At 60.0% G+C, this 209,106-nt stretch overlaps 61 protein-coding genes across 61 annotated transcripts; 28 read left to right on the top strand and 33 right to left on the bottom strand.

Moving 5' to 3' along the window:
• Window positions 1-452: 452 nt before the first annotated feature.
• On the top strand, window positions 453-1,417 carry PLICBS_001049 (uncharacterized protein; the record flags this gene model as incomplete). The annotated part of the gene is made up of 3 exons (XM_018317880.2): window positions 453-536; window positions 609-1,136; window positions 1,226-1,417. The coding sequence occupies 3 exons, from the start codon at window positions 453-455 to the stop codon at window positions 1,415-1,417; spliced, it is 804 nt and encodes a 267-aa protein (XP_018183405.2).
• Window positions 1,418-4,039: 2,622 nt separating this feature from the next.
• Window positions 4,040-4,983, top strand: PLICBS_001048 (neuronal calcium sensor 1; the record flags this gene model as incomplete). The annotated part of the gene is made up of 4 exons (XM_018317881.2): window positions 4,040-4,050; window positions 4,285-4,370; window positions 4,450-4,745; window positions 4,804-4,983. 4 exons carry the CDS (start codon window positions 4,040-4,042, stop codon window positions 4,981-4,983), a joined length of 573 nt encoding a protein of 190 aa, XP_018183406.1.
• Window positions 4,984-5,519: 536 nt separating this feature from the next.
• Window positions 5,520-6,898, top strand: PLICBS_001047 (uncharacterized protein; the record flags this gene model as incomplete). Its single annotated transcript, XM_018317882.2, has 3 exons — window positions 5,520-5,586; window positions 5,733-5,894; window positions 6,078-6,898. The coding sequence occupies 3 exons, from the start codon at window positions 5,520-5,522 to the stop codon at window positions 6,896-6,898; spliced, it is 1,050 nt and encodes a 349-aa protein (XP_018183407.2).
• Window positions 6,899-7,200: 302 nt separating this feature from the next.
• On the bottom strand, window positions 7,201-9,755 carry PLICBS_001046 (3-isopropylmalate dehydratase; the record flags this gene model as incomplete). The annotated part of the gene is made up of 4 exons (XM_018317883.2): window positions 7,201-9,327; window positions 9,414-9,488; window positions 9,556-9,587; window positions 9,656-9,755. 4 exons carry the CDS (start codon window positions 9,753-9,755, stop codon window positions 7,201-7,203), a joined length of 2,334 nt encoding a protein of 777 aa, XP_018183408.1.
• A 5,537-nt stretch (window positions 9,756-15,292) lies between these two features.
• Window positions 15,293-16,742, bottom strand: PLICBS_001045 (uncharacterized protein; the record flags this gene model as incomplete). The annotated part of the gene is made up of 2 exons (XM_018317885.2): window positions 15,293-16,441; window positions 16,497-16,742. The coding sequence occupies 2 exons, from the start codon at window positions 16,740-16,742 to the stop codon at window positions 15,293-15,295; spliced, it is 1,395 nt and encodes a 464-aa protein (XP_018183410.2).
• Window positions 16,743-17,158: 416 nt separating this feature from the next.
• On the top strand, window positions 17,159-17,732 carry PLICBS_001044 (H(+)-transporting V1 sector ATPase subunit F; the record flags this gene model as incomplete). Its single annotated transcript, XM_065599710.1, has 3 exons — window positions 17,159-17,215; window positions 17,292-17,327; window positions 17,391-17,732. The coding sequence occupies 3 exons, from the start codon at window positions 17,159-17,161 to the stop codon at window positions 17,730-17,732; spliced, it is 435 nt and encodes a 144-aa protein (XP_065455782.1).
• A 372-nt stretch (window positions 17,733-18,104) lies between these two features.
• On the bottom strand, window positions 18,105-18,775 carry PLICBS_001043 (phosphatidylglycerol/phosphatidylinositol transfer protein; the record flags this gene model as incomplete). The annotated part of the gene is made up of 3 exons (XM_018317887.1): window positions 18,105-18,218; window positions 18,286-18,502; window positions 18,564-18,775. 3 exons carry the CDS (start codon window positions 18,773-18,775, stop codon window positions 18,105-18,107), a joined length of 543 nt encoding a protein of 180 aa, XP_018183412.1.
• A 4,658-nt stretch (window positions 18,776-23,433) lies between these two features.
• PLICBS_001042 (uncharacterized protein) lies at window positions 23,434-26,169 on the top strand (the record flags this gene model as incomplete). Its single annotated transcript, XM_065599709.1, has 2 exons — window positions 23,434-25,385; window positions 25,551-26,169. 2 exons carry the CDS (start codon window positions 23,434-23,436, stop codon window positions 26,167-26,169), a joined length of 2,571 nt encoding a protein of 856 aa, XP_065455781.1.
• Window positions 26,170-26,829: 660 nt separating this feature from the next.
• Window positions 26,830-29,714, bottom strand: PLICBS_001041 (tunicamycin resistance protein; the record flags this gene model as incomplete). The annotated part of the gene is made up of 3 exons (XM_018317889.2): window positions 26,830-27,576; window positions 28,307-29,221; window positions 29,271-29,714. 3 exons carry the CDS (start codon window positions 29,712-29,714, stop codon window positions 26,830-26,832), a joined length of 2,106 nt encoding a protein of 701 aa, XP_018183414.1.
• A 1,897-nt stretch (window positions 29,715-31,611) lies between these two features.
• On the top strand, window positions 31,612-33,411 carry PLICBS_001040 (uncharacterized protein; the record flags this gene model as incomplete). The annotated part of the gene is made up of 2 exons (XM_018317891.2): window positions 31,612-31,818; window positions 31,867-33,411. The coding sequence occupies 2 exons, from the start codon at window positions 31,612-31,614 to the stop codon at window positions 33,409-33,411; spliced, it is 1,752 nt and encodes a 583-aa protein (XP_018183416.2).
• Window positions 33,412-34,038: 627 nt separating this feature from the next.
• PLICBS_001039 (uncharacterized protein) lies at window positions 34,039-36,081 on the bottom strand (the record flags this gene model as incomplete). Its single annotated transcript, XM_018317892.2, has 1 exon — window positions 34,039-36,081. The coding sequence occupies one exon, from the start codon at window positions 36,079-36,081 to the stop codon at window positions 34,039-34,041; it is 2,043 nt and encodes a 680-aa protein (XP_018183417.2).
• Window positions 36,082-38,574: 2,493 nt separating this feature from the next.
• PLICBS_001038 (uncharacterized protein) lies at window positions 38,575-41,893 on the top strand (the record flags this gene model as incomplete). The annotated part of the gene is made up of 4 exons (XM_065599708.1): window positions 38,575-38,676; window positions 38,788-39,128; window positions 39,179-41,366; window positions 41,426-41,893. The coding sequence occupies 4 exons, from the start codon at window positions 38,575-38,577 to the stop codon at window positions 41,891-41,893; spliced, it is 3,099 nt and encodes a 1,032-aa protein (XP_065455780.1).
• Window positions 41,894-43,323: 1,430 nt separating this feature from the next.
• PLICBS_001037 (uncharacterized protein) lies at window positions 43,324-44,736 on the top strand (the record flags this gene model as incomplete). Its single annotated transcript, XM_018317894.2, has 1 exon — window positions 43,324-44,736. One exon carries the CDS (start codon window positions 43,324-43,326, stop codon window positions 44,734-44,736), a length of 1,413 nt encoding a protein of 470 aa, XP_018183419.2.
• Window positions 44,737-45,495: 759 nt separating this feature from the next.
• PLICBS_001036 (NAD-dependent isocitrate dehydrogenase) lies at window positions 45,496-46,979 on the bottom strand (the record flags this gene model as incomplete). Its single annotated transcript, XM_018317895.2, has 5 exons — window positions 45,496-46,287; window positions 46,355-46,477; window positions 46,539-46,625; window positions 46,771-46,830; window positions 46,893-46,979. 5 exons carry the CDS (start codon window positions 46,977-46,979, stop codon window positions 45,496-45,498), a joined length of 1,149 nt encoding a protein of 382 aa, XP_018183420.1.
• A 798-nt stretch (window positions 46,980-47,777) lies between these two features.
• Window positions 47,778-51,001, top strand: PLICBS_001035 (uncharacterized protein; the record flags this gene model as incomplete). The annotated part of the gene is made up of 3 exons (XM_018317896.2): window positions 47,778-48,069; window positions 48,146-50,223; window positions 50,285-51,001. 3 exons carry the CDS (start codon window positions 47,778-47,780, stop codon window positions 50,999-51,001), a joined length of 3,087 nt encoding a protein of 1,028 aa, XP_018183421.2.
• Window positions 51,002-51,506: 505 nt separating this feature from the next.
• PLICBS_001034 (uncharacterized protein) lies at window positions 51,507-53,738 on the bottom strand (the record flags this gene model as incomplete). Its single annotated transcript, XM_018317897.2, has 2 exons — window positions 51,507-51,616; window positions 51,674-53,738. The coding sequence occupies 2 exons, from the start codon at window positions 53,736-53,738 to the stop codon at window positions 51,507-51,509; spliced, it is 2,175 nt and encodes a 724-aa protein (XP_018183422.2).
• A 2,138-nt stretch (window positions 53,739-55,876) lies between these two features.
• On the top strand, window positions 55,877-58,283 carry PLICBS_001033 (uncharacterized protein; the record flags this gene model as incomplete). Its single annotated transcript, XM_018317899.2, has 4 exons — window positions 55,877-56,341; window positions 56,421-56,897; window positions 56,950-57,329; window positions 57,389-58,283. The coding sequence occupies 4 exons, from the start codon at window positions 55,877-55,879 to the stop codon at window positions 58,281-58,283; spliced, it is 2,217 nt and encodes a 738-aa protein (XP_018183424.2).
• Window positions 58,284-58,695: 412 nt separating this feature from the next.
• On the bottom strand, window positions 58,696-59,899 carry PLICBS_001032 (uncharacterized protein; the record flags this gene model as incomplete). The annotated part of the gene is made up of 2 exons (XM_018317900.2): window positions 58,696-59,705; window positions 59,770-59,899. The coding sequence occupies 2 exons, from the start codon at window positions 59,897-59,899 to the stop codon at window positions 58,696-58,698; spliced, it is 1,140 nt and encodes a 379-aa protein (XP_018183425.1).
• A 1,221-nt stretch (window positions 59,900-61,120) lies between these two features.
• On the top strand, window positions 61,121-62,572 carry PLICBS_001031 (uncharacterized protein; the record flags this gene model as incomplete). Its single annotated transcript, XM_018317901.2, has 1 exon — window positions 61,121-62,572. The coding sequence occupies one exon, from the start codon at window positions 61,121-61,123 to the stop codon at window positions 62,570-62,572; it is 1,452 nt and encodes a 483-aa protein (XP_018183426.2).
• A 327-nt stretch (window positions 62,573-62,899) lies between these two features.
• PLICBS_001030 (uncharacterized protein) lies at window positions 62,900-64,014 on the bottom strand (the record flags this gene model as incomplete). The annotated part of the gene is made up of 2 exons (XM_018317902.2): window positions 62,900-63,549; window positions 63,654-64,014. 2 exons carry the CDS (start codon window positions 64,012-64,014, stop codon window positions 62,900-62,902), a joined length of 1,011 nt encoding a protein of 336 aa, XP_018183427.2.
• A 522-nt stretch (window positions 64,015-64,536) lies between these two features.
• On the bottom strand, window positions 64,537-66,040 carry PLICBS_001029 (uncharacterized protein; the record flags this gene model as incomplete). The annotated part of the gene is made up of 2 exons (XM_018317903.2): window positions 64,537-65,822; window positions 65,902-66,040. 2 exons carry the CDS (start codon window positions 66,038-66,040, stop codon window positions 64,537-64,539), a joined length of 1,425 nt encoding a protein of 474 aa, XP_018183428.2.
• A 2,079-nt stretch (window positions 66,041-68,119) lies between these two features.
• On the top strand, window positions 68,120-72,943 carry PLICBS_001028 (uncharacterized protein; the record flags this gene model as incomplete). Its single annotated transcript, XM_018317905.2, has 5 exons — window positions 68,120-68,214; window positions 68,307-70,906; window positions 70,959-72,118; window positions 72,168-72,760; window positions 72,838-72,943. 5 exons carry the CDS (start codon window positions 68,120-68,122, stop codon window positions 72,941-72,943), a joined length of 4,554 nt encoding a protein of 1,517 aa, XP_018183430.2.
• Window positions 72,944-73,829: 886 nt separating this feature from the next.
• On the bottom strand, window positions 73,830-75,478 carry PLICBS_001027 (MAPK protein hog1; the record flags this gene model as incomplete). The annotated part of the gene is made up of 9 exons (XM_018317906.1): window positions 73,830-73,908; window positions 73,964-74,147; window positions 74,204-74,282; window positions 74,336-74,692; window positions 74,762-74,861; window positions 74,920-74,963; window positions 75,035-75,164; window positions 75,236-75,283; window positions 75,423-75,478. 9 exons carry the CDS (start codon window positions 75,476-75,478, stop codon window positions 73,830-73,832), a joined length of 1,077 nt encoding a protein of 358 aa, XP_018183431.1.
• A 4,928-nt stretch (window positions 75,479-80,406) lies between these two features.
• Window positions 80,407-80,926, bottom strand: PLICBS_001026 (non-essential glycogen phosphorylase; the record flags this gene model as incomplete). Its single annotated transcript, XM_065599707.1, has 2 exons — window positions 80,407-80,814; window positions 80,873-80,926. The coding sequence occupies 2 exons, from the start codon at window positions 80,924-80,926 to the stop codon at window positions 80,407-80,409; spliced, it is 462 nt and encodes a 153-aa protein (XP_065455779.1).
• Window positions 80,927-81,000: 74 nt separating this feature from the next.
• PLICBS_001025 (non-essential glycogen phosphorylase) lies at window positions 81,001-83,370 on the bottom strand (the record flags this gene model as incomplete). The annotated part of the gene is made up of 4 exons (XM_018317909.2): window positions 81,001-82,431; window positions 82,485-82,750; window positions 82,810-83,130; window positions 83,208-83,370. The coding sequence occupies 4 exons, from the start codon at window positions 83,368-83,370 to the stop codon at window positions 81,001-81,003; spliced, it is 2,181 nt and encodes a 726-aa protein (XP_018183434.2).
• A 2,335-nt stretch (window positions 83,371-85,705) lies between these two features.
• Window positions 85,706-86,999, bottom strand: PLICBS_001024 (guanine nucleotide-binding protein alpha-2 subunit; the record flags this gene model as incomplete). The annotated part of the gene is made up of 5 exons (XM_018317910.1): window positions 85,706-85,805; window positions 85,863-86,231; window positions 86,295-86,423; window positions 86,478-86,823; window positions 86,876-86,999. The coding sequence occupies 5 exons, from the start codon at window positions 86,997-86,999 to the stop codon at window positions 85,706-85,708; spliced, it is 1,068 nt and encodes a 355-aa protein (XP_018183435.1).
• A 6,510-nt stretch (window positions 87,000-93,509) lies between these two features.
• On the top strand, window positions 93,510-95,980 carry PLICBS_001023 (late secretory pathway protein avl9; the record flags this gene model as incomplete). The annotated part of the gene is made up of 5 exons (XM_065599706.1): window positions 93,510-93,556; window positions 93,605-93,760; window positions 93,816-94,242; window positions 94,299-94,511; window positions 94,565-95,980. The coding sequence occupies 5 exons, from the start codon at window positions 93,510-93,512 to the stop codon at window positions 95,978-95,980; spliced, it is 2,259 nt and encodes a 752-aa protein (XP_065455778.1).
• A 593-nt stretch (window positions 95,981-96,573) lies between these two features.
• Window positions 96,574-99,126, bottom strand: PLICBS_001022 (uncharacterized protein; the record flags this gene model as incomplete). The annotated part of the gene is made up of 5 exons (XM_018317913.2): window positions 96,574-96,762; window positions 96,821-98,712; window positions 98,776-98,852; window positions 98,920-99,006; window positions 99,071-99,126. The coding sequence occupies 5 exons, from the start codon at window positions 99,124-99,126 to the stop codon at window positions 96,574-96,576; spliced, it is 2,301 nt and encodes a 766-aa protein (XP_018183438.1).
• A 3,222-nt stretch (window positions 99,127-102,348) lies between these two features.
• On the top strand, window positions 102,349-104,433 carry PLICBS_001021 (uncharacterized protein; the record flags this gene model as incomplete). The annotated part of the gene is made up of 2 exons (XM_018317914.2): window positions 102,349-102,386; window positions 102,447-104,433. 2 exons carry the CDS (start codon window positions 102,349-102,351, stop codon window positions 104,431-104,433), a joined length of 2,025 nt encoding a protein of 674 aa, XP_018183439.2.
• Window positions 104,434-105,073: 640 nt separating this feature from the next.
• Window positions 105,074-106,208, bottom strand: PLICBS_001020 (carnitine transporter; the record flags this gene model as incomplete). Its single annotated transcript, XM_018317915.2, has 2 exons — window positions 105,074-105,753; window positions 105,866-106,208. 2 exons carry the CDS (start codon window positions 106,206-106,208, stop codon window positions 105,074-105,076), a joined length of 1,023 nt encoding a protein of 340 aa, XP_018183440.1.
• Window positions 106,209-108,348: 2,140 nt separating this feature from the next.
• On the bottom strand, window positions 108,349-110,096 carry PLICBS_001019 (putative zinc transporter msc2; the record flags this gene model as incomplete). Its single annotated transcript, XM_018317916.1, has 3 exons — window positions 108,349-109,138; window positions 109,192-109,410; window positions 109,465-110,096. The coding sequence occupies 3 exons, from the start codon at window positions 110,094-110,096 to the stop codon at window positions 108,349-108,351; spliced, it is 1,641 nt and encodes a 546-aa protein (XP_018183441.1).
• Window positions 110,097-111,892: 1,796 nt separating this feature from the next.
• Window positions 111,893-113,412, top strand: PLICBS_001018 (mannosyltransferase; the record flags this gene model as incomplete). The annotated part of the gene is made up of 3 exons (XM_018317917.1): window positions 111,893-112,151; window positions 112,207-112,400; window positions 112,450-113,412. The coding sequence occupies 3 exons, from the start codon at window positions 111,893-111,895 to the stop codon at window positions 113,410-113,412; spliced, it is 1,416 nt and encodes a 471-aa protein (XP_018183442.1).
• Window positions 113,413-113,664: 252 nt separating this feature from the next.
• On the bottom strand, window positions 113,665-114,305 carry PLICBS_001017 (uncharacterized protein; the record flags this gene model as incomplete). The annotated part of the gene is made up of 2 exons (XM_018317918.1): window positions 113,665-114,029; window positions 114,143-114,305. 2 exons carry the CDS (start codon window positions 114,303-114,305, stop codon window positions 113,665-113,667), a joined length of 528 nt encoding a protein of 175 aa, XP_018183443.1.
• Window positions 114,306-115,010: 705 nt separating this feature from the next.
• On the bottom strand, window positions 115,011-115,727 carry PLICBS_001016 (uncharacterized protein; the record flags this gene model as incomplete). The annotated part of the gene is made up of 1 exon (XM_065599705.1): window positions 115,011-115,727. The coding sequence occupies one exon, from the start codon at window positions 115,725-115,727 to the stop codon at window positions 115,011-115,013; it is 717 nt and encodes a 238-aa protein (XP_065455777.1).
• A 255-nt stretch (window positions 115,728-115,982) lies between these two features.
• Window positions 115,983-116,945, top strand: PLICBS_001015 (diphthine synthase; the record flags this gene model as incomplete). The annotated part of the gene is made up of 3 exons (XM_018317919.2): window positions 115,983-116,117; window positions 116,168-116,292; window positions 116,345-116,945. The coding sequence occupies 3 exons, from the start codon at window positions 115,983-115,985 to the stop codon at window positions 116,943-116,945; spliced, it is 861 nt and encodes a 286-aa protein (XP_018183444.2).
• Window positions 116,946-117,043: 98 nt separating this feature from the next.
• On the bottom strand, window positions 117,044-117,716 carry PLICBS_001014 (BLI-3 blue-light-inducible Bli-3 protein; the record flags this gene model as incomplete). The annotated part of the gene is made up of 2 exons (XM_018317920.1): window positions 117,044-117,463; window positions 117,522-117,716. 2 exons carry the CDS (start codon window positions 117,714-117,716, stop codon window positions 117,044-117,046), a joined length of 615 nt encoding a protein of 204 aa, XP_018183445.1.
• A 1,812-nt stretch (window positions 117,717-119,528) lies between these two features.
• Window positions 119,529-120,997, top strand: PLICBS_001013 (uncharacterized protein; the record flags this gene model as incomplete). The annotated part of the gene is made up of 2 exons (XM_018317922.1): window positions 119,529-119,549; window positions 119,606-120,997. 2 exons carry the CDS (start codon window positions 119,529-119,531, stop codon window positions 120,995-120,997), a joined length of 1,413 nt encoding a protein of 470 aa, XP_018183447.1.
• Window positions 120,998-121,533: 536 nt separating this feature from the next.
• On the top strand, window positions 121,534-125,864 carry PLICBS_001012 (uncharacterized protein; the record flags this gene model as incomplete). The annotated part of the gene is made up of 6 exons (XM_018317923.1): window positions 121,534-122,066; window positions 122,126-122,693; window positions 123,481-124,542; window positions 124,595-124,769; window positions 124,837-125,574; window positions 125,677-125,864. The coding sequence occupies 6 exons, from the start codon at window positions 121,534-121,536 to the stop codon at window positions 125,862-125,864; spliced, it is 3,264 nt and encodes a 1,087-aa protein (XP_018183448.1).
• Window positions 125,865-127,092: 1,228 nt separating this feature from the next.
• On the bottom strand, window positions 127,093-129,235 carry PLICBS_001011 (uncharacterized protein; the record flags this gene model as incomplete). Its single annotated transcript, XM_065599704.1, has 3 exons — window positions 127,093-127,632; window positions 127,685-129,003; window positions 129,103-129,235. The coding sequence occupies 3 exons, from the start codon at window positions 129,233-129,235 to the stop codon at window positions 127,093-127,095; spliced, it is 1,992 nt and encodes a 663-aa protein (XP_065455776.1).
• A 4,259-nt stretch (window positions 129,236-133,494) lies between these two features.
• Window positions 133,495-135,012, bottom strand: PLICBS_001010 (uncharacterized protein; the record flags this gene model as incomplete). The annotated part of the gene is made up of 3 exons (XM_065599703.1): window positions 133,495-134,401; window positions 134,466-134,908; window positions 134,995-135,012. The coding sequence occupies 3 exons, from the start codon at window positions 135,010-135,012 to the stop codon at window positions 133,495-133,497; spliced, it is 1,368 nt and encodes a 455-aa protein (XP_065455775.1).
• Window positions 135,013-135,916: 904 nt separating this feature from the next.
• Window positions 135,917-136,590, bottom strand: PLICBS_001009 (uncharacterized protein; the record flags this gene model as incomplete). The annotated part of the gene is made up of 2 exons (XM_065599702.1): window positions 135,917-136,273; window positions 136,333-136,590. The coding sequence occupies 2 exons, from the start codon at window positions 136,588-136,590 to the stop codon at window positions 135,917-135,919; spliced, it is 615 nt and encodes a 204-aa protein (XP_065455774.1).
• A 5,216-nt stretch (window positions 136,591-141,806) lies between these two features.
• Window positions 141,807-142,684, top strand: PLICBS_001008 (uncharacterized protein; the record flags this gene model as incomplete). The annotated part of the gene is made up of 2 exons (XM_018317927.2): window positions 141,807-141,821; window positions 141,935-142,684. 2 exons carry the CDS (start codon window positions 141,807-141,809, stop codon window positions 142,682-142,684), a joined length of 765 nt encoding a protein of 254 aa, XP_018183452.1.
• Window positions 142,685-145,978: 3,294 nt separating this feature from the next.
• PLICBS_001007 (uncharacterized protein) lies at window positions 145,979-147,369 on the bottom strand (the record flags this gene model as incomplete). Its single annotated transcript, XM_018317928.2, has 4 exons — window positions 145,979-146,961; window positions 147,025-147,115; window positions 147,174-147,297; window positions 147,353-147,369. 4 exons carry the CDS (start codon window positions 147,367-147,369, stop codon window positions 145,979-145,981), a joined length of 1,215 nt encoding a protein of 404 aa, XP_018183453.2.
• Window positions 147,370-148,052: 683 nt separating this feature from the next.
• On the top strand, window positions 148,053-148,406 carry PLICBS_001006 (uncharacterized protein; the record flags this gene model as incomplete). Its single annotated transcript, XM_018317929.2, has 1 exon — window positions 148,053-148,406. The coding sequence occupies one exon, from the start codon at window positions 148,053-148,055 to the stop codon at window positions 148,404-148,406; it is 354 nt and encodes a 117-aa protein (XP_018183454.2).
• Window positions 148,407-149,718: 1,312 nt separating this feature from the next.
• PLICBS_001005 (uncharacterized protein) lies at window positions 149,719-150,655 on the top strand (the record flags this gene model as incomplete). Its single annotated transcript, XM_018317930.1, has 2 exons — window positions 149,719-150,475; window positions 150,603-150,655. The coding sequence occupies 2 exons, from the start codon at window positions 149,719-149,721 to the stop codon at window positions 150,653-150,655; spliced, it is 810 nt and encodes a 269-aa protein (XP_018183455.1).
• Window positions 150,656-152,228: 1,573 nt separating this feature from the next.
• Window positions 152,229-152,711, top strand: PLICBS_001004 (uncharacterized protein; the record flags this gene model as incomplete). The annotated part of the gene is made up of 1 exon (XM_018317931.2): window positions 152,229-152,711. One exon carries the CDS (start codon window positions 152,229-152,231, stop codon window positions 152,709-152,711), a length of 483 nt encoding a protein of 160 aa, XP_018183456.2.
• A 3,794-nt stretch (window positions 152,712-156,505) lies between these two features.
• Window positions 156,506-157,484, top strand: PLICBS_001003 (uncharacterized protein; the record flags this gene model as incomplete). The annotated part of the gene is made up of 2 exons (XM_018317933.1): window positions 156,506-156,746; window positions 156,808-157,484. The coding sequence occupies 2 exons, from the start codon at window positions 156,506-156,508 to the stop codon at window positions 157,482-157,484; spliced, it is 918 nt and encodes a 305-aa protein (XP_018183458.1).
• Window positions 157,485-158,122: 638 nt separating this feature from the next.
• Window positions 158,123-159,112, bottom strand: PLICBS_001002 (uncharacterized protein; the record flags this gene model as incomplete). The annotated part of the gene is made up of 2 exons (XM_065599701.1): window positions 158,123-158,835; window positions 159,010-159,112. 2 exons carry the CDS (start codon window positions 159,110-159,112, stop codon window positions 158,123-158,125), a joined length of 816 nt encoding a protein of 271 aa, XP_065455773.1.
• A 985-nt stretch (window positions 159,113-160,097) lies between these two features.
• Window positions 160,098-165,884, bottom strand: PLICBS_001001 (uncharacterized protein; the record flags this gene model as incomplete). Its single annotated transcript, XM_065599700.1, has 3 exons — window positions 160,098-160,157; window positions 160,214-165,204; window positions 165,260-165,884. The coding sequence occupies 3 exons, from the start codon at window positions 165,882-165,884 to the stop codon at window positions 160,098-160,100; spliced, it is 5,676 nt and encodes a 1,891-aa protein (XP_065455772.1).
• Window positions 165,885-167,232: 1,348 nt separating this feature from the next.
• Window positions 167,233-168,787, bottom strand: PLICBS_001000 (uncharacterized protein; the record flags this gene model as incomplete). Its single annotated transcript, XM_018317935.2, has 3 exons — window positions 167,233-167,635; window positions 167,690-168,365; window positions 168,508-168,787. The coding sequence occupies 3 exons, from the start codon at window positions 168,785-168,787 to the stop codon at window positions 167,233-167,235; spliced, it is 1,359 nt and encodes a 452-aa protein (XP_018183460.2).
• A 1,184-nt stretch (window positions 168,788-169,971) lies between these two features.
• Window positions 169,972-170,393, bottom strand: PLICBS_000999 (uncharacterized protein; the record flags this gene model as incomplete). Its single annotated transcript, XM_065599699.1, has 3 exons — window positions 169,972-170,064; window positions 170,154-170,258; window positions 170,319-170,393. 3 exons carry the CDS (start codon window positions 170,391-170,393, stop codon window positions 169,972-169,974), a joined length of 273 nt encoding a protein of 90 aa, XP_065455771.1.
• Window positions 170,394-171,697: 1,304 nt separating this feature from the next.
• On the bottom strand, window positions 171,698-172,513 carry PLICBS_000998 (uncharacterized protein; the record flags this gene model as incomplete). The annotated part of the gene is made up of 1 exon (XM_018317937.2): window positions 171,698-172,513. The coding sequence occupies one exon, from the start codon at window positions 172,511-172,513 to the stop codon at window positions 171,698-171,700; it is 816 nt and encodes a 271-aa protein (XP_018183462.2).
• Window positions 172,514-174,372: 1,859 nt separating this feature from the next.
• PLICBS_000997 (histidinol-phosphate transaminase) lies at window positions 174,373-175,776 on the top strand (the record flags this gene model as incomplete). Its single annotated transcript, XM_018317938.2, has 2 exons — window positions 174,373-174,446; window positions 174,558-175,776. 2 exons carry the CDS (start codon window positions 174,373-174,375, stop codon window positions 175,774-175,776), a joined length of 1,293 nt encoding a protein of 430 aa, XP_018183463.1.
• A 321-nt stretch (window positions 175,777-176,097) lies between these two features.
• On the bottom strand, window positions 176,098-177,664 carry PLICBS_000996 (uncharacterized protein; the record flags this gene model as incomplete). The annotated part of the gene is made up of 3 exons (XM_018317939.2): window positions 176,098-177,375; window positions 177,430-177,515; window positions 177,580-177,664. The coding sequence occupies 3 exons, from the start codon at window positions 177,662-177,664 to the stop codon at window positions 176,098-176,100; spliced, it is 1,449 nt and encodes a 482-aa protein (XP_018183464.1).
• Window positions 177,665-184,360: 6,696 nt separating this feature from the next.
• On the top strand, window positions 184,361-185,165 carry PLICBS_000995 (uncharacterized protein; the record flags this gene model as incomplete). The annotated part of the gene is made up of 2 exons (XM_018317942.2): window positions 184,361-184,659; window positions 184,757-185,165. The coding sequence occupies 2 exons, from the start codon at window positions 184,361-184,363 to the stop codon at window positions 185,163-185,165; spliced, it is 708 nt and encodes a 235-aa protein (XP_018183467.2).
• A 1,078-nt stretch (window positions 185,166-186,243) lies between these two features.
• PLICBS_000994 (uncharacterized protein) lies at window positions 186,244-187,212 on the bottom strand (the record flags this gene model as incomplete). The annotated part of the gene is made up of 4 exons (XM_065599698.1): window positions 186,244-186,306; window positions 186,390-186,534; window positions 186,693-186,893; window positions 187,064-187,212. The coding sequence occupies 4 exons, from the start codon at window positions 187,210-187,212 to the stop codon at window positions 186,244-186,246; spliced, it is 558 nt and encodes a 185-aa protein (XP_065455770.1).
• Window positions 187,213-188,023: 811 nt separating this feature from the next.
• Window positions 188,024-189,089, bottom strand: PLICBS_000993 (uncharacterized protein; the record flags this gene model as incomplete). Its single annotated transcript, XM_065599697.1, has 3 exons — window positions 188,024-188,523; window positions 188,596-188,899; window positions 188,961-189,089. The coding sequence occupies 3 exons, from the start codon at window positions 189,087-189,089 to the stop codon at window positions 188,024-188,026; spliced, it is 933 nt and encodes a 310-aa protein (XP_065455769.1).
• A 2,816-nt stretch (window positions 189,090-191,905) lies between these two features.
• On the top strand, window positions 191,906-192,885 carry PLICBS_000992 (uncharacterized protein; the record flags this gene model as incomplete). Its single annotated transcript, XM_018317945.2, has 2 exons — window positions 191,906-192,098; window positions 192,155-192,885. 2 exons carry the CDS (start codon window positions 191,906-191,908, stop codon window positions 192,883-192,885), a joined length of 924 nt encoding a protein of 307 aa, XP_018183470.1.
• A 928-nt stretch (window positions 192,886-193,813) lies between these two features.
• On the bottom strand, window positions 193,814-199,696 carry PLICBS_000991 (uncharacterized protein; the record flags this gene model as incomplete). The annotated part of the gene is made up of 1 exon (XM_018317946.2): window positions 193,814-199,696. One exon carries the CDS (start codon window positions 199,694-199,696, stop codon window positions 193,814-193,816), a length of 5,883 nt encoding a protein of 1,960 aa, XP_018183471.2.
• Window positions 199,697-200,342: 646 nt separating this feature from the next.
• Window positions 200,343-202,874, top strand: PLICBS_000990 (uncharacterized protein; the record flags this gene model as incomplete). Its single annotated transcript, XM_065599696.1, has 1 exon — window positions 200,343-202,874. One exon carries the CDS (start codon window positions 200,343-200,345, stop codon window positions 202,872-202,874), a length of 2,532 nt encoding a protein of 843 aa, XP_065455768.1.
• Window positions 202,875-203,463: 589 nt separating this feature from the next.
• PLICBS_000989 (palmitoyltransferase) lies at window positions 203,464-204,475 on the top strand (the record flags this gene model as incomplete). The annotated part of the gene is made up of 5 exons (XM_065599695.1): window positions 203,464-203,484; window positions 203,589-203,698; window positions 203,818-203,900; window positions 203,978-204,343; window positions 204,435-204,475. 5 exons carry the CDS (start codon window positions 203,464-203,466, stop codon window positions 204,473-204,475), a joined length of 621 nt encoding a protein of 206 aa, XP_065455767.1.
• Between the last annotated feature and the right edge of the window lie 4,631 nt (window positions 204,476-209,106).

The following is a 209,106-nucleotide window of genomic DNA, read 5'->3' as shown; positions in this document are numbered from 1 at the left end:
GCGCGCGGGGACAGTTTACGGATGGCGCCGTCAGCATGGCCGGATGCCACTCAGCCCTAAGGCACCACCCCCTGGGGATCAACTGGCGTGCCGCGCTCTCGATTGGATATCGAGGGCGCCTGACTGGCCACCGATGAGGAAACAAGACGGTCACCGTCAAGACCCCGTTAAGGCACCTTTATTAGGACCCCGTTAAGACCTCGTCAAGACCCTCGGCTCGTCAGCATGCGCCTCATCAAACGGGGCATGCGCGCGCGAGGGCGAGAGTTGGTGAAGGGGTGTAACACTTCCGTATATATGGCGGGAAGCCGGCAGGCATCCTCTAATCTCACTCTCCAGTATCTGACACCTCTTCCGCGAGCCATCACGATCGACAGGCACATCACAAGAGCCGAGGCAACCGTGCGACGCCATATAAGCCAAGGGACATTCGATTCGAGCGACGAGACATCATGGCCTCAACGAACGAGTCGACGACACTAAGCGGGGTCACCGCGCCCTTTGCTCTCATCGAGCCGTCGGCGGCGGGCGACAAGGTACGATTGGCCTCGGCCGAGCAGTCCTGCCCTGCGTTGCGAGACGAATCCTAACATTGTGTGACTCCGCAGCTCGAGGACCGAGCCAAGGGTGCGAGCCTCATGGCTGCCGAGATGTGCATCGTGCACAACTGCTTCATCCGCGGCATCAACGCCATATACCTCCAGTGCGTCAACGTGGCGACCAAGGGGACGGAGCAGGACAAGGTCGACTTTGCGGGCTTCACCGGCGCCTGGGGCCAGATGATAGAGGAACACCACGACATCGAGGAAACGGACGTGTTTCCCGAGATCAACGAGCTTACGGGGATGCCGGGCCTCATGGACGCCAACGTCGAGGAGCACCGCGTGTTCCACGACGGCCTGAGCTCGTTTACCGCGTATATCGAAAAGGTGAAGAAGGGTGAGGAGGCGCTCGACGGCGACAAGCTTCGGGGCATCATCGACGCGTTCATGCCGTCGCTGCGGGACCACCTCGAGCACGAAATCACCACCCTGGTCGAGCTGGAAAAGTACTCGGACAAGTGCGACTGGGCGGCGTGGTTCACGAAGAAGGGCGGCGAGATTGCGAGCAAGGGCATGAAGTCGTCGAAATACCGGGTAAGTTCAGATGCCGGCTGGGGAGAGCTGTTGGAGCCCTAGGAGTGCGGTGTGCCAGTTTGCTGACGTACGTGTTTTACTCAATGCAGAGCGAAGTGTTTCCGCTGGCCTTTTGCCTCCACGACAAGACGTTTGCAGGCGGCATCTGGGCGAGCTTCCCGCCGCTCCCGTGGCTGGCGACGGTTGTGCTCCGGTGGCTGTTCATGGGCACGCACAAGGCGTGGTGGCGGTTCGCGCCGTGCGACCTGGCGTCTCAGCCACAGAAGATGCCGTTCGTGTAGGGAGGCGCAGGCCAGGGAGAGAGACATGGGCAGAGGAAAGAGCCGCGGTTTGTCATCGAACGGATGGATCGGGTCGAGACCGTGTCATTACATGGCCCGCAGTGGCGATGACGACGATTGCACGGAGCGAGTCGCATGCGCCGCAGAGATATGAGAAGGGAGTCCGCTGACAAGAGGGTTTGGGTAATAGTCTTGCGTCGGCCGCTCGACAGTGGATGTGCGTCATGAGAGGGACCCGGGTACTGTAAGTGTAGATCGTACGATAGACTGAATTTCGAGCGGGCGCTTCGGCGTTCTTCTAGAAGGCATCTGAGGCGGAGCGGCGATGCGGCTCAACGAGACACCACGGCGGGCGGCCGTTGGGGGCGGACCCGAGGCGAAAGGAAAAAACAAGCTTCCCATCGACCTCCCCAAGTCGGGGTAGCTGGTGGGGGTGCCATGCAGGACGGACGGGGCGCCGAAGGGGGCTGTGCAAAAGAAGTTGACGACGGGATCTTTTGGCAGCTGCTTGCCCGCGTGCTGCCGCTTCGGAAGTGGCTTCGATCGCACAGGGTAAAGGACCGGGAGCGCTGCGCCGCGCAGGGTTTCGGTGAGGAGAGAGCCATGCGGCGCTGTTCGCGGGAGACGGGTGTCTGTGTAACGGGTGACGACAGCACGCAATCTGGCGCCGTTTGGAGATGGAGTATCTGGCCAGATGGTGACGACGATGAGCATGGGTTGCTGCGCATGATGTGTGTGGCTGTCGAGATGGGGCCGACGTGCCTGGCAGGCGCTGGCGGTCACAGGGACTGACTGACTGGGCTGGGCTGCCCCTCCATTCCCATTGCCTGGCGGGGGGAGCGTAGGAGGGGCTGTTGAGGCGATCAACCACTGCGGTTGCGCTGTGACATCCACAGATCCGTGCCTGGCTCGGGTACCTATTACTCTGTAATAATCAGTTCTGTATCCCGTATTTCCAGCGAGCTCCAGCAAGATCCAACAGCCACGGATCTGGACTCCAGCGCCTCGTCCCGCGTGCAGCCCGTGTGTTGCGGCAGCCAACGAGCCACACCACCACACCGTGTGATAATCGGTGACGCGGCAATGAGGATGCGGCCTGTCGCGAACGTAAGTGGTGCGTACCAAGCCTGTGTACGGCTCGAAGAATCGCCCGCCGTGTGGCGACCGGGATTGGCTGCCTCGCCGTGCCAGCGCATCGCGCGCAGCCTTCCTGCGACGCATTGTGCGATTCCAAACGTCGGGCCAAGGTTCGAATCGAGCACAGACAGCCAGGCCGTACGTACCTAGCACCGGGGCTGTTTTGACGCAACAGGGTCGAACGCCGCCGCCGCCGCCGCCGCTGCTGGAGCTCCGATGACACAACGGCCAGCCTTCCAGTGGCTTCCAGGGGCGCGTCCATGGAGAGTTACTACCTTGGGTATTGAGGTTGTGCCCGGACATACTGGCAAGGTACCTTCCTCCTCTATTGGAACAGGATGGGCGTCAAAACCCCCGGCCATAGCTGTCCTCTTGGAGAAGGCACCCCCGCTGTCCAGGGGTCGGTCCCCCATGGCCAAAGACAGAGGCCGCATGGGTGTCCCTCCGGACATTCAGGCGCGAGAAACATCCCGCCGAAGGGTTGCCAAAGTTCCGTCGTCCGGCCGGGGGAAGCTCTGGCTGGGTACGAGATGCGTTGTAAAATGTACAAGCACGTACCTCTCGGGTCGAGACTTGCGCAGCAGCAAGCAAGCACGGCTTCGAAACACGGCGCGTCACCCCTCCCGGAGGACCGACCCCTCCGTCTGGTATTCGTGCTCCGTAAACTGTACTGCATGGACCTTACTTGCGGAGGCCCTGCTGGCGCCTGTCGTTACCTTAACCTGCCCTTCCCACATTTTTGACCTGCCGCAAGAGCTCACTCAACCCCTCTGCGGCTCCGCTCCCCTCGTCACCGTCCACTGTCCACCACCCACCACCCGCCCGCCCACCATCCCGGCGCCCACTCTCCCACCCCAATTGTCCAAAGAGCCACCCATACGCCGCCGCCGCCGCCTCTCTCGCTCCCTCTCGCGCTCACACTCTGCCCCTGCACTGGGCACTGGCCACGCTAGCTTCGCTTCGTCACTGGTCGACCCTCTGTCGCCTCCGCTGCCTCGCCTTGCGTGTCGCTCGCCCTGCTCCCTCCCGGCTCGACGCTCACGAGTACATCGCAGCTCGTCGGCTTCACCCTCTCGCGCCTGCATCGTCCCTCTACCCGGCTTCCCCGCCGTCGCCCTTTTTGCCGGACGCTCCTTTGGGCCTCGCCCCCCGCTGCTGTCGCCGAGTACCAGTATTCTGCGCAAGCGCCGCGCGCTCCACGGCGCCTACCTGCCCCCTCCGACCCACGAGCCGACGACGCCGACGGACGGTCCCTTTCCGACTGCGACAGCTCTCCTGCGCTGCCTCTCGAGATCGGCTCCCCGCAACGGCGCATAGACTGGCTTGACGCGGTCGACTCGACGTACATCGTCTCCTTTAGCGGACGTCTTGGCGGCGCGCCAGTTTCCTGGTCCCCTCCGGCAGACGACGGCCCCCCAGTTCGTTCCATAAGCGCCCATTGCCGCCAGCGACGACGACGACCTCGCGCCAAGGTGAACGGCCGTCATGGGTAAATCGTGAGTCGGACCTTACTCTTTCACGCGCCCTCGCATCACAGGTGTGATGTTGGGACGGGGCAGCATATGGCCTTGCTTGGCCAAGCACACGGGTCAATCTCGAGTCGCGTGCGACGTCGAGGGGGATGCGCTGGAGCCTCGCAGAGGCGCTCGCTGCCCCTGGCCGTCACTCTCCGCACATCGTCATTGTGCCTATCGCAAGAAACGTCGCTAATGTTTGGTGTGCTCTCGCAGACAGTCCAAGCTCTCCCAGGAGCAGCTCGCCGAGCTCCAAAAGTCTACTCACTTTGACAAGAAGGAGCTGCAACAATGGTACAAGGGTACGGCGCCAGCAACCAGGGATCCCCTTCCCGAAAGAAGTCGCCTGTGTGACTCGTGGCTAATCATGACACAACGCAGGCTTCCTCAAGGATTGCCCGTCGGGGATGCTGAGCAAGGAAGAGTTCCAGAAGATCTACCGGCAGTTCTTCCCATTTGGGGATCCAAGCTCGTTTGCAGACTACGTCTTCAACGTCTTTGACAGCGACAAGTCCGGGACCATTGACTTCAAAGAGTTCATCTGCGCGCTGAGCGTTACTAGCCGGGGCAAGATGGAGGACAAGCTGGACTGGGCGTTTCAGCTGTACGACATTGACGGCGACGGCAAGATAAGCTACGACGAGATGCTCCAGATTGTCGAGGCAATCTACAAGATGGTATGTATACTCTCTCACCCCGATGAGAGGAAGTAGCGGCTAACGCTTGTGGCACCAGGTCGGGTCCATGGTCAAGCTGCCCGAGGACGAAGATACCCCGGAGAAGCGCGTCAAGAAGATTTTCCGCATGATGGACAAGGACGAGAACGGGTCCCTCGACATGGAGGAGTTCAAGGAGGGGAGCAAGCGCGACGAGACCATCGTCTCGGCGCTGTCGCTCTACGATGGGCTCGTGTGAGGAAAGGGGGCCGTTCGGCTGCAGCGGATGGGCCTCGCCTCCGGGGCGAGCGTTGTGCGTTTATTTGTCCTTTCGCCGTATCATGGAGCTTGCGAGTATGGAAGAGAAAAAGAATGCTTGTGCCCACGCGCCCCTGTACCACTCCAGCCCAGCGATGCACTAGGTGCGGTCTATGTAGATTTGGCCAGCTCATAGGGTATCTTGGAGCGCCGTTTTCAACTCGCAACGCTGCGTCGTGAATGCGCGGGACTGGATGTGCTGGGACGACCGACGCCCGGGTCCGAGGTGGGTCCACCGTGGCTCACCTGCAACGCCGAACTTACATCCCGACTTCCGTCGTTTTTCTTACCTCCTCATCAACCACATTGCCTCGCAACACTCACTCTACGCCGCAAGCTGCGCTCTACAGCCCGCCTTTAGACAAACGAAATCATGCCCCGCTTATAACACACACAACCTAAACACCCCCTTCCCCATCCTGACCCTTTCCCGGCCCGGGCCAGTACATCCGCGCGCCGCCGCTCCGGAGAAAGACAATGCCATCCCGCCTCGCCGCCCGGCTCACGGCCGCCTTTGGCGAGCCTGTCGAGGATCCCGATGAGGGTACGTTGCGTTGCGTTGCGTTGCGTTGCGTTGCGTGGCGTGCGAACCTGCGTGCACCGCCGTCCCTTGACTGCGCTCTCCTGCTGCTAAAAGACGACGAAGGGGGAGAAACGTGAGACTGACCCGGTGCTGATGAAAACATACAGAGACGTTTCTGCTCTACGCCCGGCCCATGCCCTCGCAGGACCTCGGCTTCGTCGACCCCCGCGCCGCCGTCCTCGAGGTGCCCGTCCGCGGCCGCGACTACACCATCCACCAGTCGCCCTCGGTGCTGGCCTCGTCGCGCGCCGGCGGCACCACCGGAGCGGGTGCGTGCCTAGTCCTTCCCCTTTCTGTGCCCCTTGTCCTTTTCGCTCTTCCCCCTTGCCGTTATGAAGCTGGCGATCTGCGGCCAGGCTCCCGGGGACAGTAACTCGGTCTTTGTGTGAATGTGGTTGTAGGTCATCGCGTATGAGAGCTGAGAGCTGACTTACGACGGGTGAATACTACAGTCCTCTGGCGGGTGACCCCCTTATTCGCATCGTGGCTCGCGGGCAGCGACAACAACCCCATCCTCCCGCTCCTCCGCCCGCGCCCCTCCGTCGTCGAGCTCGGCTGCGGCATCTCCCCGCTCTGCGCCCTCGCCCTCCGGCCCCTCGTCTCTTCCTACCTGCTCACCGACCAGCCCTACGTGCAGCGCCTCGTCGCGCAGAACCTCGCCGCCAACCCGCCGCCCGCATCTTCCTCCTCCTTCTCCTCCCCCTCCCACTCCGCCTCTCACGCCTCTCCTCCATCTTCTCACAAGCCCTCCTCGTCGTCAAAACGAGCAGCACGCCGTGGAGGCGCAGGCGCGGCAGCAGGGGCAGAGCAGCAGCAGCACGGCGATGTACGCTTCCGCCCCCTAGACTGGGAGACGGACCAGGTAACCGCCGATCTCGCCAGTCCTCACGGGACCAGCTTCGACGCCGTGCTCGCGTGCGACTGCGTCTTCAACTACGCCCTCGTCGCGCCCTTTGTGCAGACCTGCGCCGACGTCTGCGCGCTGCGCGCCTCGGAGTCACGCGTGGCTACCTCCTCCTCCTCCTCCGATGACAACGGACGCGGACACCACTCGCGGCCTGGGGACGCGGGCGAAGACGCAGCAGATCCGTGCCTCTGCATCGTCGCGCAGCAGCTGCGCAACGACGACGTCTTCCTCGAGTGGCTGCGTGCCTTTAGCGACAAGTTTCACGTCTGGCGTGTGCCTGAGGATGTCCTGCCCGAGGGGCTGCGACCCGACGATGGGTTTGTCGTGCACGTTGGCGTCCTGAAGGAGGACCACGAGCAGCAGTGAGGGGCGTATTCAATGCGCCGGCGACATCGAGTAGTACGAAAGTACCAAGGCAGCAGGCCGTGTTCTCTACACATGTGCACTAATAGTCATTGCGACGGAGTTGAAAATCATAAGAGTATCCAAGACGGAATTGCGCGATTCGCGCGTCATTTGCTTCATATCTGGCAGAGCCTGTTCAATACCAGTAATCTCGACACTTGCTTCGTCCCCTTTTTGATCACCTGCTAGTCCAACGTCAGGACGCAGTGAAGATATCCAAAACACAATATCATCCTCGTCGTACTTTTCAGCACGCTTGCTCACTACCACTCGAGCGGCTCCTTCTTCTCCTCCCCACGGTTCGTCTTGGGCACCGGCACCGCCTTGACCGGCAGCTTGCCGCCGCGGCCGTTGCGGCGCAGGTAGCCCGACCCGTCGAGCCAGGGCGTCTGCTCCGTCATCTTGCGCTCAAAGGCCGTGATCTTGTCCTCGAGCTGCATCGTCAGGCCAATGTCGTCGAGACCGTCGACCAGGCAGTGCTTGCGGAACTCCTCCACGTCGAAGCGGCAGATGGTGTCGCCGGCCGAGTTCTTGATGGCCTGCGCTGGCAGGTCCACCTCGACGTCGCGGCCGGCGCGGGCCTCGTCGGCGATGGCCTCGAGGTCGGCCTTGTTGGCGATCTGGATGGGCAGCATGCCGTTCTTGAACGTGTTGTTGAAGAAGATGTCGGCAAACGAGGGCGCGATGACGCACTTGATGCCAAAGTCGAGCAGCGCCCAGGGGGCGTGCTCGCGGGAGCTGCCGCAGCCAAAGTTGGCGCCCGTGCAGACGAGGATCTTTGCGCCGCGGTACGGCTCCTGGTTGAGCACGAACTCGGGGTTCTCGGAGCCGTCGGGGTTGTAGCGCAGGGCGTGGAACAGCGCGGTGCCCAGGCCGGTGCGCTTGATGGTCTTGAGGAACTGCTTGGGGATGATGGCGTCCGTGTCGACGTTGGCCATCTCGAGGGGCGCGGCGATGCCCTTGAGGGTGAGGAACTTGGGCAGGCCGGCGGACGCTCCCGTGTGGGGGGCGTGCGTGTTGGTCTGAGGCGACGAGTCTTCGGGCTGGTCGCAAATCATCTCCCTCTCGTGCTCATCCTCCTCGACTCTCTCGTCGATGCGGGGCGTGGCCGACGGCGAGATCCTCGCCTGGACGTGGGGGCTGGCGCCGTACTCGGCGAGCTTGCGGACGTCGGCCAGCTTGCCGACAATGGCGGCCGCGGCGGCCATGACGGGAGACATGAGATGTGTCCGGCCCTGGGCACCCTGACGACCCTCAAAGTTTCGGTTTGACGTGCTGGCGCAGCGCTCCTTGGGCGACAGGATATCCGGGTTCATGCCGAGGCACATGCTGCAGCCGGCCTCTCGCCACTCAAAGCCAGCGTCCACGAAGATCTGGTCCAGTCCCTCCTCCTCGGCTTGGGTCTTGACCAAGCCAGAGCCGGGGACCACCATGGCGCGCTTGATGTTGGGGGCGACCCGGCGGCCCTTGACAACGTGGGCGGCGGCGCGCAGGTCCTCGATGCGCGAGTTTGTGCAGGAGCCGATGAAGACCTTGTCGACAGAGATGTCCTCCATGGGCGTGCCGGCGGTGAGGCCCATGTACTCGAGCATGCGCCGGCCAGAGGCCTTCTTGGTCTCGGTGGCAAACGTCTCCGGGTCGGGGACGACGCCCGTGATGGGGATCACGTCCTCGGGGCTGGTACCCCAGGTGACGGTGGGGATGATGTCCTTGGCGTCGATGAAGACGTCGACGTCGTACTTGGCGTCCGGGTCGGATCGCAGCGACTTCCAGAACGACACGGCGGCGTCCCACTCGGCGGAGCCATACTTGGGGGCCAGGGGCCGGCCCTTGAGATACTCAAAGGTGGTCTCATCCGGGGCAACCATGCCGGCGCGGGCTCCGCCCTCGATGGACATGTTGCAGATGGACATGCGGGCCTCCATGCTGAGGGCGCGGATGACGGAGCCGCAGAACTCGATGACAGCACCAGTACCGCCGGCGGTGCCAATCTTGCCAATGGCGTGGAGGACAACGTCCTTGGAGCTGACTCCGGGGGCCAGCTCGCCGTCGACCTGAATGCGCATGTTCTTGGAGCGCTTGGTGATGAGGCACTGCGTGGCAAGGACGTGCTCGACCTCACTGGTGCCAATGCCAAAGGCCAGGGCGCCGAACGCGCCATGCGTCGAGGTGTGGCTGTCGCCGCAGACGACAGTGGTGCCGGGCAAGGTGAAGCCCTGCTCGGGTCCGATAACGTGGACAATGCCCTGGCGCTTGTCGCCCAGGCCAAAGTACGTCAGGCCAAAGTCCTTGACGTTCTCCTCGAGGGTGACGCACTGGGTGCGCGAGTCGTCTTCGTCGATGAAGGAGGCAATGTCCTTCAGGGCCTTGCGGGACGTGGTCGGCACATTCTGCAGCACGGCCGCGTGTCAGTGATACGAACGAAGCGGCGAGGGGGATAGGAAAGCGAGGAGCGCGGGAGCTTGCGTATACGCACGTGGTCGGTGGTGGCCAGGGTGCAGTCCGGTCTCCGGACCTTGCGGCCGGCATTCTTGAGGCCCTCAAACGCTTGCTGTCGCGCGTGTCAGCAACCATCGGCAAGTGGTGTTGAGTGTGGGCGGGATGGGACTGCGCCGTACCGGTGATGTCACCTCGTGGACCAAATGTCTGTCTGGATCGCACAACCGTGTCAGTGCCCGCGCGCGAAAACGGCAACAATAGTAAGCAAAGCAAACATACCGATGTAGAGGAGGATTGTGCCGTCGAGCTTCTCGTCCACGACGTGGTGCGACAGCACCTTGTCGTAGAGGGTTTGCGGGGGTCTCTCAGTGGCCGGCATTATGGGCGGTTTGCGTAGGAGTGTAGATGGAGGAGGAGCAGTGAAGCTGAAGGGGAGAGACGGGAAGGGAAAAGGTGGTGAACGATGAAGACCGGCTCCGATCCGGCTAGTGGCTGGCTCTCGAGATCGGCAGCGGCTTGGGGTCGAGGCGAGGCGCTCTCGGGGGACAGCTCGTCGGCGGCGCGGCGGCTGAGAAAACGAAGCAGCCGCAGTGGCAGCACTGGTGAGCGAGGTGGGGGGAGAGCCTGTGCAGCCTGGGGGGGGCTGTGGTGAAGCTTCGGGATGCAGCAGCAAAGTCAAAATCGCACACAGGTCCGCGTCGTCGTCTTGCTTGCTTCCCGGAACACACACAAAGTCAACGTACTGTAGTGTATCGCAACGGCAATGCAGGATACGGCCAAGGCACAAGGAAAGAGGGCCGTGTTCCCTTTTAAAGTCCCACCCTCCCGCCGGGCTGCTGAGGAATTCCCACCCCGAGCCGCGAAAGGTGCTGCCGCTGCGCTGCGCGCAACCAGGGAGCCGGCTTCGGAGGCTCCGATGATCGGAGGGGCAACGCTGGCGGCTCCGGACCGGCAAGCAATCCCAGCGCCTCAGCGGGCACGCTTTCTGAGGTGGCAGCGGCCTGGGCGCGGGGTACTTTACAGGCCCCTCCCAGAGCAGCCCGCCGGCGGGGGCGCCATGGGGGCGGTGCCCAAAAACCTCCAGGGCTGCCAGGCTTCCCTGCTGGTCGGCGCCCGTAGCCCGCACAGAACCCTCCACTCGCTAGGTTTCGCACTTTCCAGCGGCATGATCGGCCAGGCTCGGCCCACCCCACTGCGGGCGGATTGCTAAGGCCATGCTCAGGATTGGCTCGCCCGCTCCCCGACGGTTCCAGGTGTCGCGCAGCGAGATTGGTCGGACGCACGACTTTCCCTTCCCTGCGGCACGGAAGGGGGAGCTTGCTCTGCGTCGTTTGGTTTGCATGTGAGGGTTGGACTTTTTGTGTCTCTCATTTTCCTTTGCCCCCCCTCCGATCCCGCCAGCGTCCCCTCTCGTACCTTTTGGTGATGGTGGGCGACATCTGACGGCATCGCGGAGCTCTCTCTCTGGACAGGTACTCTTTCGTGCCCCGCAGCAGTCAACGCAAAGGTTGTTTCGCGAGACGACCAAAGCTCGGCCCAACTCTTCCTCTTCTCGCAGCGGCCGAGCTGAAGGCTCCGGACCGGCGCCCATACATAATACGTAACCCCAGATAGCTCCACATGTGCCTTTCCAGTCCGAGTTTCACTACCAGACGAGTACCTCGTGGCATCATTCCCTGACATTCCATCCACGATGCGCCAAGTCTTACAGTGATTGCCCCGTCAGAGTGAATACCAACGGTTTGGACTTGCGTACAGCCCAGCACCGAGCCGTCAAGCGTCTAGGGAGGCTGAAGCTTGAGGTTGTCGGATATTCGTATGGATTACTGTCCCGGTTGTCGAGTAGACCAAACCGATATCGCGCCCGTCCAGTCCAATGCACCTGTTCCACTTCCAGCCTCTTTACCCCAACATCGATCTACTTTGGACAGACAAGCATGCTAGAACTTTGTAATACTAATGTCTTCATTGGCTGTTCAGTCTGCATATACTCGCGTCACTGCTAGCCACTCCCTGGGCAACTCGGAGGCGCCGCGCCGTGCAACCGAAGCCTTGCGTTGTCGGAGAAAGACACGACTTCGCTGCTACTAAGCCCCACGTAAGAATCGGCCCACCAACACACTCTCCCGCCCTCCTCAAGCAATACGCGGCCGTCAAGCTATTAGTTGCGAACCCGGACGTTCTTAGTCTTCGATGGCCCCGGACCCAAGCATGTTGTGCATAATGCCCTAACGCATCCGCGGGCAACGTGCCTACTTCACCATACTGGCGCCTCTCCATACTCATCACTTGTTCGGCCCTCGACAACCAGCGTTGCCAGTGCAGTTGCAACCCTCGTGGCCTACACGAGCAACACACTGCCCATGACCGCCGTCGGCATCGCCAGTACCAACGCCAGAGCATCCATTGTGGTCGCCTCTCGTCGCTCGTTTCTCTCCCAGAACTCGGACCGATACTGAAATACTGGCCAGACAATCTTCCAGTACAGCGCTAGGAGGGCCTTCAAATGATGATAGGCCGTGCGCAACGTCGGCTTTGTCGACGCCCATCTGTCTCCTTCCCCCTCGCGCGCCGCTGGCCCTGTGGCACGCTCACTGGTCGTGGTGCTTTCGAAAGGATCGTCGATGTCGTCTTCGGCGTCGAGGTGAGTGGGATAGGCCCCCGGCATGCTCATACCCTCCATCCAGCCCGCGTGTTCCGTCCGTTCTCTGCTTCGAGGTGCTCTCATAAGCTGCTTTCGGGCCACATCTTCGGCTCCCCGCGGCGTCAGATCCCTGCTTGTCTGGGGGTCGGATCTTGAGCTCGGCTCTCTGCCCTCTTTGGTCGGTGTCAGAGCTGTGTCGGCGCTCCCTTCGCTCGACCGACCGTCCTGTGGTATACACGTTGACTTGGGTGATATGCTGCACTGCGCCTTGATCTGCTGAGCCTCGCGCCCGGGCTGCGCCGATAGTTGTGCTGCGACGATGTCTTTTCGTCTTTTCGTGGACGTCGATCGCTTTATGGACGTAGTACCGACTGCTTCTCTCTGTCCCATCACCGTCGAGCTCTGCGAGGTATTCTGCGAGGGACTCTGAACAATGTTCCTCAGCTCGTGGCCTGTCGGGCTCAAGGGCGGCAGATTGTATATTAATCGGCTCAGCTGGCGGCGGCTGGTCGGCCGATGCTCTGGTAAGGGACCTTCCTCTGGGGCAGGCGAGAACGTTTGATGGTCGCACCCAGTAGTGGTGGTGGTGTGTGTGGAAGCAAACTCGTCCATGACTTCCCGGCTTTTGTCTGCGATCTTCTTCATCGCTGCCGTGCACCAGTCGGTGTCGTGGCTTCCCGAACTCTGTGTTTCGAGCAAACGCACAGTGTTTTGTTTGTTCTTGCCTTTCAGCCCGGGGAGGGGCTGAGCCTCTGGCAACACCGCCATCGCACGCGCGTTTGTTTGGTGGGAACCTTCGCCTGCCACGCCAGCTGTCTTTCTCACTTCCACGCATTTCGTGCCACCTAGTTTCTGACCGTGTTCGAGGTTGGAAGTCGGATTTGGTGCGAGTATCGGCATTCCGTCCTCCGAGCTGAGCGGCCTCGACTTCTTCTCCATCACCTTTAGTCTGAAAGTCCCGAACGAGTGATGTATCAGCTTCTGAAGGGACGGTCTTGTTGCTGCTGCCCAAGCTGTGACGTCTGGGTCTTGCTGCTGCTCTGAAGGCTCCAGACTGATGAGTTTGCTGGAAGTGCGGGGGCTCAGAGAACCCAAATTCAACTTTTTCCGAAGTAGCGTGAGGCTCCGTTTGGGGACCAGGAGCAGGCTCTCCTGACTCACAGGCATAATGGCCGTCGTTTCGCCAAGCCCTTGATCTCGCAAAAGCAGATCGCTGACATCGGTCTGCGGCGGCACTCGTCGGTCTAAAAAAGACTCCTTGGTAGGCGCGACTGGCTTGCTCTCGAAGCGTCTTGTTGTTTTGCCTGGTGTTCCCACCTGGAGTTGCGGTGGCCTGCGCGAAGAAGAGAGCGCAGCTTCATCGGCGGCAGTGGTTTCTGGGCAACCACATGGGATACCAGCAGGCAAGCATGGAGCGGCTTTCGGTTCTTTGTCCTCAAAACAATCGGAGTCGTTGAAGCTTATGCCGTTCGCGAAAAGCTCGAATGCCGATGGCGTCAGATCTGCCAGGCTCTGGCCGTGAGGAGTCCGAACGACTGTGCCTCCTGAGCTCGAGTTTCCAGCCAGAGTATCATCAATCGCCAGTACCAAGCGCTCTTTGGCCTCCAAAGGCGTCCTTCGCGCGGGCGATGCTAGATCTATGAGTCTTGTGTTCTTGTAATCTGCGCCATGGTTTGTGTCGATGTGCCCAAGCCAAGGGTCTGCGGATGCAACATCAGGACTAATATCAGCGGCGCGGACGTCCAGCCTCGACTTGCCGGGGCTAGCTATGCTGCTCACTCGAGATTGAACGATGGGGCTGAGGTCCGGTTCTTGTGCCGAAGACCATTGCTTCGTATGTCTTCGCCATCTGACAGCTTTACCGGCATCCTTGATCTTCTGTGTGTTTCCTTCAAGGTTACGCGGTTTGTATTTTCGTCCTTCAGGAGCGTCCTGTTTGGCCGCCTTCTCGCCCTGGGCTCCGGGTGTCTTGTATGAGTGGCGGCTGCTCCTCAGCGTGCTGCGTAGGATATTGAGCTTCTGCAGTGTCTCCTGGCTAGTGCTGCTCCTGTCGCTCTCTGTCGGAGTGATGGTATCCAGTTGACCGGTCTCAGGATTGGCGCCCTGCACTCCGAGATAGTCTCCGCTCTCTTTCAGATTTCGTCTCTGGCGACGTGCCTCTTTCTTCGCCTCGATAAGTCGACGGGTCTTGGATAGGCGGCGCCCAACCGTAGAGGAGGCTACCGAGTCAGACGTAGTGTCACCGGCGGCATGATTGTCCTTCCGGCCGACGAGATGATGCATGTCTTGCCCATGATCTGGCTGCTGAAGACTGTCATCCAGGGGAACCCAGCTCCATTTCCTACCAATTTCTCCAAGAGCGCCGAGATCATCCATTTTTGCGGATGCTATTTCCGGCCTGTCTGAGGGCCTTTCGGGGTGTGTCTGTGAGATTTCCCTTGCAGTGTTCCAACGAACAATATGATCTGATCCGACCGTCTCGCTCAAGCAGCTTTGACGGCTATCTGTCACGTATCGGCGGGGCCTCAGCTGTGTCGGGTGCCTTGACTCTTCTTGTGCCCAGAATCCCTGATCTCGGAGTGTTCCACCACGCTCTGGCCGTCGGCTCGGGAGCACGTGTTTCACCCAGTCGCCCCAAGATGACGTGTGACGTTTCCCTGAAGGCTTCTCCGTCTTCCGACGCGCCCTCTGGGATGATGAAAGAACGGCTGGCCTGCTGCTAGGTGAATTGTTTACGGTAGGCGGCAGAAAATACGACATCGCAGGAACGGATGCTCAGACTGTGTCGCTTCGGTGGCCACTGAAGTGTCATGACCGGAGGGCGTCTGCTGCGAGGATGCTATGCGCGTTTGTCGTGTCGTTCCAGTAGAAGACTGCCGGACAAGTAGTTAAAGATGCACAAGGCTGGAGGTGATGTTGAGGCTGCCGATCCTGGCCCGCAGCAGTCAGAGTCAGGACTGGGTTGCTGCTGAATGGCCGCGCAACTCCGTCGCAGTTTCCTTGTTTGTCTGCCTCACCGGGGCGTCTCGGCCAGAACGAAGGCAAGAGGCTCGCAAAGACAGCGTGGAACCCTAGCAGTATCATTCGATTGGGTCGTATTCCTGACTCCGGGTCGCGCCTGCCTGGCTAGAAATATACAGGGTAGGCTCGCACCTTAGATAACAACACCTTGTCCCCCAACGCCAGCTAACCAGATGAACGCCGTGTGCATGCATTAACTCCCAGAATGAACAATCCAGTTGTGCAAGTAGTCTCTTTCAACCTCGATCCTTCTATCGTCGTGATGGGAACCTCTCATATCCAGGCCTGTGCTTGCCCATGTTGGCAAATGGGTGCGGTGAGCTGTTCAGGTTGGCACTATACGACTTTCGAAGGTCGGATTGCTTAGTCGGGCTGCTGGGGGGTTCCCAGTTGCGTTGCTCGTACGCTGCCATCTCTCTCGAATTTCTTGGCGAGGGTTGGTCAACCTTATTGATGTCGCCCAAGCTTATGGCTTTCTTGAGCGGAGATCGATTGTGCGAGTAAATGCCCATGCTTCCGCCAAAGTTGTGGCTGCTTGCTGTTGACGGTGGCACGCTGGTGCTGGTTTGTGCCGCCGCAGGGGTATACCCAGCAGGCAGGCTGCTCCTCATTGCCGGACTCCTGCGCGTTACGCTCTGATTGATGCTGGGGTTGAGCATTTCCACCCGGCGCGTGGCTGTGGGAGGGGTGAATATCTGCGGGCTCATGACGTTGTTGCTGCCCGCAGAAGGGGTAGCGTCTGGAGAGTTAACGTGCGGGTTGTGACGCGCTACGAAACTGCGCCTGATGAGTGTCGTTGGCGTGCCCGTCTGCACAAAATCTCGTGCCGTTACGGGCTGATCGTCTGACATTTGGGTGCCCACGTCTCTGACGACGGGGTGAATCCGAGGATGCACAAATTTGGTGTCGTACTCGTGCATGACCTCCTTCTGGATGATGGCGCTGTCCTTGGCCTGTTGGGTGTAGCGTGACGAGAAGAGGAGGAGCTGCGCCGACAGGACAGCCTGCATCACCAGCGCATTGAACACCGTAACGCTAGGTCGGGGGTCCAGAGGCGCGAGCGGGAGGAAGAGGAGATAGACGAGGACGTGGCCCGGGCTGAAGAAGCAGAACAGCCTGATGGACACGGGTAGAGGGTCCCAAACGGAGAGCTCCCACACGTCCCGGATCTTATCAGGATGTGCGCGCGACTCGGCCGACTCGGGCGTCAGCATGTCGGCAATGTATCGCAGAGGCGATGCGGAGACGGGCGACGATTGGACTTTGACGCGATGCGCGGATGGTGTTGACGGCTGAACGTCAATGTTTGCCTCGAACATCCTGTATTTTCTCGTTCGACACATCGTGTAGATGGCGTTGGAAAGGGAGACGAGAACGAGGCCCCAGACCAAGGGATACACCTGTTTCAAGAAAGTCAGTATGATTCCGTAGAGCGGGCCTGGCAATGCAGCTCACCAGAAACGACACCCAACCCGGACCGCCGTCTTCAGCAAAGATATCGTCGCGAGCGGCGGTCCGGCCTGAGTTTGCGCGCGCCAGGAGGAAAACAAAGTTGAAACCCAGGCCGATTTGCGTGCCGACCAGATTCGAGTCCCAGTCTCTAGTCTCCATTTCTTCGGACAGCCACAGCAGAAAGTCCATCGGGTTGAGCATCGAGGTGATGCGCTCCCAGAGCGGTCTGCGTCGCACGAGTCGAGGCATGGCGGTGGTTTGCCCGTCGTGGCCGGGGCTCGAGAACTGCGAGAAAGTCGCTCGGACGATGCAGCGCTAAATGGCGGAGCTGCAAATGTGAGCGCGCGGCCTGTCGCGATGAAGGCGAGGACAAAGGGCCGCGCCCGAAGCTGCGTTTGCTGGGGGCGGTTGGTGCTGGTTGTTTACTTTTCCGAGTGGCCCTGCGGTAGGTACTTCGTTGGAGCTGAGCTGGAGGTGCCTGGGCACTTTCTTCCAGGCTGGAGCCACAGGAGCAGGGGGGCCACATCCAGCAACTGGTGAGGCGGGGCTGTGGCTGTAGCCGCCTCTTGTGTGGACCGCTGCGTCGCAACGGACCTCCGTCTCCTTCTAACGACGCAACCTGCACCGCTCTCTGTATCGACAACAAGCCGCGGAAAGTCGCCAAGATGGCTTCGCAGGCAGACTACAAGGACCGGCAATTCCTCGCCGTGATTGGCGACGAGGTTAGTGCCGCGGCCTGGCGCGGTGACGCTCTGCCGCGCCTCGGCGATTGACCAACCGACCACTGACGTAGACCAGGACTCGGTGACGGGACTGCTCCTTGCTGGCATCGGCGTGAGTTTGCACTCGAACGGCAGAGGTATTCGTATCCGGTAACGACCGCTGACAGCGCAGCAGCATGTCACCGCTGGTGCCGACGCGCAGAAGAACTTCCTTGTGGTCGACAGCAAGACTGACACTGCGGCTGTCGAGTCCGCTTTCGACCGGTTCACCCAGGAGAGGAAAGACATTGGCATCGTCTTGATCAACCAACACGTCAGTATTCGGCACTGCTGCTGCGGCGGTGTGGTCATTGGTTCACGGCTGACGACGACACAGATTGCTGACAGAATACGGCATCGGATCGACACCTACACGGCGGCTTTCCCTACGGTCCTCGAGATTCCAAGCAAAGATCACCCTTACGACCCGGAGAAGGACAGTGTACTGAGGCGGGTACGCCGACTATTTGGCGAGTAAATGTGAGGCGCTTCGCAAGATGGGCAGTACGGAAGCGGTTGCGTGTGACGAGAGGACGGGTTAGAAGAAACGAGCACAATTGCCAGGCCACAGGCCAGTGGCACAGGAGGTCATCCTAAGTTAAACTTGCATTCGACGCGGTAATGTATGCTAAGTGCATGATCCCTCTAATAACCGTGGCTATACTCCCTGTCCACACAGCTCAAGTTGCAAGACGTAGGGCTTGACCATAGGAGATGCAAACAACGCAGAGGAAACTGCCCGACCAACGACGCGAAGGAGAAAATCACATCCCATTCCAGAGCAATCGAACTGAAGAAATCTGTCGCTATACGTATGCGCATGAGGAGGTCGTCAATATGGACTGTGTCATTACAGCTCGTTGCTAAAGAAGCCGTTGCCCATGCTAAAGGTGACGGTGGCGGTCAAGCAGGTAATCTTCTTGTCGTTGACGGTGTAGACGTCTGCGAGGACGTTGTATTTGCCCTACCACCATAATTAGTACAGGCCAACCGGGTTATGGAGGTTGCAGGATGCAAGCGAAGCGACATACGGGAGGGATCTCCTTGGGCAAGTCCACGCTCTTGGTGATCACCATCTTGCCCTTCTCGAGAGGGCACTTGAGGTCGACGTTGCCAATCTGCTCGCAGAGGTCCGCCTTGGTACTAAGGAGCTTGATGAGCCCGTACTTGACGGTCAACATAACGTATGCACCCTCCTCGATGGTCTCGTTGATGATGCCGCTGGCCTCGATGACCAGTTCCTTGCCGCTGCTCCGCGGTTAGCCAGCAGTTTACCCACGTCGACAAGGGTCGAAAGGGGTTGTCTTACGCAGCTGGTGGGTTGGGGCTGAGATCAACCTTCTCAATCTTGACGATGTCGTCGGCGTGTTCGGCCTCGCAGAACTCGAGCGGAGACTCGCCCGGGACCTTTTTGCCGTCGTCGCTGGCGATGGCATTGGGGGCCCTGCCGTTGAAGACGCTCAGCGCCTCCGCCGACGCCAGGCAGGCCGTCAGGCAGGCGACGGTGGCAGAAAAACGCATCGCGTAGGTGTCGGAAGTATGCTCTGCTCAGAGATGGGATGTTTTGACAAAGGTATGGGTTGGGGTGGATAGATGCGATTGCGGTGACAAGGTCGTGAGGCTGGTGGCGGAAGCGCAGTCAGCGGAGATGCAAGGCGGCGATGTCGTCGGAGGTCGGGCGTCTGTTGGGTGCGTCATGGGACCTGGACTCCACTCTGATTGGCGCTGCGGGGGACGGCAGGTCACGCTCGAGCTTGGTTGGTGACTCGGATGAACACCTGCAACTGGGGCGCTCTGGCCACCACAACAGTGCTAGGACAGGGCAGTCGTTCCCCTCTGGAGTCGGTGCTGTGGGGGCATTCAGGTGTGTTGTGCCTGAGCCTGCATGTGGTGAATTAAACTCTCTTTGACTTTGGCCGTCCTAAGCGCCTCGCACGCGGATGGCTTACACGGCCGTGGGCACAATGGGCTCGCGCAGGACCACGCGCCGATAGTGAATCTTGGGAAGAGAGTGATGAAATCGCGCTGGCTGGGTCTGCGTACCGGTCATCAAGCGTTGTGCCTTCTTTTATACAGAAGCAGGAAGCCAGGCCTACGTGGAGCTCCTTCAAAAACTCGAAGGGTGACGAGGCCCGTCGCTTCGCCCTCGCCCTCGCGCTCGCCCCTGCTGCGACGCGAGGTCATACTCACGCGCCGCCTGGCGAAGCCGAGAAGATGGAGAATGTGCTTTATTATCGTGCCGAGACGCCACTGCCTACCTCTTCCCTTCCCAAGGTGATGCCTTCCAAGCGATTCAGGTGTGTCCACGGAGCATGGACGCAACTTGCGTGCAGGTCCAGTTGGCGGCTTTGCTCCTGGGCCGTGAAATCTTTCTGGCAACACGCAAGGGCTGCACTGTCTCAGAGGCAGCATGTCCAGACGTGCCTGCCAAGTGCCAATTCACACTGATTGTTGGGGGCTTGCCAAACCTGCGAGTGGTGACAAGCGAGCAGTGAATCCGCCCCTCAGGCACCAGCAGGCAGCAGCAGGCAGGCACGGCGCACGGACCAGGCGCGTCTCCTATAAATTTCTCCTCCGCCGCCCGCTCATTTCACTCTTCTTTCTCTTCTTTTCTTCTTCATACTTACCTTGTTCCAGTCCCCCGAGCTCAAGAATTCGGGGTACTAGTAGGGGAGGCCTGCATTGCACATCGCGGAGTCTCCCGTGCTCAATTGTCCTTCGGGGCCATTGGGGGCGCAATTTTTGATATGACATCTCTTTCATTGTGTCTGCAGCCTGGCGCTGCGGCACGAAGAAGGAATGGAGTGGCGAGAGGGCTGGAACGTCGAACGACTGACTCGTCAATCAGAAGGTTCGCGAAGGCGAGCATGTTTTGCCATGCCGCGGACCCAAGTCAACAGCACGCCGTGGGGGCTGTCTTTCTGAAGCCATTTCTCATATATGTAGTCGCGCCGACTCGCCAGCACAGCAGAAGTTGCTCTCGTTGGCGTTTCCTGGACCATTCCATATCAGTACGTATTGCGGAGGCTCTTCCCGGTTGGAGGTCTCCAGCATGCCCAGTTTCACCCTGCCGTCCATGGCCGCCCTGCAAAGCAAAGGGGTCAAGGGCCACCTCGCTCGTCTCTGTGTGGCCAAAACCCACACACGACCGACCGCCTCGCGCAGCTTCTTGATTGGTGGCTGCCGCCAACCGGGCCAATGACGCTCGTGCGCCGCTCCGCAATCTGTCGTCCCCCGTCATGCTGACGCATTCTGCGCGATGCATAACCGCACTACTCGGTTTCCGGCTTAGCTCAGTCCCACTCTCTGTGGCTGAACAGGGCCTTCCCAGGCCTTGTCGCCGCTTGGGCTTCGTTTGCGCTCCTCGTTTGCAGCTGGACCCGCCCACCACCGTGTCGAGATTGAAAAGTGTAACGCCGCGTCCACCCAAGGTGGTTGTCTGGTCAGTCGCACGCGAACGTCTCCATCGGATCAAATAGATGTCGGCATTCGTTTATACTCGTATGTTCACGTGTCTGTCGCTACCGTGTCGCGTGGAAGCGTCGCTGCGCCACCGCTTCCGGCCACGATGAGTGCCTCTGTTGCACGAAATTGATAGAGCAACGTATTATGTATGTACGTATACGTCGGTCTGCAGGGCGTGTCATCGCGAGTCGCAGGCAGAGGGACACACCCCCTCCGAGGCCAGTACGACGGAGCGGACTCCGACCACGGGCAGCTTTCCCGAGGGCGCGAGCGGGCAATATCTGTTTGCTCGCGGGATCCTGACTGCAGCATGGGCATGGGCATGAGCATGAGCATGGGGATTTGCATCGCATTGTTGGTCGGCGCGGATGCTCATGGCTGGGCCGCCCCTCGAATGACGTGCGAGCAGCCACCGACCATCATGCGCCTGTGCCACGGCGAGTGTGAGCACCGTGCGGATACTGCCGTGACGACGGCTTGAGCTGCTGAACGACGGACGACCAAGTACTGTAACATGCAAGTCAATCATGCCACACCGTACAGTACCGTCGCGTTGCACCTCGGCTTGCACGCAAACCGCCCTGCCTGCATCTGCACCGTCGGTGGCACGACTTATCGCTGAGCGGCTCGGATACTCGCAGCGGCGGTGACTGGATCATCCGACTTATGACAACCAGAAACGACATGACGAGCAGACCGAGTTCTGGACACACAGTTTGAAGGTGACTGCCATGGGTTGCACTGTGCCGTACAGTACGGGCAGTGTGTGTGTTTTCTGCCCACCTACCTGGCCAACCTTGCCAGCCTCCACGCTGCGGCAGCCTAGAACTTACCCACTCCAGCAAGTACAGAGTTACTCGGACTGCGGGTACGAGTACAGTACTATTGGGAAACAGCCAGACGGGGACCCGCGAAATTTCTCTGCGGCAGGAGAGGATCCGTCCGACTCTCCTCGCTCCCGCCCGCCAGCTCACCTTACCAAACAACCCGAGTCGATAATCCTCTCCCTCTGCCGGCGTTGGTGCCACGATGTTCCAACTGGACGACGAGCACGGCCGGGCCCCTGTTCTACCTGCAGCTCAGAGCCGACGCCAGGAACCGCGACCTTGAGCGAAGCCGCTGCCGGCCGACGAAGGCAGCCCCTGCATCTCGGGCGGTGCGGTCTGCGGCCGCGGATGCCCTCATCAATGCGCCCAGCGACGAGTGCGTCCTTCGAAGCCTGGGGCGGGCGAATTGCGGGTGTGCCTGTGTGAGTGTGTCTGGCTGCAATTTCGCGGGCAGTCGGTCCCGTCGGTGGGCAGACTGTGAGAGGAGGGGGGGTGTTTGCTCTGTGCCCAGGTGGCCCCCTCTTCTCCTCTCCTCGTGTGGGCGGCCCAGTGGCCCCCTCGCACTCTGGCCCTCCGTTGCTGCGCTGCACGAGCGCGCAGCCAGCTGTTCCCTCCCATCCCGCGCTCGACACTCCACCGCCCTCCCTCCCCTCACCTCAGGTCAGGCTCAGCCAGCGCCGCCATGCTCGCGCCCATCGGGGAAGCCAGTGCTCCCCGGCCTTGCCCTGCTCGGCGGTACGTACTCGTGCTGCCTTTGCTGGTCATCCTGCCTGCCCGGTCGTGGACTGCGGCCTGAGGCATCAACAACCACAGGGCCCGACACTAAGAGGGTCCCATCACGCCGCTTATCCGCGATTGGGCTTAGCGCCAATGGAGGCTGCTCGCTGCGCTGCGCCTGCTGAGATGGAGATGAGAGTGCCGCCGCGCCGCCTGCGTTGGGACCTGGTACGTACCGCCCGTCCAGCAGCAGCCAGCATCTCAGCGCCATGCCTTGCCTGCACCCAGCGCCAGCAACGGCACCAGCACCGGCACCAGCGCCAGCGAGCACCCGGCCCAGCAGCCCAGCCCAGCCCAGGCGCAAGTGCCCTGCTCGGCCAGCCCATTCCCCATCCATCCCAGCCGGGCGGCCAGCCAGCGAACGAGCGTTCGAGCGCGCGCTCTTGGATCCTCGCCGCTGCTCCCACTGCTGGGTGCCGCACTCGTTGCAGCGCAGTGGCACCCCCAAGACTCTGCGTGTTTCTGCCGTCCCATCCCCCATCCATCTCCCTCCTCCTCTTCCTCTTTCCCATCCTCCATTCCTCTCGACTCCACGACCTGCTCACTTGTTGTTCTCCCTTCCTCGGACCGGTCTCGACGTCTGTCGACCTTGAATCTTTCCTACAGAAGTTTGGCCGCCTCGATTTTCTTGACCTCGACGGCCTGCCGCGTTGTGCTCTCGGGCGCGATCGACCTGCCGACCTCGATCGCCTTTCGTGACGAGTCCCTCGAGTTTTGCGAGGAAACTTCCCCCAGCGACCACGCCCACAACCACCTCTCGGCACGCTTCGAAACACCATTCTCGTTCTCTCTGAACGTGTCAGATATCATCGATCGACTTGTTTTCTGCCACGCTGCCGCGACGGCGCCTCTGCCCTTCCGTGTGGCTCTCCACTACCTCCCGCCCTCGCCCTGTTCCACGACTGCGATCCCTCCTGTGCTTCGATCGGTCGGCCTCTCATCATCTCGACGCATGGGAGTCTAGGCGGCGTCGAGTCTCCGTTCGCGCTCCCGGCCTCGTCATCGCCGCGCGCCTCGACTGGCGGCGTCATGCCCCCAAGAGCGCGACGGTAATCAATTCACTCACGCCCCTTCGCGTCAAACCCATCCGTGAGGCACTCCCAACGTATTATGACAGACAACCCTGCGCCGCTGCCGACGCAGACCGCAGTTCCCAGTCAGGCCACCCTCGACGCGCCGGTCGCCGCCCCTGTTGTCAAAGACGAGGCCGCCGCCAACGCCGTGGAGACGGTGGAAGAAGAGCCGTACACCATCAAGTGTATCTGCAACTTCTCTGACGATGACGGAAACACAATCTACTGCGAGACGTGCGACACATGGCAGCACATCGACTGCTTCTACCCCGACAACAGGGATGAGGCCATTCGCGAGGACTTCTCACATTCTTGTGCAGACTGCAAGCCGCGGCCGTTGGACCGACAAAAGGCCATCGAGCGAACACTGAGACTTAGGAACGCCGCCATGGTGCAGCAGCTGCCGGTCGACAAGAAGCCAAAGCGGCCGCCTTCCAAAAGCCACAAGAAGAAGGTCAGGCCTGCCGAGCTCCAGTCCAACGGCCAGCCCGAGAGCGGCAAGAGTGGCAGCCCCAGCGATCACCCGCCATCGACCAAGAAGCCAAAATCCTCTCATCGTTCCTCGCACTCAACTAGCTCCCAGCCGTCCAAGCGCAGTCCTTCGTACGGAAACCCGCGCTCGAACCATGCGCATCCTCCGAGTCCTGCCACGACTCCTCCCGACCTCCCCGACGATTTCTTGATACATCACTACTCTGATGGCTTTTACTCGTTATACAACGAGAGCGATGTTCCTGACACGCACAACAATGCGTTCGCAAACATTGCGATACCTGCTGCGCTTGGTCAGTGGCTTCGGGACCCCGAGACGATGAAGAAGGAGGTCGGCCGCACGCGAGATGAGGTCTTTAGAATTGACCCTCCCGCCGCAGACGAGAAGAAGCCTACTCTTGAGGTCAAGGATTCGACTCGTACTTCTGACGCCGGATTGACATTGCGATGGCGCTTCGTCAAGTCTACCACCCCGATTGCCAAGGATGTCCGCCTGATTGAGCTCAATGGGCAAATCGGTTTCCAAAAGGATTACTGCGCCGATCCTGACAATCTCTGGACCGATCTCTCTTCGCCGCTCCCTTTCGTCTTCTTCCACCCCATACTTCCACTCTACATCGACACCCGAAAAGAAGGCTCCTTAGCTCGATACGTGCGACGGAGCTGCAAGCCGAATGCGCAGCTTGACACTTACTTGTCAAGTGGCTCGGAATATCACTTCTGGCTAGTAAGCGACAGATACATTGCCGCGAACGAGCAGATTACGCTCCCTTGGGACTTCCGTCTAGAGAAGAGCGTGTATTCCCGATGGCTGAATCTGCTGGGTCTGAATGACGACGACGCCGCATCGCAAGATGAACCGGAGATGGATCTATCGGAGTACAATGCTATCTCGAATTGGATCGATCGTATTCTCTCGGAATACGGCGGCTGCGCGTGCGACCTAGAAAACAACTGCGCTTTCGCCCGCTTCCACCGGCACTACTTGTACGGCAAGAACCAGGGCCGCGTTGCGAAGAAGAAGTCGCGAAAGTCACGGAACCACACCATCTCGCCTACCAGCACAGGGCAGGCGACGAACAGCCGGGCCCCTAGTGAAGGCCACGTCGACGACAGCGCAGACAACGACACGAGGAACGAATCGACTACTTCCCGGAGCAAACCCTCGAGCAGAGACCGTACCCCGTTACCGCAGGGCCAATTCGATCAGTTGGGAATACTCACAGAACCCACTGACCGGGATAAGCGAAAGGTCGCCATGGTCGAGGATTCCTTCAGGCGCATGGAGCAACAGCAACCGCCAAGAAAGAAGAAGAGAGTGTCTGATGGCACAAGCACGTCTTCGTCGTCCAAACCCAAGTCCCGCAATGGGTCCGTCGCACCGCCAGGGAGCTATGTCGACGCTGGTACGTCTAGAAGTAAATCGGGGTCACCAGCAAGCGGACGGTCTCCGAACCCGTCGAACCTTCCCGGGCCGAACGCATATAAGCCGCCTTTGTCGGCTGGTCAGTCACGGCAATCTTCGGCGACCCCACGGCCTGCCTACTGCGACGCAGGTGTTCAGACAGACCCTGTACAAGGAGAGTGGTTCAGCCAGCCAGCCAGGTCCCCTGGCTGCAAAAGGCGAATTCTGTCACTGTCGAAACGCTTGCTCAATAGTAGGCTCCGGAATCTCGTTGGCGACGACGAGCACAAGAAACAGTCATCTCTGATTGTCCAAGGGGGAGGCGACAATGCAATGGACATCGATTCCACAACGGCCGACCAGAAGCCCTTTGTTTCCGGCGGCGTCGTCGAGCCACCATCGCCGATGTCACAGTCCAGCGACACGGTCATGTCCGATCAAGCTCAGGAGGCGGCAGCGTTGGTCCCGAATGGAGCTGCATCGGGGCCGGAGAAGAAAACTCCGGACTTGCGCGTTCAGATGCCACCCATTCCGGCCTTTGACAACACAGGACTTGTCACGACGCCATTGTCAGCATCTGGAGCTCCTGGGCAATCTCCCGTTTCCGGAACATTGGCCAGCCCTTTCGCCCCGCCTGCAGTCAACGGAATCGCTGTCATCCCTAGCCCAGCCAAGAAGAAGCTGAGTCTTAGTGACTACACAAAGAGCAGGATGAACAAGGCCGCTGGGAAAGTGGCGGGCGGCTCCGCCCTGCTCAAGCCTGGGCTGGCGAGCCCCGAGGAGATCAAGGTGGAAGTCACATTCGAGTCGCAAGCCCTGGAAAAACAACACGACACGGTGGCTCCATCGACAGCACCGACGACGAATGGTCACTAAGGAACCCGTCAGTCCCTTCGAATCACGCGCGCCAGCAAGTCAAGGGAATGAGTACGATGTTTGTGTGCCCTGTGGAGAGTTGATTAGCTGTCAGCACGACATTTCACCTTTTTGCAACGGTTCGACGCGTGGGGGGCTATTCAAATTCATGTCATGTCGAGAAAAGATTATTTCGGACGGAACCGCTGGAGTCGGCGTTTGGGGGAAATGATTGCACAACTGAGGCGCAGCGTACTCTTTCATATATACCTGTGCTCATTCCGGCGAGGAGGGAACCACGGCTACTACTTTGTTACTGGAGTTCAGAATGGAGTTGGCATAGGTGTTTTCTTACGCCACCATGGCAGCACTGGGCTCCGGCAAGGTTCGCCTACTTTGCTCGCAGGAAAAGCTGTTATGAAGATGGGGATTACGTCAACGGCCTCGGAGGATCGGGGCGTTTTGACACAGACATGACTGGGCCTGTCGATTTTTTTTCTTCTCCTTGTTCAAACCCATGTATTTATAGCTCGACGTGGCAAACGCGATCGTACCCCTCAGTTCGGGGTTGATGGTCAGGCGGGTTTAGGCCTTGCCGACCTCGGTGTAGATAAAGATCCATTTCAGTTGCCGGTTGCCTGATGTTCTCGCATGGCCGTGAGGTTCCACACAGAATTGCTTCTATACGCCGTCCACCTTGGTGAAGTCAATCCTAACTGACGTGCGCTCGACTTCGATGTAGGCGGTAACCGACTCGCGAGACTTGATCTCTCCCCAGAAGTCATAGCCGGCCCATCCCCCGGCGCCCCGACGGTCTTTCAAGATGAACGTCATGGGCTTACCCGGGCGCATCTTGATTCGGGCATGCGTAGCTTCGGGCCTGTTCTTCGTACCCCACGCGTCCACGGCCCATCTCCACGTGAACATGATGGGCGCGCCGTCGTAGAAACCCCGCGGCACGTCCATGCGCACCTTGACGCCATCCGGGGCGTACAGAGGCTCCGTGAGGATCCCCTGGAACCTCGCGCCAAAGAAGTAAAACAGCCCCTTGGCCTTGCCCGTGAAGAACTGGTCCGCGGACTTGCCGACCTCCGAGTCCGCGACGACGACGTACTCGTACCTCCGGAAGAGGACCTGGCGGATGGCGACCTCCTGCGTGAAGGGCCAGGAGTGGTATATGTCGATCATCTTGTCGGTGAAGGACTCGGCCATGGTGTGGATGAGCGTGACGGGGATGGGCTCGGCGAACTGCTGCAGGATGACGATGTCGCGGACGGAGCTTTCGAAGAGGTCCGCCATGGACTGCCAGTACCGCGCCGTGTCTTCCTCGTGGTCGGCGATGAACATGCGCTCCATGGAGTAGAGCGTCCCGAGGAGGGGGATGTACTCGACCACGGAGTGGGCAACGGCTTCGAACTCGGTGAACCACTGGGATAGAGTAAGCCAGGGGCCACACACAGACTCCAGATCTCTCAGAGAGCACGCTTGACACCGACAGTTTCATGGTCTCCCTGGTTCGAGGTGGCGAGTGCGCCTCCCACCAATGGGCACGCCGCCGCGGCGACGAACAGCTTTCGCATCTTCAAGATATCTGCTCTAGATGTGGAATTTACTTCGATCTGGCCTGGACTGATCTCTTATAGACTTCCGGCGTACCCCCAGCTAATATCGACCTACCCATCAATATGACGAGTGCATAGCCTGATATAATTTTGAGTGCCATAGTAGACGGGGGATATAATCGCGCGAATTTCAACTATATGACCCGTCTGGGTAAAAGGGCGTTGCACAGCAGTCGAGCTGGGCTAGAACTCTACATCAGCCGAGCCCTCGCAGGATGTGTCAGAGAGGAGGCAATACGTCACTGACAGCTGCTGGAGCAACGCAATGCTCTTAAGCGCGTTCTGTTGTCGTTAGCCTGCAGCAACAAACCAGAACGATGCACGCTAACAAACATATGACTGGCGAGATGGACACGGTGTTTATCAACGCTGTGACTCGTTGCGCCAAAGTGCGCTTCTATATCTGGCCTTCTAAGCTACGTTCCGGGATATACACGCGCCGCGGGCCTCATGCACGTGCGGCAAATGCTACCTTAGTGGCGTGTCGTGCCCCAATTGTCTTCCTTAAAGACAAGGAGAGCCAGTTTGTGTCTCACAAACAGCCCAAACAGACCAGCGAAAAGCTGCAGCAGTGTGACCTCCCAAGCGAGGCGGTCTTCGCGGAGCGGGCCCCGCCAGACAAGCCAAAGATTAAGGATGGTGAAGTTGCTCGTTTCGACGAACAGGCCCTTGTCGTCCACTGTGACCTGCAGTAAGCGCAGCTTGGATAACAGATGTAAGATCTGGCCAACGAGGGGCCGCGGCTGGCGTTCTGGCGACCAGGGCGTGACGGACGGCTCGAGAAGGCCGGTCCGAGCGTTGAATTTCGGAAGTCGGTGACGCGGGCAGGGGACAAGGCCGAAGATCTGTGGACAGGAGTAGAGGAAGTTGAATATCTGGGGCACGAGGAGCAGTCCCAGAGTCTTGGAGAAGTGGCCAAGGATGCCCACGACGGCAAAGACCATGCCGGAGAAATAGCAGTACGTATCTCCCACAAAGACCTTTGCTGGATACCAATTATGGTAGAGCAGGGCGCAAGAGACACCGATCCAGGGCAGCAGGAAGTAGAGCGAGAAGAGATGAGAGTCGGTAGCGGGATGCGGATACGGTGTCAAGAGGTATAGGCAATCGTTGAAGGCGATAAGGATCGCGACGACGACACATTGAGAGACCTCGATGCCGTTGATGCCTGCAAGCATGTTGATGCTCTGGGGACAAAACATGGCAACACAAGCCATGTACACGTAGTATAAGGCGCCAAGGTCGAATAGCTCGCCTAGATACGGCTGGAGCTGCACGGGGATGACGATGGAAGTGACGCCAAAGTCGACAAAGTAAACGACCAGGATAGGGATCGAGGCCAAGCCGGGGATCCACCACTTGTGGCGCCATCGAATGTCGAAGAGATCGTCGCCGATGCCGAGGAAAGCGATGGTCTGGAGCGCAATAATGGCACCAAGGTAGGAAGCGAGCTACTACATCAGCGGAGGCGCGACATGCGCTAAGGGGGGCCATATTCACCTTGTTATGGGGGAAGCGATGCAGGAAGCGGCCCTGGTTTACCTCCTGAACCTCGACCACAACATCTCTGTTCCCACCGCCACTCGTCGCCGCGACAATATCCTTGTAGAAGGGGAACGGTATGAAGATGATGACAGTCAGGAGATAGACGGCGGCGCAGACGGCGCCCATGCATTCGGGGATCTCGATCTTGTTAAGCTTGCTGAGATCACGGCCGCGGAACCCAGCCTTCATGAAGGTTGGTCCCAGCCAGCGAATCATGGCAAAGCAGAGGCAAAAGGCGAGAATCGAGAGGGCGAGGGACGCTATAAGAGGCTCGCCATCGCCGTGAAAGGTATTGGCAATGATAGCGGCGGAGGCCGCAGAGAGGGAAAGGAGCGTGAGCGTCTCGGTGCGGGAGAGCGAGGTCGGGGAGGCGGCGGCGCCGTGAGCTGTGACGGCCATGGTGGCGGCGACGACAGGAGCAGAAGCGGGCAAAGCGGCCGGGAATGTCGGAGAGGGCGGCGCGTTGATGTTCACGGCAGCTCGTGCGGTCGCATCGTGGAGCGAAGAGGGCGCGGGACGGGCGATGCGCGGCACGATAGCCGCATGCGAAGAGACAATTGATGAGAAAAAGCCCCTGACCGTGTTCGTCTGCCGGCAGAGTAGACGGTAGAGGATGCCCAAACGGGACACGAACGAATGTGTTGTCGTCGCGATCGCAAACGCAGCTGCGCAGTAACAAAGGAGAAGTAAAGGTGTCGTGGTTGCGGCCACGTTCGAGTTGCATGAAACCTAACCCACGACGGGGGAGTCTTCAGTAGGCAGGTGGGGCAGATTGGGAGCTCCAGCGTAGCTTCGCTTCGACATGCGTGGGATGGATGTTGCACCTGCCGGGCGGAGCTCCTGAGTCCTCAGGCTACGCAATTTTGTTCCACGCGTCTTTGTCACCACGATGACAGCGCCAGCGCCGACGCCAACCCGACGCCAGCACCGCCACCCGGCGGTTAGTCTGTTGTTGGAACATGCACGATCCTCTTGTTCAGGGTCCCGCGACACCTGCTTGCGTCTTGGCGATTGCTTTGCGGTAGCGCTAGCCTAGCTTCCATACACGGCGGGCATATCCCTCCGTCGTATATCAGAGAGTATGTGCCGTTCTGAAACTCACTGCGTTTTCCTGCACTCTGACTTTCCAAGAAGGCGTTCACTATGAATGATGGCCACCGGTGTCGACCTGGAGAGGCGCGGATCGGGAACCACCATCGCGTTCGCATCGTATTCTTGACGCTGGTGCTGATATCAGCCCCCATACTTCCCCGCGCGGGCTGGCGCTTCGCTCTCGCTCTGGCCGAGAGGTCGCCACACACTCATCAATCATCACGGCCCGGCGGCGTTTTGTCGCCAACTCTGAGCGTCTGCTGCTGACAGCAAAAAACCCCGATCCTGGGCATTGTCGCTGCGCCCTTCCGCTCGTTGCTTTCGGGTCAGCAGCTTGCACGTCGCCACAACCGCCACGCCTTCGCGAACGAATGAGCCTGCCAGAGATTCGAGGAGCCAGACTTCCAAACGTGAGCCTGACCGCTGCCCGGCCGTTGCCATAACGAGATAGCATAACGCGCTTGCACAACCACAGCACACCAGCCCTTGCTGCGAGTGTTGACCACGTCGAATGTCGAGTCTTCGCCCGCTAATCGCCGGCAAATGTACCGACCCCCATGGACAAGGCGAGCGGACCGCCCTCGATGCTCAGACACGACGGGCAGCCACATTGGTCGCGGAAACAGCGCGGCCGATACCCACGTCAGCATTTGGCGGCCCTAGCCGCTCAACCGGACAACAGGGGAGGACACCTCCTCCAACCTGCCGCTCTGAGCCGGCCGGAATCTCACTTCCCTGCTTTAGACTGGGCAACAAAGGCTTGGGGCTCGCTGAACTACTGACGAATGGGTCAGGACCGAGCGCGATGCAAGCGAAGGTGTGCGGATGACCATGTGTGTCTCTCGTGGCTACGCCGCTCTCGCTCCCACACCACAATCTTGTCGCCCTCGCAAGGTGCATTGCAGAATATTTTCGGTGCCATCTTCGGCCTTGCCCCGATGTGTAATCATAGCTGGCCCCTCGTCTTACACACGCTGATCTCCGTAAACTCCGACCCTTACTTCCACGTCCGATCCTGTTGCGATCGTATATATTCGCTCTGAAGTCTGTGACGCTGCTTGTAACCAGCCGTGCACCGCGGAGACAAGCTATCGCCAGTTGATCTCCTAATACGGAGGGTTTCTAATACTAACGGTGCTCCGATCCCGGATTGCATTGCAGCTCTTGTCACCCTGCGGCCAGTCTTGAGCCTCACGCTGTCGAGATGGGCCTGCCCGAGGAAAAGGACTTGGGAGGCGTGCCGGCGAGACCTGCGACCACCACCAGCGCAGCCAACGACTCTGATGATTCCTCGACCATGACGGAAAGCCACAAGGCCACTGAGGCTTTAGAGAAGAATGCCAAGGCTGCAGAGGCCCAAGGCGAGGCAGGGAACCCGGCGCTACAGGACATCGACGTCGAAGCTCAACGGGTATGAGTCTCAAGCCCATGGACTGGGTTTGTACTGACTTTCCCTCAGGAAGACATAACATTGGAAAAGGTCGGCAGTCGCAAGTCAAATGTCAGCCATAAGACAGGGCATAGCAAGCTCAGTCGCCTGTCCAAGAGCAAGACCAAGGAAAAGCTCCCTCCCCCAGCCATCCCGGTGATGGATTTGGACAAGGGCATCGTCGGCTGGGAGAGCCAGCACGATCCCGAGATGCCTCTCAACTTTGCGCCCAGCCGAAAGTGGCTCATCACCGGCCTGCTCAGCGCCGTTACGTTCATGACGCCCTTTGCGTCCTCGATTCTGGCCCCGGCTCTCTCAGCGCTCGAGAAGGACTTTAATGAGACCAGCATCACCAAAGGCGCCATGCCCGTGAGCATCTTCCTTCTCGGATACGCCGTCGGTCCGCTCTTTCTGTCCCCGCTGTCAGAGATCTACGGCCGGAATATCATCCTCGTCACGTCCAGTGCTTGGTTCTGCGCTTGGCTGATTGGGTGTGCGCTCGCGCCCTCCTTGGATACCCTCATCTTCTTTCGTTTCCTGACGGGCGTGGGCGGCTCGGCGTGCCAGACCATCGGCGGCGCCATCATTGCGGACATGTTCCCCGTCAGTGACCGCGGCCGGGCCATGACGATATGGATGCTGGGACCGATGTTTGGCCCCTCGTGCGCGCCCGTCATCGGCGGTTTCGTTTCAGAGACGATCGGCTGGCGCTGGGTCAACTGGCTTGCCTTTATCCCGGCAACCATCGCCGTCGCCCTCATGACGTTTCTCAGTCGCGAGACGAATCACCAGGTGCTAATCGCCCACAAGACCAAGCGCCTCCAGAAGGAGCTGAATCGGCCCGAGCTTCGAAGCTGCTACGTCGACCCCGATGCCCCTGCCCTGAGCAAGGGGCAGATTCTCCTCAACGGGCTGATTCGACCCATGAAGATGCTGTTCCGCTCAGCCATCATCTTTAGCGTGTCGTTGTACATTGCGTTTGCGTACGGTTGCCTGTACCTTCTGTTCAATACCATCCCAATTGTCTTCCAGGGCAGTTACCATTGGTCCATCGGCATCACGGGCCTCGTCTACCTGACCCTTCTGATCGGCTATGGCGTGGGCCTCGCAGCATTCTCGATCCTCTCCGATAAGACGGTCGTTCGCATGAGGGCCGCCAACGGGGGCGTGTACGAGCCCGAGTTTCGCCTGCCGGACTGCATCTGGTTCGCACTCGTCCTGCCCATCACCTTCTTCTGGTACGGCTGGAGCGCCGACAAGGCCGTCCACTGGATCGTGCCCGTCATCGGCATCGTGCCCTTTGGCATCGGCATCGTGGGCGTCTGGCTGCCCATCCAGGCATACATCGTGGACGCGTACCCCCAGTACGCCGCCAGCGGCCTGGCCGCCTTCTCTGTCCTGCGGTGCACCGTCGCCGCGTTCCTACCGCTCGCGGGGCCGCAGATGTACAAGAGTCTGGGCGTGGGGTGGGGCAGTTCGCTGCTGGGCTTCATTGCCGTGGCGCTGATTCCGATCCCGACACTGATCTACAAGTATGGAAAGTGGATGAGGACCCGGTTCCCGTTGACGCTGTAGAGAACTGCTGCATGTTTCTCTCTGAGTGTTCGTCCGGGAGGATCTTACCATTGGAAATGACAGAGAGGTGCTGCGTCAACGCCAGAACTTGACTGTCGCAAAAACCATTTCAATTTCTCTATGTAGAAGACTAAATATATCGGCATTCAAGCTGGAAAAGGGCTCGCAGAGATCTACGTGAACGGTACGTGAGCTGAAAGCAATAGAATGTGGGTGCGAGAAGCTCTTCTCGAGCGGTTAGTACGGCGATCTTCTCTCCTGCCTGCCGCGGCTCCATGCCTATTCAGAACCGGGACGTTCCCCCGACATGGAAATTCAATTGCGACCCTATGTCTAGTCACCTCTTTTCGTCTAGTCTGCGCGACGGACTACGCTCCCGAACCCAGCCCCGAGTTGTAGACCGGGATCCACTTAACCGGGCCCAGGGCCGGCACGGCCATTGAAATTCCCGTCGGGGGTCCGGGCGGTATTGGCTAGTAGGGACCGGCTCCGCGCGCCTTTCATCCGATACGATATGCAGGTACGCTACGAGCTACCGGGAAGCCCTCACACGTCAGACGGAAGACGCTCACTAGGGGTCATGAAAATAAATGTCATGATTTCGTCTAAACTTGCTCGCTCATGGCTTCAAACCAGGTTCCACTTCAGGATGTACGACCACGCCATGCCTACGCGGCCCTTCTTGGACAGGAACTCCTTCGCCGTCACTCCACGGCCGTCCTTCCCGTCAATGCTCGTCAGCATGGCGACCTGTACAGACTGGCCCGGCGCGCCCAAGTCCCGGGCATTGACGTCTATCCAATGCCAGTACCCATTGGTTTCGATGGGCACCATTTCGTCCTTACGTCCGTCAACGCCATGTATGCTGAGTAGCAAGAGAGGCGGTTTCCCCAGGCCGTCCTTCTCGGACGTCCAGTGCTCGCAGATCTTGGAGAACTGGAATCGAACCACCTGCCCGCTGTATACGGAAACGTCTGCCTCTTTCGGTTCCACGCTCTCCTCCGATAGGCCTTCTTGATGACCGTTGGTATAAAAGACGGGCGGCTCGCCATCTACCCGACCTCGGAAGTATTCCTCCCAGGAGACCGCGCGCCCATCGCTTCGGTACTGATAGCTTGGATTGCTGGGGAAATGTCGCAGACCAAAGCTCTCGTTGCTGCTCGTGAATTCCTTCGGCGAGAACTCCTGCTTGTAGAGATTGTTGTTGCCACAAATATGGCCAGCACCCCAGCAAGCGTCCAACAGTTTCCATCCTCCGCCATCTATCCGCACGGCGTTCCACGCATGGCCGTCAGGCTTGGGCGGAGGCGGCCGCTCCCCCTTTTTGAGGGGCGTATGGCCAAAACCCTTGCCATGCCCGCCGACGACGACACAATCAAGCCCTGCCCGGTTGGCAATCGCCTTGTACGTCTCAGCGTATCCCTGGCAGACAGCTTTGCCACTGAAAATTGTCTCCTCGACAGACATGTGCCGCACGTTATTGCCGAAGAAGGCCACGGTATCGTAGAAGATGTTGTGGTGGAACCAAGTAAAGATGGCGCGTGCCTTATCAGTGTACGACGGGAACGGCTCACACAGGCCACGCGCCAGGTGTCCTACGGGATCGTTCCGTGGAAGTGACTGTCGCGGAAACTGGGCTGCGACGCCGTCCGGGCCGCTCCAGTCACGGCACACCCAACAGTCGTTCAGCGGCTTTGGTGGCTCCGCAGTCCTGGACGAGGCTGCATCGATCTGGGCTGCCGACGGCCGTGACGAGACAGGAATTGGTGGTGGCGCATCATCGGCCGACGCAGATGGCCGAGTCGGAATAGGCGGGCGCTCCGTCGTCGACTGCCCGTTGCCGAAGCCCCGAATAGGGGGTAGTTTGCGAGGGGGCGGCTTTGGGTCTTCTTCCGGCTCCGTTCTAGTCACTGGCACCGGCACGGGAGGGTTCGGAGACTTTGCAGGCCTCGACGGCAAACGTGGTGGTAGAGTTGGTCTTGAAGGGACGGGCGGCGTCGCGGACGGTTGTGGTGTCTTGGATTTGGCTGCTTGTTTGGCCGCATACTCTTTAGCCCGGGCGTCCCTTTCCACTGCCTCGGCGGCCGCAGCCTCCTTCGCCTTGGCCTCGAGCTCTCGCCTGGTTGGTGGCAGCGGAGGTAAACTGGCAGGGTCGAACACCGGAGCCAGCTTGCGTTGGCCTGCACCGCCATTGGAGCCATAACTCGAAGCAGACGAGGCGTGCCCGATGGATGTGGACGATATGGTTGAGTGCTGGGATATTTCAGAGGAGCCGGAATTGCGCCGGGCGGTCAACAAGCCAGACTGGGTCGAGGCACGGCGAGGGAGCTGCGCTGGAGACGGCAATGTCGACGACGAGGTTCGCGAAGGGAGCGGAGGGGGGACAGGCCGACCGCCGTTGAGTTGGGTGGCCACATCGCCGCCCGAGGCGGTCGAAGACTGGGTGTCGCGCCGAGGCAGAGGCGGGGGGTTGTTTCGGTTCGGTCTCGGAGGCACTGTCGGGTTCACATGATGAGGTGACGGGGTCGAGCCGTTGGTGGTGCGTACAGGAGGAGCCGGAGGCGGTGGCTTCTTTCGCGGGGCGTCGGAGCCGTTGAAGTTCTTCTGCTTGTTGAGAGCAGCGATCCGCTCGGCGAGCGTGTTGAACTGCGGCTCCTCGGTGTCCGCCATGCTGTCTAGGCGGATGGCAGCAGCGTAGGATTCATCGAGTGCGCAGGTGTCTGCGAGCGATGGAAGTGGGAAACGAGCGACGAGGATGGATGGATCGAGGACAGATTTGGTGTGGCGGCGGGCTTGGCTATATCACCAGCGTGTGCCACGGGGCGAGGCACAAGGTGGGCGAAGTGGGCTTGGTGCGGTGCCGGTTCCCGTTGAGGCTCTGGCCGATCGACGGGCTCTGGGCCGCCGCCTCGACCGCAGCGTGGGACAAGCTTGGAAGTTTGGGGGCGAGGAGTCGAATCCTTGACAGGGTGGAGATGGCAGATGCTCTGAATGACTGGCGAACTAACAGCAGAGCGAGCTGACTTTGAGGCCGACCTTGCGAGGTTTGTGCTGCTTTCTTGGTGTCCTTGGCGAGAGGAAGATGAAGCTTGAAACAAACGATAATGGCAGTGCAGGCAATGGATGTGCAGCAAGAAGACGTGTAGAGAGTAAAGGACGTGGCAATGGCGATGTCGCACGAGGTATGCTTTTGGTCGAGGTCGACGAAAGTCACACCGTGTGGAGGAACAGCCAGCCAGGCAAGCCAGGGGCCCCCATTGTCCCCTCGCTGGATGACTGGCTTGCCTGGTTCCTTGCACAGCCCGGCCCTGGAGCCATACATGGATCTCAGCCTATGGAGCAGGTGGGGGTGGCAGCCAGTGGGGCCTGGGCTGCCTGCGGCTCGCTGGGGCCCGCATGGCCGCTAGCATCTCGGCGTGGGCTCCACTGAGACTGGGGGCTTCCAACTCTTCCATCGTGAGGCGTTGGCGTGTTGCGTCTTCCAGGGGCCAAGGCAACCAGCCGTGTAGAACCGCGGATGTGAGTTCATCCCACTGGATGGGTGTCGTTGACTGCCTCAGTTGTTCGAGAAGCAACTCCAGCTCGGACCGTATGGAGAGAAGCGCCGTCGCTACGGGGCACATGAAATACGAACGCGCGAGCACACTCTATTTTTCGCTACACAATCCTTTTATTATGCTGCAGTGCGACCTCGGAGACGGATGCTGTGGGCATTGAAAAAAACACGGTGGTAGGCCGAGGGGTGTGAGGACTCAACAGGCCCGGACCCGTTGCAGATCGAACCTTGGGTACTATTCGCGACGCGAGGCCTAAGGTAGGTACGCCAGTTGGCTCACGTCCATGTCCCCGGCACCACCAAGACAAGTGAGTGTCGCGTTCTGGACGGTCATTGTCCACTAGAACAGTCACAGCCAACAGCCTCTGGGCGGGCAGCCAACCAGCAGGCCCTCCAAGCACTCGTCTGCCTCGCGGGAGCCCCAGCAGCGCTAAGAGCCGAAAAGTGGAAGGGACCGCCTGGAGCCGCAGCGCACGGTGCACCCGGTGGGACCTGGGACCTGGGGGATCGCTTGTGGCATCGGCGTCGAGCCAGCTGCCGGGAACGGGGCTTGGGGCCGCTGGACTGGTCCTAGTGCGGGCATTGAAGCTCGCAGCTTGGAGTCGGATCGCAAATCGGTCCCAGAGCCCCAGCGCGTTCACTCGTACCTTGGGTACAAGACACGGCTCGTACTTGGCAAAGGACTCGGGAGAAGATATGCGATGCGGAACGTGCTGCCTGGTCGCCTCGTGCTCTCTGCGCGAGCCGACTCGTCCAACAGCCACCGCTCACCGTCCCGGCGGGCCCAACGCGGCCGTGAGACACTGAGGTGGCCAACGCAGCCTCGTCGGGCCGCTCCAGGGGGGCCGCTGGCGTTGCTTCTTGCGTCCCGTCGTGAACTTGCAGCAACAATCGGAGGTACCTTCACTAACAGCGCCTGCCGAGCGCTACCAAGCACCAACCCCATCCCCCCGTCGATTAAACTCGGCCCAGCTCCGCCCAACCAATCGCCGCCCGCACGCCATCGCCCAGCAAGCGTGGCGGACGCATCCATGGCTCATCGCTCTCCAACTGTCACGGGCTCACGGCCCCCCATCCCCGACCGGATCCATCCATCCAGCTGCTCGTCCACCAACCAGCCACGCCCTCTGCCGCCCATCTCGAATCGGCTTGCCGCTGGCGCCGTGGTTGTGGTGCGCACACTGCTGCTGTTGCGCTGAGCCTGCAGCGAGGCGCCGGACAGCCACTGGCCAAGACGGTTCCGGAATGCTTCGTACTTGTGCCGTCTGCTCCTCCCACCACAGTCACCACCACCATTACCACCACTACCACCACTCTCGTCGCCCCGAGCGTCGCCTGGCTTCCTTCGCTTGCCAGCCTTGGACCGCGCCGTCTGAGTCAAGCGAATCGCGCCCGGAGTCCTTGGAAACAAGTCGTCCATCACTCCGTCCTTTCGTCGGCACCGCCCACCTGATATCCAACACCACGACGACGCGTGCCCGTATGCCGCCCGCCTCACGTTTGCGCCGCCTGCAGCTGAATGACGCTGGCAGTCCGAGCCGGTGCCTCCACCTCGTTTCGCCTCCTCTCGCCGGAACGCCTGCGCTCCGTCTCCCCTGCTTGCAATAATGGCAGCGGAGGCTTCCGGCGGTGAAGCTGTCGCCTCGGCGAAGCGGCCCTTCAGCTTCCTGGACTTGCCCACCGAGACGCAGGAGGACATCATCTCTCACGTGAGCTTCCTTCTCCACGGCGTCGTCGCGCCTTTTGTCGCTGCCTGCCCGCTCGGCGGGACGCAACGACCCAAGTTGGTAGGGCCCCATGATGCTGACTTGCACATATAGTGTTCCCAGAGCGACCTGATATGCTTGGCCCTCGTGTCCAAACGCATGCATGAACTCGCATCCACCCAGCTCTATCGTAACTTCCACATCGTGTTTCCCGACGACGACGACGTCAATTTCGACTCCCCCATCGATGGCCTCGCCGGCGGTCTTGACACATTCACCACCAGCGAGTACAACTACGCCAAGCACCTGCGCGACCTCTCCATGGATACGCTGAGCGCTGGCGTCAAGGGAGAGCAGTCCTACCAACCGTATCTCTACTCGGCCAGCTGCGGCAAGTTTCTCAACACTCTGCTCTATCTTACGCTCAAGAAGGCAAAGTCGCTTGAAGCATTCAGGTATGGACCCCGGCGCTGTCCACTCCTTGTACTCTGGCGTTCGCTGACAGCTACGACAGATGGAACATTCGCGTCGAGCTCAGCCGACCCGTCTACCGCGAACTTCACCGGATAGCGTCACTCACCAAATTGCACATTCGCATGCAAGCTGGAGAGTCATACTACAACCATCCGCCGCCTTTGCCTGTATCCCCGGATCCGCACACCCAGCCCACCACAGGTCACTGGTCTGCGCCGCCAGTTGGGCCATCTTCCTCGCTATTCTCTTCAGCCACCGTCCAAACCTCATCTCCGCCGCAGATCCCAGGCGGTCCCCCTCCAGTCTTGGAACCGCAGTCTCGCCTGTCGGCCAGGAGCTCGTCATCAAAACGTGGTACGGGGACGAAAGAGCCGTCCACGTTTTCAGGGTTCAAGAACCTCAAGAGCCTCAGTGTCTTGGACATCGATAGCCTCGACGCCGTCTCGGAGCTCAGGACATGCGTTAAGAACTCGTATTCTACCCTGAAGGAACTCCAGTTGTCTCTGTCCGATTCATTGGCACAACAGGCCCGAAAGCCTCCTCCGGAGTCCGACGCCGACGACTCCGATGTCGACGATGATTTCCACGTGGTTCCAGCGTCACAAAACACCAACTATGACACGACTGGCCCTGCCAAGGCATTTCGCGCACAGGAGGAGCGCAAGTTCCAAGAGGCTATTCTGGGTCGGATTCTCGATGTGGAGCAGACATTAACAAAGAAATCCCCCATGCAGCAGTATAACGCACAGGATGGTTCTTCTACCGATAAAGGCAAAGATGTCGACACGGAAGCCAACAGCAATGACCCTCGCGAGGCATTTGTTTCGTCGATCAGGAAGGCATGTACAAAGCTCATGGCTTTGCAGCAAGGCTCTCGCGAATTTACCATCGCGCAACAGGACATATTGGACACAATCGAAAGGGCCGCGAGAAAATATGTTGACTCAGCCGATGCACCACCGAAGAGCAGCGACGTAACGAGCTCACCGGAATTGCCTGGTGAGCTTGGCCTCGACGATGACCAGCAAGCCATGCCCACTCTGGCTCTGAGGCCCAAGGTCGATGCCGACATGCCGAAAGAGGTACCCAATCTACAAGTCGGGGAGCAAAGCTCCACGGCCAATGGAGCAGCTACAGGCCCCTTGCCACCCGGTCCACGAACGACGGAAGACACTAGGCTTGATGGAGAAGAGCCGTCACCAGACGACATCGACATCGCACACGTTCATACAATTGCGGATGAGCTGGAAGGCTCGGTAGATGAGCCATCAGATCCGCTTACAACGGACGAGGACACCTTAAAAACTCTGTCGGGGACTAGAAAGCCGGATCCAAGCATGTCCGAACTGACGAGACTGCTTTGTACCGGGACCGACCCCCTCGTGTTGGCGGAAGCTGCAGATGAATGGGACCGCCAGTGGACAGAGAAGAAGGCCAGGTTGGAACCGCTAACCGATAGGCTGCGGTTGTTGCAGAGTCAAACCAACATCTTGTCACAGCAGGTGGACAGATTGCGCTCAAAAGGCGTCGACCCCAACTGCCCCGAGATGCAGCTCCTGCTGTCAAAGATGCATATGCTGAACAGGAACGTGACGGAGATTTTCGATGACGTGCGAGCGGTCGAGGACGACGTGGGCACGGTTTCCGAGGTGCTGTCCGCGGAGCTGTCAGGGGTCAGCCCGACAAGCGACAGGTTGCGGCGGTACATGGATGCATACATGCGCGAGACCCGTGGCCTGGCTCTGGAGACGCTTAAGATCCACCTCATTCCCGTCAAGGCCTCTGCTCTATCTCGCGGTGTCGACCTGGCGTGTCTCAAGCAGCTCACGCTGCTCAACGTGGGTAGCCAGACCCCGATCTGGGCGCTGCTGGCCAAAGAGGGGAAGACACGGCCGCTTGCTCTGCGGACTGTCTTTACTGATCACGTCACGACGACATTTTTGTCCTGCATGGCGCAGCTTCCCGAGCTTCACGACCTGTTCCTCTTGGAAAGAGGTCTCAAGCACAAGCCGGAGAGTTTTGCGCCGCGGACAACAACGACGATTGATCAGATCCGGCGCCTAGTCCTGAAGAAGCATATGCACACGCTGAAACGCCTGATGATCAAGGATGAGTCTAACGGGCCGAATTGGGATGCGAACGAAAAGACGATGATTCTTATATGCACGCGCGGCGCAAACCTGGAGGAGCTGGCCTTGAGCATGAATATCCACGCTGTGGTAAGTTTGCAATGAGACAGCCACGGGTGATGAGACTGGACTAACCGACTTTTCTGTAGCACGCGTTCATGCAGTATTTCTCGGGTCTGATCAATCTGCGCGCCATCAACATCCTTCACTTTAGAAACAACGACACCTGCATCTGGGTGATGCGGGAGATCTTGAGGTTCATCGTCGACAACTTGTCGCACCATCCGGAGCTGAAGCTCGAGTGGATCGCCATGGAGGACGAGCGAGTAGAGCGGGTCGTGAGGCCATCTGAGACGCAGGATAAGGTCCGCCAAGATGAGCCCGCCAACAGATCCAAGGGCAAGGGCAAGGAGAAGTCGCACGTGCTGGCGGGAGCGGTGATGGACAACACATACCCGCTGCTGCCGGTCGACGGCTTGGACTCGGATTCGGATAGTGAAGACGAGTCCCGTGATGACGGGAGACGACTCCGATTCCAGACATTTGGCCCGCTGCAGTTCTACGACTTGTGGGGTGTGAAGATATTTGAAAAGGAGATTCGCAGTGGGCGCCTATGAGTCGTCGTCTGCCTTGCGGCGGTCAAGGCTGCTCGAGGCGGGGGCATGCCCAGCGAGGAGAACCATGGGAGCGCTCCTGTGGGATCATGAGGGGACCGGCAATCTGTCTTGTGGGCAAAATCAACCATTGGTGGGCGACAACAGCACGGACGGCGCAAAGCGACGAGGAGTTTCGGATTCATAAGGCGTGCATGAATGGCCGCCTTGAGCGAACATATAACATGTCCATCATCACCAGTTGGGGGAGTACCCAAGGCATATGTGTATCTGCTCTGTACAGGTTGTACATGTCATATTGACAAAAGACGCGTCCTGTAGGTATGCAACAGATACGTGAACTTGGGTATCGGTCCAGCGCCAGTTCGTTCGCAATGCCGTGTAAAGCATGAAGGTGACAGACAGACTCGACGAGTCGTCGGAACCCAAACCCAACCTGCCAGATATTTGACAGGCAGCCGGGGCTGGACAACACCAGAAAATGGGCCACCGTCGTCTACATGCCCACCAGGCTAGCCCCGAGAGGTGCCTCCAGAGTGGTACAAGAGCAGGGCCTCCAGTTGGGGTTGTGGAGATTTAGACCCTGGATTCCGACTCCCGACTCCCGCTCCTAAGAGCCTGCTGCAAGGCTCTCGGGGGCGGGGCACCCAGACTTGGGCTGCCGCAAGGGACAGTGGAGCCCCTCATCCGACAACCACCCCTTGCCACCCTGCCGTCCTTTTCATCGACGCACACCGCCAGCCAAACAAACGTCATTCTGTCTTTAACGGATCCATCAGCTTGGCCTAGAGCTAAGAGGCGACCCCTCTGTGTCTTGTGACGACCGCCACCTTGTGCGGGCACTGCGGGGACGGTCTGGTCTGGGAGCACAAACAAGTTGAAGGGCGCCGCCAGCGACACCGTTTTACTCCAGACGCGTTTGCGGAAGAGGGGTCCCCCCTGGGCTTGGGTCTCGAAGCGGCTGGGCCTTGTTTAATGCTCACCTTACGGATGGATGGCTGGCTGGCTCCCTTGCCTTCCATCCCGCGGCTCCGGGCTGCGGGTGCCCGCTAGTTACAGTAGTTAGTTATCCGCGCCCGATGACATGACACGACTGAAGGAATATATGAGGTGATGGCCTGGGGCTGACGATCCCTTGACCACCTACTACCCGCAGCACGCAAGCCGGAACACTCTGATCTTTTCTTTTCCTCTTCATCAGCGCCAGCCCAGCCCATCGTAATACTTCTTGCGCAAGTTACTCGTCCCTCGTTCCCACCATCACTGCCTTCTGTCTTGTTTGGCTTTTGAGGAAACTGAGCCCAGGGTTCAGAAAACGTGAGCCCATCACGAGAGCAGCTATGCCGCCTTGTCGTTGAAGGCACGCACGCGACCTCCCCCCCTCTGCATGCCCCCATGCCGACAGCGACAACAACAACACCAACGGCGGCAACATGCACCTGACCACGTACCAGAGGCCGGACTTCAAGCCATTGCTGAATATCTGTCGGGGGCTCGGCGGCGCCTGGTCTGCCGGCAAGCCCGTCGACTGGCCCAACAAGTCTGCTGTCGATAGCTGGCAGCCGGATGCAGACGCGGCGGCACCGCTGAGCCCGCCTACTAATAGCGACGCGGCATTGTCTACCAGGAAAGAAGACGCCACCGGGGTAGAATCCTCACAGCTGCTGGAACTTCCTTCGGATGCGATACTGTTGATTTACGATCAGCTGGACTCTCCCGAGGCGCTGAGCCTGTCACTCACATGCAAGAGCCTTTATCGTCTGTGCTTCTCCAAGTATTACACCGGCACGCTGCCGCAGGAGGACCGCAAACGATTTCTCCTGCTTCTGGAGAAGGACCCCCGGCTGGGACGCGGCGTCTTTTATTGCTACCCATGCAATTCGCTTCACAAGTTTGAGCAGCACTGGGGCCCGCACTCGAATCTGCGTTCGGGCGGTGAAGACGGTGTTGCCCAAGGGGAGCAAGGGGGAGAGGAGCAGGGCAGCAGCAGCAGCAGACAGGACTGCGACAACAAGGACCGCTTCTCCCCGATCGGCAACCGCTTCAACCTCTCCTACACCCTGGCGCGTCTCGTCATGAACTCCCACCTCTACGGGCCGAGCCACGGCATCCCCCTGCGCAACATCTGCGTCAGCCACACCGCGGAGCGCGACGTCCTGCGCATCCGCTGCACGACGGACGCGCGGATCCGCGACGGCGAGCTGCTCCTCCTGCGCACGTACGCCTTCTCCGTCGCGCGCGGCAGCGTCGACGAGTTCCGCAGGTGCACCGGCGCGCGCGACTTCAGGCTATGCCAGCACATGCCGCTGCTGTCGGGCAGCTCCGCGTACAGGCAGCATATCGCGGAGCTGCAGCGCAGGCCGCCGCCGCGGCAGGCCGGCGAGGAGTCGGCTGGTTCGGGGCTGGTGCCGTGCGAGGACTCGCAGGGGTCGTGCGGGATATGCCTGATGGACTACGACATCACCATTGCGGAGGCCTCGGGGGACGGGAACCGGGATGGTGATGGTAATGGTGATAATGGTGCGGCGGCAGCATGGGACGTGAGCATCAGGGCGTACCACCAGCTCGGCGCGTGCCGCTCCCCTGACGACTGGAAGTGGGCGCGCTTCACCGAGGCGGTCCGCCCGCATCTGTTCTTCCCCAATAGGCCGAACCGGCGAGGCTCGACGCTGGGTGCGAGGGCCGTCAAGGAGCGATGGTTTGGCCTAGACCAGGGCGAAGGGGATGGACGTGTCGCTCCACCGAAGACGATAACGACAACAGCAACGAGCCAGAACGATTTGTCGCTCGCGCTGCCATCGTGCTTGTGGCGAGGCGCAAGCCCTCTGGCCGAAGCCCCGGCCTGATGACTTGCCCATTGTTACCGGATCGGTCGAGTTTTTATGGACTAACCAACGTGTGGGAGACCAGGTACCCGGTCTGCGCTGGGATGTCTGGACCCTACCTTCCTAGTAGGCTTGTGGGAGGCACCTGCGCGGAGGGCGCCAATTCGAAATCTCTGAAATGGCGACGAGCGTGGGTGAACAAGCTCCAGTCGTTTGTGGCTGGGCTCGTGGCCGTCGAAACAGAGTCGGCAACGCGGAGGGCCATGCCTCCCTTATCATGGTGGCAATACCTTGTAAGAATATGTCAAGATGGAGTCTGCATTGGTGGACGAGCGCATGGTTACGGCCAGCACGAAGCAATGGGGGCCGGACGGTAGATCTGTCCATGCAGCGTTGAACAAATCCAACACAGGCAGCTCACCTTCAGGAGCGTTGCGAAGAAGCAATTGGGCCTTCACAATTTGTACTCAGTTCAACTCATTCACTCACTGTAACCGGAACAGATGACTAGGCAATGCAATAGCTTGTTTAATACACAGAAATTCTAACCAAGTTCAATTCGTAGCGCCCCCCGCTGCACGGGAAGCGCGGGTTGTGGTACACTCTACACGAACGGCCATCGTGAAGCTCGGCACCAGCACTGCTCAGCTTCGCCAAGATAGACCGGGTTTGCGCATGACCATCGGGGTTGGGGGTGATCCCGCGATGGCCTGGGCTTTGGTGTTGTGGGTAGGTATCGTTAGGGGTTCGTTTGATGTTTTTGCGAGAGCCACCGTTTATTTACAGCTTCTCGATGATGGCGGCAGCGTACTCGTGGGTCTTGGCCTTGCCACCCAGGTCGCCGGTGAGGGCCTTGCCCTCGGCAAGGGTGTCGAAGATGGCCTTCTCGATTCGGTCGGCGTGCTCGTTGAGGCGCATGTGCCTCAGCATCATGATGGAGCTGAGGAGCAGCGCAGTGGGGTTGGCGAGGCCCTTGCCGGCAATGTCGGGGGCGGAGCCGTGGACAGCCTCGAAGATGGAGCACTCGTCGCCGATGTTGCCAGAGGGAGTGAGACCAAGACCACCGATCAGGCCGGCGCACATGTCGGACAGAATGTCGCCGTACAGGTTGGGCATGACCAGGACCTTGTCATTGTAGGGGTTGGGGTCGGTGACCATCTTCAGGCACGTGTTGTCGAGAAGCTCGGCGTCGAACTCGATGTCAGGGAAGTCCTTGGCGACCTGGCGACCGACGTTGAGGAAGAGACCGTCGGACATCTTCATGATGGTGGCCTTGTGAACGACGCGGACCTTCTTGCGACCGATGGACTCGGCGTGCTGGAAAGCGAAGCGAAGAACGCGCTCGCTGGCCTCGCGGGTGATGAGCTTGATGCTCTGAACAACGCCATCAACGACGACGTGCTCAATGCCAGAGTACTCGCCCTCGGTGTTCTCTCGGATCAGGACGGTGTCGACGTCATCGTACGGGGTCTTGAAGCCGGCGACGGAACGGCACGGTCGCAAATTGGCAAAGAGGTTGAAGGTACGGCGCAGAGTCAGATTGAGCGAGACGTGGCCCTTGCCAACAGGGGTCTGGACAGCGCACGAGGGTCAGCGAGCTGTCGACGCTCTGCGATTCGCGCGGGGGCGGGGTGCCTACAGCCAGGGGGCCCTTGAGGGCAATCTTGTTCTTCTTGATGTTCTCAATCGCGTCATCAGGGATAGCCGTCTTGCCGTCCTTCAGGATGGGGGTGACGTCGACCGACTCCCAAGCGATGGGCGTCTAAGTGGAGGAGGTGTCAGAGCGTTCAATGTGGTTGGCGGCGGCAGCGAGCTGAACAAACCTTGGCGGCGGCGAAGATGTCCTTGACGGAGACGGCAATCTCGGGGCCAATGCCATCACCCTCGATCAAGCTGACGAGGTAGTTGCCCTGCGAAGATGATCAGTAACCACTTGAGGTGCGAAGCAGAGCAACCGGCTTGAGTGATTTTGGCCACGGGGAGCCGGTCCCAGCGGACGGGGGGGAGCATCCGTGGCCAATTGCACAGACAAAGCCGGGCATATTGATCACCCACCTTGGAGTCCTTGGTTCCCTCGTACTTGGCGACTCGCTCACCGGCGGTAGAGTAGCAGCGCTGCAGGTCGGAATATGTCAGGAAGATGTTCAATGCGTCGGCGCAATAGGAGGAGGCCTTACGGAGATCGACCAGGTAGCGGCGGCGCGGGGAGCGGCGCGCAGGCACTGCCTGGGGATCGGGCTGGAGAAAGCTCGGATGGCCAGCATCTTGGAGATTGTGCGCGGTGAGCGGAGAGAGAGACGCGAGCTGCTGGACAAACACGCTGGGCCAAGTGAGAACGCGAGGTGGAAGCAAAGGACAGAAAGTTTTGGGAGGTGTGGACAAAAACTAGCCCGTTGATGCGGAAGCACCAGCGACCGGGCGCCTCGACCTGCACGGCAATAGCGACACGGCGACACTTGCCTTGCCGGGACTGACCGCGCATGGGTACTTGTGGCTGCTACGTTGCACGCTGAGGCTCACCGGGCTTGCGGGCCTGCCGGGCAGCCAATTCGGTGACAGAAAGGGAGCACCAGCCACCGAAGGTGTGGCGCCGGCCCCATCTTTTCACTTTTTTTTCGCGACTTGGTTCGGTCCAGCGGCTCGGAGCCGTCGGAGTTGCGTTGCAGCACGCCGAGCCGTGAGTGGCTGCTGGCCCGCACCGGCGCAAGGCTGATGATTCCGGCCGCATATGTGGCGCAGTAGGAGACTGCCGCAGCCTTATGTGGCGTAGTAGCCCCTTGCACGCGGCGCGACGTGATGTGGTCTGGTTGTCGCAGCTCCAGCTTCCATCAGCCAGCTGGGGGGCTCTCTCGACGTGCGACGCGTACTTCATCCCCTTGCGGCGACAGCGTCCTCTTCTACCGCCAATGCGCTCTTTATCTCGTCGGACTTTTCACGCTATATGAATCACGCACTTGACATGATTGCCCGATAGACCACGATCCCAGCGCATTGAGCGAAGATCCACCCCTCATCCTCCTCAACTGGCGCATCCCGAGTCCGAAGCGGACGTCGACGACACTATGGCCGACTTTGAGCGAACTATTCTCGAGTTCTACCAGCTGCCTACGCCATATCCTTCAGAATGGCCTGCTGAAAAGGATGCAGGCTACTCCTCGGCAGACGACGATGGCGACACGAAGCATGGGAGACGAAGGTCGCGATACCAAGCCCTCGAGTCGGTGGCAGGGGGAGGTCAGACCGGAGTTGGGACTATGGTCCAGAAGGACGAGCCTGACCCTCTCGGGACGTCTGACAGCGTCGTGCGATCGCTCAAGAACATGGGTCTGCCCCTGCAGGATGACTTGCGCATGCGTAAGTCTCGCCGTCTCCCAAATGCAACCCCAGAGCTTCGGGTCATGATTTGATGCTAATATTACTGCCATGCTAGGGAACCGCTTCCTGCTTTCGTCTACCACTTTCTCTCCTGCACTTTTCCTATCCCAGATGCACGCCAATGCCGACACGCGGAGTCTCCTGCACGGTTTAGATGTTCTCTCCCAGTCAATCGACCAAAAGTCCGCTTCGCTCAAGGTCCTGGTCGAGTCCAATTTCGAGCGCTTTGTCAGGGCAAAGGCAACAATTGACAACGTCTACAAGGAGATGAAGTATCGCGGTGTGGAACAGGGCCAGCCGCGAGGCAATCCTCACACGCGGCACGCAAGTCGAGCCAGCTTTCGCAATAGCATTAGCGGCACGGGCCTCGGCAACCCACTTGCCCTGCCCCCGTCGGATAATCGCAAGAAGAACGCGCTCATGAAGGAGAGCGAATATGGCGTCCTAGGAATCAAGGCGCCACTTCTTGACGTGTCCGCAAAGGCCGAGGATGTCTGGGGCCCCGCCCTCGGAGGTCGTGAGAAAGAGGAGCATCTCAAGACGGTCTCGCGCCAGCTCAACCACTTCAAAGAATACGTCGAGCTCAGCTCTGCGGTTTCCGATAGCATCAAGCGGAAGGATTATGAATCATTGGTGGAGAGCTACAACCGCGCCAGAAAATTCGCCGACGAGGCTCGCCAATTGTCGCAAACTCTTGGGGGCAACACTCCGGATGACACTCAGCTATATCAGATGGTTGTTGCCGGGCGCATGTGGCACGATGTGGACCAACAAGTGCAGACATTCCGCCGAGACATCTGGAAAAGGCTCATATCTCTGCACACGCAGTCCAAGTCCGAAAGCATGACTGGTCGGGTCCAGGATCAACACATGGACATTATCGGCCTGCTACTCGAGCTTGGCGTCGATGACAACCCGATATGGGTGTGGCTTCTAAGTCGCTACGACTACCTCAAAGGAAAGATCCAGGGGACGGCAGACCGCTCAAAGGTGGAGATTGAGGTGCTGCGACGCAGGCTCGCTAACAACGATAAGCCAACGCCGCAGTCGCTCGCCTCCCATCTGCGGTCTTTGGGCAGACAATCCGTGGAGGGCAAAAACCCGACCTCTGACGCTCCCGACGTCATTGAGTTATGGGAGAAGATGCTTGCTTTCCTCACGAATCTCGTGTCGTCGCAGGGCATTCTGGGAGAGCTTGTCGAATTCTGGCATACAGCAGAGGGGTTCATCCAAGGCAAGACGCAGACATCGCTGCCTCTAGGCTACAATGGAGAGTCGCGGGTTCATCACAAGCTCACACAACAAGCCGTGGCCGACCTGGAGAAGGGCATCGTGGAGCTGGTCGACTTGCTGCGGGAGCATGTCTATGCCTTCTTCGCCGGCATGCCGCCAGAGGACATATCCTTGCTCTTCTCCCCGCTGCCTGTGACACCACACTCACCTGCCTCGGCCGGCGGTCTGACACCCACGACGCTCCGAGACCCACGGTTTAACTTCGACCCCAACAACCCACCACCACCGTCCCCTAGAAGAGGCGAGCCGTGGGAGAAGCTTGCATTCTGGCCCCCATGGTCCAACTCTATCAGCGGTGTCCACTATCTGTCCAAGATGCTGACACTGGTCGGCTCAGGGGCTTCCGATATGGCCGGCATCAGCCCCGTGTCGTCAGGTGATCCTTCAGTGCTGGACAGCTTGAAATCCCTGGTGGCCATCTCGAGAGAACGCTGCGTGACTGCACTATGTGCTGCTTGGAACCGAGATGCGGAGAACATCAAGTACGTCGAAGACTGGGAGAGGTCGCCCGACTCTGGCGATGTGACACGCATGCCGACGGCCTTTTCATCCTTTGAGAGCGCGCTGTTGTCCGGCATGCAAAAGATCCTGTACATCCCAGATGCCACTGCCCGAGACGACGCTCGAAACATGGTGCTGCCGCCCCCGACCAAGCTGTTGCAAATGGTGCGGAGTCAGTACGTGACGACTCTGTACAAGGCTTTGAGTGGCATGGTAGAGAATGCGGAGCGCTCGGTCAAGAAAGGCGAAGACGACTGGACCACGACCCGAGGGTCGTGGCAAGGCACATCTGCAACGCCGCTTGTCACAGGCAAGAGCACCCTCGATCCGGGTGACAGGGTAAGGACCTCTTTCGATCTAATGCCAACAAGTTTTGCGTCAACTGACTCCTTGCCTACAGAACGTGCGCATGCTGTTGACGCTGAGCAACCTCCAGTCTCTGCGATCGCAGGTGGTCCCCAACCTGAATGCGCAATTCGAGAATGCCTTCTCGGTGAAGTTGACGGACGAGTCCAAGACAATTCGTGACGTCCTTGGGCAGATCGACGCGCGTCTCTTCCAGTCATACACGAAGCAGTCCGTGGAGAAGCTCCACGATATCATTCAGGCCGGGCTGTCGGCAACCGACTGGGCTCCTGCTGCTGGCCAGCGTCCCCAGTCCGCCAAACCTTACATCTACGAGGCATTGCTCACTCTCGTGCTCGTCCACTCGCAAGTGTCCACGACCGCCGCACCGCTCACGCTGCAGGTCCTCTCCTTCCTGCTCGAGCAGACGTCGCTTCAGCTCCTCGATGCCTTCCGCAAGCGTCCCCGGTACTCGCTCGAGGCCCTGATGCAGGCGACGCTTGACGTCGAGTTTGTGGCGCAGACGCTCAGCCACTACACGACGGACCGGGCGACGGAGTTGCAGAGCCAGATTTACCAGGAGCTCGACGGGCGGACCGACAATGACGCGCGCGCACGGCTCCAGAATGAGCTGCCGGAGATGCGCAGCGTGCTGAAGAAGCTGCGCGATGCGAGCAAGAATGAGTTTGCTTGCTTCAAGAAGCCGAAGCGGCAGGGTCAGAGCACTTCCAAGTCCGATACGAGTAGTGTAGCTACCTTTACAAGCGCGTAGATAGACGGGCCGTGCTGAGTGTGCTAGGGGATGCACGCACGGGGTTTTGCTCCCTAGGGGAGTTATGCATGTAAATCATGACAGTCGCACTCTGAAACCAGCACTCGGGGTATTTTACGCAGTTTAAGAAGTCTAGTCACCTGCGGAGGTGTCTCGACAGAGCTATTAATCTACCTTGTTGCACCGACCCACGCCCGTTTTGTCCGACCAGTGGGTAGATTACAATGACATGAACACGGATTCATTCTATGCTGCTCGGCGCGCCCCTTTGCTGTTCCCGCCGTCGCCATTATTTTTTGCCCAATAACGCCATGCACGATCAAACAAGATGAGAAGTAGAGGCAAGCAGCGCAACAGTGGGAAAATCCGATGGGGGAAAGATGCGAGTAAGGGTAGTCAGGTAGGTATCATGTTCGTGAGCGCGTGGAGTCGTAAGCCGTCATAGGGGGGAAAGAGGAGTGGCGGGGTAGGTTGTCCCTATCCTCGGTAGAAGAAGGCATTAATGTCAGGTCGACGGGTTGGGCAGCAGGAGGTGGGAGCAGAACATGAGCTCCAAGGAGCGGGAGTCTGCTGGGGAGAATTGGGAGCCCTTCTGGCGAGCTTGTATCGTGTCGTCTGGATTGCGCACGTTGGTCACTACTCTCCGAGGTTTAGGTGCGGGGCGAAACTTACATTCAAGGTCGAGGTTTTGGAAGTAGCTGGACACGGCGGGATCAGGATCCGTGGTGGCCAGTTTCCCGTCCTCGCCTCGGGTTGTTTGCGGAAGTGCCTTGCGGATGCCGAGCAGCATCTTGAGAAGGGCTGCCAGGTTGCCGCCTTGTTGAGTAAAGACGCTGGGATCGCGTTCAAGAGGCCAACCGGGGCGCAAGTGATCCTGCTCCCAGGCTTTGAACGCCCAAGTCGACTTTTCGATGCAGTTGAGGAAGATGATGGCCGTGAGATACGTCTTGAAGCCGGCTTTGGTCTTGCTGTCGGCGAGAAGCCGGTCCATGAGGTTGAGGAGGCTGCGCGAGGTGGCATTGGCCTTGCGCTCGGCTGCGGCATTGAGTTGCATGCAGATCATGGTGTAGATGTCGACGCCGTTCTCCGTCTGCGCTTCCTTGATGGGCCGAGAGCGCTCTTCGTCGCCAGCCAACTTCTCAACAATGGTCCACTGCCGTTCGCGATCAATGCTTTCAACAAGTCCCCAAAGCTCCAAAGCCTTGCTCAACAACTCGTCTTCATTCTCAGCCAGCTGCTGCATGGCAGTCTCGAGTGTCACACGCATAAACTTTGAGGGCTCGCGCTCGATAAAGAGGTGGAGGACGTCGCGCATGTACGCCTCAACCTTTTGGGGGACCTCTTCCTTGTCCTGGTTGATCATGATGACCTGATGATCTCTTGTTTGTTGGCCTTCTTCTTGACTCTCTCCCGACTCGAGAAGCACCGCTAGTGTTGCCAGGCTGATGGTTTTTCCAGTGTCTGGGAAGTGCGAGACTTCGACAACGGAGCCAACGTCAGTCAGCTGTAACTGGTCCTTGTGGAGGTTGATTCGGTTCTGCGACAGCACAACCTGGACGCCGGCCGAGTATAGGTCCAATTGCTCATGTAGCCGCGAGCGAACGCAGCCTGTCATCCACACTCTGGGCGCCAGCACCTTCCGGCAGGTATCACACGGCGTGCCCTTGCTGCAAATCTTTCGTAGAATCCGGCATCGAATGCAGGCGCCTAGTTTGCGGACTTCTTTGACCTCTTGGCGCCTTGCAGCGGTGAACTTGGAACGGTAATGTCGTGACCGTCCATTGAAGAGTGGTCCGCTAGTGTCCATGCGAACTCCGCCGCGATTGAGTGGTGCCGGTACCGGCGGACTGTCAGTGGCAACTGGAGCAGCAGATGCGGTGGTCATGTATGTCATTTCGCCCCAGGGCTGCGACGAGTTCGCGTCGTCAGCCGCAGACTGAGATGAAGGATGCGCTGCCTCTGGCGCTGGCGACGCATGAACATCGGGCAGGGTGGGCGACAAGGCGGGCTGATCGTGCTGTACCAGCTGTGGATCGAGGAAAGACGGGTTGAGGCGAGCGGCGGCGGCGACGGCGACAGAGATATTTGATGGATCGGGAGATGAGTCGCTGACAGGAAGAAGGGCCTGTAGCCGCTCTTCTGGTGAGAGGTCGGTGGTCGGCGGAGGGGTGTGGGCGTCAGCGGAAACAGCACGATCGCCCTGTGCCGGGCTTCCGTCTTTCCTCGCACTGCCCTGCGAGCGGTTATCGTAGCTGACGGGTGGGTTGTCTAGAGTGTATTGCTCCTGGAGCTCGAAGCGTTCGGCATTGTGTGTTCCGTTGGGCGCGACGACGTTGGCGACAGCGGGCTGTGACGCCTTCTGGCTGCCGGCGCGACTATTCTCGTTGAGGTCTACTTGACGCGACGCCTCGGCCAGCGTCTCGAGAGCACTCCATCCCTGAGGCAGAGATGCTGGAGACAGGGCTTGACCGTTCTCCCGCGCAAGCGCCTGCTGGTGCCGCTCGGCGGCAGATCGGGCATGGGCGATGCCGTGCAGCTCGAGGCAGGCACGCATGCGCTCCGAGTCGGAGATTGCAGGACATTTCTTGGTGATGTGTGCGGTGAGGCTGTCAATGCGGCCCTTGGGGAAGTTTTCGCCGCATTGCTTGCAGGTATGGGGATACCGGTTGCTGTTGTCGTTGAGCTTGGGCCCGCGCTCGAAGTACTCGAGGATGAGGGGGTTCGGTTTGCGGCCCATTGCGCGGCGTGGCAACAAGGGCCCAGCAATCAGCCGGCAGGCTCGGAGATGGGCACAGCCAGGTGATTGCACGGGACAATGGTCCGTTGTTGGGTGCACGTCGCGGGTCGAAGGGTGTTGCTGCAGCGGCGGACTGATGGGGACGGCTTCATGGCGGGATGAGATTCTGCCTCTGTTGACCGACAAAATTCTCACACCGCCTTGAAGGGTCGGTGGGAGGATATTCCGAGCGCCGTGATGGGAATGGAGGGGAGGCGGTGATTGGTGCGATGGCGGCCGGCACTTCAGAGGGTCCACTGGTACTTTGTACCTTGCTCGAAGCGCCAGGGCCCAATGGAGGTGCGGCGGCCCGGGAGCCGGCAAAGCTCAGGCGGTCGAGTAACTCGAGGCTTGCCAGTCCTAGCTTCCGCCCTTGAATCGTTCCTGACCATGGCGCAGGTTGGGGCGTCCACATTCCCCGCCGTGTCTTTCCTGTCCCCCATCCCCCGCCCGCCGGCCCGGCTCTGGACTCTCTGCTCTCTGCTGCGTGTAACGCCAGGAGCCGCCGCGGCCTGGAGGCTTCTCCAGGATCCATTTACATACTACTTATGGCTGCAGCGCCCAGCTAACATGCGCGCCCGGTGACGCCCTCACAAGGCCCCTTGTCGTGCTGGGCTGTGGCTCGTGACGCCACGCGTCTTCGCGAGTTCGACTTACACTACACTTTACTTCGTACCACCTGCACATCTCCCCATTTGCCTCGCGCCGCAACGCTGTACTGTGCGGTTTCGTGCGCTCAGCACCATTGCAGCTGCTGCGGAACAGTCGACACGATAATCTCTTGCTCCGAACCCCGCAGCCTGCGCCTGCGCGGCCCGCTGCGCGACATACCACCATTCTTGCCGACTTGTCCGGCCGGGAGAAGAGACGAAGATGCAGGAAACCATTCTCGTCGAACAATGGCCGGTGGTGCAATCGTACTGTGGCGATCAGGAACAAACCCAAGACCAACCAAAAGGGCCAGACTTCCGCTAATCATGCCTCGCCGGCCCAACAAGCCGTGGCCCCCACGTGGTCCCAGCGGCCAGTTATCACGAGCCTCGAGCACACGAGCCCCTCGAGTCTTGACCGTCGAACTGGTCGCTGGCCGATCGCCGCCAGACATGCGTGATGCTACATTTTTAGCCCTTGCGCCAGCCATGGCTTGGCAAGGAGACGGAGCCTTGAAGGCGTCAAGATCTGTCGACTCGGCCGATGGTGGCGTCGCACCCGACATTAAGCTTGTCGCGCTCCTGCACCGGGTCACATTCCTCGACGGACTGCGCCCTGATGAATCCAGTGCGACACTGTCATTGCCAGAAAGTGCCCCTCCGATCATGGCGCGTGAGCCAAAAATGGGCCTTTTGGCACCAGACCTTGTTGGTTCGTCCGGCGCGACGCCTCCTTGTCGAGGGGCACAAGTTCGCGAATACTATGCACTGCCCACTCCCTTGGGACATGTTAACACGGCGGGGCCTAGGCGTCGTGCTGAGGAACAGATCTCATGCTGGAGTCTGCGTCCTTCACTATGAGACTGTTTTGCATCACCTGGGTGTCCGTGGTTGCCTGCCCCTATGCTGGCCTCCTCCATGGTCATCTTTATCTTTCGGGCTTACACAGACCGTCGCGCGGCCCTGGTTTGGCTCCAGCCCGGCACGCCACCCACGGCCCCTGCGCAAGGCACGTTGTTTGAGATGCTGCAGTCCTGGGTCCATCCCGCACTCGAGACGTGACCACCTCCCGTCCGGGGCCATGTAGGCACGTGTGCGCTCGTTCTACGCGGAAGTTGCAGCATCTCTCTGCACTCAACTGTATATAGCGAATGGCGTCGAGTGGTTGAGCATAAATCGTCTCAGTCCCTGTACGGTTCGTACGGCTTGTGGATTGTCGCGCTCTTGTCTAGGTCCCAAGGTCGTCGGCGCTCACGATGCGGTTGACCATCTATTTACAGTCACTTCTGCCGGCGGCGGTCATTGCCGCCGACCTCTCGCAATATGCGTTGACTGATGTGAGTGCTATCCTGAGCTGACGCATCTCGAACCTCTGTTATTGACCCCGAAGAACAGACTGGATCAACAAATGGAGGAAACACTTTTCCCGGTGTCTCTCGCCCGTTGGGAATGGTCAAGCTTGGCCCCGACCTCCTCACGGGCAGCGACTCGTATTCCGGCTATCAACCCACCGGCAGCTTCATTGGCTTCAGCATGCTGCACGAGAGTGGCACTGGAGGCGCGCCCAAGTACGGCGTCGTATCGCAGATGCCGATCGTGGGACACATCGGAAACCCCCTGAGCGACGCCATCAAGGATACGCGGGCCGCACCCGACTTCACAGAGGTCGGGTACTACAAGTCAAACCTCAGATCCGGTACGGTGCTGGAGCTGGCAGCGTCGGAGAAAGCCGGCATGTACAAGTACACTTTCCCGAAGGACAACAAAGACCACAATGTGGTTGTCGACGTGTCCCACGTGCTGCCATCGTACCGTGGCATGGGACTGGAACAGCATTACCTCGGCGGCAACATCACGGTTCACGAGGAATCATCAGGGCAGTACTACTACACAGGTTACGGTACCTACGATAATGTGAGACCCAGCCCTTGTGTCACAACTATATGCTCTTCGACTCTTGGATGTCACGTCTGCTGACACAACATGGCGATAGGGATGGAACCGAGCCGCACCATGGACAGTGTATTTCTGTGGCAAGTTTGACGCGCCCGCGACTTACAAGACTTTCTTGGGCGCAGACAAGAAGTCGAGCAAACTCGTTGCATTTTCGGAAGAGCCAAGCTACCAGTCCAACAATGCAAGGCTCGGGGCAGTTTTCACGTTCAAGCAGACGTCGGTCGTCTCCCGCGTCGGCGTCTCCTTCATCTCCGCCAGCCAGGCCTGCTCCAACGTCAACCGGGAGATCCCCGCCGACATGACGCTAAGCAAGCTCCGGCAAGACACCCGCGATGCCTGGAACTCGCAGGTGTTTAGCAAGGTGACCACGACAGATACGAACAAGACCCGGCTAAACCAGCTGTACTCGGCACTCTACTTTATGCACCTGCTGCCCACCAACAAGACTGGCGAGAACCCTATGTGGAAGTCTCAGGAGCCGTATTACGATGACATATTCACTTTCTGGGACCTGGTAAGTTTCGACTGACATGGAACGTTCGAGCTGGGTGCTGACGCAGGCTCAGTACCGCTGCACCACGCCTCTGCTTCAGATCCTGCAGCCGACGTACTACGAGGAGCTACTGAGGTCCATGATTGATATTTGGCGGCACGACGGTTGGGTGTCCGACGCCCGATCGTCCTTCGCGAATGGGGCGGTTCAGGGAGGCAGCAACAGCGACAACGTCTTTGCCGACGCATACATTAAGGGTGTCCGCGGCAAGGTCAATTGGGACGATGCCTTCGCCTCCATGGTGAAGAATGCAGAGGTTGTCCCTCCAAACAACCACGACCCCCGTGACACCACAGGGTCTACCAAGGAAGGCCGTGGTGCGTTGCCAGACTGGCTCGAACACGGCTACATCACCACAAAGTTCTCCCGGTCCGTCAGCAGGGCGGTCGAGTAGTGAGTTTTGATCTCGTTGTCGCGAGTGCATTACAGAATCGTTTCTAACCCACGCACAGCTCCGTTAACGACTTCTCCCTCGCCGTCGTCGCCGCCGGGCTCGGCCGTTCAGACCAGTTCAAAAGGTACTTCAACAGGTCACAGAACTGGCGAAACCATTGGAACCCCAAGATGAGAGACCTGGGGTTCTCCGGCTTCCTCGGGCCGAGGAACTCCAAAGGGTTCATCTCGCAAAGCGCTCTGTCGTGTGGCGGGTGCTACTGGCGCGACAAGTACTACCAGGCCCTTCCGTGGGAGTACTCCTTCAACGCTCACCATGACATGGCGCATCTCATTGAGCTCATGGGTGGAGCCAAACGCTTTGTCGCGCGCCTTGAGAAGTCCTTCCAGCCCAATATCGCCAGGGGAAATGCTCGGTTTGGTTACACGCTCTTCAACCCAGGTAACGAACCCAGTTTTACAACTCCATATCTCTACAACTACGTCAACCGACAGGACCTGGCTGTCAAACGCAGCCGCTTCGTCGCCAAGTCGTACTACGCGCCGAAGCCCAGTGGTCTGCCCGGCAACAGCGACGCCGGCGCCATGGAGTCGTGGCTACGCTGGAACATGGTCGGCCTGTACCCCATGACCGGCCAGCCGTACTTCCTGATCGGTTCACCCTGGTTCTCCGACCTGACGATTGACCTCGGCGGGGAAAAGAAGCTCGTCGTCAAGGCGACGGGAGGCAGCGAGGATAAGTTCTACGTGCAGTCGCTCAAGGTTAACGGCCAGCGCTGGAAGAAGAGCTGGCTGACGTGGGATGATATTTTCGCCAGGGGCGGTACCCTCGAGTTTGAGCTGGGCAGCGAACCCAAGGACTGGACGACGGGCGTGTTGCCGCCGAGCATGGCGAGCATGTCGCCGGACCAGGCGAGCAAGTTGGCAGGACTGTGGTCCCAGGGGAAGAGCTGAGTTGCTCGCACGCTGCACTCCTGCTCTGAGCCCGAGTGCTCCAGCATTGAGCGACCAGATGTGCGGCAAGATCGTTGAGCAGTACGCCCTGCCTCGCCGAGCCGCGAGACTAATCTGCCTATACAAAGACCTTATGCTACGTGAATGTAGTAGCGATCGCTGCGAAATGCGGCTTAACGAGGCTTAGTATGTACATTATACATAGCTGTGTCTCAACCACGGCACTCTGCTAGGTACTTGAGTCGTGACGCTTAGTGTCGTCTTAATAGAACACACGCGCTGATAAGAGTGTATCTGTACCAATTCATGCCGTCTAGTCATCCAACCACCAATGAATACCATGAAAAGCAGAGCGCCAGACGCCGTCATGAGAGCCAATGATCCAAATCCAAAACTCCAAACGCTTCTGATATCATGAATGCCCCGCGTCAGTGTCCGGGCCGCCACCGCCAAGCCGCTCCACGGTTCGAAAGACGTTTACGATAAAGTTCATGGTCCAGGAGATGAGGCCAACGAGCTCGAATGCGCCAAGGGCTGCAGCAAGATGCAGAAGGTTCGTCTCGCGTACGTTATGATAGACGAGACTTTCGAACGCGAGTGCTGTACTGGCCGACTTGAAAATAATAAAGAAGAGATCGAGGAGGATGAGGCGGATTTTAGAGACGCCGGAGCGCAGGCCCACGGGCTTGCCAGTGTACTCATCGTAGATCATGTAGCCGGTGTAGGGAATGGCGACACAGTCAACAACAATCGCGACGAGAGACTGCGTGCGCTCAGCCGTTTCGCGGTCGTGAGAGTCCTCCAGGACTAGGATACGGGCGGCGACGGCCAGAGCGAGGATGGAGGTGACGGCGACGGCGAGACGGAACAGCAGTGGAGAGAGTGAGTGGCGTATGAGGACGTTCCACGCCCGCTTGTAAAAGGCGGCTGTGCGGCGGCGGCGCGAGCCATGGCCCTTGGCCTTGGAGTCGTGCGGGTTAAGCACATCGTCGGCACGTCGATCAAAAGTCGGCTGAAGCTTGCGCATGGCCTCGTAGTCGACCACCTCGGACTCCTCCCCCGGGGCGCGCCCCCAGGCAGAGGAGTGGAGGAACTCGTGCCAGGCGAGAGCCGGGGCGGCCGTGGCCGGCGAGTAGTAGCCGGGGACGATGACGGGGTCGGCCGTCCGCAGGTGGTCCCACTTGCGGCCGCGCATCGAGGCGCGGCCGTGACGAAGGAAGTGGGGGATGCGGGCGCGGGCATCCTGCGCGGGGCCGAGCTGGGGGTCTTCCCAGGCGACGAAGCCGTCCTTGGAGACGCGGCGCCGGGGCTGGTCGGGCGTCGAGTTGTGCTGGGGTCGGACGGTGCGCGACGGCGGGCTCAGCAGGCGGAGCTGGTCGTCGGGGGGTTGGCCGTAGCGCTTTTCGTACGAGTCGATCCAGGCTGTGCAGCGTTAGTCGGGAGACGGCGCGATGGACGGGGGGATAGGGGGACATCGGCGACGCACGGGGCAGAGATCTCGGGGGTCGCAGACGGAGGGCCGTGGTGTTGTCCGTCGTCCCACTGACGGCCGTCTGGACCGAGTCCGACGCGCGATTCGGCGCCCTTGGAGGCGACGAAGTGGACGGGGAGTCCATCGGGGGCGGAGGAGGAGGAGAGGGGCGAGAGTAGGGGGATGGCGGGCGAGGGTGAGGGCGAGGACGCAGGTGCTGGCGGTTAGCAGCAGACAGCTTGCATGGTCGATGATGATGATGATGCCGTCCTCGGGAAGCGCTTCATCGGCGTGCGCGAGCGGGAAAATGGTTTGAAGAGACGATAGACGAGTCGCGCCGGGGCCAAGAAGCGACAATATGTGGTTTTCTGGCTGCTGCTGGGGCGGCGATTCCGGCGATGCCGCGTCCTCGTCTGTCGTGGGGAGACTGACTCGGCCGGCTCGGATGCGATGTCGCTGGCAGACGCGACGGGAGCTTTGACGTCGGGACGGGAGAACAGAACAAAGAGACCGGACGACAGCTTGCAGCTTTTCCTTTCCTCGGAGGCCGTGGACGACGCGGGAGGTCAGCCGAAAACAGGTTCTGGCCTTGTGACATGCACGTCGTTAGCGCTTTTTGGCGTTGCTGGCGTTGCTGGCTCAAGGCCAAGCTCCATGACTAGCGCCGACCTTGGCCGCGGCAGCTGAAGCAGAGCCCGGATGGGAACCTGGAAGCCAGTGACGAAGGGGGTGCAGCCGAGGTGGAGCCCGCCTGCGAAACCTTGTTCTGCCACGGGCTGCCATGGGCGGGTGCCTGATGGATGGACCCGATGGGGACCTGATGGGCTCCAGGGCTGCACAGGCCCGGCGACTCCCCTGTAGCTCATTGCCTCTGGGGGAGACGCCCAGCGCATCCAATCTCAGCCAACAGCCCCGCCGCCCGACATCATGCATGGATGGAACCCCGCCGTGGAAGACGTTCGGCACCCGTGCGCGCGGCGTGGAGAGTTCGACGTCACCTGATCGCGCGCCAGAGGCTTCCACTGCTTCCCCCAGAAACGCGTTGGGCCTCCCCGAACCCGCGCGACGACCTGCCACAGATTTCTATACTTTTATCAATCCTGGCGCATTCGTCGCCCCGCCACCGACACGCGCACCGCCGATACTTGTCCGGTCCGAGACGAGCCCGCCGCAGCTTTCGCTGCCCCGTTTCTCTCTCGCGGCCTTGCAATAGCCGTGCCGTGCTCATCTGGAATGAGATGAAGTGGCCACCTCCATCGCCGCGTCTCGACATCGCGTGAGCTGAGCTCGTCTGCGTCACTCCAACCCTCGACAGCTACGACCGACCGACTTTCTTGCCTGCCGTCCCATCACTGCTGAGCTCAGCATGGGATACAAGGACAAAAGCAGCAGGCTGGCCGCCTTCGTGCGCGGTAGCTCTGACAGCGGGATCGCCACCGCCACAGCGCCTGCCAGCACAGCGCCTGCCAACCCCAACGTCGAGGCCCCGGATGAGAAGCACCCATCAACACCGCGTAGGCGTCCGTCCGCGCAAAGCCGGCAGCAGCTTGCCGATGCCGTCAAGATGCCTATCCCTATCCATCCTCGGAATCCTGCCCCAGTGCTGCACGAACCCAAGGCGGAAGCCGGTCAGGGGAAGCTCCAGTCCCCACGACGCAATATGCTGCCGCCCTCTTCTTTCCCCCCGGTGCCCAGAGACTCTGACAGCAACCACGGCGACATCTTCTCTGGCTCGCAGCTCGGTGATAATTTCATGAACTCGGGCCTCTCGACGCCTCAGAACGAGCCTGACAACTTGGACGAAGAGGTTACGCCAACGGCTAAGCGGCGTGAGCAGACCGTCGAAATACCATTGGAAGATCTTGCGCGGCATTCGCTTGTACAGCGCAGCTCATCTTTTGTCGTGAATGAAGAGGGCCGGGTAGCAGTCATCGACGGCAACAGGCGGAGAATTCCTCCGCAAATGATGGACGGCTTCCGCGATGATGGCGAGGACACGTTCGAGCACAAAAGACCTCCAGCCAGGCACACCTTCCATCATCGCTTTCCAGTCATGCCTAACCCCCCAACCACGGTTCGGCCGGCACGAGTGAAAAAGCCCCCTGCCCCTGGTCTACCACCAAAAATTATCGAGGAGGCCGACGAGGAACACAGCCCGGTGACATCGGAGGAGAGTGCATCTTGGCCAGAACAGCGAACGAGAGATCATCACCGATCGCGGCCTTACGACCATGGCTGGGACGACAATCATGAGCTTCAGAACAACTTTGGAAGTCCGCCCCAATCAATACCGGAACCCAAGGTCACGCAAGAGCCAACTAGGCGACCGTCCGTCGCACCACCGATGCAACCCCGGTTGCCGCAGCAGCACCATTCTAGAGATCGCAAGCGGCGCCAGCCGAGTGCTGAGTATGACGACAATATGCTGAGTTCCATGACGTACAAGGACCTGCAAGACGAGCCATTCGACGGCGGTGACGCGAGACCCAACGGGCTCAATGGGCGGGAACTAGCCGCCAAGCTCCCGTCAAAACTTGCCCAGTACCGCCACCTCAGCGATCGGGAACAGAGCCAGATGTTTGCTTCCCTGTCCATGGAGGATTGGGAGACTGCCGGTGACTGGTTCGTTGACCAGTTCACCGACACCATGCAGCGCCTGAAGCAAGCGCGGAGGGACAAGCGACGCCTGATCCGCGACTTTGAAAACGAGGCGGCGGTGCGCGAGGAGGCCGTCCGGCTCCGTTCGGACACGATTGACAGGCAGTTGGCCAAGATGCGCCAGGACGGGCTCCGCGTGGTGCAGGACAAGATTACATAGGGGCTCGAAAGAGGGTCCAGGGAACATGGGTGGCAGGAGTCTCTGTGGCATTGGCTTTGCTCAGTCTTGTATCTTGCGCTCAGCAAGCGTGGCGTTTGGGAGCCATAGTATTATGGGCACGATATCATGAGGCCGTAAGCGAAGCGATCGCACGGTCTATATGTGAAATAACTTGCTTTGCAATATAATGATGGACAATTTGTGGACAAAAAGTCTCTGAGAGGGGAATCGATGCGCCCCTGCTGTCTATGTCTACATCACCCTCTTTACAATATGACATATGATGGACGAAAAGACTCGAGGCCGGAAGCGAGCTGGTTTTGAGGTCTATATGCGAATCACGTCCTTCACCTTTCGATCCCGCCCAACAACCATCCGCAGCTGACACCCCGGCCGACCCGGCAGGACCCCGTGCCTCACCCCGTCCGTGTACAGCTCATAGCCGGGAAAGTACCCGTCAACGAAGCGCACCACCTGCTCGGGCGTCATGCCCGCCGCCGGATCGCCCCTCTCCCGCCGCAGCGCCTCCTCCTGCTCCAGCCGCCACGCGTACACGTACTCGACGTCCTCGGAGTCGACGTGCACAAACGCGCCGAGCCGGTCCGTCAGCGCGTCGTACGCCCGCAGCCGCTCGTTGATAAAGAGCAGGTGCTCGAGCGCGTGGTTGCGCAGCGTGCGGCTGGGGGCGTGCCAGCGGGCGGTGACGGCGGAGGAGGGGAGGGCGCGGAAGCCGACGCACCAGCCTTCGAGGATGACGACTTGCACGGGGGGCGGTGGTGGTGGTTGGTCCGGCTGAGAGGGAGAGGGTGAGGGAGAGGGAGAGGAGGAGGAGGGCTGGTTGACGGGTGTCCAGGTGGAGGGGGGTTGGCGGTCGCCCTGGCCGTTGAAGGCGGCCTTGTCGTAGTGCGGGATGTGCGTCGGCAGACCCTGCGCGAGGGCATCGACGACGGACACCGCAAGTGCCACGTCGTGCGTACCTTTGGCAATTACACCAGTCAGCTTCGCACGCTGCACGGCGCAAAGGCCAGAGACGAACAATTATCCAAGGGGCTATAACATGAAAGGGACTGGGGTTACTCACCAGGCTCCCCCCGGTGCTGCACCAGCGCATTATCCGGATGCGCCTCCGCCAGCGCCCTCTGATCCCCATGCGTGAGGTAAAAGTCGTCGACGCTGCACACGAGCGTGCGCACGCCCCGCGCCTCCAGCGCGCCCGCCAGCGCGGCCACGAGCGTCGTCTTGCCGACGCCCTGCATGCCGTTGAGGCCGATCATCAGCGGCGGGAGTGGTCGTGCGGCGACGCCGTCCTGTGGTGGTTGAACGGAGGAGGACGGACGTTGCAGCTGAGCTGCCTTGCGGTGCGCCTCCTGGTGCGCCTGCAGCTGCTCGAGGATAAAGGGGATGCATATCGGCGCCTTGTCGTCTTGAAAGGCCGGCGCCATGGTGAGAGCCAGTGATGGGATTGAGATAAAGTAAGGGGGAGGGTGAGTGAGTAAGTGACACTGCTGTGGTGCTGTTGTCCGAGGGTGTGTCTTCGGCCCGGAGGCGTGCGGGACCTGGGCCGGCCGTCGGAGGCGGGGAAGCCCGGCGTGGGGGGAAGGTGTGGAGTCTGGTCTTGTGCCGTCCGGCGGGACTTACACGGGCATCAACCCTCACGATGAACTCTAACAGAGTGGTCTGGCTATATTTTCGAGGAGCAAATCATCAGCGCATTTCAAATGAGCTTCCAAATATGAGCAGCCATTTCAAAGCAAGGATTGGTTTTCACATAGTTGCATGAGAAGCGGTGGTCTCGCTCGAGACCCTGAGTACCTTGCGCCCTGCAGCTTTCCAAGTCAGACTCACAAATAAATTACATCTACCGAAGTGATCGAACCCATCGCTTGCTAGCTATGTCCTCATAAAAGCTGACTGTGCCTTGAAAATTATGTCGAAAAATTTGCCTCATTGTCTTGCGTCACAACCTAACACATGCCCGTCGGGCCCTTCTCTGTCCACGAGCGGACAGAGGTGGACTCTTCACGGGCCGGTCCATCATCGTCTCGTCCACGCGACCGGCGCTCTGACTGTCCAAAGAGACTAGAAACACGGCGGTGCAACCTTACCAGCTTATCAGGCAGCGATTTTCCATACCAGACCAGCACCGCCGCGACCGTCAAAGGAATGGCGACGACCCAGTACAGCCAAAACATGCCTGAGACCTCCCAGGCGCTCGAGTTGTCGTCAAACTTGAAAAACGTTGTGCTAAAGATGGCCGACGTGAAAGTCGCTGGCAGGAACAGCAGCGAGACAAATGCAATGGTCCGCATGGCAGCGCTGTCCCTTTTCGTCGCGTTCGCAATCTCGACCGACACGGTATTGAACGCAAGCCCGATTTCGCTATTCAGCCGCGATTTGTTCGCATCGGAGCGGTGCAGTAAGACAGTGAGAAAGTTTTGCTTGTCAAGCAAGCCATTCGTAATGTTCTTCGACGCCGCTGATTTGCTGCCGGCCTGCAGGCCGTTGAGGAAGAGGTCGTGGTGTTTCTCGATCCATTCAGTTGTTGAGATGGCAACTTCAAGCGTCTCGCAGACGTGCACCGCGTGTCTCTGAACATTGTACATGTTGAGAAAGATGACGCTCTGGAGGATAGAAGCCTCTCCCTTGCGGTGTTCCCGACTCTTCTCGATATTCCTGACCAGATCACGTATCTGCCAGACTGCCTTGTCTTGCGCCCTGACGACGAAATCGACGAGGGGTGGGTAGATCCAGAAGGGGTCGGCCAGATCCTCTTCTCCGACAAGGTCAGTAAGACTCCGCTCAAACTCGTCTCGCAGCGTTTCGTCTCCTTTGCGCATCTTTTCCGGGTCAAAGATGAGAACAACGGTATGGTTGGGCGCCTTGTACCAGCGCGAAAAGACGTTCAGCTTTGCCCAATGATAGTCCGCCTCGGCTTGCTTGGGCAGGCTAGCTGTGTGCTTCACCTTGAAGCGACACCATGATGCTGTTGTCTGATGAGCAGAGGGACTTCTCGGCTTGGGGGCAATCTCACCTGCTCCTTCCTGCTTCGCTCCAGACTGTGGAATCTCCCGAAAGCCAAAATAGCTACTGGCCTTCAAATAATGCTCCCCCCACCATGCTGGAGGTATGTCGAACTCGGCAGACAGGGTTGAGCGGCAGACATGGCAGTCTCGGACCGCTTTGCCGTTCGGTTTGGGGCCCCATACCGAAGTGACGAAGCTAGAGGAGCTGTTAGCGGCAGCCTGCGTATCTGGTCGAAGTGCCCTCACATAATGGTAACGCCGCCCTTCGCATCAATACGCGGAGAGAATTTGAAGTCGGTAATGCACGATCGTTGCGGCTCGCAATGTTCTGCTCTTGGCTGCCCTTAGAGATGGTCAGCAGCTTGGAGGCCTGTGTCGCCAGGGAAGCTCCTACGAACCCCAATACCACGTCCTCGCCTCCAACTGTGGGCATTGGTTCTTGCATGGCGGAGAGGAGGGCGTCATGGCGCTTGCGGCAATCGCGGGGTGCGGATGCGACGAACGGTACGCTGCGGCTCAACCGACAGATGGGCGGAACGACATGAACAACAGGCCCGTAAAGAACGACGGAGGGCAGGCCAACCAATATTATACCCTTTCGTCAGCGGCCTCAGGGATCGAGGCGCCGTTGAGCTGTTGACCTGCATGGGAAGGCAGCCAATCGATTGCGGCTCTGTAAGCGCCCGTCGCGAATCGCAAACACTGCCTTTCTACTTGCGCGGGATCATGCAGCGGCCCGGGTCGCACAACGTGTTCAGCGCGGCAGTGCAGTTTGGGCAAAGTTGTCGAGGCGATCGACTGCCTTGAAGTGCCGCATCATGTCGAGGCAGGCATCCTTCCAGTGGCTACGGTCGTGTGGCGATGCTGAGAGCCTCGCCTGCTTGTGTCCTGGGAGTGCAACGCTGCATTGGAAGACACGTCGATGCTGAACTTGGCTTGCTCCTTCCCACGGCGGTGCAGAAACACAAAGCCTGGGCTCGGTGGCTCGGGTGCGCCTGCCGTGAGTTCACGATGCATGCTCCAGGGTACGTTGCCAAACTAAACCCCGGCTCTAGCGCCCCGCCCGGATGGCGTTGAGGCCCTCCTCATTCATCACAGTGCTGGCTTCGTCCGCCCATTAAAGCGCAGACTACACATCCAGGCATCGCCAAAAGCTTCACTTGGCTCGTGGCGATGCGGCCGTCCGACCGAACCTTCGAAGATCCTGCGGTGATTATAGCGTGCGCCCCCCCCTCCGCCAAGGATGATTTCGACACAACAAAGATTCAGCCCGTCTGCTGCCATACTCTGAATCTCCTGATGAGACGCGCACGCGGGAAACAGAGCCATACTGAATCGCAGCTGTGGCGGACTGGAGAGCCTATTCATTCGCATTGCTCTTCGTCCCCGCCATCCTTCTTGGACGAGGCGGATAAAGAGCCACTGGGGAACTGACGGCTGCTGCAGACAACGCTGTCTCAGCCGAGCTCCGGTTGACTCATGGGGGACGATGACCTGCCTCTTTCGGAGGACACGCTGACACGCCCCATGAGCACACCACAGGCGCAACGATAACGGATCCCTCCGATCTTAGGTCGGGCAAGGCTGCTGGTTGGAGGCCTGCATCAAGCATCGATCAATCCATTTACCGCGCAAGTCTCTCTTCAGAGATGCTTTTTCACACGAGACGGGGAGGATTGCAGCTTACTTGAAGTGCCGGCCGAACAAACCCCTTCGCGAGCAGGCAGTCCCGTGCCACCGCCGAAGCGATAAGTCAATGTCATGCTTCGTCTCGAACCCTTGAAGAAGGACAACTTCCCCCGTCGCCGTGTTCATCAGCCGTCAGCCTCTCCCGCGTCCGTGGCGCAGTTGGTTGCCGGTCGCCGGTCCGTGAGCGGGGTCCTGGCTGAGACAGGGAAAGTGATAACAGTCCTCCGTACTCCGCCCACAGTACACCAGTCTCCTCGGTAAATATATAAGGATTGGAGGCAATCCCAACCTGGAGCATGTCGGTCTTGCATGGTGGCAGTTGGGTCGACTCTTGCTGTTTATACCACGGCAACGATGGAGCTGGTTTAAATCAAGAACCACAGGAGTTGAGATGTACAATCAATGTCACGGAAACACACGCGGCTCAACAACGCTCGTTTCTGCCTGCAAACTTACAGGGTCTTACACGGCTTGTCCCACACCGGTCGCTCGACGTGCGTGCGCCTCCCGCCGCCTTGCCGTCCGAACCGGATGGTGGGCCTGTCTCCCCGGCCCTCCACATCGCCCAAAGCCGCGAACTCACACCGTCCCCCCACTAGCCCCAAACTTGATGCAGGACGGGCAAGACACTAGGACCCTCTGCGTCGCTTCCCAGGGTTCGCCTCGTTGTCCCGGGGCAGGCAGGGACTCCCTGTTGTTAGCCCCTGTGACCACGCCGCGTTGGTTCAGACCCAAGGCTCGACGATTTCGCTGCAGTCTGCCAACTTGGTCCTTCTTTTTACCTTTGTGTACACAAACGGGGCTCCATCGAGGCGGCTCGTACAATTGAGCTGCAATGGACATCGTGATCCATCGCTTCGGCTCGTACGAATTCTCGCCCTTTGGGAGCAGAGTTCAGCCAGACGAGGCTCCCCAGACACTGCTGACCAGGTGCGCATCCCCGCCACACGCCGTTTTGTGCCACCGACCGCCAGGTAATGGTCGTCAAGTGCCGTTTCAGGAAATGCTAACCCGTCGTACAGTCTCGGCAAGGCTGTCGTTCAGGTGCCATGGATCCAGAGAGTGTCTGATTTCGCCCAATCGGGCACGCCTCAGGTTGCCATTCTTTCCATTTCAGCGGTGTGCGTCGTATTTGGCCTGCTTCGAAACCGGAATGACGCCCCCGACTTCAAGCCCAAGGCCTCAGCAATTCGATGGCGATATGAGCTCTTGTCGCAAGTGTCGAGGGCAGTCGCTCTTGGTTTTCTCGTCGCCGCGTACATCCAAGGCCGCGCGCACTGGCTCAATGCAGCACTTCTGACCTATTGCTTCATTCTCGGTTTGACTCGCCTCGTCAACCATTTACGATGGCGCCATGCGGCCCTACACCAGGTCAACGCTGTCATGGCAGCCACCTTGATCATGTTTGTTGCCGCTCAGTTTCTGCCTTGCATTCAGATGGGCATGGGTTGCTCCAAGAGCCCCAGCGTCATTGGGGGCACGGCCGCCCTGGCCGCTGCGTTGGTCATCGCCATGGTCACGCCTCGCGAATGGGTGCCGCCGCAGATTGGCTACGAGATCCCCGGCTTCGAGGTCCCCAAGGAACCGGCTCCTGAGGAGACATGCAGCTGGATCAATTACTACTGCACGTACCAATGGCTGACACACATCATCTGGAAAGGTACCATGGGCAAGCTCGACATGGCGGGCATTCCCAAACTCGCCTGGTATGACGAGCCCTTGTATCTCCTGCGCAGGGTTCAGGACGCTCGCTCCATATCCAAGACGACGTTTTGGACTACGCTCCGCTTCATGCGCACGGAGTTGCTCCTGATGTCACTGTGGATTGGCAGCGGCTACATCGTCGAGAATGTTGCCCCCTTGGGCATGTTCAAATTGCTTGAATACCTAGCCTCGCCCAACGACGCTGTGTACCGGCCGTGGTTGTGGCTGCTTCTCATGTTTGCGGGCCCTGTGTCTCGCTCGATCCTGTTCCAGCAGTACATCTTCACTTCAACCAGACTAATAGTCCGGATCAAGTCTGCCATGACCCAAGAGCTCTATCACAAGGCCTTGGAATCCATGGAGCTCGAAGACGATCCATTCGAAGCCAACAGTGGCAAGTCCAAGCCTGACGAATCAAGCGACAAGGCGCAAAAGTCTACCTCTGCCGGCCGTTTGGCGAACCTGATGGCTGCCGACGTCGATGCAATCTTTCGGTCTCGCGACATCATGATTGTTCTGGTCGGAGTCCCTTCAGGAACCATTGTTTCTCTAATTGGCTTGTACAAGATGCTTGGCTGGGCCTCCATCGCGGGAAACTTGATTCTGGTTCTCGCAACCCCCATCACGGTATGGCTTGGCAAGCTCATGTACACAACGCAAAAGCGAGTACGAAAAGCTCAGGACTCCCGCATCTCTCTCGTTACGGAGTATCTTGCTTCGATCCGCGCCATCAAGTACTTTGCTTGGGAGGCGCCCATCACCGACAAGATCATCGCCGCGCGCGCCGTCGAGCAAAAGAGTCTGTGGAACCTTGCTGTCCTTCAAGCCATAATCAATGAGGTGACTCAGATCTTCCCGTACCTCGCCCTGTTGGTCATGTTCGGTATTCATATCACTGTCGACAAGAAGCCCTTGGAGGCGTCCACCGCTTTCACTACCATTTACCTCGTCAAGAACATCCGCAGGAATATCATGATGGCCAGTGCCTTCTCGCGATTCTTCGCAGGCGCCCTTGTCGCCTTTGGCCGTCTGGACAAATATTTCGAAAGCGCCGTGCCGCTCGTCAAATACCAAGTCGGCCCGCTGCGCATTCGTGGCGGTTATTTTCGTCGAAACAAGAAGGCAACTTTCCGTCTCGAAGACATCAATCTCGACTTCGTGGAAGGTGGCTTGAACGTCATCACCGGTCAGAGTGGCAGCGGAAAGTCGACTCTCTTGCTCGCAATACTTGGCGAGACCTATCTCGAAGGCGGCAACGTAACAGCCCCAGCCGACATTGCATTCGCATCCCAGTCCGCGTGGCTTCAGAATGAAACCATCCAGGACAATATACTGTTTGGAAGCCCCATGGAAAAGGCACGATACGATAGAGTCGTGGCAGCCTGTTGTCTTCCCGAGGATCTCAAGGAGCTGCCACTGCGCGACCAGACAGTCGTGGGGGAGAACGGGACATCCTTATCGGGTGGTCAGAAAGCACGAGTAGCTCTGGCGAGAGCCCTGTATTCAAAGGCGCCCCTTCTGCTCTTAGACGATATTTTTTCCGCACTTGATGCGAAGACGTCGGCGGGTGTGTGGAAGCGCTGCTTCTGCGGCGATCTCCTCCACGGGCGCACCATCGTGTTGGTCACCCAGGTCCCTTGGATCTCGTCCCAGGCAGACATGGCCATTTCACTCGAAAAGGGTCAGGTCAACAGTGCCGAGCCCAACATTGGTGTCGTGCGCCAGCCGATTAAGATCGCTGAAGTGCTTGGCGGCGATGCCGACGACGACGAGACTGAGACGGAAACGCCTCCCGAGCCAGAACTGCAGCCAAATGGCGACTCTCTGAACGATCCAAACAAAGTTGCTCAGGACGCCTCGGTCAAAAATGTTGTTGACGAAGAGATGAAGGCATCCAGCAGCGCTGGACGCCTTGGCAGTACGTGATTGTAAGTTCTTGCTCAGAAGGACGAAGACTAATGGTAACGCAGTGTTCCAATACATGGGCTATTACGGAAACCCGATATTTGCTATTTCTTGTCTCGTTGGCCTCTTCCTCGCCAACGTCTTTTACTTTGGTGCTAGCTTTTGGTTGTCAATCTGGGTTGAGGCTTATAACCACAAAGCGCACGTTGACATTGCGTTTTACATGGGCATTTTCGCTCTCTTCACCTTTGGAGAACTCATCGCGTATGGCCTCATTGTCGTCATGTTCGAGTGGGGAACCTGGCGCGCCGCCAGGACGCTTCACAACGACTTCATCCGCGGCATTATGCGGGTGTCCCTATCCTGGTTCAAGGCTACACCGATTGGTCGCATCACCAACCGCTTCTCTGGAGACATGGCATCCATCGACGGATCGATCAATGGAATGTTACGCGCAACACTGGACACGTTCATGGTGCTCTTCTTCCGCATCGGTGCGGTCAGCGCCATCATGCCGATTTTCATGCTTCCTGGCATCGTCACCTGCTTTATCGGCGTCATCATCGGAGAGATGTACACACGGACAGCGGTTGTGATCAAGAGGCTCACGTCCTCGGCTCAATCTCCTGTCTTCTCGCAGTTTGCCGATACCTTGGCCGGGCTCTCCGTCATCAGAGCCAGAGACGGCATGGCGCACGAGTTTGGCGTCGAGCTGGCGAACAAATTGCGAGTGTGGTCGGCCGCCTCCGAAACGAATTACAACTGCAACCGCTGGGTTTCTGTCCGAATTGACTTTGTCACTGCTCTCGTAGCCCTCTTCGCGGGCATAATAGCCGTGTCCAAAGTCGGGCTCGTGGGCGCCGGCCTCGTTGGCTTCTCCTTGACTAACGCCAACGACCTGAGCCAAACGATTCTCATGCTTGTGCGATGTATGAACGAGCTCGAAGTTGAGATGCAGAGCTTCCACAGAGTCAAGGAGTACGTTAAGCTGGAGGCCGAGGATAAGGACGACAAGCCGTACCCAGATGCGGGTGCAGGCGAGTATGCGGACGATGAGGCACACGTGATCCCCAAGAACTGGCCGCGATCTGGAGAGATTGAGTTTCGCAATGTCACCATCAGATATGATCCCGAAGGTCCTGATATCTTGACCGACGTCAATCTCAAGTTCAAGCCCGGGCAGCGCGTGGCCGTTGTTGGACGAACAGGATCGGGCAAGAGCACTGTGAGTGAACGATGCCAGCCCTGCCGAGCTTCAAGCTAACAAGGTGCAGTTGGTTCTCTCTCTCCTCCGATTCACGGACATTGTTAGCGGCGAGATCCTTTTCGATGGCGTTGACATTACAAAGGTCCCACGCCACAGACTCCGCGCAAGCCTGACCATCATCCCTCAAGAGGCGGTGCTGTTCAGTGGAACCGTCGAGTCCAATCTCGATCCCACCGGTCTGATCCCTCACGAGAAACTCGAGACGGCACTTGAGAACTGCAAAGGAATCGCGTCGTTCTCCGGCGATACGACCGACGTGGAAACGGGCGTGGAAGACGGCGAAGACGCGACGTCGGAGGATCGCCGCAACCAGGCCATTACGCTATCGACCGAGGTGGACGCCCGCGGCGAGAACTTTTCGCACGGCCAGCGGCAGGTCCTGTCTCTGTGTCGCGCCCTGATCCGCAAGAGCAAACTCATGCTTCTTGACGAAGCGACCGCGAGCATGGACTACGAGACGGACCGCGGGATCCAACAAGTCCTGCGCAACGAACTCGAGGAGTTCAACGACGGCCGCACCCTCGTCACCATCGCGCATCGCCTGCGCACCATTATAGACTACGACAGCGTGGTGGTCATGAGCGCCGGCAGGGTTATAGAGTGAGTCGAACTTTACTTCTCTGGCGTTCCTTTCCCTTGCCCGCCTCCCAGCTCGACTAACCTGGCGGATTTTGCAGGAACGGCTCGCCCAAGGAGCTCTACGAGGCCAAGGGCCAGTTCTACGACATGGTGTGCCACAGCGGCGAAGAGGAGGAGCTGCACAAGCTCCTGGAGGAGAAGTAGAACGCAGGGCTCGTCGGGGATAGGCAAGGAACGTGATGGGCACGATGCGCCGCTTGTTGGGCATCAAGAGGGGGGAATGAAAAAAGCACGTTGCAGAATGTAAAGTAAACCAACTACAAACAGAAACGGCCATGTCTGACCTGTCGGACAACAAAAGTCGAGGAAGAAATACAGCGCCTGGGGTTCAAAACGGGGTTGCATTTGGGGGCCAGGCCCGTCATGAATATAGGAATTCACATATGCGGAAGCAGAGACCTCGGGAATTGGACGCTCGTTCCTCCACGCTACGTATCGACGGTCGACGGAGTGACATTCATTGCAAGAGATGGATTGTAGAGGCCCAACCCCAGAACTCATCGTATATTCGGTCCTGTCCTGTTCGGCTTCCCCCCTATCCTCACAATAAATCACTTTTAATCAAAAGCTCTCACAAAACTCGCCGTAAAAATCATGACGGGGAGACAAACGGAGGAGTAACGACACATAGGACACGAAATAAGAAAAGTGATGATGCATTCAAAAAGCTTCGTTTCGGACCCCCCCGTTCCCTTCCCCTTCCTTCATCAAAAAGAAAAAGATCCCCCTCCAAAAACCGGCGGCCACCCACCCACCAAGCCCACCTCAACGCCAAAACTCTCTGTATCAATATGACAACCTTTGGATGCGTGGGGGCGCGCGTGCGTGCTTTGCCATGCGTTTTTGCCCCTCCCCGCAGGGGACCCTGCGGACGGCGCTGTTCTCTCTGCGACTGCGACGGGGGACTGGTATCGTGCGACGTTTGCGCGCTGAATCGAGATTCCGCTCCAGACTTCCGCTGCTAACTTCCTCGTCTAGTTTCTATCCAATGCACTCCCCTCCCGAGCTACTGCTACCTTGTGTCCTCCAATCATTGCCCATTAAACTGCTGGCCGTCCATGGCCTGCGGGTTGGAATCGACGTTGTGGTAGTCGAGGATCTCGGAGTACCTGGCGAGCGAGGGTTAGGGCGAGCCTGATTAGATTGCAGTGTTTGCCAACTCACATCATAATCTTCCACGTGTCGACGGGCAGGTCGGCGTCATTAAAGCTCCAGTCAAACTTCTCGTCGGCGACGGGCTCGTCGGTCGGGTCGTGGTAGGGAGCGAGGTACTCGTGCGCCAGCGCTTCGGTGGCCGTTATCCGCTTCTTGGGGTCGAAGACGAGCATTCTCTCGAGCAAGTCGATGGCTACACCAAAACATCAGTACTCACTCACGGCACAGCCGGAAATCAAGGCGTCTTACCAGCGTCATCGGCATTCTTGAACTTGTCCTTGAGGGGCTGTCGCTCGCGCTTGGGGAGAGACTTGACGAATCTCAAAGTCTGTATCACCGTTAGTTCAGGGCTCGAACGCTCTCCTGCTTCACCAAACTCACATTCTCGCTAGCAATAGTGTTGATAACATCATCGGGGGGTGTGCCGAGGAGCTCGGTGATGATTGAGAACTGGTTGACGTGGTCCTTGCCAGGGAAGAGCGGCTTGCCCTCGAGCATCTCGGCGAAGATGCAGCCGGCACTCCAGATATCGACCTCGACGTCGTACTTTTGCCACGTGAGCATGATTTCGGGTGCTCTGTAGTATCGGGTGGAGACGTAGCCCGTCATCTGGGGGTCTTGGATGCGGGCAAGGCCAAAGTCGCAAATCTTGAGATCGCAGTTTTCGTTGACGAGGATGTTGCTGGGCTTAAGGTCACGGTGGACGACACCGGCAGAGTGCACGTATTTCAGTCCGCGCTGTGGGACACGTTTGGTCAGCAAAGAGACGCATCGCCGTGGGCGTGGGTTTCAAGGTAGGCAACGTACCATAATCTGATAGAGGAAATACTGGATGAACTGCTTCTCCAGGGGTCGCGAGGTAAGTAACCGGTGCAGATCGGTGCCGAGCAGCTCTGTGACAAAGTAGCTACGGCCAGTCAGCAATTGGGCACGAGGGGAATGGGCGGGCTGGGGCTGCAGCATACATGTCCTCGAGAGGGGAGATGAAGATGTCGCTGAGTGAGATGACCTGCATGAGAGTCAGCGCCGCCAAAGACGAGCAATTAACGCGACCGAGGGCCCGCGGATCGTCGAACGCACGTTCTCATGTCTGAGGTGCTTGAGCAGCTTGAGCTCTCGATATGTTCGCTTGGCGAGGACGGGCGTGCTGAACGGCTTCATGATCTTCTTGACGGCAACATTTTGATTCGTGAGCTGGTCGCGGGCGGAGCTGCGACGGGATGCTGTCAGTAACGGCGGAGACGGCGTCGAGCCGGGCTGTCGAGGGCGGGGATGGCCTACCAGACGAGTCCAAAGGCGCCCATGCCAACGGGCTGGAGATCCGAGTATCTGGGAAGAGGTCAGCGACGGGAACCAAGGCGGGCGCGTCGGCGGACGTCGGAGGAGCGATGCGGCGTCGGATGGTCGTTGCGCATCCGGGGCGGCGGGATGGCGGGGGCCAGCGGGAACCGCGGGGGAGCGTCCATACCTCGACGTGATCTCAAACGTCGTGCCAAAGATCTGTGCGCGCACGAATTCGGCCATGGTTGCGGTGTGCGCAGGCGGTTGGGGATGCGCAGGCGGCGATGCTCGATTGTCGTGTGTCGGGGGTGTCCTAGGCGGATGGTGGGCTGGGGGAGCGAGGTTTTGCGGGAAACAGCGTTGTCGCCGCGGCGGAAAGACTGTCGGTGATGGCAGCGGTCGGTCGGTGGGTAAGAGGGAGTGGTGGTGGTGGTAGTGGTGGGGTCACGTCGTCTGCGGGGTGACCTTTGGAGCCTTTGGAGCCTGTGGCGTGGAATGGGCAGGAGCGCCTGTCGCCTCCGTCCGCGGTGCGGTGCCGTAGGTTCGTCACTTGTGGCGTTTCGCTGGGCGTTTGGTGGTTCGGTGGTTCGGCGTGGCGGCCTGGGCTCAACGGCCTTTTTTAGTTTTCTAGTTTTTTTTTTTCTGCAGCGGCGGCGGCGGGCTGGCGGCGCGTGGTGGGCTCGGCCGTTTGTGATAGCGTTCCCGTTTTCGCGGAGGCAAACACGCACGCGAGACGATGGGGCGGCGAAGGTCGATGCAGTTGAGGATGCGGTGAAACCGGCGAGGGTTGCAGGCAAGAGGGCGAAGGGACGAAAACTGGAGCTGGAAGGGAAAAGTGAGGAGTCAGCAACAGATCATGCCCGTCAATGGATGTTTGTGCCTCGTGCAGGGTCGGAGGTGTCGTCATTGAGCAGCAGCGGACAGGCTCGCAAGTCGCAACGTAGAGGATCCATCGACAGGATGGGGGGGCAAGCAGCTGGATCCATGCAGGCCGCATGGGTCAATGTCGACGCGGGATGGATCATGGATCCATGCTGGATGACGACTTTTGGTGGACAGTATCCGCCGCTGCAGAGAAGGTTCCAGCGCCCGGCCACGATCGATGGGGAGCTGAAGCGCTGCGTGCGAGGGAAGCGCCCTGAGTTGGGCCCTGTGGCATGTGGCAGGGTGCACTTGCCCGCCTGCCCTCAGCCCCCGTCCCGGCCGGCCGTCAAGGTTCAGCCGGGGGGGACAAGGCGGCCGCTGGAGAGAAACCTCCGGCGACGGAGAAGCGCCCGCACGGTGCCTGAACCGCATTTTCCTCCAGCGACATGGAAGTCACCCACCCACCCAGCGACTTCACACAGGGGCCGGGTCCCCGACACAGCGGACAACGCCGGTCAGGGCTGCAACGAAACCCGACTCAGAGACGGGCTGACGATGCAGTCGCACAGCAGGGTCCATCACCAAAGGCATCGCCATGGGTGATGATGCCCAAAACTGCCGCGCTTCCGGCGTCGCCGGTATCGCGCCGCCTTCGCTGCCAACACTCTGTCGGTTGGGACGGGACTGCAGTGGTGGACCGCCGAGACAGCCCTGGCCGCCGCCGTGCCCATGAGGTGCCGGCCCTTTCCCCCCTGGCCGGGGCGGGCATGCAGTCTTTCACTTGCGGTGCAATGTCCACGAATCGCGGCCGGCGGCTCGCCTCGTCTCCGGGATGCTTGACGCAATGACGTAACAGGGCGCGACTCCGTTTGCCTGACACGTCCGACGCAGAGCAAGCCGGCTCCGGCAACATCGAACGACACGCGCCAAAGGATCTTCCGTCGCCTCGGGTTGCGAGCAAACCGGTGCTGCGGGGCGCGGCCCAAACAATGGAACGCGCGGGAGCAAAAAAGGAGGAACTTTGCACTGGGGCAGACAGACAGCATACAGAATGGGCGACCAACTTACACGTTTCGTTTCCTCTCGATAGAGGCGGGTTGGAGGTTGTTGATGGCGGACTCGCAAACGCGTCTGTGCTTCCGTATCGTCGCTCAAACGTCTGCGGGGGAATGGGCAAGGCAGGCCGTCGGTGTTTTATTGACAGCACCCGCAGAGCTGGTCGGATTGGGGGGACTTCTCAGGTAGTCTGCCGATAGTCGTCGCCGCCTGTCGTTCGTTTTTCTTAGCCTAGCCGAGGGCGCTAGCATTAGCATTTGGTGTCGGTCGCCTGCCCGCCGCGGTTCTAGAACTCGCTCTCTCTCCGCAGGGCCGCCTTTCGTGGCGAAAAAGGCCAGGGCGGGGGGGAGACGAACGTACGAACGGTCAGAGGGTGTCGCAAAGAATTGGCCTCTGTCTTGCAATGACACAGATGACACGCTTTGTCGGTTCTGCTGAAGTTGTTCGCGGCGAGCCGAGGCGATTGCTGGTCCGGATGGCGGTCCGGGAGGGGTGTTTGCTGGCGGGCAGCGGTGCGCTGTACGGCGGAAAGCAATAATAATAAGCGGGAGCCGTCGTCGTGCCTGGCACTCCGTATTATCAAAGCGGCGCGCGATCGAGATTCGCAGTTCGAGCGGGCGGGGGGCTCCACGCAGGCAGGCAGGCAGGCAAGCTCGTGCAACTGCTCGGTCACAGGGTCGCGGGTTCGTATGATCTTGTCTTGCGAGGAGTAGTAGGGGTAGAGGAAAGTCGTAAAGGAGAAAAGAGAGCGGAGATGGCGAAGATGAAAAAGAATTTGGGACGACGACCCAGTCCAGCCCAGCCCAGCCAGCTCAACCCGAACGCACGCGCCGAGGGACGCAGCGCCGCCCAGCGCAGCGCATAGTAGCGCTTCGTCGCATGGATCGGTGTAGGGATTTGTCGGTCCCAGTCTCTGCGCATCGAGATCTGCCAACCCATCGACGCGGTCGAGGTTGCAGCCAGCAGCCCACCAGGTTAGGGTCCCGGGTCCCTGTTCCCCGTTGTCTGTTTTCCAGCTTGTGCCTTGCCTTGCCTTGCCTCGCCGGCTGCTCCCCTCCTCCCCTGTCCTGTCCTGTGCTGCCCTGTCCACTTGATGCTACCGAGCAGGGCAAAGTGAGGTACGTAACTGAAGGTTCGGTGGTAACCAGCCCTGTCCACCAATGTTCCGAAAGTGCCCATCCCCACGCCATCACCAATGCGCCAGGCCGTGGTGAGTGAGGTGACTGGACTACATGACTGCCCCGGGACAGGCTGGGACAGGACTGGAGAACCGCTAGTGGTGCACCCGCGGGCGACCTCGATCCCGTCACCTGACGCTCCGGCGCGGCGATGGGGCATGGAGGAGTTTCGAGGAACGGGATGCGCCATGGGCATCCATCCGCTAGGTACGGACGCTTGTTGATGCTGGTGGATGGACGCACCTCCTAGAGTCCTAATACAGCACATGGCCCAGCGCCAGCACCAGCCGCACCAGGCCCCGGCAAGGGCAGCCAGAGCGCGCCATCCCGCCCCTCCACCACCACCGCCTGACGTCCAATGCGCTCGTGGAGGGACACTGTGGATGGATGGGTGCGCTCGGAGGATTACTTACCTTAGTGACTTTGCCTGCCTTATTACTGTACCTCACGACCTTGCCTACGTCTCCTCGCTGTCTTCACGCCCGGTGCATGTTTCGCGACAAGATGGCAACAAGGAGAAAGCAAAGGCGACACGAGGATACTCCCGTCGTCTCTGACGCCGGACTTTTCTGCCCCTCCCTGCACAAAAGTAAGTAGCTGTACCTGCTGGCACCCGTTTTCGCAACCCCTCGGCCATCCACCCATGGCCGTCTACATTTTACCCCTCCACGCTCCAAAAGCAGGCAAAGATCTCGATGCGCAGCGTCAACAATGGTCACGGCAGCCCACCCACTTCCCATCCCATCATCGCATCGCATCGCATCGCTCCCCATGTGCCATCCAATCCCTCCAATCCTCCCCCTCCATTCCCGCCCATTTCCCTCTCAGGGATCACACAAATCAAGGAAAACCCGGGACGCAAAATCCCCATTCCCCCATCCATGTCTTGCCCAAAATATTGATCCCTCGTCCATGGGAATTCATTCCCATTCGCCCGTTGGGTCCCTATTTTCCCTTGCTCACCCAGTCACCCCGCCCCGCCCCGCCCATGCTGCACCTGTCTTTTGCCTGTCCTGTCCTGTCAAGCCACCACCATCTTCTGTGATAAGAGGAGGGGTGCCGGGAGGAAACAGCACTGACGTCACAGGCACGGCGTTGGTCGCCGCAAATCCGGCGTCATCCGCGGCCTGGAAAGGCAAGGCAAGCAAGCAACGTGCATAGCTCCTCGTCGTCGTCGTCATTATCGGTAATTCAGTGAGGCAGCTCGGCGACCGGGGAGCTCTGGCCGTGCATCCACCTATGTTCCTGGTTTGCCAAAGTACCTAATACTCGGTCCCCCCTTCCGGCCCAGACGGTGCCGAAGCGCTACGAACAGGGCACGTGGCAAGCGCCTCCAGCTGCTGTCCCCCTCGCTCCAGGTCAAGTCAGGTCGGGTTCGGGTGCCGCTGCAGGTGCTCAGCAAGTCAGGTTGCTTGGGGGCTTGCTGCTCTCTCCGCTGATGAGGCACCTGAGGCACCTTGCGTTGCGGCGCTGCTGCGGCGCGAAGGTCCTCCTCGCCCTGCGCATCGCCCCGGCCGCAGGGAATCGGTGCAAAGCCCTCGATCCCCGCTGGCAGCTGAGGAGCTTCTTCTCCGCCTAAACCTGGCAAGCCTTGGCCCCTGCTGCACAGCCACTGCGGCACCCCATGCGTAGCTCCTCCTGAGTCTCGATGAGAGTCCTGAGTCCTCGTTCACACGAGCGCTTGTCAGTCTACGAGTACCTATCCGCTGGCAGCAACCACCACCAAAACCACCACCACCAGTGTCGTGGACTCGTGGTCCGTGAAACGCCGGCCCTGCCTCGTGCTACATTCCAGTTACTCACCATTAACCGTCGCACTGTATCGTGATCGCCACATCACGCGGCACCTTTACGGAACGGAGCCTGGAGAACGATTATGCCGTCTGTCTCTCTGCCTGCCAGTGATAGGCTTAAACAAAAAATTCACATTGCCTAAACTGGCCCTCCGTGTCAAGCAGAAATCCTCTCCAGGCACAATCGACTCAATATAGACCAGACAACACAGCCATGTATGCAATGAAACAATCTCTTCGTCTACTCAGGCTCTCTCTTCCCCGCGCCAGCCAGCCCAAACTACTCCCGAACCGCAAGAGGCTCGACGTTCCAGATGCTCTCCGCGTACTCGTCGATGCACCGGTCGCTGGTAAAGAAGCCCATGCGAGCCACCGCCGTGATGCACTTGGACACCCACTCGTCCTGGTTCCGGTACGCCTCGTCGACCAGGGAGTGCGTCTGGATGTAGCTGCGGAAGTCGTCAGACACCAGGTAGTAGTCTCCATGCTGCCTCACGGCGGCAATCAACGCGCCAAAGTCGTCGGGCGTCCCGAACGTGCCCTTTTCGATCTCGCTGAACACCCTGTCCAGGTCGCTGTCGATCGAGTGGGAGCCGTAGGTGTGCGCGTGGCGAAGGTCCTCGACGTCTTCTGCGAGGTTGCCAAACAGGAAGATGTTGTTCTCGCCAATCTCACGAGTAATCTCAATCTGCGGGTGCGTTGAGTGTCAGCAGCTTGCCATATCTGCATTGCAGTCCGTGACTTACGTTGGCGCCGTCGCAGGTTCCAATGATCAAGCCTCCGTTGAGGACAAACTTCATGTTGCTAGTTCCCGAAGCCCTGCCCGCTCGTTAGCTTCGTTCTTCCCGAGTGGCGCCAGTTGTGGACTATGGACTTACTCGGTGCCGGCCGTCGAGATGTGCTCGCTAATGTCGGACGCAGGGCAAATCATCTCCGCCTTGCTGACATTGTAGTCCTCCAAGAAGATGACCTTGAGAAGGTCGCCGATATCCTCGTCCTTGTTGACAACGGCACCGACCGCGTTGATGAGATGGATGATTTGCTTGGCCATCCAGTAGCCGGGGGCTGCCTTGCCGCCAAAGATTGACACGCGGGGGAGCTGCTTCTTCCTGTCCTCGGGCTTCATAGCCTTGAGAGCCAGGTATCGGTGGATCACGCCAAAGATGTTGAGCTGCTGTCGCTTGTACTCGTGGATTCTCTTGACCTGGACATCGAACAGAGCCGCTGGGTTGACCGTGACGCCGTTCGCCTCCTTGATGTACCTGGAGAGGCGCACTTTGTTGGCATACTTGATCTCCGCCCACTCCCGTCGGAACTGGGGGTCCTTGGCGTGCGCCTCGAGCCTGTTGAGCTGCGTCAGGTCCTTCAGGAACGTGTTGCCGCCGCACTTGGAGGCAATGAGCTCCGACAGACGCGGGTTGGCCTGGTGCAGCCAACGTCTCGGAGTGATGCCGTTGGTCACGTTGGTGAACTTGTCGGGCCCGTAGATCTGCACAAAGTCCTTGAAGATGGTCGTCTTGATCAGGTCCGAATGAAGCTCCGCGACGCCATTGACCTTGTGCGAGCCGACAATGGCCAAGTAGGCCATCCGCACCATCTTGGGTTGCGACTCCTCGATGATGGAAACCCGTCGAAGCATGTCCCTGTCCTTGGGGAACGCCTTTTCGACCTTCTGCAAAAAGTAGAGGTTGATGTCGTAGATGATCTGGAGGTGCCTGGGGAGGAGATGCTGGACAAGACCGACAGGCCACTTCTCCAACGCCTCAGGGAGCACCGTGTGGTTGGTGTAGCCAAACGTGTTGGTGACGATTTCCCACGCAACGTCCCATTCCAGACCCTCGACGTCGATGAGGATGCGCTGCAGCTCGACAATGGCAAGCGTCGGGTGCGTGTCGTTCAGCTGAATGGCGACCTGGTCGGTGAACTCGCTCCAAGGGCGCTTCGACTTCTTGAAGCGGCGCACAATGTCATGGAGCGAGGCGGCGACCCAAAAGTACTGCTGCTTCAGCCGCAGCTCCTTGCCGCGCTCCAGGTTGTCGTTCGGATACAGCACAGCGCTGATCGTCTCGGCACGCTGCTGGTCCGCTACAGAGCTCTCGTAGTCGCCATTGTTGAACTTTTGGAAGTCAAACTCGCCTCCCGATGCCTTGCTGGACCACAGCCGAAGGTTGTTCGTGGTCGGGGTGTCGTATCCGGGGATCGGGACATCGTATGCGACGGCCACAACAGTCTCGCCTCCCTCCCATACAGACACGGTCTTGCCTTGATCGTTGACGATCTTGTTGACATGGCCGAAGAATTGGATCTAAATAGTCAGCCAAGTCCAATGCGTGTGTCGTACGTCGGGCGCAAGCTTACATCAACAGTCACGTCATGACGGGGAAACTCCCAGGGATTAAAGTCCAGCCAGTAGTCGGGCACCTCGACCTGATAGCCGTCGATGATCTCCTGCTTGAAGATTCCGTATCTGTATCGCAGGCCATATCCCCAAGCCGGGTAGTTGAGCGACGCGAGGCTGTCGAGGAAGCACGCCGCCAGACGGCCCAGGCCGCCATTGCCGAGAGCAGCATCGTGCTCCTGGCTGATGATGTCCTCCATTCTGAACCCGAGGTCGGCAAGACCGGCTTGGACGGTGAATTAGCAAGATGCGGTGTCCCCGAAAGGCTCTAGGGGTGGCCAGTACCTTTGGCTACATCCTTGAGCCCGACATTGAGGATGGCATTGTCCAGCGCGCGTCCCATTAGGAACTCTAAGCTCAGGTAGTAGACGCGCTTGGCATCTCTATACGTCTGGCGCTGCTGGGTCTTGTTCCACCCGGTGATGAGGCGGTCGCGAATGGCGAGGCTGGTGGCCGAGTACGCCGCCGACTCGTCGCAGTTGAACATGCTCCGAGCGAGCGTGGTCTCGACATGGCGGACAACCTCCTTCTCGAATCCATCCTTGTCCTTGAAGCCTTCGGGCTGGTTTCGCTTCCAAGCTTCGCGCTGGGGTTCGGGTATGGCTGCTGGACAAGAAGCCGCATCAGCAACAGGTTCACCCTCCAAATTGCCAAAGGGCTACGCAGCCACGGGCGATGCTCACCTTCGACGCTCTTAATCTCCCCGGGACCCAGGCCCGTGGAGGTTCTCTTGTGCTTGGGACGCGAGATGCCAGCGGGACCCACGGCACCCTGGATATCCACAATCGGAGCTCCGGTCGAGGGGCGGCGCTCCCGGGTGGGCAATCGCGGCTGTTCGGTCGCCATGGCTGCTCTCTGCGAGGTTCAATTGGCAACGACTGTCAGCGCGCTGGACCCCAAGCATGTAAATAAAAGACGTCGGGCTGTTTTTTTCAATGCAATCTGTGCTTCGTTGGCAGATCCGTTGCAAGTAGAGATAGGCTCGGCCGGCAAGCTGATCATACGAGGGGCCCTGGAGAGAGGTGATCTTACAGCTATGGTGGGGCGCTGGAGCGGGGTGGCTAGCAGGCCAGGACACGAACTCGGGAGGGCCGGAGGGGTAATGAGAGGAGGGAAGGAGCAGCTCTCGCGCGGGAGAGGAGCTGACGCAGACAGGAAAAGAGTTCAATGCAGATCACGGCGGCGCAGGAAATGCCGGCCCTTTTTCCAATGATGAGACAGGCGGTTATCGTGCGAAGTGGCAGGGGAATGGGAGGAGGGAGAGAAGACGGGCGGGAGGGGAACGAGATATAACATATTGCCGTCCAGAGCGAGGAGCACCAGCTCGAGGAACAAGGAGGGGTGGGCAAAGCATCACGCGTGGCCGCAGCTCCTCGCTGCGCAGTAGCTCGCTCTGACCATCGAAGCTCGCCCCAAGCTCCCGCCAGGCCACCGGGTCAGCCACCCCCCCAACCTATCGAGGAGACTTTCAGGCCCAGGCGTGAGTGCCTTGGCCGGGTGCTCTGTTCCCGCGGCGGGCCACCACCCACCGAGTCGCCGGGTAACTAGATGAGGCACCTGCGGTGGTAGTCTGGGACAGCCATCGGCGGGAGAGCTGCGAGATCGTCGCACGCGAAGCTACCTACTCTAGGCACCTTGATCAACGGCCTCTTTCTGCGCAGTGTGCCCCTCCCAAGTACAGCTTTCCACATGATAACGTACAGCACGGTGCAGTCCTGCATGAGCTCGGGGGCAGCTATGTTCCAAAACCCCTCTGACCACGACCAACACGGGCAGGGCAGCAGCAACAAGCTTCGGCGCGGGGCGGGGCGGGGCAGCCAAAATAGCGTCATCGCCGCCTCCAGCTGTGAGTCGACTCGAGTCGACTCGAGTCTCGCCGCCCGTTGTGCTGCATGCAGCATGCGACATGCGACATGCGACATGCACCTCCGCGCTCCTGCTCCCACCCGCTTTGTTGACGCGCGCCCGTCGCGCTCATCACCGATCCAATGGCTCTCCCGTCGAAGTCCGACACTGCCTCGACGGTGTTGAAGCTTCCGGCTTCACCTCGGTCGCCAGTCCGCCAGGTCGTGAATAGACCAGTAATCAATACCAGACCCTCCAGACCGGCACGGCGCAACAAACGATTGTGGCGGGGTCCTCTCCTCACTGCCGGGGGCCTCAGGCCATCCATCGTGGGGCCTTTAATGTCCGCCAACGCCTCACCCCGCCGAGCGCCCCCCTAGTCTCCTCACCGTCGAGTCGCATGGAGCTCCTCTTGCTCCTCACCTGAGAATGCACAGCACGCTATCGAGTGCGGGGGCTAGTGTTTAGTGCCATCGCGATCTCCCCGGCGCAACCTCCATCCTCCGTGTTCGTTGAGGCTGCCGTCTTCTTCGTAATCCGTGAGTGCCATGACCCAGCATCTCTAGCCGCCCGGGCCGACGCGCTCGTAGATGGAGTCAAACAGGAGCTTAACTGTTCACGCCTCTCTACTCTGCTTGCCAGTCATTTTACATCAACTGTGGGTTTCACAGCTCCCTACAACTTTATCTTAACCCCTTCAACATCCACTCGCTGTATTGCACATTTGATGTGCTGCCAAATAAAAGCTACTCGGATCGATCCCAGCATCGACCCACGCTTGTTGGTTGAAGCTTCGCTCAACACCGCCTGGCGGCCCTCGCAACTTTGGGGCGGGCCACGCCGGCTGATGCGGAGCCTGGAGCAGACATCCTCGCATTCGATATCTTCGTGAATATCCAAGCCCCTTCCGCGCCTTCGTCTCCCAAGTAGTTCATGTCACCGTATCATCATGCAACCCTGTGTCGTCCACCGATCACCCGCCGATCCAGCGCGCAAGCCGCCCCGTAGCGTCGCTTGTCAGCCTAGCAATCCAGCGCCAACTCCAAGGCTCTATATGGAGACAGCGCTCAGCTCTGCCAACAGTGCTTCTCCAGGAGCTGGCCAGAGCCCCCATCTGGGAACACCGCTTCGCCGGGGACTCCATCAGGTGAATTAGAGTAGTGTGCCGTCCGTCATCGGCAGGTCGTGAAACAAGTAAGAAAGAGACCGGCACGCCAAACATGTTGAGCGCCACCGGCCGGGTAATCGACAGCCCCCAAAACTCCGAATAATGCCCAGGAACGCTGCCGTTCCGCCGCCCGCTCGCTTGTGTTGTCGGCAATCCAACACGGGCCCATCACAGTATTCCCGAGTCTTTGAGCGCGTTGTTCAGTATAGTCTCCTTAACAGCTGCGAACACGAGTCTGATATTCGAGGTATCCGTTGCTTGCGTCAGGCTGCACCACACCGTTAGCGTACTGCCCAACTCAGCATGCAATGGCAGCTGCACTCACTGAGGATACAGGTTCAGGTGTGCCCGGTTCACCTGGTTGAAGCGCCACAGCAGATACTTTGCCGCCTTGTTGACGTCGTTGCCTCCTGAATAGTCGGGAAAGTAGTTGCCGAGCGGCGATCGAGTAAGCTTTTGCTTGAAAATGTCGACCTTGTTGAGGAACAGGATGATGCTAGTCCGCATGAACCATCGCGAGTTGACCACCGAGTCAAACAATAGCAAACTCTCCATCATTCGGTTTTGACTGCTCTCTTCGAGCAGAACTTGATCGTACTCGCTGAGCGCGACGCAAAAGATAATCGACGTCACGTTCTCGAAGCAGTGGATCCACTTCTTACGTTCGCTCCGTTGACCGCCAACATCGAACATGCTAGTACCGGTCAGCCGTCAGGGGCAAGGAGGCCGGAGCGGGAGGATCAACAAGGCTACATACTGTATGCTGAGCTGGCCCATCTGAAAACGAGTTTCGTAGATTCCAGTGGTCTTGGTACGAGCTCGCAGGACATCCATCTCGTTGGGGAGATAGTCGGGCGCGACGATGCGCATCACCTCCTGGAAGAAGCTGCACGGCCACGCCGGTCAGCGGTATCCTCTACCGGTAGAAGAGGCGACTTACTATTCAGCCGAGTCCATGAGGTAAAACTCGGTCTGATGCTCCATCAACTGGTCCTTGGCCGGGTCCGACCATAGCGACTGGACGGCAGTGCCGACTTGAGGGTCGATGTGCGCTTGCGGGCCAGACTCAGCTTGGTAATCCAGCAGGAACTCTATGTGTTGCTTGTTTGCCTCCAGCTGTGGCTCGATGTCGAATTGCTGCATCGCCGTGATAACAGCTTTGGCGCATTCAACCAGGTTCTTAAACACCGTGGGCCTGTAGTTGTACAGCTCATCCTCGGAATAGCCCTTGAGGTGGATGATCTTCATTTGCTTGACAATCGTGGACTTGCCACTCTCGCCGGAGCCTGCACAGTCCAGTCAGCAGTCAAACTTACGAGCAGGATGCAGACAACCTACCGAGCAGCAGAATCTTGCATTCTTTCCGTAATCGCTTAGAGTCCTCTTCCAGAACCTTGTCGATGGCTTGGCTCTTCTTCTTCTGTTCCGCCTCCTCGCTATTGGAGCTCATACACCCACCCATCATGGGCAACTGGCAGAGCTCGACGGTATGCGCCGACGCAGCTAGAGGCGATGGGTCGTGTGGATCGATGGCCGTCGACAACGGCGATGCCTCGCGGTTGGGGTAGCGTCGCGGCTACTGGCGCATGGGCTGCCTTGGGGCCAGTCGCGGGCGTCGCGGTGAAGTCGTGAATGCGATCTCGACCAAAGATGACGGGGTGCGGCCCGCTCGGCACGACTTCGTTTTCGGGCGCGCACCTGGGAGGTGCGTTGTAGAGGAGAGGCCGCGCGGGGAAGATGCACGGTGTCGAGAACCGACGCAGGCTGTTGGGGCGCGCGATGATGGGTCAGTGGAGGCGGAGACGGGGTTCGTGAGGTGTGAGGCGTGAGGCGGGTGACGAGGAAGGCGGCAGCCTCGTCGTCGTCGTCCTCGTCACAGTCGTCGGCGTTGTCGGCGTCGCCGGATTGAGCGGTCGCGGATTCCGGTGACGGTGTCGAGGTACTCGGGCCAGCGGACGAGAGAAGCAAGGTGAGAGGGCGAGGTGGTGAGCGACGGTGGTGGAGGAGCAGGCAGGCAAGGCGCCAGGTTGGGAGGTTGCAGTGGGAGCGAAAGCCAGGCGCCAGTGAGACCGCTGGGCGTGATGACAGGCTTGGCGGGTGCTCAAGCCGGGGAAGGAGCAGCGCCAATTGGCGTGGAGCAAGCAGAGAGACCAGAGCGAGATGGGTGCGGATGGCCGTGGAAGCGGATGTGGAGGTCCCCGAGCCCAGCCGACCGCCGTTGGGTCTGGCGGCTGGAGGGTGCTGGGGTTTATTAGCTCTGCGTTAGCAGTTGCCTATGCCGCTCGAGCGGTGCGGCAGTAAGGTACCTTGAGTACCTGGAAGGCGGCGGAGGTACTTGCGTACTCCCGGAGATGCTGCAATAGTGCAGGTATGAGAGTCAGGGAGCAAGAGAGAGGGCGCCGTGCTTTGCCGAACGTCAGCTCCTGTGATGCGTCTTGCTGCGCCGGCGGCAGTGGTACCGTCGGAGTGAGTGCGAGGTAGCCTCACCGTCCGGCTTCTGCAAATGACGGGAATGGGCCCTGTGGATGGGCTCAGCAGATTGGGCGGGACAGAGGCAGTCTGCAGCGGCAAAGTATGCTCGTATACTCATTCACAGCCAGCCCGGCCTCGCCCTCGGCCGGTGGCGCAAGCAAACACTGCGGGCGCAGAAAGTCGCTGAGAGTCTGAGACCCTGGGCGGGCGGCTTCGCATAGACTGACACCTCAGTGCCTACAGGTAGGTATGTAAGGATGCAGTCGCAGCAACGTGGGACGTGGCAGCGGCAATGACGGCGCAGCCAGCGGGCGGGCGGGCGGTCAGTCCGGTACTCGCGATGGGGCGACGAGACGAGGGCGACGACGACAACGGTGATGAGGCCACGAGATGGGCGAGGAATTCGGCACATCAAATTGCATGGTCGTCACCACGGGGGGGCAAAGACCCGGCCTCTCTGCTCAGATGCCTGGTAATTATTAGCACTCGTCGTGCTTGTTTCAGCAAGCTCCATCTCGAACAGCGGCAGCCAGGCGCGACCTCGCCCAAAACCAACAGCGCCAATTGTGGAAGCTACGGCCGGCAGGAACGTCCTCGACCCGTCTCATGCCGTCCCATGTCCGCGGATACAAGGCAGGAGCCATGGGGGGGGGTCATTGGGTTGCGTCCAGTAATGTACATACTCCCGACTCTCTAGCGGACGTGCAATGCAGCGGATGCGCAGCGGCAGGAGCTGATGCTGGCCCCTTCCCGCCCCATTGGACAGGATACACACATCAAGTTCCCGTCATCCAGGAGTCCAGCCAAGCAGGCACCCGCTATTCGCCGAGCACTGGCCACCGGGCGGCACCTCTTGACCTGCACCCGGCCCCGGGAGTGGGAGTGGGAGTGGAAGCTTCACCGTTGAGCTGGAGAAACGGCCCCGGTCAACGAACGCAGTCGCTCGCAGATGGGGACGCCCTCCGCCTCATTCAGCCAGAAAAGCGCGCGCCCCAATCCGGCCCTGCCCGCCTGCAACAGGCCGCCGCAGCACCGGCCGCCAGCCCTGGTCGACATTTGTGCGGATCCGTTCGGAGCGCCATGTCAGCCACTGAAGGTTGGGGGGACAGAGCCCCTCGAGCGTTACTGGAATCAGCCTCGGTCTTGACACACCTCGAGGTGGTGGTGTCCTCCTGAGACCCGAGATGCAGCTCGACTCGACCGAGCGCCCGTCACGGGAAACGAGGTCCAAGGCCCTCTGCTGCGTCGCGCCGTCGATGAAGAATGGGCCCATAGGATTCGCAGTGGAGCGGATTCGGAAAGGGCCGTCTCGTGTGGAATTTGACCCTTCCCCGCTGCTATTAGCACACGAACTGATCCCCAGGGAAAGGTAGGTGGGCACAAGGGCTCAGGAGCTATTGTGGATGCCACCGGAAGCACGATGGGCTGGCTGCGAACCAGGGTCTGGCAGTCCACGTCGACTCCACGACCACTTGGTTCGCCGCCCTCTTCTGTTGTCGTTCAGCGAAGCAGCCTTTGCGAGGACGATGTTTGAGGCGGCTGCATCAGCCCGTTCCCCAGGGCCTCGGTGTCACAGCTCGCGGCCAAGGACGGGCTCCTTAACACCGAGGCCACAAACATGCCAGGAAAAACTGACAACCGCGCTTGTCACCACCAGCGTTTTCTACGCCGACGACGACGCTCCACAATGCCTGGCCACCGCCGACGAAGACATGTCTATTTGGACGCGCGAAGCTGGCGATCATTGCCCGTAACGCTATTCGTCTCAAGTGTACTATCGCCGTATCTAGCACCCTCCCCCTCGGACGCATCACAGAGCAACCACGAGCCCGACTGTCAGGGCTGTCTCATCGTGGGGATGCCACAGAACTCTGGCTGCACATTGCGCCCAGACACGGCCTTGCGCCCTGATGGACGTTTCGCATGATGAGGGCAAATGCATCCGTCCAGTCCGCCGGAACGCGTGCATTCGGTGGCGTTTCGTGCTGACGCCTCTCCTCTTCGTTCTTACACATCGGCGCCGGCCAACAGTAGGGCCGATGGAGCGTTGAGACTCGGACGGCCTGGCTGTGGCCAATCTACATGCCAATGCGCCGTTTCGCGAGATCACATCATGCGACGAACCGACCACGGTTGGCAAGCAATGCTTCAACCGAGAGTGGCCAAGGCAACGTCCACCAAAGACCCCTCAGCTACGAGGTTCTTCGTCGTCCTGAAGCACTCGTGCAAGCAGGTCAACATCGGCTTGATTTAGGGCCAGACACCGGCATCGAATGCAACTACGAAGTGTGTACGTCGCCGCCATGCGCAGCCAGCATGGGCCAGCGATCAACATCCAGATGAGTATACCGAGTACCGAGTAATAACGCAGGTCTCGTCATGGGCAAGAACCTCATTGTCAAACAATACGCCGACCGACACGACATATGCGGTGTGCTGTGTTTGGCCCCTGATCCCTCTCACCCAAGGATTACCAAGCTGCGGCCCCTCCAATGTGAGGTGAACCTGGTGCACGGCACGGTGAGACGGGCGATTCCCGCACCTCGCGGGCGGGCCGCTGGTCCCTGGGATCTCCCCCGGTCATGTTTCTTGACTCTTTCCTGAGCGTCTGGTTCGTGTGGCTGCAGCACCAGCCAACTAAACTTTGCCGGGCCTCGTGGACCATGGGAACCCCTATCGACAGGCGCCGGCCATTGGACCCGCCGTCATTTGGCAAGCCAGCGGCCAACAGGGAGCAACGCTGCCAAGGCCCAATGACCCGGCGCGTTCTCTCCTTGTTGGTGGTAGCCGGCACATCGGCTGGCGCGTCCCCTGTTCCTCACGTTGGATCGGAACAAGCAAACGCGACGCAGCACGAGTCACGGCTGACGAGACCAACGGGGGCAACGCCAGTGACAAGCAACACGATACGTGCGTGCCGGGCCCATCTGCGGCCCGGTGAGGGCGTGGCTGCGAGGGGCGACGAGGACACCCCAGTGTAGGACGCAGTTCGAGCACAGCGCCTGCACGGTATTGCCTGGCCGTCGACGGCGGGCACGCGGCGTCGAACGACGGGCCAGCATCGGCCCCCTACTCGTGGTGCCGGACTCTTTTGGATGGGGGCGACAGGGAACGCACGTGGCGCCTCGGGCGTGGAGGCACGGCACCGTTTGGACGTCTCATTTATTTCGTGATACGTTCTGGCCGTGTCGCGGCCGCGACACCCTTCCTTCCCGAAGCAGCCACATGGATGTGCTCTTGTTTCTTTTTGTACGCCTTGCTTTGGTCCGTCCCACGTGTCTGTGCCACCGGGAAAAGGGCGCGCTGCACGTCAGCAGCAAACCGAGCCGGGCACCTACATACATGCAGCTCCTGTCCATGTGCCGGGTCAGTGTACCAGGTACGAATGATAGAAATACTGAGACTGCGCCGACACTGCGGATCCGGGTACGGAAGACTTTGGGCGGGCATGTGGCATTCGTCGGAACATGCTCCGTACATTTCACCGTACATGGAGCACAGGCAAGCCGTTGGGCCAAGTGAAGTAAGACTGGGGGGGAATGTTGGTCAGCAATGGTGGGCGTCTTGGGCGTTGAACTAGGCATTGACGGCGGTGCTGGCTCTGATGGCGATAGTCGCGCCAAGGCTACTTTACTTGTCCCTCGCGCCCACCTTGTTCGAATGCAGTACTCGGTACGTACGCACGTTTGGGGACACGGAAGACGTATCACATATCGGTGCCCGCGGTGGCGGCTTGGCAGGTGTGCGAAACAGATGACACGACGCGCTGACAGAGTCGGCACGTAGAGCGACCCAAGCTCACCATGTCACGCATTGAGGCCGCAATACCCTAGACCATTGATGGGCCGGCCATTGGGTGTCCGACACAAAGGGGATGACGGTTGCTCGGCATTGACAAATAGCTAGCATCTCTGACATTGGATCCGTGGTTGATTGTTCGCGGTATGCAGCATGGATTATTTGCCTCGATGATGCCGAGCCGTTGAGCACGCTGCGATTTTGTGGTGGGAGTGTATGGGGCTGGATGTCAGTCTGACATGGAGGACCAAAATCCGATATGGAGGTCGATGAAACAACCTCATCAGGACAAGATGCATAGGTACAGCACAGGCTCACTAAAACGAGGCCCCGTCCAGGACGGAAGTCGCCGGAAAATACATAATACCCGCAGGCAGATCTGGCGAGGGCACATCGCGCGCGTGGCGATGAGACGTGCCGATGTCACCACGCATGCAATGCAGGACACGCTGGCAGGCGGGCAGGCTGACGAGATGCCCAGAGACACGCACGCACGCACGCCCTGGATTTGCCATTTTCAAGGTACTAATGTGCTTGACTCTGCTTCCCAGGAAGATGGGCACTGCTCAATGGCGGGAAACAGGGCGAAGAAGTGCCAGACTCGAGACGCGCCACGTGACGCGGCATGGCATCCATGTTAGCAAGGACTTGGGCTTGGAACACGGCCACATGGAAAGGAATGGCGGCGGTTCACCTTTTCTGTGAGCGCCTCTCTGGTGGGGTTCATTTTCGCTTCTCGTCCACGCCCGCGCCCGCGCCCGTGTGTGGCCCCCCCAAAGGCCCCCGTCATCGTCGGCGGACGCAGCACCCTTTTTATGTAACCCCCCAGGCCCATGCATGCAGATTAGGTGGCCCTTGGGACGCGGGCGGCGTCGCTGCTCCCAGCACCTCGTCCAATCCAACCCCCAGCGCCCTGCTGAGCTGTACAACCACCACACCAGGACCGCGCCGCACTCGAGTCGACGCCGCCGCCGCTGCTGCAGTCCTCGCCGCCGCCATTGGAGCCGCGTCCTGCCCACCCACGACGGGAGGACAAGTTGACGTGCACTATTGGTATGCCATGCTGCCCGTGCCCGCATCCGCTGCGTCATTGACGTCGCTGACCCTGGAATTCTGCCAGCGCCGCCTCGCCGAGCATCCTGACCGCACATACGAAGCCGGCGCTCGTTCAGCTGCCTCGCCGCCTGTCGCCTCGCCGTTCGACGTCGCGCCCCGATTCCCGATACCGTCATCGTTACCCTGGGCCCGGTTTGGCTGGTCCAGGCGTGCCCGGGCTCCCCCCCGCCATCCCACACGGCCGCGACACTTCATCGTGCATTGCCCGGCCGCCGCTCAACACAACCTCAACCTACCTCGGTGGCATTATTACCCGCGGTTCTTGACGCTCATCGCTGGGCTCTTGCATCGGATAGCAACCCGCCGTCACGGACTCTAGGACGGAGAGTCGGCCCTCGAACCCGACAGACAGGTTCCCCGTCGTCTGCTATTTACGAGCCGGCAGAGCGCGGCTCATTCATACCTGTCGGCCCGGCTATCGCACACGCCCGCCGCGGGGCCGCCTTGTCTCACCGACTGTCGACAGCCGGCGCTCGACACAGCCCTCCGACGCGTATGGATCGCCTGTAGCCGGCACGCTCAACTCACAAACCTCCCGGAAAGAAGGCTCACTGCATGTTGACGGCGTCAAGGCGCAACACGCAGAATGAGTGGTGATGAGGATGCCGGCTCCCAGAACGGGGCCGAGATACAGTCAGTGCTGTCGCCAATCAGCCCACCGACTCCTGACACTCCCTCCAGTCCCGGCTTCGCGCCGCTCGTGACCGTCGTTGGCTTTCACCATGCTCGCGGTCCAGAGGTTGAGACGTGGTTCGGTGCCGATGAGGGCGCCGACCCTGCCGCCGACTTTGGCTGGTCTCTGCTTCCCTTCATGGCCCTGAGTGATGGTGCCCACGCGTGAGTCGCTGCCGATTCTCTATGCCTTGATGCTGCCGACTAACCAATTCCTCAGGTCAGAGGAAGACTTCTCCTACTTTACCTTGCTGAGGCCCAAGACAGACACGGAGCCGGCCACCTCGCTCTTCGGCATATCCTGCACGCGGCAGCTCGACTCAACGCAGCTCATCAACCGGCCTGCCGATGTGACCCGCTCGACCGTGCAAAAGGCCGTCGTGGTCATCGCCGACAGCCCGCAATTCTTTGGCATGCTGCGGGAACGGCTCAGCATCGTCACCCAGGCCTGGTTCGCCCAAAGGGACTTTACCGACGTAGAGATACTGCGCAGGTTTCAAGAGAGCCTCGCGGACGAAAAGGCTAGGGGCGTCATGCAGCAGGAAGCCGACCGGGATCAGTACCTGGGCATGAGCCTGCGTGAGCTGATTCACGAGTTTAAGTGGCAAACGCTTGTCTTGTTTAAGTGCTGCCTCCTCCAGCCAAAGGTATGCACCCCGAACCCTTCTGCCTCCTCGACGTAGCTAGAGACTGACTGGTATAGATGCTCTTCTTTGGGTCGCGGTGTGATAGATTGTGCATGGTCCAATATTCTCTTATTTCCTTGATACCCGGACTGTTGCGCAACCTGCAAGACTGCGCGGAACCAGAGCTAAACAACTACGAGAAGAAGCTGTCTCGATCGACGAGCTTGCAGAGCAGCAACCGTAGCTCCCTCTTATCTTTCATGGGTCTCCCTCTGCAGATTTTCGGCAAGGTAAGGCCTCTTGAGTATCGACTGCAGAAAGCCAAGCTCACAGGACATTACAGGGAAGCTTCTTCGGCCCATACACTCCCCTCCAGCAACTCGACATCCTCGCCGACTTTGGCACCAAGTCATACCTTGTCGGCAGTACAAACTCACTCCTCCTTCAACAGAAAGACAGATACAGCGATATCCTGATCAACCTCGACGAGGATTCCATCAACATCACCTCGCCATCCCTCAAGTCGGCTCTGGCCCTGACCGCGGCTGACCGGCGGTGGATCGACTACCTCACGCAGGAGGTCAACGAGACGTGGGACGAGGCGAACCCGAGCAGGCCCAAGACGCTGCAGTACATCGGCAGCGAGGAGTTTATCCGGTCGCAGTTCGAGGCATACATCCTCGGCCTCATCTCCTCCGTCAAGTTCCACAACTTCCTGACGGCCAACGTCGAGGGCTCCAAGAGCGGCAGCTTTGGCGCGGCCGAGGATCCCGCGGTGGACTTTGGCCTCGAGTGGGTGGAGGCCTGGATGCGCACGGAAAACTACCGCATGTGGGACGCGCACACCGACGCGAACCTCTTCGCCGTCTCGGAGCCAAAGCACCCCTGCGCCGGCGGCCTGACCATCGACGACGTGCAGCGCCGCATCGCCGAGCAGGTCAAGGAGCTGCACCTCGACGAGCGCTTCGCGCAGGGCCGCGAGATCCTAGGCCGTAACTTGGCCGTCGGGCGCGAAAAGGCCTCGACCATGTTCAACAAGCTCTACTCGGACGTCGAGTACCTGCGCGAGTCGCAGCGCCGCCGCGCCGAAGAGTCCAAGGCTGCCGACGGCACCAAATCTCCGTCAGAGAAGCCATCGCAGCAGCAGCAAGGGCAGGTGGTCGACCTGTCCAAGGCGCAGCAGACGGTGCAGTCCGCCGGCGCAAAGGCCAGCGCCTACATGTCCAGCTGGGCCGCCTGGGCAGGCGAGAAGCGCAAGACAGGCGGCTGGGGCGGCAGCTGGGGCAAGAAATCGCCCTCGCCCGCCAAGGCACTCTCAGCGGGCGCCGCACCACCAGCAGCGGCGGCCGCGGGCACAACGTCCGCGACAGCCAGCCCCATCGACAAGGACTACCAGATGGTCAGCCCCCCCTGGTCGCGGGAAGCATCGACCGACGACCGCGCCAGTCGCCCCCCCACGCACGCGAGCTTCAGCGAGAGCATCCTGTCCGGCGCGGGCAGCGACGCGCCCGACAGGCCCGGCTCCGGGGCCTCCTCCTCGTCCTCCTCCGGCGGGCCTGCGGATCCGGCCGCCAAGCATCATGCGAAGCAGGCGTCCAAGGACGACGGCTTCCAGGAGGAAGAGGTGGTGGGCGCCTCGAGCAACCAGCAGGGCGAGAACGGCAAAGACAAGGCGCCGACCACGGCGGGGGAGAAAAAGGAGGAGCAGGTGCTGGAGCAGGTGCAACCAGTCAACGCCGAGGGCAAGGCGCAGCAATAATAGATCGCGAGAGGCATAATTTGGTTTCTTGGATGATACGGGGCGTCAAGGCCCAAAATGGTACATCAGACACCGCATATGCTAGGTAGGTAGGTAGGCAAGCCCATGTGGTATTCGAACCACGCGTCATACATTTACTCAGCCAGGACTGTTTAGTTTTTCGGTTCTCGGTGGCTCATCGAGCAGATCATTAGGAAAAGCTGCCCGTCTCTGTTTCCCCGTTATACCAGCCCAGGCCCCCCACTGCATCCATTCCATGCAAATCCTAGACGCCGCCGCGATAACCCCTTTTCATCATGAGGAGGCTGAACAGGAAACCTCCGCTGCTGTGACGGCTGGAACGCACGTAGACCCTCGAATGGCTGGAAACTGAACTGCCGCTCGAGGAAAATATACAGATCAAGGCCACTTAGCAATGCCCGTCTCGTTTGTAGCCTACCCTCCAACCCTGACGGACAAGGGTTGTGGCCCATGTGCTGCCTCGCAGGCGACCTCGATATATGAAGTACGCTTCTCCGGCTGCGGCGTGTGATGCAATCGTTGGGTTGAGGGTTTGCTGTTATAGACCAAACGGACGGCAAGACGGCAGACGACTACGCGAGGTAGCCCAACTCGTCATCCTCCAGTCGCTCCAGGTATTCTTTGTCGAGAAGAATCTCTATGCACTTCTTGATGTCCCCAACCTTGGGCACAAATCGAGACCGGATCTGGTTGATGGTCTCGCTCACCAGCTGCGTGTGCTTCATCTTCTTTCGCGCTTTCATGATGCGAACAATCGCGGACTGTTACCCGGTTAGCGCGGCTCCTGGCTCCAAAACAGTGTGAAGGGTGGGCACGTACCTGAAGGACCAGCTTGCGGTCTTCCTCGATCGTCTTGTTCGTTTCCGCTTCCTCTTGCTTAGTCTCCTTGACGCCTCCGAGGTTCAGGTTGACCCGAATCTTCTTGTTCTTGAAGTCGTAGTTGAGGCTGAACGCCTTGCCCGGACCGGGCTTGTCACCGGAGCCACCAGACATGAGAAGCACCTTGGCCTTGAGGATGACAGCCAAGGCTTGGTCCAGCACTTCATTGCTCAGCTGGGTCGCACTGAGCATGTCCTCATAGGTGTATGAGTCCTTCTCGTTGAAGAGAAGGAGGATAGCCATTTGATAAATGGACACCTGGAACGTGAATGGGGTCTTGCTGCTCTTGCAGTACCCGGTGCGAATCTCCCCCTTGCACAGGTGCCATAGCCAAGTCAGCTTGCGGCCATCGTGCTTGTGCTTGTAAAAGCGTGCGAAACGCTCAATCTCTGTGGAAATCTCCGCCGGCGGGTGGAAATGGGTGCTCGGTGGCGTAAGGGGCCAGAAACCCGTGCCGAGAATCGAAAAGGTCGAATCGACTCCGCTCACGGAGCCGACGCTTGCGAGGTGCTCGCCAAACTCCTTGTTCAAATCCTTGGAGATTTGCATGTCTTGGAACATGCGCTGCAACTTGTTTGTGTACTCGAAACCGCATGCCTCCTTTAATTTGCTGATCATGCTCGTCTCGGCGTCGTCCGAGGACGAATTGCTGTGCACTAGACGCCTCGCCAGCATGCGCGAATAAAACTTCTGGAAGACGTCCTTGTCCTCAATGTATCTGAAGACGATCATGATTTGGCTCAGGGTCCGCTCGAGGTCGGCCTCCTCGATGCTCGTACTGCTCTTGCGAAGCAGCACATCCGTGTATTTGGCCAGAAGCTCTGGCGACTTGCTCGAGGCCGACTTGCAGACCTCGTTGCGGTTCACGAATTCTCTGCAGGCGTTGTCCAACGACCGGGTGAACTCGGCCTCGTCGTTGAAAGCCTTCTTCACCAGCAGCTGGTACTGGCTGTGGACCTCGAGGAGCGCATCGACGTACACCTTGGGCTCGAGTTTGTCCCCCTCGGAGGACTGCACCTTCTGGACGGCGGCAAGGCCAGCCTTCCGCACATGAGTCTCAAACTTCGTTCTCAAAGGTTCGAGGCCGTCAGGGATGCGAGACAGGAGATTGTACATGCGAGCCATGTCCTCCTCGCGGTCAGTGTCGAGTAGAACCTGAAACTCCTCACGCAGGAGTGTCGAGTGGTCCGCGATGAGAGCCATGTTGCAGCACTTCTTGAGGGGAACGGCAATGTCCTGGTGCAGATACATGCTGACCCTCTCTTCCTCTTCGGCCAGCCGAGTCTCCGCCTTCTTCATGTACTCGACGACGCTGTTCTCTGCGACAAACTGCTTGGACTCTGCCTGGTAAAACTCCTTAGTTGCTGCCAGGAAGGGCCGCTCGAAGTGGTAGCGATAGACGTCGAGGGTTGACTTGGAGGGATCGGCCTCGTCGAGTCCCAGGGACACAAACGAGTCCACCACTTGTTTGATCTGGCTGTGCTCGATGGTCTCGCCATTTCTTTGCTTCTCGACAAGCTTCAGGACAGCGTCCATGACCTTGGCCGAGACCTGCTCAAACAGGACCTTGCGCCACTGAACGAGGTGTAGTGTGTATACATCGTAGATGTTCTTCTTCCCTTCGTCGATCTCGCGCTTCACCCAGTGGCGATTGAGATATCTGAAGAGGTGGTGTATGTATTTCGCAGCCGTCGTGTAGCGGTTCCACTCTCTGATGTAGTACGTGAGAAGCGCTTCCTCGGTGTGCGATTTGGACTCTTCGACGAGCGTCTTGAGATGGGCTTGCAGGTAGCTGATGAGATTGTTGTAGAGCTCCTCGCCGAGAAGGTGCGCTATTTGAACACGAGGGATGTCAGTAATCGGGACCTGGATTGTCCCCGTGGGAGAGTGCCCACCTCCGCGATGGTTGGAGTGCATGGCAGGACCACTCAGGCCAACCGCTTTTTGAGACGTGCAAAAGTTGTGAACGGCACTGTTGGATAGAGTCGTCAGTTACGCGGCAACAAGACAAACGGAGATCGAGTGGGGCTTGGACGTACGTGTAGACTCCCATGTACATTTGCATGTCGATGCCCTGCTCGAGGTCATTCATGATGCGCGTGATGCCGGCCTGTAGGTAATTCCAACTGCGTTTTGTTAGCAAACGGTTCGGCCCACGAAAGCGGGAGGAAGGCGCGTCGAGGAACTCACGTAGCACCAATGTCCTCGCGGTTGGGAACCGGAGGCATCTGCTGGCCGGGAGCCATCTTGGCGGCCATGTCGCTACCGCAGGCTTCCCGAGAGCGAGGTAGAGGGAAGAGGCAGAGGCGGGGTCAGGCGGCCGCGGCGACTCGCTGACGGGTCGCAGAGGCAGAGGGGGAGCTTGGGTGAGCGTGGTCGGAGGGAGAGGTGGAGGCGGGATAGAGGGTAGTGGCAGCTTCGTGAGCGCTGCGTCTCCGTCACAAGATGTTCGCGTCGCTGAGATGGCGGCGCTGGAGTCGGGGCGTCACGCTCGCGGCGATGACCAACCAGCAGCACCAGCAGCAGGCGTGTGTGACGGCGGTGGGCGTTTAATCCACGAGCGGATCAAACAGAAAAAAGAAGAGTCACACGACGCGACGTCTGCTGCGCTGGTTGCTCGGTCCTGCAACAACGAGGGCAACAAAGGAGGGAGGGTGGCGGCGTGATGCGGGAGGGAGATGCAGAGGAGGGATGATGGAAGACAAGGCAGGCAGGCGAGTCGGGCAGTCAGCGTGGAGGTCGTGGAGGTCAGATCGCTCGCCGTGGCCGTGCGTGCCAGGTGGTGCGGCAGCTGTGGCTGATGCTGAGCCGCTGAGGCAAGCACGACAGGCAGCTGCTGCGGCTGCTGCGGGAGGCGCCGCCAGGCCGAGACGGGACTAGTGCAATTTCTGCCGCCCTCGACCGCCTGCCTCCGAGTGGCCCAAATGGCCCAAGCTCTGGCCATTCAGTCGACTCACTTGAGATTGAGAGAGACTGCCTGCTTTGCTTGGTGGCAGATGCCTATCACCACACGTGCACACCCAGGCCAGCTGTTTAGCTGCCTAATTAGCCCAAGGAGTCGGCGGCAGGTTTTGCCTGGTGCGGTGCCTGGCACCTGGAAAGTCGCCACAGGCAGATGCAGAACGGGTTCCTCTTGCTGATGCGGTGACTTTGCTGGTCAAAGGAATGGTCGTGATGGCAGGCGTGAACTGTTTCGGCCGCTTTGTGGTAAAGGCAAGTGTTGGACAGCAACGACCAAAGTCTCGGTTGGTTTTCGTAGGCATCTCTCACTTATGGCAAAGTCCTTTCATGAGCCAGCATTCTGGGCAAGATTGCTCCTCTGGTGCCATGGTCTTTACGGGCAACGCTATGACCCGAGATACGGAACATGGCGCTGTATCAAGCAGCACACCGAGGGAGAGCGTATTAAAGACAGGGTTGCCGCAGACCGGCGGAGGACCTGGAGCTAGGACCCGCGTTGCCTTGACCAAACTAAGCCGTTGGCAGCCAGTGATGGGCAATGGCCTGGGCTGCCTTTCTCAGACAGAAAGCTGAGCTTCGTCTCAGCACGAGCAGCCTCGTGACCACCTGCGTTGGTCCTCGGATCCGCACAGCCTCTCGAGGCCTGCGGCACTTGCACCGACCCCGGCGTGAACGGTAGCCGATAGTTGCAGAGCTTCGTGGCAAGTGTGACGCCTTTGCCTCCAACCTCCCGACTGCCCGGCAAGATCTCCAGGCCCCTCGGAGGTGACGGCGATGGAGAGGGAGGCGAACCGGATCCAGACCAGGAACGTCACCTGGACAGTTTCGGCCCCGGGCCGTGGTGCTGCACGTGGTGGCGCTAGCCAAGCGCTGGCAACGAGCCTGAATCTGGGACGGGAGCGTTGAGAACCAAAAAGTGACCTGACAGCTCCAACTGGACGGGCGGGCAAAGGCGCCCGCGCTGGGAGAAGGAGGGGGAGGGCGGGGGACGGCAAAGTTGGAGAGCTCCCGTCAGCGCTCTGCTGCGTTAGTCCCCCCTCTCCACCGGTGGGGACCAGCAAGCACCCTTGGGGACAAGGCAGGGAGGCTAAAATAAATTCCACAGCGTCATGTGAGCTTTAGAAGGGTCCTGGAAGAAGGGACTGTGGGCCTCGTGGCAAGCACATCATCACCGACCGCCCGAAGCACTTTGTTGCTTGACTCGGCTCGCTGCTCCGCTCCGTTCGCGGCGGGCCAATTTTCACGAGCGATTCCTAACACGCCTTTGAAAGGCTGGGCCCCTGCGTGACCTGTGTGCGCAGGGCATATCGGGAATTTATTTATTAGTCGTCGTGAGGCACGCCGCTCGCGACCCTGCTCGTCCGTGACGACTTGTCCTCCACCCCCGGCGCCTGGTGTCTTTGACGCAAACGACCCTCCACGACGAGCCTCGCTCCTCAGGCTCGACTACAGCATCGAACACGGCCTACGAATTCAATCCAGTACTCGCGCGCGAAACAGACGAGCAAGAGGACGAAGCGGCATCCGAGGCGGCCAACTGCGCCGTGACGTGACGTGTCTCTCTGCCTCGCGCGCTCGCCTCTGCCCGGCGCCTCGGCCTTTCTTTTCCTTTTGCGTGTTTTACCCAAGTCCCAGCCCGCTCTGCAGGTCGTCGCAACATCGCCCGCCAAGCACCCTGCGCGGCGGCTCCACGGGGCGGCGGTTACTTGCCTGACACCCAGACGTGCTTCGTACCGCGATCCGTACCTGGCGCCGAGCTGGATACTTTGCCTTACCCGACCCCTTCTGCCCCTGAGCTGCGACTGCGACACTCTGCATCCCTGCCGATACCCAGACCTTGCGTCTCCGCGTGGTCCGATCACAGCACGTTGCACCGACGACTCGTCAACTTCCATCGTACCTGTCAAAAACGGGTACCTTGGGTTGGGTTGTCACAGCGGCGGCGACGTCTGCTGACCCCGCCAGCAACCACCACCAGCACCGCCAGCCAGCATCCAGGGCCACCCTCCACCACCGTCAAACGCAACCACTAAACCACACCTGGCCTCCTCCATCGTCCTGCATCTCCGTGCATTGCATCGCATCACATCGCGCCGCCCCTCGCCCGCCGCTTCCAGTGCTGCGCGCCGCCCTCTCTTGCCCTCCTCGCGAGAGCCTCTGCCGCTCCCGCTCCACCCGTTTCGGCACCGTCGCACAGCCCTGGCACCGTCAATCTCGTCTCTTGCGCCTCATTGTCCTCCCTCCCGCCATCGACCACACCGCGAAGGGCGAGCCGGTCTCGCCTCTACAACAAGGCTCTGGCGTCCTCTCGACGGGCCCCTCGTGTCATAAGGCGCCCCCATCGCGCCGTCGACTCGGTCGGTTGAGCTGCGCCTGGGCTCTGTTGCCACATACACCAGTCTCTCAACATCACGCATCGTCCACGGGGTGTCGACTTGGCAATCTGCGATATCCGAACCCTCCCCAACCCCTGGCTCAGAGCCCGCGACAGCTGCAACAGCACAGCTATGCCTAACTCACCGCCAGCCTATCTATTTGTCGTACGGTCAGTTCAGCGCTCGTCCAGATTTGCATGCCAGGGATCCTTGCTGACAACGTTCCGCAGACATGGAAACCGACTCGACGCTGCCGACAAGAAATGGCACCTCACCTCGCCGACCCCGTACGACCCGCCCCTGACGTACGGCGGCTTCTTGCAGGCCAGGCAGGTAGGCAACCAGATTAGCAACTACCTCGAGCAGGCCAAGCTCGACGACGAGGTCTCGCAGAATGGCGCAGCCCTGTCGGCCACACGCAGGCGCTTCAAGATTGTTATTCACAGCTCGCCCTTCCTCCGCTGTGTCCAAACATCTATCGGCATCAGCTCGGGCCTGGCCCAGACGTCCCCCGACTCCATCTTTGGCCCCGCCGACATCATCGTCCCCAAGGCTACCCCCACCTCTCAGCCATTTCAGTTCAAGTCCAGTCTGCTGCGCCTCGACTCCTTTCTCGGAGAATGGCTGTCTCCAGAATACTTTGAGATGATCACGCCACCGCCTGGCCCCGCGCTCATGATGGGGAGCGCCAAAGCCGATCTCTTGCGGAGGGAGGATTATAGTGCCTACACCGATCAGGTGCCTCAGGCGCCTCCGGAGAAGCCAGCATCCAACGGTTCTCTGTGGCAAGCATCTTCAAGTTCAGGCCCGTCCAGCGGAGCACAGACGCCGAGGTCAGAGTCGAACACTGCGCTCAACGTGTCCGGCTTGGCATCCGCCCTACCTGCTCGGGAGGGCAAGGGAGAGTATGTCGCTCCCAGGCCGTTGCACTCCGTGTCTGGTAGCCACAAGATCCCAGAAGGCCTGGTGGCCCACGCACGAGACTCGTGCGTGACTGTAGACTACCAGTGGGATTCGATGAGGGAACCTCTCGACTTTGGCGACGGCGGCAAGTTCGGTGAGGAGTGGACGTCAATGCATACGCGCTTTCGTGGCGGGTTGAGGAAGCTCCTTAACTGGTACGCCACCGCAGACACGCCCGCTGACCTGGTTGCACAGCCTTCGAAGGCGAGCGGCGGTGACGGACCCGAGGTTGAGAGAGACGACGAAGATGTTGAGACGGTCGTCATCGTCGTGTCCCATGGCGCTGGCTGCAACGCCTTGATCGGAGCCATCACCCACCAGCCTGTACTTATGGATGTCGGCATTGCTTCCATCACCATGGCGACGAGGAAACCGAACCTCGACTACAAACAGATGCTGGCGGCCGCCGGACCATCAGCAGAACCCTCGGCGAAGCCTCTCGTCCAGGTCGACAAGATGTACGACATGCGGCTATCCGCCAGCACCGAACACTTGAAATCATCCAGCGGCTCTACCCCTGTGTCGTCGAGGTCGCAGTCGAATGCGAACATCTGGACCGCGCCGACCCCTGGCACGCGAGGCCGGACTTCGACATTGGGTAGCACCCCTGGTGGCCCGGTCATGAGCCCATTCACGTATTCGGATCCGTTCTCGTCGACAGGGAGTCGTTCCACATCGGCCAGCGCTGCGATGGGAAGCTCCCTGAGGCGCGAGTCGGGTTCGTTCCGACCCACGCCACGCGGGCCGGCTATTGCCACGACCGGGATAGCTGGGACTGCCGGGCAATCACCCCCGCGTAGTCATTCGCCCGGAACCGGCAATTCCTTTGGACTCTGGGCGCCGGTGCCATCCTCGTTGCGCCTGATGGATGATGGCGCTGACGATGCAGACGATTTTGGCTCCATGATGCCCAATTTTGATCAAACGCGATTCGAATCCGCGGTCGCAGATGATAATTCAGAAACCTCGTCCGTCAAAATGCCATCGACAGCTCCGGCGGTGGGCGATGCGTTTCCCTTGCCAGCAACGTCTTTGCCGGCGGCGACAAGTCCCTCGCGCGGCCCCGTATTCGCCGGCCCGATCAAGCTGAACACGAGCGTCGTCCCGGAGAAACCAGCTGAGGAGATGAAGATGTCGCAACTTGGCGGCGGCCTAGGCGGACTTTGGGGACAACCTCCACCGCCGGGCGAGGCGGAAAGGTTTAGGGACCTCAGCCTGAGCAAGCGGCGGTGGACAGTTAATGAGCGAGCGTGAAGTTTGAAGCAGCGATATCCATGTTTGTCTGCTCCCCGATGCTTGGGCCATGAAAGGCACCCAAGTCTCATGCGATGATTTAATACCCTGGTTATAGCGTTGTCAGTGGTTCGTTTGAGTTGAGCAACAGCCTGGGATTCGATCTTGCACAGCATGGCATTGGCGAAGGGGAACACATGAAGGACGAGACATGCGCGCACCACATAAAAGGGGTTCTCCGGGGGCATATGACAGGGATACCAACGGGTCAACTATCTCTTCTCACCTTTTCAAAGCGTGCAAAATAGTTATCACGGGTCCGCCAAAAGGCAGCGCCTGAGCGCGGCACGTGGCGGGTCCTCGTTGCCGTTGGAACCGCAGCGGCTGCCCAGAAACGTCCAAATCTATTCAATATGTAAAAATGCCTGTATCCATGTGCGAGCTTGTACCTATGTAGATGCCACAAGCCCAACGTCTACCACAAGTGCCGCCACGCGACCTAGAGCGCGAAAATCGGGTATTCTGCTGCTCCGGCCCAAGATCACGATGCCCTCCGATCTCTATCCAAACACGCCCGCCATATGACGAACAAGCACGTCTATCAGCGATGCGCATCTCCAGCTCCTCTGTCTGTCGTTTTTCATTTCGCTCCGGGGAGGCCCTACGCGGGGCCAAAGGCCTTGGTCATGGCCTGGTGCGCCAGCTCGACGCCGAGGAAGGTGGCGGCGTTGGCGGGGACGGCGCGGGCGAGAGCGGGGCCGAAGCCCGGGAAGAAGGCGCGGTAGCCGCCCTTTGCGTAGAGCTCGCGGACGACGCCGCCGAGCGTGGCGTGGCCCTCGGCGGTCTGCAGGCGGGACTTGACGGTGTCGACGGGGAAGACGGGGATCCACATGGCCACACCCGCGGCGGCGCCCGCGCAGGTGACGGCGGTGAGGGAGAGCTCGCCGGTAGGCTTGCCGGTGACGGGGTCGCGGGGGCTCATGGCGCGCTTGATGTACTCGTAGGCGGCGAAGTAGGCGGCGGAGCCGGGCCCGTCGCGGGCGAGGGTGGCGGCGGACCCGCGGAAGACGCTGCGCAGGCCGCCCTCGCGGTAGAGCTGGCGCACGACGTCGAGGCCGCCGTTGTACTTGGGCTTCTCGCCGGGCGCGAGCTTCTTCTGGCCCTGGACCTGGAGGATGACCTTGACGCGCTCGAAGGGGGCGGTGATGGCCGTCATGGGCACAGCGGAGAGGAAGCCGGCCGTCGAGATTTGCGCGATGGAGAGGCCCTTGACGGGGTCGACGGTGCTGGAGGCCGAGACGATTTGCTTGCCGAGGTCGTAGCCCCAGAAGGAGACGGCGACTGTTTTCTCCCATGTCAGTTCTGTTGTATTCACTGCGCAGACCGGGACTCGCGCGCAAGCCAGCCAGCCAGCCCGCTATCAAGAGGAGATCGAGAGAGAAGAAAGACTCACACATGGGCGTCACGCCGACGAGCGGCGCGCTGACGCCGGCGTACAGGCCCCTCCGCAGGCCATCGCGGGCGACGCTCTTGCGGACGACGTCGACGGCGGAGGAGTAGACGCCGCGCTCGGCGGTCTGCAGGCGGACCTTGACGAGGTCAAAGGGGTGGCCGACGACGACGGCGCAGATGCCGCCGAAGCCGCCCGCGGCGAGGGCGCGCAGCTGCGAGAGCAGGCCCGAGGCGGCGGCCTTTTTGGTCTCCTCGACCTGCGCGCGGTCGGGGAGCTTGTCGCCGACGAGGGAGACGGCGGCCTCGGTCGTGGAGGAGGAGGAGGAGGAGGATGTGGGGGACATGGCTGCTGTGGGAGTTGTTTGGCGGTTTTGTCCCGTGCGTGTGTGCGTGTGGGCGCGAGGGGTGAGGGCGCGAACGCGGGAGGAGGAGGAGAGAGAAGGTGACGAGAAAAGGCGGAAACGAGGAAATCGACTTTCTTTTTCTCGTCTCCCCTCGTCTGGTTCAGGTGGTGGTAGCGGCGGCCGTTTAGGTGGTGGTGATGAGGCCTCGTGGGTTAGGTGATGTTGCGCCGGACCGGGGGTACGTGTGGCAGGTTTCGGTTCGGTTCGGTTGAGGGGAATGCAACCAGCCAGACGGGGGCCAGACAGACGTGCAGTAGGGCGAATCGAAAAAATGCGGCAGTCCTATCCTCTCAGGATTGGGTCGGTGCCGTGTCGTCGCGCGCGTGGAAGAGCGAGAGAGAGAGAGAGGATGCGATGTCGTGCGTGGTCTGGGAGGGTTTATTCTCGGCGCGAGGCGCGGCGTCGCAACCCGGCGATGTACGTCACGGCGCGGTGGGTGGTGGTGGTGGCGGGGGGGAAACTCGTCGGGTCTGTCGCGACTCCGGAGTCTCTCTGTCTGCTCTCCAGGCTGCGCGTCGGTCGGCAATACTCCAATGGACACGCAGACGCGGGGTCGAATGTCAGAGACGACACAAGACAAGTCGGAAGAGACAGAGAGGGATGTGCGAGATTCCAAGACGCGACGGCTCTTGATGGTCTTGAAAGAAATTATTCTAGAAGAAAAGGCGGGCGCGCCGACGACCGGACGGAGGACAGGGAGGTTTTTGGGGGGGGGGGAAGCCTGACATTGCGTCGGCTTCGGCCATCGTCGAGGCGCGCGACGGGACTGGGGCCCCAGCGTAGATTGAACCTCGGCCTCGGCTGTCAGAGCTGCCTGCTGCCCCGGATGCCTCGAAAATGCGCCCACCCGCCGCGCGCCCGCCACTGCGTGCTCCCGGCCCTGGAGAACCTGCACCCACATCCTCCCGCCCACCACCAGAATTCCCGGAGAAGTGGACGGGCTGCCCACTGGGAACCTCAGCCAGTCAGGTGGACAGTCCAGCAACGGGGCCGCCGCTGACGACCTCTAGTACCCAGGGCGAGGGGCGGGGTGGAGGCGCGGCTCCCCGGTCGGCCGGCTGCGGGCGGGGGGGAAACAGAACCTGGAACCACTGCACTCCCGTCCTGCACCAATGGTTGAGATGGAAAAGCCAATCCCGCCCGCCGGTGAACGATTATTACGCGCAGGGCCGCCCGTGCCGCTGACCTGTCACACCCAGGACTTGACGGGAGGCAGGTAGGGCCCCCAGGTAAGGTACGGTACGGGCGGCGGGCAATGGCATGTTGCACGCAGCAGCGCCGTGGCCCGCGTCCCTGGTGGCCCCGGCATCGGGGGATGGATGCGATGTCATGCGATGCGATGCGATGCAACATGACGTTTTTTGCAGGATTCTTTCCCTTCTCTTTTTTTCATTTTTTTTTCTTTCTTTCTTCTTCTTGCACCTTGAGGGAACTATCACCCAGCCGGACAGGACGGAGCGTCGCCCGTAGGCCCGCACGCGTTCTTCGTCTCCAGTGTTAAGCTTCGTACAGCGCCCCGCGAAAACTGATTCAGGGCCGCTGGGCTTCCCCACATGATCCCCGTGCCTGGCTGTGCGAAAGCCCGTGCCCCGTCCCCCCCGTGTCGTCGTGGGCCCTGACATGTGAAAAGGCCCCGTCCCCGTCCGTCTCCCATTCACGCTCGCCGGCGTCAACCATCAAGCCGCCCCTAATGATCAACACTGCTTCTACGCGGGTCAACTCATATTTGCACTCCCAGCTCGTGTACGTACGTAGTGTTATCAACCGCCAACTCCATATATCTTGATTGGTATACAAAGGGGAAAATATAGTAGTCCGAAGCGGGCACCCTCCCAGCGCCGCAACCATGCTCGTGTTTCTTGCTCCCCGAGCCACCACCTTGTAGAGTACATATGTTTTCTTCTCTGTGAATATACAAGCCCATCTAAGCAAAACATATGAACAATGTACCATGTTTCCAGAGACGTGTGTGCGTGGAAAGTGGTGGCCGTGCATCTGCCGCTCCGATCCGGCACCGTGCCGCGGCCGACCACATCCCGGTTCGCGCTGGCTCCGGCGCCGGTTCCCGGGCCCCTTCAGTTCAAAACGGCTTCGGCGTCGCTGGTGTCGCCGGCGTTCGTCCCCTCGCGCACCAGCAGCCGTTGTCGCCCTCCCGCTCCACCTGCACCGTTGCGTCGATGCCCTCCCGCAGCAGGTACTCCCGCACGCGCTCTCTGGCCTCGTCCATGCCCACGCCGCGGGCCACGGCGACGTGAACCACACCCACCAACCGACTCCCGCCACGGCTGCCCGTCCGGTCGTCCAGCCACAGCTTGGGCGCCGTGTAGCTGACTACTCCGCGCTGCTGCAAGATGCCGCCTAGTGTGTTGCGCATCGTGTACTCTGTGTCCTCGGGCACGCTCAGCAGCAGCCGCTTCGCGCACGACACGACCAGAGGCTTCGATGACAGGAAGATGAGCGCCGCAATCAGACAGGACGCCAACGGGTCCCATCCTGACCAACCCCATATGCTCGTCAGGATCGTCGACACAATGACCGATACGCTGCCCAGCGTATCTGCGAGCACATGCAGGTAGATGCCGTGCATGTTTTCGTTGTCGTGCGAGCTGCACCCCTGATGGCCGTGCCCATGGTCATCATGTGTATGAGAGTGACCATGGTCATGGCCGTGATCGTGATCGTGGTCGTGCGAGTGGCCATGCGAGTGGCCGTGGTCGTGTCCATGATGGTGATGCCCAAATGCCATCATGCCGACCAAGTTGACTGCCAGCCCCATGCTGCTGACGATGAACAGCTCGCCAAGCCGCTTGGTCTTGGTGCCCTCCCACAGCCGCTCAAATGCCTCAAATGCAATCTCGACGCTCAGGAGCCTGCCAAAGTCAGTAATGATTCAACAACAGGAGTCCACCACCCAATGACCCACATCAGCAGAATGCCGTTGGCGAAGCCACTCAGCGTCTCAATCTTGCCGAAGCCGTAGGGGAACTTTTGGCTCGGGGGCCATTTGCTCATGACGGCCGCCAACAGTCCAACAAGGAGCGCCACGCAATCGAAGAACATGTGTATACTGTCGCTGAGCAGGCCAAGGGAGTCGGTCACGTAGCCATAAAACGCCTGCACTGTCATGAAGCAGAAATTGAGGCTGGAATCCATCCTGTCAGCGGCCCATTTGCCACGTAGCAACCGTACAACCTACGTCATGAAGTAGAATATCCTTCTCGAATCCTTTTCGACCAGGATAGCGTGGAGAATGGGGAATCGCGCGGTGTACGGCAGTATCGTCCGCGTAAAGAGTGACCGCTCGGCTTTTTCGTCCGAATGCGAATGCGCGTGCGCGTGCACATGGCCGTGATGTGAGCCATGGTCGTGATGGTGGTCGTGGTCTGAGCTGTGCCCGTGGCCGTGGCCATGATGGCTGTGTCGGTGACTGTGCTCCTTGGTCGGCGGCGAGTATGGCTTCGTCAGGGCGTCGACGGCGGCGGGCGTCACGATGCTCTTGCCGCTGGCCGTCGTTTCCTGCGTCCACCCGGCGAGCGTGTCCAACGCGGCCGGCGGAGCCTTGTCCCTCAGCAGCGAGGCGCTCGAGTTGGACGCGTGCGAGCCGGCGCGGTTGTGCGAGTGGTGACGGGAGTGGGAGTGGCCCCGGTGGTCGTGGTCGCGGGCGTCCTCGTCGACGTGCGTGGGTAAAGACTCGCGCGACATGGAGGAGCGCCAGGCCGTCAGCGACGACTGCGAGTGGGAGTGGGAGTGCGAATGCGAGTGGCCGTGGATGTGGTGTTGGTGCGCGTGCGGGAGCGCAGACGACGGCAGGGCGTACGGCGAGGCCATGCTTCCGACAGCAGAGGACTCTGTCGGCGTCGTCGTCGTCGTCGTCGCTGCTTTGGCGGCGCCGGAAGCGGATCGCGCGGTCGTCGTCAGGCGCTGCGGGTCTTTGCGAGAGAGGTGGAGGTTGAAGCGGAGGCGGCGCTGGCTGGCCGGGCGTCAATACAGGAGGAGGGGAGGGGGGCCAGCAGCGGAGCTTCCCAGCAGCGGTGCTCACCTCCTTCAGGGCGACCCCGACGTCATTTGTTTCCAGACGGGTGCAGTGCAGACGGGGCGTGCGTGGGCGAGCGCAAGGAGGTACGTAGGTTCTGAGAAGAAGCGTCTGGGGAAACGCACAAGGTGCAGCAACTCTGGTGATACGCCCGCTCAATGCTCAATTGGTCGTGGGACGTCGGTGTGTCGCTTTCCCAAGCGGGCTGCGCGGGCTGATAAGGAGGCGCGCGGGCTGGGGTGCACGTGGTGGTGGCAACCAGGGCTGCTGGCTTGGCCGCGCTACAACTTGGAAGTGAGCTGGAGGTGAGGCGCCAATCTCAGCAGTCCATGCAGGTGCGTAGGTACAACAACACCCGGCCAGCATCCATCCAGGCACTGGCTTCATGCACCCCGGCCCGCATCCCAACCAAGGTTGCAGTGGAGTGCGTTAAGGAGAGGTTAGCGCGCGCGCAGCAGCAGCAGCAGTGCTGTGGAGTGCCGCCGCGTGAGGTAAGTAGGCTGCTGCGCGCGAGGATGCGACGCAGGATGCAATGAAATGGCGACGGCGCATTGCAGCAGACAGACGATATCATGGAGCCCGCAGAGGGAGCAAGGCCGTCAAAGTCAATCGCGTGTCAGGCATAAGGTACGGCATTGTTTATGCGTCCCGTCCACTCGACCCTGAGGTGGGCGACAACTGGAACGGGGGGGGGGGGGGGGGGGGCGTCCACTGACGGCTGTCTGGGCGCCCCTTCTTGGGCACCACGGGCCAATTGCCGAGCCCCCCCAAGCTGCAACCCCTGCAGAACATTGAAGCTCCCGGCACGAGCCCGCAGCGGTGGAGGTCAGTGAGAAACATCCATGGATCCAGGTGCTGGCCGCCGCGACACATCGTCCCGTCCAACAAGTCCGCTTGGCAACTGTCCCAAACCAGATTGGCTCGGTGCACAGCCCGAGGGAAGGTCTCGACTCGGCGGGGAGGTTGTTTCTCTCAGCCACTTCTCGGGCGGACATCTTGACTCGTAGCAATGGATCCGGTAACTTGCCTGGGACGATGGATGGTGAAATGCGTTTGGGCTAAAGTGCATCAGCTTGGAACCTTCATTTGCAGGAAACAGGGAGCATTTTCTTGGAGCAAATTGATAAAGTGAGTTACCTGCGTTCGTCAGATGGAGCCTTAGGCACCGCAGTGAGCGTCTGGCTTCATTGGGCCCCCTTGCCTTGATGGAGGTTTGAACTTCAACAACTGGCCTCGCCGGGGGCTCCTCGGGCACAGCGGCCCGAGCCCCGCCCGTAGAGCTCGCCGCCACTGCGCCGCTCGGGTTCGTCGCCCCGGACGGTCAACCCACGATTGCCCCGGAGCGATTGGCGCCCGGCGACGACGCACCATCGGATTCTCCATCCCATCTTGGAAGGCAAGGACGGCCACCTCGCCGCGCGCGACGCAAACCAACATAAGAACGCCCAACGACGGGGCCCTGGCCGGCTCGCACCACTTCAACACCTCACGTGCTGCTGCCTCCCCGCAACTTTCTTCACCTCACACGTCTCCTCGCCCTTGTCGCTGGAGCTCATAATCTGGACGGCACAATCGCCGCCTGGGTCGAGCCATGATTGTCCCGTTCCTGGCCTCTGTCCTCGCCGGCGCGGCCACAGTCGTCCTGTTCCGCTATGTGTTTGCCTTGCTCCCGTGGTTGGGCCGCCGCGCCCTCGACACCATTCCGACGCGGTACCGGCCAGCCGCGAAGCCTGAGGATGAGCATATCCAGGTCCTCGTGCTCGGCGACATTGGCAGGAGCCCTCGCATGCAATACCATGCCATCAGCGTAGCCAAGCATGGGCGCCAGGTTGACATTGTGGGATACAAAGGTTGGCGCAGCAGATGACCGACTTCTCATCCTTGACACTGACAGCGCGACGTTAGAGACGGCGAGGCATCCCGGCCTCATTGGGAACCCTCGCGTGACCATGTATGCCCTCTCACCGACCCCTGAGTGGATTGCATGGGGCACCCTGCCCTTCTTCATCAACCTCCCCGCCAAAGTCATTCAGCAGTTCTGGACCCTCTTCTACACCCTCATGTATGCCGCGCCGCCAGCTCGCTGGATCATCATTCAGGTACGACCTCCGCCGTGTGTCTGAGCTGAACCCCTTGTTGACCCTCCAGAACCCGCCGTCGATCCCGACTTTCCATGTAGCTCTCCTCGTCTCTCTGATTCGGGGCAGCAAGATCGTCGTGGACTGGCATAATTATGGGTACTCCATCCTGGGCCAGAAGAGATTCCTTGGGCCTCTCGTGCCCATTTACCGATGGTATGAGATGGGGTTCGGCCGCTTCCTCGGCAACGCCAACCTCGCCGTGACAGACGCCATGACCCGCCAGCTCCAAGGCGGCCGCTTCAACCTCAGGAACCCAGTCTACACCTTACATGACCGCCCTGCTGAAATCTTTCAGCCCATCCAGTCCGCCAAAGCCCGGGCGGCTTTCCTATCTAAACTGCCAGAGACAAAGTCCCAAGCCAAGGACATTGCCAATGGCAGCGTGCGCCTCATCGTCAGCAGCACATCTTGGACCCCAGACGAAGACTTCAGCATCCTCCTCGACGCCCTCGTCGCCTATGCCAACCCAGACGTCGACTCCAAGGCCGAACCTCCGTCGCCGATCCTCGCCATCATCACCGGCAAGGGCCCAGAGAAGGCCAAGTACCTGGAGCGCATCAAGGAGCTGCAGGAGGGCGGAAAGCTCCCGGGGATGCGCATTCTGACAGCCTGGCTCTCCAACCGCGACTACGCCACTCTGCTATCCGCAGCCGACCTCGGCATTTCCCTGCATAAATCGAGCTCGGGGGTCGACCTGCCCATGAAGGTCGTCGACATGTTTGGCGCGGGGCTGCCTGTCGCTGCATACTCGGCCTTTGAGAGCTTCGGTGAGCTCGTCAAGGAAGGCGAGAACGGGTGCGGCTTCGAGACGTCGGCAGAGTTGACAGAAATCTTGCGCCGGTTGTTCAGCGCAGAAGGCGAGGCGGAGCTCGCGCATCTGAAGAAGGGGGCTGTCAAGGAGGGGTCGCTCAGGTGGGACGAGGAGTGGGATCGGGTCGTGGCGCCGCTGATAGAAGTTTCGGAACCATAGCCGAGTGGTTTCAATGCCAAAGTCTCACCGCCGCCGAAGACTCACAAAGAGTGACTGTCAATGCATATTCAGTCTTGATATACTTACGACGCTAAACACATAGCTCCAGACACCAACTGATGCACCTCCTCCAGCGGGGAGTACCGCTACTGCCATTCTCAAACAACAAACGCCCCGTACGCTGTGCTCATGCCCATTCTCCGCCTATCCAGCCCCATCGTCTGTCGCGAACTGATCGGTGGCCACGGGGTCTCAGTCCTCGCCCAGGCTCTCACGGACGCACTTGCGACACCTCTTGCGGAACTCCTTGTGCTTGCCCTCGCGCTCCTCGCGGAACAGGCGGGCAGCCTCGACGTTGGCGGGGCTCTCATCGTTGGGGTCGTGGAAGAGGCTGAGCGTGCTGACGAGGATCGTCTCGGGGGACTGGACGGGGCTCCAGCGCTCCGACGCGGCCTCGTAGCCGTACTCGTCCTCCTCGGGAGGGTGCAGGATGGAGATGCACAGCGCCCCGGACTCGTAGATGTTGGGATGGAAGGGCACGGGTTGCTGGAACGTGAGCGTGGGGGGCATGTGCGGGTAGTTGGGCGGGAAGACCATGCGGGCGCGAAAGTTACCTCCTGTTGTACGTACTCCCAGTCAGAGATCTACCTAGCAGGTGGAGCAGTCGGCGAGGGGATGAAAGGAGGGGGAGGAGGAGGTGGTTGAATGGCGAGGCAAGATATAAACTTACCGCCATAGTATTTGCAGTCGTCGTTGATCATCAGCATCACCTCCCACTCGAAGATGTTGCCGTCGTTGACGAGCCCGCACGAGATTCCGGGGAGATCCTTGTTCGCCTGCATCTCCTTGAGCTGCCGCCTCAGCAGCGAGCCGGCAGCGGATGTGGCGGACATGGCTGGCCGGGGGTGGTGGACTTTTCAAGCAAGATACGCCGGGCGGTGCCGTCTTTCGGTGTAGGCTGTGTGTCGCGAATCGGATGCGGCCTCGGATGGAGGGGACGGACGGAGGGAGGGGCAAGAGGCGAAACGTCCGCGTCTGCAGGCGCGGGTGTCAATGCAGGAGAGGGATGTCGGGCCTTGAGGGGGGTCCTGGTCAGGCACTTGTAGGCCGTTTGCGCGGTATCCGTTCGATGTCGTCGGCCTGGAGGGCTGGTCGTGGGAGGGCGCTGGGCAGGGAAGAAGTTGAGGGATGGTGGGGTTGCGATCCGAGAGGCTCGACGTTTGGGAGGAGCTCGGGTGGGAGCTGGCAGCAGCAACGGCCCCGCTGAGGGGCTGACCGGCACCAGCACCGGGGCTACCCAAGGGTCCGTAGCCAGCCGCAGGAGAGTGAGGTCGTCGCCCAGCTACTGCGTACTCGCAGCAAAGAGACCGTCTTCGCAAGATATGACCGTGTACAGGATAAGACATAGAAGCCGGCACAATCATGCCGACAATTTCCGAGTAAGCCCATCTATCTATGTATTCAATCGCTCAAGAGATCAAACGCCCTGCCCTTGCCTGCCTCACGTCTCATCACAGATCGATCCAAGGCGGCGCCAACCTGGTTTCGCTATCCATGCGGGTATCAAGAATGTTCACTTCGTCTTTCCTTCCCACTCATCATCTTTTCTTGGACGTCCCAAAGCCCGTGAACCCCATCTGGGCCATCATGTCGTCCTCGTCGTGCTCGCCCTCAACCCTGACGTCGTCGCCGTACTCGACCTTGACCTTGGCCTCCTCCTCGCGCTGCAGACGCTTCTTCTCAGCTTCAGCCCGCCTCTTCTGCCGCCGCTCCTCGGCCTCCTTCTCCATCTCCTCCTCGCGCAGCTGTAGCCGGTCGTGCAGGCTCGTCGCCTTTTCCTTCTCGAGGTCGTGCTTGCGCTGGATGTAGAAGGCGATGCGGTCGTGCACCTCGGCCACCGTCGCGCGCTTGACCTCGGCTGTCTGGCCCGTGTTGAGCAAGTGCTGCATCGTGTTCAGATGCTCCACGAATTGCAGGTTGTCCTTGAACGTCAGGTCGCACGCCTCGCAGTAGAAGCCCGCGCTGCGCCCGCGCTTGCCGACGCCCGCGCCGGCGGGCACCAGCTGCGTCTTGCCGACCTGCGCCGTGAGGTCGATGACATTGCGTCGCGCCGTCGTGTACGTCTCGTCGCCGGTCAGGGGCTTGTGGTATTTCTTGCCCGCGAGCTTCGCCTCGTACCGCGCCTTGGCTTCTTCCTTCTCCCGCGCCTCGCGCTCCTTGGCCTTGGCTGCGTACTCGTCCAGGTCCCACGTCTTGCGGAAGTCGGTGTCGCCCGCGGGCGCGCCGTACGCGCTGCCCTTTTTTGAGTCGGCCATGGCGATGCGAGGTTGTGGCGTGGTCGCTGATGGCAGTGGTGATGCTCGGGCGAACGTGAAGACGGGAAAAGTTGGCGGCGACTGCCTGTGGCATGGTGCTTCCGTTAGCGCAATGACGTCCCACCGAGCCGCCGCCGAGCGGCTTTGCTCCACCAGGCGCTATCAAATGCCCCGCCGCGGGGCATCGCCGAATATCGAGCCGACCCTCAATTTTTTGATCTGACAAGCCGGGACGCATATCGCCCAACGACCAAGATGCTGTACCTGGTCGGCCTTGGCCTCTCCGACGAGACGGACATTACCGTCAAGGGCCTCGAGGTCGTCAAGAAGGCCTCGAGGGTGTACCTGGAGGCGTACACCAGCATTCTGCTCGTGGACCAGTCTGTCCTGGTAAGAGACGTCGCCGGCGCATCCAAGGAAATGTCACTGACCCATTGCAGGAGAACTATTATGGACGGTCGATAACAATTGCCGACCGCGAAATGGTCGAGTCGAACAGCGACGAGATACTGCGCAACGCCGAGAACGATGATGTTGCCTTTTGCGTCGTTGGTGATCCCTTTGGGTAAGCCTGCCTGGTGCAGAGCCGAAAGCGATTGCGACTGACGAAGATGCAGAGCTACGACCCATACCGATCTAGTAATCCGAGCGAGAGAACTGGAGATTCCTGTCCGGACTGTGCCCAATGCCTCGATCATGTCTGGCATCGGCGCCTGCGGCCTGCAGCTGTACAACTTTGGCCAAACTGTGTCCATGGTCTTCTTCACCGACACCTGGAAGCCCTCGTCTTTCTACGACCGCATCAAGGAGAACAGAAGCATTGGTCTGCACACCCTGATGCTCGTCGATATCAAAGTGAAGGAACAAAGCCTGGAAAACATGGCCAGAGGCCGGCTCATCTACGAGCCCCCGCGCTACATGACCGTCGGGCAGTGCGCGCAGCAGATGATAGAGATCGAGGACGAGAGAAAGGAGGGCGTGTACACGCGCGATAGCCTGGCAATCGGCGCCGCCCGTGTCGGTGGAAAGACAGAGAAGTTTGTCGCGGGCACGCTGGAGGAGCTCTGTAACACAGACGAGGAGCTGGGGCCGCCTCTGCACAGCTTGGTATTGCTGGGGAGACGAGCGCACGAGTTGGAGCACGACTATGTCCGCGAATTTGCGGTCGACAAGGAGAAGTGGGATAGAATATGGAAAGAAGACTATGGCAAGCAATGATACACTTCGCAATAGAATTATTCGTCATCAGCCTGACGTTCAGAGTACCGCGCCCCTGGCCACCGCCTCCTACTTTTGCAGCTCATGCCACCAGCTATTTAGTGGCTAGACCGCCACTGCTTGACCTCGTCCTGCGAGATCTCTCTCAGGCTATTCACATGCGCGGGCTTGCCCGTCATGGCTCCCTGCACTACTTCAACTGCCCGGCTGATGATGTTCTTGGCCACAAGCGAATACGTCGTCGAGAGCATCTTGACGCGGATAACGCCAATGCGCGGATCGTTCTCCGAACCATCATGCTTTCCGTCGCCAAGGTCCCCGAGCCACGCCTTGAGCGCCGGGTTGTAATGCTTCTTGACGAGATCTCTGTCCGTCACGACCGTGGCCTCGCCAGAGACCGACGCCCACTCGCCCGACACGTTGAGGAAGGAGATGTTGACGTGCGGGTCGCTCGACAGGTCGTCTGTCTTGCCGGACTCGGTGTTTGTGTGGAACAGGAGATCGATGCCACCAGACTCCTGTGTAGGCACCGTTAGACATGGTATCCTCAGCCGCTGAAATTGGAGTATGCCTTACAGTAGCGGCCAGAGCCATGCATCGCGAGACTAGGTTCTTCGTTGAGGCCTCGCGCGTGGTCATCATGCCAAACTTGCAAGACGTCATGAACTGAACCAGGTCGTTGACCTTGGTCTCGAGACTGGGGTCATCTTCGTTGGCCTTCTTGTACGGGTCGGCGGGCTTGTCGCCAACGTTTGCGTTGGAAAAGGACATGATGCTGGTATTATTTTCTTTGATACTTGAGTGTAGCAAAGGTGATGGATGTAGAATTTGGAGCTTCTGGCGTTCTATTATATGTACGTATGTGTGCTCGATTACCTCATGTGCGCTACATCGCGGCCGTCACGTTGGCCGTGCGGATCGCAGATGTACATGATCGGAGATTCATCATGACGTCAACCACGTTGAGACACTCACTGTTGAGCGCGCTACCACGCACGGGAAGCGCCAGCGTTGCCTCAACGCGCCCGTTGTAGCAGCAGCAGCTTTTCCTTCCGCAATCCGGGGGGTTTGAGGAGGTTGAGGAACTTGGCTGTTCATCTAGCATGCTGCAGTCATTGCCCGTAGGGGACCCCCGCAGCCAGAAACGAAGTTCGCGGCGGCGGAGCTCAGGAGGCAGGAGGTCCATGCAGCACCGCAACGCGCCGGCCAGCATTGATGGCAAAATTGCAGGGACGGGACCCAAGCGAGATGGCCAGTGGTTCGACAAATCCCAGCCGTCGCAGGTGGGCTGCACTGCACGCACGTTCGTAGTACGAGTAAATTTTGCCATGTCGGCCTGTGCATTTGCGGCGTCAGTGCATCCATCTCCTCCCCACGGCCCAAGCCGTCGAAGACCGTGCCGAGACTCAAACGGAGAGAGGCACAGCCCGCCGCTGGAGTCGGCCCCTCGATCCACAGGCGATTCCGCGATTCCGCGATTCGCCAGCGCCCGACTAATGGCAGGCGAAGCTCTGGGAGCCCGCAATCCTCCTCCCCGTCGGCTCTGTGCTCGTTTGTTAGCAGTGCATCTGTAAGTGGCCGAGGAGGACGGGTGAAGCTTTCGAGGAGGCAGGCACGGTCGCGTCACATGACGTCGTGTCGACCCATCTGAGCGCCATTGCCTGCAGTCGAGGAAGGCGCAATAGCCGTCTCCTTCCCCGCGCCGGCGCCTGGTCATAGCCTGGCAAGCTGGCCACCGCGAGCCGGGCGCCAGCGCCAGCCCGACACAGAAGGAGCAACCGCGACCACTGCCCATTGCCCGCCCACGGCTCCTCGGCCCTTGGCCCACGCCCGCCCACACCTGCACCTGCCTCTCGACGAGCCTTGACGCCTCGTCTATGGCTTGGACTCCCAACATCCTCGTGAGCCCGCAATCAATCCCTTTCTCTTCCATCTCATCCACCCCCCAGGCATCAGTCGACCTCTCTCCTCACAATCAAACCGCGTGTCCTCGTCTCCCCCCGGCATCCGCCATCAAGCCACTGCCACAGCGGCCACGGATGCAGACGCCTTCTCTTCTTCCCCCAACTTAGATCCCGTCCGGCTGCCGCCCTGCACCACTTCCGCCAGCACCTGGACCCTTCCCTGCGGGACCGAGCTCGTTCCCCATCACCCGTCGAGTCACTGGTCCCACGGCACCGACCGATACCAAGCCATGTACGACTGCTGCCACATCTGAATTCATGTGCCACAGGCAAGTCCCTTTGAGCGACTTTTGACTACTACTGCCTTGTTCCCGTGCGCCAGAGCGGGCTTTCTTTTCCAATTTGAACAACCATCCTTCTCAGCACAGCCAGCGCGAGGACTTTCTTCGCCGTGGAGGCTATTTGAGACATTTCCCTCCCGGCCCGGCAAGGCGATTTAACTCGGCGCATTCGGCCGCTTCCGAACCCTCCGTCACCTTGGGGATCCAGCAGCTCATCTGTCCCGCTGTCACGGACTGTCTGTCTGTTATCAAACACCACCTTGTGCGTTCGTCGAGCCTGCTGCCAGCGGCCGCCACCAGAGACTGCCAAACACTTGAGCATCGCCTGGCCTAGCGGAATGGCTTCATCTGCACCAGTGGTACATTAACCTCCGGGTTCAGGCTCGACGTACCCCCTGCTAACCAGTGTATGCAGACAGTCTTCCCTTGGGAGTGCCGGGATAAGGAGGACCAGGCCAAGGCCTCTTATGAATTTCCTCTCCGGCGTGCCAACCAGGAGTTGAGCGAGGAGAATCTGCGACTCAAACGCATCCTGCGAGAGAATGGCATCTCCTGGTCCCCAGTTGCGCAAGCCCATCTCAAGCAGCGAGACCCTAACAAGCGCCGGACTCGATCGTCCAAGACCCATGATCTCGGCCGTCCACACCTGCCCACGGAGATCATCCTGCGCATCCTCAAATTCGCTCTCACGAGCGCGCAGTCCATCATCGATCCCCTCAGCCCCGCCACGTCCGATCACCTGACTGAGCGCGAGAAGACCAGAGGCAATCAGATTGCCATTCATTTTCTGGCCACCTGTCGAGCACTTCACGTCGAGGGCACTCGATACCTGTGGGAATGTAATGAATTCACGTTCACGACCCCTGAGGCCCTCCGTCACTTTGCGGAACTGAGCCCCAGCTTTCGCCACAAAATTACCAGCATTCGCCTTCGCATCGTGGCCCGTTACTATGATGACCAACGTCGCAAACACAAATTGGAGCGGTACTACCATGCCGACCTGAAGCGAGATCAGAACCTCAAGGTCCAGATGAGGCCCAAGGAGACGCCTCTTGTGCGTGGTGGATTCCGGTGCTATACTTGGACCCAGATCGTGGACTTCCTCGCCGCTCTTCGGGCCCCCTATGACCCAACTTACCGCGACAAGAAAAACCCTCGCCCCAGACTGCTCCCTGCGTTGGCGACTTTGCGGATGGACCTCGTCAACTTCTCGGACACGCTGCTTCCCTTTTCCGGCTCCGAGCTGCATGACATTGCGAGCCATGAGCTCGGATGTACGCTCAACGAGCTGCAGATCACCGGAATGCCTTTTGACGACGCCGGCATGAAGGCGTCTGCCGAACTCAGTGGCATGCTCAAGGACGAAGGACTCTACCTCGACGGACCGGCCTCGTTCATTGCCCACTCCAAGCACTTGCAGCCCTTGTCGGGTCAGAGGTGGTGTGCACGAGTCATCCGGGCGTGGAAAGGAAACCCTGTGGGTTCCGACTACGACGATGAAGACGAGGTCGACGACCATCTTGCGCACTTCAATGGCAACCACCAGAGACTGGGCGCCCTCCCCCCCGCACCTGCGGAACAGGGTCACCCAACCTCCACCCGGGACGAGGACACAGTCATCTGGAAGAAGGTGCCCACGTCTCGCGATGGACACAAGCGCATCTGGATCCAGTTCTCGCGATTTAGTGGATACGAGATTAACGACCTAGATGCCGATAGTGAGGACGAAGGGGTCTGCCCCTGCTGTGGGGAGTCGCACCCAGGCTCGTCCTTTCTCGAGTACATGATGGCGGATGATGTGGACTGACTGCAGTATCAGCACGACCCTTGAGTGCGCTGATGCTTCTGGAGTGCTCTAATGTCGGCGAGGTGCAATGGGAAAACGGAGTTCGGTTTGGGCCTTCGGGCGAGATGGACAGCATTGCTGCATGACTAGATACCCTTTAGCTAGCGGGAGACGTTCTTGCCTGCGTGAGTTTAATGAAATGAGCTCAATTTTGGTCCAAAAGTTTTTCAAGATTCTCGCTGGATTTTTGGTGTTGGCACCATTTTCCTCGGGCGGACAGCCGCTGTCGTGACGCCCGCATGCAAAGTGCTTCCCATTGCGGATGGGCGGGTCTGCTGGCGCCTGGCATAATTGTTAGTGCAGGGGTTGGAATGCCACGGTTCCCCAGATTGGTAAGCCTCGCCCAGCATCAGTCAACCTCGCATCATCCGCCGCCATCGTCGACGTGCAACCCACCGCTGTGTCTTCGATGGACACGGACCACGACAACGGGACGCGGTAGACTCGAGAGGAGCCGCCTTCCTATCAACAACAACAATCATCAACCGCCGCCCAGCATGAAGCTTCTCGACATGCGCTTGCCCGCCCTCGTGGCGCTGGCCACGCTCGCGTCGGTGGCCTTGAGCGAACACACGAGCAACTGGGCCGTGCTGGTGTGCACGTCGCGGTTCTGGTTCAACTACCGCCACCTCGCCAACGTGCTGTCCATGTACCGGACCGTGAAGAGACTGGGCATCCCAGACTCGCAGATCATACTGATGCTACCGGACGACATGGCGTGCAACCCGCGCAACGCGTTCCCCGGAACGGTGTACAGCAATTCGGATCGTGCAGTGGACCTGTACGGCGACAACATCGAAGTCGACTATCGCGGGTACGAGGTGACGGTGGAGAACTTCATCCGGCTGCTGACGGACCGCGTGGGCGCCGAGATGCCGCGCAGCAAGCGGCTGTTGACGGACGACCGGAGCAATATCCTGGTGTACATGACGGGCCACGGGGGCAACGAGTTCCTCAAGTTCCAGGACGCCGAGGAGATTGGCGCGTACGATCTCGCCGACGCGTTTGAGCAGATGTGGGAGAAGAAGAGGTTCGCTTGCAATGCCTGCCCTGAGCGCTGCACCACTTAGACATGCTAACCTTGGCCAGATACCACGAGATTCTCTTCATGATCGACACCTGCCAGGCAAACACCATGTACAGCAGGCTGTACTCACCAAACATCATTGCGACCGGCTCCTCCGAGCTGGACCAGTCCTCGTACTCGCACCACGCCGACAACGACGTCGGTGTCGCCGTCATCGACCGCTATACCTACTACAACCTCGAATTCCTGGAGAGCCAAGTCCAGGACCTGAACAGCCCCAAGACGGTCGGCGACCTGTTCGACAGCTACGACTACGAAAAGATTCACTCCAACGCGGGTGTGCGATACGATCTGTTCCCCGGCGGGGCGGACGCGGCCCGCAGTAGGCTCATCACCGACTTCTTTGGCAATATCCAGAACGTCGAGGTGGACCGCGCCAAGGACTCGGCGCTGGAGGAGCAGCTTCTGGAGCTAAGCAAGACGATATCCTTGTTGAGAGAGCGGGAGGCTGAGGAGGTTGGGCCGCAGAAGAACGTGACTTCTGTGCCCGCGAGCGTACCGACGGAACCCGTCAAACGGGTCCAGGGCGCGACGGCACTGACGGACGATAACTGGTGGACCAAGAAGGTTGTAGGGGCGTCGGCACTGGCTGGATGTGCCCTGCTTTGGGGACTTGGATCGTTTTTGGAATGATGACGTCTGTACGAAGTTCAATTACCCAACACGGGGGCTTCGTTCATGGAAACACGTGTTTGTGCACATCACCAGCTCTTCGCGACTGAGACTACGACCTGTCCGACAAGTCTCAAATACGTCGGACATCAGGTCGACACGGTGGTGGGAAGTTGGCACAAGAAGCGCCATTATGCCATAGATGGCCATGTGGTGTTTAGGATCAGTTCGGCATACAAGCGTAAGGCAATGATTTTTCTGTTTTGCTGGGTTAAGTACCAGCATGTAATCCACGACACGGGCGCTTTAATGAAGATTCGCAGAACATATAAAAATGCGTTCAGGCATATTTACTTCCAACAATCATCAATGTGAATGTGATAATGACGGAGCCCATTTGACCTGGCGGTGTCATTCCAGCGTGCGGACCGATTAGTCAGCGGTCAACTTCACTGCAATTCGGGTCAAAGTGACTGAAGTCAACGACCTTGCAACTCCAACTGTCGCATAGGGAGTCGCAGCAATATTGATCGGCTAGGGGATATCTGCATGGGACGCGTGATGGAAGGTCCATGAGGCCCGTACAAGCGCTCCCTGGCAGCCATAACGACGCGGCATGATGGACCGCGCAAAGGTACGTGAGGGCTTCAGGCATCACAGGAGCATGTTTATCAAGATGCTCTGGAGGATCGTGCCGATCTCCAGCTACTTGCATCAATTTACGTGCGCTGACTAAATAATCCAGCTTCGTCCGCTGGAGAGTCTGTATTTCAGATTCCGGCCCCTCACGCCACACGCCCTGTCGTGGTCTTGTGACGCGGAGCTGGCCGTCGCCCTCGACGACTCTATCCACGTCTTCCTCCCAGACTTCCCCACGAGTGTCGGCCGCGACGATGCCGGCACCGGAAAGGGCAGCGATGTGGCCCACCCGCAGTTCTCCATGGCACTGCACGCCGCGGGCCTCATTCAGCCCGACCCGTCCATCAACTCCAAGCTCTGCGCCTCGGCGGGCGTCAAGACCCTGGGCGCGCGCGTCAGCGAGGACTTCAAGCTCCATGGCGTGGGAGGCGGGCCGGTGACGGGCGCGGGCGCGGCGGTGGGCCAAGTCGTGCGCGTGGAATGGTCGCCTGGTGGGCTGGGCCATAGTCTGCGCCCGGTCCTCGCGGCCCTGACGACGAGCGGCAGCGTGGTGGTGCTGGGGGAGCACATCGACACGAGCTCGACCATCAACGCCAGCGCCACGGCGCGCACGTTTCGCAACTGGAAGATTCTGTGGGGGATCGGCGCCAGGATGCCCGTCCCTGATGCTCGCGGCGGCGGCGGCGGCAGGGACGGCGTCCGAGACATGAAGGAGAGGATCGTGTCGTTTTCGTGGGCGAAGGAGGTGGCGTCGGGGCGGGCGCTGCTGGCCTATGTCAACCACCACAGAGAAGTCGTCATTATGAGCGTGCAGCTCTGTCCCGGTACGCAGGGACCTGGTGCCTCCGGTGAAGAGTATGCGTGGAGGCTCGCGGAGCTGGCTCGATTTGACGGCAGCGGTCCTCACAGGGGCACGGAGACAAGCGAAGCCGACTTTGTACCCAGCGGGAGCGCATTTGGCCTGAGATGGAGCCCGTGGTATGTGAAGTCAGGTTCTCGGACAGCAACCCTGGCGTACATTGCGCGAGATCACGTCGGCTTCCGCAGGGTTACGATTCAGGGCGACTGGGAGGCTGGACACGACCCGGTGCTTGAGGTCGAGGCAGCGGACACGACGGGGATATGCATGCCGCTCTCTACAGATGCCCTCGTCGAGTGGGAAGATGCTGTAAGTTCCCTGGACGTCACGATACGTTTCACTAGATGCTAATGGCGTGAAGATTTGGCCAGACGGCGAGAAGCGAATGGCGCGAGGCATCATCGCCACGCCATTCGTGCCGAAGCCGTTCCAGGTGGACCTCTGCGGCAGCGTGAGCCGCATCGCGCGTCACTCTGTAGAAGAATGCTCGAGTCTGTACGCCAGCGAAGACGAGGCATCGACCAACCCCATCACCGGTACGTCTCGACCTCCCTTTCCCCTTTGCGAACCGAACCACGCTCAATGCTAACGAGACGACCACAGGTCTCGTCGTCCACCGGCCCAACCCGGCCGAGAAGCCGCCCGCACCGCGATACTCCATCGTGAGGCTCTCCGCCACCGCCACCAACCAGGACTGGTACCAGACCAACGTGCCCGAGGGCGAGATGCCGCTGCCGCAGTGGGCGGAGCGGGTCCGGCGGCTCACGCTGCGGACGGGCTCGCGCGTCGCCGTCATGCAGGGCGACTACTCGGACCCGGAGTCCGACGAGGACGAAGAAGTGGCGGACGGTGATGATGACTACGGCGACGACGGAGAGCCGCTCTCCAGGGTGCACCCGCACCGGTTCCGCTTCTGGGGCCTCGCCGCGTCGCCCGGGGACGGCACCACGGCGGCGCTCGTGACGAGGCATAACACGCTGCATGCGCACCGCCGGGCGAGGTCTAGCGTCTTCTTCGGCTGGCATGACGACGCGAGCGGTGACGCTGCTCCGAGTGAAGCACGGGCGGGGACAGGGGCAGTACGTGGTGTGGCACCCGAGGGCCTGACGACGGAGGGCCGCCTCTGGGAGGCCGTGTACGGCGGCAAGGGCGACGTCGAGAGCATCCTGCCCTCCTCCTCAGACGGCGACGACGGCACGGCAGCCCCGTCCGCGCCGCTGAGCACCGCGCCGCTGCACGACCTCTTCCGGGACGTGGCCCCGCGGCAGAAATGCGTATTTTGCGATACGAAGCTGACCGCGCTGGGCAAGGAGGCCCGGTGCGAAAGCGGGCACACGTTTGGTAAGTTCTCCCCACATTCCTCCCTCTCCCTCTCTCTTTCTCTCTCTCTCTCCGGCGTCGTTGCCCTATAGAAAGGTTATTCTAACGCAGGCCTTTTCGCAGCGACATGCGCCGCCACGGGCCTCGCCATCATGGCACCCGGGGTATCGCGCCAGTGCGCCGTGTGCGGGCTGCGGTGCCTCAAGGTATCTGAGCTGGCGGCCATTGCGAGGGAGTATCTGGGCCCGGATACGGCCGTGGACTCAACGGGGGACCTGTGTGGTGGCTGTGGCGGCAAGTTTGTGTCTTAGGAGAATATGCCTGTGCTGGCGGTACGAAGGTTCTGCCTCTTCTCGAGAAGCGCAGCAGGTACTATGATTCAAAGGATGACGACGAAGGTTGTCGCTAGAATCAAGTTCGACACTACGACTGAGCTCTCGTGACGGCTACTTAGGCGCCGCCGGTGGCAGTACAGGGCATCGCCACTACGCCTCTCCCTCACCATACACCCACAATGACCCGTCGCTCCCCGCCCCTCCACGGACTCACCTACGACCCCGTTTCGAACCTCGAGATCCCCATCGCCTTGGGCCTTGCCGCAGGTCAAACGTCCGTCCCACTTGCGGGGGTCTTCTGTGCCCGGGCTGGTATTGTTTCGTCCGCCTCTGTGCTTCCGATAGCCGAGGAGAAGAGGGAGGGGGCCGAGCTTTGTCCCAGGCAGCCGGCTGCGGAGGGGGGGTTTATGTTCCGACAAATTCGATCTCGTCGTATGGAGTGGATTCCTAGCGGATGCGTGTCTTGACTCTTCCCCTCGTCATTCATGAACATTACAGTGCCGCTCCCAGCCGGCGTGACACAAAAGCGAGCGGCCATTCAAAAGCCTGAGCAATCACTTGGCGACGCACAAAGCACAGACTCGTTGCAGCAACGTCTTCATCATTCCTATCTGGCGCGGCGTATCATCCCCTCTACCTCCCCTCCCCATCTACTACATCGCCGCCCGCCACCAACCCCAATCCAGCACTGCTTTCGGCAGGCTGGAACTGAACACACCCCAATGCTCTTCTCCGGTAACGTGACGCAGGTCGGAAAAGAGCAAATAGACATTCGGGAATTACGAGTATGGCGTTCCGGCATTCCAGCTTGCATCGTCGTGATGGGGATCAAGTGTCCTGTCCTGTCCTTCCGTCCATACTTCGTAGCGTCGGTCAAATAGGTGCCGTGGACCAAGAAAGCCAGCCGACGACCGTATGTGAAAAGGATATATATCAACAGGGAAATTGCACCGGCTCCAGAAGACCTCAGTTCGAGGCCTCCAAAAGGTCGGTTCCAAAAATGGGTAGTGAAAGAGCGTCGAGAAGGTTGAAATGCTCAAAATGCGTCCCATCGATCGTCTAGGATCATAAGCACAAAATTGCGTCGTGCGGTATCCATGCCGCACCACGTCTCCAAACGCCGTTTCTTTTTGCTGCAGGCGACACCGACCTGGGAGTGCCAAAGTCGGTCGCTTCAAGCCAGACGCTCAAGAGGGTAGCCCGCTCAGTAAGCCTGACCGGGGACCGGCTTCCGGCCAACTGGTCCCGTGGGAGGACCAGAGGGGGACCCCTGAGGCGTGGATTCCTGAGGCGAAGGAGGAGAGGACTGGGGGTTCATCGGGCTCGGCCCGGGCGGGCTCATGCGGCGGGTTGAGCCGCTGGGGCTTTGTGGCCGGCCAGGGGGGCCTTGCCTGGGTCCTGGGGACTGTGCTCGCGGGCCCGGGCTCATCGAACGTCCCATGCCCATGGGCGACTGGGGTCGACCGCCATAGCCAGCCGGCGAGGCCGGGCGAGGGCCGGGCGGCCCCATGCGCGGGCGAGACGGAGATTCGGGGCGGCCGGGTCGGCCACCGTGCGGGATGCCCTGCGGAGTCATTGGACGCTGTCCGTTGCTGACACTCGGTCCTCGGGGCCGGCCGTTGGGGGCCACCGGAGGTCCGGGTCGCCCGGCTCCTGGAGGAGGGCGGGGCTTGACTGGGCGGGTGGACAGGCAGGTTCGAGGCACAACACCCTGCTGCGAGCGATCCAGGCGAATGACAAGGGCCTGTTGGAGTTAGCACGTTGGTCTCTACAGAATCGCGTACACGGAGTCTTACCCAGCCATCGTCGTACTCGTGGAGCAGACGGACCAGTTCACCAGCCTTGAGACCCATCTCGTCCTCCAGTGTAGGCTGGAAATCAAGCTGCACCCGGTGGACGGCGGAATTCTGGGGCCCACCCGCCGCTGCGATGGCGGCCGCGCCGTTAGAGGCCGGAGCTGCGGTGCCGGGCGGCATGGAAGATACGCTAAATTCGGTTCCAGCAGGGCTCGGAGGCATTGGGCCAGGGGGAGGGGGCAGCGTCAGGTCGACATTCTTCGGGCCACCATGGCGCATGGACGTCTTGCGAGCCAGGCCGGTAGCTGCGCCCGCGGCGGCAGCAGTTCCGGCAACGGCGGCTGCGGCGATAACGGGTCCATTTGCGGTCAGTGGGTCTTCAGGCCTCGGCGGCGAACCGGACACGGGGGTGACGGGCCCAGAGACCGGAGACGGGCCGGAGCGGTCGTAGTTTCTCTCTTCCCTGATGGGACTCGGAACTCGCTCGGCCTGGTTGCCGAATGGGTTGGCCGGGTTGGTGCTCTGGCTCGTGCCCGGACGCTCCCAAGCGCTGCCACCAACAGCTCGCGCCGACGCACCACCAGCAGCACCAGCGGCACCAGCACCGAGCATCATGCCGGCCCCCTTGCTGGAGCGCTTGTTGTCGAGACCGTTCCAGTTGGGGAGGAATTGAGTGACGGGACGCAGGCTGATCCGCGGTGCCTTGGGGTCAGCTCGAGACTCGGAGGCGGGCTCGAAGGGGCTCGCGCTAGGAGCAACAGCGGCGTGGAACTTCTCATCATCGTCGATCTGCTCGCGCTCGGCGGCGGCCTTGCGGCGGCGGTTGACCAAGAAGAAGACGAGCAGACCGACCAAAAGGAGGCCACCGAGAACACCAAAGGCGATGCCAGCCTTGGCCCCGGCGCTCGGACCTTGGTCGCCGCCCTTGTCAGAAGTTGACGAGTCGGCGGTAGAGCTCGACGAAGGGACACCAAGAGTCGACGACAGTTCGCTGTCGCCGAGGGTCGTGCTGCGCGACATCGAGGGGTCCGCGGTGGCCTTGGCAATGACGGAATCGACCGAAGTCAGCGTGTTAGATTCACGAATCACCGTGGGCATGGACGATTTCTCGGTGCGCTCCTTGGTCGTCGTCGGCTGCTTCTTCTCCTCAGCGGAAGTTGTCTTGGGCTCCGGCTTTGACGTTGGGGTAGAGGCCGGCGGCGGCGGCCTCTGCGTAGGCGTATCCTTGGCTTGACCAACGGTGGAATAGCCGGCGACGGGACCACTGAAGGTTTGTGCCATGGTCTTGTAGACGGTGCGAACAGCCGTGGCATCATCCCCTATTACCTAGTCAGCCGGAAATCATCAACAGGCCCGCGCCAACCCCGGCGCATCTTGGATCAAAGCAGCGCTGGGGATTGCCCGACGGGGCCTTGTACCTTGGTTCTTCTTGGCCTTACCATTGTTGTCGCCGCCATTGTCCTTGAAGGGGTTCATCTTGTCCATCCAGCGGTCGAAGTCGTCTCCGAAGTCGCGCCTGTCGTGCAGATGGCGATGTTGTTGGTGCGGCATCTTGGCCGGGAGGCGGAATTAAAAGTCAAGTACGATTTCGTCAAAAGCAGCGGGCGGCTCCAATTCGCGGGCGATCAGCCGCTCAGGGGTTTGAGGGGAGTGGCGCGGGAAGCGGCTGGAATGCCAAGGGTATCCCGAGTCGAGGGAGAAACGAATGTATGGGCGCGCTATCGTGCGATGCGCGTGTTTATTGTCGGGAGCGAGCGAGTGTTGTCTCAGACCCGCAGGCGGAGTTGAGTGATTGTTTGCTGGGCCTGTCAAAGGAGGGTGGAAAAGCGAGCCGGACCTGATGCCGAGCGGGAAAGGGCAGCGGTTGCGCGGAACGACGGTCGATGGCGAGTCTTGAAGCTCTGCTCTGAGGCTCTGGTCCGAGAGGCTTTTGCTCTGGTAGGGAACGGCGGGCGGGAGGAATGAACGGAACGAGCGGACCGGCGCACACGCAGATGGAGTTGGGCGGCTCGGAGCGCTGCTGGTGTTTTACGCACTCACACGTCGATGGCGCTGGCGCACGCACCCGCAGTTTCACGCTGGACGAGCGTTGCGTGAGGTGGCAGCGGAAGTGGACGGACGGACGGTGATGGTGGAGAAGGAGGATAGGGAGAGGGAGGAGGAGGATTCGATTTAGAAGGAGGAGGAGTGGCACCTCGGGCTTGGAAGGTTTGCTGGGTCGGTCGTCCGTCTGGGCAGGGGCACGGGCACCGCTGGGCTGGGACCGCCTTGGCGCCGACGGAGGGACGCGAACCTGGAAGGGTGTGTTGGTGTTGATTACAGGCGAGATCGTGCGGTTTGCGGGCTGTCAGCCAGCGGGGGGGCCACCGGGCACAGGGCATCCGGTGGTAATTCTGCCCTGGAACGGCGCAATCTGACGAGCGAGCGAGTGACCAGGGCCGCAGGGACCGGCAGAATGTGCGCTGCCGTCTGATTGACGACGGTGCCGCCCGGCCCTGGCCCTGGCCTGCCCTGGGCGTTCACTCGCTCGCTCGTTGCTGGGGATCGAGTGACGGAGGTTGTCGAGCAGCCCAGGGGAGCAGGGAACAGGGGGGCCGTCGAACAGGGCTGCGGTGGACGATCCCGCACTGTTAGTGGCTTGGTGCCTCCGCCGCCCTAACGGCCCTCGTGTTTGTTGAAATGGAGGTGCCCGGTGCATCCCCCCAGTGAGTCAGTGGCTTATTGTCTCCAGAAGCGCCCCTCCATTGTGACAATGCGCCGCCGTTGAGCACACGCGAGTTGTGCATTCCATTCCATTGGTGAATGGGCCCATTGTGCAAATGTCCAGAACGTACGACGGGCTCGTATTGCAGACCCGTCTGCGGTACGAGGTGCAGGACTGTTGATCACCTTACGTGCTCGATATCATGCCTCTGCGGTGCTGCATTCGGACGTTTGTTTTTTGTGTTTCAACGTTTCGCCGGCCCTCGACAGCTGCTCGGCCTCGTTGCCGGTTTCATGCAGCATCTCGACGACGGCACGCGCATATCGGCCTGCGCTCCCGAGTCCCGAGTGCCTGTGCGGGCGCAGCCGGCTATCCCCTGCCCTGTGCTGACATGCCGTGCATAGCCCAGCGTTCGACATCGCATGCACATCTCCGAGCGGGCGTCACGGCGTCTGGCCGCTGTGCGACAGGCCACTGAGATGCATGCTCCTGCACAACGTCGACCTCATCACTCCACCATCACGCGCCGCGACTCGTCAGCATCTAAAGCGGCGAGACCCTCCCCAGCAACACACAGCACACTCGCACACTGTCACTCACAGCCCGGAAGGTGCCAGGAACAGCTTGGGCCGGGAAGCATCAGGGGTGTGTGTGCCTTACAGGGGACTCGCAGGGGCCTTGCAAGGGGCCCCTCTGCACGGCCCCCACCAGCGTCCAGGAACCCTCTCGGCCTGATTGGTCCCCAATCAGGAAACGAGATTGCTAGCCAGGCACGCGCATGACTTGCAGCCAATCCAGGCGGGGCCGTGCGCTCCACTCCTCGACCCCCTCATCACGGGCGCAAACGAGGACGGGGCGTGGGTCCCACTGCTGCCGTTCTTGTCGCCAGCGCCACGCAGCAGGCGCCAGGGACCCGCGCCCGCCATTAGCAACAGCATCAGCATCGTCATCGCCCTAGGCCTCGCGCCCTCACCCTCGTCCTCGCCCTCGCCCTCGCCTCGCCCATCAGCCGCGCGATCCGCGTTGAGCGCAGCTTCTCGAGGGGTCATCCCTTCACAATATCTGAATTCAATGGCTTCGATATAAACCCACCAGCTGGGCCGGTTCCTCCTCCCGTCGACAAAGGCCCTCGGCTCCCCGGCCTGCAGAAGACGGGCTGGCCCGGAACTCGAGGTGCAGCATCAAACGTCTTCGACTTGCCTGAATGGTCATCGCCCGCATCTTTGGTGTGAATGCGAGCACCCTGGCCGAGGCTTCCGCTCCTCCCACGTTGCCGCCGCCATGTTGTCGCCGCCAAGCGTCAACGGTTGCTCGCCACAGTTCCCACTCCGCCGCACTTCTGTCTGCACCCTGGGCACGCCGCATGTCAACGTGCATCACGATGGCTCTCAGCTCTGGCTGGGATCCGGTCCTGAAAAGCCCCAAGTAATATTCCTCCCATCTTTTCTGACCGACTTTCTCTCGCAGCATTGACCGACAGACCACGGGCAATTTGCGCGACGTTCCTTTGCCAATCCGCCCTGCCTTACCGCTGTCTCTGCGCAATATGAGTCGATCTATCCCTTGCGCATTGGGGGGCCATTTCGCTCGTCCTCGGCGTCACCGGCACGAGACTTGTGTCCGTGTGTGTGTGTGTCTGTCGTCCCGCAGCTCCGTTCCATCCCTCTTCCTTGGGCCTTCCAAACCGAACCCCCAAAAAGAAAGGTCGCTTGGGCAAAAAGGCTGCGAACCCGCCGCGCGCCCGTCGTGTGAGCTAGGCAGGCATTTGAAACACGCCCGATAAACTTGGCGCCGCACAGCTGGGGACGATTATTCCCGCCTTCAGCTAGTGCCCTTCAATCTCCGATATGAGACTTTTTTTTAGCAGTCGCGTCTCTTGCGCTGGCCGCTCACCGCGCTACTGCTGGCTGGTGTTCTTTGGCCAGATTTCTGGCAGTTGAGAGAGTGACGCCACGGCGTCGCTTCTTTCCCCTTCGTCAGGCGCTGTGTGGGACGGCCTTGTATTCAGGGCTGCTTGATGCTACGTAATCTGTCCTTGATGCGTCTTGGATGCTTGGCTGATGGACAGTCCCACAGGTGCCAGCTGGCCATTTTGTCGGTGCCATCCGAGTCCTGTTTCACTTTGTTTCCAGCTCACCTGTCAGACCCCCACGGTAGCGTTGCCTCTGTCGCTGTTCGAGCGCGCGTGCCCATGGAACCAGGCACTACGGTTCCGTGCGCGGGCACGATAAGGTTTCCGTCTGGCGTTTCAGCACACCAGCCGCACCGGCTCCTGAACCGGCCATTCGCATGTTATTGAACTCTGTTGCTTGGCCTCCCGCGACGACGACGCATCTAAGCAATTGCGCGAATACTACATTCTAGCAGGAACGGGTCCTGTCGCGACCGTGCGTGCATTGTACATATCGACGCGATCGCCCGGAGCGGACGTTGCGCAAGTGCCGCACGGATCGGTCGACTTGTTGGGGATGGCGTCCAGCTGAGTGAGGGGATTGCGCCCGCACTACGACAGCAGGACGGCCAGCTACCAGTGTGTAAATGCAGCAAATATTGAGTAGAGGCGTCTTGCCCTAGCCCAGCTCGGTAGTCGTTTACCGATGTCCTATAGCTGCTGAAGTCTCGCAAGGTCTGCACGGCCGCTTCGAGGCCAGGAGGCCAGATTTCGGCAGTGTAGGGTGGTGACTCTCAATTTCGGCCGGGTCGGCCGGGTGGGGTCCCCGGTCTCCGGTCACCGGCCCCGTGCTTGACCCGGCCCACATACCGCCCCGGAACGAGCTCCCGAGGGTGACGATCCGCGAACTCGAGAACGTCCTGCATCACGATAGAAGCACCGGCGCTTGGGCCCATAGGTTTTGTATGTCTTGGAATCATTCATCGTCCCATATTGTCCCCGTCCGGCTCTATAGCTCGTCTATACGCAGATCGCTATGTGCATCGGAAAAAATTGCCGATGAGATGACTCGTCCCCTCCTTCTCCAAATCACCCAATCTCGCGCTCATAGCGAGAGAAGCAAAAGACAACACACTTTCATCGCTCTGCCGCCGCCGCCGCCGCCCCCGGGGTATCGTGTAGTACAGTACCGCCCTCGCGTCTCCCAGCAAAAGCCTACATAGAATCTTCCATCTGCCGACTCCTCGTCTTGGACCAGTTGTCGCGGTCCTGCTTGCCGCCCTTGCTCTCCAGGCCCATGCCTCGCTCGACCCACTCCTTGCTCTCCATGTGGGAAAGACGGCTCAGCGCGCGCGCAAACGCAAAGGCTTCCTCCTGGCCGGCGAAGAGGCCCGAGTCCTTGATCTTGTCCGCGCCTCCCTGCTCGAGGTCCTCCATGACCGCGTCCATGGTCTTCTCCACGACATCCGCGTCGCCGTCCTTGGCGGCCGCCTTGCCCTTGCTGGCTCGCATCTTCCTCTCCCCGTCGAGGAGCGCCTCGGCAATCTCGTCGCGCGAGACGAAGAGCTCGGTGATGGGCTTCTCCGTCGTGAGCACGAGCTTGGCGTTGCCCTCGTAGACGGCGTCGATGAAGGTGATGAACCGGCGCGCGAGGTCGCGCTCGCGGATCGTCATGCCCGGCACGTCGGTCACAATGAAGGCGTCGTAGCAGCGCACCAGCTCGAGGTAATCGGCCGCCGATTTCGGCTTGCCGATGAGCTCGTCGAACGTGAACCAGGCGCAGCGCCCGCTGACGCGCGGGACGTAGATGTCCCGGCCCCAGACCTTTTGCGTCTCCGGATGCGGCGCAAAGTTCTCCGAGTCGCCGAGGAAGCGGAACCACTTCTCGGCGTGCGAGGCGGCGTGCTGGTCGAGCGGCGTGTGGTAGACGCCTGACGGGGGGCGCGGGATCTTGCGGTAGTCGGTTGGCGAGTCGAGGTTGATGACGTGCAGGCGGTTCTTGAGCAGCTTGATGGCGGGGATGAAGGACTCGCGCTGGATGCCATTCTTGTAGAGGTCGTCAGGGAGACGATTCGACGTTGTTACCAGAACAACGCCATGGGACATGAGAGCCTCGAGCAATCTATGCTGTAAAGTCAGCGGAGGTGAAGCCTCAAAGGTTTTGGCAGAGCGCCATCGCTTCGTACCTTCGAAGAATCATGGCGTCTGCCACGTCGGTGCACTGGAACTCGTCAAAGCAGAGCACGTTGCCCTGCTCAGCAAAGTCGGCCGCGACATAGGGCACGGCGTCGATGTCGCTGCCATGCTCCATCTTGAGTCGGTGCAGCCGTTTGTGAACGAGCTGCATGAAGTTGTGAAAGTGGATGCGCGTCTTCGTCTTAACCGACGGTGGCAGGGTGTCGTAGAAGAGGTCCATGAGCATCGTCTTGCCGCTGCCCACGTCGCCGTAGAGATAGAGACCCCGCGGCAGGTTTTTGGGAATCGCGCCGATGGCTTGCGCGCCGGCGCCGGCACCTCCGCCTTTGCCGAATATGGAGGCGAAGACGGACTTCTTGGCGGGCTTGAGCACGTCAAGGCTTGGGTGAACGACAGGAGGAGCGTGGTAGTCGCGCAACTCGTCGTGGAGATGCTGTAAACTCTCAATTATACCTTGAGGCAGGGGCACGCCCAGTCAGCCATGCGCCAAGCGGTCTGCAAAGCGAAGGGCGAACTCACCTCTTTGGTGCTCGTCATTGCGCAGGATGCCTTCGTTTACCCGCTGATCGTACTCCTCGAGTGGGCCCCAACTTGAAGATCTATCGTTTGACACGCTCTCGAAGAACCGCGGTGTGCCTGGTCGAAACAAACCCGGTCGCGAGGGGGCCCCTCGAAGCGACCCTGGCCGTTTCCCCCCCTCTGCATGCGCGCGTGCGACGCGGGCGAGACTGCCGTGCGATTGCCGCCGTGCGACCACACGTATCGAGCTAAAGGACCTCAGAGGCACCGCATCCTGCGGCAGGGCGATCATGGCCGTGGCCTGGAGGCGGCGCAGAGGGACATGACGCGCCGTGCCGCCCCGCATGGCGATGAAAGGGCGCGCACGAGAACTGACGAAGGTGATGGTCGCGCAGAAAGAACAAGGACTGACTGCGCGTGCGCGCAAGAGAAAGAGAGTCCCCAATATGCCGAAAATGCCCTGCAGACCAGGTGGGAGAGCGAGGAAGAAGCCGAACCCGGATGTCAAAAGTGAAACGACGTCACGGGGATGCGGAATGGCGCCCACGTGGAGTTGCCGAGCCTGCGGGCAAGGGCGGAGCCCGGGGGCTAGAAGAAGCTCCGTGTCGGCCCGTGGTTTAAGCGATGGGCGACCTCGGCCATTCGGTGGCCCGAACCAATATCTCCATCAGTGAATCGATCTTTGATTATTATTATTATTTTTAGAGACGCCGAAAGCTCCTGCTCGCCCAATGCTCTAATTAGTCGTACAGGGAAGTGTAGGTTCTCCTCACGGTCCTGACTCCCGACCCGCAGCGTTGGAGTGACCGTCCGCCACAGCCGCCACACACGGCTAGCTAGACCCTAGCCTCCCGCTCCTCAAAGCCCAGCCCAGGTCGCCATTCATTGCAACAACTTCATAGTCAAAGGGAGAGGCGAATAATCATGCCATCCAAACTGCCATGCTCAGAGCCCCAAGAAGACACGTGATGGGCAATTGGACAACACCGGCCATCCCGCGGGCAGGGTTACCGTTCTTGGGCGAGTTCCCCCCGGCGTTGCAGCCCGTGTTGCCCGTGTTGTCCGTGTTGCTGTTGCTATCAACCATGTCCCCGCCGTACGCGTTGTTGCCGGGCGTAATAGAGCCAGCCAGGGTCACGGCTTTGCTCCTGTACTTTTCCAGGGTCTTGTCGTTATTGGGGTTGATGATGCCAACCATGCCCCTGATGCACTCGTCGCCCTGTGACGAGTAGAAAGGCGTGGGGTCCGTGTTAGTCACAGTGACGCGAAATGTCTGGTTCTGTTTGAGCGCATTAGATTCGCAGTTCACCCAGTAACAATGCGTAATTTGGTGCTCACCGACTCGCCGCTCTGGACAGGCACGAAGCCGGAGAAGAACCCGGTGCCGAGGCGCAGAGGCGAGCATGGGTTCTCGTACGCGCCCGAGACCACGCTGTGGTTTCGGGACTGAAAGTGGAACTCGAGAGTGTCACCTTGCTTGGCGTGGACGGTGGCGGGATCGAACGTGGTTCTGCTTGTTGCTGTGATCTTGATGGTGTCGGCGTAGGACAGGCAGGCCAGGGCCGCCGCCATGAGGCAGGTCTTCAGAGAAGGCATAGTGGCGTTTGCGGAGAGATATTTACGCGGAGGAAGAATTATGTGCACAGAGGAAGTCCTGTCGGTTGATGCTTGCGTTGCGCTGCGAAAAAATCCTTCTATTGCCCGGGCTCACGTCGCTTTTAACATCACTCAGGATGGTCGCGCACCCACGAGAAGGGATGAATGCCAACGGAGAGGTGAAACACAGGCTCAAGCTCGCACCACACCTTCATGGTGATTCCAGCAACACCATAACGAGGGATCGAAGTTATAGGATCCCTTGAAATGAGCTTGTAAACCCATCACACAGTTGAGGTTGTTCCCAAAGGGCGCTCTACCTTAGAGACTGCAGTCGCTCGATTGGCTAGGACAACCATTCTCTTGATCAGGGTTGACATTGCACGCTGTAAATGTCGTAGGGGTCAAAACGAGGGCGAACCGATGTCTCAGGAGCGCCAACATGAAGGGCTACCCTACGACAAGTGCATGTCGCGAGCCCGACTTTGGCGGCGCAGCCATCGAGACGTCGCATTTGCAAGCTACAGCGCACCTGCCCTGTCGACAGGAAATGGCGTGTTCAAGCTTGTCCAGAGCGCGGCATCCGCGCAGCCTGAACGCGGAATGGTGGCGCCGTCGAACCGTGCACTTGGGCCGCCCAGAATGACGTCGCCTCAAGCTATTCCAGGCGGCGGAGACAGGGCAAACATGGCAGGTAAGCAGCCCAACGGCTTCCCGATTGGGTGGAGAACATCCTTGGACCATCCGCAGGAGAGAAGGCGCAACTGTCTGCCAAGGAAGGACCTGTGGACAGCTGCAGGAACGACAGGCAGGTGCGTCTGCGCACCTGCGCACCTGCAGAGCTTAACTGGTGGAACAACAGCTACTGGCTCAAGGGAGCCTGCCCTGGACTCGTAATTTACGCGGCAGGATGATGCCTCGCTAGCGGCGGCTAGCGAGCGAACAAGGGATCAAGCGATGCTGAGGTGCCCGTCCCACGAATGTCACTTGCTGCGGGGGAGAGGGACCCCTTGGTGCGCAAGACATCGCGATTCGCGACGACTTGTAAGATTGCTCGTCGACTGGTGAACTCAATATCGGCCGCCTTTGACCCCTTCACACCCCACTCGAGAAGCAAACCGCGAGAAAGGCCTCGCCGGCCGACCGCTGGGACGGTATACTTCGTACCACTACGTACTTTGACTGCGCGAACCCGCGGGACGCCACGTTTTGACCCTGAACGAGGGTGGGGCATGCCAATATCTCCTCAGTTTGGCGCCGCGAGATGCATCTGCGTTGTCAAATGGGGGAATACCATGACATGTCCCCCACGCGGACGGGGGCAGGATACCCATCAGGCAAGTTGATCGAATGTCGGAGATATGCCACAGTTCAGATGTCGCTGAGCACGACCGGGAAGCGTGGGCTCGAGGCGCCTGGTCGTCCGGTTCGGGCGCAGCCGATATCCCAAATTTGCTGGTAAGTCAGCTCTCGACCGTCAAGTTATGTCGCGAATCACGTAGGCCAGACCCCGGAATCTCTCCCCGAGCTGAGATCTTCGGGCTGTACGCCAAGATTGCAAAGATAAGGATTGTGTACTGGTTTTCAAAGTGCCTTGGCCGAGCCTCGGACTCGGGACAATACGACACGGGGCCAGCCTACCAAATGCTGAGGTCGCACCGCCAAAGGTGCCTGGTCGTATTGAGGCTCTACTGGCCACAGAGCCCAGCTGAAGGCCATGGCAACCAGTGGACGCCTGCGGTTGTCAGCAAGTCGGTGTTAAAGAGAGGCTCTGCGCGGAATGTTGCCCGCTGCAGATATGGTATCACAGAACGCAGACGGGCAGCGTCCGAGCCTAAGATGTCATCCCTCGCAAGGATCTCGACGCGAGAGGCAAACCTGGATTGGCATCCCGTGCCGGCAACGCCGTCCGGTGTGGGCGGATGCGCGGCCCTTCAGCAGCCATAAGCGACGCGGACGTGTGCGGTTGGACAGGTCGGACTGGCGGTCAGCCCAGGGGACGCAGACCTGCGCAGATGCAGATGCAGGAGCCGATGCCGATGCCGATGCGCAGATGCAGGCGCAGGCGCAGGCGTGAGCGTGCAGCAAGATTCAGCCGGGTAAGGAATTGGTGGTGGCAGCAGGCAAGCAAAGAAAATGCCATGATTCACGGAACGGGATTCTGGGGCGAATTTCCCTTGCAGTGTTGGGTGTGGCTGCCGGGAATAGAGCCTGTCGTTGGCGACCGCTACCTGCCGGCCAGCGCCTCTGTCGGGCCGCCGGTTACACGGTGACGACAGGGCACTGCAGGTCGCTGCAGGTGCGGTACCAACTGCTGGAGCTCCTGGCTGGAGACTGAGGTGCAGTGGAAGGCACAGTGGAGGGCACCTACCTTCTACCTGCCGAAGCCGGGCCCGGCGGCGCCAAGGCTGTCCGGCCGCTGGGCCAGAGTCGCGTAGCCCGGGAGGCGGGCGCGGGTGGCCAGTAGGTGGCCGCTGCCAGTTGAGCCACACACCCCCCGGCCTTCCTGCCCGCCCAGTCCGGGTTGTAGGGGTCCCTCTTGACTCGGCCACTGCCACATTTTCGCTTGACAGGCTCCTCACCTGGGTCGAGTGTGGCGAGCCATCCAGAGAGCCTTTCGCCGGCACTCCCCCCAATTCAGCTCTCGTGACAGCATCCTCGCCTTGCCAACCTGCATCGTCGCCGCCGCCGCCGCCGTTCGCCGCAGCCTATGTCTGGCCGAGAAAAACTTTGCGACAGAGTCTTCACAGCTGCTGTCGCCAAGCCAACATACGGATCTTGCTGGTGTTTGGCCACGCAGCCATGCCCCGCGCTGCTGGGGACACGGCCGACGTGCGACGAGAGGCAACGCATCGGGTGCGCCAAAAGCACCTGATGGGAATCAGGACAACGGCCGAGGGTGGTTTGTTGGTCGCCGCGCCGCCGTCGGCCGTCTCGACCGCGACGCGTCCGAGTCTGCAGCGCTCTACGCAGTACGGGGCCGCACGGCACGCGCACAGGACACAGCACAGAACAGCGCAGCACATCAGTGGGCAAGAAGGGGACCGAACGCAACGGAAATGCCTCTTGGGAGGCAGCGCGCCGGCTCGAACGACACAATGAGGGCCTCCCCGCAGGCCTGGTGCTGCGCGTCCCCCAATTCATTTACCAAAATGTCACTCCGTCGTCGGTACTGGCGCGCCGCCAGGACGGCCCTCCACAAAGCCTGCTGGTTCCCGTCCTCCTGGAAATTCCCCGACATTTGGACCAGCCATGGGAGTGGAGATAGGGAACGCCATCGCTGGGCCGGGCGTGCGTGGAGCACCCGCTCGCGCAATCCTCGCGCTGTCTGTCAGCTGCTAGCTCCCCTGCCAAGGTGCTGGCACCTGGGAATCGTGATGCTCGCGGACGCTGGCCGTGTCGACTTGCCATGCGGGCGGGCCGGCCTGTGCAAGTTGGATGCGTAGCGCAGCGACGAGGAAGCGCTCGTTGGCCGTCGACAGCGCCGTCCGTCTCCGCCGCGCAGCCCGTCTGGGTCGCACAGGCATTGCGAATACGGCTCGTCTTGCCACGCGAGCGAGCTTGATCCATCCAGGTCTGCGCTTTGTTTCTTTCTTTGCTGGGCTTTCAAGCCCCAGGTGCCAGGTCCTTCCCACGTTGCCCCCACACCCTGAGCTTGACGCTGGTCCAGGACGCTTGACGGCCTGCCCCCCTGCTACGCACACGCCCCTGCGCCTCTCTATCCCCCCATTCCTCAAACCTTCGTTGCGCCCCGTCTGCTGACTGCCAACGCGCATGGCCCCTTCTTCACGTCTCGTCCCGTAGCTGCGAGCTGTCGCGGCTCAAGAAGCTGAAAGCTCGCACGTGTGCCAAAAAGCAACAAGGAGGCCGGCACGAAAGCCTCGTCGAACCTTGACACGGCACTGCCTGGACTCGTAGACGGCGACGAGGCTGCCGGCGGCGGGCCCCGGAGCACCTTGGCGGCTGCATGGACAATGGACGCCAGAGCGAGCGCGTCGAGACTCGGCCCATGCATCCCACGTCGAGCTGCCCGGCCTATGGAGCGCCAGAGGCACACCCGGGCCACCGGTTCGACAACTCTGTGACGTTTGCCCGCCCATTAGCCTTCGCAAGGCCGTCTGCACGGCCAAGGGTGGTACTACTACCAAGCCATACATCTACTTGGCGGATCAGGGCACTGGGCGACGGCAGACAGTTGAGGCAGCGGGAGCGCGAGTCACTCGGGCCTGCGTGGTGAGAGAGAGCAAGATGCTCAGCCCACCACCTCCGCGGCGGCGGCAATGTCGTCCCGTCCGTGGCGTCTGCTCCTCACTTCACCCCCCCAGTCGCCGCTGGCTCGCTCGTCCGCCCGGCTCCCAGGCCAGACTGTCCGTACCGTACCCGGGCAGCAGCGGCAGCAAGCACCGAGCACGCACGCACACACGCCGAAGAAGGCTGGGCTGCTGGCTCAGCTTGTTGCACCGACGGGACGGGGCCCTGGCCCTCCCTCGACCTCCCTACTAGCGTCGTCTGGTATAACGTCTCCAGCCCAGCGAAAGCCTCCCCGCTTATTGCCTTTTAGTCGTCAGGCTCGACGACGGTTCCCCATCGCCCTCCTCGGCAGCCTAGTCTCGTCCAGTCCAGCCTGTGGTCCCCGGCGCGTGTGGTCCCGGGGCGTGCTCTGATCTTGTCGGACACGGCCCTTGAATCAGGGCCTGTCGGATGCTTTAAACTTGAGTCGCCCGTTGGGCAACGGCGGATCGGGGCAGACACTTTAAACTCTGCACGACTCAAATCCCATTCTTCTCGATCTGCAACCCCATTCGACCGCTGGCCCCGGTCCCTTTCTCTTCTCGGGCAACTCCCATACATAGACGTCCTCGCCCACACCCTCTGGGCCTTGAAGATCATGCCGACCAAGCTGCAGCTCCTTTATAGATCTCGACAACGTGCCTGGCACTAGACCAGGACCCCCCTTTGCCCTGGTCTTCCCTTCTTTGCCCTTTCACTTTGCCCATCTCGACTACCGCCTGCCTCTGCGCATAGCTTCCTCTGAGCTAGGTATACTGCCTCGCCGTTGGTTGACCTAGGCCCGCGCCTTATCTCTCCCGACCAAGCACCTGCGCGCGCACTCGCCTACACCAAGGAGGGAGGAAAGACAAAGGAGGAGCTTCACGAGGGCGCGAGAAGGAGAGCTGTTCGCCGCCCAGCGCGGTTGAACAAAACGTTAAGGCTAAATGTCAACCCCCGCAGTAAGTACCTCTCGAACTGCGAGCCCAGCTGGCGCTTATCTCCTCGACCGTCTCGTTCCGAGACCAGGAGTGCAAGGAACTGACCCTTGACCCCCTTTGCTCCCGCGCTGCAGCAAAAGGCCAACCTAGCCCGCATCCGAGACAATCAGAGGAGATCACGCGCGCGAAGGAAAGAATACTTGCAGGAGCTGGAGCAGCGGCTCCGGGCCTGCGAGCTGCAGGGCATCGAGGCCTCGGCCGAGGTCCAGGTGGCCGCCAGAAGGGTCGCGGAAGAGAACAAGCAGCTGAGGGAGCTCCTCAACCGATACGGCTTCAGCGACGAGTACATCGCCAACTACCTTCAGTCCGGCGCAACCGTCACCCCGGATTCCGCGCAGACATCCTTTCGCACGGGCGAGCCAGGATCGACCGTTCAGTCTCTCCAGCAGCTTCTCGTGCCTCGGCGACCCGCCGGCCTGGAGCCGGGCATCGCGTTTCCGCTACCGAGCCAGTCGAGCCGAGAGACATCGAGCGCCAGCGCCTCGACGGCCAGCTCGTCTCTGTGGGACCCCGCGCACACGACCATGGCGGCGTACGGTCACCATCCGCAACCCATGGGCGTCGCGCCTCCCGTCATGGGCACGCCCAACCAAGCGCAGTACACGTCGCCAGCTTTCGGTAACGCGATCCCTGCACGGCACGACCCCTTCGCCGGCCAACAGCACCAGCAACTGCTCGGTGACCCTCGGCAGACCATCGTGACGACACAGCCGACGCAAGCGATGCCCCTGGACAGCCGACCAGCGATGAACTACCACTACTCCATCCCGCCGTACAACGACCCGACGACTCGCAGCTATGGTCCGCCGGGCGGCAGTTGCTGATCTCAGTGATGGGAGAGCTCGCTCTCCAAGGCGACTCGGCGAACCTCGATCAGGGGCCTGGAAAAGCGGAAGAGCTGCAGAGTCATGGCCGTCGTTCGGAGTAATCTCTTCTTCGTCACGAAGCTGGTTCTTGGCAACAGCGGTTCCGCGAAACCTTAAATCAGGCGACTGGGACATGGGCCGAACGACATCAACGAAACCGACGGCCGACGTTGCCTATCCCGTCCGAAACAGCATCTGGGGGCTAGGATGTATGGGACTGCATTAGGACCATCTGCTTCTATGGAGCCAAGGCCACGAACAAGTCGACACGATCAGCTCGGCACCGACGAACGACGACGACCTTGGCGCCGAACACAATCGAAGCGACGAGCGCGTTCCTGTCAGGAGGCCGCGCTAGCCGTTAGGTTCAGTCGGCACAGAAATTGTACGGCGCTAGCGACTGCGGCGGGCATGAAAGACAGGCAAGGCGACGTCAGCGAGTGGCGGCAGGGACCAGCTGTTTTTCGTATCTTCCTCTTTTTTTAAGGTTGGGCTCTAGCCTGTGGTCGCAAAGCCTGATGCAGCGTTGCGAACTGCACCGGTCGGTCATACAAGAAAGACGGAGTACAATATCACAAATGTCGACGAGAAGAGCAAGCGCACCCCGGAAGCGACGCCCATGATGGCCTGGTCTGGATAGACGGAATGGGAGACGGCACGGCGGTGCGGCGGTCCAGCGCCGAGGCGGCTAGCACCATGAAGTTGCAGCCGCGGCCGGTGCCGTCGGCTCGCAGGCCGAAGAAGGCCCTGCGTCAATGGATGACGCCACTACGACGTGCCATGCCAGGTGCGCGGCACATAATGAAGAGATACATGTGTCATGGTACAGTGCAGTTTTGTATCGAGAGCAAGCCAGAATCGTGAATTTTCATGGGCACAGGCCCCATCAAACCAAGTTTACAAGCCTACATGCCACTGGTGATAGTAGACCAGCCTCAAGCGTGACCGTGCTGGTACGGTGACGGTGCAGACCGCATCGAGGGTTCGAGACCATGTGCCGCTGCCATAGCCAACAGTACTGGGCGGACACCATCTAATCTCGCATCGGGGGGCTTTTCGCCGCTGTCGTGCGATCCGGGGCCGACACGGGCAGTGACATGACACGGGAGATCCCGATCTCAATGACATTCGCTCCCGCGGTCGGCGAACATGAGAATACGGGGGAGGGAGGTCGCCGAGGGGGCACGAGGCTGGCACGCGAGTCGCCTTACACGCCCATCGTACGAGGCTGAGTCAGGGCACAGCAGCAACGGGCAGCGCGCCGCCAGCACAAGTAGTAAGTCGCCTACACATTGGGTTTTGCGGGAAGAAGGGATTCGACGGTACTGTACCAACGGGGGATGGGGTCCCACCACGTGGGAGGAAACGTTGCTTGCTCGACGGGTCGGGAAGATGTTAAAAAAAGAAGCCATCATCACAAGAACGGAATTGGGGGGGGGGGGGGGGGGGCGCGCGCGGCGGAATGGGGCGATGGGGGCGGAAAGGCAGACGACAGCTGAAGATGGGGGGGTGGGCGATTGCCGATGTGCTGTACGTAGTACTGTAGGTAGGTTTTCGGAGACGGCGAGTACGGAGAAAAGTATAGCGGGGAGGAAGGCGTACGTAGAGAGAGGAAGGGAGCGAGGGAGGCAGAGCCAAGAGCGGCGGAGCGGAATGGGGGGAAGGACGGCGCGAGACCCGATGTGGGCTCCGTTGGTAGGGCTGGGCTGGGCTGGGCTGCTTGGCTGGTCCCAGGAATCCGGTGGTGGTGGTGGCGGCGGCGCCGGGCGCCGCGGCGGCCTCGGCGGGCGGTGGAGGAGCAGCAGTAACACGGGGCAGGAAAGCCGCTCCGGGTCTAGAGCTCGTCGCCCGGGGGCGTGTGTGTCTGCGAGCGAGAGCCCCGTTGTGCAAGCAAGCAAGTCGGCATCACATGCTGAATCCCTACTGACGAAATGTACCTCGTAAGACACGGACGAAAGGGGTGCGCGCGGGCGGGCGGGCCAGTCTAAGCAACGATCTCTACCTTGGTAGATCGGACGAACGTGGAGGTCTTTCTTTGGACGACATCCCGGCGGAGGAATTGGGGACGAAAGGCGCGCGCGCCGCGGGACCGTTCATCTGAGCATGGAATGGAACAGCTAAGGAATACAGGCAGCCCACCCCGCATCTGCCCAGTTGCCGAGGCAAGACAGCGGTGACGCAGGCAGCTTTCGTCAGAGGCGCTGGAACGGACCCTGCAGGATGCCTGGCTGTCGTGCATCGGGCCATCGTACCGGAGCCTGAACCACCGTATCGCAGGCGCGCGCGCCCGCACGCCCGCCCACCACCGCCGCCGATGGGCTGCGGCGGCGAGAAAATCACTACATAGGTATGCCAAGAGATGGAAAAATACACCGAAGGACTGAAAAACAGGCGGGCCCAAGTCCTGCGAGACAAGTGCATGAACATGAACAAGACGGAATTCCTTAAGTGGCAGCCAGCCCAGACCAATCGGGTTGACCCCACTGGACGATGATGGACGGCCCAAAAAAAAAGACCTGACGGGACGGGTCTCTTTCAGTGAGGTTGTGTCCGGGTGCGTGCGCGCGCTTGCAGGGACATGGGCGGCGGCAGTGGACGTCCGGGCGGTGGACGTGGAGCTCGGTACTGTACCTTAGGTGACCTCTGGCGAGGCGCTACCTTACATATGTAGGGGTCCAATGGCAGCGCTGTGTCGGCACCCGGACCGGCTTCCCCCTGCCCTGGCGAAGTGAGGTAGCACCCGGCAGCCGTCCCAGCAGCTGCCGAGACATTTCACACGAGGAACCACCCACCTTCTAGGGATCGCCGCAGCCACAACGACCTCTTCCAGCGGCTGGTATTGCATAACAACGCACCTGGCTATGCGATGTGGCATCCAGTGCAATGACGGTCACGACGACTTCGATGAGCAGGACCACGGCGAGCCCAAGTACCTAGCAACGTAGTCGTGACCCAACTGGCGGTCTCAGACTGACGCAGGCGACGAGACGCCACCCTTCCCTATATCCAACTGCCTGGTCCCTCTGCGCACATCACTGGCAGCCGTCTTCGAGGAACGAGAACACTACAGCAGGCACGCGGACAAAGGGCGGTATACGAAAATAGGCCTGCCATCTTTACTGTCTGATGAGGTACCAATGGATTCCAACGCCGCGCCCGAACCGTAGCCGTGAAATCCCATTTACACTCGCGCAGCGCGCCTCTCTGCCGTCTTCGGCCAGCCTCGCCGCCACAAGTCCGTAGCGGCCACGACTACAGAAAGTAATCGGCCACGGGCTTCTTCGCCGGCATCCCTCTAGAGTCCTGGGGTGCCGCCTGGAACACGCGATACCGCCTCGCCGGACCGCTCTTGGGTGCCACCTCGTCGGGTTCGAGCCCCGTCATGAGGCCGCTGCTGCGGCCCACGTCGCCGTTGCTTCGCGAGAACACTCCCCAGCCGGACGAGTCCTCGGACAGCTCCAGCACTGCGGCCACGTTGCCGCATCGGTAGCAGTAGTTGGGCGCCGACCACACTGTGACGATGGAGGCGTCGAACATCTCCTTGAAGCCTTCCATGACGAGCTGATGGGCGCGCGCAATAAGGCTGAGGTCGTTGCGGTGGTTGAACACCTTAACAATATCAGCTCCAAACAAGAAGCCCGCCCCTCGCGGCGACAGACCCCATCCGTCGATATCGTCGGGGTCTGACCAGAGAAGGTCGCACATAGCACCCTCGTGGGGCACCTCCTGCTTGCGGTCGATGAGGCGGATCTTATCCACCGTGTCGATGAGCGGGCTCAACCCGCCGTGCACGCAGAGCACCGCTCCCGCCGGGTTGCCCACGCTGCCGCTGCTGTCCCCGGACGCGCCCGAGCCAGGCGGGCCCGTCTTGTCCCCGGAGCTATTATCGAGCTGCGGCATCCGTCCCTGGCGGGGGAATCGGCTTATGAGCCCCCCGTTCTGATCGCACACCTCGATTTCCACATTGTCCACGTCCGACGGCGGCGAGAGCGTGTTGGACGCGCCGAGCACAATGGCGCCAAGGGCGAGGTAGTCGAAGACGTCACAGCAATAACGCCACACGTTAGCGCTGCCATATTTTCTAAGGCATTCGTCATAGAATCCGTAGACAGTCGTTATTTGCCGTGACTCATGATTGCCGCGGATGAGTGTCATGCGGTCGGGGTATCGTACTTTAAGGCAAAGAAGCAGGAGGAAGGACTCGAGAGAATAGAAACCGCGATCGACAAAATCGCCTATGCAGCGGTCAGCATCAAAAACCATCGGGGCAAGCGTACCCAGGAGCGAGTGCGACTCACCCATGAAGAGATAGTTGGTGTCGGGCACGTCGCCGCCCACCCGAAACAGTTCCATGAGGTCGTGGAACTGGCCGTGAATGTCGCCGCATATCTGATCCTACGTTAGCACCACGAGCGACAGTCCAGAGATAACCTCGGCGCCAACATACCGTCACCGGTGCCGTCACGGTGACCACGTTGCCCTCTTCGATGAGGAGCTCACGCGCGCGGTGGCACAGTTCCCGCACCTGGGGCTCGGGGATGGGCCGGCATGCGCGCAGTTGCGCGATGGCTCTGCTCTCGGGTTAGCTAACACGGTCGTACAAAGAGGTGCCGACATCCGACGCACTTGTCGAGATCGCTCATCGTGGACCAGGCGTGACAGCGGTCGCACGTGAGGTGCCGCGGCTGGTTGCAATCTTGTTTGCAAAGCTCTTGGCGATCACAACATGTCGCGAGCTATGCTGTCCAAAAAACTGTCGGGGCTTCGGTACTTGATATTCGTGCGTAGTCGGGAGCCTCGCGGCGGATGGTGAGCGTGACTGTAGATGGAAATGCTGAGAACTCGACGAGGTCGTAACGGGAAGTCGCGATCGCAAAGTGGGAAGTGGAAAGCGAAGCCGCCCAGCCGCCGCCAATTGCCAGCACGCTAGCGCCATGCCCCACCAATAATGTCGATATGCAATGGCGCGGCCGAAGAGCCTACAGGGGTTCGTCGGAAATAGCTTTTGCCGGCTCCGATGGGTAGCTCGGTGCCCCGCGGCCAATGGGCGTTTGCGGAATCATCATGCAGCTGCTCGGCTCATCAGATCGCGTGCAGGCGTCTTTTTTCCCGGCCCGGGAGCAGCATCATCGCGCAGCTCAGTCGAACCACAACCGCCTCACCAGCGCCCGGCGCAGCCATCATCGCAGGGGCGGGAACATGTTTGCAACATTATGTGAGTGCCGCACGGCTCAATTGCCCCGCGAACACCTCGGCTGACTACCCTCTGCGCGAATCCAGAACCCTCTTGATCCCTTGTGCCGAATCTCGAGAGCGACGAGGGATCATGCCGCCACACCTCCACCCCAGGTCGCGAATGACCTCCTCCCTCTTCGCAACGACCGTCGTCGCCAGCTTCTTCGTCGTCGCGCTCCCGCATATCCTGCCCTGCCCCGTGCCCCGGACCAAGTTCGCCGATGGGGAGGTCATAGTGGACGAGAACGGGAGGAGGAGGAGGTGGAGGAGGAGGGATCCCGCGGAAAGCAAGGACGGAATTGTACAGTTCAATCAGACGGGCGACGACGACACATATACCAACGTGGAGCGGACGACGAGAGAGTGCCCCGTGCCGAAGCCGGGAGGCATGCTGGGCGAATGGCTCGGCTTTCACAAGAGCGACGGCGAGACGGGAAAGCGATGACAACAACGGGAGGGAAAAAAAACATAAGATCTGCAACAAATGTATAACCAATGTTCGAACAAACATACTTAAGACCCGCCGGGTCCGAACGATTGCTCTGTGCGCGCTTATGCCGAAGTCTTGTGTCCCGTGATGGAGCGAGTATGATTAAACCACAACGATCATACGAGAGCGGCAGACGGAAAACAAGAAAATGGATTACCTACAAGGCGTGCGACCGAGTCAGAAGTGATTTGCCTCGGCAGCGGCTGGTGATGGTCACGACTCCTAGCCCTCATGTTGGCGATTCCATCTGCGACGATGGCTGCCGTCTCGACTCTCACTGGTCAGACGGCCTGACTACGAGACAGTACCGTGACGCCCTCACCTCAGTGCTGCGACTGGCTGACACTATTGCGTGCCCGTCGTGGGCAATGCGGCGTGGTGTTTCACTTTCGCCCGACTTGAGACAGTTCACCTCGTCTAGACCACCACGTCACCCCGCGCGCCCTCTACCGAGCAAGACACGGGACAGAGTCAACGAGCTTAAAAACTACCCTAATCGGTCATGGAAACGCAAGAGCCGCTGTGCCTGTCTGGTTGCGCTGTCAGGTCTTAGCCTACGGCTCTGCGCCATACCGGACGATCTGACGTCGGAGACGCGACAGGGGTAATACCACCCAACCTCAAACTTGGCGACTCCACGAGCTTAATGCGCTCTCACCCCGCGATCCAACTCCGCGACCAATGGCATAACACCACTTGACACGGCATGGCCTTGCCCCTCTCTCTGCTTCCGCGTGTTCATCCTGCCTTGTGCCGGTGGAGCGACAGCGGCGTGAGGGCAATGCCGTGTGCCCTTGACGGCTGTCGGCGGGAGACGTGCGTTGGATACTGGCGGGGTGGCAAACGGGGGGGCGCTGGGGATGCCATCGATCCGGTCTCAAAGACGATTCCTGGTGCGACGGAGCTGGCTCCTCCGTTCGGATGCTCAGATCTGCCACGACGGCATGTCCCGTGGGCATGACATGACTGCGTTGCGCAAGCCAACCCAAGAATAGCATCTCGGGACATTCGAGCTCGGCCTCTGCCTTGGGAGTATAATACGTCGGCGCCTTTCTCCCTTCCAAGTGGGCAGCACCCGCAGTCTTCATCAGTGCCATAACTCAACCTTCCTTCTTTTTCCCTTTCGGCCCCGTTCCAGTCCTTCCAAGAGCTGCGCTCTGTTCAATTCGCTTTCCATACTTTCATTCACTTCTCTCAGAAGCCGGCTTTCGCTTCCCTGGCGGATTTTACAAACAAGCACCTTTCTCTACGGATCACGGTCATCATCATGAAGTCTGCTTCCGTTCTCCTCCTGACCGCTGGCCTGGTGTCGGCGGTGGCCGTGCCCCCGAACCAGCTCGCCGAGCGCCAGCCGGAGCTGAAGCCGCTCCCGCACATCGCCTCGCCGGTGCGCCGGGCCGAGTGGTATGTGCGTGCGCCGCAGGCGCCGGCTGCGACCACGGCGCCGGCCCAGGAGGAGCAGCCTCCGGCTGATGACAGCGTGCCTGCCCGTGGTGGAGTTGTGGGCGGGAACAAGGATCAGAACAACCAGAACCAGAACCAGGAGCAGAACAAGGACCAGAACAACCAGAACAACCAGAACCAGGAGCAAAACAAGGACCAGAATAACAACAACCAGGAGCAGAACAAGGACCAGAACAACCAGAACAACCAGAACAACCAGAACAAGGACCAGAATAACCAGAATAACCAGAACAAGGATCAGAACAACCAGAACAAGGATCAGAACAACCAGAACAAGGACCAGAACAACCAGAACAAAGATCAAAACAACCAGAACAACAACAACAACGGCACCCTCAACCAGGGCTCCTTCCTCCCCATCATGCAGGGCCTCCTTGGGCAGATGGGCCTCGGCGGCGTCGTCAACCTCAACGTCGTGCAGAACCTCGGCCTCGCCAACCAGATCGCCCTGCTCTCGCAGGTCCAGCAGCTCAACGTCCTGCAGGGCCTCAACATCATCGGCCGGCAGCAGGTCGTGACGGTCCTCGGGCAGGGCCTGGCCCTCAACGGCGTCAACATCGGTGAGTTTCCATCCCAAGAACCCCCCCTTGAACTTCCTTATCCCCTTCCTCCCCCCCCTTCGACACAACAAGTTAGAGAGAGAGCAAGAAGTGAGCCGCGAGGCTGACTTTTCTAACAGTGGGCTAGTCGTCATAGGGAAGCGTGAGGAAGGCGAGTACAGCACTGCTGTGGAGCCGTGAGTCGCCGAAAGCTGGTGACCTGTGGTGACGTCGTTTGGGAATGGACTTTTGTGTTGCCAGAGCGGGCGGGAACAAGGACGGGATCGGGGACCTTTTTTTTTTTCGCCTTGTCAATCTAGCACAGCTCCTTATGAGATTGCAAAATTATGAAACTATGAAGACGGGAATTGGCTATATGGCAGCGCAAGTTTGTGACTACTCTCGCGTGTGTGTAACGGTAACAGTCCATGGTCACTCCCATCGACAATAATTGACTGGCAATGGCCGCGGCTTTCATGAGGAAATCCACGGCACGATATATGAGCTAGATTAATATGCAGCTGATGCAAATATTAAAGAATAGGGATGTGATGATGTGCAAAGGTTTGAAGCCACGTGCGGCCATGAGGCGTGTCGTTTGGTTCGAATCAGGGAAACCCATACGATGGACAACACCGCGCCCTAAAACACGATGCATTACATGGCAGAACGATGGAGAAACTCACTTTATCCTCAATGCATCATGATGACTCTTTTTTGCCCCCAGTTACCAAGTCATGTGAGTGTTCGCTCCGTCAGGGCGCCCAGCCGTCAGGGGCTCTCGGCGCAGGCCATCCTCAAACACGAGCCGTGTCTGATTGACGCGGCAGAAGTGCGTCACAATGCAGACGACCTCCCACACCCCTGCTAAGCTTATCGCCAGAATTTGGCGGGTGACAGCTCCCCTCCTCGATCGAAAGTCCGGATCCGTGCGCTGAGGGGGCCCTTTTCGGAAACCAGCCCTGACGAATTGGACGCCAGCGGCGCAACCCCCCAGTTCATGCCGATGGCAGTCGCAGGGCTGCGGTCGGTCTCGTCTCTAGGCCATCATCCGAAGGCATCGCAATCGGGATCCACAACCCCGGATTGGACCGACGGCGGTGAAACTTGAGACGGCCGGGTCGTCTCTCACGGCATCCGGCCATTGGGCGTGGGGTTGTGAACCCATGAGCACTTGGGGCTCTACCCTCGCCCCTTTTCGTCTCATCGAGCGCAGAGCCGGTACGCGGCTGGGGCTAGAGCCAAGAAGCCGGAGCCACATCCGTTAGACGCCATATGCCATCTGTTCGGCCACGACATCATCCGAAGTGTGGTGGCTGAGGGTTTCTTGGACGAACCGTCCGGAAGGTGCTTGCTGCCGGGAAGCGATGGCCGGGAGGCTCGTCGTCCGTGAGTAGCACCGTCTTGGCGTGTCCCTACCTCAGCCCCTTTGGGAAGCCATCGTGCTGCGTTGCGGTCCGAGCCCAGAGTGCCCCCGTGGTGTATAAAGACACTCGGCGTCGGCACCGCTGTGGCGTTCTTTTCCCCGGCCAAACACTCTAAACTCTGCTTCCGGGTTAGCAAATACATTCATTCTCATTCATTCATTCAGAGGTAAGTGCACTGATCTTGAGGGTGGCATGGACAGGCTGACACTCTCTCAAAGCTGTGCTCGCTGTTCGTTTCGTTCCTTTACTTCTCTCACCGAACACCCGAGCTGCGCTCCGTGCCGGTCCTACGCATAAACTTTACGCCTCAATAATTTGTCGTCGAAAGCCGCTTCCCTTCGGACAAGATGAAGTTCTCTACCATGTTCGCTGGCGCCTTTGCCGCCTTGGCTGTTGCTGCCCCGGCCCCGGCCCCGGCCCCCGAGACCGACTCCACGGCGCTCGAGGCGCGTCGCAAGTTCGATGCCGGCAACCTCAACAACCTCATCTTCAAGCAGCAAGACCTCAACTACTTGCTGAGCATCAACTCTCTGGACCTGGGCCTCTTCCAGACTCTCGGCGTCAACAACAACCTTGACCTGCTCATCTTCCAGGAGCTCTTCAATGTTCAAGTCTTTGACATCAACTCGTTGGTGCGATTTGCTCAGCTGCAGACGCTCCTCGTCATCTCGGGCACGGGTGTGTTCAATGCCTTTGACTTGTCGACATTGAACCTTGGCGGGCTCAACCTCGGTTTGATCGGCGGCGTGGGCGGAGTCCAGCTGGGCCAGTTTATTGATGCCGGGGTCATCCCCCAGATTGGAGCCATTGCTGGTGGCGGTATGTGTTGACCATGCCTTTTCTACCCACGTGGCCTGGAGACGAAGCGGCTGACACCGTCACAGTGAAAACGCCTATCATCCTGTAGTGAGGCTCCCCGTGCCAATATGGCTTTGACGGACAAAGAGGGCGCGATATTCATCAAGGCTGAGCGGTCGGCAAGTGTGGGACCGTCCTCTGAAGTCCTAGCTTGCACAGAGGGATGCAGTTTGATGCCTTGAGTCATTTGCAGGGAATCGGCATTGTTGCCTCTCCGAGGAGGAAGATCCAGGTAGTAACCATATGTGACGACTCCAACGTTGTCGCCAATCAAATCCTCTTTTTCTGGATTGAACGTTGCTTCAAGGCGCGTCGCGGCGACCCCGACCGACATTGCCTATCCACATGCGTGATGCCCAGACTCGCAGTCTGCCCGACGCCCAGAGGCGGCCTTGGCTGAGCCACCCCTGCCCCGGGATATTGGCCGATGGATCAGCAATATTATTGCCATTGCGAAGAACGGGAAACAGGGTGCGGCAGCCTGAGCACAAGCAAGCAAGCAAGCGGTATTTCACAAGATTGGCCGTAGAGGCAATGCCCGTGCTCTTCTGCAACGCGCACCCCGGACTCGGAAGCGGTGCCGCGCAATTCCGATCCATATTGCCAACTCGGCGACGTGTAAAATGGCATGCAAGCCCTTCCCTTGCCACCTATTATTAGCGTCATGCGACAGCGGCGCCGATGCAGACACGGATGCAGGTCATGCAGATAGCCTCATACCCCGTGGGCGAGCGTTGATGCCCTGCGGCAATGTCGATGAGCCTGCGGTGTTGCCGGCGGTGGGTGCGTGTGAGCACGAGACGCAGACGCGTGGAAATGTTGCAACTCCCACGTTGGCTAGGTTGGACAAAGGTCGCACGACTTGCCGAGCCGAAGGGAAAACCCGGACATGCCAGGTTGAGGGGGGACAGCAGGGTCGAGATGCTTCGTGATGCTACCGTCCACTGCCAACGGCGTTGCCTCGCATTTCGTATGTGGTGTAAGGCGCCCCCAGGTAGGCAGGTATGCAGGGCAGTTGGCTCCAACACGCGCCTTCTGAGTGAAGTACTTTCGTGTCTGAGAAGTGGAAGGAGCTCTGTGCTGCCTGCGCTCATCTCCAATTGCACCTACCTTATCCCTTGCGAGTCGAGTCGCTGCTTCCTCAACAGCTGGAACAGGCAGCGGCTTTGGACGTCACATGATAGCACCCATGTTTGCGGCTTCTCCTCCAGTTGAAGGATTCGTACAGCACGTTCGGTACTTACGATAAGGTGCAGCACAGAAGAAAATTGAAGTTTATCCAGCGCCGAGATGCAGATACCGTGTACAACCGCACACGAAGCCCCTCCCTCCATCAATATGCCACCCGATTGAATATCACCGCTGGGCGAGCCCGTCACAAAAGCACACGCACAACCAAGTTACGAAGATTTATCGCGCCAGGGATGCGATGAGATCCGATCCTCGGGTCATACTTTGCTTCTAAAATGAGATGTGACTTTGAGGCCACATTGCGAATAAGGCCTGGCAACATTGGGCTCTTGTCTCCATCGCTTGGCGAGCCTTCAAACTACCCCGTCGCCAACAGCATGAACATGGCCCGCAGCCAAGCGTGGGTGTTTGAGAAGTCATGAACAAGGACACGGCTGACGGCTGACCGCTGACCGCTGACCGTTGACCTTGGGTGGCAGGGTTTGCTGACCGTCGCTGTCCAAGCCGTCGTGGCACCACCAGCGTGCCTCCACAACAGGTCCACCCGCGTCATTCCTGCGGTTGCTATTTCTGACTCTGGATCTGGATTCCGCTGGAGGCATGGCCCGCCCGCCGGGGTTCACGGTTTTCGCCCGTGGCGGGCCCGAGACGAAGCGAGATGATTGTGCGCAATGTGGTCTGGGCGGTGAGGGGATCCATGGACGCGAATCCCGCTCCGACGGCATGCCGGCATACTGACATGAGCCAAGGTCTGCGGTTGCGGAGCTCCCGGCGTATTTTGTACGAGAACGGACGACGTACTAGCACCGAGTGCAGAAGAAGGGTCGTCAACAGGGGCTCGGTTGGGACAGGGGGGGATAATGGTGTGCGCGTCGGATCCACGGCTCGCAGTGTGTGCACCTGCTCGTGCTGATACTGTACGATGGGTAGATGCGGAGAGAAAATCATTGCCCCTACTGAGCAACGCAATGCCCCCGGGCAAGGGCCAGTGCGAGGGTCGGTGCCTGCGAGTACGACGTCCGTCCCTCTACGTATACGAGATGGCCAAACCGCGGGCTCGGCGTCGCGGAAGTACGCACGGCGGAGCGGAGACCAGACGCCTGTGTGCCCGGCAGTTGGGCAGTTGGGCAGTTGGCAGTTGGCGGTTCGGCGGTTGGCAGTTGGCCCGAAAACATGACGACGAGGCCAGAGGGGCGCGCCAGCGGCGGCTGAGCAACCCTGGGTGACGTGCCGACCCTCAATTGACGGAATGACGGATGCTCGGGCGCTGCCAAGCTGCCGCAGACATAATACTGTGTCCGTACTAATACGGTAGGTGGTTGTTGGCAGTGGCGTCTGGCTCTGTCCTGCGAGGAACAGACTTTCGGCTGGACTTACTATTACTCTGCAGTCCTGATGGTCGGGTTGTACACACGCATGCCGCCTCAGCCCACGGCCCAGCAGGTGCCCGGGGCCAAGCCACGGCGGACTCGATTATTGTCCACTGGCCCATGGGTTTGGCGCCGCGATGCGGCTCCCCATGAACCACGGGCTCAGCTACGGCGGGTCCCTGGGCCCAGCCTTGCCATCACAGGCAGACAGACTCGACATGCAATTTGACGCGACAGCACTCGGCAGGACAATCGAAGCGTGCGGTGGTGTCTCGTCTCGGCCTCCCTTGTCTACGACTTTGTTGCTGCGCGTGCGATGGCGAGTTAGTCAAGACAGCCAACATGACATGTCTCGGAGAAACACTGGCATAGCGGCCACGTTGACTGGCCTTTTTCCTTCTTCTTCCCTTGCCTCCTCCAACGTGTCCGGGCCACGTACGACTCGGAGCGGCTCGACGACTGACTGCGAAACCACGGCCCTGCACCGGCTTGACAGGCAAACTGGCAACGCGAACCCCTGTTTTACTCTCGGCACCGCCTCCACCGCCTACACCACCAGCTCGGGATAGTGGAGCCGTCGGGAGCCTCGAGGGGAGGGCCATACCATGCACGGCACCCAAGGCGCTGCAACCCGGAACCCTGCGGCACCAGCGCCTCTGCTTCCCCTGAGCTGCACGGACTCTGGGCGACGAGGCACAGCAGGCCCGGCAGCACATCAGCTTTCCCCAAAAGCTCGCCTTCTCTCCACTCTCGGCCAAGAAACGGCCCCGGCTTCGTGTCGACAAGCTTGCTTCGCTCGCTAACTAACTTGCGTATCATCTCGCGCCTGTTTTACGGGGTAGAAACCCCTGGGCGCTGCCATCCCTTCTTTCGCGACCTGCCCTGCCCTTGGGTCAGCGCTTTAACTTAGCCTCGCGCACCCTTCTGCCCGTCTCAGTGGCGTCTGCGTGTTGGGCCATCTGCTCGCGTGCTCAGCTACGACCAAGTCAACCTTGCGACCGCGAGCTCACATCAGCTCGGGACTGCGTCTGACGATATTTTGGGACGCCCGCTCCCCCAGAGCTGGCCCAGGGCGCCCTCTCGAAGCTGTCCGCAGACGACACTGCAGCGAAGACTCGTGCTGCCAGCCCGCCAAAACATGGTCCAAGGCCCTGACCGCCTTCGATCGAGGAACGCAAGAAGTGTTGCAGGAGAAGGCAGGCAACATGCGTCGAGATAACCGCCCGGCTGCCGTGGCCTTTGATGGCCCGGCAAGCAAGAACAAGCTCGAGCGCGCGCGCAAACACCACAGCGACGTCGACGAAGACGACGAGGTCGACACCTACTTCACCTACAGGCCCTTGTCCAACCTCCCTACGCCGCCTCCTACCTACAAGGACCCCTCGTCGGCATCCCAATCGCCGTCCTCGGGAGAGGACGACGAACATCTCATGGCCAGGTTTCGAGGTACGTGGACCACAAGAGCTGTGACGGCGTTGCTTGGCTGACAATCGGGGTTGTATTGCAGGACCCGCCATCCATCTCGTCAATCTCATCCCGTCGGCCGCCTCGCTGGCTACGGCATCCGTGCCCCTCGTTCAGGCGCTCCTCACCCGCGCGGACCTCCCCCTCGAAACCGTCGCCCTCGCCGTATGCATCCTCGACAGCCTCGACGCCAAGTTCGCGCGAGCCTGGAGGCTCTCGTGCCCGCTCGCCCCCAATACCCTGATGCCAACGTCGAAGCGCCATACCCTGCCCCCAACGCCGGCCCTCTACCAAGCTGCCCAACAGCAGATGCTGCACATCGATTCGGTGAGGCCCGAGCTCATCATCCTCGCGGCCATCGTCATCGCCGTAAAGTTTACCGAGGACCCGCAGCAGCCAACGTACTTCTACTGCTTCGAGTGGGGTAATGGTCTGTGGTCCCCCGACCAACTCAACACGACGGAGCGCTGCATCATGGAGTTTCTCCATTACAGGATCATGCCACTTTGCGACGAGGACTGCCTCGCCGATGCAATGGTTGACATGCAGCTGGCCGGCCAGCAGAGGGACTCTGAGTTCGGGAGCCTACAGCACCAACGGCCGAGGGCGGTGTCGCCAACGGCGCGGTTTGGCCCATCGCACAGCAGATCCAAGACCATGGTCCCCAGCACTCCCACGCTGGGGCTGGGCCTCTCCCTGACCCCGGCGGAGACTCCCTGAGCCGAGCATGCTGCCTCATCAATGACACCACGACGTCACGCTGGCGGTGTGGTGGCCACGATCCCGACAGCCACGCATCTTGCGCTTTATTTCTCTTTTTGGGCTTTCAGTGGCGTTTCTAGGTCCCGATTTCGGGTTTTTGTCACATTGGTACGGCGTTTCTGGGCGACTCCAAGCAGCGTCGCGAGATTTGACATGGGGCCCTTGCCGGGCTTGTTTTAGCACGTTGCCTGCGAGCCGAGGAATTGTCTCGTTGAAGCGGCCGGTGCCCCATCAACGCAGACCGGCAACGCATTGCTTGTTCTGGACAGATTTCTTTTGCAAACTGTCGACATACCCCGGAGAGTTTTGTGTTTGGCTTTTGGCATCTAAGTGGCATTGGCGTGGCACCGCTCAGGCTTGGTAATACCTCCTGGGCGTGCGCGCACCGGGAACTAAAATGGAGAACATATGGGTGGTGCGTGTTATGAGCGTCGTCACAGCGGAATTTAATCATGGTACCTGATTGATTGATTGATTTGATTGATGATGCATCGTCTTATGAGAAGGAGTCTCTCTATAGCGTGCTGTCTAATAACGTGTCGCTGGCTGGTTGGTCGTTGATTGCCGTTGGAGCGTAGCCTGGCCTGGCAGGGTGATCATGGGCTCAGCCTCTCGAGCGTCCACTCGCCATCCTCGCCGGCCTCGCCGCCCTGGTGCTCGTAGACGAATCGGTCGTGCAGCCTGCTCTCCCTGCCCTGCCAGAACTCGACCCTCGTGGGCACGATGCGCAGCCCACCCCAAAAGTCGGGCACGGGGATGTCGTCCTTGCCATGGAAGCGGCGCTCCGCCTCGGCGACCCAGTGCTCGAGCTGGGCGCGGCCGTCATCGCCGTCCTTTCCGTTTGGCGTGAGCACCTGGCTCTGGCGCGAGGCCCACGCGCCGATGCGGCTGCCACGCACGCGCGTGTCGAAGTAGGCCTGCGACTCGTCGCGCGAGTACCTCTTGGCGACGCCCTCGACGCGCACCTGCCGCTGCAGGGCGGGCCAGTACCAGACGAGGGCGGCGTGCGGGTTGGTGGCCAGGTCGCGGGCCTTGCGCGACGTCTCGAGGTTGGAGTAGACGACGAAGCCGCCCTGGGCGTCGAGCTCCTTGAGGTAGACGACGCGCGAGGAGACGCGGCCCGAGGGCAGCTCCGCCGTGGAGAGCGTGCAGGCCTCGGGCTGGGCGATGGACGAGGTGGCCTGCGCCTCGGAGAACCAGGCGTGGAACTGCGGCGCGGGCGACGACGCGGACACGAGGTCGTGCCGCGAGAGGGTGCCGCGCGTGAACTGCGCGGCTTGGCCGTGGGCTTCGTGGCCGGCCGGGGCGACTAGATCACCGAGAGTCAGTATCCGATGCTCTCTTCCTCACTCTCTCTCTCTCTCTCTCTCTCTCTCTCTCTCTCTCTCTTAACAGCCCCTGCCTGAGGCGGTGGGCCAAGCAAACGATGGTGGTGGTGCCTCGTGCGACGCTAGGGTGAGGAACACAGAAACATAAAACATACAGATGAGCTTCTCCGGCGCAGACGACGAGGACGTCGTCTCGTCTTCCGCTGCCGCCGCCCCCCCGGACTGCTTCGCCTCCGCCGGCTGCTGATACAGCGCCATGCCCGCAGCAGCAGACTGGCAGCTAAAAGGCTGGACTCCTCCTGCGCCGCGCCGCGTGGAGACGACGGTAGTGAAGACGGTGGCCCGTTGTCGAGCTACCGCTGATCGTGGTGTAACGACAACGCCGCGGGGCAACAGCAAAACGTTGCACAGCCGTTGAAGACTGGCCCGTGTCATGAAACAAAGGCGGTTCGATTCGAAGCACACGCCCTTGGTGAGTGCGTCGCAGGGGAAGAAGCGGTTTTCAACCTGCGAGTTTGCGCGTCGCTGCTATGCCCGAGGAGCGTGAGTCGCGAGTGTGTGAGTGTGAGCGGTAGTAGATGGCATGATGTAAGTTTTTGACGACGACCGACGTCGGAAATCGGATGGCATGTCACGGCGGGAGGGCGCCGCCCCCGGGATGGAAGGCGGGGCCCGCATCAGCCACAGGTAACCGCCGCCTCGTCAACGACTTTTTTTCACCCCTCGATTGCCTCACTCGCAACCGGAAGGAGGCATCGCCACCACAAAATAAGAGCAATTACGGCAAAGGCACCAAACAAAACGGTACGGTACGATTACGAATCATATATTACTATATACGCTAGCTAAACTAAATAAACACACATACATATAATACACGTACACGTACGGCACGCTAAACGTACGTATACGCAACACACGTATACGCACGCAACGAACGCCTGTACATACAAGGTACGCAACACACAACACACACAACGCCATACACGTAGCCGACGCACCCAAACAGTAACCGGTACTGAAAGATGCTGTGGCTACGAGCTTCTACGCCTCTACGATTCCAGCCATACCGGTCCCGCCACGTACAGAACTGCCATGCAAATCGAATGCCTTGAGACGACACAGTTCTAGCGTTATGAATGTAGCACTCTAATCCGTATTCGTGAATCCGCCTTTTTTGCTGTTAGGTTTCAAAAAACAAGTGACTCCGCACTCCATGGCGTCTGCCCGACACTGACATGCTTCACGAGGAAGACATGACGAGCGCAAGCAGGGCCATTCTACAGTAGAGCCCGTAACGCATCTGCACCTCGTATTAGCGCTCGTCGTTCTTCATCAAATAGGGGGATGCTTGCTTACCTGTCGGAAGTACGCCGCCCGCTGGTCAAAGTCAACCTCCTCGGCCACCTCCTCGTTCCGCGGCAGCGGGTGCAGCACCACCATCGAGCTCTTGGCATGCTTGAGCGCCGCATTGTCCACCCGGTACGAGTTCTTCACCTTCTCGTACTCCTCTACGCTCGGGAAGCGCTCCTTCTGGACCCGCGTGCAGTACAGCACGTCGCTTCGCGCAATGATCTCGGGCGTCAAGGTGTCCGACTCGCACAGCAGCTGGCCCGACGCCACCAGCTGTTGCCGCACGCTGTCGGGCAGCTTCAGTCCCTTGGGGGCCACCAGCTGAACCTGCACCTGGTAGTGCCGCAGGAGGTACACCAGGGAGTGCACGGGGCGGCCGTAAAGGAGGTCACCCAGGAAGGTGATTGTCAGGCCCTGCACGGTGCCCAGCTCTTCCCGGATGGTGAAGAGGTCCAGGAACGCCTGCGTCGGGTGCTCCTTGGCGCCGTTGCCACCGTTGATGACAGGCACGTCGCAGTACTTCTCGGCAATGTCCACAGACTTCTCCTCAGGGTGGCGGAGCACGATGGCATCGCCATAGCAGGCCAGCGTCCGGAGCGTGTCCTGCAGGCTCTCTCCCTTCTGCACAGACGAGTGCGAGGTCGAGATGGCCACAGTCCTGCCACCAAGGCGCTGCATGGCCGCGTCGAACGAGGCCGAGGTCCTGGTCGACGGCTCGTAGAAGAGCGTGCAGAGCACCTTGCCGCGGAGGAGGTTAAGCACGCCCTCACGCTGCACGCCTAGGCGCATCTCCTGAGCGACGGTGAACAGGAGATGGAGGTCCGCTCTCGTGTACTGCTTGACAGACAGCACGTGAGACTTCTTGAAGATGGAGGGCTGAGACAGCAGCTGCAAGACGGAGGCGCTGATAGACGAAGGGGCCGCCAGAGAGAGCTCATCCATGCCACGCAGAGGCGAGGCGACAGCGGCGCCGTCACGCGTGCCGGGACGCCTGGGGCTCTCGGTAGCCTGGCCGATGGAAGGAATGGTCGCCTTCATCTCGGGCGTCTTGACGGCCAGGACTTGCTTGGGCACGGCCGGCTCCTCGGTGATCTGGAAGTCTCGCTTCGAGACGTCGAGGTACACGTGGCGTGCAATGGCCTCAATCAAGATCTTGGCGTTCTTGACATTAGTGACAAGAGGGATCTGGTAGTCGACGGCCATGCGGCGAGTCTTGTAGCCCTTGCTCATGTAGTTGGCCGGGCGGCGGTACTTGTTGTTGGAGGGCAGGTTGATATACAGGTCGATCGTGTTCTTCGCGAGATGCTGCGTGAGGGAGAACTCGGAGTTCATGTCCTCGTCGCGGCCCAGAACCTCGAGATATTGCACCTGGACGCCGTGCTCCTGGAGGAAGTCGGCAGTACCGGCCGTGGCAAACAACTTGTAGCCGATGCGCTGGAGCTTCTGCACCGACGGGAGCATCTCCATCTTGTCCCTGAAGGAACCAATGGACAGAAGCACGTTGGCCTTGGGAATCTTGAAGCCGGTCGAGAGAAGAGCCTTCAGGTAGGCCTCATACTTGTCCACACCAAAGCAGGCAACCTCTCCAGTGGACGCCATCTCCACACCGAGGACAGGGTCGGCGCCAGACAGACGAGAGAAACTGAACTGAGGAACCTTGACACCGACAGTGTCAGGAGCAAGGCTGGTGGGAGGGTACTCCTGGAAGGGCTGGTGCATGATTGCCTTGGTGGCCATCTCAATCAGGTCGACGCCCATGACCTTGGAGACAAAGGGGAACGACCGGGAGGCACGGACGTTGCACTCAATGACCTTGATGTCGTTGTCCTTGGCAATGAACTGAATGTTGAAAGGACCCGTGACGTTGAGCGCAGCGCCGATCTTGCGGGTGGCTTCCTCGATGCGCTCAATGGTAGTCGGCTCCAGATCCTGCGGCGGCAGGATGAGGGTAGCATCACCAGAGTGCACACCAGCGTTCTCGACGTGCTCGGAGACGAAGTGGCCGACAACAACACCATCCTTGGCAACAGCGTCCATCTCAATCTCCTTGGCGTTCTCAATGTACTTGGAGATGACGACGGGGTGCTCACGCGAGACCTCGGCAGCCTGGGCGAGGTAGTTGACCAGGTCCTTCTCGGAGTAGACCGTGTTCATGGCAGCGCCAGACAGGACGTACGACGGGCGGACGAGCACGGGGTAGCTGACAGCCTGGCAGAACTCCCGGGCCTCCTCGAAGCTGGTAAGTTCCTTCCACGTCGGCTGGTCGACCTCGATGCGGTCCAACATGCGCGAGAACTTGTAACGGTTCTCAGCCATGTCAATCATCTCAGGCGAGGTGCCCAAGACCTTGACTCCAGCGCGGTGGAGGGGCAGGGCAATGTTGTTGGGGGTCTGGCCACCCATGGCGCCAAGGACGCCGCCAGCGGCCTCCAGTTGGTAGATGTCAAGAACCGTCTCCAGGTTGATGTTCTCAAAGTAGAGCTTGTCGGCCTCGTCGTAATCGGTACTCACGGTCTCCGGGTTGTAATTGACCATGATGGTCTTGAAGCCAGTCTTGCGCAGCGTGCGGATAGCGCGGACAGAGCACCAATCGAACTCGACGGAGGAGCCGATTCGGTACACACCAGAACCAAGGACCATGACGCCGTGGTCATTGAAGTCAACATCGTGCTCAGTGGCGTTGTAGGTGAGGTAGAGGTAGTTGGTATAGGCCGGGAACTCTGCCGCGACCGTATCGATCTGCTTGACGAAGGGCTTGATGCCGGCCTCGAGCCGCATTCTGCGAACGGCAATCTCGTTGGAGTCCCAGAACTTGGCGAGCTGACGGTCGCAGAAGCCCAGACGCTTGGCCTGCAGCATAATCTGAGGCGAGTTCGCAATGTCCTTGGTGTTATACCTGGACATGTCTTTGGCGAAGTCGCTGAGGCTCTTGAGCTTGCGAAGGAACCACTTGTCGATCTTGGTCATCTCCCAGATCTTGTCAACGCTGTAGCCCTCGTGCATGGCGTTGGCAATAGCAAACAGGCGCTGGTCAGAGGGCGTCTGGAGCTCGTCGTCAAGCTTCATGAGGGCGTTTGTCTCCCCAAAGCCGAGGTTATGGAAATCGATGGCGCGGATGGCCTTCTGAATGGCCTCCTCGAACGATCGGCCAATGCTCATGACTTCACCAACACTCTTCATGGAAGAACCCAGCTGCGTCGACACACGCGTGAACTTCTTCAGATCCCATCGCGGCATCTTCACCACGACGTAGTCGAGCGAGGGCTCGAAGCACGCGCAAGTGACCTTGGTGACCGAGTTGGAAACCTCCTTGAGAGGGATTCCAAGGCCAAGCTTGGCGGCGATAAAGGCCAGCGGATAACCAGTAGCCTTGGAGGCCAGGGCAGATGATCTCGACAATCGAGCGTTGACCTCGATGATGCAGTACTCCCGCGAGAACGGGTTGAGCGCGTACTGGATGTTGCACTCACCCACGACACCGAGATGCCGGATAACGTTGACGGCAGTCGTGCGCAGCATGTTGTAGTCCTCGTCAGAGAGGGTTTGCGACGGGGCGACGACAATCGAGTCGCCGGTGTGGATGCCAAGAGGATCAAAGTTCTCCATGTTGCACACGGTGATGCAGTTGTCCTGGGCGTCGCGGACAACCTCGTACTCAATCTCCTTCCAGCCCTTCATGCTGCGCTCAATCAGGACCTGCGGGCTCGCGGCGAAAGCCTTGTTGCAGAGATCCATGAGCTCCTCCTCGTTGTTGGCGAAGCCACTGCCCAAGCCACCGAGGGCATAGGCAGCACGGACGATGACGGGGAAGCCAATGTCCTTGACGCACGACATGGCCTCTTCGACGTTGTTGGCAGAGGCCGACTTGGCGCACTTCTCGCCGATGGACTCCATGCTTCGGGCGAAAAGCTCACGGTCCTCGGTGGTGATGATAGTGTCGATGGGAGTACCCAAGACCTTGACGCCAAGGCCCTCAAACTCATCCTTCAGCTGGATGCCGACCTGGAGGGCAGTCTGTCCACCGAAAGTGACGTAAATGGCATCGGGGCGTTCGTAGTGGATGACCTTGCGGACAAACTCTGCGTTGACCGGCAGGAAGTAGACCTTGTCGGCCAAGCCCTTGGAGGTCTGAATGGTGGCAATGTTGGGGTTGATCAGGACCGTGTAGATGCCCTCCTCCTTGAGAGCCTTGATCGCCTGGCTACCAGAGTAGTCGAATTCACCAGCCTGGCCGATGCTGAGACCACCAGAGCCGAGGACGAGGACCTTCTTCACGGAGACGCGAGGGTGCAGCCTCTCGTTCTCCTCAATGGTGCCACCAGGGAAGCTCACGGGCTGCTGCAGCGAAGCAGGGTTCTCAGCACAATCAGCAATTGTGTTGATGAAGACATCGAAGAGGAACTCGGTGTCACGGGGACCGGGCGTGCTCTCCGGGTGGAACTGCACGCTGAAGTAGGGCTTTTCGACGTGCATGATACCCTCGTTGCTGCCGTCATTGGCGTTGACGAAGAGCTCCTTCCAGCCGTTGGGAAGAGAGCTAGCATCGACCGCGAAACCGTGGTTCTGCGAGGTGATGTGGCATTTTCCAGTCACCATGCTCGTGCAGGGAATGTTGTGGCCGCGGTTACCAAACTTCATCTTGGTGGTCTTGGCGCCAGAAGCGCGGGCAAGGAGCTGATGCCCCAAGCAAATACCGAAGACGGGGGTCTTGTTCTTCTCCATAGCCGCCTGAATGTTCTTGACGGTGACGTCGAGGACAGCCGGGTCACCAGGACCGTTGGAGATGAAGAGGCCATCGTACTGGTCGCCAGCCTCTCTGGCCAGGTCGTGGTCCCAAGGGCATACCATGACCTCGACGCCGCGCTTCAAGAAGCAGCGCAGCTGATTGTACTTCATGCCGACGTCGACGCAAAGGACGCGGATCGGCCGGCCAGATGGGTGCTTGCGGGTGGCCACGGAGGGGGGTGGCTTGTACAGCTTAGGGGCCTTGACGGACACTACGAATCGGTGTGAGCACACTGCCCGAAATCAATTGATTGTATGAAGACTCACCCTTGGCCACGAGGTTCTGCTCATTGGGGTTCGCCCAGTCAATCTCCTCAAAGGGTTCCAAAGAGGCACCGGCCAGAACGTCGGGGACGACGCCATTGGGCACCGCCGCGGCGTCGGGGATGTCCTTGATCTGGAGCCTCATCTTGCCCAGCATGCTGCCCTTTTCTCGGATCTTCTTGGTGAGGGCACGGGTGTCGACGCCGTACATGGCGGGAACGCCCTGCTCCTTGAGCCAAGTGCCGAGGGACGAGGCGGCCAAGAAGTGGGAGTAGTCCTCGCCGCAGTAAGAGGCCGCGACGAGACCTGCAATGTGAATCTGGGAAGACTCGAAGTGCGCCGGCAGGTCGCCGAGCAGCTCGTCCAAGGCTTCGCGGGAGGGGACACCATAGTTTCCGACGAGGGGGAAAGTGATGACGAGGATCTGGCCGCGGTACGAGGGATCCGTCAGGGACTCAGGATAGCCGACCATGCCCGTCTGGAAGACGAGCTCGCCGGCGATGCTCTTGTTGGCACCGAAGCTGTAGCCCTGGTAGGCGGAGCCGTCCTCGAGCTCGAGGCAGATGCGTCCCTCATCCTTGGTGCTGGCCATGCGCGCCGAGGCGGGCGGCAGCGCGGTGATAGCCATTGCTGCTGTTTCTGCACCTATGGCGGGTATCAAGAGAGGGAGAAGAGGGGAGTGAGGGGTAGAAAAGCGAGGGGTTCGAGTGCCGCCTCAGATGATGGTTGAGGCTCGCGGGGCAGACGCAACGCAAGAGTGGGATGCTCTGTGCTCGTGCGCGTGCGACGGTGCTGCTAGCGACTGCTGGGCAAGAAAACTCGTTCTCAGAGCTTCCCTGGACAGGTCAAGAGCGTTACCTCGCAATCGTCTGCCGCAGCGACTTGTCAATCCGTCCAGAGCGACAAGAAGACTCGGAGGAGAGAGCGATGGTGAGGGAGGAGGAGGAGGAGGAGGGGAGGAAGGGAAAGAAAAATACGTGAGCCCGCAAGCGGCCCAGAAACTTTTTTTTTTCCTCTTTCGCTGGGTCCCCCGCCTTGCCCGCCATGCCCGCCTCGGCGGTCGAGGTCCCTGGCGGTGGACGGTAGCCTGGTTGGGGTCGCCGAGATCGCGATGCTTCATTGGTCAATGGCGATGGAGCAAGGCCACCGGGCTAGTGCGCCAGGGCTTTCATAGGCTCGAGGCAGAGCCGTGGAGGGGCTCCCTCAGCGCCGTGCAGCGCGCCGACAAGCCTTGCATGGAACCGTGGAACCTTGGAAGCCACCCCGCCGCCCCGCCTGACACGCATCGGTGTGCAGTCCAGTGCAGTGCAGCGCAGTGCCGTGCCGCCCCAGTGACGGAAATCTGCGGCGCCACCGACTCAGTCACCCAAGCCAAGCCAGCGACAACCTGCCCCGTTTGTCTGGTCTGCTGGGCCCTGTCGCCTGCACTGTCTTCTTTGAGCTGTGTGCTGCCAGTAGCGAGCATAGCGGGACACTGGACTCGGGTGTCGATTCCTCGACTTGGTTCCTCAACTTGCTCCATCGGCCGCTGGCAGCGACGCCCGTTCTGGGCGCACCGGTTGGATTTCCCCGTGCCTCGTGCTCCAGTAGCCCTCACAACCGCCGATCTCGTCACCGGCAACGATCGACGGCGACTCAAGTCCTCGACGGCGCACACCCAAGATGGACAGCCCGCTTGAGCAGAGCAAAAATGATGCGTGTTGCAGACAAGCAAGCTGGAACCCCTTCTACTCGTAGCGCTTATACTCTACAGCTGATCGCAGAGGTGTTGGCGCCTTACAGTTACAGCTCATGCTTCTTGCTTCCATACACACCCTCACACACATCCCGCCATGCAGCTCGAAAATCTACATCGTTCAAGACGCCATGTGCCCTGCCGAATAAATCGTCGCATTAAAGTCTTCAATATCCACAGACGCCGTTCCTTTGGTTTCCCCGCTCTATCCTGAACAAACCCTTGCGCTCGTCTGCTAATATCACATTGCCCCTTGGTTGACGGGGGGTGCCGGCATGTTGGGCATCTGAGGAGCCTGCTGCACGGTAGGGCTTGCCTGGTTCGATGCCGTCTGCGCGCCGGCCTTCTGACCAGCGGCGGGTTTCCCGAACGTGTGCGGCTCCTTCTTCGGGTCGAAGCCAGGAAAGACGCCTTGGAGCCGCCGGTACAGCTCCTTGATGGACTTGTCCCGCTCCGCTCGGTCTGCTACAGGGTCGATGTTGGGATCGGCGCCTTCGGCTCCCATCGGCGGCGCCTTGAGCTTCAGCGTCAGATTCAGCGGCGGTGCGGTGAGGTACGCCGGGCACGGCGGCACCTTGACCTCGGGTTTTCGGTCTGCCAACGCCGCCATGTAGGAGAGGTTCGCTTGCAACCTCCGCATGCATCTGGGTGTGGCTGTCAGTTGGTCGTCTCCACGAACATGGACCGCATGAACCTACTGCACGTAGTCCTGTTGAAAGTGGCTCTCCTCTTCTGAAGGCTTCCTATCTGCAGGGTTTGCCCCAGCCGCGGCGTGCTCTTTCTTGAGCTCTGCCTGCGTCGTCTGGATTTGAATCGACTCATAGAGGAGTTCATGGTTGATATCCAGGAGCAGGGCGAAGCGCTCCTTCTCGCGGGATTCGGTAGTCGGGCTCATTGGGGTTGAGGCTGGCGCGCTCATGCCCCCGCTCTGGTTCGCAGAGAAGGTCGGCGTTTGAGGCGTGGCCATGCCGCCTGCCGGCTGTGGCGCGTTGCTCGGCGTCTGGTTCTGCGAGGGAGGCTGAGGGGTCGAGAATTGAGGCTGCTGAGGAGGCATTACGCTTCCCGGAGTACCTTGTTGGGCACTAGGAGGTCTCTGAGGCGTCGACGCCTGGCTCATCGCTGGATTGCCTTGCTGCGCCTGTGCTTGAGCCTGTGCTTGTGCCTGCGCTTGGGCTTGGGCCTGAGCCTGGGCCTGGGCCTGCATCCGTTGCATCATCTGGGCCTGTTGCTGAGGCATGCCGCCCTGGTTCATCGGGAAGCCCTGCATGCCTTGCGCCATCATGTAATTGTTTTGGGCAAAGTTCTGGGGAGGGACGCCCTGCGGCATCATTTGGCCGTAGGGGTTCCCAGGGTATTGCTGCGGGTAGCCAGGCACTGTGGGAGGTGCTGTCAGCGGTCATTCGAGAGGGACATCGACGCGATGACGATGATCATCGTTGTAGAGTAAGCTACCAAGCCGCAGTCTCGCTTTGCGATACATCCGGCGCCGTGATCAAAGTGGCTGGGACCGACTCACTCTGTCCATTGGCAGCCATGTTGGCCATGCCTGGATTCTGCATCATGCCAGCGGGCATGCCCTGCATCATCTGAGGGTTTGCGGCCGGGTTGAAGCCGCCCTGGGGGCCCATGCCAGCATATTGCTGTTGCTGCTGCTGGTTGTACATCATCTGCTGCCCCGGCTGCGGCTGTTGCTGCTGCGGTTGCTGTTGCTGCTGCTGCTGCTGTTGTTGTTGTTGCTGCTGCTGCTGCTGCGGATTGAACGGCGCATTGCCGAAGCCATAGTTGGCGGAATACATCCTTGGCAGGAAGCCGGCCGTTGAGCGGCTGGTGGTTGATCAGACGGAGCAACGGCCGACGCGACTGTTTTCGCGGGATGACGAGTCGAAGCGCGATGTGGCGCCTCCCGGTATGTAGAACGCTGGAGCCGAGTCGGCGCAGTCGCACGGCGACTCAAAGATCTCGCTCGACCCGTCGCACCGTGAGCGCGTCACCGGCCCAGCGAGAATTGATGGCTCTATAGGGTCGGCGCGTAGTGCGGGCAAGTCCGCCGTGGTCGGAGGCTCGTCAGGGGGCTGGCAAGGGCCGCCGTGTCGTGCGTCGCGATCTGCCGATGCTCTGAGCGGAGGCGCGCGAACCCCTGCGGTGATCGCGTCGAACGGCGTGACGTTGGAGTCCCCTTGAGGAGAGGCAGATGCACGCGAAGTTTCGTCGCGCGGCGGCTGGCTCGTTGCGAAAGGGTTGCGCGTGCGAGGGGCGGTGGCTGATGGAGTGCGAGCGTGAGAACGTATGCGAGAGCGGTTCGCGAAGTCGGGAAGGAAGCTGAGCCAGGAAGGTGGACGGACAGTCGCGGACAATTTTCGGCCCTCAAGGGCTGGTCTGTCGCTGCGGGTTTGGGGCGGGGCGTTTTCTCCCGCCGTTGTGTTGAACAGCAGGGGCTCTACCAATCTGGTCTCTGCGGTTGTGAAGCGCCCAGAGCGCCTACAACCCACTATAACTCATGCTCATACGCAACAAACGGTCGTCGTCATGCCAGCTTCAGCTTCGCAGGATCGGTTCGCGCTTCACCCTGAGGAACAAGAACTTTGGACGTGCCCTCTTAAGGCTCAAGATATGGGCCATCGTCTCTTGGGGCTCCTCTCTTGGGGCCACAACGCACCATCGCCGCTCTTCATCGAACAACATCATCCGATTCACTTCGTAGAAACGGCCCAACCATCAATCACTCACACAATGGTGCAAAGCATGAATCGTCGCGCTCGAGAAAAAAAAACGTTGATCTATACTAGAGACTGGAGGGGAAAACAAGCTGTTCTCGAACGGCGATTCGTCGGTGTCAGAGCGACTGTTGAAGTGCCTAACCGGAACCCAGGACGCAGCTCAGCGGACTGAGCTCGGGCTGAGACCTTTGACACCGCTAGGGCGCAAGGAGACTCGCACCAATTTGCGTCGATGTTGAATCAATCTGTCTTGCGCATCTCCGTCACACCTCCGAGCTGCACTTTGCGCTCTTGGGCAGGTCATTCTCGAAGTAGTACCAGCATTTGTTGTGGCTCCGGCCTCGCAGCGGCTTGCACTGTGATTTGGCAGTCAGCACACGGCAAAGTGTTTCCACGAGCATCGCGTTGCCGGATTCAAAGGCAAACCGCGAAACGAGACACCTACCGGATGAGCGGCAGGGCACCTGCGCTCCAGGTAGCCATCGCCGTCTTCGACCCGACAGAAGTAGTCAGGGTTGCCATTGGCGTCGCGAGACTTGGGGTAGCATAGCTATTCATCGGGATTCCACGTCAGCAATATCCGGAGTTCAAGTCGAGAGGTTGAGCTGACCCCTTCCACAGTCTTCGTTGTAGCAAGAACTGCTGGGGCGCACAGGGCCACCAGATAGAGAGCCGAATACTTCATCTTGATGAGTGCGCTGAAACGGTCGTTTGAGTTTGGGAGAGTGTGGTTTGCGGTTCAAAAGGTGGTCGTTGAAGACCGGTTTCCTAGGGAAGAACCCGACATATTTATACGCCGCATCATTCTGCCCATCGACGGCTCTGTTGCCCTTACCGAACAGATACGGCAGCCGGTTTAGTGAAGTTGCTCATATTATTTACGTACGAGACAAATGTGAGTGATATTGTATATTTTGGCGATAGCAATAGAGCATATGCACTCTGTGAAAGGCCACACATCACTTACAAATAACCAGCGTGCGGCACTTCAAGATGTTGTCATGTCTCAGCAACCCATTGCCTCAGCTGAAGAACACATTCGCTCTGAAACAGAGTTAGGGGCAAAGGCTGCAGAAAGTTGAATCCTCTCGCGGGGAAATGTCGACACTCGGCCCGACTTCGATGACACTGAAAAATGCTGCACAGACCAGTAACATCACCAAAACGTACCTTGCCCATCTATTAGTATGTTTTGCAGGATAAACCTCCCCAGCTGTTGATCGGTGTTATATGTCATCGTGGATATTTGCTGCTTAGCGTCAGGTGGTTTTTTGTACTGTTCTTGGGCATTGTCAGAGACTACTTTCCCAGTCACACCTGGCTGTTGAGAGCAAGCAACGACCTGAGCGTCGACACACGTGTACCATATCTGCCGGAAATCTCCGTTCGCGATTCTCTAAAATTGTGTCTTTATCGCTTTGTTACACGACGCTGCATTATGCTGTCAAGTGGATGATACGTGGGCGTCCTCGCCGATATGCGGTACGTAACCAGCTCACGCCCCTGAAGTATCCTCTTTACTGTACCGTGGATGAGCTATATCAGCCTGGGCGTCAATTTCAACGTTTCTGGTATAAACTTACTACAAGTGAGTATAATTGAACACAGCGATAAGGGTTTTCTGAGCCACTGTATTATATACAAGACTCCGGAACTTGACACCAATCGTCGCCCCCATGAACCCTGGATTAGCCCTCCTCAATCTGAACGAACTTACCCGAGATGTAGCATACCTGAATAGATGAAACATTTTCCGAGTTGGCACTATCATTTTCAGCCGTCAAAGACTTTAGTATGACAATCTATGTTTGGTCAAGTATCTGGCCTGTACCCACGACGCTTCCCAAACAGTAAGAAAGTAATACACTTTTACACTGACATGCACGTACCGTTGTATTCGTCAGAGAGCAATCTGATCTTGGTTCGCAGTTCCCGTCCGAGTACATTGTAGCTTCCGTGCCGTTGCTAACGGCGAGGCGCGTACAGCCATTATTGACAAAACTTTTCCTCGGGACCTTTTCGATGCGTCGTGGCGCACGCCCAGGTCCGATCATGGTGATCCTGCAGAATCCCCGCGCCCACCAGGTCCTTGCATATCGGCGGCGTTTGAGAGGGCGGGTTAGCCAAGAAGTTGGAAAGGGCGCCCGCAAAGTTGGATATCGTGACGCTGTGGTTCACGCCTAGACAGTACAGCTCCGGGTCTTTGACGGTCTGCACGAGACGACTCGAGCTCTTGATGTCCTCGTCGGTGAGGTGGTTTGCCGTGTCGAGGTTGCGGTTCTTGCAGACGTGGATGTGGATGTGTTCCATCTTCCTCGACCGAGGCGAGTTTAGGAAAAGAGCCTGATACGCCGGCTTGTACCATTCCTGTGCATAGGTCCAGCCTCGTTCGTGACTGGCACGCATCTGGAGGATGCCGGGCAGGAACTCCGTCGTGGTTATGAGAGGGTCGTTGGTGCTCTCGTAAACCCATACCGGCGCAGGGCCGGGCGTAATGGCGCCGCCGGCGCTGTTGGGGCAGCCATGTTTTACGCAGTTGCAGACGGTGCGGAAGTAAAGGCCACAACCGGTGCAGTTTGTTTCGGAATCTGTACAACCGCTTTTGCAGTCTTTGATTTGCTTTGTCTCGTAGATGGGATCGGAAGGGCAGTATGTGCAGGATTGGGAGCAACCCGTCGGGCCACTCTGACAGTCGCATCCAGACACGTCCTTGCTGGAGATGTCCTTGTTGTTGCAGAGCCTTGCAGCACCTGGCTCGATCAGACAGGCCGATAAGAGCACCAGGAGTGCCGCCGTGGCATGCATGGTGTGCGAGCGTGAGGCGGTGGAATGTCGAAAAGGGATGTAATTGTAGTTGGGGTGTGGTATAATTGCAAGCTAGCAGAGATAATACACCAGCTATGACATTGCTCCAAATGGGGGATCCAGTAGAGTGCAAGTGCGCAATCAAAAGGCTTCTTTATACTTGCAAATTTGGCTACGAGTTCCAACGTCTTCCCGTTGTTTTGCCTCTGATCGTTGCCAGCGACAGTGAGTCCAGACTCCGAGGTTGGAAGGCTAGACGCCCCGTCTTCGCGACAGCGCGACAGCTGAGTATGCGACAAACCTTAATCACCCCAGCTTCGCTTACCAGTCGCATAGTAGAAAGTAAGATCCCAGATCACCTGTTCCACGCACTGGAGATCTCAATCATCTGCCAGAGCCTCGAGTTGCGTTTTAGTTGGCTTGGTCGGCCCCACGTCGGGCAAGACGTAAACTGTCTGTGGCCGATCTAAGCGAGGTCGCGATGGTCAGACGCGGTTGCTGAATGAGCTACGAATAAGGTTGCGATCGTTGCATGTCAGTTTTCTGGAATTGCTTGAGGTGCTGAAGCTGCAGTGGCAAGATGGTTGAAGTCTGAGCCTCGATACAGGGTGATCCGGGACCGTTGCGTTGGTGGACTGCATTGAACGTGTCGGTCGTGTCCTCAGTGACACAATTTTAACGGGTTTTTCTACAGCGTGTCGTGCACACACCACATCGGTAATAATGGAACCACGCTCCCATGGCGTCGCTCACAAGGCCGACTCCAAATGTAGCCGCCGTTGGAGGCACCTGCCAAAGAGCGAGTCACCAACGCCCAAAGGGGACCTCGCGACGTCTTACTTATATTGAGGCTGGGCGTGCATTCTTCGGTATATATGTCGCCGAAGGGGGTGCGAGATGTGTCGATGCGGAAGCCACAGGAGATGGCCGCCCGGCGGCGCCGAAGCCACACACCAAAGGAAGCGGTGCTGAAGCATCGTCAACAGGACCATGCTTCGCGATCAGGTAATATGCCTCTATCTGTGCGGGGCTTTGCAGACCAAAGGGTAAGGGAGAGGCCCGGCACCTGGGCTGAGGGTCTGTCGTGTCGATGTGCACGCCCTTTGATTCAGCTTACCAACCGGGACCCTCGTAGCAATTGAATGAGCCGAATCACCGGGCAGGTATACATCTGATGCAGTAGAGAATGGATGCCACTGTGCCGGTCAGACTTGACCATCTTGCCATGGAATTGCGTTATCACCAGAGGCCGGCATCCATTATGGGTGACACAATGCGGCGCCCACTGCCGATGACCTATCACCTCCTATTACATTACCTCGTTTTACGAGTGTTATCTCAATCCGTGCCGTAAGATAGTTGCAACAAAGATACGCCCATCTACCAGAGAAGTCTTGACCGGTGTGAGTAATACACTGTTGCACCTGTGCAGCGTTCCTCCTACTTCCGCATGAGCGTCAAGCCGATGCAAGTCGCTGCGAACGGCACCACAACGTGCCGCGTCCGGGCCGGCCGGTGGGCCCCCGGGAGCAGCTCACCAGAGGGCCCTTCCCAGTGAGTCGGTGGCCGGGCGGCCGAACCAGGCCCGCCCTACAGGGCCCTTGTGTCGCGCGGGCCTCCACCCGACCTCATGCAGTGACTCCCCCCGCTCTCCGGCCTCGGCGCGGCACTCACTATCTTATCGCTCAACGACGACCTTTCAGGCGGTTTTTAGCTGGCCTGCCCCTCCATCCCGCCTCGACCTCACGCCCGCCTCACCAGACCTATCACCAAACAACTCCAGCACTCCCAACGGGGCTTTGTCGTCGTTGTTGCTTGCTGTCAATTGCGCTGTCTGAGCGCATCCCCGCCGGTTCGCCATGTCGCCCTTCAACCTCGAGACCTGCGCGCGGCCCAATATCCTGGCCCTGCAGCCGTACCGCTGCGCGAGAGAGTATGCATGCATCCTCCTGCCCCTCCATGACCTCTCTCTGCCGGCCCCTTGACTTTTGTCGTCTGTGTCTGTTCACCACTATGCATACCCGGCTCACAATTGCAAAAACAGCGACTACAAAGACGACGGCACAAACGTCCTCCTCGACGCCAACGAAAACGCCTACGGCCCCTCCCTCGCCGCAAAGGATGCCGCCGCCGCCACCTCCTCGACCTCGTCGTCCTCCGTCGCGGGCCTCGGCATCGACCCCCTCGGCCTGCACCGCTACCCGGACCCTCACCAGCACGACCTCAAGCAGCGGCTCTGCGACCTGCGCAACACGCACGCCCACACCCCCCGCGCCATCACCCCGGACAACCTCTTCGTGGGCGTCGGCAGCGACGAGGCCATCGACGCCCTGCTGCGCTGCTTCTGCGTGCCCGGGCGCGACCGCATCCTCACCTGCCCGCCCACGTACGGCATGTACTCGGTCTCGGCGCAGGTCAATGACGTTGCCATCGTGAAAGTCCCGCTGCTGCCCGCCCCGGGCTTCGCCCTCGACGTGCCCGCCGTGCTCGACGCGCTGAGCAACGAACCGCACATCAAGATCGCGTACCTCTGCTCCCCCGGCAACCCCACGGGCTCGCTGCTCGCCAAGGCCGACGTCGAGCGGATCCTCGCCCACCCGACGTGGAACGGCGTCGTCGTCCTCGACGAGGCCTACGTCGACTTCGCCCCCGAGGCCGCCTCCCTCGCCGAGCTCGTCGCCGAGCACCCCAACCTCGTCGTCATGCAGACCCTCTCCAAGGCGTTCGGCATGGCCGGCATCCGCCTCGGCGCCGCCTTCGCCAGCGCCCCCGTCGCCCGCCTGCTCAACTCCCTCAAGGCCCCCTACAACATCTCCAGCCCCACCAGCGCCCTCGCCGCCTACGCCCTCGGGCCCGACGGCCTCGCCGTCATGCGCGCCAACCGCGCCCGCATCGTCGCCCAGCGCGACCGCCTCCTGCGCGAGCTGCCCCTCATCCCCGGCGTCGGCCGCCTGCGCGGCGGCACCGAGAGCAATTTTTTGCTCTTCGAGATGCTCGACGCCGCGGGCCGGCCCGACAACGTCACTGCCCTCGCCGTGTACGAGCGCCTGGCCGAGACAAAGGGCGTCGTGGTGCGCTTCCGCGGCAAGGAGCACGGCTGCACCGGCTGCTTGCGGATAACGGTCGGCACCGAGGACGAGGTGACGCGGCTGCTCGAGTCGCTGCGGAAGCAGCTGGCCGAGGTAAGGGGCGATGGGCTGGCCGTTGACGGAACGGCGGACGAGGAGAAAAAGGAGCAAGAGGCAAACAGCGTTGTGGCATAGACCCGTGCACGTCGATACAATAGAGGTAAAAATTTGGGTACAATCGAGGCCATTTACACTCATCCCTTTGATCGAGAGTCACCGATACAAGGGGCATTCACTCACGTCTCAGATCGAATATGGACAATTACATGTGAATGATCTAAAGACGGCTTTCAACCTTTTGTTCTGTTCTAGTGACCGTTTCCCGTTCCCAACGCCCTTTCCTCGCGTGTTTGTCTCTCGTGTCTGTACTTTCTAACGAGATATTTACAGAGATATGTATCCAATGAAAATGGACGACTCCTTCCCGCCCTGTATCCAGAGCAAAACGAGCGGTGATTATGCCATGATCCAGGCCGTGGCCGTCATGGCAAGGCCGAAAAGAGCGAGTGAGAGTGTCTCGCCGCTGCGGAGAAGCCGGCCGGCGGCATCAGACCTCTTGGTCGGCGAAGAGACGCCACGACGCGATGTCCTTATAGTAACAGGGGCGTCGCGCTTGCTCGTCTTGGCCGTGTCGGGCTTGTAGGTGTTAATGGGCGTCCACTTGGCGTCGCGAACGTGCTTGATTTCGTTGCCGCGGAGGGGTGCCTCAGCTTCGTGGATGAGCAAGCCCTGGATCGCCTCGAGCGCGCACATCTGCGGACCCAGACCCGCCTTGTTGTCGAACGAGCCCGTGAACCACTTCATTCCACACTCATGTCCGGTCTTGCCGCCGGTGCAGACGGATGCGGCAGCCTTGACAGACGGCAGCATGTAGTCTTCAATCTTGTTGCGCAGCGAGGGCAGCATGACCGACGTCTGCCACAGGAAGCGCGACAGGTAGCCCTTGAAGGTGATCATGTCGTAGTTGCACTTGTCGTTGGTCTCGCAGGCTGCTTCATACATGACATTCTTGGCGTTGCCGTCGCTTTGAAAGAACCATCCGGCGCCGTCAATGAGCTTGCTGGTGCGGTCAACCCATTCCTTCTTGCCCGTGTAGTTGGCCATGACTGCAGCACCGTAGATGTACACGCCGCTCGTGTAGGTGAAGGCCGCCTTGTTGACCTGCTTGCACGAGGTCTTGATGTCGACGCCGTCGTAAATGTGGTAGCTGGTAGGGTCGATGATGCCCACCTCGGCAGACCAATCCCAAGCCCTCTGTGCCCAGTCGAGATATGTTTGGTTGCCAGTCGCTCGGGCCAGTCGCGCAGCCAGCTGGAACAGGCCGCCGTTGCTGATGGAGTTCTTGTACGTCATGCCGTTGGGGTTGTCGGCGTAGATCTGCCACCGCAGTCCGCCATTGCAGTTGCCGGTATCCCAGCGGCTGACGAGAGAGTTGAAAACGTTGGATGCAATATCGAGCCACGCGGGGGCGTTTGCGTTGGGCTGCGGGAAGTTGCGCTCCGCGGCGGACATGACGGCAGAGCCCCAGAAGAAGAGATCGTCGTTGCCCTCCTCCTTGGCGTGTTCCTTGGGCACATAGTCGAAGGTCGGGGCAAGGTTGGTGGGATGCAGCAGGGCCTGCAGCACAACGTCGTTGTAGCTGGGGTCCTTGGTGTAGTGATAGTAGTCCAGCATTGCGCCCCAGAGAGCGCCACCCACCCACCAGTAGTATGGCTCAGGGACATCTCCGATGTCCTGGTGCATCGTCAGCACAGTTCTTTGGATATGGAGGAGAGTGAGAGAACCTACGACGGAGTTGGGATCGGTGGTCAGGTTGCCCTTGTAGTAGGCCATGGCATCGTGGGCTACAGTCGCCGCAACGTTGCGAATAGAACCTGCGTGTATTGTCAGCATAGGACGATTCGACCGCAGGATCGTGTCTGTGTGACTGTCACATACTCGGGCTGTCGACCTTGAGGTCTTTGGGCGCGATGATACCGCTCATGGCCGCCAGGACCGGGGCGCCGCTCTTGACGAACTTCATAATGCCGGTGAGTTGAGGTATGGATGACCAAAGGTACAAGAGTCGAGGTAAATTGTGTTGAGGATCGAGGCGAGGCTGCCCGGCAGCGGATGTTGTGATGATAAGAATCGAAGGGCACCGCCTCTGTGGGTTGCAAACGAAGGCAACGAACCCGGCGTCGACGACGATGCCAAAGAGAACAAGAGAACAAAACGGTAGAAGTATTGGGGCAGAACAGTGCCAAGCCTGCTGTCGCAAGCAACAACCTTAAAGGGCGGCGATGGTGTGATGTCTCTATCAACGCGGTGGAGAATAGTATAGGCAGGCGACTCCCGTAGGATTTCGTATCACGGTACCCGATAGGACGAGACAATAAAAGGGCGCAGGCGGCACAAAGAGCAGTGACGAGACTGCAAGTCGAGAACGAGCCGGGGCGGGGGCCGTGGGCAAGTAGTCAAGGGACGAAGAGAGAGTGAAAAGGCAGAGCCGTGAATACGAGAGCCAGCTGCGCCTCGGCTGCAAAGGAAGGAAACAATAGACTCTTCAAACAAGGAGGGGATGAAGGAAACAGCCCAGGCTATATCGGGACGAACAAGAAAGTTGCAGATCGAAGAGGAGGGGAGACTCTGCTTGGGGGCCGGCGCTCGAGAGACGTTTATGTACAGTGTGTGGGCTCCGGGATGGATAGGAGGCAGGTGGATGGATCGAGACCAGGGTCTCTCACCTCTCCCCAAGCTCCACGAGTCGAGCCAATGCAGGATGGTGCCAAAGGCAAGGCCGCCGGAGCATAAGCCAGGGGGCGGTATTATTCCAGGAGCTTGCCAATTATGGCAGTGCACCAGGCTCGCCGTCCATGCCCTGGCTCGACGGCAGTGGCACGGCGGCAGAGCCTTGGGAAGGCTCAGGGGCCGCCATGGCCACTCGAGAGATCATCGCTGGCGGACCAGGACCCCGGCCGACCTTCCCGACGGGAGCTTGGTTGGATCTCGCGGGCCCTGCGCTATATTCCAGGGGCGCCGTGGGCGAGCGAAACAAAGCAGACCCGCCTGTTTCGCCTTTGCGCGCGCCAACGGGGCCCGACAAGCTGCTCAGGTGGACACGGCGTGGCGGGTCTGTTGGCGGCGGTGTGCCGCAAGGCCACTTGCAGTTGTGTCACCCGCCCGCCGTGACTTGTACGCTCGAGTATATTATCGCACATCATCGAGAGGCTTTCGGGTGGGACGAGGAATACGCGTAAGCCGCGGCGGCTGTCTGTGTGGCCTGTGGCCTGACATAAGGTGTCGAGATCGAGTGCTGAGCATTCGTTCCTCGCAGTCGGTCCCGTGGAGGCTTCCCTCGGAGGCATTCCTGGCCAGCCATCCCGCCTGCTCGACAGGGGCAGTTGCCTGTTCCTTGCCAGCGGGCTGGAGACTCAGATCAGTGGTCCCGGCGAACGCCAACGCAGCCGCCACAAAGGCGGGGATTGGCTCGCAGTGGTCGAGGGCCGCGAACAAAAGATGAAACATGAAACGGGCCAGGGGCCTTTTTGGGTTGGGAGGCGCAGGGCGGAGTGCTGGCAGGTTGGCAATGGCAAGGTTGCGCAGCGCCGCTGCGGGCAATCGAGGCGGAGGGAGGGTGGGGGCACATTGGGGCCAGGAGCTTTACCTTTCTTGGCTCGTATGGCACCGCCCGCCATTGTGTCAATTGGACTGGACAGTGGAGGCGCATTGGGTGCCTTGCACCTGCCACGCTTCCTTCGCGGCCGCGCCCACTTGCCAGCTGTCTTCGAGGTTGATGCCTGCTCCTTCCGCAGAGCATTCGGGCTGACTGCGTTCCGGGGAGGAGGGGGAAGGCCCGAACGGTTCGTCGGCAGGAACCAGCCGAAACACGTGAAATCTCTCCCGTCTCTTTCGCACAGTATGAAGTTCAGCTGTGCCGAGGACTCGAATATCGCATGGCCCCCCATTCATGACCTCGCCAGGACAAGCAGTTCCACACCTCCAGTTCTGGCCATGTGCTGCTCTCCCATTCCGATATCAGCTCTGTTACCGAGTCTGCCCAATGCAACCTAGCATCGTCTTGTGTTTGGTCACCGAACCCAGCCGCGCCCCGTCGTACCACGCACGAGGACCATATCATCTCGCAGCTCCCCACAGCTCGTAACACGGCCCGTCCAGATCCGCGCGAAACACTGCCAGGACAATGAATGGCACTCAGCTGTAACGCCGTCCGTACGTGCACCCGGATCTTATTTTTGCAACTCTCGTTCTTGCGCCCGCCTCGGAACCTGCCGGAGACGGACATGGCGCAAAACACAGGCCGACGTGCATGACAGTCTCCCCTGGATGTGGCTTACACACGGCCGCCCCAATCGCATCAAGGCGCACATGCATGGCTGACCACCAGGTGCATACATATACGTGCGAGGTTGACGCTCTGAACCGCGATGGATCTTGTCCAACCGCCGCCGCCCCCAAAGACTCACCGTAATGAGCGGGTTGCGGGCAAAGGACTCAGCTGGACTGCGTGCGGCGCACCGACCAACGAGATTGAGTCTATTCTTATCCTCTACAACAACCTTAAGCGACTTTGACGTCGTTTCGCCGGCAGCACTGTCCATTGTCCGAACCCCTCCCCCACCATCACTCCGTCAAAAGCGCCCGACGATGTGCACCAGTTCATGTTGAGTATCGACGTCGAAACTTGGGTTTCACAGATTGGTTTCCGCCTTACCAGCACCCACTCGTGTCACTGCGGCCGCAGGCTTGCATGCCCTTTCAACTATGTCGTCTCCTCACAACATTTCAGACTACGAGCAGCAACCAGGTCCGTGATGCGCCTGGGTCAATCGGATCACGGTGTGTTTCTCAACGGAATTGTGTGATATCCCGAAGTTGGGGCTTTTGGCCGATCTGAAACTCCGTGTACAACCCGAATCCAAGTCCTAAGACCAACGCCTGTGCAACGCTCCTTCAAGCGAATTCAGAATCCAACGCAACGCTATGCTCCAGCTCTCGAGGCCGCTAGACTTGGGCCATCCGGCAACGCTGGAGATAAGAATCCGACGGCGACGAGGCCGACTCCATCACCATCACGCCAGCCTTTCATGGCCCATTATTTCAACTCTCCTCTTCTCCCAGGGGTATATCCAACTTTGGTCCGCCGACCCACACCTTTCACAGTCGACCATCTGACACGCGCTCCTAAGCTAGGACAGCCGCTACAAGCAAGGCGGCAGCCGCGACCACGGTCAACATGCGATTATCAACTGTTTCTCTTCCGCCCGAGCTTGTACTTGTGATATTCGGGCCGTAGAGTACCGACGAGGCCACGGTAGGTGCCGTGATGTCGGTCGGTGTGACGTCGAGGCTGTTGTCCGTCGTCGTTGGCTTGTCGGTCAGCGTCAGTACGCCCCACTGAACGTGAGTGCCGGACAGCGTCGAAGTCCACGACACCTCAGTAGGGCCGGTATGATGGCCGTTGGTGTAGCCCGATGCGTAGCTCGAGTAGCCCGAGCAGGTGGCGGCTGTCGTTCCGTTCATATTGCACGCGAGGTCGGCAATGCTAAGAGACGTCAGCACCTCGTCGCCCCAAGCGCGGTGCAGCGGATGGAGCACATACTAGGTGGATGTCAAGGTTCCGTGGAACTTGAGCGTGCTTTGTCCCTCGACGATGATGAATGGAAACTCTAGAGAGATGTCGCATGCGGCAGGCGTCTCGGTCGGGCAAAATATTGTGTATGTGGTCTCGCTGGCCGTCTGATTCTGCACTTGATCGTCAGTCTCCGCAGCGCATGGCGGCGAGGGTCAGGGATCGGCATGGGCGCACTGTGGAAAGGACGCTCCCCCGGAAAAGCGACCATGACTGGCTGGGATAGTCCGGGATGAAGACGGGGGCGGTAGTAATGGTTGGTGTCGGGGCCGTCTGGCTGGCAGCGCGGCACGGGGTGCAGTCAAGAAGCAGCAGAAGCAGGCAGGCGGCCAGCGACGATCGGAGGCCGGGCATGGCCACGATGGTGGTGGTGGTGGTGGGCTGACGTCGGCGTCGGTGTCGGCGTCGGTCAGCGGGCGGTCGCGCAGACGGATCGAGGGGTCGGAAGCGGTCGGCGCGACGGTCGAGGTCAGGGACGGCGGTCCATGAGGCGTGCGCGGCGAGCGAGAAGAGGTCGGGGAGGAGGGCGAGGAAGAGGAGCGGCGATGGACGGCAAGAAATGCGAATGCGCCGTGGGACGAGAGGTCTTGGTCGAGCGTCTGGGCGGGCAAGTCGTCTTGGGGAGGCGGGCGAAATGAGATTAGTGCCGACGCCGCTGTACGCCGCCGCTCTTGGCGTGAGCCTGACAGCGCTCGAGGCCCGGCAGACCACCGCGGCCGCTGGCTGGCAGTGGAGGCCTTGGTTGCCTGTGAGTGCTGCAGGCAGGGTCCTGACGCCCGCAGACTGGCACTGCAGGGTGTTACTTCCTTGGCCCTACCTAACTGACCTTGCGATTCCAGGGCGATTCCAGGGTTCTTCACGGTAAGGTAGGCGATGCCACTCATGGCGACAACAATCTGAGCGCCGCGCAGGCTGATGCCGTCCTTGCCGCCCGCGCAAGCCGACGTGCCCACGCCGTGCCTCGTTGGCATCCACGGATATCTTGGCCCTTTCCCCAGGTGGACCTTTTTTCATTCGTATCGCGACGACGTACGAGGGACGTACGCCTTACGTGTGCGCATGCGCGTAGGGGCACGTGTAGCCTGCGCCAAGACGCGGCGCAAAATGGCCCCAAAGCCGCCCTCGGCGACAGACCCAGACAGCGAAAGACAGCGCAAGCAGAGAGGGGGGTCATTTGGGGACGGGGACCTCTAGCGGGCGAAATTGGGGGTGACCCGCGCAACCGCAGCGGCACGCCAAGGCCGGTCCCAAGCAAAATCCAGCGCCGCCGTCACGTCCGAGGTCACGGCGACTCAAGACGACGCTCCAGAACCGGCGGCGCCAAGACCGCGCCCCAAGACGCCGGCAGGGCGCCAAGACCTCGTTGCTTTCGCGCGCGCCCGGTAGGAGCGGCGTTGGCACATTGTCAAGTCAAAGCTTTGGGGTTGCTCTGCGCTGCACTGCGCTGCGCGCCATCGGAGAGGGTGCGTGCGTGCGCGATGCGCCGCAGGTCGAGGACGGACGCTCGGCTCCTCTCGGGCAGCTCCTCACGGGCACGGCAGTGGGTTGGTAGGTAGGTTTTGCAACTCCAAAATACGGTTTCTTGGCGAAGGCGATTTTGACGACGTCGCACCATTTCGCGCCCATCTCACGCCGTGCCTTGGAATCGACTCTGCATTCTTTATACGTACTGCTGCGGCCGTGTCTAATCGGTGTACTCCGTAATTACTCCGTCTTGAGCTGTTCTCCGTATTCGCCGCCAATCCGGCACGAGCCGAACGTCGGCCCGCGACGACTGGAGGGAGGTTGGTTAGTGTTCCGTACAGACGGCAAAGTAGAACATGTAATAAGCTGCTGAGCTTTCGGTGCCTCTACATAGTCTCAATCTTTGTCCGCCAAGCGGTCCCCCCCACGGTCGCTCTATTATGTACCTTTTTGCACACACGTCAGCCAGCCAACGTGCTCGTACGAGTTCGAGTCCATACTTTGGTACATACACACTAACGTTACGTATTCGGGAAATGCCCTGCCCGTTTTGCGGGTTGGCGGCAGTGCAGTGCACTTGAGGAGTTTGGCTCAGGGGCTAAGGAAAAACTGCCGGCATGGCGCGCTTCTCTGCCTGATGCCGTGGACGAGATGTGTCAATGCAGCTCGAGACAAAAATGCTCTCACGGGCGGCCGCCGCGGCAGCGGTCCCTTTTCATATACCAAGTCCAGACGCCCCCATTGACTCGGCTCGTCTCGACTCATGATGCCCCTGCTGCCGCTCCTACAATGTCCCACGACATGTCGTCATTTAGCCGGCAGTCCTCGAGTCGCTAAGATGAAGCCTTCATGCAAGCCAGCCCCCATGGTCGGGCATCTTTTCTTGCTGCTAGACTCGATTGGGGCGGTGGCCCCCCTTGCCGACCGCCCAGGAGCTTTGGCTGCAAGGGTCGTCCCAGCCCTATCGACGTCCATCCAGGTCCAGGGGCAAGTCGTCTCCAGTGATCGAGATGACCGGCGGCGGGTGGTGGCCGTGGCGGTGGCTCTCTTTTCTGTCGCTCCCCCGACGGCACGGCGTCTTGAGTGCCACCGCTGCCACCGCGGGACGACTATGCGGGCATCAATGAGGCGGCGTTGGATGCAGTCGCGGGTTGTTCTTCGTCGCGCCTAAAGTCGCCGCCACTTCCGTGGGTTACAGACGTGCCCCTCAGCATCGCCAACACTCTGCGGCAATCTCGTGTCGACAGTGCAGACTAATGTTAGCTTAGCACCACCGGAACTTGGGTCGTCGCCGCCAGGATGAGGTGAGCAGCCCCCTCCGTCCGTCCGTAGCGGTAGCGGTAGCGCGTCCGGGAAGGGGGGCTCCAGATGAAGGAGCTTCTTCTTGGCGTCGCAGTACTAGCAGCGAATCCTCCTGGTGGCGAGGTTTTTATAGTCTTCCCTCTGCCGCGCTGCTGCACACATGCTCCATCGGCCTTGCTCCTCTCGTTGATCGTCGTCTCTGCTTACCAGTCGCTCGCTCGCTCGCTCGCTCGTTTATCCCGCCTGCACATCGCACGTTGCACGCTTTCGCTCGTTTTATCTATCTCAAGTCGCCAAGCAAGTCTCCTCGATCAAAAAACTATGGCCCGTTCGCTCGCCGCCCTGCTCGCAGCCGCCGTCGCCGGCGCTGCCGGTGTTGCGGCCGCCGACGGCTCCACGACGACGATCCCCGTCCTGCTGCCCATGTTCGACAAGCAGAAGCTCGTCGGCTCGGTGGTTGACGCCGACTCCACGCTCACGACTTTCGCCGTCGCGTGCGCTCCTGGCGTCAAGGCCGACGAGTGTGGCTTTCCCGGCACGTTTACCGTCCTCCAGGGGCCGTCGACCTGGTCCCTGAGCCTGGGCGTGTCGATGGGGGATGACACCGATGTGACGGTCGCGTATGTGCCAACCCAACCCGCCCGCCAGTCTCCATGCATGCATGGCTCTGTATCATCTCGCGAACCTCCGTGTGCCTAGGTAGCTAACCTCGCGCAGAACCCAGGACTCCAACTGCAAGTTCGACGCCGCCAAGGACGTGGCCACGTGCGTCGGCTCCCTCACCGAGAGGGTCAGCAACAGCGACATGCACACCACCGTGAGCGAGGTCATCACGGGCTACAAGACGCTCATGATCCCCGTCACCGTGACGGCCGGCGTCGACAAGCTCTCCGCCGCGCCCGGGGCCACGCAGACGGGCTCGCAGGCCACGCCGACGGGCACCGCCGCCAGCACCATGTCCACTGCCGCGTCCGCCACGGCGTCCGGCTCCGGCTCCAAGACCGGGTCCAGCGCCTCGGCGACGGGCTCGCCCTCTTCGACGACCAACGCGGCCGGGCCGATGGTGACGCAGAATGCGGTCCTGGCGGGTGTCGCGGCGGCGGTGGGCGGTGCCATGATGCTGTAAAAGGGGAGGAGGAGGAGTGAACACCGGCGGGCACGACAACAAGAGGCCAATGTCGGGTTGAGGCTTAATTTACACAGCTGCAACTGCAACGCGTGCGGGAGGTGGCTTTTTTTTGCATACCAAGTATGGAGTTTGGAAACACGGCAACAGACATTGTAATACCACATCACTGAATGGACCCAAGGACAAAGGGCGGTTGTGAAGCGAGTATTAGCGGCCGCCCCGGCTCGCCTCCGTGATGAGGCTCGTCGAGATGGGCATGTCGCACACAAAAGTATGACCGATTCACGACATGGCCCGCCAGACCATAAAAACGGCCGGCAGCCTGCGCGGCCTCGACGACGACTTTTTGTCCACGCCAACACCACAATCTTCTGAACCGTACATATCTCTCTCTCTCGCGCGGTAGCGGGCAATCTATTTGTGGACGAGCCCACGTGGTGCTCTACACGCGAGACCTGTCTTACAAGAACCCCAAGACCTCGAAGCAGCAGCAACTCAACTCTCCGTACTTTGTAGAGAAATTTCCGTTTTCCCGCAGCTGCAGCAGACCGTAGACTTTCACAACCACAAGCAGAACCAGAGGCAAGGAAGAGGCGCTATACAGTCCTGTCACCAAGCAAGCATGGACGCCATCCTCAACGCGGGCAACATCCTGGTAGGCGTGTCGGCGTCGGTCCTGGTGTACGGCGTGCTCCTGCTGCACGCGCTGCCGTCTCGGCGCGGCGCCTTCGTGGCGACGGACGAGTGGATTCGAAGCGCGGCGGTGAGGGCGGACGCGAGCCACTGGGACAGGCTGGCGATGGCGGAGATGTGCTGCTGATGCGCGGCGGTGTTGGCTGTGTCGGCGTGTCTGGCGATGGTGATGGGAGGCGGCGGGCAGGGTCGGGGATGATGGATGCGTCGAGCGGTTGCGGACTGCTGAGCTTTGATGTGGTTCTATGCTAAAGGGCTGTATGCAAGATATTGGGCCGGTATATATTTCGTGATGATACATTGGCGTCTCTCAGGCCATTGAATATATCGACTCAACATGTCATGGCTGCGTCACTTGTCGTATAGATGGGGTGAGTGTTAGTTAGGTGGCCTGGCGATCCTCGCGCCCGTCTTGCCAGCTCGTGCAGTTGATGCATCGCAGACACTGTGCGTGGGTCAGCGCTTCTCGACCCTGTCTTGCCAAGTGACTTGAGATCTGTGGTGAAAGGACACACAGCGTTTGCTGACCTTTTCGTTTATGCGCTTGCGGCAGTACTTGCACTTCTTGGTGTACTTGATGATGGGGTCGTTGGACACGAGGGTGTAGATGTGGGCGAGCCCGTAGAGCGAGAAGCCGACCATGATGAAGGAGACGACCTGGTAGATGAAGGACCTGTTGGGCGTTTCACACTTTGAGCGTCTTCTCTTTCTTTCTTCCTCTCACACACATGCATACACACACACTCTCTCTCACATACACACTCCCCACTTCCTCAACCCCCCTCTGCATAGCAATGCATGCATCGTGACTGGACCTTGGGACGTACGTACCCGTACGCCATGACGACGGCGCCGTCCTCCTGCGCCTGGAACAGCGTGTTATACCCGACCGTGGCATTGTACCCGCTGCCGTACCGCAGCACGGCGAACTTTTGCTCAATGTTCTTGTTGACGGGGAAGATGACGGAGAGCGGGGGCATGAGGATGGCGCTGACAAAGGACTTGACGAGGTCGGTGAAGATGTTGGCGAGGCTTGTCGTCGCATGGCGCCAGGTCAGCAGCGGCATTCGCCTCGTCTCGTGTGCCTCGCTCGAGGCACACACGCCCAGACATGTGGAGAGGGAGGGGGAGGGGGAGGGGGACAAAGACTCATGCCAGTTCGGAGTGCTGCCGCCCCGGGGGGGCTGGGTCAAGAAACGCACATCAAGCCAAAGGCAATCTGCAGGATGTTGCCCTGAAAGGCAAAGTCGACGAAGCCATCGAAGAAGCGCTTCACGCGGCGCTGGCCGCGGCCGAGCAGCGACTCGGTCTCGCTGGACGAGCTGTTGCTGTTTTCGAGGTCGGCGGGCATCTCGTCGTTGTCGTCGTCGTCGGCGGCGGCGGCGGCGGGGGAGCAGAACGCTGCGAGACGCTGGACGCTCAATCTAAAGGAAACGCTGAGGCATGAAAAGGGAAATTCGAACAGGTGGATAAAGATGTTTGTTGCCCTGCGCCTCCATATGTTGGTGACGGGAGGGGGGCTGGCGCGTTCGTTATCAGTTGCCCAGACGCTGGATGACGCAAATGGCGGCGGCAGCGGACGTGGGGTTGCTTGGGTTGGTAGATCCCGGGGGGCAGATCCCTGGACTTTAGTGGTCGCTGTGGTTTGAACTGGTGAGGCGACCCCTGCGTGGTGTGCTGGGCTGCATTGTTTGACCGGGCGCCTCAGCTGCTCAAGCAACCGAGGCCGCTACGGCTTCCAAGTTGGGTGGATTCGGTGGAATGGGTTTCAAACTTGGCGGCACGCCAGGCACTCCACCGCAGCGTCAGGCGGGTTCGTGTAAGCGAGAGCGGTGCCATCTACTTCGTACATATGCAGATTGAGTGGCATGGACCTTTGCACATTCGGCGGCAGCGCAGTGAGGAAATAGTTTTAGATTATTAGGTAGGCTGCGTTGGAGCATTCCAGATGTCCAGTTGCAGGTCAGGTTTCTAGATGGAGTAGAGAGCATGTGCACAGGCAAGCACCAAGACTCTAGAGGTATCATCAGGTGCAACGCAGCGCAAACACGCCAAACGACAACAACAAACAGCATGCCCAACTCCAAAAGCAGTGTCGCTCTAACAACAATCCGCTCGAAACATGCCACGACGAGTCTCTCGGGGGGTCATACCGCCGGCCATCACTCCACCGCCTTTTCGCTCCGCATCGCCTCGGCCTTCTTCTTGCGCCGCAGGGCCATGAACTGCGCCAGCCAGAACACGGCGACGCCCAGCATGAAGCCCGTCGAGATCCACGTCAGGATGTAGAACTTGATGCCGCGCTCGGCGGAGAGGCCGATGCGGGCGCCCTTGTCGTTGACCTCGCGCACGCCCTTGCTGCCCGCGACGGAGACGATGATGCTCCCGATGAGGCACGACAGGCCGCCCAGCGCGCCGAGGACGAGGTTGGCGAGCACGACGGGCGGCCGGCCCGGCAGCAGGAAGGCCGCCGCGTTGGTGAACATGGCGAGCCCGCTGAAGCCCATGGCCAGCGCGTAGAGGACGAAGAGCCCCAGCAGCGCGTCGTTGAGCACGTCAAGCTTGTCCTGCACGCTGTCGGGCCAGTTGATGTCGGCGAGGTTGAGCTTGAGCGGGCCGACGCTGAGCCCGTGGTCGAGCATGCCGGTGAGGTTGAGGCGGTCTACGTGTGGTCAGCACGGGGTCAAACACTATTCTCTCCATGCAGAGCGAAGGGGGGTCGACTTGAACTTACGGGCAGGAGACGCGCTGGTGCAGTTGGTCACCGTGAGGGACACATCCTCGGCCGTGGGATCGGGCGAGTAGCTGCCCTCGCACGAGTCCATGATGTGCAGCGAGTACCACTCCGAGATGCCCAGCTTGTCGGCCAGCTTATCGGCGGCGTTGCCCGTAATATTGTTGATCTTGTCCTTGGCGGAGTCCTTCTTATCGTCGAACCAGCCCTTGACGCCGCCAAGGATGCCGTCGTTGCTATCGCCACCATCGTTGGGCTTGTCCGACTTGCTAAGGATGTTGTGCCCGACCATGGACGTGTTTAACTGTGGACCAGTCGGTTAGCTGGCACATCACGCTTCTCGAGGCATTTGCATGAAATCATACCCTGACGACGGCATAGTCCTCCATGAAACCCTTCTTCTGGCCGGCAAAGAGGGTCAGGGAGGTCAGCACGAAGCTCACGAGTGCGAGCACCAGCGGCGCAAGCACGAGAAACCTTGCAACCTGCTGCATGGTGGGGTGGTTGCGCTGCGTCTCTGGAGACTTGTTCCTAGGTTCGAGGGAAAAAAAAGAAAAATTGCAAATCTTCTTGTATGTGTGTAAAGGTCCTTGAGGAGAGGGGGAGAGAGTGAGAGAGAGAGAGACGTTGTTGTAGAGATGCGCGGCACCGGGGGCGAGTTAATGGTCGTCACCGCGTTTGGGCACCAAGTAGGTGACGCTGCTTGCCGAACAATGGCGAGAGAGAAAAAAGAGAGAGAGGCAAACAGACGAGGCGAGACAAACGAAGGGCCCTTTGGGCAATGATTCACAAGAGGCACACTTTTTGTATTTGTACATAAATAGACCATTGTCAGTCGACCCGACCCGACCACCCCCGTTTTTGCGCTTCCCCCGTGGGCTGCTGCTCGTCGCCCGCCGCCACGAGCCAAGATGCAGCGGCGGCCAGCCGAGCACTGGAATGGGGACGTCATCGAGGGTATTCGGTTGCTGCCAACGCAGCAGCAACAAGGAAAACCCCTGTCGCCGGACCTGCAGCGGGTCTGTCAGGGGGCGTGCAGCATGCATCGCATCGCATCGCTTGTTTGAGGAGCCGCTGCGTGCTGTTGGGGAGACGCGATGAAAAGAGGACGACGAGGTGTTGAAAGGTGGTGGTGGTTGATTGTTCGGCGGTTGGGCGGGCGGCTGCGTGACGGGGCCGGCGGCGATTCGCTGGAGGGCCCACTATGCCAGCACCGGGGTGAGACACTGGAGGGCGGGCGGTGCCTGACTGGACGGGAGGCAACAGTGGACGTCGCGGGCGGTGGTGGGGTGCTGACCTTTTAGGTTGAGAGCCCCTGGACGGTACGGTACCTACCCCGGGCGCGCCCGCGGTGGGGCCGTTTTACAGTGGGCGGCCGCCAGCCACTCGCTGGGCCAACGGCGGGCTTGGCTGGGACAATGGACGGCCCCCGGGGGGGGGGGGGGGGGCCCAAGGGGGGGCCTGGGGAGGAAGCATTCCAGCGCAATCGCCGGGGGCGCGGCGCCCGAAGCGGAGCCCGGCGCAGTTCGAGACCTGGAGCGCAGCGGTGGAAGAGGTTCAGTTGGGTGCCGCGCCACCTGGCTGCTTGTGGCGCCAACAGTTCTTGGGTTCCCGGAAGCCTCCATTTGGTAAATCTTGTCGGGAGTCGAGGTGCCTGCCTGCCTCCCCAGGCGGACTCCCCAATCTTTTTGTCTCACGTCACTTGCGAGATTGTCACGATGCTGCATGCACTCCACTCATAAACCCCCGCGGATTGCTGTTACCCATGGTGCTTGCCCGCCGGTGGCTGAAGAAAGCCAAGCCAAGCTTACACCAAACAGCCAACCCAACTGAGCTGTTGTTTGTCCGTCACCGAAGCACATCCATCCGTGAGGAAACTTCTTTCACTCAACAAGGTCATCCTCCTATCATCTATAATCCAATGTTGTCTCATGTCAACCCTCATGATAGGCAATCCTACCACAGAAGTGGTCATACGCTACGTCCAATGTTACGCGCAAGCGGTTTTCTTGTCGTACAGTCTCAAAAAGGCTACCCGTCTCACCAGGATGGATGGATGTGACGCATTGTGCCTTGACGGGTCCTTGATGAACATGTCGTACCAGTACTATCCTGTGATCCAACACTTTCTAAGCAACTTTCTCACTTGACCCCTCACGTATGCTCTTGACTGATTCGCGAAAACGGCTGAAGCCTCCTATGCTGACCACGAAACTGCAGGGCTTGGATCCGGGACTCTTGTCTGGGCTCGTCTGCCAGTGCCGGGGCGCATCCCGCACGGCACGTAACACCCACAGAAGAAAAAAGCTAGGGAGGCGAAAAAAAGACAAAGTACAAAAAGGAGAGCCATGCGCAGGAGCAGTCGTTCTGTGTTACCAACCTGCAGTGTTACTTCTGCAACGGTCCCGACTCCGCGCCGATACCTATGCGGTGTGAGCAAGCCCGGAAGTGGGTACGTACCGCTGAATGACCCGAACCCCAGGCCCCCCCCCCCCCCCCCCCCCATCGAGGCTGGATGACGTCGCTGGCAGTGGCACATGCCGTGCGCACCACGTGAAGGCTCCAGCCATCAGTGGGCCGCGCTCGTCCCCCCACCCTCCGGCGCGTTCCAGCGCTCCAATCTCCCGCCCGCACCGCCGGCATAAACATCCATCCATCGATGATCCTCAGCCCGCCTCACCACAACCGCCGCCGTCGCCGCCGTCGTCCCGTCGCATCGTTCCGATCCGAGCCCAGGGCCGCCTGACCGCACGGGAAAAAGGCATCGCAGCGTCCCTTACCAAACCGCCGCTTGCCCCTTCTGCCGTCCGAGGGCCTTCACCGCACAACCTCGCCGCAGCATCACCGTGTCGCCTCACCACCACCACCACCACCACCACCACGATTACCCGTGCTACCGCTCTCCGCGCATCGCCGGTGATAGACGCATCTCGAGCGCTCCTCGACCATGACCCTGCAGGCAGCTGCCTCCCCCGCCCCGCGTCAACAGTTGCCAGCTGGCCGTTGATCCCCCAACCCTCTTAAAGAGGCGGCGACGACGACGAACCATGCGATAAGCCCCGCGAGCAAGCAAACGCCCTCTCCCGTTCACCGCCCTGCGTCCCTCCCGTGCGCGACGAGTGCGCCCTACCAGTCACCCACCGCCTGCTCCGAAAACTAAATACGTTTCCCGCAAACACGCCCTCCCAACGCTCCCTAGCCAAACACGGCGATAAGGCAAGACAAGGCAATCCAAACAAGCAAGCAACCAGACAAGCAAGCAAGCAAGCAAGCAAGCAAGCAAGCAAGCAAACAAGCGAGCAATCGAGCCATGTCTTCCCTCGAGGCCAAGATCGTCGTCCTCGGCGCCCAGGGCGTGGGCAAGACCTCCCTCGTCATGCGGTACTGCAAGGGCGCCTTCAACCCTGCCAAGGTCACGTCCACCGTCGGCGCCAGCTTCATGACCAAGCGCGTCATCGACTCCGACTCGGACACTGTCGTCCGCCTGCAGATCTGGGATACCGGTAAGCACCCTCCTCCTTCTTCCCATATCTGGGCTCAAGTGCTAACTGTTTGCCAGCCGGACAAGAGCGATTCCGCTCCATATCACGTTTGTACTATCGCGGCGCCAACGCCTGCATCCTATGCTACAGCATCACCGACGCGCAGTCCTTCGAGGACATGGGCGTCTGGCTCACCGAGCTGCGCCGCAACCTCCCCAGCGACGTCGTCCTCCACGTCGTCGGCACAAAGGCCGACATCGTCGCCCGCGACCCCTCGGCCCGACAGGTGCCCTTTGAGCGCTGCATCGCATACGTCGCCGAGAACCTCGCCCCCGGCCTGGGCAGCACCCCGCCGCCCACCGCCACGCCGCTCGGCGCCCAGTCCTCGGCACTGTCCGGCGCCGTCGCTGTGGAGCCTCGTAGTCCGAGCTCCAAGCGCAGCTCCGGCTTCTGGGCTCAAGAGGTCGGCTGGGACGCGTGCCACGAGATTAGCGCCGAGAGCGGCGAGGGTGTGGAGGAAGTGTTTCGCGTTGTCGCCCGCAAGCTCGTCGAGCAGGACCGCAAGATGCAGCAGGCCCTCCTCGCCGCCATGACGGGCCCCGGCACCCCGGGCTTCGAGGCCGGCATGGACGGCGGTTACTTTGAAGGCGCCAATGCTAGGGGCAGTTTCCGCGTTGGTCGCGACAGGCGCAGCTGGCTCTTCTCGCCGGCGTTCTCACCGGCCGTTACCATCGACCAGTCTGGCGCCGCTCAGCAGGAGCAGACGCAGGCCGACTACACCAACAAAGAGCGACGCAAATGCTGCTAGATCAGCACCGCTTCTCACAAACACACGAATAAACGGGCCGGAGGGATATATATACTGGCGGAGGGCGGCACGGCGGTCGTCATTTTCGGCAGCGTTCAGCTCAGCCCAGCCGAGCGAGATACCCCGGTGGACCTGTGCTTTTTAAACCCTTTTCCCGCTGTTTTACAAACGTCTCGCTCTTCTCATATTGCATCACGCTGGACCTGTTTGTTTTTTGACCCTCCCCCCCATGCATGGAACTGGCATCGCGTGTCTCTTTTGGCGATGGGGTCGGCGGCGTTTCTCTCCGTTACTCCTCCTCTTCCTCCTCATACACTGGTAAAGGCAGGGTTGGAACGGCTTGTATACTGACTGACTGACTGAATGAGCGGAACAGGCGTTCAGGATATGTGGCGACGGCGCGGGCGGGATGGACGAGCGAAGGAGCGCGTAGGTAGGTAGGTAGGCAGGCAGGCGTCCTTTCGCATTGGTGGCGGTCGCGGCAGTGGTGGTGCGGTTCTTGGTCCTGATGCGGGAGCCCGCGGCCTCGACGGCCTGGGTTATCTGTCACCCAGTCATCGTCGTGGCGAATGCTGCTCTGGGCACGTTGATGATACAGAGTCACGGAGACGGGATTTTTCTCTCGCGAGATGGTAACTGAGCGTCGGGCCTTTGTTTTTTTCTTTGCTCTTTGAACTTTGCGTACAGCGTGGCACTTACTTCAGCAGGGTGTTTGTTTGTTCTATAGCAGCTTTCACAATTGAATGACTTGCATGCATTGGCAGGTCCACTACACTGCAGCCTTTCTGTATACGTGCCCCGTAGTGTTCAACATCCATCCTACCAAGTCTATTTCTATGCGTTACTTGATTCAGTACTCGTGCGGGTGCCGTGAGAATTCTATGAGTGACATCCTTCGTCATGTAGCATATATATATGCAGAAGCATGTTACTTCTCCAAGCCAGTCTGCAGCATCCTGTCCACCCTCGGGATACTATACTCCAGCCCAATGTACGCGTCGCTGACCACCAGAACGTCCAGCTTGCGCTCCTGCCCCTCCACCGGCTCGGGCAGGCGAATCGTAGCCTTGGCCGACGGAGCGCTGCCCCGGCCGGGCTTCTTGCCAGCGCCGGACCCCGCGCCCGAGGACCAGCCTACGCGCTTCACGGCAATGACCTCGTCGCGCTCCACGTCGGCGACGACGACGAACCAGCCCTCCGTCTGGGGCTTGGGGAACTTGGGCGCAAAGATGCGCGCGTCGCGGTCGACGAGGGGGTTGAGCCGCTTCAGGTCCACGGTGAGCGACTGGCCGGTCGCTTCGCTGAGTGAGACGGACACGTTGGGGAGGAAGGAGACGGCGCGGGCGAAACGCGACTGCTGTGCGGCAGGCACTCTCAGCTTCTTCGCCAGCTGGTTGACCTGCGGCGTCGTGAAGGTGCTTAACTTGGTAAGCGGCGTGTCGTCCTTGGTCGAGTCTGGGTCGACGCCAGGCAGGATCGAGGCCGGAGCATCGTTCGGCCAGCGGGCGCACTTGATGGACTGCATGAGCTTCATCATCTGCAGGCAACTAGACAAGTGGCCCAGCTCGGTGAGCACATCGATGGATGCCTGGATGATACGGATCGCCTGGTCGAGCACGCTTGTCTGGTCGCCAACGTAATCCGTGATGGGCAAGTCGATGCGGGACATGTGCGCCTGGAGCAGGAGGAACGACTTGACGTGGGGATCCCACATGGGCAGGCCAAAAGAATGGCCAGGGAACGGCAGGTTGGACGAGAGCGTGTCGTTGACAAGGTCTTCGTTGTGTCGCACGGGAAGCTCGTCGTACTCGGTCGCGCGACACATCCACGACAGGACATCGAGGAACGATGCCTGTGCCTTGGCGTTTCGGACGAGGTGTCGAATGGTCAGATGCGAGAGATAGTAGTAGCTCATGATCTTGCCTAGGGGCGTCGAGTCGACGTCGCCGTTGGGGAACACTTCGACACACTTGGATTTGGCCAGCTCGCCGAGCGACTTTTCAACCATCTCCACCATGTACTCGTTGGCCAGCTGCTGTGCGGCGATGGAGCTATGCTCCTCGGCAGACAGCTCTAGGCCATAGTAGGACGGGTTCTTGTGCAGTCTCCTGAAGAAAAAGGTCCACGTCAGGTAGTCGAGCGCGTCCTGCTTGGTCAAGATTGTTTCGGCAGACACTTCGGCTCCCAAATGGTTGTCGAGAACGGTATGCAGTGACGATTCCACGGGAAAGCCGGTGTGGAGGAAGTGCTTGTAAAAGTCCTTCTTGGAGTCTTGCGTGAAGATGCGGGCAACACCCGAGTTGTCAAACTGCGGACGCCCGGCTCGGCCCAGCATCTGCAGCACATCCGTCAGATCCATGTCCTTGTAGCCCTCCATCTTGGCGTCGTAAAACTGTGTGCCCTTGACGACGACCAGGTGGGCAGGCAAATTGACACCCCAGGCCAGCGTGCTGGTGGCCACCAGGATCTGGATCTTGTTGTTCAAGAAGAGCTCCTCGGCCAGCTGCCTGTCAGACTCGACCAAACCGGCATGATGAAGTCCGATGCCAAAGTTGATGGCTTCCTTGAGCGCATCGTCCTTAACCCTAGCCAGGTTGAGCTGCAAGTCGTCTTCGTCCATCCGCAAGAAACGTCGCGGGTTGTCTTCCATGCCGCAAAAGTTGATCAGATCTTTGGCAGTGAGTCGGGTCTGCCTTCGTGAGGCCACGAACACAATGACTGGCTTGTCCGGGCTGTGATTCTTGATGGCTAGGAATGTCGGCCGGTTCATAGACTGCATCAGCGGACAGAAGCCCCTGACCTCTGGAAACCCATCAATGTACAGCTCCAACGGTACCGGGCGGACTGAATGCTTGAAGTTGAACAGTCCTTCCTTCACGCCCAGCCAGTTGCCCAAGTCAGTGGCATTGGCACAGGCTGTTGACATGCCCAGGAGCCGCACAGCATTCTTTGTTGACGAGGCAATGTAGTTCATTCGCGAGACGATGATTTCCAGAATCGGACCACGGTCTCCAGCAAGGAGGTGGATCTCGTCGATGATGACCAGACTGACTTGTCGAACATAGCCTCGTGTCTGCCACGAACGCGAAATACCGTCCCACTTCTCGGGCGTGGTAATGATGATGTCTGCGTCCTTGATAGTCCTCGTGTCCGGGGTATTGTCACCCGTGAGCTCGACCAACTTCAAGCCGAAGGGCCGCGCGAGGCGAGCTCCCCAATCCTTGACTCTCTCGCGGACCAGAGCCTTCATCGGGGCGATGTACACCACCTTGGACTTGGGGCGTTCCCTGAATGCCCACCACATTGCCAGCTCGGCGGCCACCGTCTTTCCACTGCCTGTGGGCGATCCAAGGAGGACGTTGGCCGGGGTGTGATAGAGAGTGTGAAAGATCTGAGTCTGCATGGGGTTGAAAAATTGGAAGCGTTGGGCGTAAATTTCCTCCAGCCCCGGGTTCTTGAGGGCCGTGATGGGCAACGGCTGCAGGTTGAGCAACTCAGTGTAGACGCTCTCTGTGTCGGGCCTAATGAGGTGCTGGAACGACACTGGCGTGACAGTCTCTGCGCCGAGCCACCTGTCCGAGACTGCACGCACGTAAATCTGCGTGGGCAGAGGGTCTGAGAGAGGAATGGTAAAGTTGAGCTCATGGTCATCGTGAAGCTTCCTACGGTTCAGGATGAAGAACTCGTGGTGGTAAATCTCGGACGTGTCCGAGTTCTCCACCCAGATGTAGAACGATTCCGATGTTCCGTGTATGTGGTCTCTCCAGGTAAAGTCTGGGATGACATAGAGTTTGATCCGAAGAACGTCGCGGTTCAAGGGGGCAATCTCCGCCTCAACGTGGACTGTAGGGAAGTGGTTCAAGATCTTGGCAATGTTCTTTCCGGCGCCGTGGTTGTGAACCAAGCCACCAATTTCGGCGGCCTCCATGTCTTTCATGGCCTCCACTGTCAAGTGCTCCTTCGCATCAAGTTGGTTGAGCACAGGTTTGGCCAGGTCGAACTGGTGGAGAGGGTGCTGAAAAGGCCATATCCGCTTCTCAATAGACTTGGACAAAGTGAGGAGGACGAGGCACTGATGGCCCCAGCGGCGGTTAAGCGCTAGCATGAAGAGGGCGCGGCAGATGCGGCCAGACTGCTGCGCGACGTAGTTCATGTCGTTGGAGAGCGCGAAATCCTCTGGTTGCTGCCGCGAAATGTACGACTGCAGGAGAATATTAGTCTTTGCCTGCGGCGTATCGATTCCTCCGTCGACATCACAGGGGATGATTTCGTTTTTGAGGTTCGTGAGCTCCTTGGCCTCGCTGTCGCGTGACTGGACATTGTCAAACTCGCCGCTCATGCTGATCATCTTGAGAATGTCGGCTTCCGTGGCGTGGGGCTGCATCATGGTGTTGAACACCTGAATAGATGTGTGCAGGATGTAGTACTGGCTGGCAATGCGTCCGATATCCTTGCTGCGCAGCTCCTCGGTGCGCTCGTTGAATATGATCATCTGGCATTGCTGCAAGGTCCGCGCAGCTTGGATGGCGAGCTGGCGCCGCCGCTGAACGAGGGTAGGGTCGTCCCTAATCTCAGCCCACTCAATGCCGTACGAAGTCGGACTTCTCTGCATACGAACAAAGAGGTATGAGTAGCCGATCCACTGGACCGCGTCCTGAATGGAAGTGACTGTCCCGAGCGCAATCTCAGCGTTAAGGTTATCCACAAGCTTCGCCGAAAACCTGGACTCGATGGGGAGCTGCTCCGTGATGGCAGTCAGGTAATGGTGCAGCTTCTCCTGGGTCGTGCAAATCATGCCGATACCAGTGTCCTCGAACTGGGGTCGACCCGCACGACCGAAGATCTGCAGCACGTCGAGGATCCCGAGGTCGACAAACTTGCCTTCCTGCGCGCTGTAGACCTGAGTCCCCTTGATGACAACTGCCGCAGCAGGCAAGTTGACACCCCAGGCGAGCGTGGCCGTACAGCAGAGAACCTTGAGGACACCCTCGCCAAACAGGCGCTCCATCAAGTTTCGGTCCGCTCGTGCCATGCCCGCATGATGAATACCGATGCCTTTGGATAGGAGGTCTCGGATATCTTTGGAGCGAGACGTCTTCATGTCTCTCGATGCCTGTTCGTATCTTGGATGGCCACTGGGGTCAAACAAGTCCATGCACATGTGTTCAATGGCCTTCTGATGCAGCATCCTCGCGCTGACCATGGTGTCTTTCCGAGAATGCACAAAGACCATTACTTGGTGGTCCCTCTCGAGCATTTCCTTGACCTTGTCGAAAGCCACGTTGTCGAGGTTTTCCTTGGATTGCTTGGATCCCGCCTTGCCCTTGACTCCGATGAAGTGTTGCTCAAGGGGTACAGGGCGGAAGGAGGCGTCAAAGTAGAAGAGGCCGGCATATCGGTTGACTTTGAGAAAGTCGGCAACGTCGACGTAGTTGGGCAGAGTGGCACTGAGGCCGATGACGCGAATCAAAGATTGTGTGCTCTCCACCTGACGCTCGGTTCGAGCGACGAGCGACTCGAGAACGGCACCGCGCTCATCGTGGAGCATGTGCACTTCATCGATAATCAGAAGCCTGACCTTTTGGACCAGCTCCGTGTCGCCCGTGCCCTTCCGCGTAACTACGTCCCACTTCTCCGGCGTGGTGACAATAATTTGCGTCTGCACAATCTCCGCCTTGGTCAGCTGCATGTCTCCGGTGTACTCGCGGCACTTGATGCCGAGCCACGCGAGACGCTTGCCGAGCTTCTCCGTCACCTCGGCGGCCAGCGCCTTCATCGGGGCGACGTAGACGATTTTGAAGTCGTCGATGTCGACTGCAAACTCCGTCGCCGTGGTGTCCTCCATCGGGTTGGGGTAGACGTGCTGCCCGATGGTGTGAAGAATCGTGAGCATGGCAGCGTCAGTTTTACCCGCACCCGTCGGGGCGCAGATGAGCATGTTCTCGTTGGTCTTGTACGCGACGGGGTGAACGAGGCTCTGCATGCGGTTCAGGGTCTTGTACCCCTTGAAGGTGTTTCTGCACAGTCCATCGAGGTCCGAGATTTTGACGAGTTTCTCGCCAGGACCGAGGGTGCCTTTGCGCCCTGCGGGGACGGAGTATTCTTCGTACTTGTCAAACTGGTGGCGCTCGGTGCCGACGGGCAGGCTGTACTTTTGCCCCGTCGAGCTCAGCGTGTTGCCTGCGTGGTAGGATTTGTACACGTGCGGATACTGCGGCTCCTTGGCGTAACTGGGTGCGAGGGTAGCCGTCTTGTGCTTGATGTCTTGCTGGCGAAGAGCTTCTTCGCGCTGGGCCTTGGTCAAGATGCGTGGCCCAGAGCTGGACGTCTGGTCCTGGGCCGCGATCCCCGCAAGAACCTCGTCCCTGTGGGCGAGGACTTCGATGATGAAGTCGAGATGGTCGAAGCCGACCAGGTCGGTGAGTTCAGCCTGCAGCTCCTGCTCGGGACGGCCGGACGAGAGAAGGCCCGTAATCTGAGACTGGAAGACGTCTGGCGCGAGGCCATTCTGGACGGCAATCTCGGAGCAGTTTGCGGCGAGCCATTCTGCACCAAAGGCAGATGCATCGCCCACGCCGTCAGGCTCAACAAAGTCGCTGCTGTACTCGTCTTGATCGTCGTCAGAGATGAAGTCCCATACGTCCTGCCCTCTGTTCTCCGAGGAGTACCCCTCGAACTCGTCGTCGTGCCAGTCGTCCTGGATTTCTTTCGGGGCCTGGGCCGGGAGCTTGAGCTCAGCGAGGGCCGCTCGCATCGCGGCGAACTGTTCTCGCCATTGCGCCTCGGCCGTGGCCAAATTGTCGGATGCCATGTTGGGCCCCCTTGGGTGGATTGAGTTCCGGAGCAGGTGCTAGGAGGAGCGAGATTACAAAGCCGCTGGCAGTAGGTATCGGTCGAAAACAATCGGTTTTGCCGCAGCGTGCCGTCGTGCCAGGCGGGGTGCAATATAAATGGAAGGCAAGGTTACTTGGTGAGATCACGGCCCCAGTTCGACTCAGAGCGACTCGACGAGTCACACCGCCCCGCTATCCGGGCCCAGCCCGCCCGAGAGCCCCACCAAAGCGCTGGCTCTTCAGGCGGCGCGGCACGCTGGTGGGGCACCGTTCCAGCGGGTGTCGCCCTCACTGCCAGCGCCGGCCGCTTGTACTTCGTACTTGGAAGCATCACGGCCGCCGAGACTGGATCTGATCAGGAGATAGTGGACTCGACCACTCTCTCCAAGGCCAACCGACGATGTCATGTCAGATGATCTCGCGAGCACGACGCGCCCAGATGGCCACGTCGCGACGCGTTTCCCAATTAACACGGATGTCATCCACGTCAACGCGTCTGCTTGCTCCAGGCGAGAATGCGCACATCACAACAGATCCGAGAAAGCTTTTAAAGCCAGCCGAAGGCCCGCCTACTTGAATCGGCGCGCAGTTCCTTTTCCTGCTTTTACTGTGTGACTGATCATCATGACGTGCCCTTCCTCGAGCCTGGCACCAGAGGCCGTGACGTCTCTGGTCCAGCAGTACCTGACCAAGGCATCGTGGAAGACATCAGAGAACGCCAACTCTACATACTCGCATCAGGGCCTCATTCAATACGTGTCTACTCACATAGTCTCCGAGTACTGGCTCAACCATGTCTACTCCGAAGAGGTACGCCAAGCGGTCCGGGAGAACCGCTTCCACATTCATGACTTGGGGTTCCTGAGCGCCTACTGCTCGGGCTGGAGCATAGAAGACATCCTGCTCCAAGGCTTTGGCGGCGTCGAGAACAAGATCCAATACGAACCTCCCTGCCACTTCAGCACGGCTCTACACCAGACTGTCAACTTTCTCTTCACCCTCCAGGGCGAGCTGGCCGGTGCCCAGGCGCTCTCCAACTTTGACACATACCTCGCTCCTTTTATACGCCACGACGGCCTGTCGTATGACCAGGTCTACAAGTCAGTGCAGAGCTTCGTGTTTTCTCTCAACGTCCCGACGCGGAGCGGCTTCCAGGCTCCGTTCACCAACATCTCGCTCGATGTCATCTGCCCAAAGAACCTCCGCGAGCAGCCGGTGATTCTTCAGGGGAAGCACCACGCCGAGTGGACATACGGCGACTTCCAGGAGGAGATGGACGCCCTCAACCGTGCCTTTGCGGAGGTGATGTACCAGGGGGACGGAAACGGCAACATCTTCTCGTTCCCCATTCCGACCTACAACCTCTATGACGGCTTCGACTGGGACTCGCCGCGCTTTGAGCCCATCTGGGCCATGACGGCCAAGTATGGCGTGCCCTACTTCACCAACTTCCTCAACAGCGACCTGAACCCCGAAGACTTTCGTTCCATGTGCTGCCGACTTCGTCTTGATGTCGGCCAGCTACATAGCCGGGGCGGCTCGCTGTTTGGGTCCGTGCCTCTCACGGGCTCTATGGGCGTCGTCACCCTGAACATGCCGAACCTGGCTATGAGGTCCGACGGAACCAAGGAGTCTTTCCTAGCTATCGTGGGCGAGACGCTTCGGGTCGCCAAGGACTCGTTGGAGACTAAGCGCAAGGTGGTCAATGAGCACTCGGCGCTTTACCCCTACGCTGCTCACTACCTATCCGCCATCAAGAAGCGAACGGGGTCGTACTGGACCAACCACTTCAGCACCATTGGGGTAGTTGGCATGAACGAGGCCCTGGACGTACTGTTCGGCGAGGGCATTGCCGTCCACCGCGAGTTCGCGCTCGAAGTGCTCGAGTTCATCAAGCAGCGGCTCCAGGAGTTCCAGGAGGAGACGGGGAACCTCTACAACCTCGAGGCGACTCCCGCGGAGAGCACCTGCTACAAGCTGGCGCAGCGAGACCACGAAATGTATCCGCACGTCTCGCTTCCCAACTTCTACACCAACTCGACTATGCTCCCCGTCGACGCCACCGACGACTTGTTCGCGGCGCTGGACCACCAGGAGCCGCTGCACCGGACTTACACGGGCGGCACCGTCTTCCACGTGCTCCTGGGCGAGCGTCTGCCCAGCTGGACGCACGCGCGGGACCTCGTCCGCAGCATCGTCACCAAGTATCGGATCCCGTACGTCTCTCTCACGCCCACCTTTAGCATCTGCAAGACGCACGGCCACATCAGCGGCGAGTCGCATACCTGCCCCAAGTGCGGGGCCGAATGCCTGGTCTATTCGCGCATCGTGGGATACTTCCGCCCGACGCGCGACTGGAACAGGGGCAAGAAGGAGGAGTTTAGCCTGCGCAAGACGTACCGCTACCCCGGGCAGGCCAGCCTGACGGGCGAGAAGCGCCTCTGCAACGGGCAGCTCGCCTCCGCCTTGGGAGAGCTACAGCTCCCCATCGCGGGCTTCATACCGCAGACGTTCAGCGACTATCCCGGCAAGGTCCAGGCAAGCATCATGTTCACCTCGGGCTGTAACCTCGCCTGCCCGTGGTGCCACAACGGCCCCGTGGTGCGCGGCGAGGCCCCCCCGGACGCGCCGGTGGTGACGCCCTCCGAAGTCCTCGACCACGTCACGGCGTCGGCGCACAAGAGCCTCGTCGTCTCGGGCGGCGAGCCGACCATGCACGCGGGCCTGGTGCCGTTCCTGCGCATCCTCCGCTCCCACGGCATCACCGTCAAGCTCGACTCCAACGGGACGTCGCCGTCGGTGCTGCGGCGCGTCTTCGCGGAGCGGCTCGTCGACTTCGTGGCCATGGACATCAAGGCGGCGCTGCCCCGCTACCGCAAGGTGGCCGGCCGCAAGGTCGACGTGTCGCTCCTGGCCGAGAGCATCAGCCTGATCCGCGAGAGCGGCGTGGCGCACCAGTTCCGCACCACCCTGGTGCCTGACCTGGTCGACATGGAGGACCTGGTCGAGTGCAAGCGCCTGGCCGGCGGGCGGCTCACGGTGCAGAAGTTCCGGCGCGGCCCGACGACTCTGCACCGGCGCTTCAGGGACTACAAGGAGCACACGGACGAGGAGTTTGCGGCCATGGTGGCCCGGCTGGCGGAGGTGGAAGTATGATGGCGGTTCCACGCTGGGGGGATAGAGAGATGTGGTTGAAGTATTGTTGTCAGGCCGATCACTTACGTCACTCGCATCATGCATGAATATTCTAGTAAAGCCAGATACTGTGTTAGAGAGTCTTCTCAATGAAATTTTGTTGGCTCTGTCGAGGAGACGGAGAGAGCTGTGAAGGTCTCTGTCGCCACTGGAGGTGGTCGGTGTAAGATCCATCCATAGAGGCGGCGTCACCGCTGGGCGCCCACTGCCGCGTGACCAATTTATAGTGGCTCGGCTTACCCCAGGCACATGCGGGTTCCCCCCCGTCAGATGCACTGTCAACTGCCTAGGCAGCCTGCCGGGAGTCAATCCAGAGGCTCCCGTCCTTGCGCCTGCAACTCCGTCCCAACCGTTCCAGGTTCCATCAATTCAACATCCCTCCTCCATCCCGCCCGCCGCCGCCCACCACCACCACGACTACTCCCTCCCTCTCACCGGCGCACACATCGCGACGAACGACGACCGCTCCACGATCCCCGCTCCCGCAACGCAAGGCTCATCCCCCATCGCCCAGCAGCCCGAGCAGACGCCCCCCCAACCCGCCGCCACCATGAAGCTGCACTACATCGGCGTAAATGACCCCCCCCCCGGCCTCCCTCGCTCCCCTCCCCTCCCCCTCCTTCACCGCATGTCGTCACGTCGCCCTCGTCGGGAGAACGCCCTCGCTGACGACAGGCCGCGCGCGCGCCGCTCGGACAACAGATCATCCGCAACGAAGGCAAGCCAGCGCACGAAATCTGCGCCGAGAAGGAGCTCAGTGCCTACTCGCGCTTCACCCGCAACAAGTTGGTCCTCGCCCTCCTCCCCCCCGCCTTGCCCCCGGCAGCTCGCCCGCCGCCGCCCGACTTCGAGACACGGAACACCCGCGCTGACTGTCCGAACCCCCTTTTCCCCCCACGCACAGCTATGGCGAGTTCATGACTCTGTTCGCGAAGACGGTCGCCGAGCGCACGAAACCCGGCCAGCGACAGGATGTTGAGGAGCAAGGTACGCCTGTGCCAGCAGCGGGACTTGGGGGTATGCGAAAGTGGCGGCTGACAAGGGACGCTCGTCGACGCGAAAAGATTACACATTCCACGCCTACGGCCGCACCGAGGGCGTCTGCGGCATCATCATCTCGGACCACCAGTACCCCGCCCTCGTCGCCCACCAGCTCCTCAGCAAGTGCGTCGACGAGTTCCTCTCCAAGCACCCGCGCTCCTCGTGGGCCACGGGCCAACCCCAGCTGCCCATGCCCGAGCTGCGCGACTACCTCACCAAGTACCAGGACCCGCAGCAGGCCGACAGCATCATGAAGATCCAGAAGGAGCTCGACGAGACCAAGATTGTCCTGCACAAGACCATCGAGAGCGTCCTGCAGCGCGGCGAGAAGATTGACGACCTCGTGGCCAAGAGCGACGGCTTGAGCTCCCAGAGCAAGATGTTTTACCGTGCGTCGGACCCCGTGCACGGCCCGCTGTCCCTCATCCTCCCCTTGCCGTCGCCTTCAGCTTGTGTGACTTGCCATCTAACTGCATGCAGAGCAAGCCAAGAAGCAGAACTCGTGCTGTGTGTTGATGTAGCAGAGCCCCGACTGCTCTCTGCTTTCATGTTAGGCGTTGGACGTGGCGGGTGCTGGTTTGGCCCGAGGCTAGCAGCACGAGGATTGGGTACGATTCTTTCAGGCGCAGGTGCATTTATACATCCATCCACCAAGTACGACGCATCGCCGTTCTCTTAACTCTGCGCGCCCGTCGCTCCTTGTTTACGAATCTCCAATAAATGAGTTGGGACGGAGCGACTTCACACAGCCTGCGCAATAGTGCCGGGATCAAGACAAGGAGAAGGGTCAACAGTTGTTACAGTACAGACTCCAGGAGCAGAGAAATAAAGTAATGATATGCATGTGAAAGATAATACCAGCCCCCATGTCTATCTGAAGGACTACCCAAATCATTGATGCTTGGCTCATGGTCATTCCTGGCCACCGCTGCTCGTCGACCTGGACAACGGAGCTGGTGGCGCCCTGCCGGCAGGGTTCAATATGCGCTTGGCGACAAAAGAAAGGTCGTGAATAACGTCTTCAAAAGGTCGCAGACCTGGGTCATGCGAGAGAAAGTTTCCGCGGAGTCGCAGTGTCTTGGGCCGCCCGTCCAGCTCATGCAACCCGTCTTCATCATGCGACATAGCGAGACCTGTGTCCCCGTGCTCATGCGCGCTCCACAATCACTCGCTCGCTCTTCCGGTGCATGGCCTTGGGCGAAGTTGGATCATGCCTTGGGTCGACGAGCCTCGGCGTCGAGCTCTTGGTCTCGCTCAGCTGTTTTGCCTCCAACCCACGCCTTTGCAAAGGCCCCAAGAGCGCCCTTTGTTGCCGGGAAACGCTTATCTGTCTGGCAATGGACACTTCCACGGGATCTTGAGGCACCTTTTCTAGAGTCGTTACTGAGGACCCTGGGGCGTCTTCTAGACCAGGCGACGGTGGCAGTGATCGGTTATCATCCCGAGATGGAAAGGATCTTGGCGTAGCTGCCTCAAGCGGCGGATGTGACGAATTCCATGCTGACGGCGCTTTCCATTTCCTTTCTTGAGGCGTAACTTCGACTTGGAAATACTCGTTCTCGTTGAGAGAAGGAGGCCTATCCACCGATGCCCTGGCGCCAATGCTGAGCTGAGACAGCGAACGGCGGTGGAACTTGGATATGAGCTGCGGCCGTTCAGCAACCTCCTCGGCCGCCGGTATCTCATCTATTCTGCCCCCTTGAAGAGTCGATTCTGCGATGTGCCTGGTGCCTCTGCGTTCGAGCGACGTGCCGGATGTTTTGAAGCTTGGCCGCGTTGGCGAAGGCATCATTGCAGGAGAGGTATTTGATCTTGCGCGCGAGAACGGCTCGAGGCCTCTGCCTCCGGAGCGAGGAGATTGGTTTCGCGGTGAGCTTGACGAGTCGCCCAATGGCCTCGGCGGCTCCCTCAATGCCAAGTCAGGGGTGTTAGGCTCTCCCTCCTGAATGGCCTTGAGCCGATCCTGGGTTGCCTGCCTTCTGGCGAGCAGTGACGATGCGGTCTTGTGCTGTAAAAGATGGCCGAACATGATGCTGTAGCGCTCCAAAGTTATGTCTGGGATCTCGACATCGAGAAGAGGCTCGTTGAGGTTAGGCGCAGAAGGCGAGAAGCCGTCGGCACGCGCAGTGTCCCTTGTCATATTGGTTCGAGCAGTACTGTCCTTGGCTGGTGGGTTGGGTGCGAAACCTTCGTTGCGAGGAACCTTTGCTCGGTCTCTCAGCATCGGTTCCGTCTGAGATCTTGCAATTGACCTGTGTGGAGATGGTGTGGCCGCTTCTCCCCCTCGCGGATACATCTGAGCGTGAGCCGTGGTTGACGTGCTCCGCCCAAGGGGTGAATAGGTCGAGGGACTCGCAATTGGACCATCACGCATGGGGCTCGAATTACCCTTCCCTTTCCTAGATCGCGACCGGCCGAAAATACCCCATTTTCGAGACTTGGCTTTCGGCGACGTCTCCTCATTGCTTGTGATTTGGGCATCTGGGCTACCCGCAGTCACTGTCGTCGTGAACTGCGGCCGCCATGCTGTCATTGCGTAGTCGGGAGGGTGCGTTGGGCTCCCCAAGGCCATGCCAATGGCAATTATTCCAGTTTCCGGGGCCTCGTCAGTCGAAGCCACTCTGGAGTCGTGCGCCTGGTCGGGGGCAGTCGTAGACTCTACCGAGGACCGATCCGTACGAATTGGGCGGTGGTAAGATCTATAGTTGTCCTTTTTCTTGAGCTTAACTGCCGACGGCAATCCACCGGGGATCTCTTTTGGGTTTGGCTCTGGGGATCCAGGGCCGCCATCGATATCGGAGGCAGGGCTCTTGCGAAGGTTCTCAGCCGGTGACGGCACAGCTCCCGGAGGAGACGCCATGGGGCAAAAGAAGCGTTATATAAAACCCAGCCAGAGCCTACTTCGGAGGAAGGGGGCCGAGCTCGAGTGAGGACGTCCCAGGGATGCCGCTATCGTTTGCGAAGTGGCTGTGGTGGATGGAGGGATATGTTGCAGGTACCGAGACGGAGCAAGTCCAACAGTCGATCGTATGAGAACGCTGGCCGTTACGCCTAGCCGTTTAGGGTCCCGCCGTGTTTCCATTCATCGTCGGGGTCTTCCTCATGTGAACCCGGGGGCGGGAGCAAGTAGCAGAGGCTTTGTATTGCAGAGCACCGTTTACATGTTCCAGGATGGCACCGGTAACCAAGGCTCAGACACACAGTGGTATGGAAGAGATTATCAGGGATGCGGCAGCCAAGTGCCTTGTAAGCAGAGGCTCTGGTGGTTTCGAGTGAATGAAGGGACATCTGCGGAGAGCAAGAGACGGCTCCATGGCCGAGGCGGCATGGATGGGCTGCCCTGTGCGTGTCATGGCATACGGAACCTCCACTCAGTTCGTGTTGATGCAGCGTTATGTGGGCATGCCCAGCGTCGCCGCCATTCGGCGCTACCCCCTGATGCCGTCGAACAGGTCGTGTGCCTGCGCGCAAAGGACGTGATTGCGCAGCGCAGGCTCGCTCGTTTGAGGTTGATGCCAGGGGGGCCATCGACCCGCCAGGGATCAGCTCCCGAGAAGAGCAACCGCTGGCCGCTGTGGACGCTGGCGGCCGCTGCCACGGATCCTTGTCAAGGGGGTCAGCGACTGTGGACCGCTGGAGGTTTCGGGAGCTTGTTTGCATCGGTATCCCGGTTGGCACTTGCAAGCCAACTTGCGAGGGTGCTCTCGTACAGTACCCCAGAGCTCGACACTTGCCGATGAAAAGAAGAGCTGGTCGGGGGCGACGTCGCCATTTCCCTTTAGGCCGTAGGACGATATGTGCCATGCTATTGCGTGCACTGACCTTGGCTGGATCGGTTGCATCCTTTTCCTTCTTGGGAGAGACGGCCACGACCACGGCCGCTGACGGGGATTTTCTTTCGAGAAGCGCGAAGAGAAGCCGCGCCGGGCTTGGCTTGTGGGGTCGGGTACGGATGCGCCGTGGATGCAACGCATTCGACGGCGATGGTGCAGACGAGTGAAGATTGTCCAGGCGCCCGGACGGCGTCAGCACTGTAGGTGGCTCCCGTCACTACCAAAGTACGAAGTACACAGCGAGGCCATGCGCACCTTCCGGCCCGAACTGTCCGCCGCCACCTGCTCTGGGAGTCTCGGACGATGCGTCGGTCGTTCCTGCAGCATGCGCAGAGACAATCGTGTTCGCCCATGCCGCCCCACCCCCTGACCTGGACATTTTGAGCAGGTCGCGGCCGCGCTGACTGTCACGTCCGAATGGCCCAGGCGATGCGAACATGAAACACGCAACGATCTTGGGCGGCTCAAGCCACCGTGTCTCAGATTTGAGCGCCAGTCCCCTTGTTCTTTGCACCAACAACTCCATACACGCATCAGCACTGCTCTCGCGCTTTTGGCGCAACAGGGCATCCGAGCGAGAGGATGCAATTGCTGGACGGCTTCAATAGGCGCCCGACCAGGACGCCAGCGCCCGTCGGTCAATCCAAACGATAGAGTTGTACGGGCAATCTAATATCAAAGAGTACCCGTACCCATGAATTGCGACCTTATTTCAGGCCTGTTCCAGCGAGAGAACAGGGTGAGTAGAGTGACTTTGGACAAGTACTCTGTCTATTATGTACATCGACAATGATCCAGACGCCCAACTGCCCCCATCATCAACACTCTCACCTCCTGACTTGTCCTGGATGCTCGAGTTGGTTGGCCACACACAGACGACGGCAGCGCTGGCCTGGAAACCCTACCCTACCCAGATACCCTGTCTGCTTACAGTTGGACAATCACGCGGACAGGCAGGATGCAACAAGACTGCAGCGGCCTTTGTGAGCCCAGAATCGAGCGTAATCTCTTCTCACTGTCAACATCCAACAAAGGCCGCATCATCGCGGAACAGCACATCACATGCTCCAACAGCCTGGCCGAAGACAGCTCTCCCGGACCGAGATCATTACAATACCTGGGTTCTCATCCCGCCCTCAAGGCTCCAGTACTGCATCACAGGGGCATCGCTTACACGGCAGCCTGTCACCGAGCCACTGATGTCGACACCATCGACATCCCCCACCCCGCAGTCCCATCAACGAGGCCGCCAGGCAGACGGCAAAGGCCCGTGGATCCTCTAGCGTAACGGGAGCTGTTGCCACTGCGCGAGCGCCAGC

This window comes from Purpureocillium lilacinum (genome assembly GCF_023168085.1).
Source record: "Purpureocillium lilacinum CBS 284.36 DNA, scaffold_1, whole genome shotgun sequence".
Classification (NCBI taxonomy): domain Eukaryota; kingdom Fungi; phylum Ascomycota; class Sordariomycetes; order Hypocreales; family Ophiocordycipitaceae; genus Purpureocillium; species Purpureocillium lilacinum.
The sequence above is the reverse complement of the archived record's forward strand: the minus strand, read 5'-3'. Positions and strand labels throughout refer to the sequence as shown.